The following is a 275123-nucleotide window of genomic DNA, read 5'->3' on the forward strand; positions in this document are numbered from 1 at the left end:
CGTGCATCACTCGTTGCAGAAGCTCCACGACTGTGCAACTCGATTCCAAACGGCTGGCTTTCATCGAATTACCAAGATATTTTTGGTGCCTGCTTCAATTTTTTTTATACACACGTATATACGCGTACCAAGGGTTACCAAGGTTCACTGTCCCATCGTGGATCAACCGCCTAGATGGTATACTTCAGGATGGATATTTTCACGAATGAATTAATAAACGAATATGAAACTATAAATAGGCGATCAATCAACTTCCAACATTCGCAACACGAGAAGTGAGCTTTATTCGGCAGAATCTTTTGACGATACAGAGCCCGCTTGGATTGAAATTCGTGTGCTCACGCACAATTGATAATTGGCGGGGTGAAATCAGTGCAGCGAAAAGAAGTAAGAAAAGAGGAACAGAATTTTAGGTAGGTGAAGTGATTGCTCTACCCACCGTAATGGGATTGACCGGTTTTATCTTTTCTCTCTCTCTCCCTCTCTCCTGGCATGCTTTCTCGAGAGTATATTATAATAACACCAAATTGACGATTACACGGTTAGTTAGTTACGCTCTCAGATTTCCAAGGGGGTATTGACAATTACAATTAGAACCGCTCCGACATGGAAGCTACACATGCACGTAATACCTTATAAGTATACGCTGCAGGAATAAATTGTAATATATCTGGAGCACCGTGCAGATTTCGGCGCGTGAAGGGGTAATTGTTTAGGTGTTTGAAAGACCCTTTGAGATTTCAGGTCTCCCCTTTTCGGTACGTGCAGCTATAGATAATTTCCCCCGCTGGGCTGCGCTGCGTTGCTGGCCAACCCTAATCAATGACGTCGATTCCTGGCAGGAGCCCTAAGCCCTCGAGACTAACAATTTGATCGGTTCTCTACGATGAGCGTAATTATATCCAATTACCAGGCCTGTTACCTCCCTTGTCTTCGTAGTTCGTATCATCGCGACCGGTTTGTCGAACTAATGTTCTGCGGGGAGATGGGATCTATGTCGATATCCAGCGGGAGCTAATTTGGCCAATTAAATTTTAAAAACAGAAATTACAGGGATAATTTTACTCTCTGAATGTCATTGATTGGAAAATAGTTAACATTTAGTCGTGCATTTTTCGTAAGGCAGTTAATGTAATCAAAACTTGGTTGAAACTCGAATTAGAAGTTACCGCTAGAACTAAGCTAAAAAAAGGTGTGTCAGAAGAATTGATAAAATTTCCATTTTGAGAATAATCGTCAGTTTTTCTTGCTTGAAAAAAAATACTGAATAAATAATTTTCACGAGCCACAGACTGACTTTGGACGAATGGTTGTACGTAAAATTTACACGAATATTTTTCCACCAATAAAGAAGGAAAAAATCCTAAAGCGCTTTAGTAGCTACTACGGTAATCATTTGGTAATCGGTGTGAGTTGAATGGGTGGGCAATGACACAGAATGGTCCGGGGTCGACAAATGGCCAGTGACACATAAAGAGCATATTTTGAGGCATTAGTAAGCCCGAGATTTTGTCGGTCTGATCCTGCGGGAGCTGGGAACCAGGGAGCGCTATTTTGGGCCGGTTCGTTGCTCGTCGCAGCCTTCGCTAGTTCGCTACCTGTGTTCATAGCGCCCGTTTGACGTCCATTGGAAAAAATCTGTGGAACCGATCTCTGCGGGAGCTGAAACGGCAGGAGATCACGTGGCGAGCCACTGCGCTAATGGGAGAATAACTACGGGATTACGTCGCCTTACGGAACTGATGATCCGTCCAAAACCGGTGGTACCTGTGCACCCTGTTTTTTTCTCCAGGATAGCGCCGTCCGCAGGACTCCAGGGTACTTGATCGTGAACAATGGAGGAGCGATACTGCTGCTCCAGAATTCTATTTCGAGTGGGTTTTTCACGGACTTGACACGAACTAGGCAAAGTTAGAGATGCACGTCTGAAAATCTTGATCTTTTACCTGTGTCTATTTCGATGGTGAAACAATAGCAATGATCTCTGTATCTAAAGACAATCGGCCGATGATGGGCGGGATTTGCAGTTTCTGGAAACACGGTAAATTGTTTGAGGAGCCGAGTCGGCAAGAACCCGGATTTGAAGATTCTCTTCTCACTGCCCGTGTACGCAGTCCATGACCATAGGAATATAATCACATTTCACGGGTTGTTGTTTTTTCTTACAATTCGACCCACCATCGATGAGCATTAACGGCGAAAGATGGGTGACTGGTGCCCAAAAGACGGAATCAACTTGACATGTGTTACCTTATACCTGATTTCGAAATCGAATTGAAATGAAATCTGGTCCATTGTTGAGTCGACAATAAACCGGAAATCACTGATTCTTGAATCGTTATTCCAATCCTTTATATGTCTGAAATTGATAACATACTTACATGTAAATAAATTTATTTCGTGTCTACAAGTCAGATGCTAATTTGTGGGACGAGTGAATCTCGATATTTGGAAAACCGACACAACTGAAAATTTTATACTTCGTCTTTCCGAGAGTATTCCGAATACGGTCTTCAACGTGAACCTTGCGATCAAAAGCATCCAGTGAAATTGCTTTGATGGTGAAAGCGTTGAAACCGCTATTAATTTTCAACGCTATCCCTCAAACGATGCGAATTTGATTTCTGCCACCTTTCCTTCACTTCGTCGTTTCCCATCACCTTCTTGTAGAACAGTTACTGATCTGTGCAAAAAAGGCAAGTGGCACCAATCTGCCGATACACGTGTAAGCAGTATACTTAATCGCAACCTGTGACCGTTAGCTCCTGACGAATTGTGTTCTCCGATAAGAGTTGTGGAGTTGTGCACGAGAGTTTTATTCTATTAATACACCACCCGCCGCAGGGTCAGTCACAATACCTGCTCTTCTTCTTCCTTTTGTAATCCACACGGTGAGATAGCTACGCTACCGTTATCTGTTCGACGAGTTCTCGGATGTCGCCCACCAACAGGTATAAGTCGACTTGTCTGTCTGTCAATCTATCCGTCTGACTGCAGGACGGTAACATTTCTTCCCGCCACATTTGATCGCGGTATTTTGTAAAATCAACGAATCCTTTCCCCTTCGTGCAGAAAACTGTCCAAGTCTAACGCGATAACCTGATAACATCAAACGGTGAAAAGAAAATAAAGCTGGAGGGCAAAAGAAAAACAAATACAAGGAACCAAGCAACTCCCGTAAGGGCGAAGTGATCCGCAATAAGGTTCTCACTGATAAAGTGAGCTACGTGTAGTCCAGGTAGATGTGTAAGCTTATCGGGTGTCTACGTGTAATGGCACGTGGTGCAATTTCGAGCTATGGATCGCCATCGCTATTCCCCCATTGCGGGGGTGAGGGTGCTGGAGAATGAACAGCCATTTTGGAATGCAATTACGGGTGGCAGCCGTGCCGTACAGAGCGAGTACCTGCCTAGGTACGAAGTGAAATACGAAGCTTTTGGCACCGCTTCTGTGTGGCTCTGCTACGTGTGCTCTTCGTGTTGGGCTCGTGGGTGTTTCGCGCCTGCGTTTTCACCACCCATATATTATTACCGCCGCTGGTCTGCACGCTTCAGCAAACATGTACCTCGACTGGTATTACACGAACTGCACGGCCGACAGGTGAACATGCATGCGAATCGATGAGCCTCTACCGTCCTCAATCATTTTAACACTTGCAGTATGGACTCGATTCAAAGTCCTGCAGTTGTAGCGCCATACATATCCACTTGTCCATCCGATACCGTGGCGTTTGTCCTACCGTGTAATTTGCCCTAAAGTGATCCTCTGAAATTTAAATCAATCCGGCGGGTTACATTCAGATGTATTATTGTCGGGGGGTTGAGTGCATGCATGCCCGGTTTTATGCTTGAGTGACTGAGCGAGAGCGTTTGAATTTGACTGAGATTCGAAGGAATCGGTTCTGAGATTCCTTTTTTTCATGTTTTAAGTTGAAACAAATTCAATCGGATTTGAATCTATAAAATGTCGAAAATGGTGGTGATAAAATTGTTAAAAAAAATGATCGATTTGGTATGCTACGGAACAGTCTTTGTAGCTAATTCGGGAATTCGACATCCGACAGTGTTACATGCACACCAAATTATACACTCCAGAATTCCACACCGATATTCTTCCTTACGCAGTGTACTGATATTGGTATGGAACAAGGTGTTGGGTTCCAGCAATATTTTAACGGATCTTCAAGCTGAGGAAAGGATTTATTCATGCTTTAGATTCAGTTCATACTCATTGTCAGCGAAAAGAGAATTTTCCAGTCAGTCTCTGAACAGGGACAAAACATTAGCCGATTAAACCTCCTTTTCCTTCAATTTTTGTGCGTAAGTTACACTGAATTTGAAGAAGGCGTAAATGAAGCAACTGAAGAAGAAGAAGAAAAAAAAGTAAAAGAAAATACATTACTCGGAGTTGAGAGCTGGTGGGAAATAATTGTAAGGGGATGAAAACGAGGTCAAACGCAATGCCGAGGACCTTAAGGGTTTAATAAAGAGGCTTACCTCCCTTTACAAGTCTCCCTCCGCGGAGGCAGAGGATCAGTAAAATGGCGGCTTGGCGGACATCCGACACCAAATCGAAGGAGACGCCATCGCGACGCTCTCCACCGACGCCCGGCGCCGCCCCGCTGCCACACTCTGCAGCAGGCAGCACTTGGTCTCTATCCCAGTCGCGGTTTCGATCCGCATCCATACCTATGCATATACACGTGATGAAATGATTTTTTCAATTTGGTAGTTGAATACTCGTCCATTACACGTTTATTTTGCAAGAAATTAAATGAAAAATTAAAAGCTCACGACGCTCGAGCGATCCAATTTATTGTTAATCATGCGTTAAGCTTAGCAGAAAGATGAAAAACTTCGTCAATAAAATTTCACGTGTGATAGATTTTTGGCTGAATTGTTATATAAGTTCTAAGAGTTGATTAAGCATGTGTTATAATTACGCAATTAATCCTCAGAACTTGTGAGCGAAAAATTGAGCATATTTTATTGTTGCAGAGTCGAAAGTATACGGATAGATGAAAAAAAAAAAAAAATGACGAGTTCAACAAGGCGAATGCATGAATTTGGCCTGGAATTTTTTTTTTAATAACTTTTAAGGTTAGCACTCTGAAAGAAAAATTGACCTCTTCACGTTATGTCAAGTCATCTCAAATGTTGTTATCTCTCTGACATATGTATTATATACATAATATTTGTAATTCTGCAATTAATTTAATTTCGAGAGAGTCAACTTTTACAAAGAATATCTTTTGAAAATCAACACAATGATTCTGGGACCACTTTACAAACCTTACAATCAATCTTTTATTCAAAATCCTTTTTCTTTATAACTAAAAAAAATCATGCATACGGTCAAATTTGAGAATATATTTAAAAGATAATTCCTTTCGTCTGTTTGAATATCTGAATTTATTTCAATTAACGTCTATTTATAAAAAGAATTTTTATGGTTCCCTCCGTCTGCGTGAATCAAACGAGTACATTCAGAGATATGAAAAGAAAAGATATTCAGCATCAAACTGACGTTTGGTACATGAGTGCGAGTGTCTTTCCTTGAAATGTGATGAAAATAATTGTTGTATGGGTATAATTATAGAAAATTATAAAATGCGAAGAGTGGGTAAAGGAAGAGGGACGATGACTGTGACGAAGTCGGTTTTTTGGGGCGGCTACCGGTGCAAGTGACGAGTGAGAACTTCACTCGTAGTCTTCATTGATCTACGCAACACTCGGATTTCTATTCCTGACCCGTTTGTGCAGTATGCGAACATGAAAATCTGCCGTTCTAAAACCTGAAATAAATTTAAAACGAAACAAGTATAAATATAAGTGAGGCTCTCGAGAGATATGAGACGTTCGTGTAACAAGCGACGGAGTGCCAATTTTAAACTTGCTTTACCGAACAAAACGCGCATCGATTGATTCATCCGTTGTCAAAAATGGTTTAGTCATAATACGTCGTATGCCAAATATAAGTTGAAAGAAATTTTGCTGTAAAATACATTCATAACAAATTCGAAAATTGATAGTTTACAGAATTTATCCGCAATTTTCTGCGATCTCTTAATTCCAAACATTCCGGCTACGAACACTTGCTGAGCGAAGAAGAAATCGCTTAAACATTTATAAATGAATTAGGAACTTTGTTTACTCACAATTAGATGAGAAAACTCTAAATAGGTTTCGTTCTTTTACCTGTATGTGTAAATAAATGTCATTATACAAGGTAAAAATAATCTACATGTGTTTTCAGAATTATACGGGGTGTGTACAACGAAGAATTTGTAGCCGGGATTCAATTGTGGAAGGAATTTGTTACACTCAATTTACGTTTATGAGTCTGACGAACGAATGAATGACGAATGAATAAATAAATGAATGAGAGAAACTGATCTCTCCGTGCGTAAGTTTAGCGCGTGCTGCACGATTAAAGCGCCGTGAAGTTGTAACACAGGTATGTATACCGATCAGAATATATGGTCACACTACCTATATTGTATATGTACATATTTATACAGCAGTTCAGCTTACGGTCACTTGGACCTCTGGCATTGTTTTGGATCATATTTTAATAATTACGTGCGCGTTTTCACGCTATAATTATAGGTATATCTGACAGGTATACATATACGATTATTCATACGGTTGTGCATAAATAAATACTTGGTTATCGATCAATAACTACAGTATTGGGAAATAACGGGATTAAAAACAATTAAATCGCTGCATAAATTATATTCGGAATTCACTGGTTGAACTTAGAAAAATTTCTAATCTTTACGATTTGTCACTCGCAGAAGTTCCGAGATTCGTTTAAAATAATTAGATGAATATAAATAAAGGGGGGAGGGAAAATTGGTGGAAGAAGAAGAAGAAGAAGAAGGACTTGAATGATTCTTCAATCATTTGAGACGGTCGAATTGTTTATATGGTATGTCAAATTTTTAACGCAATTGAAAGTCTGGTTGGAGTTCCAAAAGTTTCGGCAGGAATGCAGCTGCAGCTTAATAAAGAAAGATTTCCATAATACTGCACCACTCGAGGTTAAATTTGCCCTGAATTTTCGATTGTTTGGAAGTTAGGGATGACGATGGGATATTAATAATTTCATTCGGAACGATCATTGGTTTTAGGAACATTTCACATTAGACAGTTCAGATTTATAAAATTTCCAAGGCTAATTGGAAATTGACGTGCAAATAAAGTTTTGGGTGAGCAAAATTTGGGCAGTGCGCGGTCAAAATGTAGAATGTCTGGACAATGAAATGCTTACAAAACCGAGTTTTCATATAGATGCGAGAATCTTATTCATACAGTTTGAAAATGTTGGGAGTTAAAAAATAAAGAAATCGAAATATGGAAATTGGTAAAAGTGTGAAAGCCAAAATATGGAATCATTATAATTTCTATATTTCTTTACATCTTCAAATGATCGATATATTCATTTTTTGAGTTATACCTTCAGCGAAAGCGTCGAACCAACAAAATTTCTATTTGTACCGGTATTTCTAGATACCTACAATAGAGAATTTCCATATTTTATATTTCTATATTTTCAGGTTTAGCGAAATTATTTAACCATGAACATATTATTTTTTTCCCTACAATTTTACATCTATAATTCCGACGATTCCATATCTCAAATTTGTATATTTTTACCTTCTTATGTGTTCACTTTCTACATTTTCAAATTCTGCGAATATCATGTTCTCGAGTTTTCGAACTTCCAGTCCTCATTGTCTATCGTTGCCTAGCCATTCTACTTTATGACTAGGATTAAAAAATTTTGAAAAATTGCATGGGAACCATTTACCCAAAGTGATTTTAAAAATCCAAGCGCATCGGGGTTCACGAATGCAGACATCGAGGCGTAACGATATGCAAGGGATCGGGTTCATCCCGGAGGCAAACTGGACATACTTGCCCAGGTATGTTGTATCATTCATGGTGGCCGATTCGAGTATTATCATGCAGTACATGTGTGGAAGTGCGGAAAAGGCTGGGGAAAGGGGGCGGGTTGGATATCGCTTTGGTACCCGCTGCACACATGTTATCGCAATTAGATGAAAACAAGGTGTTGGCTGACCGATAGCTTTGCAGTTGACACTATATGTAGCCAGTTTCCGGTGTTTGTTGCTACACGCGGCATATACTTATACATACGTTTAAATCCGCTCGAGCTCGTTTGTATATTCTCCATCAATTTCAACCGGATTCTAGATACCTGCAGTCATATTATAGGAGCTTTTATAAAAATATCCGCTTTATAATATCCACGATGACGTCATTATTTTATTTCCGTGTACGGTAGATGATAGGTGCCTTGACATTTGCATTTTTAGATGATTTGTGAATTGAGACTTTGCTAGTTTTATTCTCAAATAACAGAAACTCGGCATTTTACAATACTTGAAAATCAATCGGTATCATACTTGGATCGAGTTATAAAATTTGGAGATTTTCGTGATATACCATTGACAGCGTTTCAATTTACTGATCGACTGTAAAAAATTAACCAGTCATATGACACAAATTATTTCCAACAGTGAACTCACGTCTGCATATACAGAGTGAACTGCTAACGATAGAATGGTCCGTTGTCTGCTGCTAGTTTAATGCGCATGCGCTAAAATCCGAGAGCGGTTGTTTGCCAGGGTGACCAACTGTTAGAAATTTACACGACAGTTCGATGCGACGTATGTAACCTCAAAAATTATGACAGCTGTCGGTGTGGAACACAACTGCCAGCGATTACTGTCAAAATTTTAGAGGTAACCTGCATGACGGTTGGTCACCCTGGCAAATAACCGCTTTCGAATTGTAGCGCATGCGCATTAAACTCTGGTAGAAAACTGACCATTCTATGATTAACAATTCACACTGTATATTATGGTGGGTTTTTGTTAGCTTTTTTTTTTTGTTTCTTACGTACCCCTCGAAAAGTTAGTTTTTAGTTTCAAATGAAACGTCGTGAAACCGGAACTCGGTAACAAAATTCTAAAAGGTGCCTCATTCGGTTTGAATTTTTCAAACACTCTATCCGAAATACATCGAAAACTATTCAAGTTAGGGAGCTGTTCTTGGTTTCATTTTGTTGATCATCCAATTTTCTTTGACAAATTTCGTGACTGCTACTTGACATTATTTGTATTAGCTTAGAACACGGGTGAGATAAAAATGTATAAAGTAATAAGCATCTCCATTAATTTATTCAATTCAGTCAACGTTAAACGTTCGCATCGAATACAAAACGAACATTTAAGTGTATAGTAGTCTCGATCTTTTTTGTCGAAAATTTGATCATCTGTTGATGAAACCAAAAACAGCTTCCCAGCTTGTATAGTTTTCGAGATATTTCGGTTGGAGTGTTTGAAAAATTCAAACCGGATGAGGCACCTTTTATTATTACGCTACCGAGTACTGATTTCGCGAGGCTTCGTTTGAGACTAAAAACTAACGTTTCGAAGGGTAAGAAAACGCGAGAAAAAAAAAAAGAACAAAAGTCAAAGGAAACCACCCTACTGTATATATTTCCCAACGATTTACATTGTAAAAGTATCTCTCCACGAATAGTATCTGAAATGAAACAATCGTGTTTAATCGTGAAGCAGAAACAAAGACGGAATAAAAAAAGGTACAATTATTTTATAGAATCAACGAACATCGATTTAGAAATTGCTAACGTAATTTCTTGCACGGTAGATATACTAAGCTGTTTAAACTACGCGTGTAAAAATATCACGACACAAGTAAACGGACGAAACACAGTAAAAACGAGTTCGTAAGAATCTACTATTCAACGCAGAAATCACGGGATTGTACCATAAATTCTGAGATTGGAATTTCAGTGTCACGTTTCTTGCTATACAGGGAAGACGCTCGTTTTTTACGGTCTGCAGCGGGTCTTCTGAATGCTGCAGCAGTTGCATGCATCTCGACACACGAACTTTGGTAGAGGAAAGCTCTTACTGTTCGTTTGCTTTTTTCTCATGTTTTTTTCACCATCATTTACGTGATATATTCAAATCATCGGGTTCCGTATTCTCTTTAAATTTCAAAGTTGAATATCTTCTATGTATGAACTGTGAAAATGAATGTGAAAATCTCAATTTGCAGGCACGTTACACGAATTGCAGACTTGCACTGCTAATCGAATGATCAAGTAATTGAAAAAATTAAATTTGCGTTTCGGTTCTGTGACTAGCAATTTATTAATTCTAGTTTCCATTCCGATGATCTGCTTATCTGAAGACATAAGTGTTGTAGCTACATGCAGTCACCAGTCACTGCAGCGATATGTTTTTGCCTGCTGCACAGCTTGTCATCCAGGTATAAAACGAGAGCTACAGCATTTCGTCAATAGCATCGTTCAAGAACCTGTAGCGCCTGTCGCACATGTTTTTACCACTTTCAGAAAATTTTGCCGCCAGGGCGCTTCCAAATTGTTAAAGATGCGTTTGAGGATCTACAATAACAGGAATAAAACATTAAAACATTAAAAATAATTATAATTACTAGTATCTTCAACAGAAAAATCAGATCCTGGTTGCAGGATTGTTATTTAATCATAAAACATGCAATATATGTATATTAGATTTTCAATTTCTTTATGATAGTACAGTTCTTACTGTTCATTACTTGACTGATGGTTTGAATTAATTTCGTTTCATTTACGATTCCCGAGATTATTTATCGATTTGCTCGACATTGTTTTGATTTTGCATGCACATCTTGGCTCTTGTGGAGGCTGTTAGAAGCTTTCGCCTTCCGGACAGTTAAATTTTGATTTCATTGAACGTGGTCGCCTTGTTCACAGACGTACCCAAAAGTTTGGCCATTATTAAAGCCTTGAAAAACCGTCGGTCAGATTTGGAAAGAAATATTTCTTTCCCATTAACGGAGTTTATTACTGTGGTTAATATTTGCTTCGATGCAGCCAGATTTAAGTTCAATAACGCCACTTATACGCAAAGATTTGGTTTACCGATAGGTTCACCTTTGTCTCCGATCCTGTCAGACCTGGCCATGGATAATCTTGCGTGTCATTGTATTCGTCGTTTGGGTTTTAAATTTTTCTTTCATTATAGATACTATATAGATGTTACAGATTTCCTTCAACAAAGTACATGAAATGCTGAGCATGTTCAACAGTTGCTACCTTAGGCTATAATCTACGTTGGAAGAAGATTTAGAAAACAAGATCAGCTTTTTGGGTGATTTTTGGATGATCATGAACGTGCAGTCTAGGATTAAAACGGATTGGTTCCATAAAAACACTTGGTCTCGAAGGTACTTGAACTTTCATTCTCATCACCCCATGTCTAATTTAGTGAATCTAGGCATTAAACTTGCCAATCCTGAATTTCGGGTGAAAAATTTAGCGCTCATTGTTGATACACTACGTATGAGTTAATATTCGTCGTGGTTTCTGAGGAAACACATCAACTCCAGAGTTGGTAAAATTAGTTTTCTTGAGGATAACAATAATACAATGAGGTAGAAGATCTCAACTTGGAATCCAAAAAGTTCAACTCGATCCCTTACGTAGTTGGTTCTTTTTAGTCATTACATATAATGTTAAAAAAATACGGTGTACGGTTTGTCGGTAAAAACCCATGCGAGCTCAGAAACCTATTCGATTTTGAAAAAGACAGCTCACCGACAGATCGATATTCAAATGCTATTCACTGGATTCCTTCTCTGGATTGCAATATTCACTTTACATTTATGTTGTGTGTTAGTAAATATGAAACAAATTTTTGTAATTTGTACTTTTTCTTTCAGTGAGTAATACATTAAAAAATGGTTAAACCAACCCAAAAGCATATTAGTTGACTTGCTGGAAATTTTTTTTCTAACCGTGAGTGGTTAGGTGCACATCGGCCAAACTTGTAGACATTTACAGGTTCGAATGAAGTAACACAAAAATAATATCTTTGCAAGTGATGACCGGTACAATGCCTTGAGGCAATATATGATTAATACCGATTATTTATTTAATCATACCGAGGTCAAAATCTTGAAACAATAGTCGAAATACCGGAAAAGGTTAGTCTTGGGAATGTGTAAAAGAGTTAGCCATTCAAACTCCGTCAATTTAAGACCAGATGATGAGAGACTCAGCGACTTCTATAAATCATTAATAATGATTGAGTAAAGTTATCGATCTATTCCTGATTGGTCGATAATCGTTCTCTCCCATCTCCTGGTTTCTCTGTGTAAACATCTTTCTTGTAGGGAGGTTTGGAGAATGACGGAAAACAAAGATTGTCTTGATTCGTGTAAATTAGCTGTGGTAGATTCGAATCGCGGTGTTTTTAGCACGATGCGGTTCCTCAATAACTTTTTCCCTCTTTTCGTTCTTCAATTTTCGGTCAATACGACAAGTCAAGGTTGCATTTTGCAACTAAATTTTATTGGGAGTACCTTCGCCTTGGGCTGAAACGTGACGATAATTCCGTTGTCTTCACTGGACCTACTTCCCAAAAATCCGTGGAGTGAGAAGGTGACGCATTATCGATAAAACATCGAATTAAATTAGAGCACAGGTACAATAAAGAAATTACAATTAAATGAGAATGTGAAAACATAAAATGAAAAGAAAAAACAAGAAAATACGTAACGAAATTTTGTAATTGTTAGGAAATCGAGGAAGGCGGACAGGTGAGAATTTGATGTCGGCGGGCATAGATGGATATTTCTCGCCAGAGTGGAGGTATCAACGCTGCTAGTCCTCCAGACCGTGGAGGGTGGTTTGGACAAGGGGTTGGCCGCCCCCGTTCGTTAGCCAATGAGAAAAGCGGAAATCCCGCCTCGCGACCAATGGGAACGGCGGCCTGCCGGGTGAGCCAAATAAACGGCGAGAAAAAAAAAGGCGAGAAAAAGAGAGAGAGAGAGAGAGAGAGAGAGAGAGAGAGAGAGAGAGAGAGAGAGAGAGAGTGATCCGGCGGCAGGGAGGGGGGAGGGAACAAGAGAGGTAGAAAAAAATGAGAGAGAGGAGAGACGGAGACCGGTGAGAAAAAGAAAGAGGGAGAACGAGAGAAGAGGGAGAGAGAAACTGGTGCCTACGCGCTTCTCTCTAATACCTACATTGCATTACGACGCGACGGCGGCGTTTCGTTGGGTTCGTAGTGTTCAGTTACTAACTTGGTGACTCGGGTCACTCGGCTCAGTGCGCTTCGATGCCCTATAAGCCCTCCGCAAATCTCCGGACAAACGCCTCTCATGCATAATAAACCGTTGGCATGCATTGGCGATAAATCGGTGATTTAAACTTTGTCGGTTTTATCGATAACTCTTGTGAGGAGGAGGATAATTCACTATGAACGCCGATAAAACGGCTACTAACCAAACGTTGACGGATGGATGGGAGCCAATAGTGTGTGCACTTTGTGCTTACGACAGTACATCACCTGCGGTGTAACTAAAAACCAAATACGCAATACCGTGTTGTGGCGGTGGAATATTTTTAATGCGCGTAAACTTTTGTATCGAACAGATCGAACACTTCGAGCGTGGATCGCGGGTTTCGGAGGGAATCCTGCAGTTCTGTAATCGCGTTGTGTTAGTTACAGTGGCCGGCTGAAAGAATTGACAAAAACGTTCGAGAATGATTCGGATTTTTATTTTTGTTAATAGATAAGTGGAGATATGAATATAACGAATGTGCGAGAGTATCAAGAAAATGATGGGGAACATCGTGCAGGAGAAGATCACAACCGAACAGAGACTTGTTAGCGGTAATGTAACCTGTGGTTTTGTTGGTGGTGCGATAAATGCGTTTTCTCAGAATAGCAATTTTTCACATGTCGAATGAATCAGTTGCTCCGTTGTGCACATTGAACAAGATTCGATCACCGATGCGCCGATTGTCAAACTATAATCACAGTTTTCTGCAGAGTTCCCCTAATTCTCCTAATATTTAAACGTTAAGTGCATTGCGGCGCGGTGATAAAGAAAGAAGGAAATAACGCGTCGATTACTACGGAAACTGTGACGAACCAATCAACAAAAGTCAAGTGTGCGTGTCAGTGTATTTAGTAAAATCAATTTTGGTCCTTGGATTCGAACAGAAAATAGGATTCCTCGACAAAGAAGTCGGGCCCTCTCCTCGCCCGAAATTATAAGAACAAACAAAGATTCAACAAATTTGAATTTGCGCGTGAAAAAACACGATGTTGGGGTGAAGGGAGTCCCGTGAAACCCGGCGAATGGTTGTTGGGCTGGGTGAGTGGTGCTCAGTGAAAAAGGGAGCGAAATTCCAGGAGCGAGTAGCCAGGATGTCTGATAGCTCGGATCACTTGTCCTCGCCCAGCAGCGAATGCAACAACCAGATGGGCTCTTTGCACCGCGGTGTCGTCGGATCCTCGGTTGGGAGTTCATCCTACAACGGGTCATCGGCGATGACCGGATTGCCCCTTCATCACCATCCCCATCCTCATCCGCAGACAATGACGCCGACGAATGGCAGTCCCCAGTATCCCCAGGAATTAATGTCCTGCGGTGCTTCCAGTAACGTAAACGGATCCGCTACTGGACTCGCCGTTCCCAGTAACGCGAACAATTTTAGTCCAGAACAGATATCTTGCATGTGCGAAGCCCTCTCGCAGAGCCACGACATCGATAGCCTGACAAGGTTGGTCTCTCTTCATTTTTAGAACGGGGGTTCCGATTTTAAAATTCACTATGAAATTATTAAGGCCACTTCGACGTCCCCTTCGCTTCAGAATTTGGGTGAAAGGCTTGGACTGTCGTCGTTTCAAACCGTAGCTTCGCTTTGTCACGAGCGCGATCCGTCGCTTGAAAATTTTCACCTTTGCGAATTCGGTTGTTCATTCAGTGTTTCATGTGAAAATAACGTTTCGGTACTCAGATTCGCAGGAAAAAAACTGCGCTGCTTTTGAAAACGGTTCCTCACGGTCTTTCGATGATACTTCGAGTCCAGTCCGTACTCTATACGCGTGTAACTGGTTATGGTTTTTCAAAATTCATCACGTCTCTGCAGTGACGTTGCTTATTGCTATTTACAACGTTTAGGGAAGTAATCCGCACTGGATTCATTGTAAGTTAGATTGAATAAGTTCGCAGATTCTTCCTTGATTCTGCACTCCTCGTGTTTATAATAATGATACGTAGGCAAGCATTATAGGAAACACCACGGTTGTGTACACAAATTGTTTTTCTTCAAGAATTTTTTGAGATTTGTTCAAGTTTCTTTGGCTTCATTTCAGAAACGCAACGACCGGTACGTATTTTCCACGTCTTGAATGATAAAATGATCTGTTTGTCAACCATTGTGAAAATACTATGATTCACGGAAAGAATATTCATTGAACAACAATCTGGCTGTGCCAAAATCTTGTAGGAATAAAACGGCGTTTAGATTCTTCAAAAAAGAAACTTTCCAAATTGGTTAATGTTTCAATAAACAAATAATTTAAACATCGATATTTCGTAGATCAATTCCATTGGGCGGAGTTTCAAAATTTTCATCTTGAATACTGGAGCCGATCATTGAAGAAGTATCTCACGTTTCATGCAATGTATCTATCGTGTGTTTTCTTTTATCGTAATTTATCGCGTTGGTTGAAACCAGGCGTTTTCCATCTAAAAGAAATCCTCTTCTTCAAAAGGTTTCTGTGGTCTCTACCACCTGGGGAGCTTCTCCGAGGTGGTGAAAGCGTGCTGATGGCTCGAGCAGCGGTTGCGTTTCACAGAGGCGCATACCACGAGCTCTACTCGATCCTGGAAGGGCATCCCTTCTCGCCACGACGGCATCCTGAGCTCCAGCAGATGTGGTTCAAGGCGCATTACCGCGAGGCCGAGAAGATCCGGGGACGCCCTCTAGGCGCAGTCGACAAGTATCGGCTCAGGAAAAAGTACCCTTTGCCAAAGACGATCTGGGACGGCGAGGAGACCGTCTACTGCTTCAAGGAGCGCTCGAGGAACGCCCTGAAGGCCTGTTACCTCAGAAACCGCTATCCGACGCCCGACGAGAAGAAGAACCTCGCAAAAAAAACCGGACTCACTCTCACTCAGGTCTCCAATTGGTTCAAAAATCGTCGACAGAGGGATCGCACGCCGCAGGCTAGAACGTGAGTTTCACAAATTATGCTCATTACAATTAGGGCTTTTTACCGCCGGATCATCCGTCCGAATTGAAAGAGTCGAGAAAAGTGGAAAAACTGGCTTTAAATAATATCTGGTACTGTTATTGGCGCCAATGACGGTGAATACGAATGGAACGGCACATCCTTTCTGAGTGATGGAATTGGTTTGAAGGAAATTCGAGTAATACAAGCGAATTATAAAATATTCACAGTTTGAGAAAAGGTTTCGGACAATTAGATCCTTCAAAATGATTGAACTCTGGTGTTTCTCATCCAATTCTTATATTTTTCAACTCATTTTCCTCGTTAATCGGATCACCACAAATTGCCGTAAAACATTCAAGAAGTCTAATGTAATACAAGATAGTTATACAGTTGGAATATAATATAAGTCTGTTGTACTATATTTGCACTAATTTATTCTTATCTACTCTGGAGGTGACTGTTTGAAAAACTTTGTCAGTTTATCTGTGCCGATCATTGTGGTGAACAAAACAAGTCCAGGCCTATTCCGTAAGATATTTTTTAGTGAAAAAGTGCAAGAATTTCTGAGAAGAGCGAATTCTAAACAAAGACCTTTTTCTCCATCGCCGTACTTTACATACTCTAAGCGCTAGTCGAAACCCATTCGAAAATCCAAATTTTCAATTCGCGATGTCTCAGCAACCAAGGCCTATGAGATTGAAAATCAAAAAAACACGTTAAATCGGGGGTCCTTACCTTTCACCACGTGCAAGGACAACGCAGTTCGCGACATCAAACCGCCCTACTCGCCTTGTCAGATTTGCTTCAGTTCAGTTATTGCACAGTGGGGATATTATTATTTTATTCATTTTCACTATAATTAGCGCAAGTAACATTGCTAATGATTTTTTAACTGTATTTTCTCTGTTTCTAACTTTTGATTCAGGTCACCGTAGGTCCCATTCATCCTCATATTCATCCCATGCCAACTTATTGTCCGTAAAAAATCAAAATTTCGATATATCGTTTCACTTTTTGACTATCGTCTGACCCAGTTATGACCAAATTCGCAAATGGTAGAAAAAGTGCTTTTATCTGTGCAAGCACCATTTTTTAAACAGCAAAGTGTATCAGACATGAAAAACTTCTATAGAAAACTTGCTCAAAGTAAGGTTTCAATAACAAATTGACTACAATTGAATAGATCAAAGGTGAAATTAATAAATACACAAAGTTTCACAAAAGTGACCAAAAATGGTGCATTTATCTTACACGCTGACTGTTTACGTCCCTTGAAATGTTACGGTATCAATAGCAGTCACGTGTGAATCGGCTTAGGACTGGAGTAATTAAGAACCAATTAAAACGCATGTATCAAGTCGAGATAATTATTAGTCGCCTTCTCAACAGACTTTTTGGTCCTCTTTGCACTTCTGTCTTTAATTTGCCATTCCAAAGGACACGCGGTGACAAATAGCGTGTAATACATTGTAACATATACACTTGACCCTCATTCTTGAACGACAATTTTGGTCAAGTACTTGCCAGACCTTCGTTCTTGGTTTGCCAACGTTGTACATATATTGGGTGTGTCAGCTTTTACCCAGTACAATGAATGATAATCGATATTGTGACCAGTTTTGTTGTCTGGTAACGACAATCCCTGTTATTCTCAAAACTCTGAGGCTTTTCTCTTCATTTTCTTCTTTGTAGTCGGTAGTTATTGCACTGCTCCTGGTATGGAATACCATGCGTAAAGCGTACGTGCGGGACACGTGTATCCACGGGGGGTCCGACTTTTCAGCGCGTGCAACAAGTGTTTCTACATGTGTCACGAGTACGGGATATCCCTCGCAGGACCTTTTCAGGACCTCGACGGACACCCTACTAAATCATTTTCTACGAGGCTGACTCCCTTTCGGTGTATTTGTACGTCCGTATTAGAAATGCCCGCCGCGAACTTTGAGACCATTTCGGATCTATCCTCGGACGCATATGCAGCGTTGCGTTTTCGCAAGTCCTCGAGATGCGATTCTGTAAAAAACATTTAATTTCAGTATGTAAAACCAAATCAAGTTTTGAGAGATAAAGGCGTTTCATAAGCGTGTAGAAATTCTTCTTCAATGATATTTTCATACTTTGGCTTGTCTCAAAAAGAGGTTTTACTTACGGTGGATTTGATAGAAGAATTACATATTCGTGTTTTTGACGGATTCGTATCTGGAGTAAATTCATGGTGCACAATTGATTCCTGGGGATCGAATGTGTCGTATTCGAATAAGCAAGTTTCGGTATGGTGACATTGAAAAAAAAAAGCTTGCAAAATACTTGACGCACAAATTGAAACGCTGGCAAAAAATCATCATGGCCGCCGTTTTTCTACTGGATATAAAATTTTGACGGTATACGATTCCTTTTCCACCCTCATTATAAGTTACCAAGTGTTATTTTACGATGATAAAAATGACGACAAGAATCGTTTCGCGGTAATATTCCTCCTTCGATAATACCTAAAAATTCTTCATGTATTTCGATCTTCCTGTGCTGATGTTCATCATGAAATCGGTCGAGTAGACAGGGTATGTACCTATCGCCACAACGGCTGTAGTATATTCCCGTCGCAAATGCAAACAAGTATTAGAGTCTTAAAAAAATTGACTATGGTATAAAGAAAAAAATCCCCCCCCCCCCCCCCCAAATACACGTAATTAAATTTCATTAAGGTTGCCAATGAGGAATTCGACATTACGTGTCGAGTGTGTGCTGCAGGGTCACGGCTAAGAAATGCGCAACACCTTCCCCTATCAGGAATACTTCTGGTTAATCAGACTAATCGTAATCTATATCCGCTCCTTCCCCCGTCGCTCCTCGCCGTTAATTATTATTCACCCACACCGGATTTCGGCACGTACAAACAGAGTGCTCACATTCAACCTGCATGGTGGCTACAAACATCATCAAACGCGTTGTTCAGGGCCGAGTTCGGGCTACATGCACATCGCATCTCTCTCTCTCTCTCTCTCTCTCTCTCTCTCTCTCTTTCTCTCTCTCTCGCTATGTATCTGTGTACGGCACCGTTGCCTGGCATTGTTATGGCTACGAGAGTCCGCGGTCATGGCTACACGGGGAGCAGCAGGGAATGATTCGAAATCCCCGCAACGACCTGCGAGCCTAGTCAGAGATCCCGAGCCATGAAAAAATTGGATCCCGGTTGAGCGGTCAGTATTGAATTTTCCAGAGGGCTATTTATGCGGAAATCAAATGTATCGTTGAAATTGATTAACGTTCGTTACGAGCTATTTCTACTGATTACTATCTTGTCATGTGATTGTCATTGATTTCCAGTATACCAAGTGGTTTTGAATTGAGCTCCGATTATTTCTGAGCGCTCCAAACGATCTTCAGTGATCTTTGGATTAGATGGAGTCACAGGAAATCACACCAAATCACTGAAAATCGATGAGAACGCTGGGAGGGCATTGGACATCTATCGACTGGACATCAACGACAGTAGGCGAAAAGTTGGAGGTCAATGGGTTATTATGAAATTGAACCCATTTGAGATTTGACGCAACACTTGCGATCTTCATGATTATCGATGCGCGTAGCGTGATTTTTTCAACGTTTACAGCATGTGATTTCCAATGGTTCCAGTTGTCGTGACTGATTCTTGCAATCTTCTGCATCCAAGTTTCTTGGATTTACAATTTCATTTGTGGTTATTAAATTTATGACATTCTTGAGCGAATGAAATTTTCACTTCCATCTCACTTGTCGAACTTCATCCCGCGCCGAATCCAGCCTCACGAGAAATTTTTGGATTACACGCAGGGCTCGTGGAGGCATATATGTATATATTACGTATTTATATATATACTTAACGGACATGGGTAACACAGTGATCATACCTACGTACACATGGGAATCTTCAGTGGCCGCAGCGTTACGCCCCATTACCGTTTTATGGTACGGCCTGGATTCAGTTACATCGGCTCTAGTTTCGCGCCATTTATATACCATGGCTTCTCTTTCACCGCTATACCTATGTCTGCAAATTTCACTAATTGCATTTCGAGCCGCCGCTCTCTCGGCGAAAGCGTCTTCTCTACGGCATCCGAAAAAAATTTTGACTTGCTTAATCAAACCAAGAATTTTTCGAATCTTAATTACTGCCGTGTTTCGCTCAACAATGAAGCAGCTCATTCGGTTTTAGGATCTGCAACGTGAATAATTTAATTTTTGCGAAACACTGGTAAGACAGATTCAATTTCTACTTTCACTTTCGGGTCATTTTATTCATCGTCTTTTGAAGAACGAAATTCGACGAGGAATTGCTCGATAATATTGTGTTTTCTATATTACATAATGAAAACCGTTCCGTAATCAACTCTTTTACCTTTCACATATAAATCCATTTTCAAGAGAATTTTTTTTTTTAGATTCTCGAGCTTAAACAGTTTTTGAAAGAGGTACTCTGCCAAAATCTGCAACAGACAAGCGATCCCTGAAATAATTGAAACAAACATGACGCATTTCGTTGAATGTCAACCACTTCGGATGTCTATGAAAGAGGATTTTCCCGTGCGAATGTTACACAAATACGAGCCGTCGACAAAAAAAGACGTGGTTTTTGATCCCGTGTCGACTTTTGGCCTATTTTTCTTTCTGTTTGTTTTTTCTTTTTTTTCTTTTTCGTCTTTCCGGAGGATTTCAGACAAGGTCAAACGGGATTTCTGGTGCAGGAAAGTTTGCGGTGTGCGGGGGCGAGAGAGAGAGAGGACGATTTTGAAACGGGCACTGGACCCACCTCATGTCACGCATTATTCACGCGCTCGCTCGCAATCTTGTTTTAAACACCAGAGAAAGAGAGGATCTTGGGAGGGCGAAAGGAGCTCCTGAAGTTAGGCGCTAAGAACAATGCGATAAATGACCAACGGTCGACGGTCGACGGACGACGGGACCAACTTCATACGATCGCAGATTCCGAGAAGGCTTCTTGGACGTGACTTCAACATGTGGGACAAACATTAAAAACTACGGACCTACTGTTCAACGGCTATCCGGCTCTCCGTTGCATGCTGGGCGGCTGGAGGCGAAAAGAGAGCAGAGGAGAGGAGAGGAGAGGAGAGGAAATACTCGCACGCTGCGCCAGTCAAGCACCCCTCTGTACTTGCTCGTGGTTGATTATTAGATTTTAAACGAAAACAAAACTGGGACACTTGCTATTCGGACACGTGGCTTGCACGCTCCTTCACTGTCCTCTGTCATTGCATGCCCCTCGAATATCTTTGAACTTTGACACACAGCTAGGAAATTAAGACAGTGTAATTTGTGTTCAATAATTCAAGCAAGCCCTGAAATTACACGTTTGCACGTACAATAGGGTGTTTGAGAAAAAAGTAATTTACGATCTTCCACGTGACGTGGAAGGCTCATCTTTTGACGTAAACAAACTTTTTATGGGGTGCCATGGTGGAAAATCGCAAAGTATTGTCTTTTGAAAAACCCTTATATACAATGAAGAAAAGATGCAGAGCAGCTCGTTTCTGGTCGTTAAAACATCTTCAACCTGTAGCTAAATTCGTTGATTCGACAAATTGGCTGAACTTTTGTTAATGAAACCGGTTTATTCGGGTAACATTTTTTTGACTGCCAAAAGAAGTCATGCTAATAAAGCTCCATACTTTGAGAAATTAATTTCAGCCCATTGTTAACCCGAAATTCATCGTGATTATATTTGTGTAGAAGAGAACACAATCGTTTGTTTTAAAGAGGTTTTGTATCTTCACCAAAAGGCAAAATCAATATTGTTTTCGTACACCTTGGTTGCTGTATCGGTGGTTCACCAAAAAATGCCTAAAGATGATGACAAAATTTTCCCTCCCCTCCCTCCTAAAAAAAAGAAGAACTGTGATTGACTTCTTTTAATAAGAACATGCTGATGTTGAATTGTTTTATTAATTTTAAGAACTTGGTTTGCTAGTAAATCGATTTTGAAACTTATGATGTAGCAGGTGGCGAAGCTCTTTCCCCGGAATAATACACACAGTATTCTGAAAGTTTCATAACTTCAACACAAGTTCCCTAATTTGGGTTTCAAATTTTTGTAACCGTTTAATTATATTCACTGTACTCAGTGTGAATTTATTTATCGGATTTTATCAGTATTATTTAGTTACCAATTCTTTTTCCACTGTATAGCCCATTAATTAAGTTGACTGATTCCTTCATTCGAGACATCTTCTAACGTGTTTAGGTTGAATATATTTTTGAACCGACTGAGAGTAAGGCAAACGCATTTCGAGGGTGATGAACCTCTTTGAGATTCGAAATTATTTGGTGATTTGATTTCAATGCGTTCAGGGTCAGTAGTAATTCATGGAAAACAAAACTTCTACATTAGGAACAGAAAATATTTTTAAAAAAAATAGTGTTTTTTACGAGGAATATTATACGAGGATCGGATCAAGATTTACCAAAATTTTATCATTTCACGTTATGCAGACTTTCTCCCTAAAAAGTTATAGCCCGAGACTAAACTATAATCTATAAAATAAACTGGATAATGTTTCATAGAGATCTTAAAACTTCATCAATATTACTAATTATTTGTCGTAAGAGTAAAAAAATTCAGTTTCGTATCTAAATCCTACAATAATTAGAAAGATACTAAATCTGTAGTTTCTTTATCGGTCAGGGTGGGTTTATATTAATCATCTCGAAATAATGCTTCGAATTTTGATATTTCGAGGAATATTAATAACCTTCATCTCAATATCAACGGAAATTAATGAATAAGTCTTGGGAATGTGCGAAACCTTCCTTCCGCAGGACCAAAAAAATCTCGTTAAAAAATTCACCACTACTTCATGCGTAAGAAATATACACAGAATCTTTGATTACAGTGACATGTTGCCGCTGAACTGCCAGAGCGCTCCGTCAAACGGAGTTCAATCGGTGAACGGATCGGTATCTTCGAGTGGCGGAGGAAATCACCAGGCACTTCAGCCCCTGGACTCGGGAAGTCCGAGTCTTGCGATGTCGCCGCTCTCTACAATGGGCATGTCACCGGCGGCCCTGAACCCGTGTAGTCCGATGGGCATGAGTCCTATGGGGCCTCATCATCACGGGTACGCGGCCCCAGTCACGCCTTCCTCGGTCCACAACGGCGGCCTGAGTCCCATAAACGACGTCAAGTCTCTTTGCTACGGCCGCAGTCTTTACGACACGAGTAAGTTGGATTTGTTCATTCTCCGACAACGAGTATGGATTGCACATTAGCAGGAATTTAATGATACGAGAGAATACCTACACTTTTCCAGTTGTAATTTATACGTGCCACTGATTTTTTCTGTAGTTAGTAGATTTTCCAGCACTGTGAATTTAGGTGGGTACTTTAATTATTGTGCCAAGGATAAATGGTCCGGTCTGCCTAAATCATGAGTCAAGAAATGAGAATAAATTTTTTTTTAAACTTATAGCAATGTCTTTTTCACCAATGATATTGAACACGAGTTTAACAACAGTCAACTCGACTACGAAGTAGAAATGAACCGGAGTAAATATCAAAGACACAAACTGAGATATTAACAATTTGAGGAAAGTTTTTACTATCAGTGCGTTCGAAATGATTGTTTTTTATCAGATTCTATTTCTTTTGGGTTCATTTTCTTCGCTTACCAGATATCCGAAAATAGATTGATCACATTTAAGAAATTTATATTGTATTGTAGTATAGTTATGCAATGCACAAATGGAGCTGCACCAAGGGAAAATTCTTGGCGTGGTTGCTGTGCAGTTTGGAACTATTTTCGTATTTTATTACAACTGAAAAATAGGTATAGTACAAAATGAAAATGAGTTTTGTAACTGTGATGGTTTAAAGTCGGCGCATCAATAAATTGATGTTAAAGATTTATTAAGTTCAACAAATCTAATAAAGTAAACAATCAGATTTAATGTGGCTATAAGCAAAAAATGTAGTATTTATAACCGAGTGACACTAAATAGTTAATAGTATCGTATTTTCTTATAACTCGAACAACTTTAAACCATTATTGTAACGATGATCATTGTACTAGATTTATTTTTAATACCTGAAATTAACAAATTGAGCTTTTCTCAGTCCGTCAATGAACACCTGTTACACGTAGTTGGAATGCTGTCATAAATGATATTGCGGAAAATTTTTGATTTTTTTTTGGCCAGTGACTGTAGCAGAATGAAATTTCTCCGATTTTAGTGTGACTTTTCTGGTTTCAGGCAAGGATTTGGAGCAGAGCTCGGTGTACTATTCGAGCCACTCGAGCATGCATCATCAGTACTACCACCAGCAGTCCCACCACCACCAGATGATGGCCGGACCCCATCACCATCAGCAGTCGATGCCGACCGGTTACGAGATCATGTTACCACCGCCCCAGCACTCCATGTGACCCATGGAGGAGCAGGACCATGATCAGGAAAACGGGGAAGATGATCAAACGACGGACGAAGACGTTCTCGCAAGAATCCAAGCCTTTGCTTGACTTGCGGGTGTTGCATTTACCATTGAATCCAAAGACTAATCGGAGGTGTGAAAATTGTCATTGCGCGTCACGGACGAGAACGGAGGATAAAACCGGCACGTTTGGCTTTCGCGTGAGTGACAAGCATGGCCGCTGGTTCTTATAAATACACACACGCGCACATTTCCTACATTCGGTTCTCTGGAGGTGACGCGGTGCGTGTTACCTGATCACGTAAAGAAAGGAGTCCGAAGGACCAATGAGGACCAAAGAACGCGCGTTGCCCAACTGGAGAGAATGGGAGGGCCTCGGGAAACAGGTTTCGAGAATCCATTACATCCGTCCGTGTTGCAGCTCCTCTTAAGCCAGCGTATGCGAATGGCAGCTGCCTTTCCATGCAGTGTGTCGTGTTGCGGACCTTTTGCAAATGGTGCAAGGGAAATAAAAGTATAAATCGAGAACGGGAAATGAGGGAAGAACGTGGGCGGAATAATGTATATAACATTTTTGGTTGCCGCGTTAACGGGTCTAGGAAAAATCGCAAGGGGTTACTTGAAAATCTTCTTATAGGTAAGGAGATTATGATACAATACGGCAAAGAAATAGGAAATTAAGTTTTATAGCCATGCGTACTACAGTACTATATATATATATATTATATATACATATATAAAAATTAAATAAACAAAGTATAAAGAAAAAATGCTACACATATATTTATACGTGTATATCCCAGTGTGAAACAAAAATTCAGCGCAAGCCTTTCTCTGGTTTAATTTAATTCAGAAAAAGATTAGTTAGATGTTGAAATAAAGGGGAAACGGGACGATGAATTAAAAAATCTACGCTAAGTGATAATTGATATAGTGTTTTTAACGAGTACTTAATTATCAGCATGGAACGATAGCGTTCAGTGCGGGTAAAAGGAAAGGGAACCTCTACGGGTTTTTTCTCTGTTTCTTTTTTTTTTTTTTTTTTATGTTTTCGCTGTAAGTGTACATAAGAAGAAAATATTATGATCTTACGGTTGTGTATGTATTGTATATAATATATGAAAACAAGCATGTAACAGAAATAAGGAGAAAGAAAAAACAAAAAAAAAAAAACTGAAATGGTTTTAGTTAATAAATATCAGCTACTTGCACCATTTATTCTTCAAAGTTTTTCCCTTTCACATTTCAGATGCATAAACGTAGAGACATCGAGCTTGATGATTTTTCTCTTCAACGGATTACAGAAATTATGATTTTAAAAAAACTGTACGATACTGATCGAAAACATGCATTTGGATTATAGAAATTGGCATAAGGATGAAAACAAAATATTTATACACTCGTGTCAGTTTGCGCGATTTGCACGTTGATACGTACTAAATTTGCAGAGTGATAGTAGCAGTAAAAATGGATAGTGATTTCCTGAAACGATTCTTTAAATTGTTTCGAGCAGTTATTATTTTCAAAGCAGCAATCACCGGACGGCCCATATGTCATATTATGTCTCATTCCATCATGATGGTATTTTTGCAAAAATATATTGATTCACAATTTCAGATGTCATTATTTTATAATCACGCTTCAGTATTTTCAGAATATGAACATGTTAGGTAGCATTCGTTTATTGCTCGTAAACGTATGCGGCAAACTCACCGAAAAATTCCTGCAGAACAATCAAACCTTTAGAATAATTTTTTTATGATCAGAAACACGAGTAAAAATTTTTTGTTTACTCGTAGCTCGTTGGATCTGAAAGATTCTTGTGAACGATTCGCTGTTGCAAATTACACGCCGTTCTTACGAATAGATCTACTTTATCATATTTACGCGGAATTGACCTTGTGTCTTGATACAATCGATGTTCCGATGTTTTTAGAAGAACATCGATAGTAGAATGGTAGTAGAATTAAAACAATCGACGGTACGGTGTCGCTATTTTTTAGTAACATCGTGCATCCCTAATGCCATGCAGAGTATATTGTTGACATAAGGCGTTACTGAAGTATAAGGAGACTGAACTCCATGTAAACAAATACCTGCCCGAAATAAAATGGCACTGGTGTCTTGCATGCATCGCAGACAGTGAATGGAGTATTACTTTCTATGGCTCACATTTCAAGATCGCTGATTGATTAGTGAATCTTGGGCATCCCTGCAACCAATCAAGCTTAGGTGCAAAAGGAACGGTCGTGACGCTTGTAGTGAAATTTTAGTGGGTAGATTTTGTACCCAAAACGGTAGGTAATCGAAAGTCTTTTCGCAGGAAGATAACACGAGGATTTTTTTTATGGATGGCAATCCTGTGGGGTTATAATTGAAGATGCAGCTCACTTTGTCACAAATCATAACCATTCTTGTCAAATATATAAAAATATTTCGGGTTTTTGATAAAAATTTTTATGATTTGGGATGATGCTAGAATCAATTTCCTGATGCGATATACGGACATAATTCTTCCATAGGAATCGATTGCGCACAGTCTCAACTCGCTACGAACAACGGATTAGAAGGAATGGTCGGACAACATGAAATTTTCACCGTATTCTTAGCAAAATGGCAAAGGCAGATAACGACTTCACAGCTACAAGGTTTGTTTCAGTTCAGTTTCGGTATATTTATTACGCCTTAATCCTGGTATAAGTGTTCGGGCGTCAGTGTACAGTACGTGAACAAGTGACCTAATATTATTAAAGTAAAAAAAATGCAGAAAAATGATCGAATATTACATAACAAAGCTGACTGTTATCATAGGGTCAAGGGATACACTACGCATAACCAAAAGTAGTATATGAAATAGTGAGTAATGTAGTCTATAAGTACATGTTAGGTTCCGCTCTGCCCACGGGTGTAATAACGCTGAGTTATTCTATGTAACCTGAATTACAACAGACAAATGAACAAATTTCTGTGTCTTATCCTACGCTATTTTAATATCTTTTCTACGTTGCTCAGGGTCCGATTCATTGAAAAGGGAGTGATTGATGGATTGCTTGCGATGTCGACGCTGTGTGTCCGAAGGATTGCCTGCTTGCTTGAAAGGGTGTTCGCGCGTTTGGCGATCAGTATAGCTCAAAATTTAGAGCGGTTTGATAAGTTTCAGTGTTTAGCACCAGAGGACAGGCGGGTGCCGCCCTGATAACCGGAAGCGTGCGAATTTCGGCAGATAAGTTTCGGCCGTTAGTAAGTGCGGACGAGCGTAGTTTGGCGCATGTTTCGTAAACCGCCTTATCCTCAAATGGTTACTCTGTATTGGGTCCACTCTCTATTATGGGCTTGCCTCTCAGAGTCATTAGCCAATTGTTCGGCTAGCTCATCAAGCTAGTCAGGGGGCATCAGCTGGACGAGTCAAATGATGTGCTCGCGGGCAGGTGATCTTAGAATCGCTATTGCGACGTTGAGTCCACATCCTGCAATGTGAAAGAGGCTGCGGCCGCGTTGCAGGCTTAGGTGGGGTGTGCTTTCCACAATTCTATAGATTGGTCCAAGTCCTATTTTGCTTACTATTAAGACCGTCCCTCCTACGACAATTAGACTAAAATAAGAGAGCTCTCTTAGGTAGCGATATTTAAGCTAGAAATTAAGGTCGACCTCTGGAGATGATCATCTTTATGTACTTGGGCCTGATGTTACGTCAGTCTAACTTCCTTGCACTATTCGGCTTGCTCGGGCTTTTCCCTCCACCCCGGGAGCAAATTGTAATGCAATTTTTACGCCCGAGCAAGTTGTGATTCACTAAATTACCCGCGAAACGACTGTGTTATTATTTAAAAACCCCGACTATCCAATTCACCACGAATTCTACCTGTGTGATACAATTCACGCTAACTAAGGGCATGTGATTGCTTTTGTATATGCTGCTTTAACTCGGAAGTAACCGAGTTGGAGAAATTTTAGCGAAAAATTACTCCTGGTATCAGGACCGCATCTCAGCCGAGGAGCTCGAGTAAAAACAGGGACTGATTGATTGACTGCTAGTGATGTCGAAGTGGTGTGTCTAAATGCATGCTTGCTTGCTTGATAGGGCATGCGAACGCTTACTTGATTCTTACTTACATTTAAAACTCAGCGGATTAGAAAAATTATCGGGTAAAATTTCCTTTGGTATAAGGAGAACATCTGAGCTGAGGAGGTGGCTTAAAAACACTATTGCTTGTGATGTTGATGTTGTATGTCTGAATGCATGTCTGCTCGTTGAGAAGGCTCGTGATCGTTTGCTGAGTGAGGTAAGGATCAAAAGTAACGGGCAAAGAGAATAAGGTTGGTACTAATTTTTCAAAGAGGAGGGGAAGATAAATCACACACTCATATCTTTCAAGTTTTAGATTTAGTTTATTTACTAAGTCTTGATCGTAGTACAGGTGTTCTGGTGTCATTGTATACTACTTTATCAAGTTGACAAATAGTATTGTGGAGGAACTACTATTACTGTTCGATGTAACCTGTATTGAAATAAATATATTCAGTTTATCGTTACGGATAGGTACCTATTCGACACTTGACGTAAGCTACTCTGTGCACACGCTTAGAAACAGATCCAGGTCGACCACGCAAGTATGGAATTTATCGTGAGAACCTCTGGCGTAGAGATAAAATATGGTACCCGAGAAGTACTATCGAGAAATTGATGTTAAAATACTTTATACGTTGTAATCCTAGAATTGGAGCGATCGTACGTCAAAATTCAACGTCTATCGTACGAGCTGTCCTGACATTCGTATGAAATATAGAACAATAAAATTATCGAAAATAATTCATCTGCAGCTTAATTTAATGATGTTCGCTGAACTATCGTCCTTTGTGGAACTCGAACGAGCAGCAAGAACGGTGAAACACTTAAACCGCACGGTCCACCATGCCTTAATTCTAAAGATAAATCTGATCTACCGCGATTCTAACAACCAGCTCACTTACCGCCTGATGGCTAGAAAAGTATATTTTTTTGATTGCTTATCTCACTGACTGAGGATATACGAAGACTGATAACCCTGGGTTATTTTTCGTAACAGTTTACCGGGTCTGGCCGGGTTTGGGGGTATTATCGGTTTCCGGTGCAAAACGTTGGTAACATACCGTCGTCACAGTCGTTGACCGAAGAATTGGGAACAGTTCTGCAGAGTTGGGAACTGATTGCAGAACGTTAGAGAATTGCCGATTTCGAGATGATGCTGGCTGCATTCACCTTCCGAGTGACACAGTCTTCGAACGGTAAGCCCAAGCCGGTACTTAGCCTGTGTGTAGTTACCGACTTGTCGGCGATAAAAGAAATTAATAATGAGAATGAATTTCTTCCAAAATTGGTAGGAAAACAGTGATTTAATTAAAGTATAGGTACCCGAGAGAAGAATGTATACATAGATCATGAATAATAACAGATCAGATGTAATAATGATGCAGAGACCAAAAAGTATATATTGTACATGCGATCCATGTACGATATTAATATATATGATCCATTTACGATTAATGCGTGATGCATACTATAAGTTTTATAATTTTCCAGAAGACAAATGAAATTATCTACAATAATACGTCTATAATATGAAAATATAAGAATTATTCATTTCGAAATGGGATTCTGTTCGACACGCGCTCGATGTATTTCATAACATTAATATTCATAATTATTCCAACAACTTTTCATTTGCTCTCTCGATACTGAATTTTCGTAGGCATAGAATCGAAACGCTGTTTTAGCTTAGTTTATTCGCAAGTGTTGTATCTACGTTGGGTAGGAAAGCAGAATTGTTTTTCGAAAGGTGTTCGTATGGAAAAAAAATCAGAGTAGCTGTAATACATCACGGACGCGCTAATTTTGATCGAGATGAAACGGATGCTCCGTGTATGAGACAGTATTTAACGCAGTGTCCTGATTTAAAGACCTAAAAAGGTGATTGTCGGCGATTTTTCTTCTTTTTTTTTTGACGGGGAGAGATAGAACGAAGCTTCTTAAAACTTCGAGTGTATTCTAACTAACATTTGAAAGGTACGAGCAAAAATTTTTATCATTCAACTGTCGCAGAACGGCAGCGTTATTAGCTAACCCGTTAACTGAAGAATATATCTTTAGTTAACGGCTGACCATCAAAGGGCCTAGCCGCTTGAGTCTGGAATCGGCAGGAAGGACAAAGTGCGTGTTTCATGTCTGAAATGTGAAAGCTAAAATCATTATACATCATACCATATCATCATACACCATATGTCATACATCATACATCACACATCATACATCATACGTAGTATTAAAGTTCGGAACCAAATTTTGGATGTTCGGATGTTCGGAATTTCAGAAAGCGACGTCACCCGAAATTTTTTTTCTCTTGACGTCATCGATCTATACAGACGAAAATCAGTTGGCCGAATTCCTCAGTCCGGAAACCACCGCGCAGTAGAGCGGACGTATGAGAATCGCGCTCCGCAGACCTCGAGTACCGGGCTCTCTATCTCCTGGATCCCGTGCTCCAGGTCCGTTACCTGGTGCAACTCGACTTCCAGGACAAGAGCTCCGTAGTTTCTACGCTCCAAGTCCGCTACCTGGTGGAATTCGACTTCCAGGACAAGCGCTCCGTAGTTTCTGCGCTCAAGGTCAACTACCTGGTGAAACTTAACATCCAGGACATGCGCTCCGTGGTTCCTGCGCTACAGGTCCGCTACATGGTGAAACTTGACTTCAGGGAGAGGACGAGGAGGATGAGGAGGTTGAGGAAGACGGGGAGAACAAGGAGGAGATCGTTGGAGGTGATTTAAGCTGGTTGGCGGTCGTTAGATTTGTGCACGGTAAGTATAAAATTTTTATAATATTCAATGGAAATTGTAATTATATTTCATCGAAAATTTTGTAAACTTGTCATGTTTACATTGAATTATTGCAATTCATTTTTCGCGCGAGCACAAATTCAGTAGCTATAAATGCGCGAATGAAATTTATTATATTATTATTTAATTAATCAATTATAGTAATGCTTACAGAATATTTTTGATGTGTTCTTATACTGAAAACATTTATCACTATTCCAGGTACAACCCGAGGTGGTTATCGGTGGTTGTTCGAGGTGGTTGGCGATTGTTGGAGGTGGTCGGAGGTGGACGAGGAGGAGGACGAACGGAACTGAGTCTCAAAGCCCTGTTGACATGAAAGCAGCTATTCGATAGAAATTATAGTTTATAGTTTACACAGCCCATTGCATGATATTTCATTATAAATACGTATGTTTCAATGTATTTAGAAATAATTTATCAAATATACAGAGGTCATGTGCAAATAATATGTAAAATATAATAAATGAATTGATTCGACCGCAGTTTGATGTCTTCATTAGAGCTTTAACAATAAATTTAAGCTTTGTTACTTTTTTTATTTCATTATGGATAATCAAAAACATTTCCGACTATTCGTGCTGTGGAAGCATGGGGATTAAACCAAATGTAGCAAAAGATTAGAAACAGTGTATGTAGAGTACGGGTATTTTTCTAATAATGCAAATAGAATAGAATACCACGCCTTGCGAATTAGCTTTCCAGACAGAGATGAATGATGAATTTTAAGGACTGCATTATCGTTGTTGAATACTCTATGCCTCATGGGAAAAGAAAATCTGTAACGATAAAATTGATGCACCGGATCAACGTCGACTTTAACTTTTGAAATGTCCTACCATTTTCGAACACCTCCAACCATCCTATTTACCTATATTACTAGATTAGCTATGATATGAAAAGAGCAGAATTATTCATTTCGAAATGGGATTCTATTCGACGCGCGCTCGATGTATTCCATAACATCAGTATTCATAATTATTGCAACAACTTTTCATTTGCTCTCTCGATCTTGAATTTTCATAGGCATAGAATCGAAACGCTGTTTTAGCTGGTCGCAAGTGAAGTATCTGCGTTGGGCGGAGGAGCAGAATCGTTTTTCGAAAAGTATTCGGATGGAAAAAATTTCAGAGTAACTGTAATACATCACGGATGCGCTAATTTTGAACGAGATGAAACTGATGCTTCCTATATGAGCCAGTATTTTACGCTGCGTAGTGATTTAAAGACCTAGAAAGGTGATAGGGAGAGAAAGAACGACGCTTCTTAACACTTCGAGTGTATTTTAACACACATTTGAAAGATACGAGCGAAATTTTTCATCATCCAACTGTCGCAGAACGGCAGCGTTATTAGCCGACCCGTTCACTGAAGAATACATCTTCAGTCAACGGCTGACCATCGAAGGGCCTGGCCGCTTGAGTCTGGAATCGGCAGGAGAGATAAAGTGTGTATTTCTTGTATGAAATGTGAAACCTAAAATCATTATACATCATATCATATCATCATACATCATACATCGTACATCATACATCGTACATCATACATCATCATACATAGTATCAAAGTTCGAAACCATAGTTCGGATGTCGGACGTTCAGAAAGTGACGTCACCAATTCAAAATCAGCTAGCCGAATTCCTCAGTCGGGAAACAACCGCGCAGTAGAGCGGACGGATGAGAGTCGCGCTCCGCAAATTTCAAGTACCGGGTTCTCAACCTCCCGGATCTCGCGCTTCGGGTCCGCTACGTATTTCGAGTAACGGGTTCTCAACCTCCCGGATCCCGCGCTTCGGGTCCGCTACGCGGTGGAACTCGACTTCCAGGATAAGCGCTCCGTGGCTCCTCGTTCATGTTTACAATAAATTATTTCAATTCGTTTTTCGCGCAATCCCAAATTCAGTAGCTGTCAGTCCGCTAATAAAATATCTCGACTTCCAGGATAAACGCTCCGTGGTTACTGGTTCATGTTTACGATAAATTATTTCAATTCGTTTTTCGCGCAATCCCAAATTCAGTAGCTGTCAGTCCGCTAATAAAATATCTCGACTTCCAGGATAAACGCTCCGTGGTTCCTCGTTCATGTTTACAATAAATTATTTCAATTCGTTTTTCGCGCAATCCCAAATTCAGTAGCTGTCAGTCCGCTAATAAAATATCTCGACTTCTAGGATAAACGCTCCGTGGTTCCTGGTTCATGTTTACGATAAATTATTTCAATTCGTTTTTCGCGCAATCCCAAATTCAGTAGCTGTCAGTCCGCTAATAAAATATCTCGACTTCTAGGATAAACGCTCCGTGGTTCCTGGTTCATGTTTACGATAAATTATTTCAATTCGTTTTTCGCGCAATCCCAAATTCAGTAGCTGTCAGTCCGCTAATAAAATATCTCGACTTCCAGGATAAACGCTCCGTGGTTCCTGGTTCGTGTTTACAATAAATTATTTCAATTCGTTTTTCGCGCAATCCCAAATTCAGTAGCTGTCAGTCCGCTAATAAAATATCTCGACCTCCAGGATAAACGCTCCGTGGTTCCTCGTTCATGTTTACGATAAATTATTTCAATTCGTTTTTCGCGCAATCCCAAATTCAGTAGCTGTCAGTCCGCTAATAAAATATCTCGACCTCCAGGATAAACGCTCCGTGGTTCCTCGTTCATGTTTACGATAAATTATTTCAATTCGTTTTTCGCGCAATCCCAAATTCAGTAGCTGTCAGTCCGCTAATAAAATATCTCGACTTCTAGGATAAACGCTCCGTGGTTCCTGGTTCATGTTTACGATAAATTATTTCAATTCGTTTTTCGCGCAATCCCAAATTCAGTAGCTGTCAGTCCGCTAATAAAATATCTCGACTTCTAGGATAAACGCTCCGTGGTTCCTCGTTCATGTTTACGATAAATTATTTCAATTCGTTTTTCGCGCAATCCCAAATTCAGTAGCTGTCAGTCCGCTAATAAAATATCTCGACCTCCAGGATAAACGCTCCGTGGTTCCTGGTTCATGTTTACGATAAATTATTTCAATTCGTTTTTCGCGCAAGCCCAAATTCGGTAGCTGTCGGTCCGCTAATAAAATTTCTATTACTTTACAATCTTCTCATAATCTTTTCGGTAAAATATATCGATAAAAAAATCATCCTAAACCTCACACAGCATTTTTGATTTTTTCTCATGCTGAGAATATTTATTACTATTCAAGGTATAACCTGAGGTGGTTGAAGGTGGTCGGAGGTGGACGAGGAAGAGGACGAGGAGGACGAGGATTTGTGCTGGGTGAGTAAAACACTTTTATAATATTTGATGGCAATTGTAATTATATTTCATCTGAAATATTACAAACTTGTCACGTTTACAATAAATTATTTCAATTCATTTTTCGTGCAAGCACATATTCAGTAGCTATGAATAATCTTATACAATTTATTATATTATTAATCAATTAATTAATATTCTTATAATATTTAATGACAATCGTAATTATATTTCGTCTGAAATATTACAAACTTGTCACGTTTACAATAAATTATTTCAATTCATTTTTCGTGCAAGCACATATTCAGTAGCTATGAATAATCTTGTATAATTTATTATATTATTAATTAATTGATTAATTACATCAATCCTTACACAATATTTTTGATGTGTTCCTATACTAAAAATATTTATTACTGTTCCAGGTATCACCCGAGGTGGTCGGAGGTGGACGAGGAGGAGGACGAGCTGGACGTGGAGGAGGACCAGGTGGACGAGGAGGAGGCGGGGTGGGTCGTGGGAGAGGACCTCTCCTCTCCTCAGAGGAGGGGAGGGGGAGGGGCAGGGAAGGGGGAGAGGTGGGCGGGGAGGGGGAAGGGAAGGGAAGGGAAGGGAAGGGACGGGAGGGGGCGGGAGGGGGAGGGGGAGGGGGAAGGGGAGGGGGAAGGGGAGGGGGAAGGGAAGGGGCGGGAAGGGGGAGGGAGGGAGGGAGGGAGGGAGGGAGGGAGGGAGGGAGGGAGGGTGGGAGGGCGGGCGGGAGGGAGGGAGAAAGTGGAGGACGGATGTCAATGCGAGCCCGTTAGAGTTAATAGAGCAGTACACCCCCCCTTCCTCTCGCGCCCACCCTCCCACCCTCCCACCCTCCCTCCCTCCCTCCCGCCCTCCCTCCCTCCCACCCCCTTCCCGCCCCTTCCCTTCCCCCTCCCCTTCCCCCTGCCCTTTCCCCTCCCCTTCCCCCTCCCCTTCCCCCTCCCCCTCCCCCTCCCGCCCCCTCCCGTCCCTTCCCTTCCCTTCCCTTCCCTTCCCCCTCCCCGCCCACCTCTCCCCCTTCCCTGCTCCTCCCCCTCCCCTCCTCTGAGGAGAGGAGAGGTCCTCTCCCACGACCCACCCCGCCTCCTCCTCGTCCACCTGGTCCTCCTCCACGTCCAGCTCGTCCTCCTCCTCGTCCACCTCCGACCACCTCGGGTGATACCTGGAACAGTAATAAATATTTTTAGTATAGGAACACATCAAAAATATTGTGTAAGGATTGATGTAATTAATCAATTAATTAATAATATAATAAATTATACAAGATTATTCATAGCTACTGAATATGTGCTTGCACGAAAAATGAATTGAAATAATTTATTGTAAACGTGACAAGTTTGTAATATTTCAGACGAAATATAATTACGATTGTCATTAAATATTATAAGAATATTAATTAATTGATTAATAATATAATAAATTGTATAAGATTATTCATAGCTACTGAATATGTGCTTGCACGAAAAATGAATTGAAATAATTTATTGTAAACGTGACAAGTTTGTAATATTTCAGATGAAATATAATTACAATTGCCATCAAATATTATAAAAGTGTTTTACTCACCCAGCACAAATCCTCGTCCTCCTCGTCCTCTTCCTCGTCCACCTCCGACCACCTTCAACCACCTCAGGTTATACCTTGAATAGTAATAAATATTCTCAGCATGAGAAAAAATCAAAAATGCTGTGTGAGGTTTAGGATGATTTTTTTATCGATATATTTTACCGAAAAGATTATGAGAAGATTGTAAAGTAATAGAAATTTTATTAGCGGACCGACAGCTACCGAATTTGGGCTTGCGCGAAAAACGAATTGAAATAATTTATCGTAAACATGAACCAGGAACCACGGAGCGTTTATCCTGGAGGTCGAGATATTTTATTAGCGGACTGACAGCTACTGAATTTGGGATTGCGCGAAAAACGAATTGAAATAATTTATCGTAAACATGAACGAGGAACCACGGAGCGTTTATCCTAGAAGTCGAGATATTTTATTAGCGGACTGACAGCTACTGAATTTGGGATTGCGCGAAAAACGAATTGAAATAATTTATCGTAAACATGAACCAGGAACCACGGAGCGTTTATCCTAGAAGTCGAGATATTTTATTAGCGGACTGACAGCTACTGAATTTGGGATTGCGCGAAAAACGAATTGAAATAATTTATCGTAAACATGAACGAGGAACCACGGAGCGTTTATCCTGGAGGTCGAGATATTTTATTAGCGGACTGACAGCTACTGAATTTGGGATTGCGCGAAAAACGAATTGAAATAATTTATTGTAAACACGAACCAGGAACCACGGAGCGTTTATCCTGGAAGTCGAGATATTTTATTAGCGGACTGACAGCTACTGAATTTGGGATTGCGCGAAAAACGAATTGAAATAATTTATCGTAAACATGAACCAGGAACCACGGAGCGTTTATCCTAGAAGTCGAGATATTTTATTAGCGGACTGACAGCTACTGAATTTGGGATTGCGCGAAAAACGAATTGAAATAATTTATCGTAAACATGAACCAGGAACCACGGAGCGTTTATCCTAGAAGTCGAGATATTTTATTAGCGGACTGACAGCTACTGAATTTGGGATTGCGCGAAAAACGAATTGAAATAATTTATTGTAAACATGAACGAGGAACCACGGAGCGTTTATCCTGGAAGTCGAGATATTTTATTAGCGGACTGACAGCTACTGAATTTGGGATTGCGCGAAAAACGAATTGAAATAATTTATCGTAAACATGAACCAGTAACCACGGAGCGTTTATCCTGGAAGTCGAGATATTTTATTAGCGGACTGACAGCTACTGAATTTGGGATTGCGCGAAAAACGAATTGAAATAATTTATTGTAAACATGAACGAGGAGCCACGGAGCGCTTATCCTGGAAGTCGAGTTCCACCGCGTAGCGGACCCGAAGCGCGGGATCCGGGAGGTTGAGAACCCGTTACTCGAAATACGTAGCGGACCCGAAGCGCGAGATCCGGGAGGTTGAGAACCCGGTACTTGAAATTTGCGGAGCGCGACTCTCATCCGTCCGCTCTACTGCGCGGTTGTTTCCCGACTGAGGAATTCGGCTAGCTGATTTTGAATTGGTGACGTCACTTTCTGAACGTCCGACATCCGAACTATGGTTTCGAACTTTGATACTATGTATGATGATGTATGATGTACGATGTATGATGTACGATGTATGATGTATGATGATATGATATGATGTATAATGATTTTAGGTTTCACATTTCATACAAGAAATACACACTTTATCTCTCCTGCCGATTCCAGACTCAAGCGGCCAGGCCCTTCGATGGTCAGCCGTTGACTGAAGATGTATTCTTCAGTGAACGGGTCGGCTAATAACGCTGCCGTTCTGCGACAGTTGGATGATGAAAAATTTCGCTCGTATCTTTCAAATGTGTGTTAAAATACACTCGAAGTGTTAAGAAGCGTCGTTCTTTCTCTCCCTATCACCTTTCTAGGTCTTTAAATCACTACGCAGCGTAAAATACTGGCTCATATAGGAAGCATCAGTTTCATCTCGTTCAAAATTAGCGCATCCGTGATGTATTACAGTTACTCTGAAATTTTTTCCATCCGAATACTTTTCGAAAAACGATTCTGCTCCTCCGCCCAACGCAGATACTTCACTTGCGACCAGCTAAAACAGCGTTTCGATTCTATGCCTATGAAAATTCAAGATCGAGAGAGCAAATGAAAAGTTGTTGCAATAATTATGAATACTGATGTTATGGAATACATCGAGCGCGCGTCGAATAGAATCCCATTTCGAAATGAATAATTCTGCTCTTTTCATATCATAGCTAATCTAGTAATATAGGTAAATAGGATGGTTGGAGGTGTTCGAAAATGGTAGGACATTTCAAAAGTTAAAGTCGACGTTGATCCGGTGCATCAATTTTATCGTTACAGATTTTCTTTTCCCATGAGGCATAGAGTATTCAACAACGATAATGCAGTCCTTAAAATTCATCATTCATCTCTGTCTGGAAAGCTAATTCGCAAGGCGTGGTATTCTATTCTATTTGCATTATTAGAAAAATACCCGTACTCTACATACACTGTTTCTAATCTTTTGCTACATTTGGTTTAATCCCCATGCTTCCACAGCACGAATAGTCGGAAATGTTTTTGATTATCCATAATGAAATAAAAAAAGTAACAAAGCTTAAATTTATTGTTAAAGCTCTAATGAAGACATCAAACTGCGGTCGAATCAATTCATTTATTATATTTTACATATTATTTGCACATGACCTCTGTATATTTGATAAATTATTTCTAAATACATTGAAACATACGTATTTATAATGAAATATCATGCAATGGGCTGTGTAAACTATAAACTATAATTTCTATCGAATAGCTGCTTTCATGTCAACAGGGCTTTGAGACTCAGTTCCGTTCGTCCTCCTCCTCGTCCACCTCCGACCACCTCCAACAATCGCCAACCACCTCGAACAACCACCGATAACCACCTCGGGTTGTACCTGGAATAGTGATAAATGTTTTCAGTATAAGAACACATCAAAAATATTCTGTAAGCATTACTATAATTGATTAATTAAATAATAATATAATAAATTTCATTCGCGCATTTATAGCTACTGAATTTGTGCTCGCGCGAAAAATGAATTGCAATAATTCAATGTAAACATGACAAGTTTACAAAATTTTCGATGAAATATAATTACAATTTCCATTGAATATTATAAAAATTTTATACTTACCGTGCACAAATCTAACGACCGCCAACCAGCTTAAATCACCTCCAACGATCTCCTCCTTGTTCTCCCCGTCTTCCTCAACCTCCTCATCCTCCTCGTCCTCTCCCTGAAGTCAAGTTTCACCATGTAGCGGACCTGTAGCGCAGGAACCACGGAGCGCATGTCCTGGATGTTAAGTTTCACCAGGTAGTTGACCTTGAGCGCAGAAACTACGGAGCGCTTGTCCTGGAAGTCGAATTCCACCAGGTAGCGGACTTGGAGCGTAGAAACTACGGAGCTCTTGTCCTGGAAGTCGAGTTGCACCAGGTAACGGACCTGGAGCACGGGATCCAGGAGATAGAGAGCCCGGTACTCGAGGTCTGCGGAGCGCGATTCTCATACGTCCGCTCTACTGCGCGGTGGTTTCCGGACTGAGGAATTCGGCCAACTGATTTTCGTCTGTATAGATCGATGACGTCAAGAGAAAAAAAATTTCGGGTGACGTCGCTTTCTGAAATTCCGAACATCCGAACATCCAAAATTTGGTTCCGAACTTTAATACTACGTATGATGTATGATGTGTGATGTATGATGTATGACATATGGTGTATGATGATATGGTATGATGTATAATGATTTTAGCTTTCACATTTCAGACATGAAACACGCACTTTGTCCTTCCTGCCGATTCCAGACTCAAGCGGCTAGGCCCTTTGATGGTCAGCCGTTAACTAAAGATATATTCTTCAGTTAACGGGTTAGCTAATAACGCTGCCGTTCTGCGACAGTTGAATGATAAAAATTTTTGCTCGTACCTTTCAAATGTTAGTTAGAATACACTCGAAGTTTTAAGAAGCTTCGTTCTATCTCTCCCCGTCAAAAAAAAAAGAAGAAAAATCGCCGACAATCACCTTTTTAGGTCTTTAAATCAGGACACTGCGTTAAATACTGTCTCATACACGGAGCATCCGTTTCATCTCGATCAAAATTAGCGCGTCCGTGATGTATTACAGCTACTCTGATTTTTTTTCCATACGAACACCTTTCGAAAAACAATTCTGCTTTCCTACCCAACGTAGATACAACACTTGCGAATAAACTAAGCTAAAACAGCGTTTCGATTCTATGCCTACGAAAATTCAGTATCGAGAGAGCAAATGAAAAGTTGTTGGAATAATTATGAATATTAATGTTATGAAATACATCGAGCGCGTGTCGAACAGAATCCCATTTCGAAATGAATAATTCTTATATTTTCATATTATAGACGTATTATTGTAGATAATTTCATTTGTCTTCTGGAAAATTATAAAACTTATAGTATGCATCACGCATTAATCGTAAATGGATCATATATATTAATATCGTACATGGATCGCATGTACAATATATACTTTTTGGTCTCTGCATCATTATTACATCTGATCTGTTATTATTCATGATCTATGTATACATTCTTCTCTCGGGTACCTATACTTTAATTAAATCACTGTTTTCCTACCAATTTTGGAAGAAATTCATTCTCATTATTAATTTCTTTTATCGCCGACAAGTCGGTAACTACACACAGGCTAAGTACCGGCTTGGGCTTACCGTTCGAAGACTGTGTCACTCGGAAGGTGAATGCAGCCAGCATCATCTCGAAATCGGCAATTCTCTAACGTTCTGCAATCAGTTCCCAACTCTGCAGAACTGTTCCCAATTCTTCGGTCAACGACTGTGACGACGGTATGTTACCAACGTTTTGCACCGGAAACCGATAATACCCCCAAACCCGGCCAGACCCGGTAAACTGTTACGAAAAATAACCCAGGGTTATCAGTCTTCGTATATCCTCAGTCAGTGAGATAAGCAATCAAAAAAATATACTTTTCTAGCCATCAGGCGGTAAGTGAGCTGGTTGTTAGAATCGCGGTAGATCAGATTTATCTTTAGAATTAAGGCATGGTGGACCGTGCGGTTTAAGTGTTTCACCGTTCTTGCTGCTCGTTCGAGTTCCACAAAGGACGATAGTTCAGCGAACATCATTAAATTAAGCTGCAGATGAATTATTTTCGATAATTTTATTGTTCTATATTTCATACGAATGTCAGGACAGCTCGTACGATAGACGTTGAATTTTGACGTACGATCGCTCCAATTCTAGGATTACAACGTATAAAGTATTTTAACATCAATTTCTCGATAGTACTTCTCGGGTACCATATTTTATCTCTACGCCAGAGGTTCTCACGATAAATTCCATACTTGCGTGGTCGACCTGGATCTGTTTCTAAGCGTGTGCACAGAGTAGCTTACGTCAAGTGTCGAATAGGTACCTATACGTGACGATAAACTGAATATATTTATGATGACCAAAGGGTTCTTTCAACAATGGGTTACCGACCCACGACTGACCCTGGGTATCGTTGTAAGAACCACGAGAAGGAATTTGGAGTAATAAAAAATTAGGGTAACTGACATGAACAGTAGGGTGTCCCTTATTTAGGGTGTTGACGAATTATTGCGATCCCCTCGTCCTCACCAAATCAATTTGAAATAATTAAAAAACAATTGCCCAATTTTTTCAGATTTGTACCTCAACTTGAACACGTGCCACCGATAGGAAGGATTTTTCCATTAAAAATACACGTATTTCGGACACATTCTCGGCATATATTTTATTGTCAGAGTAACAATGTTTCAAAAAATCCATTACTCCGAGGTTTTAGTGATCATCGGTGCCACCGTCTGAACAAAAATTCACATCATCGTACCAGGCAATCTAGACGAATCACTCATTATTACTCTCACAGTAAAATATATACTGAGAATGTGTCCTAAGCGCGTATTTTAAATCGGAAATCCATCCTGTCGGTGGTGCGTGTTCGAGTTGAGGTAAAAATCTGAAAAACTCAGGCAATTGTTTGTTAATTGTTTCAAGTTGATTTGGAAGGGGGGGGGGGGGAAGCGGATCAACACCCCAACGTTGACTGAAAATGTATAAAGACTGCTGACCTAATGGGGTTTTCCGTAACGAGGTAAATTCATCGGTAAGCGCTGCCCTTTACGTCGCGCAACTCGAGTCGGGAAACGGTCGGTACGTAAAGATTACAAGAACAAATGTTACTATCACTTCTTCGTCTTCATTTTCAATTTCAGGATGATACTTTTTCACTAATAAAGACGGGTTTCGTTTATTTATTTATTTTTCAAATTTAAAGTTTATTCTAATTTTCATACTTACGCGTTTCGAAAGCGACGCAAGTCCCCATTTTTTTATACACATATTTGTGAGGTTGCTGAAAATGAATTGTCCTACCGTAATGAATTCTACCTGACGATTAATCAATGAGTTCAACAACCAAATACTTAATATTGTTTAGATATCCAGCCACGGTATCCATCACACACCCGCGCATGTCACTATATAATGTATAACGCACTACGGATTACACCTCCTGCTTATACATATACATTTCACATTTAATTTACAATTTCATTTAATTTCTTATTTTATTGAACATACAAGAGCTATGTATATATGTATTAACGTTTTCTGATTGATATTCTGAATATGTTTACGTCACATTGATATGGTTTTCGAAACTGCTGATCATTTTTCTCTTTTCAATAACTTGTTTGCAAAAATTCTTTCCTCTCAGCTGTGTCTATACAGAATATCACGTATTACGTATCAATGATGCACGTTCGTACAAGGCTCGTTGAAAAAAGACCACAAAAAAAAAAAAACGAAAAAATAAATATTGAAATACTATCGGCAATACGGCCGAAAATCGATGTTCAAAGAAAATTCAGAAGAATGGGAAGAGTGGCAAATATCATATAACATACGAAAATCATAAGAAATATACACGAATAAGTTGATAATGCGATAATGGCAGTGATAATGATAAACCTTTCTTGTAATGTATTTTGATAATGTTTGATCTGATTCTTTCTTTCTTTCGTCACGACGTTGCGTGACTACTGAATATTGTAATATGTGTATTATCGATATTCAATATAATATATACATATATAGGTATATGGAAACATTGGTACGATCATACATGGCGGACAGTCTTATATATTAATAATAATAATAATAGTAATAATAGTAGTAGGAATAATAATAATAATAATAATAATAATAATAATAATAATAATAATAATAATAATAATAATAATAATAATAATAATAATAATAGTAATAATAATAGCCGCAACGGTGATGATAATAAGTGAAACGTCGGTATAACAGTAATCTGTATACCAGTTTTCAGCCATCATTCTAGTATAACTAGTATAATAATATATAATTATTTATACTCATTCAAGTTGCAGTTTCACTGTACGTATTATAATATATGTATATATACGCGTGTATTTTAATATTAACCCTTCATTTATCTGTGTAAATAGAGATTGTACAGATGAAAGTGTTGAAAAATAAATTAAATGTTGAAATCGAAATCACAGAAAATAAAAATAAACATGGATTTGTTTTACATGTAACTATATTTAGATATGCACGGACATCTGCGGGATAGCACAATCGTTCAGTTTTCAAATGCAATTCCAGCCTTTACCTCTAATTAATTTTGTTTCAATATGGCTTGCGGTAACGTAATTTTTTTAGTCTAATAATACGTATCGCACGAATTCTAACGGTATTACGGCAAAATTTTAAATAATTCATACCTGTATTGCTTAACTGAAGTTAAGCAATATGTTTTACCTTGGAAATTAGTCCGTTAGAAGTCTGCAAGAACGCGTCGAGACAATTCGGGACGTTTGAGATTTTCGCTGAATGAACCTAGCAATCTTTTTCGCCGAAAAATGTACACCTCCCAAATCGGAACGCGGCCATTTTTCTGGAACACACTATGGGAACGTTATTAGGCTGCTACAAAAAAAATGTTTCTTTGTCGATTTCCCACTTCAGGAAATTATAGTTTTTAACATAATATTAAACCTCGTGAAAGGAAATCGTTGTGCGATTTTTGTAAGCGGTGCCGCATCGAATTTTGTATTCGCTATTCAATTAACACCTAAGAAATCCAATTCTGACGGTTGGAGGGAGATAATAATTATTCTATACAACGGACGGAACTTTGTACGAGGTAGCATTTGACAACTTATATGTTTTCTTGAAACAGGCGTGTCGTAGAAAATTTTTTATTGCACGATAATATCTCTCTCGCATTCACAAGTCAGTTAATCCATCTTTACAGACTCTGGGAAATTTGAATGAAAAATTATTGCTTAAGCAAAGAGATGTATTCAATGAATAAATAGTATTTTCAAAGGTTCAAAACCTGACGCATGAAAATGTTGAATGTAAAAACAGTATTTATCAAAACAAAATATCAGATATTATCTACACGAAAAAGGTTCGTTTATTATATAAATTTTCTATAATTTTATTTTTCCGATAGACATGCACATCGAGTTCGGTTAACTTGAATCAATTTAATGTAACGCGTGCATTTGACAGGTATTATTCAACGTTTTATTGTGGCTCGGTCGACAAAGTTGGGCGTTTCCTGGGTACCCATTTATCGAAAAGGTGAAAAACCACGTTTTACGCAATCATGAATATCTCGAAGATCGCGCGGTTAAAAATTTTATACGACGCGCCGATTCGAAGAGAACATAAAAGTTGTCAAACGCTACCATACAGAGATCCGTCCGTTGTACAGAGCAAATAGCGAATAGAAAAATTCAACGTGGCATCGCCTCGAAAAATCGCACGGCGATTTTCTTTCATTGTTCGATGTTATGAACTATGATTTCATGAAGCGAGAGTTGACAAAAAGTATAGTTTTTTTTCGAGGCAGTTCAGTACGACATACATGCCGAAGAGAGAACGTCTTGCAGCTCTAGGGTTCGGGTTAATTCACATGAAAACAATAAATTAGGGGGAAAAAATATTGGAAAAAGCAATGCAAAAAAGAAAGATTCAAATTTGAAACACGATACAGGCGAATATGACAAATTAAGTTTGACGTCACTGCGACATATAATTATATAACCCGCACATATGATTTTTAATTCCTGCATATAGGTATATATAATACGTGTACATGTACATGAAAATGTTACACGTTAAAAGTGTAGACCTAATAATTACAATATTTCATTATATTTGTTAAATCAAAGCAAGGAGTTTGGTTGTTATGCAGTGTCACAACTGCGTAATGTCGCATTTCATTCCGTTTCGCCTTCATGTTCTTATTGTGGTAGAAAAAATGGTTCAAATATCATCGCAAAGTAAAATCATTTTCAGTGTTTATCTTTTCTTTCTTTCGTATTTAAATATACAATATATTATTTACGCAACACATTGAACGTAGAACAAAGCAATAAAAGTACAGGGTAAGTATATTTAACGTAGCTTGTGCTAGGAAGACGCGTGTGTATAAGTTTAATGTGTGTTTGCATAAGCTACATTAGTATCTTTTTTGTGTGGGTAGTTTATAATTTACAATTAATTTATTTACCGCGAACCTTGTGACGTGAATTATACATATAAAGAAATGCCAAGCAATTCCCCCGTGTTATAATTAATAGTTACATCGTTTAATTTATAGTTTTATTGATTTATCGTGTGAAAAAAATCGTTACGAAAATCTTTAAAGGAAAATATAAGAAAAATAAGTAATGTACAAAACGTTATTATCCTACTTGCTTTCTAGCACGTCGAAATCTGTACTGAATTGCGCGCGCGGACGCAATTCTGTGTGTGTGAGAATATTTTATTGTACAACAGCACGCGTAATTATAATACGTGTGAATATATTTGTTATTATCATTATTGATGTATTTTCATTATTGTTTCAATAATCGTGTCCTTCTTATTTCTCTTTAGGCTGTCCGAATGTTATATATATATATATATATATATATTTAATACATATATGATTATACATAAGATATTTAATTATAATATTAGTCTAAGATGGACTAATCTGGACTCACTATATGCATATACATATGTGTGTGTGTGTGTGTGTGTGATTATAACAATAAAAACGATAAGGCAAAACATGTAGGAACAGTCTAATAAAATAATAACACAGCTATTCAATAATAAAATAATTATGTATACTTTTACAACGTACAAAATTAACTCATACAGTGGTTTAATTGAAAAGGAACAGGAGTTTTCTATAATTCTTATTACAGTCACATGTGCAGTTTTATCGCGCTTTTTATTTTCTCCTCATGTCATCGTTTGTTTGATATTCGAAAAACCGCGCGGACAAGAAATCAAAAATTCATTGACTTCTACGAGCTTCACAGTCTGAGTACAAAGTCTTGTCGCGAAGAACTTCACGAACGATATGTGATACACCGCATTGCCGAGATCTTGCCGAAACTAAGCGCTGAAGCAAAACTAATCCTGATCTTAAAACCGATTTTATAAACGCGTATTATTGATGAATGAAAAAAAATCTTTTCCGACCTCGATTATACTTTATATTAGTTTGTTTTCTTTGAAAATAAGGTACTATACTAAATTTTTTTCTTTGTTTAGATAAAGAGAAAATAACATATCGTATATTGCGTGTAAGTGATTATCAATTAATACTCAAAGGATCACCACAAGTAACAATAATAATGATAATCATAATAGTGACAATAATTATTCATTATTATATTATTATATTATATATTTAGAATTACTTGCGGGGGAAAAAACATCAAATTTATAATTGTAAGTATAACTTAAAGAATGTCTTCTTCTTTACGTTCTTCTTTCTTTCAGTTTTAGTTTTTTTTCTTTTTACTCTCACCTCTTTCTTTTCTTTCACATTATTTACAAATATATTTCTTTTACATTATATTACTTTAGGGTAGTAATTCATTATTATTTTCCTTACATATCTTCTTTTTTTTTTGTTTTTTCTTCGTATTGTGTAAAGTGTGTAGTACAACTACATCGATCGATATACATACCATATACTGTAATCAGTAGCTTGTTGTAAAAATTCAGTATGTACGTATACATATTATATATATATATATATATATATATATATATATATTATGTATATATATATTATGTATGTATAGTATTCAAGTCCCTACATTTTTTTTTTGTTTCAATTTACAATCAATTTCATTTATGTTTCGAATACAAAGCAGCAGCTCGAAAATTTCTGTACTGATTAATTTGTATCGCGAACAAATCACCATCACGTAACTGTTTCGCTAGTCTTCTTCCAAGTTTTGTTATTCTTTTTTTTCAAGGGAATATTATACAATGATATTATAATATAACTATGCGCCATAGTATGTCGAAATTTTATTATTAGATGTCGCTTCAATTCCATGTTGATTTAAACGGTGCATCCTACCGCTGTCACCATTTCATGTATACCTCCTTCACCCTGACTAATACTAGGGAAGTTTTTACTATTTTTTCAATATCACCAAGACAGTTAATAAAGTGAACAACTATAATACATAGCCTGCTTTCGTATGATATTCAAAGTTTTCAAAGTAGCAGTAATAATTTGTGAAAATAATATGTTTGAAATATTAAAATCGAGGAATAAATAGTCATAAAAATTGTAAACGGAAAACGATTCGATTGTTCGATGGAACAAAGGAAAAAAAATGAAATAAAACAAAGAAATGTTCTTGAAATTTCACGCGCTTTCTGCAATCTTCCCGTGTGTCGGTCTAATTGCAACGTACACATGTAAGTTAATATATCGCTAAAAAATAGCCACCAATTTGTACAGTTTAATAATCCTGCAACCGATTTGCCTACAGCGGTACAACTTTTTCGGTCTGATGCACCGGAGTGTCGTATACGGGTATACACTTGTAGTACTGATTCGAATATGCCGGGTAGGATTCTTTCGAGGGTGACAATCGGCCGCGGAAACGTCCGCGAACAATGTGAATCGTCAGGCCAATACACAGCGCTGCCAATACAACTGTCACCGTCACGTGGGCCCAACCCTTCATTCCTGTCGGAGCTGACTCGCCGTCACGATGTTCCTGAAAACATTCGAAATTTATTACCAATGTGAAAAATGTTCAAACTTATTGTTTTACTTTTTTTTTTAGCCAATCGTTCGTTTGTTTGCAAGGGAAAAAAGAGTATAGTTGGCTGCAGTGATTCTGACATGGCTAATTTTTTTACCGAGTCGGTTACGTTGGCAACGCTGAATCAGTGCGCAGCGCCACCGCCAGGTGGCCGCTAAACAGACTCAATCTTTGTAAACGCAACATAACCAATCTAACTCAAAATTCGAATCTAACTCAAAAGTACGAATAAGCGACAGTTTGTTTTCAGCATAACAAAACCTGTTTCGCGACTGACATCGAAAGGGAAATGTTGAGCTTTCGCTAGATCTGATATTGTCAGTTTTCGATAATATGTGTGTGTGTGTGATTAAGTTTATTGTTCGACGATATCTCGAGAACGAATGAATGGATTTTGGAGTAATTGACGCGCTTTTCTTAGTATTCGAATTACTTGGATTTTGAATTCGCCCAGTTCGTTAATTTATGAGTTATTCAAATAATGAAATTTGCAAAAAAATTCAAATAATGGTATCTTAGGAGTGGTCAAACCGATTTTGATGATTTTGCTCTCAACAGTGGTATTTGATTTATTCAAATGGGAAAAACCACGTTTCATTTAAAAATGCTCTCTGCGGTTAATCAATTGTTTCTTATTTCGCAAGGGTGTCTGAAGGGAAAATGTTCTTCTGAGAATTTTTCTAATTGTATATCGATCAAAATGATCTTGAAGAATCGCGAAACCCAATCAATATACTTATCGTTAGCTGGAAGTATTCTCCCTGAATTATGATTTGTGGTCTAAAGAGGGCGATTTGAATAAAAATGAGCGAACAAAAATTTTCCACGCGCAAAATGTGCTCTGTAATAAAAGTGTACAAAAGAAGACGAAAGAAAATCAGAACTAACAGAAAAATGGGGCATTTGAGTGAATCGTTGGTAAGGTTTTGGTGGTGAGGAGAAAAATTCAGTCATTATATGAAAGATTAATGGGTATCCCACGATATAGATCGTATAATACCGAATCCGTGTGTTGTGATAAATCGAGTCTCATATTATTTCGTACTACCGCATATTGATCTGATTTGATTTATAGCTTTTTTAATACAGGCGTCGGGGTGTATAAGAAAAGTTGGGAAACGTCACTCAAAACTACGGAGAAAGGCGGTGATCGCCGGTATAAATCGGTATAGTTCAAACGAGTTTTTCACGCTATAGTTTATACGTCGTGATATCAAAGTTCACCACTTCGCCCCTTCCGCCCATCAATATCCTCGTTCCCCATTAGTCTTGGCGAATTTGTTCGCGAGGGGTTAAAACAAACGCCGTTTGAATACCCGCTTGAGCCGATCTATGGATCAATGGAAAACCGGCGGGGCTTACAACGGATTGCAATGTTAAAATTCAACGGCGTTTTGTGACAAGTATACTCGACAATCGTCGCCGTTATAAAACAGACCTAACTGATGTTGGATATCATTATTTTCGAGCCACGGCTCGGAGGATATTGACACAAATTAATCGCAGGCGCTGAATAAGAATACGGGAAAGGCGCCGAAAGCTAAATTAAGCTCGGAGATGCCCGGGATTTGTCGGTGAAATTTATAAAGCTCTTTTTAGCCTTCCTCTCCGCTCTCGTAACGCGATAGAAAAATACAAGGGATGATGGAAAAATCATTCTTCTCACCTTTATTGGACAAACTCGACAGCATTCTCCTGGGGGCGGCGGTAATGAATCCTTGCAAGGTACGGAACAAATGGTTTTGTTACAGCTCAATCTCCCGCCTTGATCACAGGCGCATGTTGTGCAAGAATCTGGACTCCATTTTGAATTTTCAACGTGCGTCTCGTTCTGGGAATCCACGCATGATAACCGGCAACGGCAAATCTGTCGAAAAAACATGCGAATTTAGATAATTTATTTTTATAATTACGCTCCGTGTGTTTGCAAGAATATGGAAAAATCTCATCGACGTTTAGAGAAATTTAGATTTTCATTTCGGCAAATCACTTTGCTATATTTATGCATTTTCCCCCAACGTCACGCTGTTCTTGATTTCTATTTCCTTCTAAAATTCAAAATTCCCACGGAAAGCGATGGCTGGTGGTTAGTTTGTTTCGTTAATAAAGAGAATAGGTAGTCGATTGATTCTATTGGAAATTCTTGGTCTAATCAAGCAAACCGTAGCCGAATCAAACGAAGGGGATAATTTGGTCTTGGTCGTACGTTTTCCCAGTATATTACAAGTAATAAGTGCGAAGGGAAAGCAATTTCAGTTCAATCAGACTGTACGAGTTTAATATCAACGAAAAAGCTATTAATACCAGAGTGGAAGTCTTCGCGAAAATTGAGAGAAATTTACGAGAGGTGAAAATATTGCGAAGAGAAGCCAAATAAATATCCCAATCGTGATCAGAGATGCTAGGAAAACTGAAATATCGACAGTGAGAGCCAATATTTGGAAAGGAGAAGGAATCGTTCAAAAAATCATCAGCAGCGTCATGTGTGCTCATGGTGGTAGATTCAAATGATACAACATTGCTACTGTGTCATGTTTTTGTTTCGAAAAATTTTTGAGCAAATTTTACGTTCGATATATCCGTAGAAGCTACAGAGTGCCCGAAGCATGCATTCAAGGATTCGTGCCTTAATGGTTTCAAATTCCAATTACATTCCAAATTTGAGAATTCGTAAAATTTCTCATACAGACTCGCCGTGATCGGCCATAATAACCCAGGCAAAAGCAATCTGTCATAAATAGCCCGAAGCAAAGATAACCCATGAGAAAAAAATTGCCGAAACATCAAATTAAATTTCAAATTCTACGGGTTATTTTCGTGCGTGTTATTTTTATTTCAACGATTATCTCTGGGTCACTTGGTCTCAGTACCAAATCCCTCGTTCAAATTGACGGATCGCATCTTGGCTCACCTGGCAACCTCGTTTATTGGTTTTGTAACCCATCGGGCAGTCCTTCTTGCACGTCACCATGGGACACCCTGGTTTCGGGTTGCAGGCGCAAATAGTGCAGCCTTCTTCGTCGATCGCGAGACCTCTCTCGCAGTGCAGGTCGCAGCTGAGAGCGGGGCAGATTTTCTTGGCTAAAGTTTCGTCGTTTTTGTCGTTGTTTTCGTTGCCCGTGGTGTTCTCGATCTCCATGGGAGTCACCGTGTTCGCCGAAGTCTCGCCTCCGTTTTGACAGGCGCAGACTGGACATCCTCCGTCGTCGTTTGCTAGGTCGCATGATAACGTGCAGTCCGAAAGATGAGGACAGATTTTCTCGTTCTCGTGTGCGAACTAGAAATATAGAAGGAAGAAGATTGTGTAACGATTTTCTGAAAGATCTCGGATGATTTCAAATTTTTCAAAGTCGTCGAGTGTTTTTTTTTTTTTTTTTTAACGAGTGAAAGTTAGTGATTAATTTTATAACTATATCTTATATTTACAATGTTTATTCTCAAGGCTGGTGGTAATAAATTGAAATTTTCTCATGGTAGGCGCTATTTATTTTTTTCACTTCCTTTATTCCGCGTCGACTTGAAGTAATATTTTCGAAATATTTTTATGACGCTATTCCACCTTTCCATAATTGCAGGTACTCAAAAAGCAGCTTCGAATGTATACATATATAAAAAATACATATATTTCCACGATAAAGGCCGGGAATTAAGAAACAGTATTTAGGATCCAAAAAACTATGAGATCGCTGACAGATATTGATTCATTTCAAACGTATAATTATTCGTTATTCGGTGTTTGAAATACGTATCGACACTTTTCGAGATCTTGCAAGGAAAAAAAAAAAACTACCTCTCCATGACTTCTGAACCACTTTCGTTTACTAAACATAGCGACAGAAAATCAAGAATTTTTTTTATTTTTAGTTCAAATCGCACACATTTATAATTGTTTAGACAGGGCCGTTTGCGAACGGCTGGCAAGCTTAAACATTTGCCTTGGTAAAAGAAAAAAAAAACGTAGAACTAGAAAAAAATTCAATCACACGGGTCAAAGATACGAGTTTCCAGGAGGAAGGAATTAAGCTTTCCCAACGCATTTCCACATCTGGTCTTAAAATTGCGGATGCTGAAATGTTTCGAAATGTTTCGAGATATTGTCACTTCTACATTCTTCAAGATAATTCATCGAACTTTGTAATGAAACTTAAGGGCACTGAAATACGTTTTCAGGAAGTTTTCCACAATTGTGAAGCACTTGGGTCGCTTCAAAATTCCTTTGCACAACAAAACGATATTGCAAAAAATTCGGCGCATCGCCGAAGTAAGCGAAACTTTCCTCCTGGTATTTTTATCGTGGATTTTATAAAAATATGTGTAACTCACCCCTTCGAGGACGCATTCGCACGTCGGACAGCCGGACGAATCGGCGGCAAATGCGACTTTGCAGTCGAGTTCACAGTTCATCAAAGGCACACATTTGACCGGTTCGGTACCAGTCGCGTTACCCTGCGCCGGACACCGTGGGCAACATTCACCTGCCTCGGGGGGTGTCGCGTTTTCGCAATTCTTGCACATCAACGCTTGACAGGCGGCGAGACCCTCGTCACACTTGCAGCTTGTGCACGGTCCTTCCTGCCAACGGTCCCCCGCCTGGCGGGGAACCCCCGAGTTGTCAATGCATCCTCCCTGATTAGCCTCCTCCGGTTCATCCCATGAAACGCCTTCTGGAATTTAAGCTGTCTTAGCTTCCCTTCGAAACTTCGGATACTCTCGTGTAGGGACGTTGGAACAGCGGTCGAATCGAATTGAATAATTCGGAAGGCATGAATTAACACTTCGAGAATTTCGAGAAGACATCTTTTTTCTCGAGCATCAATGTGCGCGTGTGATTACCGAATTATCACAATTAGACGGATAATTTTTTGGAGAAGTTCGTTACGTCGGTAATGCGGATTACGGCGGATACGGAACCGAGTTGTTAAAAAAAATTAACCATCTCAGAAACCGCAACCACATGTGTACATTCTGCGTTAAAATTACCCCATCTTATTTTTTATGTCTTACCATTCCAAAAATATATGCGGCCGATCGAGCGGAAAAAATTCACCGCTGACACTTTTACTATCTTGGAACGTGATAGCGTAGATCAAAAGTATAAATAGAAATCATAGATACGGGTGAAAAAATTCCGCCAAAAAAATATTTATTAATTAATTCGACTAGTTAACTGAAAATTCGAACAGTTCTAATGGTATCGATAATACGAATTGTTCCGAGTTATTAATTATTTCGGTGTTTTAAACAGTTCGAATTATTCAAATTACTGGGTTCAAATCTGAAGTTCTCTATTTTCGTTCTTCTGTGTTGAAACTTTTTAGTCGAATGAAAAGTGTTTAGAAATCGGAGAAACTGTAAAATGGAGTCAGGCTTGGTAAAGTAACAATAAAAAATAGCTTATTCGAGATTCGGACCGTATTATGCAAATATTTCTTTGCGACTGCACGATTCGAGAGATTCGAATTCCCAGAATTTTAATCGAATTAAATGTCATTATTCGATTCGGATCAAATTATTTGTACATCCTTACTTTTATAAAGCTTTCACACGATTAATTTTTTTCAACCGATTGTTGATACTTCGATTTTTTAATTACTCATGAAAAGTGGTAAGTGAAATTTTGCCGGGCTGATTTATAAAACGAGGGTTCGAATTCGTATCCCTCAAATCCTCTAATTACAATAATTTAATAACCTTACAGTAATACTTTGTTGAGTGTACAATTTTTTTCGAAAGTAAAATTCGCGGCCTAATATTTCAAACGAAGAGTTCTCTGAACTTTTTTAATATAATGGAATTCAGACAAATACCAACGACTTGCAGATTCTTCTGATAAATTCTTTTCCGAATTACGTTTGAGAATAATAACAAGGTTAAAAGTAACTTGGACACATGTTCAACACATCGATCATGTCCCATGAGTTTAGATTTTTTCTGACTCGTTGTTTAACCACTTTTCAATAGACTTATAAAATCATCTCAAAACAGCTTTCAGAAAGTTTTGACGGAAAAATTTTGACCGATTGTTCGTAAAAGTTTCACCCAAAAATATCACGATAAAGTGTATGAAGTCGGGATGATTCACGAAAGATTCGAAAATTGAATCAAAGTATTACTCACAATTTTGAAAATCGAAAAAACCGTGACTCGAACAACGACATGTATAACTGCAAATATTTCGTGACATTTGAATCACCGAACGAATTGAGCAGATGATTAACGATTCTTACCTAGATGTACGCACTTGTAGAGAGGACAGCAGTTGCCAGGCTTTTCAGGTCCGCCAGGGAGAATCTGGACAGGATGTAACCCGGTGTCACACTTTCCAGGAGGACATGGAGACACGCACGTACACACACCATCTTCGGAAAGGATGCTGTCGTCGGGACAGGGTTCGACGTTAATAGCTGAAACACCCAGATAAAAGAACCCACATGAATGAGCAATTCTCCGTTTGACGACGAAGTAAAAAGTAGGGCAAGGTTATCATTAATGATTCAGGCACGACGACAATGTTCATTAATAATATTCATGTTCGTCGGCGTTAGTCGAAGAAACAACTAGCTGTAAAACCCCCGCTTCCCAAAGTTCGCTTGGGGTTGGATGCCTAGTGCAATTTGTTTTTGTGCTCGTGCGCTCACTGAGCTCGCTTACTTATCGTCGGTGTTTTACCAGATGATACGAGATTAATGCGATACCTCACGCCCTCACTGCTCACTGCACTGTCCAGGAACTACGGAGCACTCGTCGTGGAAATCAAAATTCACCAGGTAGACAACATGGAGTGCGGGAACTACGGAGCGCTATTTCCGGGGTTCGAAATTCTTCAGGTTAAGGAACTGGAGCGCAGGAATCACGGTGCGCGTTTCCTGGCGGTCGAAACTCACTAAGTAGAAGACTTGGAAGTCGTATTTCATCAGGTAAATCACCTGGAGCGCGAGAACTATGAGGAACTACGGAACGCTGGTCCTGGAGGTCGAAATACACCAGGTGAAGGAACTGGAGCGCGGGAACCACGGAGCGCTTGTCCTGGAAGTCGAGTTACACCAGGAAGCGAACCCGGAGCGCAGGATCCAGGAGGTAGAGAACCCGGTACTCGAAATACGTAGCGGACCCGAAGCGCGAGATCCGGGAGGTTGAGAACCCGGCACTTGAAACTTTCGGAGCGCGATTCTCATCCGTCCGCTCTACTGCGCGGTTGTTTCCAGACTGAGGAATTCGCTTAGCTGATTTTGAATTAATATAGATCGATGACGTCAAGAGAAAAAAAAATTTGGGTCACGTCACTTTCTGAATATCCGAACAGTCGAACATCCAAAATTTGGTTTCAAAATTTAATAGTATGTATGATGTATGATGTATGATGTATGATGTACGATGTATGATGTATGATGTATGATATTTAGTATCAGTACGACGTGTCTCTTCAAAGAGTTTCCTTTGGCCAAAAATTCACACTCGTTGTGAATTTCATTACGAGTTGTTCGTGCACCGAATAGAAACAAATTCTCATAGGCGTAAGCTATAAAGTTATCTTTTATATCGCAAAAAAAATAAATACCGGAATTACAAATTACAACTTAGAATTTCTTTAAATTCTTTTAAAACCTGGTAGATTCGTTCGATTTCCATTGAAGATAGTTTTTTGAGTAGAATGCGGTAATCGTAAAGCAAAATCGAACGAATCTACTAGGTTTTCAATGAATTTGAAGAAATTCTAAGCCCTTGTTTATAATTCCAGTATATTAATATTTCAGATTTTTGTAAAGATCTCCGTACCTCAGAGAAACGCAATAATTTAATGAATTCGAGCAAAGAACCGTCTCATTTATGAATAACGCTGTAGCTACACCAGAGGAATATGTGAAATGAAAACTGTATTGAAAAGTAATTAGTTGGTCTGAATTACATAAACCACACGACGCAGGCAAACTTTTTTGGATGACGTCTCGTGAATGCTGGAGCTTGTACCGTGTAAAAGCACAGTTTAATATTGAAACTTGGATATAAAGTGTTTGCGGGATTGCAACGGGGCGCTGAAATTCTGGAAAACAAGCGCGAGTAAATGTGCAGTAACAATAATAGGGTTGCCGATTGGTCGGAGGGATTAGGATAACGCTGTTGCGGTGGATTAAAAACACGCGCGGTCTACCGCAAGGGTAATTCGTTGGTTCGTTCGTTCGCCAGCCACCACTGGCAGAGTAACTTCCTCGTAAAAGTCTAATCCGGGGAAACCTTTTCTCCACGACCCGATTGGCTTTTCCAACTTTGCGAAACGATTTTACTTCCCGCGCGTATTCTGTACATGTACACACATAGATGCATACGTAATACATGTACACATTCACGTATCCTACGTGAACCTGCACTTCTCCTACCTTCTGCGGTCAACCGGCCACTGCCACTCACGAATTAGAGACGTGTTGTTGATTAAAAGGGAGTTGTAAAACGAAACATCCGGCATTCGTTCCCGAGCCACGCGAGAGATAACAATTGAAAAACGGAGTGGTTCTTGTCTTTCTTCTTCATGTTTTATTTTACTTAATTGTGGTTTTTTTTTCTTTTTCTTTTTTTCGATACTCGTTTTGCTACGGAGGAAACAGCAGCGTGATGAACGAGGAAGTATTTTTTCCACTATATTGAACTCCCAGTTTCAAGATTTCAATTATCAAGCTTCCCAAGGTACGATATTTGTTCTGCCTGATATACGGCTTGAGAATTGTGAGAAACGTCGAAGCGATATGATACCAAGGTACGTATTTTTATGGTTTATACTTATTGTTCTTTTATTATTGTTTGGCTAGAGACAATCGTATTCAATATGCTTGCTTGTAAATTTACTGGGCGAGTGGGCCAACCCTTGAAAACTTGGTAGATTCGTTCGATTTCACTCTATGATGGCTCCTATTATTCAGAAGATTAATTTAGACATGGTTAGTGAGAAATTGATTAGTGCATGAAAAAATTTCGGGTGAATTTGTAAGGTAAAATTAGCAATTGTAGATTGTCAAATCAAACTAAGCTGTTAGATTTTTAACAACTTTGAAGCGATTCGAAATTGGAGTATTGACATTCAAGCTTTTTTTACAATTCCTGTTTTGTCTATTTCTCTATTTTCAAACAGATCTTTGCCGCTTCTGTACATATCAATTTGGTGAATATTCAATATATACGACTGTCTCAGAATAATATGATTAAAAAAAAAATCGATTTCTGACCAACCGACTTCCTTAAAACATCGGGCGAGACAAATATCCAAAGCGCAGTAGTAAAACTCGCGCTGAGGTCAGCCGCGGTAGTTTCTCATAACTCAACATTAACAATTCTCGATCGATTGGCGGAGTGACAAGTAATTTCGGCAGGATTCGAATCACGAAACAAGGCAGTAAACGAGGGAGACGCGATCAGTTCCGCTGATATTCAAAGTCTCGTGTAATGTATTTGCTCGAGGAAAGGAGAGTCCATAATCCTAAACGGTGGCCCGGACTTGGGGTGGAGCGAAATTAAATGGCCGTAGGAATTTTATTCGTTCTGGGAACTTTATTCACCGTGGATTTGAGTTATTCCGATTAACTGAACTAACCCGGAACAGTGCGGCCCAGAAGCCAACGCTCGTTTCTCTTTCAATTTACGACTGCAAATCTCGACTTATTATAAACGCGGTGGGTGGGTATGTACCTAGGTATGTACGCAGCGGTAAGACAGGTTCCGCAAAAGAATAAAAATAATGACGTTGAGCTTGAAGGTAACCAATTAAAAGTAACAAGTACCTACCTGCCCTCTTTTCTTACGGTAATTGACTTTATTCGCTTTCGACGAGTTAGCCACCCACCTGCTGGGCTAGCTTTTTATCCGTCACCTTTTTTTTAACAATGCGGCGAAATTTTACATTGTAACTTCCCGTACTCTCATTTATCCCTGTATTCTGGTCGTCGGTCGTTGCATTGTTTCCATATTTTTCACGATAATAAAATTACGAATTTACACCAGTATATAACAACTGTTTGAATATTGTTAGAATTAGGAAAAACGAGGTACGCCTAACCATTTTGCGCTATTGTCGATCCTTTTTTGGTAATTGCAACGCAAAATCAGTTTGTTCGGTTTCCTGTACTTTTTTAGTTAAACAAGCTTTAACATCAATTTATTGTTGCACAAGCGTTAAATTTTCGCAGCAGTTGCAAGCAAATATAGTAACAGTGATGATAATGAGAAAGAATAGTAACGGATACTAGACTTTCCGGCAACAGCAAGAAAACTAATTTTCATTTTCTACCTAGAACTATATTTTTCAATTGTGGTAAAAAATGAAAATAATTAAGGACTGAGCGGTAACCGAAACGAAAAATTTCTCTCAGTGTGAGCGAATTAGAATAACACAAGCTAAGGTATTAACGAATTGAAAAAGGTTTGTATAATTAGAACGTTCGTATTATTGCTCGATTCAAATATTTTCACTGTTATTTTGACCATCTCAAAAAACGCCAGCGTTTGCCAGAAAAAAAAATATTCATCAGCGATTATCTTCGAGTAAGAATTGTTAATACAAATGCCTTCAGTATCGCTGATTGTACAATTTTCCGATAGGTTAACGTACCATATATTTTCTCTGGCTAAATAGCGGCATGCGACGATTAAATGCGACGATCGATTCGTGTTGACCTAAGAACCGACCGTAATTCCTCCCAGCAATTCTAACATTCCCGATTACGATCATCACGGATCAGCGAAGACGGACCTTCGTAAGGGAGGTAAATCAAAGCTCGGTATTTCATCAATAGAAACCCCAATTTGAGCGGTGGATATCCTGAGTTTGAGGGAGACAGCGCGTCGATATCGGGTCAGAACTCACGGTTACAACGGAGAGATCGGAGGGAAACTTGTGTCCTCGTAAGAACCGAGGGATCGATGTATAGGTATAACAGCAGCGACATCGCTCAAGGGGTTGCCTCTGTGCTTTCGAAGTCAAGGGCCCGGGGTAAAATTCGGGGCTTACAGTACGAAGGGCGAAGGATATAAACGGCGGCTGGAAGTTGACGTGTGCATTCCGTCCCTTCGAGTAACGGGGCGTTTTCTATCAAGGCTTGATGATAACGGCTCATCCTCTCTCCCCTCATTTCTCCGCTCTGATCTCCGTCGCTCTTCGAGTGTCCGAGCTCGTAATTATCAAGGGTGAAGATACGCGGGTGGCTAACGACTTCAGCTTTACCCTGTAATAAATTTCAAATCTGCGATTTGACCTCGCGGTCCTGCCAATCGGTTCAATTCCGAAAACGTTCGTTTTTCAAATCAATTTTAACCCTCACGCTGGTTCAGCGTTGATTGTGTATTATTGAATTGTCGTTCCTTTTTTTTTTGTTTTTTTTTTTTTTTTTTTTTTTTGTTCCACCCCTATTGAACAGGATAACAAGAGAATTTTACGTCAGTGACGGACGCGTCGGAAATTCGAACCTGACATTTGATCCGAGCTTATTTTACTTTTTCATTGCCTCCGCTGTGTGTGTTGCTATATACTGTTCCCGGTCTGAACTTTGTCTCCTTGTTCAATGTTTTGAACCTTACAACTTTTATAGGTTTTTAAACGAACAGTATCTGTAATCGACGAATTAAGGCCTCAGTTCTAATTATTAGAATCGGATGTCTGTGAAATTTGGATATTTTTCACTCGGAAAATCAGAAATGCGAAATCTTGACCGTTGGAACAATCGAAAATAAAGGAATTCAATACCGTAGTTCGGGTTTAGAAGAAATTAGTAGACGAGACTGATTTTCAAGTGCAGGAAAGATTCGAGAATGGTGTGTTTCAGAAATTTGTAAAGTACAAAAATGTGCCTATAAAAAGTTGTAGAATTTTTAAACCCCGTCATCAAATCGAACATCTTCATAAACATAGATTAGATATCAAAATTAAGCCGCAAGTTCATTTTTTTATACTGATTAAGTATACTTGAGTCCATCAAGCAGATCGAATCATTCGTCCAAAGTCGAAAAAAAAAATCACGAGGCTTAACGTAGGCCCACCGTAAGATCAGAAAAAAATTGTCAAAACTGAAAGTTTTAACGCGGTTTCTCACGATTTAAACTAATTTGTTGAATGACAGTTATACTTTGACTTAGTCTATTTCTTTCATGGTATTGAACACTTTTTGTACCTGCCGGTTGAGAAAATGACAAGAAGTAAAAAAGAAAAGGGTAAAGATATTCAACACATCTGGTCGATGAATAAAAGTATTTACTACACCTATGTACAACGGTGTATATACATACCTATACAGCATGCTTGTGCAGCGGCACTGAATTTGCTTTGCTGCTTTCGTTAGCATAAACAGGCCTGCTTTATATTTTATTTCATTTTTTTTCTCACTTCTTTCCGCCTCCGCAGCAGGAGTGTAAGTGCCTCGCCGTTGCTCGGAATCCGGTACAAGCCACGGGCACAATTTCGCTAATTTTTTTTTTTTCATTCAGGCAAGCCAGCAGCCTCTGTGATCCATCTGCAGCGATTTTGAAATAATCTTTTTTCCTTTTTAACGCCACGCTGCTCGCAACTCTCAAGAACCCCTCGCCAGGCCTCAAGATACACAACCACGTCTATCTTATACGTAAATTATTCAAGATTTAGAGGGATCGGTAGAAACTTTAAGGAATAAGATACTTTAATTATATTCCAAAGCGGCGTTGGCTTCCGAAACTCGTTTCCAGTGAATGATAACTGATACTATGTATTGGGTGATTCTTTGAAAAGATCGTTTTTTCAATTTCGACCGCCTCACCCTCCAAATCAGTTTTCGAGAACTCAAAAATAATCCCCTAATTTTTTTAGATTTTTATCTCACCTTCAACCTGTGCCCGTAACAGGCTGGATTTTCCCATTTAACTCTGTCAGAACCACATTGAATCCACCCAACGGATTTTGATAAAATTTGATGTATGGGGGCTTCTTGAGTCACTGATTAAGAATCTGAATTCGAAATTTGAAAATTTACAATGACGGATCCAATATGGCCGACCAAAATCCAAAGTCTAAGGATAAAATTCGGTGCTCGGGGGTTTTCGAGGTCGTTGATTAAGATTCTCTACTTAAAATTATAAATTTCAAAATGGTAGATCAAATACAGCAACATCAAGTGACTTTTGGGATTCTTGTTCACCATATGGGATCAGCCATTTTGAATTTTATAATTCCAAGTTCAGATTCGTAATCAGCGATCTCAAAAGTTACCGAATTCCACCAAAGTCGAGTGACTTTTTGGATTACGGTTCACCGTATTGGATCCGCCATTTTTAATTTTGAAATTTTGGGTTCAGAGGCGTAGTCAGCGACCCAAGAAACCCCCGTATACGAAATTTTATTTAAATCCGTTTGGCAGATTTAATATGCCCCTGAAGGGGTTAATTGAGGAAATCCACCCTCTTGCGGAAACGGTTTAGATTTGAAATAAGAATCTGAAAAAAAAAAGAAATTATTTTTTAATTACCTGGAGCAGATTTAAGGGGTGAGCCGATCGAAATTCAAAAATGACCTTTTTACAAACTACCCTACCATCTATAGATGAAGATAAGATGATTCACAGACAAGTTCGTCCGTGTCTCTTACATAAAATGAAGGATGAGGTGAACTGATCTGCAAAGATTACCCGAGATGCAGTTGTCTACATAAAGCAAAAAATTGCTCGCGTTACGATCTTCTTTACACATACCGAAACGAATACCTAAACGGCAGTGGTGTAATCCACATATCCGCAGAACGCGGTTAAGTGACTCAAGCGTGAAATCCTAGCTCGTGAGTATCAAAAACCGCTAAAAAGAAATTTTCCGCCTACCCGGACCATTTCCATGCGCGAGCGAGATATAAGTGGTCTGGTAAAACATCAGAGACGAAGGGCGTTCTCGTTATACGGTATATACACCTATATATGTATATATACGTGTAAATATATACCCCGAAGCTTGAGCTTTCGAGAATTCCTCGCCATAATGCTATGTAAGTTTCCTTTACTTTGTTTTTTATTACATGAACATGAAATTTTACACCCCTTTAAGCCCAAGATTAACGGCCGAGTAATTGCGTAATCATAAGATACACTAATTCACGAGTCGTTTAATTTTATTACTAATTGATGAATTAGAATTTCGAGACGAATTGAGAAACTTTGATGCGTGGAAACTTTCGACCTTGTATATTTTCCCAACATTATCTATACGGCGAAATTTCGCTAAACATATTTGAAAGGTAATATATATAGCCGTGGAAAAAGTATTTTTTCTTGCAATGCTTAGCAATATCTTTTTTCGAGTTAATGTTTCTACACGTCTTTTCTGTTTTATTTACTTTTGGCTTGCTTCGCTCTGTACGTCCGTCTTTTCGAAACCCAGACGTGTGTGTATAAATTTGAATGACACGTTCATAGCGAATACGTCATATATACTCCAAAAAGAAAAGAATGCAAAAGAAGGTGAGTTGTCAGTGACGTACAAGGTACACGTGTCTGCGTACATTGTCCTTCATTTTTGCCACGCCGTAAAACTCGAACGTTCTGTATTCGGGTGTTCTACGTACTTGGCATCTTATCACAAACCAGCGTTTATATTTTTCACATTTTATTTCATCCGTTTTCTTACGATTTCAAGATGGATCGGATTTCTTCATCCTGCCTTCCAGGATTAATTATTCACTACCTGGCACTGTTTTAAAGAGCGCGGAAGAAACAAGGAAAGAGGATAAAAAAAGGAATGAAGAAAAAACAGAAGGAGGGAGAATGACGTCCACACGACGCATCGGGATTAGATTACTCCTTAATCTTAAGACTCTCCGCCCCCGGCGAACGTTTTTCGAGTAATTTCAGTAAAGGGGTGGGTGTACATAAGGTGTGCGTGTGTAAATAGGGCGAGACGCACCCTGCCGAGCTCCTATGTAAGCACATACACACATATATGTATATATATATATATATATACACGCAGACATATACATTGCAAATACAGGTTAGTCCGTTCGTCTTTGCAGGCAAGGAGAATAAAGAGCTTTCCCAAATGCAATTAAGGCCGCCTAAAACACGAATCGCGAAACACGAAACACGAAACACGAAATACGAAATGCGAAAGACGAGAGACGAACGAGGAAAAAATTAGGAATAAAGGTTCGGCGAAGGTGTTGCGTATGGAGTTTGTAACCCACCTTTACACTTCAGTACTTACCTACTTGTGTTCGTTTTCAGACTTCCTCCGATTGTATCTTACGTAAATATGAGACTATCCTCGTTAATTATATTATTATTCTTGTTCTTGGACTATGAGGAAGCGGTGAAATTTACAATTAGCTTTGCTGAGCGATTGATCGCGCATGCGCAAATTAATCGAACTCTATCGGTCGGCAAGATCGCATCGGGGTAATATTTTCGTCTGCAAGACAGGGGAGGCAAGTTACTGAAAACGGGGCATGAGATGTCAAACTTTCCGGCATCAAGTGCCGAATTGAAATGATCTTGTTACGATGACTCGTAGAATTAGCTGTCGGTCATCGATCAGTTGACGATAAAAGTTTGCCAAGCTTTCCCGAATCATCGCATCGACTAGTTGAGATTTGCTCAATCCAAACAAATTCGCATCGTTTTGGGAACCTGGTTAAGCCGTGTTAATTGACAGCTGAAGTTTGAAGTGGCAAGCCTGCGTGCCAATAGATGAGAAACAGCTGACGCATGCGCAGTGCGACGATCAATCTGCTAAGTTTCACCGTTTCATCTCTGTACGTGGAAACTGGTAGAGGATGAGAGCGACGGAGCGATCGAGCGCCCGACGGAGTGCAAAAGACTAATTTGAGTTACTTGATTTTAACTAGGAATATAAGTAAATCAAGTCACTTAGCACCGCCACAAGGGACATAAAGTATGCACATTTTCGATCAGGGTTATTGCCAGATGGTAAAATGATTATTTATTCAATGCGTGTGAATTGAGAGCTTCCACAGTCATGGATATTAGGCTGGATGATGTCTATTATCGTGAATCCACGATGTCGAGTTATTGCCACCTTGCAGATATTGCATGACGTTTTCGACAAATTAAGAAATCAAACGGTACGTATCTTATTTGATGAATATTCAAAACGTAATTTTCGACCGTTTGATTTTGGCTTGGAAAAAAAAAGAAAAAAAAAAAAAATACCGAATAAATCGTTTTATAGTATTTGGGTAGAAAAGTTGAAAATAATCGAAAGTTTAATCGCGCCGTTATGGAGGCGAAATGCACTCGAAGTTATACAGTACATATGTATTATACGGTAAACATAGATATTGATGTATACGTATATGTATTATCTCTACGTGTACATAAAGGGGATTGTATAATAATACCTGACGTACAGTATTTTCAGGTATCTGCAATCTAGCGGTAAAGAATTTTTCATAAACTTTTTACGTATATAGGAATGCGAGTTTTCCTTCCGCAAATACGCGACATATTCACCGCTCGTCCCAGCACCAAATACGTTTATAAAACTTGGAGCTTCCTATACTTCATACATATTGCAAAGGTCCGTTATTTATAACCAACGGATCATTTAGCCGCCAATATTACTCGCAATACGCGATTAATCGTCGCAAAGCTTTGATTGAGGTTTTGAAAAGGAATTGGGATAATTTTGTAGAGTCAAACTAGCTTTATTTATTTATTTATTTTTTTCCTTTCGGAGTATTCATACCGTTGACGATTTTTCAAACGAGTTTCAAATAATTAAAGATTCCGATTACCTCAAGCGATTCAGCCATCGTGTTAAACCAACACCGAGTAGCTAATCTTGTACAGTACTCATAAATCAATCGTTTTCAAGATAAGAAAGAAGAACCAGGTTCACCAGGGCAAAAGATGTATAATTCTAATTCTAAGCGCTACGAAAAATGGTGGTACAAACGAAGCGTGGAATAAGACTAAACAGTCCTCTTATCCTCCGGTAGGTATAACGGTAAAGTATCCGAGTGTATATTTCTTTTCCGAGTAGACGTGGGAGGGAAATCAAGACGAAGCCGGGGATGGCGAAGAGTAAGAAATCGAGCTTCATCGCCGAAGGATGCAAGCTCGGTGATACAGCGTGAGAATATTCCGATGGTGCGATAACCCTGAGCGATCCAAGAAGTTCGAAACTTTATAGACAGACGCCTTTCCGCGGTACGTAGGAAAGTGCATCAGTTCCAGTGGGTACCTCTACCTGCGGCACGAGCTGCGAGACTTCAGGGTGTGCAGCTCTGAACGAGAGTTGAAAGCATCGGGAAAAGTTTCCATCGCGTAGCTGGACGGATAAAATAAACTTCTTTTCGCTCCAGTCTTCGGAGGGAGGAAACGGAAGGGAGGAAGAACGACGGTGCAAAGATGAGGTGGCGGCGTTGCCTCTACCAGAGGGAGAAAAAGGATCAGCCGGAAGTTGAGAGGACGTCGAGACGGGACGAAACGAGGGGCGGATATCCCTGGTGGGAAAGTCAGGAAGATACTTTGTACCTTATTCCCGCCCTTCTTTTTCCCGACGTACGTCTCATCCAGAAGGAGTGTAAATAAAACCAGAAGCCAAAAGAACTCGACTCTCACTTCTCGCGTATATTTTCCCATTCCGCGGAGTTTGTGTCGCCCGCAATGCCGCTGCCTGTGTTCTCTCTTCCCTATCTCAACCCCGAATTTTCCTCCATTTATGTAGAAACTTAAATTCTCAACAACAATTTTACGGACGTTCAACTATGTACCGTATAATCTGCATTCCAGACGTGGATAGGATCAAAAATCGTTTTCCCCGTGACGCCATTTCACCTTGTGATAAATAAGTACCTAGCGTCAAGTAACAATTGAAAAAAAAAACAGATCTAAAACCTATTTCCAAGACGTTCTCAACAAGTTTTTAAGAATTCACATCAAGTCATGTGCAGTTCAAGTCTGAAAGAAAAAAAAGAAAGCCATATTCCTAAGTTCATTTCACATAGTTCGTTTCGCACATTATTCGAAAATAATCGTAAATACGGTAATACAATAGTGTGGATAATTGAATCGTCTTGAGAAATGATGATAATTTTTTCATTATGTTAGAGCGACAAGAAACCAGGACCTTTCGTACGTGTAATTGTTAAGAATGGTGAACCGAAGCCAAACTTTCAGAATTTACGAAAACAAACCTATTCTTATTTATAATAAAATGAATTAGGTACCGGTCCAAGAAAATTCATTTACAAATCGCACATAACGATGTGCTGAAAAGCTTTTATCACAACTACCGACGACGAATCGAAGCGTTTCGTTTTCGGTCAGCCTTGGGGATTGAATTTACTTTGGAAATGAAATTTCTCGAACCTTACCGAGTCCGTATTTCCTCCATTAGTCAAAGTTGACCCGGTAGCCGGTCCCCTAAGCGTTTATTCCGCAGTTGAGAATAACCGCGAGTTCAACGTCGCCTACCATAGAAGCGGATAGCCGGTAGGTATATGGGTACGGATGACCTATGTAGATACCCTACTATGAAGTCGAATAACGTTCATTAGGTATGAATAATGCAAGTGGCGCGGCTGAAAGGAAGGCTTTGATCTTTTGTAGTACTCGCATTTATGTCACCGAGTTAAGTTGCGCCGACCAGCGCTCCGCGCGGGATAACACGAAGATTCAAAGGCTGGATAAAGAGAGAGAGAGAGAGAGAGAGAGTGAGAGAGAGAGAGAGGGCGTAGCTCTTATTTCGCGTAGCTTTGATAAAACTCAATCTAACTTTGAACCACCGCTCCCCGATCCACCCCGCAAAACGATGCTCTCGATCTTTATTTCCAGCACCTCCTCACCTCTCTATCTCTCTCTCTCTCTCTCTCGCTCTCTCTTTTCCTCTCTCGTTCAAACAACGAGCTGACTCTCCCAGGGATATAGCCGAACTTTAAACGCTCCCTTAGCTGCACGGATTAGCTCTGATTGTGGCTTAAACACAGAGATTACCTTACGAGTTTCGTCCCTGCAGGGTCTGTGTGGCTTTCTTTCCCGCTTCTCATACCTGCACACCTTTAGTAACAAGAGTCTATCGTTCAAACCTCGTTACACTTACCTGAATCCTTGTGGGGTATGAAAACGAGACTTGCCGAGATTCGAGAACGTCAAGAGTTTCGTACAAGAAGAAGTATCTGCAGCCATGAGCGATTTATGGAATAGAATGAAAAGTGACGAAACTTTTAACAACGGGACAACAAACCACGGATTAGGAATGACGTTGTAAAATGTGAAACTCGGTGAAAAAGCAAGTGAACTAATGAAACTGCACTCAGTGTATACTTTTGCTGTAAGTTGAATTCACCGTTAGTGTGCTTGACCATAAACAACGGTCGGTTCAGCTGAATTTCATGGACTAGTCTATGAACTTGGCCTGGATGCGTTCTCAGTTCAGAAATCAGAAAAAATTATCAGATAGAACGTTTTTTCAAAGATTGTTGTTTAAATAAATTGAAGACCAGTGGAACGATCGAATCGAAAGTCTGATCAATTCTAATTGTAAGTTGAGAAAAACGGCGTCGATTAAGATCAAGATCATCAAAATTAGTTCAGTCATTCTCCAGACATCGTCATACGAAAAAAGATCTTCGATATCTAGGTATCTAAAAACGATCGCATCTGATTTTCCAGACCTCAAAACATGGAGACCTTACATTTTTTGGTTGATCGAACAAACTTCCCTCGATCTGTTTTTTTTTTTTTTATACCTCCGAAAACAGCTGAGCGGTGAGTTAAAAACTACGAAGCTAAGGGCCGAGGTGATTCATTTTTATTGACAGGTTCGACGCGTAGCTGCATCGAAAAACGGGAAAACTCGCAGCGAGTAATATGCATATTCAAATTCGGAACACGGTGGGATTGCTCTGGTATCAGGCAGCGAGCATAGAGAGAGAGGGAAAGAGAGAGAGAGAGAGACCTGGTTAGCTATAAGAGAGATCGGGCGGGTGTGTCGAGAGCTAGTCATAAAGGCAACCTGACGCGTTTGGTTAGCGCGCAATGTCTACGAAATCGCAACCGTTGCGGGCTAAAGTCAGCAAGCTGACGCGGCAAGACAACCACTAAATTCCGGTGTACGCTCCTGGAACTCTCGATATATTTCCTATCCCGGGTTGCCGGGTTCGTAACGAGTCGTCAACCTTATCCTCCCTCTCTCTCCTTCCTCATCCGACTCTGTCGCGTTCACCGTTCGCCTTTACCTTCGTAAACTGGCGAATGGTTGATGAAACTCCGCTCTCGTCGCTAATACAGGATCCGCTCGAGAGCAAATGATCGATGACGGTGATGAAAAGAACGGTAGAAAATCCTCCTAATTTAATCCGATTTTTACGAACGGTGATCCACTTGGTAATCAGAACGAAACATTTCAACGCGTCGATATTGATTTCGAGTGATTTATATTCGCTTTTACCCAAGCATGTGATTTTCGATTTACAACCAGTTAATGATTTCTAATCCTTTCCCCAATATCGAATTGTTTCTCAGTATTCTAGACGATTTTTTGTTATTTAGGGATTGAATGAAATTCTAGGAAATCACGGTAAATCGTTAGAAATCACTTTATAAACTGGAAAATTAACAAGATAGGAAACAGTAGAGAATATTAGGAAATTGAAACCGTTCAACGTTTACTGCAAGACTTGCAACGATTTCAATGATTTTCAGCGCTTGCCGCGCGTTTTTTTCAGCACTGTCATGTGATTCCAAGAGATTCCCAATGACTTGCAACGATTCTAGGTAACGTGATTGATTCCTCGTTACTTCAAAGAATATTTATCAGTTGTTCGGTTACTTCGCTAGAGCATGTAGTGTTTATTTTGTCTGCAAATTTTTGTTTTATTCTCAGTTTTTGTACAAGCTATAATGAGGCATAGGAAATGTAATTAATTCCACAGATCCCGGGTTTCTTTTTGTGGAAAAAAATTGATTTTATGGGATCCGCGGCTTAAAGAACCGTACCACAATGTATAGGTATACACGCGTACTCCGATTGGGGGAAATGAATTCAATTTATTCCACCACGCGCATACAATTCGATAATGAAAACGAAATTTCCCGACGCCCAGTCATCGGATGTGATTACATAAACTTCACGGGCCCATCATATTTCAAAAATAGATTTAAAAAAAATCAAGTTTTATACACGGCGTAAAGATTCGATAAGCGAAGAGTTAACGTCCAATCGGCAACTTCAGCAATGAGATAGGAAGAATGAAAATAAAAAACTGGAGCTTCTCGAAGTCGTCTAGTATGAAAAAAAAAAAAAAATCTTGGTCCAATCCACTTTCCTAGACTTGATTCACTTTTATCTTCTTACCTGCAGCTGCAGTCTGAAACGTGGCAGGTATAATTCTTTGCGAATGGAACGAGGCTGAAAAAGAAGTGTGTCCGTAAGTGTCTTGCAGTGCACTTTTCCAAGCCGTAATTTATTTGATTTTCTTTGAAAAATTTCACTTGCAAAACTGTACTTGCATAAAATTTCATCCATGCGCGTCTAGTCTTTTAGTTTGCGTTACTCCGCATCATCTGGACGTGACTTACGAGGAACACAGCGAGACGCAGAGGAATTGTGAGGCAGCTGGTTAAACTAATTACAACCTGACGACGGTGCTTCTGAACTTGTCATCCGGCAACAACTTTGAACTCTGGGAAAGCACGGGGGAGATGAAATAACGGATTTTTAAACAGAAACAAACTGCAAAATGCGGTTCCTTTTTCGAGGCTTAAAGGAGCAACCGTTTTTGCCGATCGGACCAATTGGTTTGCTAAATCTACTGCCTACGTTCTTCGCTTTCTTCAACAACACCCGCCGACGATCCGCTGACGTATTCTGTCTTGAATTTGTGTAATAGAATTTTTTGATAAATTTATGTAAACGCCTCAACTGTTTTATACCACGTCGAGCCAGGGTACCCCAGGGATTTGATGAAATATGGTGCAAAAATGTCTGTCATATTATAATTTCGGCGATGCACGGTGTTCTTGAATAAAAATATAGACTGAGGCAAAGATTAGAGATAAATTTGTCACAATAACACCACATAATTATTGATAGATTGAAGTGGAATACGATGATTGTATATGAGATGGGGTGGAAAGACAAACTCTACCAGGTTCAGGGGTGAAATTTGGATTAGATTGAAATGGTGATTGGATTGGTAAAGATTCAAGTGGTTATGACGGATGTGTGATAACTGCGTTACCATACAAATACGGCGACACTGGTTGGATGCACAATGTTTTCGCCCATGGTCAGATTACGTAGGATTTAAACGGAGCCAGACATCAGCACAGCATTTTCGAATTTTAAATAATACATTCCTCGAACTATCGTGAAGTGGATTACGATCATTGTGCAAAGTAAACGAACGAACACATTACGCACTCTGTCTGTAAATTTAAATTTTCATTAGATGGAAACGATGACAAAAAGAATAAAAATTTACGAGAGTGGCAAACGAGCAGAAGCTGCGTCGTCGCATAAATTTGGTGTCAGTGGTGGGATAAAGAAGGTTTCTAGTTTGGATTACGAGTTTGTAAAATTGCATCGGTCGAATTGAATTTGATAAAACAATCTGATCAAAATAGGAAGATGAAAATTTGTATTGCAAGTAGATTTGCTGGTAAACGAAAAACAGCGTTTGAATCCGAAACGTACGGGTGTAATTAGCGTAGGATAGAGTGACTGGATCAGCCAGTAAGTTGACACGAAAAATGTGAAAGTACTCGGCAGGGGCGTAACCTGCAAGTGCTTTTTTTTTTTTTTTTTTACGATGTATTCTGGTAATTTCGCCCACGTAACACGCTGCTTTAATCACTCGGCGCAAAGATCGGTAGAGTGAGAAAAAAAAGCCGGTTGTTTCAAATACAGAACTACTTTTATCCAGCACTTAATTCAAGGTTGAAAAATTGTCTTCAGTCTGTTACACAAGCGTTGGTATATCATATTTGTATTATTTCGCGTTCACCATCATCGGCGCAAATGACATTGCTGGAGATTTTTTGAAACGTGCTTTCTGCGCACCTAATTTTTGATTCTCAAACCACGACAAAATGAATTAGATATTTCTACCGACTACTCAGTTCGGCGCAAATGGAACGTGAGTATATTAGAACGCGGGGGATTTGCCCGTGCGAAGATTATACGATGATTATCCCGTGGGATAAGTGTTCGGAATTCAATCCGGTCCAATTTTCTTTCATCTATAAAATCGAGGGAACGAGAAGCGACGCGGCGAGTAGACGAGATGGTCGTCCGCCTCGTTTTCATCGGCTCAATGTTCAGTTGGGTGCCTCATCTCATAGTGAAAGACGCGAGTTTCCAGAGAGTTTCCTATGGATTGATTCCCCCTATCAGGAGAGGCCCCTTTTCTTTTCTTCTTTATTGGTTCCCTCTTAAAAGCTGAACCGCGATTTTCCCCTTCCTTATCCCGAATCCCCTGCGTCCCGTTTCGACTGCTCCTAAAAACAGCAATCTGCGGCACGCAGCTCAAAATTGACGATCGATAATCACGCCTTAAGTACCGACCACTGATTGATCTGCTCTCTGTGAACGTTCAATAGCACGAAAAAGAAACAATGAACGCAGAAGAGGAGGAGAGTGAAGGCGGAAAAGCAACCCTTGAGACCGATGCGAAATCAAGTAGAGAGGGTAAAAGCGAGGGGAAAAAAGTTTTAAGCGTAGGAAAAAAAAAAAGAAAAACCAAGGGGAGTGAGATGAAAAAAAAAAATGGAAATGAAAAAAAAAAAAACCCCGTGGACGGAGAGCAAAGGAGAAAAGAGAAAGGGAGGAGATCGCTGATGCGAGGTGGTTTTTTCCGTCGCTTCGGTGAAGCGACTCCGAGGTTTTGCGGTCCGAGGGAGCAGAGAAGCGTCTTTGAATACTAATTGGAGAGGCAGATTCGTGACGCCTGTATGTATACGTATATCCAAGGGGTCGTTTTGTGAATTTAAACGTGTGTGTCGTTGTTGAATGATTCTTTTCCCTTTTTTTCCTAATTTCTCTCTCTCTCCCTCTCTCTCTCCCTTTGTCTCCCTTTATCTCCACCGCCGCACTCTTTCTTCAGCAATGTTCAGCGATATTCGAAGACTCGCCGGGGGCGGTTAAGAAGGAAGGTGGAGGTTTCGTTTTCAAATATACCTACCTTTATATCAGGTTTTTTTCAGAGACTTCTGTATTCTCCGGGATTTTTATACCTAATTGACGGAGTCGACTCAATGCTTTGAGGGGTAGAAAAAAAAAAAAAAAAAAAAAAAGAAAGGAGAAGACCGAGAATGTGAATAAAAATTCCATGAAATTCTTTTGCCGTAAAAGAAGTATACAGCATATTTTACATGATTTCGAAGAACGAGACAGGCTGGAAGAAACAGGTAATCATGAAATTTGATGTAGAGGGATAAAAATGGAGAAAGTTTAGGAAATAGAAGAGTCGTGCTGATGAAATTAAATTAAATTATTTTATTTATAAATGTTAAAGAAATTAAATTTTAAAAAGTGAAAATCTGTTTCGTTGAATTTCAAGGTGCAGATACTAGAATATAGCAAATTTAAAATGTAAAAATGTACAAAAATACAAGAATTCCGACGATTCTACAATACTTTCGCTTTTTATACTTTGACCTTTCTACATCTTGACTTTCCTGTATTTCAACTTTTAGATTTTCTCGTATTTGTAAATTCGATATTGTGATCATTCCATTTTCTCATCTTCCTACATTCTTACCCCTGCGCGATTCCATCCGCGAATTTGATACAGAATGATAAAACTTGTGGAAAGTCAAATCAAAGAGCATTTCCGTGTAAACCAAAATTCTTGCAAGAAGTGAAGATTGATCCCGATGAGCGATGAGGAAGCTTTTTGTAGATCCAGCATCGATTTCATCTTACCTCGAGCTCGGCGTGTATACAACGATTAACCAAGTTGGGAAATATCTTACATTAATAATACGTTTGCTTTGTAAGGGGGTGGGGGATGTTGAGCTTCTTCGTGACTTGATTTTGGAACGTTTTCGCAAGTCGAGAGTTATGCCGTCACGCTGCGTCGACTTGCAAGTGAAACCCTGTGTAACAGGATTCAAATTATCACTCATGAACGGCAAAAACGAGATTTCCTTTTTCTAGCCGTTCAACTCTACCCTGAGAGATCATTTCACAACTAGGTACGCAAAGGAAATAATGAAAATTAGGTTGGGCCACGTACGCTCAATGATACAGTGTGTAAAATTGCGTAATTCGTGAGTACGCATGCGCGTAAGAAAGCGTCAACGTCGGTTTACTGTAACGTTCGGAAATGGGGAATCTCACGCACGCTCCGCAAACTTTGAAAATCTAACTTTCTGAGCTGGTGGTGGAAAAAAATTAATTCACTGTCTTAAAATTTTCTTACGCACGTGTAACAGAATGAAAAGAGGAAAAGAAAGAAGAAGAGTAAAAATAAAAATACCAAATTTCTCAACCGAGTCAACGCGTTTTTTGAAGCAAAAAAAAATGGACACGCCGCTTTCCGTCTGATTGGAATTTGAATAAGTTAAATTAATTAAAAACTTGGCCCTCGAGGACGCGGTTTCGACAAGAATTTTTTATATCATTTTTCCACCTTTCGTTTTTCACTATCGCGCGTTCCGGGTATACGAGAAAAGTGGATAGAAAACAACAAAGAGTAATAATAATAATATCGCAATATTTCCTGTACTTACGAACGTTCCGAGTTTCATTCGGCCGTCAGTGTAAATATTTTCGTAATTCATCAACGATGTATAAGCAGCAACGTAACGCCGACCTAATGTTATAAGAATCATGCGGAATAGAATTTTCGTGCACGTAAAGTTTAAACAGCGATTGTGGGAGCGGCCATCAGCGGGGTATTAATTAATTCCTTTATGACAAGGGACAGGGTGATTAATAAAAATTAGTCGAGGGAGAGTAATTTAAAGAGGGATAGGCACGTGCGTTGGTATATACATATATACATACACGTGTATATATACGGGATAGTTTCACGGGACGGGCATCAACTCTGTAGAAGCTTAAAGAGAACGACCTAATAAAACAGAAAGGTGGAACGGGAAAGGAGAGAGACCTCCTCCTCCTTCTCTTCCGGTTTCCCATGGGTACGATATCATTGTATTCTGTATTCTATGGACTATACGCCTAAATTACAAAGATGGAGGGGCGCAGGGAGGAAATCTTACGCTTAGGTCCTTCTGCGAAATGGACTCTGACTGGCCGGTTTAATTTTTCTTTTTCCTTACTTCTTTCTATTCTCTTTTTTCTTTTCGGTTTCCTTTTTCTTTTGCCGGGTCATTAACTCTTGTTTCTTCTTCTTTGTCCGTCACGTTCCGCAACTGTCGAGTAATTTGGAAAGAATCGAGGCCCGATTCGCGCCTTCGGGCAATTACCGAAATTAACCGAATTAGTGCCCCGTAAAATCGAGTGCTTCTACTCAAAAATATTCACGACCATTTGGACGAACCGAGGACTCCGACACTTGAAGTGCCGTTGGCGCGAAGACGGAATTAATTCATTCGTCGGAGGGGTTTCAGAATTTACGAAGACTTGAACTCCGGAGCAAACAAGGATTGATAGAAGAGACGAAAAAACAGGAAAAATTTACTAAACGAGGTTTAAAAGTATCAATTGGAGTTAGTCAGTTTGATTTTAATGGGATTGATTTCAACTAAAAAAAATCGATTATTTATAATTTTCAGAGAAACTACATTTTACCATTGTGTTCATTAATCGATTTCAAATAAAGTCATTTCAGCTGATTCTTTTCACCAATCACTTTCACTATAAATCAGTTGGTCTAGAAAAATTTCCAACATCATAGTGTAAAAAACTTTGTTCCATTAATAAAGTTGCGCAACGTTTTATTACAACGTGTACTATCGATATGGTAAAGAGAAAATGGTGCGCTATTTGCGGAGAATACATTAATCAACGAAACGATCAGCTCTTATCGATTAAAACTGGACGAAGAATGCGATTTTGAAATTTTTAAATAATTAAGCAATAACGTTACGATTGGCTACTTATTAATAACGGAGCTTCTGTCGTCTGCATTAAAGTTTTCAATTATTACCTCTGACCTGTGATTTTCTGTTTTTTGATTAATCTCGTTAACGCCTCGGTGGCTTTCTTTGAATTGAAGTTTAAGAAAAAATTGGAATGAAAATTCGTGTACTCTGAAGAGATCGACAGCTGTATTTAGAAAAATTGATAACACTGTGAGTTGTTATAAATGTATAAAACTCGGGTCATAAAGGCTATAGAGATTTTGGGTGAATTAAGGAAATCTTGTCGTGCCGCGTTGAAATGCTCGGGTGTTTTAATTCGAGGATCATCAGGGAGATACCAGAGATTCAAGTCTTTCTGGCAATTAGCTCCGTCATGACGGCGGCGCGAGTCTCGCTGTTACCTATGAAGTCCCGACGAGTTCCTGCAGTATCTAGCGTCCAACGATTAAGGGGGGCAGATGAGCATCACCGGCTCTTATGCCGGGTCTTATCTATCCTACGTTTCGCAGAGCGAGAGGGAGAGAGAGAGAGAGAGAGAGAGAGAGAGAGAGAGAGAGAGAGAGAGAGAGAGAGAGAGAGAGAGAGAGGGAGAGAGAGAGAGAGATAGTCCGCTCCCTGTATTACACGGTACGACGGAGGTTGGTTCGCAAGAAATCGATACTTGTTTATTAATTTTTTTGCGAGACAGTCGTACATTGAATATTTGTAAACTTATCATGTTCTCAAGTTACAAATATCTGTTGGGAAATAAAAATATAGAGAACAGTGGAATTATAAACAAAAGTTGTCAGGTTGACCAACCGTCATAAGTTCAGATAACAAGCCGCCGGGATGTGTGTAACCTGAAAAATTTTAACAGCTGTCGGCGGCAGTTGTTAACGTTGTTCAATCCCTGCAAAAATATTGGCACCAGCTGTAATAGATAAAAGATTTTGGCCGTTGGAACTGTTTTTCAAGATCAAATGGACGGATTGCGAATGTCTTTATTCGTGAATATGATTGAATGACCTAAGTTGAGCACAACTGTCACCGACCGTTTTTGATTTCACAAAAGATTTTTGCTCTAGAATTTTAACGCATGCGCGTCAGAGCCTTCGACGGTTAGCTATTCACGCTGTACACACTTTAAAAAAAAAAAACAAATCCTAATCTAATCGAATAGTTCATTCATTTTTTCAGCCGTCTACGGTGTGCTGGCTAACTTCACTTCGGAACTAACAGTGAGAAAAAATCATCCACGGCTCAGAGAGCATCCCTTACAACCATGGGTGCCTCCGATCCAGCCGAACTCCGTACGGCAGTATCAAAGAGGACCATATAACACGTTCGGGAAGGTAATAACTGAAATTTATGGATAAACTGAGCCAGTATAGCAGCGCGCACTCTGCCAGGGGAGAAACATAAGCTTCTTATACGTTTCTCTAGGTTCCGCCCACGCTTTTACTGTATATTATCACGCGAGACGCGGGGTGGTTATAAACGAACGAAATTCAGTTGTCTTCAGATTCAATCTGTTCGAATGGGATCTCGTCAGGTGAAGAGCCAGGGATATTTTATCCCCAGAGTCATCTTAAGGTTACACAGATTTTTGTTTGCACGTCGTTCACGATTTTAACGAGATTAGTTGAAAATGGCAACAGTTTGTAAACCGTCAGCGATTGATGATTATTTCGGAGAAACGACAAGATTTTTATCAGATTCGAGGTAAAACTATGGTTTAGAATGGAATCACGTATCGAGACGGCTGCAGGAGAAATATACTTTACTCGAGAACTGTCAAATTTGTTGGATTGTTTGAAAATACTTTGAGAAGCATAAAAACCGAATGTACGGTCATCCGAGCTATACCTAACGGTGTGAAAGTTGAGAGGCTTTCTTCACCGTCTGCACGGCAGTCTACCGGAAAATTGAAAGTGCCCAGGACCGATAGAACGCACATACGTATAAAATAAAAGTGGAAGAACATACATCAGCGAAGCATCGAGCCACCGCAGACGCAACGAAAACACTTGGAGGATTGTTTTCTTAAATTTGAGCAAACACCGTCAAACATATCCAGAGATTTTAATCGTGCTTCTTAATATAGGGCATCTAGCCGTTGGTCTCGAAGCTTGGGACAAAATGACTTGTGTAATTAAGAAATTTAATCAGGAAAGTTATCAACGATCCTCGGCAGACGTTTCCTACTTCTCTAACGACAACCACAATCATCTGACGTGAAAGTGGCTGGCGAGGAAAAGGACTTATCAAACTTAGTCCAACTGTCCCATCTCTCGCTTCTCTTTATTCCCCGCCTCTCCGCCCTTCCTCCCTACCGCTCTCTTTCTTTCTCTCTCTCTCTCTCTGAACGGGTAGGTAAGATGGAAATAATTAACGCAGTGCATTATATAGTCGGGTAAAGTGGCACCGTCGCAGGACGATAACACCGGCGTGTTATCTCCGCTGTAAAGGTTCAGGAAACACGGGCAATTGCCTCGAAACTGCTAATCACTGGCCTTCCTTGTACCCCGCACGGTATTCAGTTAACGGCGAACCCGCTTTGCGAGGACTTCAGAGAAGGTGGTTTTTCAGCAAGCATCGACTTTTTTCATGGTGTAACCTTAGTGCAATTTGGATTCGCACGCGTTGGCAAAAGAAGAAGAAAAAAAAAAACCGATGTCTTTATAGTGTAAATGACTCTATCCGAAATGAAAAGCGGGAAAATCGCCGATCTCAATCGGAAATGGCATGTCTTCTGAAGAGAATAGCGTATCATTCGTACAAAGTCAGGGTGGACTAACACCGCACGTTCAAGCTTACGGAAAACCAACTGGTTTTATCGATAAATGAACGTACTACCCATAAATTCGTTACGTAAAACTTGGTTTTACGCCATCGCGCCAGAACAAAAAATTGACGACTCTGCGAGTTGATCCTTATTTACTCGCGTAACTCTTTCCTTACTTTTTTTTTTAAGGAATTTTACTGCAAATCGTGGCTCTTCGTTAAACATGCGAAAGGGGAGAATGTAAGAAGAGGAGTTAATTCCACGGAGACAGGAATCCTTCTGCCCATTCCGTTCTGCGATAATTGTCTGCGTGTTGGTTTAAGGAGGAAGAATCTAGTCGGGTTGTTTCGTGAGGCAGAAAGGACTGCGGCGCAATTATTCGGCCACGGGTATTTCTGTTTTTTTTTTTTTTTTTTTTTTACACCCCCGTATCTGTTTCTTCGCTCCTTTTCTCTCTCCTTTTTTTTCCTGTTTCTTCCTGCGCGTTAATATCCGGTCGCAAGACGATGAGTGATGGCTAATTCCTCGAGCGAAGAAAGACAGCAGAGACATTACGCGAAATTGGATTCTGGAAATTTGGTGACAGTCCCTGTCCACCCACACTCTTCGGACACTGGCGCATCGTATTCTCATGGAAAAATCATCTTCCAGGTAAGGAGAAATATATTCTGGATCGATCTTTGCGGCGGAGGATTCAATAAGGTCCGCGCACCCTGGAAGGGTTTATGCAGAGAAGGGTCCGGGCTCAATGTTTTTATATACGAAAGAAAATAGGCCATGATGTTGTTTGCGTTTTCGAAAAAATCGAACTTTCAAATTTGGAAAGAGTGATAGATCGACCGTCAATGACGGTTGACAAATTTTTGCAACAAATAATACGAGCCAAAGGTTGTAAAACGATCTAGTGGAATCGGTTGGAAAAGATTCATCGAATCATTGAGAGGAAAAAATTCAAGAGGAACGTTTTGAGGAAGAGGAAAGTATAATTGGAAATCTAGATGTGTATAGATTATGAAAATACGGCGAGATTAAAACGACGGGTGAAAAAAAAAAAAAAAAAAAGGAATCCGTAGTTTCGAAGTTAAGTTAGAACTCCGGACTTGACAGTCACCGATATTGAACCTATTTATGGAGAAATCGAAATCCACGATAAATGGATAATTTGACGGCGACGTTGAAAGTTGACACCGGTTGTTTGAACAGCTCAGTGATATCAATTTTTCAAGATCTTGACTCGACTTTACTCTCGCGACTTTAAGAAGTTCTTTAAACGTCCAACAGGTACCCATGTACGTAGATGGTGGATGAATTCTCGAAAAATTTTACGAGAGGAAAACAATCGACGGCGTGTTATCGGTCAGTAATTCAAGTACCAGGTTCATAGTCGTGTAATGAAATTGGGGAATAAAAAAAGAAAATCATGATATGACAAGGTGGACTGAATTTTCAGTAACGCGGTATGATCTGCTTTTGATACAGTAAAGTTTTGTTAATCACGAACTATAATGACTTTGCGTGCAACATTATCGAGCTTAACCGAGGGGTTAATGGCAACATTCATCTGAGGCGATTTGTCGATAATTCATTACACGAACGAAATGAGGTATAATTATTTATGAAAACTGAACTGAAACGATTGATAATCGCGGTCATTTTCGGATTAAAGGATTTCCTTTCGTGTCAAACAAACGGTAATTCAATTAAATTCGATATGATTGACTTCAATCACGGGTATTTCAATTTTGTTTCGATAATTATTCTTCTGTCCTTAATTTCTCCATGATACACCATTGAGAGAATCATCGCATCGCGGAAAGTGATCACCATAGGATACCAGTATCAATTTTGAAGGTTTAAAAAAAATCACAGTTGACGTTCACTGTCTGAACATCAAAAGGCAACTTTTCCATATACATATAATTAATACACAGACAGTACATTGGTCGGTCGTGTGTAAGCTTTAATTAATCGGAAACGGCGTCTTTTCTTAATAGAACAATGGTTTGTGAAGTCCAATTGGATCGACGGTGTGCCTGCCTTCAATCTGACGAAAACCAATTGGTTTTTCTGTCACGTACCACCCACGTACGAATTAAGCGTAATTTGATTTTCGATGTTTAACGAGCAAACACCAACCACGAGTTTTTCGAATCATCAATAACTTACAGCAGACACGCGAGACTTTTATGGTATCTGCAAACTTATCTATCTCTCATTCGCCCCCCCCCCCCCCCCCCAACCCCTATTTCTTATACAATTGGGCATCGATTCCACGTGGATGGTTCGAGAGCTAATCGTCCGTTGAAATCAGCCGTAGAGCAAGCAAGTGCAGGCTGTCCGATATCCGGATGGGGATAGTCGGTGCAGGTCAGAATGGCCCATGGTGATACCGGTCGTCGAAATCGTAGATGGCTACTAGTGCAGATATGATACACCATCACCGTCGTAATCACCTTTCGGAGTACATCACGGAGATTGTCCCGCGGATAAGTGCCACTTGGGAAATCAACCGACCGCGGAGCGGTGGGTGGGTGTCCCTCGTCTCTCCATCCCATATCCATTCCCGTTCCCATTCCAAGTCTCTTCTATTCCGTTATAGTCTGCTGGTGCAGCTTTCGCCCCCGCTTTGAAAATGCCTTTATATATTACAGCCAGGCACCCTCGATGGATGGCGGTCTCCGCGCCGTAGATTCGCTGCCGCAATAAACCATACATGGGGGAAAAGAAGGGAAAAGAATGAGAGTAAAGGAAGAAGATAAATGGAAGACCGCGGGATCTCGGAATCGAGCCGAAGGAGAAAGCCACCTGAAGAATTCAACTACATCGCATGTATGACGGTACCTGCTGGCTCCGATCCACCTTCGTCTCAACAAACATAATCTAACCGTGGATGAGAGGCTTCAAGCCGGAAGGTCGAGAACGCAAAGCCTCAATTCTTCCTCGACATAGAAAATCTTATTGGCAAATTTCGCATCGGATATTGGAAGGGTACGTCGAAGCTAGATGAAATTTGTGCAGAACACATAAAAAATATTTCGGCACATTGATATATGATATATAAAATATATATATATATATACCTATGTATTCGTAGATATTTTTCTATAATAACAGTTTTCACGACACTTTCCTAATACATATGTTTCTCTGTTTCACGTTTAATTTCCGATTTTTTAAATTTATTTTTACACACTAAAAATTCAAAGGTGACGTTGAAAACGAAATGAGATTTTTTTTTTCAAGCTGCGATACGTGGCCTCGATGCTTTTTTTCAAATTTTTTTCAACATCGAAACGTAGGATCAATTCTGTAACTAATTGTCATTAACTTTGAAACCGTAACGCGAATATCCTCATAAATGTACGCAAGAGTTTATCCTTCAATTAATAATAATGCCAATAATAATAATAATAATAATAATGACGATGATAATACTAATGAAACCCAACCTCGAGTTGCTTAGCATAATTACCCTTTCATGCCGAAGTATACGAAACGTATATAGAATCGTGAAGAGGCGAAACAAAGAGTCGTGGAAAATAATGTTAAAAAAAAAAATACACGAAAAAGTAACGAAAAGGAAAAAAAAAAAAATAAAAATACATCCCCAGAATGAAATGAGGGGAGGATGAACTGAGGATGAATAGAAGCGGGGTGGTAGAAACGGCAGAGGGTGCAGTTAAGCGGGGAACTGTTATACGAATGAAATCGCGAATGTTATACATATATATATATATATATATATATATATATATATATATATATATATACATACATAGATATATACCTATATGTATCCACATGTTTGGCCAAATCCGGGCAGTTAAAATGGCAATATACTCAATGGTCCCTGCCAGTATGTAAATTCGTTTCGTATCTATGGTATGTATGTGTATATAGATGTCTGTGCGCACCCACATGGCTCGGCGAAGAGAGTGGGGGGAAGAAAGAGAGGGAAGAGAACCGACAACGTTTTTGGTTTTAGCGCCTGCGGTTTTAACCCCTGGTTATTAACGGCACGTGCAGCAGCTTCTAACCGAAGGTGGTTTTATTATTTGGTCGGTTTCACGGCACGGTAGTTGGTGTACCATTCAACTGCTATGTCAATGGGGTTTTCACGCGGACCATCCCTGCAGCAACGTTGGCTAGCGATCGGCACCGAGCTTTTTGTGCTCGGGGTTCAAACGGCGAGATTGAATAGAGAGCTGCGCAGGCAACGCCGAGGAGCTTGGCTCGGGTACGCGTACATTTTTAAGAAAGATGGCCGCCGCTCCATTGAACAGCTGTTCTATTGCGGACGGCCGCATCGCCTCGCAACGTTATATACGCGCGCGGGTTTCGTTCATTGTTTATTAACTCCAGAGAAAATATTTCAAGAGATTATGAATAGTGGCCATAATCGTGCACGTAATTGTTGGATTCAAGTTCAACTTCCGAGTTCATATTTTAGGAAATTTAAAAACTGTTAAATCGACTCGTTCTCTACCAATGTTCCAATCCAATGAACCACAAATTCGGATTGCGAATGTGATAATTTGTCCAAATATACGACCGACTTCGTATGCTGTGCAAACGTAAAAAAAAAAAAAAAAATCCAAAAAAATTCATCGCAGGTTACAGCCCAAAGAATGGGGTTATTTGTTTATGGCCATTTAAAGTCCCATGCAAGCGTTGAAAATCACTAAACATAAATCGTCGAATTACGGGTATCGCAATTACGGATTTATCCAACGAGGCGTATAGGTATACATACCTCGAAATTGAGCCGATCTTTTATTCACTAAGTACCCGTCAGGTATCGTTCGATCGTTCGTTTACATACGCGTATATTCAACATTAATTTACCGTATTATACCATCACAGGTGTATACATATGTACACGTAGGTTGAAAGCGAAGTTTGAATACGACGAGGCTACGTTATACAGTGTCGTTCACAAATCTCTGGAACTGCCGATACGGCGCAATATTTTTCCTCCGTGGGGTCGGGATGGAGAGATAGGGAATACACCCATATACGTGCCCATATCGACGAGACCAGCGTCAGTCAATCTTCGAAATAGATTCAGCAGCCTCCACTCACTCTCCCGCTCTCCTCGCTTTTCCCCCGTTTTTTCACGTCCTCGTTTTCGTTTGTGTGTGTCTTTTTTATACTTTTTCTTTTCTTTTATTTTATTTATTTTTGTTTTTTCTTTTTTTTTGCTTCGGCTCGGAGAATTTATCCCTTGACTTGGTGAAAAATTACCCCTGTTTATATGCGGAAGAACGATTCGCATGGCTGCCACCGCCCCTTGAAAAGAAAGAACCAACCGGTCGGTCACCAATCCTCATTTCAGCTTTATATCAAGCCTCCGGTTTTTCCTCCTCCTCGCGAACTTCACCCCGGATGAATAGGCGACGGATCACTCTCCGTAGCCTTTTTCTAAAACGAATCGAATCCGTATTGTACATATATACAGCATTTGTCTCACTGTATACGTACAGCTAGTCCAATAAAGTTTAAACCCTTATTTTCAATTATCGTATTCGTTTTAGGGATCGTTCTGTACCCGCCTCTGTGTTTCCCTCCTGAAACTTATTCGAACGAAGATGGATTCGCGTATATAAACCAGGCAAAACTCCAACAGGAACTGGCCACCTGTGAGTTTATACCTAAAAATTTTTACCAAGTAAAATCGGTATCCTTGAGCATTATATGTTCCATTATCACGCATCCTTAATATTATACCTAGCAAAGCTCTTTTCTGACTGTACAATGTAATTTCCTGTACAATTTCTGTGGCTTTCGAATTTTCAATTCCGAAGGATGGAGAGGCTGGCGAATCCCGCAAGCTTGACGCCGCTCGCTCCGAGTTGAATCAGGTAACAAACCTTCTGGCAGTAGGCCAGCCGTTCGACAGACTGCAGTCTATCGTTTCCGTTTTCTTTTTACAGCCTTGATACACCTTGGTACTGGCTTATCCACGAGCCGCACAAAATTTGAAAATAAACGTCAACTCCATGGGAGTTCGGAGCGTAATTTGAATAGCTAATTCGAGAGCAATATCAAGTTCCGGCAGGAGGGTGGAAAACGAACGGAGGGAGGAGTACAACTTTAGTCAAATGTTGTGGACACTGCGACGCAACAATGCTTTCCCCGAACTTTCATACATCGCTCGTATCGAAATACCTTGCCAACTTTTGACGTTCATCGATACGTGGATATCGGATGGTATGGGTGGTCAATTTTAAGAGGAGTGAAACGATAAGCCTATTTAAGCCGGCGTCAGCCAATCCGGGATCGCCACTGCGGATAGGAGGGACGCGCATGATAATCCTTGCGGACAGGGTATGAATATATGTATGTACAACGTAGGATTACGTAACACTGTGCGACCCAGTTATTATTAATTGCAATTTATTACTGCAGAGGGTGTAACGACCACCCGCAGCAGTTTAACCCGTCCTTCGAGGTTGAGAAGAACGATTGGAATATAAACTATCGAGTACAGTCGGGGTGTGATCCGAAAAACGTGTGAAACAGGGTAACACTTATGGCACTCGGAGTAAGTAATTTTATTATACACGCAAGTGACGGGTGCTTTTTTCTGACATGCAGGCATTAGGAATGTAGCTTGCACTTGAATTTTCAGAAATCTAAGAAATGTCTTCAAGTACTCTTAAGCTAAATTCGCGAGGTGGAGCGTTGAAATTTCGGCCATTTTTTCGATCACGTAATTATCAAATAATTGACCTATAACGATGTGATTAGGAGAAGAAACGACAGAATTTTTCGATCTTCGGTTAAAAAAAGTCGCCTTCCATGTATCCGTATGAAAAATTTTCCCCGTTCTAGCCTCGGAATTTCGACAATGATTTGGGCTGAGGAGCAAAATTCATTTGATCGAAACGAATTACTGGTTGAGAAAAATACCGGCGGGAAAATTGTGAGGCTGCAAAAGGCAAGGTCAGTGGATTCTTCACACTGATGATTCCTTAATGCCCGTAGGTCACAGGTAGCGCTGTAGGTGCCCGACCTAACGTACCCTAAACCACTTAGACTGTATACCTCATACCTGTACGACTTCGTAAAGGATTACCTTATAACGTTGTTTCAAATCGACTTCTCTGGGGATTCACGCTGTATGCTAGTTGCTGGGTTGGGTAACAGTGCACACCCCCAAATGCTCTCGCAGAACCTACTCTAATAAGCCCACGAGCAATTATATCTGTAATAACTATAACGCGCCATGGCGCGGTATGTTCCGTTATCGTGCCAGACTTATCAAAGGTAAATTATCTTGAACGTTGTGGGACAAGACCCAAAAGTTTAATCCATCTGTCGTCCGATTACGTCCTTCAAATTCACAATTTTTTTTTTTTTTTTATGAAAATTTGTGATAATTTTGAGATTAGCAAAAAAAAAAGAAAGAAAATTACGTTACGAAAGAAGAATCCTGGTTACATTCGATGAATTGAATTTTTGTTACTCGTAGCAAAGAGGAAGCGGGAATCTTCATTCGTGTTTCCGAAAAATATGACCAATACTTTGCATACCGCAAAGTTTGAATGCACATGTTCGACCAGTGCCAACAAAAATGTAGATATGAAAATGTTGGGATGTTCTTTTTCTTTTCTATTCGCAGTCCAAGGCTTGGAATGATGGATTGGAGTAAAAATTGGCGCAGCATGGAGGGACCGAGGTTATGAGGGAAACATGTCTGACAAGGCTCGGTTGAGATGGAACGCGTTTCTCGTTACTTAGTCGAGCCGAGCCGAGCGTGTTAATTATGGCCTCGAGAAGCCAACTAGCCCTTGTACACCAGAGTCGCGAGTGTTGCCGCGAGCTAGGCGGTTCCAGGCACCTTCGTTAATCTCACCCTAACAAGGGTTTAACTTCGTCAGATACTCCGGAGCTCTGATGCCTCGCCCTGCAGCTCTACGGCCTTAAGGGAAATGACGAAGAAAATCACAGAAAAGAACTACGGCTTTACAGGAATGAAAATTTTACCAACTATGGAACTGGATTCAAACCGTTTACTCAACGTTAATTAATTAACAATGTTATTATTCTTACAATGATTGTCATCGTTCTGAAATTAATTACGATGAAGTTGGAACAAACACGCGCTTGGCTTTGAACACAACACCACGCCTTAGTGGATGGAACGGGTTATTTATTCTTAAGGTTATTTTACTCTGAAAAAATACCGGTGAATTGATTTTCACCACGCAAGGATAAGAAAACGTGGAAATTGTATTTCGAATACATACCGCGTCGCGAGCCCAACAACGGATAGCTGCTTAAAATATCGTGAGAATCATACTTGCCAAAAAGTCTGTTGTATCAATTCGATCCTGTAAAAAGAAATCGGACCAACAAAAAAAACACAGGGAATTCAAGCGATACCAGATGCGGATGTCACTCAGCAGTTAGCGGACGTCTCTCGAGGAGAAGATGGGATCCACCTGATCCACGTTCTCTTTAAAAACACCGGCTAACGCATTTCTCGACGACGTATCAGGTCCCAGATTCGAAAAACCCTCGTAGACTAGTTCACGGGGGTTTTGCCTCGTCGCTTCTAACGCGGCATTACGAAGTCAAATTTGTACCACAGTGTGTGTCCAGTAACAAGGGTTGGTCGGCGATGCCTGCACGGATCGAGGAACACCGTCGTCACACCGAAGCATCATCGGGGAAGGAAGGTGTGCGTGCAAGCACCGCAGGTGGGGCAGCTACGCGTTGAAATTGCTGACGGTCATTCTGACGCGGTTTACCACCACGCGAGATAGTGGCTGCTGGCGCAGATATGCGGGAAGGGACTAGTTTTAGCAGAGTCAGTAGTCGGCGTTCATCCGTCCATGCGTCCGTCCGGTTTCATCCCTGCATTTTACCCCTCCGCGGGATGCTGGCACGTCGCCAATCTCTGGGGGTTAAGGGGGATCCCACAAATTCAACCCCCCAACTCTGCGCGCCCGGTTTACTGCACACTTCCATGCAAACGAATCAACAGTGCAATGCGACTTCCGCTGCTCGGCATCGCGGTACGAGGTGTCTTTCACGCGGGGAAAAGCAAAACTTATCGCTGTCGAATTTAATGTTGGAATGCGTATCGCCCGATGGGAAAGGGTTGCGATCGTCATACTGGAAAGGAATACCCCGGTCTATCACCGTACTGTATAACTATGATTGATACAATTTCTTGAGGGGTTTCACACGAGTAGATGGCTGAAAAAGTGAGTGAATTTTGCAAATTTATACCTAGACAACCGATTATTCTACTAATTTGGGGTTTGTTTTGTTTAAAAGTATGTGGGTCGAGATTCGGTGACATGTTTCACTGTGCCAAAATTAACGTAGAAACGTAGCAACTGTTTGACGATAAAATTCGATTTGCCGTCAAAAAGATTGCAACGTTTTATTTTATTGATAAAGAAGATATAATGGTTTAAAAAAAAAGGAGGATCGCGGCTGAGAGGATAGGCTATCCAAAAATACTAAATCGATCAATTTGGTTTTGAGATATCGTAGACACCGTAAGAAATATCACGGAGTGAAATGGTTGACGTTACATTGTGAACGACAATGCTTGCTATCAATTGATTCTAATAAGAAATTTTTTCTTCTTCTTTTGAATAAAACTAAGCCCAAATCAAATTGAATAACAACTGGTTTTCGATTTATAAATTGCCAAAGTACACCCGCATTTTCAACCCTTGAACCCGTTCCCAAGTATAACCAATTGCATATGAGCTCGATTTCCAACATGATTGAAGAACGTTCGCTGATCAGTGATCCATGAACGATAATTATTTCTCATCATCAGGGACTTAAGGGTACAGGTTGGGCCTTCAGCATCGTCCATTTGATACCAGTGATCGTAAATCTGTCTTTGTGTCTATTAATCTTAACAAATTTTGGTGAAAAATAAGGTATTATATACACGATGCAATAAAGCAGGATCGTGAACGAAGCAGGAATGACCGATGCAGAAAGCATGCGGAACTTGTTGGATTTAATTAATTTGATGGAGTGTTGCAAAACGCTGCAGAGTGCACTGATCATTCCGCCGGTCCCATGAGACTTGGCCACTGCCTGCACTGCTCAATTCTTTGCCGTGCAGGAATTCATTTCCCCAGCGTTTACAATCAGGCGAGAATTTGATAGAGGCACAAAAAAAAAATAAAAAAATACCACACTTCATTCCGTACACCAGGTCTGTACGTACGTGCCGCTGTACGAGAGAAACGCGTCAGAGAAACTCGAAAAAAAGCGCAAGAACTTGGAGGAAAAGAAAAATAATAATAACAACAATAATACGTAGGAGAATGAAAAAAGATAAGAAAAGTAAGCCGGGTAGAGTCCAGGGTGCAGAGCGGGAGGATTTATTCTTCGAGAAAGCATTAGTAACAATTTCGAGAAAGCCACGGGTCACTTTGTTGAAATGGCCAGCGGATGCATGAGGAAATTTACGCAGCAGGTACCGGCAAAAGCTGAGGGCAAAGTTTCACGACTGCTGTTGCCACGCTGTAAAGGCGAAAATCTAATATTTCTCAGTTAGGGTGCTCGCTGCAATTTTGCGATGCCTAAACGGTATGAAGTGTCCCAGAGAAGCTTGCTGACCCCGGCAGATTTGCACTCGCCCCTTCAGTCACTTTAGTATGGCCGACGTTCAGGATATAATCAATTTGTACTAATTTTTAAAGAGACTGGACGCCCAAGACTCGACGACTTGCGTTCATTTTTTTTACGAGACAGTTTCGTACGTTGAATATTTATTGAATTATTCGATGTCACAGAAGGTGCTGAAGTTATAGACGAAGGTTTGGATATCGCAGATTTTTTTTTGTCAAAATTCCAATGCATTTATTTGACTAACTATTCACGATAAACTCAATGAAAGAGATTTCCTTTTTGATTGGTCAACTCGACATCGCTATTTATTGACTGATCGTGATCAATGTCGGTGCTATGTTGCAAAATTGAATATTTAGGGATGCCGATATGTTAAAAAATAAATAAAAGTTCCAGCGCATTTATAGTAAATAGTCGTATAAAGTCATTGTCGAGTGAAATCGAACGAATCAACCAGATTGTTAAATATCTTTGAGTGATGTCACATGAAGCAAGAACAGCAGGACTTTTTTTTATGATTTCACTATTTTTTATGTTTGTATTTCGAACAGATCTTTGCAGCTCAAAAATATAATGATTTAATAAACTCAGTGAACGTACAATTACCTCGTAATGAAAATGATTAAAATTTCCGGGTCTTTGGAGGAGCAGCCTCTTCCATTAAGTTCAAAAAGCATCAGTTGAAATGTTCGAGCGAAATTATTCGTACCAATTATTATGATTGTTAAAGGGATCCGCCGTTCAATTCAAGTTAAAGTTGTTATCAAGTTTTAAAGAGAATTGTATGCTTTTTTCAACCAGCGATATCCAGTTGGTCGGGTTCACGTCCGTGATTGCAGTCATTTTTCAACCGAACAATGAGTTAGTTACTGGCTAGTCGCTGTATTTTCAAAGAATTATCGACGCCCGGTAAATGTTGATTGATTGATTAATTGATGAATTGTATTTTTTGATTGGACGAAAATTCGTTACAGGAATAAAAAGCCGAGTGTCGGCGAACGAATAAAAGTGTCAGAATTACGAAGAAACCGGTATTTTCCGTAGTTTCGTATAAATGCGATACATGTATGATATATTTTATTATTCATCTTTTCGAATTAATTATCAATCGATCCGTTGACTATATTTCATAAACGCCTTGCGACAGAAAACCGATTGACGTATTTTACCAAACGGATTGTTTTAACAGAAGACGTAAAAGTTGAGAAATAAAATAAAAAAAAGAAGAAAAAAAAAAGAAAGATCAAACAGAAAACTACAAACATTCAGAAACTCTGCGCCTGCCGGAAATAATTAACGTCAGCATTGAAGCTGAAGCGTATATTTCGAACTAACGCTTCTTCCTATCAAACGAGTTGTCAACAGATTTCTTAATTATGTGGCCATTCGTTCTCGCCATTTGAAGGTAGCCCGGTTCACTCGGTCATTTATTTATCTACAGTATCTTACGTAAGCGTCGATAATTACAAAATGAAACCTCAATAAAACGTTCAGACCGTATCAATTAACGTCAGAATGAAAAGAAGCGACGGGATTTCGAATCGCTTTACCGATCGGCTGTCTCGCGCAATCCATAATTAATTGGTTTGTTAATTAGTCGGAAACGGAGGTGACGCTGAACCGTTGAACAGACAGTTCTAACGGTTTTGAGCGTCGTATTTCGAGCCTCCGTTTGTAGCGATGAGAAGAAAAACGGGAGAAACGATGTAGCGAAAACAAAGGAAATAAGCGGGAAACAGTACTTTTCGTATCTAGAGCGTAAAACACGGTTTTACACGCCGAGTGTGATCCGCCACGCGCAGGTGTAAATTGTTACGGCAGTAGCGCTTTCGAATTGTAGCGCATGCGGATTGCATTTTAACAGACGACGGGCAATTAAGTCGTTAGAAATTCACCCTGAAGCTGACGGAAAGTAACAAGTGTGGAAAATCGACATGTCGCAACAGGATCAAGTGAAGATCGAGTGAAAATTCAAAATTTCACATTCGAGGTAATATTATTTTATACATAGCTTCAATCAACGCCTCTCTGCATCATAAAATATAATAATAACTCATCTCTTTAGCCTTCGGAACAAACACTGAGAAAAATTTCGTTTGTTGTGGTAACTAAAAAAACTGAGTAAAACAGGTATCGTTAAAAAAACTGTTTCAATATTGTTGGGATTACGAAAAACGAGGTACGCCTAACCACCTTTTTTGGTAATTGCAACGCAAAATCAGTTTGTTCGGTTTCCTGTACTTTTTTAGTTAAACAAGGCTTTATCATCAATTTATTGTTGCACAAGCATTAAATTTTCGCAAGAAAATATAGCAACAGTTATCGTAATGATAAAGAATAGCAACGGATACTAGACTTTCCTGTAACAGCTAGAAAACTAATTTTCATTTTGTACCTAGAACTATATTTTTCGATTGTCGTACAAAATGAAAATAGCTAAGGACTGAGCGGAAACCGGAACTAAAAAAGTCTCTCAGTGAACAAACAGAGATGAGAAAGAAATAAAATTACCAAAAAAAAAAAAAAAAAATACAAAAAATTAATAAATAAGCAGGTAAATAATATACGAAGTTGGTGATAAGCAACGATGACACGTGACGAAAGATGTACGCGATGATGACCACATCCCAAGCATCATTAATCATACGTAATATGTTCTACCGTGCGTTTGCAGCGAGGCACTTCTTCAATTATAATACTAGTCGACCAGCTAATTGAATAGAAACCCTGTCAGCGTAGATATTCGTTTCACTCTCTCTCTCTCTCTCACTCTCTCTCTCTGCAATAAAACGTCACTGTCTAAAAATGTACCGTTTTTTCTCAGGTTTTTTCCCCGCCCGTTCGGAATACTGATGATGGACTTGTCTTGGCGCTACGGTTCAAAGTGCGCAACCGCAGTTTATAATCATGGGACGAATGTAACTCTTGTGATACGCAGGCCATAATTAGAGCAGTAAAAATCATTATATCCGTCATGGGAACTGATTCACTCTTCAGACTTGGTAACCATTTCATTGAGTGCCGCATGCCACGGATTCCTTTCGGTTAAACCGACTGCTATACTTAGCTTATAACTTGTTATCAATGAATTCTTGACTCATTTCCCAACCGGGTGCAGGATGGACTATTAATAGTTCATCATCATTAGCGCATTCCGTAGACCGTTTCGCAGCGCGAGTGTCGTGAGTTATGGATGTAGAATCGACACATTTCAACTCACACCATTTTTGATTTTGTTGAAAATTTTTCAAGTACTAATATAATAAGTTGAATTTAGTGATTTAATGGAATTTTCATAATCCCCAATTGTTTGATAGAATTCACTTTCATCTCATCACTTTCGAGTTACAAAGATTCAAACTTTCGCAAAATTCTACCTTTTCTAAAATTCTCAAAACATTTGCAACAATTTGGTTTTTTGTTCCTAATCATTTCGAAATTCTTTTCGTGATACAACGGATTGTTTTATAAATTTTTTATTTTTGCTAATACTTTTCAGCACTTTGACGATTTTAGATCGGTACAAATCAATGTTGAACTCAACGGAAATTTGAGAAAAAAAATCACGAAACTTTTCCTACTCTGCAAAAAGCACGCTGAAACTGACAATGAGTAGAACGTGAAATTAATTTTCCTATCACTTTTCATCGTACTCTCGAGAGATTTTATTTGGAAAACAATGTGAATGCCATGTATAAAGATTTTCACACATTTACCAAAATTGTATTTAGCTATTTATTTTTCTATTCTTTCCATCACTGGCGTCACTTATAACGTCAATTAGCTTAACTATACATCTATAACAAGTGAAAATATGTTGACGTTTAATGCCAAGCGTTGATTTTTGATAGTTATAAATTTTGTTAATATTCAAACAAATATAAAAACCAAACTTAAAATGATAGGCAACGAGAAAAAAAATGTCTGCAGGATATTCTATAATTCTAAAAAATGATGCAATTCTGAGACTTTTGAATATTTGTAACGCAAAAGTGAGGTCGCAAAAAAAGTTCGTTTTACATAAAATTTTCCACATGTATAATACAATATATACGTTTTACATAAATTTTTTTCATCTACCGAAATATACGACAAAATTAAAAAAAGGATCGATAAGTGTTTTAATTAAATACAGGGAGACAATCGATAAGAAGATTCGTCGACGTTGCGATTCTTTACTCGGTATTGTGTAGTACGTCAAAGTAATAAAATAAATTAAAATTAAAAAAGAATACAGATACGCGCGGATACAAAGCAAAAGCAATAGAAAAGTAATAGAAAAGATACTCACGTCGGGTGGGTTTTCAAAAGGGGATCGAAAAAATAAGTCCGGGATATTTGGAGATATATAGGTGTGAAAAATATCGACGAGACAGAATCATTTTCAAGTTTATAGCCTATGCAATATTTCCCGAGAGATTCAGGCGGTGTATATATGATACATATTGATACATATCACGTATACACGTTCAAAAAAAACTCTACAAGATATCGTCCTCTTACACTCGTACGTTTTTTCAGTTTCCTTCTCGATTTCACTTTTTTCCTTTTTACATCGACGACTCTTTCACGCCCTCTTGCTTGTTCTCTTTCTATTTCTTTTGTCAGAAAAAGTCGGTATATACGATCTGAACAGAACGCAGAAGGCGCATGTATATGTATAGTTATATACATAGATATAGGTGTGCAATATGTATGTATGTGCATAGATATGATACAGCATATTTATTTGCAGAGCTTGTTCTGTGAAAATAACCGTAAAATCGAAACTCCTGAAATAAAACACGTCGATACAGAGCGATGGACGCATTCCTTGAACGAATAAGAGAAGAGCATGAGGAGAAAAAAAAAGAGTAAAAATATTTTTCATCAGCCTACAATCATTGAAATTATTTAATGTAATGTAATGTGATAAGCGTAATATAAAATAGTTAACCTTATTAATTATTAATAATTGTTTCTTATTATATTGTAAGATGTGGCGAAAATAATATATAAATAAACCCAGGCAATAAAGTCAGAATTTATTACAGGTATCATATCTAAATGGCAAAATTAACCGGAAGTAAGAAAGGTCGATTTATCGCACTTCCGTTCACAAGTCGTAATAAATTTAAGACAGGCGGTATCGACGTCTAGGGTTTTAAGTTTGAAAAATTGCGGACATTATAAATTGACATTAGCTCTGGCATTTACACTGGTCGTCGATAAAATACGAGCCGCACCGCATTCCGTAATGATATTTAATAATATACATATATTGTCTAGGTACTTATATATATATATACCGTGTATTTATTTATACGAGACAATCTGCGTCGTTGCGTCTTTCTTCCGTTACGTGACATGTCAACCAACTCTGCAAATACCTTTTACAGTGTCTAATTTATATTTTATCCCTTACTTCCTTCATAGAGTCCGAACTCACCGACATATTTCTACAGCTACTGTTTAAAATCTCGTCTCAAAAAGTTATCGAGTATGTGATGCAGATTTGTTATATCTTGTCGTTTTTTTTTCTTTTTTTTTTCTATTATTTTTCCGTCCTAATATTATATATAGCAAATTATAGACCGAACGATGAGAATAGAAAGAATGTCAAACACGATTCGATTATAATACTGAAACGTGTTTCATATTTATCTTCATGTCAAATATAAATACATTTGATAATTCTTGTCAAAAATTTTTCAATATGTCTAATTTTTTTGCGTCATAAAAATGTGTCGTTAGGTTATAAAGTGATACTTATATATATCCGTATATACATGTATCTTGTAAAAAAAAAAAAAAAGATAGATTAATCATTACTAAGATAATCGACTTGAATAATCATTATTTTAGATGATTAAAATTGATCATAATGAACAACCGTTGCAATTGTCATTAACAATTTGCTCTGGTACGTATCTTGAGAAAGATTTATCAAATCTAGAACAAAACGATTATTCCCTACGAGTAATATTGTAAAATATTTCATAAATCATATTAAACACTGTGCAGTCAAGCTGTGTGTAGTTATAATCATCGGGTGTATTGATATCTGTCTCTAATTATTATACAAGGCGATAATTGAATTCAAGTTCGTACGTGCATAACATAATACATACATATAACATATGGAACGGGTATAATGACGGAGATCAAAGATCGCGTGGTTCACTTTGTTTTATGTACTTAAACGCGTATGTACGAGTGCATTCACGTTACAGCAATAAGACTGTTTGTAGAACAGTGTGAAGCGTTGTACGCGTGCAGAGGATCGACTAACGATATGTCTGCCCCTGATATATGGGCTCCCTTATCCGATAAACGGTAATAACACAATACACCTCGTGCACGTAATTGGGACTACGTGAGTAATTAAACTATTTCCCTGCAGGCATACGAATTCACTCTGCACGTTTCATTGATAGTACATGTATTCGAATTGTAAGTGTGATGATAATTTTACAATATTGAAAAACGATCGACAATTTCAGGCAGATGAAGAATAGCATGTCGTGTGTAAGAAGGAGGCAAACTCGGTCTCTTTCGGCTGAGCCTAAGTTTGAAATGTGAGTCGTATTAGACGAAGACGAATGTTGCAAATACACGAGACGGAAAGAGCGTTGCCTTTTTGTTGCACAGGATTTTTCATACAACAAGACTATTTGCGTGCACAAAAACGCGCACGAAATTGAGGTTAGGATGGCGTAATGTCTGATTTGTTCGCGACAGCGCATGCGCGCGGTACTCGGCGCATGCGCATTCGGCGACTCACTCTGGCGTCATGGAAACGGGTATTTTGTGTACGGAAAACACGGGTAAAAAAATCGTGAAAAACAAAAACACGCGTTAGACAAAAAGTCGTTGGAAAAGAGATGCAAAAGCCGAATAATAATTTATCAAGGGGCAAAATGTCGCGAATAAAGTTAGGGGTCGTAAAATCTGAGGGCCGATTGTTGCGTATGGAATTCGTGTTTTGACACGAAAATTTTCTAGAGAAAAATATGAAGGGCAGCCTAATATCTATTGCACAGATTTTGCATTATTTTGAATACCTCGAATATGTTTCATTATAGATAATCATAGAAGTAGAAATGAATTGTGAATCAATAGACCAAAAAGGGGGTCGAGATTTGTGATCTATTATTTCGGAAAGGGGGAGTAAAATCGTTCAAAAACTTGAACGTATTTGTTGAATGGCCTCTTATGGAAAAATAACATTTTTCAAACAATCCGGATGTATTTAAATGTATAATTATTAAAACGTAAAGGAAAAGCTGCTTTCACATTAGAAAATTGCTATTCGATTTGACAACGAACAAATACAATTCGAGCCGTATTTGAATTATTATACATTTAATGTATATCGCGATCGCGGGAATTTCAGCTGTGCAAAGATTGACATCATCCTGCTCCGAGTTCCTCGGTAATGAATCACCGAGGAATTGCTTGCTGATATTTGCAGAAAGACGTTTGACGCGCATACATTCGTACAACGGCGTGTGTCTGTCGGCCGAGGTATGCATAAAACAAACAAATCCCGCACGTAATACGAGCCTGATTATATTCGCAAAATGATGCAAAAAAATCTCATCTCCAGAATCACTAAGATTCTCACTTTTCACTTCGACAGGAAAATGTTGAATCCTTATTTATAACCTCGCGAATACAAACAATCAATCTTTTCAATTAAATTTATTTCGCAGAAAGAGGTAAAAAGGGAATGAACATTTCAAGGCGATATTTTGAACTTTTGGGAAAAATTTGATGAGGACTGTTTGCAGATTTTTGGGTAACATTGAAAGATTTTCAAGAAATCGGACGCATATTTTTTTTTTCTTCTCTTCAAAATCTCTCGTTTTTTACTCAAATTTTACAAAATTCCTTTCACTTATGTACGTACTTAAATTACGCAATACAGAGGGTTGTGTGCGCCTTTTTGCACACAAGGAAAGGATATCCTATACCTCGAAGAGTGTAATTACAGCCTGCGCTTGTAAGACGCAAGAACAATAAATTTATAGGTATATGCAAAACATACATTTCACTCCCGAACATTGTTTGCAGCTGTTATAAATAGCGAAGGAATTCGCTGTGTGCATAAAGTGAACTTATTTTTCTCAATAGTGGACAACATCGGTTATAATATCGTTACGTGGAAACGTATCATGTCTAAAACTATGTGTACCCGTATCTTGTCTGAGAGAGCAACATCGACGAATAAGGAAAATGAGGAGAAAATATGAGGTAGGTAAAAATAAATACACGCAGATAAAACGACAAATTGACAATCCGGAAAAAGACGCTGAAAATCTGCAATTATCAACTTCAAGTTCTGGATATCTTTTATATAATTCGTACATCGTTGGAAAATTGTTTAATGTTATTGAAACTCTTAATATTATTTCAACGTGGAATTTTGAACATTGAGTTCTATTTTCTTTCTCTTGGCTTGCGTTCATTTCTAATAATACGCTTGATATTTTGGCGCCAATATGAAAGTTATATCTATTATATGCATTGCGAAAGTCGATACAGTAAATCAGGTTTTATATCGAATTTGAAAGGTATACGATATATTACATCGAAGTATTTGTTAATCGGATGAAGCATCGTGATTAAATATTTTTTAGTCATACTCGTTACGCGAATTTGGTGCAAAATTGATCTGATATACATAAACTGAGAAGAACTTCATTTGTTACAGCAGCTAGAAAAATTCAGTAAAACAAGTATCGTTAAAAAAACTGTTTGAATATTGTTGGAATTGCGAAAAACGAGGTACACGTAATCATTTTGCGCTATCGTCGATCCTTTTTTGGTAATTGCAACGCAAAATCAGTTTGTGAGGTTTACTCTACTTTTTTAGTTAAATAAGCATTAAATTTTCGCAGCAGTTACAAGAAAATATAGTAACAGTGATCGTAATGAGAAAGAATACTAACGAATACTAGACTTTCCGGTAACGGCTAGAAAACTAATTTTCTTTTTGTACCTAGAACAACATTTTTCGATTGTGGTAAAAAATGAAAATATTTAAGGACTGAGCGATAAACGGAACTAAAAATTTCTATCAGTGTACCGTTTGTTAATCTTTTCAGACACTGACCGCGGTTAAATATTAAATATCAGTTACCGCACAAATCCTTTCTCTTTGTGCGGTAAGAGGCAACTTATATGTGATTAATCCTGACTTCATTTAACTTTAAATAACTGGTACACCGGTAATAATAACAATATAATTAGAATTTAGATGGTGGTAACTTGGAATACAATGCATGGTATTTATAAGCTGGTGAAAATTTCAAGAACATTCTGATTTAGGTGTGTTTCCTACATCTTTTCGCAAGATTCGGTCTGTTGTCCAAATGGATATTATATACGCAACTGTATCGGGATATCGAAATAACGAGAATTGGAAAAACAGAGGAGAAAGAAGAACGGGGGTAAATCGAGTTTCTACGCCAATTTCCTTTCAATTCACGTGCGGATCCCATTTTATGGATTTGTTGGTCACATGAAATCAATACACTGTTAAAAAAGCTCGAGTGTGTTCACGTGTGCGGTTTGAGTTTCGAGTTCGACGAGAATTGTCTGACAAAAAATGTCCATCAATTGCGGGTAACGGGGTGAAATTATTTACGGAAAATTTACACAATGTTTATAATGATAAGGCGCTGAAAAGAAATAAATGCTATCAATTATTATAACCGTTTCGAAATGGACAATTTTTGCATATCCTACAACTTGACGATTTCAGCAAAAGCTGAACAAGTTTTTTTTTTCACTCCAATTTCTGAATAGAAAAATTTTGAAATTCATTTACGCGATTGAACAGATTGAAGGGAATGGAACGAGTTGTGCATGCCGGATGGCAGTAAAGAGCGCGTGTCAGAATGTAAAATAAGCGTCGAACCACGTGGCTAGAATATTAGACTGTTTCAAATCGGCGGATTACTATTATTTTTTTCCTGGAAAAATATCTGAACGTTCATTTTTTACGAAGAAAAAGTGCCTCTTTTTTAAGTATCGTGTAAAGAAGTATACCAAGTATTGCAGTTTCCTCGCGAAATTTGTTCGAAATAATGGAATAGTCCAATTTGACATTTGGATTGGCTTCATTGCAATGTAAAGAATAAAATATGTATTTGTTTTTGCAGAGCTTGAACGTTTAGCTTCAGTCCGCCATTTTGAACGAAATATAAAAGTGTCCTGATTTTACTAATATTTTGTTTCCGATAGCTTCAAAGTAAAAAAAAAAAAAAAAAAGCGAGCTTTTTTCGTTCTCGAATCTAATTCACTCATCTACACGATTATAACCATGCAAAATTAACTTCAAACAGTTCGGACTACATGTTATGAATTTGCAAGGGTATTATGAAATCGCGAAAAGGCTGACCACAGAAAGCTTTGGTCAAACTGTGAGAATTAAGGGGGATTATCAGTGTGAAAAAAAAATCGATTTTTTTTTTTTTTTGCTTAAATAGATAGTTTAATTTCGACCTTTAAGAATATGTCTGCAAATTTTAAAAACAATACTCGGCTTAGAAGTATTCGAAATTGGCACCAAGCGTCAACGCTTGTTTTATATCAACATTTAAGTTACATCATTCAATTTTATCCTCTCGAAACTTTAAACGCGTTTTTCTCGAAACCATGTTTTTTGACCTGGTTGACAGCATAACTCTGTTAAATGTTGTCCAATCGACTTCATTCAAAAAGGATTCTCTTCAGAAAACTTATCGCTGTCGTCGCATCGTAGAATTTTTTTTTTTAAAATGTTTACTTTTTTTTTTTTTATTCATAATTTACTGTAAATTTTTTGTGTAAGAATCGATTTTTTTTATAAATGGCCGCCATTTTTTTTCCAATTAAAATTTTCAAATTCCCTACGATGCTGCGATATCTATACCATTATAATTTCATAATCTTTTTGAATTTTTGAGTCCAGATGCTTGCTGTGGCACTTATGTAGTCAACCGTCGGAAAGTTTTTTTTTGAGATGCCATTTTGCGACCGCTCCTCTGCTTTATAAAATTTACTAAAAATAAAAAAAAAAAAATTTCCTTGTATACTTCAATGCTTCAATAATAAACACGCAAAATCCCAAATAATTCGATCGAGCCGTTTTTTCAAAAATAATTTCCAAAACATACCTCATTTTTCAGCCTGTCACACCGATATTCCCCCTTAAGTAGATACAAAATTTCTATATCGAGTTTAGCCAAACAGTGTGAGCGATTAATACTTCAGATGATTTGGTATATTCGGACTCTCGGTCTCTGCTTGTAATTCTGACTTCGGTGTGTAAGGGTATACATATAATTACATTTTACAAGCATTTCGCTTTCAGTTTATAAATAACAGACGAGTTTTTCCGGGACTTTGGTACCGGAATCCGTGGCAACCTTTTCACGAATATTTCAGTTCCCGCATTCGTGGGCAGCGAAAAAGGAGGGAGAAGGGGAAAGTTTCATACTTCAACTTCCGCTTCGTTTGCGCACAAACTACAAATGCAGCACAACCCTCACGGCTCCTCCGCGTGTTCCATTCGCATATTCCGCAATGGGTTGGGTCGGTTAGACTCGCTCGGTCGGTACAGAGAATTTCAAATTTTATATACAAGCAATTATTCACGTTGCTGCTGCTACAACGGCGCAGAGTCGTTTTACAGGGCTATTAACCACCCTTCCTCACTTCCCGTAGCTCAGTTTTACGTCGGTCGTGGATATAACAAAACCAAAATGTGTTACAGAGGTTTCAGCTGTCACCGATTCACCTTCGTCGATTTTTCGCCACTATTTTCATTTTTTACCGTCAAAAAAATAATATAGTTCAGGGTATGAAAGGTAAATCAGTTTTTTCTAACCGTTGACAAAAAAAAAAAAAAAAATTTTAGCATGTCTTACTTACTATTGGAATAATTTAAGGTTGGCGCAACATAAATTGATGTCAAGGCCTGGTTATAGTTGGAAGATACGCAATGAAATTAGTAGTGAATAGTTGCTTGTACCACGTTTTCTTGTAAATGATTCAACGATACAATTATTTGGGACATTGAAAAAAAAAAGCTACTGTTTCGCAGCTTCAAACTGATCCGAGAACTTGATTTCGACAAACTTATATTTTGGTTATTAACGGTTTACTGAACAATTCTGAGATTTATATCACTGACTCATTGAACCAAATTTTTCATATCGATTAACTTCACTCGTTCTTCTAGTGTCAAGAGTCAATAAAATTAAGAGAAATCAGACTTTTTTTTTTGGTAAAAAAACATGGCACAAAAACCAAAAAAAGAAAAATGAATACTACATCGCTACGGAAATTTGATAATCGTTGTTGCTAGCGATTTGTCTTATACGATATTTTTAACGCGTTTCTTCAAACAGTACTTGAGTATAAAAAAAATTCTCTACGGAGTTCAAGGTCTTTAGATTTAATTAATAATTACATGCCAGAGATAAAAACGTCTCATCATTAACTATGCTCAAAGGTTCGAAGAACGCGTCACTTTTATTCGAAGCGATTATTTATTAAGAATTGATTAAAGCGAATGAACGTAATCGTGAAACGTTCGAGAGAAAAAGTAGGGAAGAAAAAAAAAAAAAGAACTACCTATTCTGACGCGTGCGACGAAGGTGAATATTCCGAACGATGAATATATTCAGCCTGCACTTACGTAACGAGATTTTACGATTAGTGCAAAGTGCACACACAGAGTACTGGCGAACTATCACTGGATTACGCAAGCTTTTGTCTTCTTATTTTTCTTCTCGTCCCTTCTTTAACCTCGAAGTATTATACAGAAGTAGAAGTATCTCAAAAAGAAGAAGAAGAAGAAGAAGAAGAAAAAGAAGAAGAAGAAGAAGAAGAGGTGGAGGTCTGTTATAAATCCATTAACCAGACCGGATCGGCGGAAGCTTGGTGGGAAAATTTCTGCTGCTGTTCCTAAACTGGTAAGTTAGGTAGGCGTATTGAACCAGAGTTGCCGGATAGAGAGGCTGCCCTTTGCTCGTTTCGAAGGTCAGGTTCGACCTCGTCCTTCGTCGTTCCAACTTCCGACCCTCGACCTTCGACCGTGGAGAACCTCGACTTCCGCCGGAAGAGACAAAAGATCGCCTCCTCGCGATATTGCATCGCATTCTCAGGATGCTCGCGCCCGGGAAGGCGAGCATCCAGGCGATATTATACCGCCGACTTACCCCTTCCAATATCATCTATCAATCTATTTTTATCCGTCTCGTTTCTAGGACATCGAATCCGGTGGGACCGACCGGATCGAGTCACCTTATTACGCTTATGTATTATATTGCGATAAATACTTGGCGACGATTGTTGTTATTATACGTATTATACGTTCACCGGCAGCTCGTCTCGGCGCCATTCGCCTCCAAACTTAATGCGATCGGATGAAAATTCTATCGAGATGAAACGATTTTTTTCTTTCAACTTGAGAATATTTCACTAAATATTGGTAATATCCGGCTTAACTCAATCTAACTTAACCTCTATCTGGAATAGTTTAAACAGCGGTCGCATTTAAATGTGTGACCCCATTTCGACTTGGCTTACAAGTATCGTCGAATCTCCGAAAGTATTGATCTGGTTGTAACGAGAGATGGCTTAAAACCTGGCCGTACGTTGCAGCTATCCGTAGAAAACAAAACAAAAAAAAAAAAAAAACATATCAAAATCGGTCCAGTAATTCTGGAGTTATAAGCGAACATACGTTAGTAAGATTACGAGTTTTGTGCACGGAGACGTAGAGATTATGTTCATTGATCGACGTATTATTGATCGCGGGGTATAACACTGGTCAACAAAAAAAAAAAAAAAAAAAAACCCTTTCTTTTGCCTTCTTATTATATCTAATTATAATAGATTTGATATATGTACCATGTATACGTGTTGTGCAACGTTTTTTCTTTTTTTAACGAAACGCTATTTTTGCTTACAAATTATAATCAAACACTGATGATAGCAACAATATTTATAAAAAAAAAAATTACAAGGTTCGGAAGTTTAAACACCAAAATCGTCGGAAAATCTGTCTACTGGTATAATTTTGGTTATTTTGTAGTTTTCTTTCTTTTCGTACCGCGCGGGCGCATGAATTGGTGTGAAAACAACATCAGGAGATATCTTTCTTTCTCCTTCTATCAGTTTCAACTGTTTTTTTTGTGCACAAATACGCTTTAGATAGAGTAAAGTAGTGTAAATGCAAAAACAAGACACGACAAATTCTGAATTTTGAACTGTGATAAAAAAAAAAATAAATAAAAAATCATTTTTTTTTTTTTGAAGGAAGATTTCGTTGCAGACTTGTGTAATTAGTCTATAAAAAATACAAACGCGTCCGACAGACGTTCCCACCCAACGTATGCCAACTTTTCCTTTCACCGCTACAAAGCTGACAAAAAGTTCAACGATTTTGTGTCCTCAATAAGTAAGTGGCTACGACAGATCACCTTACGAGATAATCAAATTTTTAATACTTTAAGGTAATGTTTTCAATAAACAAAAAAAAAAAAAAAAAAAAAAAAAAAAAAAAAAAAAAAAAAAAAAAAAATGAAAATTGTCAAACGTTTCTTTTTCCCAACTATTTAAGCAATGCTCAAAAAGGATGTTGGTATTTTTCAATGAAATCGAAAATACGTCTCAAGTTGTAGTCGATTTTATTTTAGGCAAGAAGTCAGAGAACTGTGTAGCGCGTTGAAGTTTTATTTCATACCAAGGGTTCAATCAATCAATCAATCAATCAGTCAATCAATCATCCGAATACATATCAGCTACAAACGGAAGTTCGTCGTGTGTTTTGCCTACATTATAGATCTGTAAACGTACACGTTATACATAAAGACATTGCATACCTATACGTACAGCTGTATTTATTTACACAATTCTCAGTCCCTTTTCAATCTTTATTTTCATCGCCCGCGATTTCTTGGTACGAGATTTGAAACCAAATATGTTTGTAAATAAATTTTTATTTCTTCTTTTTTCAGTTTTTTCAAAATCCGCGAACACTGTTTTATTTTCAAATGCGTTACACAAACACGGCGAGGGGAAAAGAAAAAAAGAAACAAATTGCAATTAGCCGTTAAATTTACTTGCTCAGACCAAATAATTGCTAAAGAAGTGTTTAATTGATTTGCACGTACAGTTGTATGGCTAATTTATACCGAGGAAACAAAGCGATCCCGGGATAATTGGGCGCTGGTTATTTAATTTGCTTGAAAAATGGTTGATGCGAACGATTTTTCGGCACACAAATTTATTTACAACACTACGTGAAATATATTGATAAGTTGCATGCAATTCTGAATGATTGCAGATTCGAATGATTCGAAGGAAAGAAATTGGAAAACGAACCGATCAAATCATAGCAAAGACATTCAACCTTATGAATTATAATACGAACACTGTTGTAAAGAATAACAAGACACGAATTCTCGTACACATAGGCTATAAATGTAAAGTGAATGAAACCAGACGCTACTCAAATAGATAGACGAGAGAGAAGAAGAAAAAAAATAACGGAAAAACAAATAAGAAGTCAAAGAAAGCTGAGGGAAAAGGAGAAAAAGAAATCCAACAGATTGTCGTCGCGACAATTAGTATATCTTGCTACTGGTTGGCAGCGTAAATCGTTGTGATAACAACAATCAAGGAAAGTGCGTGTTTTCCTTTAATCCACGAGAGACGGAAAGACAGAGTAAAAGCAGAGAGAGAGAGAGAGAGAGAGAGAGAGAGAGAGAGAGAGAGAATTAGAGGCGTGAAGAGGGAATGGCCGATATTGCGAGGAATTAAAATTATGCAAATGGGAGAGGAAAATCTCAAACAGCTGGCAATAAAGGAGAGACACGAATTTCGAGGACAGTTTAAAAATAAAATAAAATATGAAAACAAATAAAAAATCATACACGCGGTAATCGAATGTAAGAAATCGAAAGAGAAAATTTGCGTGAAACTTTGACTTCCACCAATGTCCGTCATCATCGTCATCATCATATTCATCATTCTCGTCATCTTGTAATAATTATTAAATTATTGTTACAGTAGATTAATTATAGGTGTCAAAATTTTTTTTATAATGAAAGCTTTTTCCCGAGAGGCATGTGTAACCCTGAGTAGCTATGATTGGATTAAATGTCACGTTGTAAAACATAAATTGAATTTCACGAGCTAACGAATGTAGTTATTCCAGAAAATGAACGACATAAGCCTTCTTAATACGATTTTATCAGTTTAATAAACAATAGATCTACGATTGGCAGGTGCCTGTATCTATGTGCACACACACATGTATATATATATATATATATATATATGCATATGTTTAAAACTCGTTGATTATTGACATAAAAGCGCTCCGGTACCTGGGCGAAATACATGGTTTAAATTCGGTATAATAATTAGGTAATCTCTGAGTGCAGCTGAGCTTTTGATATCTCGTGGCAGGTGTGAGATGGAATAATTCTCCGTTAAATTAGTTAGTAGGTTGTATATATATACGTACGTATAGGACATCACATTGCACGCCTGCTCGAATGATATGAAAGCCCTTGACATCTCGGATTAATTTCATGTTGTTTACTTCACGTAATAATTGTCCCAGACACGAAATTGTTAATACACAAATCAATTTCAAACTGTCATTTACTTGTGGTGTGTTTTTTTTTTTTTTTTTTTTGATTTAAGAACTTTAAATTCGTTGTCTCGATTTTGTATCCGTAAAATAATTTGGAACAATTCTGTCGTCGAAGTAAAGTCGAGCTTACTTTTTACTCGACATATCGCATCTTGTAAAAGAATTTATATGATTAGAAAAAATTGATTCTCTTTTTTTTTTTCCATTACCCCAAATTTCATGGGAATTTTGCGCATGCTCATGTTGAAAGATACTATTGATTAACCAATTCGTCGCTGTATTGTTAATTTTTTCTAATCTGATGAATTTTTTTTCTTATTCCAAGTGTGCAGTCTTGAACATTGTGATTTCAAAAATGAGCGTTACAAAAGTTTGTTTGGAAAAATTAGAGAAAAACATATATAAGTGCATTTTCGAATGCAATTAACAAGGAATGGAAAAAAAAATGGTACTTGCGTCTTCCTCTTACAGTGAAAATCACAATTCGGCGTCTAAATTGTGCAGCTAAACGCGTGAAAATCCCCTATCGATTTATCCTTACTCACGTTTATTTATGCCTCATCTCACTCTGGAGACCGGATTATACGGCGTTCAAAAATTCATCGATTCACGCTTATTTCCGTATGAATTATGCGTAGTAGTACACGTTCGTATCACTTCCGGGTCTTTATAAATATTCCGCACGATTAAAATCGTTCCAATTTGCAGAAATGCGATCCGCACTTTAACCATATGAATATTTTCGCTAGGCTGCTACAAAATTTTAGAATATCATGATATATCCAAATCGAGTTGTGACTATGAATCGATTTTATATTTTCATGATTCGGTTCTGTGATATTTTTACGTTATATTTGTAAACAGATTGCACAAATTTTTTTTTTTTTCGTGAATTAATTGCCAAATAAATTTTTCGTTCGGGCAAGAGGATCAGATTATATTCACTTTGTGGAATGTGCAGATCGCTCAAAAGCCTGGAGTATATTTTAAGCTTCTACAAATATTGAAACAAATCGTTATAATATAGAGAGTTTACACAGGATTCACAGATCCGATATTATTAACCCAAAAGCTTATGCCTATAATCGATATTCAATTACCCAGAGTGCAAAATTTAACTCGACTCGAATTTGCTTCTCACTAATTTCGCAGATTTTTGGGTTGGTTTTGAGACTTTTATTCAAGCTTCATATTTAGGATTCATAGATCACAAATCGGTTAAAAATCAATATCGAAATTTTCTTCAATTACGCCCCTCGGGTATTTACAAATTCATTTATATCGTAATTTTTCTTTCCAGTTGAAAATTTTTAAGATATATTTTCACAAAACTTTAAACAAAAATGTGAAATAAATAATATTAAGACTCGATTATAGTAGCATGTATAAGATAAACTTTTGAAACGATACGTTCTTGTTCAATTTGTTTCAGCAATCATTTAATTGATTAAAACCGCGGTGCATTGATTTAACAAAGATTGATTGCAGCTAGAACTTGAAGTAAATTAAGGAGGCTGGGTGGTCTAAAATCGAAACTTTTTATTATTTGATATATTCGTATTACGAAGTATTCTTACATCGTTTATTTCTCAAACTATTATATTCGTTAGCTCTCTCCGAGAACTGAACAGAAACAGAGAATACTTGAATTATAATATATTCAAATGCTTAGATATCGGTGCTTCATTTAAAATAGCTTCAAAATTGTTAAAAATATAGTATATTTGTTCGATTTCACTTTACGATACGGCTCATTTCATTAATAAAACTACTTTCTCCAAATTCACTGAAATAGATTTTTTTTCTGTAATCATTTCACCGCAATGTTGTGAAATAAAATTTTTTCCAAATACAAATTTCGGAAAAATGAATGTTTCAATGAATTTTTAGAAAATTGTCTTCCGAATAAAAAGAGCTATTTCAGAGTAAAATCGAACAGACCCTGCACTAGATTTTCAACCATTTCGGAGTGATTTGAAACGAAGTATCGATGTCAGAGCTTTTGTTTGTGTTTTCGGTATCATCCATTTTTGTATTCCTAAACAGATCTTCGTAAGCTGTGATGTGGGAAAAAGAAGAAAAAAAAAAAAAAGAAAAGAAAACCGAGGCAAAGAAGCGGTTTATGAGATTTCAAAGAAAGGAAAAAACAAGAAAATTACATTACCAACACTCGGAGGCAAAATGCGTGGAAAACCGATGAATCCATCTAAATAAACCAGTGCGGTCTCTCCCTTACAAGCGAAAGGGACAGAGTGGGAAAAGACCGGCGAACACACGTTAGTACAATAAAGTAACGTGACCAACGTGCTCGGAATAAATTCCCCATGAAGTTCGTGACACGCGGTGCGCAGTGTAAGTAAGAGCGGCAATATAAGCCGGTCTGAAATTTTTATTCACTTTATTACACATCCGTGTTATTTCCTTCGGTGAAAGATCAAAAAATAGAAAGATCAAAAAATAAAAGGAGTCACAATGTCGAATTTTTCGTGAAGCGAAAATCTAATTTTTCGATTTTCTATATTTTCACTTTTCTGTACCTAAGACTTTCTTCATTTTGTTAATTCCATAGTTTCGTTCCAGTTTTTTTTTACACCCAAAAAATTTCACGACTGTTCCGAGTTACTTTCCTGGCTCTAATTTCTCTCGCGTAATTGATTTCGAATTGAAATCTCCCCGTGCATGCCAACCAAAAATAGCGCAGAGCGATAAAATCGCGAGCGCATTTAACAGCCCGCAGACCTGGGGTCGAAACAATTGGCAACGATGGCCGCTGAGCTAAAAATAATCGATGCATCGATTAATCGAGTCCAAAAAAATAATCGAACACGACCCGATTGAATCGGTAGAACCAAAATTTTGTAAATTCCAACACGTAGTCTTAATATCGGAAAAGTTATTTCATAATTTATAGTTCCGTTCAAAATATATTTCAATTTCAGGTGAAAATATTCATTCATCTTTCGCTTGTTATATCAAATGGGTACTTGGTAAGTAATGCAATGATAGTATAATTGAGACATTAATCACGTAGCATCGTTCATGGGAATGAAAACCAAAAACCGATTGTTAGGAAAAACAATCGAGTTTGAAAAATCCTCGATTACCATCGATTAATTGGTAAAAAATAATCGATTATTTTTGGTCACTCTTAACAATTGGCGCGTTCGTCTGACGCACTTGAGGAGCTTGCACGATGTTTTCCTTCGGGTCTATTTTCGGCGAGGTTCCGTCAGCCGGCTTCGTAACCACCGGTTTTATTCGTCCTCGTCGCGTTCCGCGAGGCTCCGATCAGCTGACTAGCATCGCTATTTATTCCCGGTAACTGGGTTTGATTAACATCCCAGAAGGCCGCCGGTGCCGCCTCGGCCGAATTCCATAAACCCGGTTGAAATACGTAGGCGACGAAAGGCGGCAACTAGACCACCGCGCCATCCTCTCCGCTCTAGGTGCTTAAAAGCTCCGTGCGAGTACCTCAGGTGTCGTACAAGATTTTTTATTGCCGGTTTCTAAAGTCGTACGGAAGAGTCGAAGGGGGGGGGGGGGGGGGGGGGGAACAATCAAAAACAATCAAAATCAACAATTCGAGAATAAAAAAAATTAAATCAGCGACGCGTAGTTTAAACTTGGGATTTATATTTGGATCGATGGCTTGAATTTCGAAAGGTCAAAGGTCGGGATCGAATTTATACTTTATGGGAGCGCCGAAAACTTTTGGAAACAGAGTTTCATCGTGAGGATAGCATCGTTTTTTCAACGATTGATTCTTCGTGTTTCATCCGCAATTTGGAATTTTTCAATATTAAAATCAAGAGACGAATTTCGGAATCGAAAAGACTTTCGGCAGTCAAGTTTTGCGTTCGTACTGGCGTTTCTTTGAAATTTTTAACCACCGTATTTCATCTGTCATTAAAAATTCTTGAATAATTATCAGGTCAGTGATAGAATTTTGAAAACCTAAAAACTTCTCGAAGCCAATTGTTCCGCGGTGATCGCGTCGTATTTAAAAACGTTAACCGAGCATATTTAATCTGTCATCATCTCGAGTATAAGGATCTGACGTAAAAATTGCACTTGAATTAAAAAATTCGTAGAAAAATGTTCGAAAGTCGAATCTCCGAATCATTCCTCTGGCACGATTGAACGAAAGTAGGTATATTTTATAACAGGAAACGATTCACGGTCTCGGAAACGTTTCTCCCATGGTACGGGAAGTACTTCCGGTATCGATGCCACGATTAATGGTAAGATCGTGTGTAGCGAATGGCGAATTTTCTCTTCAATGCACGCGCGTAAGTGTGACGCGTGAAACGTGACGTGACGGCCGCCTCCGCGATTCCAAAAACTTTACACCTAATTCTCCGAAGTATCGCCGTAGTTTTGGATCGTTCAGTCCGTGTGTACTCGGCTTGGAAAGCATCTTCAAAGGCACATAAGATACGATCCTCATCCCTCTCTCCGTTTTAACCTGCCTACTCAGACTTTCTACTTCAGAGTTCAGAGCTCAGAGTTGGGAGTTTGGAATTTAGAATTTGGAGTACAGAGTTTCGAGTTTAGGCACCGAAATCTAAGACGCCAAGTAAGAAGGCCACGCGACCGCGTTCGTCGAGTCTCGAACGATATTTTGGAACGGGTAATTTTACTTTCAATTATCTCACCACCCCCGCCCCCTGCCCCTGTTCCGTTCTTTGGAAAGATCGGAGTTTCTTGTAAGTTGAAACGAGAAAATAATTTAGGAAGGCTGAAGATTCGTTGTTTGTTTCTGAATATTAACGACCCCGTTCAATCCCCTCCGCGTGCAATTAATTAAATGCGAAATGACGAGAGAAAAAAAAAAAAAAAAAGAAATCAAACGGCCGAGGAATAACTGGAAGAAAAACATGAAAAAGTCAGAGAAGGAAGAAGAGGAGAGGGGCAGTCGTTCGATAAAGATCCCCGGCATTCACGGTAATGGGTTTGCTTAATTAAACAACTTTTCCGTCATTTTCACCGTGAGTTTCTCTAACTGGTATTATAGGCACGAGGAGGAGACAGCGGTCGGGTTTCGTACTTTTGGGTTAAAGTTTAAAGCGCTAATACCGCGGCGCAGCCGTGGAGGGAAAATATTCTCACTGATACGTGTGTAAAACGAAACAAGATAAAATCGTACACAGCAGCTGCGCAATCTCTTCGCTGGGTTCGCAAAACGTGATTTACATTTTGCAATAACATACAATGTGCAGGGTAAGAATCTCCTTAATATGAAAAAAAAATACATATATATATATATACATATATATATTATTATTACTTCACATGTATTAAAAATTTACTGCCAATTTTGTAGTCAGAGGTGAAAAACAGTCCGTAATGTCGTGAATTGAAAAGCTGCAGAATGGAAGGATCGTAAAGAAAGAAAAAAGGTCGGGATGTGAGTGAATATTGCGATATTGTAATGCGAAAAAGAGTTTCAACGTAAGGATATAAATTTTGCATGCTAGATTAAATTTTCCGAAAAATTCGCTTTACAATTTATATCATTATAACACACATCCGCTCGTTTTTTTCACCTTGCGCGCAATCTCCGCTTCATATTTTTCCTAGACAACATTTCATTAACGCTTACGATTATCATACATTCCGCAATAAATTTACAATTCTCCTTCTCTTCTCTTCTAAATTCCGAGAGCGGCCGTTTGCAAGTGTCGCGGCCAACGGCGACCAAAAATCTAGTGGACATTTCACAAAGTATCGATAAAGATGGTAAAGCGATACTTATAATTTGATCAAAATTTTGAACGTCTCGGTAAGCTCTGAAAAAAAAGTCCGCTAGAGCGTATCGCTGTACCTGATAATTTAACCGCACGAAGAATTCGAATTCGCAACGGACTGCGGAAAAGTGTTCAAGTATATCGACGACGTAATTTCCATGGACAGAAAATGCGAATTCCCTTGACTTACCGCATCTTTGGGAAAATACTTCCTCCGCAGGTTTTCACGTCGAAGTTATGCGGGAAAAAGAGAAGCAGATAGGAAGAAAGCCCTCCTCCTCTCCCGTTTCACTTTCTTGTCTGATTCTCTATCGAGGGGATATCGTTATCTGGAAGGAAAGAAGGCAAAGGGCAGGAATACTTCCTCCTCCCCCCTCCCGCGGCCACTAACCAGTTCCTCGTTACGGAGCAACTGTATTTTCGCACGTCCGCGTAGGTTTTGCGAGCATTGGCGACCCTCGAGTATACGTGTAGTTAGAGGAGACGACCCTGCAGTTACGGCTTGAATCTAGCATCCGTACAGACACGTAGGGTTGTTGTGCTTAGGGCGCCTAAGCGGATGGGATTTTAACGCCGCACCCGGCGATTCCCACGCCCGTAAAAAAATTCCACGTGCCGTTTTAGCTCCTCTGGTCAGAGCAGCGTCGATTTGCCCGTGTATTCCGAGTACGTAAAACCCTCAATTTTTATCTCTCTTTATTTGTTATTTATTATCTTAATCTTTTAATTTTTCTTTTCTAGAAAACATATTATTAGACGAGAGTGCAAGATTCTCATTAATCACACAACTGATAGCCGCCGGATTTTCTCCTCCTCCATTTTCGGTTTTTTCCTATGCGTAGCTTACATATGTAGACGGTTGTTTATTACACGCGCGTCGGACGCAAGCTTCTCAGATTTTACATTCCTCCGGTTTTTTTTTTTTTTTTTTGTAGCCCTTAGGACGTATGGAATTACGTATGTATAGTCGGATCGAAAAAATGTGGAAAAAAAACGCGAAGCTCGAGTAGTTGCAACATATATTTTATCCCAAAGAATTCTTTAACTATGTCAGATAAAATAACAGTATTAATATAGATAGGTATAAGACGATTTTGGTTGTTGGATCCTTACCGGCAACTGGCAGACACGTAAAAAATATGTCTCAGACAATTTAGAAGGATTTCTTTTACAGATAAAATGAGCTACCTTACATTGAAATTAAACTAACAATAAGTATGTACGGATTTTTCGATGAATAAATATCGGAACGACGTGATTCCGCGAATGTTGTTAATAGCATGGTCTTTACAGTTGAATTCTAGTGTTTCAACATTTTTTTTTTTCTGAATCACGGTACTTATCGAATCCAGATCTAACTTGATTCACTGCTGCAGTTGTACCTGTACCCTTTAAATAATTAGCTTCCTCGCGTTTCCGTTTCGAGACATTTTCGATCCGACTATTCGTCCCATGCATTCTTTTATCGATCTGTTTTATTTTGAAATTTACTTTCGTGTTCGGAATTTTACTCTCTCCGTTTCGTTAATACAAAAAATCGCATTAGCATCAAACTATTGTCCAACATGATTTCCCAACGTATGAATTTCGTTATTGTTAATTCTTATTAATCAGGTTTTTCGTTAAATCTTAACTGCGGAATCTCGCTTCTACTTGAGATTCTGTCTTGATCATTTCGTAGCTTATATATATTTCCTGGGTATACAGGGTGCGGCAAATAAGGGGTATAAAGGCGAACAGTTGGGTATAATAGGGCTGAATCTTAATTAGAAAATTCATTTTCAACCCGCGTGGTTGTTGTGAAAGGCAGCAGAGTCCTGCAGGAATTTCCGGAATTCCTGTCATATTTACCAGGGCGCAATAATCCTGCGGTCTCGCACACGTATATATACAATATACGTACACATCTTACGGTACATAACTTATACCCACGACACTCGCGGCATAAACGCAAGTTGCAGTTTACTCGATGATTTTTCAATAGACATATGCATTTTTAATTCCCCAAACCGAACGATTTGTGAAGAAAAAAATTACGAATCTTAAAAGTAGGAGGACATGCTGTAATGCCGGTTTAAAATGTTAATCGATTGCGTTGAAATTCACTTTACCGAATCATGTTACACAGATTTAATATCCACATTATCAAACAAAATTCAACATTGAAATGAAAATTCAATTTCACGACGTAGCTTTGACAAGAATTTTTCTAGTTAGCGATTTAAATAGAATTAATACGGTTCACATTACAAGCTCCGTAAGCTTCATGGTATTTAATCAATTATCAGATTTATAAATTTTTCCCTACAGCACGTAATCCCGTTTTACGAAGTAAATTTAATTTCCAAATTTACATAGCGAACAAAAATAGACGAAAAAAAAAAACGTCGAGCACCGGGATCAAAACCATCCGAAGGTGGCCGAGGATGAGAAAAATGTGTGATTCCGATCAATCAATTACGAGTTTATATTGCATTTTGGATTGCCCAACGGGAACGGCAAGATCCTTTGTTTCCCGTTTGTCTCCGGCTTCTTTTTTTCCCCCGACGCGATGCGACGTCTCCTTTCTTCCATTGAGAGACCAACTTTCACCCCCGTGTGACAGCCGAGGGGCTTAAATTTCTTTCCTATGGAGATCGATCTGCTGTTTGGTTCCGGGCAAACACCGCCCTTGATATCCAGCCTTTTCATCCCCCCCCCCCCCTCCCCCGCCCCGCGCCTTCTTCAACGGGGTCAAAGATCGACGTAAAGTGGGGAAAATTTCCCGAGGACACACAAATGTTTTTCCACTTTTGCGAATCACCGATACGCGCCCCCCTTTTCTTCCTCGCATTTTCACTTCCGATATACGCCGCACGATCCGTAACAATTAATTACAAACTCGGCCTCGATAATGGGAAACTTTATCAATAGAAACACATTATAAGCCGCTGGTGTAGAAGGAACCTTTCACCAATCCCTTCGACTGTTTAAATTACGGCCCTTCTCAATGTAATCTCCGCTTTGTACGAGGTCCTCTGATAGGCTGTTATTTCATCTTTTCAAGAAACTCCGCGGTCCGAAAGTTCGGCTGATGAGTCTTTATTTCTAATCTAAAGTCTGAATAAATTTTTACTTCTAAAGGACGTGCCGGACTCACAGTCGGAATCTAAGAAAAAAGTTGTTTATCGTGATAAAAATTTCTCTCTTCTTATCCTTTCATTTAATCCGAAGTGAAAATTTCATCATGGCTGAAAAAATTTTCGCTCGATTTTCAAAACAGATACCTAAAACAGCTTTTTTTGTATAGAAAAAGCATATTTCTAAGGAATGTAATCAATGCAAAAAATATTTTTCTCTTAGGTTCAAATCAACGGAATTTTTTGCCGAAACAAATATGTACTTGGTTTATAATGCATGTATGGTTAAAAAGTCGTGGTGACGATAGAGAAACTGATTCGTTTAAATTGCAGAGTGTAGCTCAAAAGTGTGTTTAAACAAAAAAGTGACTAAATAATGGTTAAAAAGTGTTACTGAACCTCATCAAGCTGAATGTATTTGAAAAAGTCCCGGCAATCTAGGAAAAAATGTTTGAACACCGAATGTCAATTCTAATTACCGTGTTATTAATAATACGTTTTTACGAAAAAAGTCCACAATCAGTTTGTCCGATTTTTATTGATAATCGCTTAATTTATTCACAAGTGAATACACTTCAAATTGTCTAAAGCAAATTTCTTCTTAAGCTCCGAACAAAATCTATTATAACTTGGACGATTTATGGAGAATTCATTGTCGAATAAAACGAGCAGTTGTTAATCAGAACGGACAAGTAATTTGAATTTCCCGATGGAAAATGACAATTTCATTACTCCAAAGTTTTCACCACAACCAGGTCTTATTGAGAATGAGGTCTTTGTATCAAAGATTCAATTTTTTCTCCTATTTCACGTAACCAGATTAGATTTGAGTCGGACTTTCAAAGCCTTTGTTTTATCACGAATTTGAATTTATATTACCAAATTGAAAAAGGAAGAGAGAGCGGATTGAAGGATTAATTCATTCAATTAATCGAGCGAATGGAAACAAAAAAAAAAGTGTTTTAAAAGTGCTTGAGAAGTTAGAAAATGGAACAAGGACAGACGTAGAGGAGTCCTTCTAACTTCCCTTCTTTTTTTTTAGTCCGTGGAAAGACGGAACAACCAATGATTGAGAGAAGGAGGCGTTTCGAAATCTTTTTCTAACGACAGGCTGCAGATGAAAGTAATGCGAAATATCGACGTGGGATGAACGGTGGGTATACCCAAGAAGCCAAATACCGTTAAACCACTTTACGTCCTTAATCTCCATCGACTTAAAGCCTCGAGCTCGTTTACCGGATCTCATCTCGCGTTACCTAAATCCCCCATCTCATCCTCGACAATTTGATGATGAAGCAGACGCTCAGATTTTTATTTTATTTCATTTCATTCTACTATCGGTTATTCATTTTCAAGCAGAGTATTTTTTCCAGTCTTCAACCAAACGAATCACATGATATCGTGCTTTGACATGACGATGAGAAAGAATAAACGAAGAACTAATTTCTCTCCTAATGAAATTTATTATTTTTTTTTTTTTTTCTACCCAAGAAAGATGACATCTCAGTGAATGTTACAACCACTCGAATCAGAGCCTGCAGTATATATATAGATATAGATACAAATATTTACTCAAGTAATAAATTATTCCACACAAATAGTATTTTTAATAGTATAAATGATATTTCATAATTTTGTGAACATTGTCTACAGTTTCAGTAACGCCTTGGATAAAAGTTTCACGTGAGAAAGCGGGTGAGGGATAATTTTTTCATGAAAAAAAAAAGAGACATGAGGTTTGCATGAATATGATCGTATAGTAATGGAATAGACGAACCTGAGGGCGATAAATCAGCCGATACATGCATTATATATATATAAGTTAGCGTGTGTGTACATTGTATTGGCCCTAAAACGATACGTTTTCGCACTTCAGCACACGCCCTTCGACCAAGGCTTATATTCCCAGCTGAATATGACTTATGGCCCGGTTTATACCAAGCGCCACTCCTTAACCATCCCTCCTGGCGTTCCCTGGCCTTGCAGAGGAGTATAACCGCATAATAGCGGGGCTAAAAACGAGAATAAAGGAGGAGGAGATAACGAATTTTGAAGATTAAAAACAAAAATGTAAGCTAAATTGATCCCGGATTTTTTGTTTGTACATAATATGAAGGGAACAGATTTTCTTCGTGCTTTTTGACAATGTTTTGTTTGAAATTGTAAACCCGTTTCATATCCAAAATTGATAGCCCGTAGTTATTGTTCTTCGATTTAAAAATTTATTTATCATTTTTAAAAGGTATTGTAAAAATAATTCATATGCGCAAGCGCTCATTGGTAAATATTTATTACAGATTATTAACCTGTAACGCGATTTGTCTCGGGAATGAAAATTTACCACCCGTTGTATTTAAAGTACGTGTGCGGCAAGCTTACCGTGTGCTTTATATTCTCTGGCTGATATAATGCCTGAAGGTGTGTGTGTAGAACTCTCGGAAAAATCAAAAAGCATCACGTATCAGAGATACGAGAAATAATATTTGAGTACACAATTTACTGATCAATTTTCTAGCATCGTTTTTCATCTTTGTTCTTATGCTTTTATACCTACATCGATAAGGTGTTTCGCAAAAAACGATTCTCAAGATGAGAATTTTTATTGTTACAATGCGTGTTTCAGTTGTGTACGAACCAAATCAGGACAATTGTAATTGAATTCGAAGAAACTTTTCATATCAGAAAAATTCTAACCAATATTTTGGAAACGAGACAGTGCCAAATGACGAATTTTTTGGTGGGGAAACTTAAAGTAAAGAAATTAAACTTTGACGAAATATCAAAGTTTCGAATGGTCCGAAACCCGACGCTGAAAGTTTCGAAAGTGCAAAGTCGAGAAACGGCAAAATTCCGAAGGGACAAAGTGTCGAAAGAAAAATAATTCCAACGAGTCAAAGTTCCGAAAGTGCGGAAAACTGAAAAATCTTAAACATCGAAATTCTGAGTGTGATCGCGGATTTTCAATTTTGTGAGTTTCTGGTTTGCCGAAATTTGACCGTATTGGTCTTTCTTTGTTTTAGAATTTCGATATTTTTACGTTCGGAATTTTGGTCATTCTAAATTTCGGGTCTCCTGATTTTTCAAACTCACTCGTTAAGCAAACCCCGTTGTATGAGTATATTTTAATTCTTTGAATTTTACTATATAGAAATTTTATTTTTCTTAATTTTGCTCTGTCGTAACTTGAATTTCCGGAATCTTGCATTTCGTAAGTTTGACCCATCGGGTTTCCGACCATTCGAAACATTATTGATAATAAAAGTTTGATTTCTTCACTTCAAGTTTCGCAAACAAATAATTCGAAGTTAGGCGCTTTCGAAATTTCAACCCCGCCCCAAAATTTCGTAAAGTCGGTTTAAGAAGGGCAATAACTGTTAAAAACGACAAAATTTCGAATAATAATGATAATAATAACACCAACAACGTCCTAAAGATTTCCGTGAAATTAACACTGCGCGTGTCAAAACGAAAGTATATTCTGCAGCCACCCTAGTGAAAAAGAAAAGTTTGCGGAGGGACAAGTGAAGGAAAAAGAAAAAATAAATACATAAATAAAAAAAAACGTCGGATTGCGTGTCAAATTTTTTTAGTAGCAATCGCGAGGGAGCGAGAGGCGTCGGGACGATGTTGACTCTCTGAGTATATCTCTAATATTCCGTGGGGTTAGATCAGGTATATCCACCCACCCATTAGGTATATACCATATATACATATATATATATATATATATATTACGTTATAGAGTAGCGAGAAAACACACCAGGTTTCTCTCCTCACGTGAGAAGCATTAATCTTTCAAACCGGCCTGTTTATCCGTCTTCTGTTTAATTTCCTACACTGACGTACCCATTTCCGGTATCTGACCTTCCGGAGGCCCCGCTATCTTGTGCCGACAACCCCCACACCTAAGCATTCTGCGCCGGGTTGGCAAGAGCTTAAAGGCGCGGCAAAAGTACGTCACGAAGCGAGAAAATCCCTACGCGTGCTGATCGACCTCACGCAAAAACCGGCAAAGATATATATATAAGATATATATATACACATATATATATATATATATATATGTGTAGGAGGAATTCCTAACAGGCGTCACGCAATACCCTCTAACTGAAATTACCCGCCTCCGCCGCACAGACCCACCATCAACGCGGTATAATCAACCAACCGTCAGGATCAATTGGTGTGCAAAATTTCAGTCGGTCGTTTGCCCCCCCCCCCCCCCCCCCCCATTCCCTTCCCTTCTTTTGATACTCTGATTTTGAGCAAAACGGAGTGCTTTTTTTCAATCGATGACAGTTCAGGACGATTTTAATTGGAAGCTTTTTTTTGTGTCGCATGTTTTCCAACTGTGAAATTGGCGTGCTGTGGAAACAGAACGAGGGATTGTATATTTTTAAATGGAGTGAAAAATCGATTTCAAGACTTCGTTCGGGAATTCGAGGAACCGTAGGAAATCTAGAGACTTCACGTTAATTTAAATGATTTTAGAAATGACTTCAAGTTTGGTTATCACGCTCGCAGTGAAAAACAGAAATGATGTGCTGCTTCCTGTTAATTGGTAATAACGTCGAAGTGCGTTAATTAAAAACGGAGAATCATAAGATTTAACCGCATAATATATTTTTACAGCGTATGTCTGAGAAATTATTGAACAGACGGATGAAAATATTAATTAATAAAACTTGACTTATACCTCAAGGCATTTATCTAAAAAGACCCATTCGTTTAGTTCCTAATTCTTTATTTTTTGTGTTGATTTCTTATTTCTGCGAAGAAGTTAGGTACTCGGCAATCACGATTATCCTTTCAATATTTTTTGTAGGTATAAAGGGTCGTATTGTTGCTGGTACTTATTTTCATATGGTCATTTTGGTGATTTCTAAGTTCCAAAGTAAATTTGAATTGCGTCTGAAGTATTTTTTGGGGATCGCAATTACGTTCCGAGTCATGAACGCAGTGCACGTTTCTGCCAAGTTACAATAAAGTTTATTTACTCAAGAGCTGGTCGCGTCTGGTGAAATGAAATTGAAGCAAGGAGTTCTGACAACGATTTCTTTTCACCGGTTTTCAAATGCAATTAGTTAATTGAATCGACAGTACACGTAACATACACGCTTGATCAAAAGGAAGGACTACTCTCTTCACCTTTGCATGAGGGTGTGTACGTGTGATATTTACGCGTGTCTTCAACAGACTTAGGACAAATAAAGGTAGCTGTAAGTGGGTTAAATGCCGCACGATTACTAATTAGAGCGTGTATCTGAGCCTAAATAAATATCTGGCACATTCAATTGATTCCAATGGACCTGCCATCGCGGTTAGTATTCTTCTTGCTCTTATTTTCAATTTCTGTACGACATTTTTATTCTCTCCTATTCATTTATTCATTCACTGGCGACAGTTGAAACGTTTCGGCACCGAATAGAGGAGAATAAATACACGTGTAATTGAATAAATAAATCTGTTGGCAACTGTACAATGAGAAGAGCGTGATGTGCGTATTAATCTAACTAACGATCCGTCTAGCCCGCAGTTATCGTAACCACGAATAACGACCAGCTCCAGTTATAGGTATATCAGCGGCTAACCGAACAGTTAACTCAATGTACACACTGGCTTACATACGATACGTTGCTGTGGGTGACGAGGTGGACTTGTCGATTGATATCGACGCAAGGAAGGTCAATATGAAACGAGGTCGGTACAAAAAAATTCCCCGCAACCGACGGTGACCGAAACGTCATTGCCCCGCGTGATGTTCATTTTACGCTCACGGGATTCTCCGTGAAAAACCGAGACGATGTTGTTAAGGCGAAAGTGTCGAGGGTCTCACAGTTTTCGAATGAGAGCGTTTCGAAGTTGAACCAATCACGTTGCGCGGTATGAAAGTGGCCGTTACACATTAGCGAGTCACCATTGGCCGAGACTTGGAATCGATCTAATTCAAAAACGGCTCAACCGACGATATTCTTGTTCAAGGAATATCGTTTCAGTTTCAAAAGAGGAACACTCTCAGGCCTAAATTAGCCTCGTGAACATTAGTTGAGCAATAAAAATCTACCGACACGACATTTGACTTGGCCGAAGCCGCTCCAGTTTCGGTATTCAATTATAGCAATTGTCGCAAATGGCAGCCAGTGACAATTGATCGAGACTCGGGCACTCATACCGCTTCTTGTATCTGTAACGCATGTCCAGAAACTGGACATGTAAATGAAGATATACCAGTACTCGCCACTCGGCACGCACACAATCTTCGAGAGTTATTATACAGCGTGCTTCTGATCAGCGTGAGCGTGAAACGAAGCCACGTGAGTCTCGACGTAAGCTTTATGATCCGCGCAACGCGGCGGCGCCACAGTCATTATAAACACAGGGCATGTGAACGCACGGGATAAGATTGTTTATCGATTTGTCGCCAAGTTTTAAAAGCTCTCAGCTCGGCCCGATTCTTATGCATTCCCATTTATCAAACGAGATAAGTTACGATGAATAAAATAGAAGCAACTTCGGCTCTCCAATTAATTCTCAGCATCGTCCTTGCGATGGAAATTTCAAATTACAAACGGAATCTGAGAACTTCTCTCACACGGAAAATGTATAATGAGCATTCAATACAACATACTTACATAATTTTGATATAGTTAATTATTATCCAAAATTTACTGACAATACGTATATAATTTCTGATTTGTGGATATTTACAGGATGAATTGGACCCACTGAGTTATGTCGGCGAATTGAGATTTTCGGGGGGGTGGTGGGTGGGTAAGATTTTTTTACGGAAGAACATTGGTGCTTTAATAACGGAAGGATTAGGAGCGGAAAGTTTGGAATTTCGATAATTGTGTCAGAAAGATTAATGAGAGACGATTCCGTAGATTCCCAGTGACTCCAGAGTTTCGAAAGGGTATACGGTATATAACAAGAGGGCGCCGCGGTTTATAACCGAGTTTTAATTGGACTCCGAATTACAGCCGAGTTACATAAATCACGGTCTGCAGGCCTCGTTTTAAAAAAGATTTCGAGACCTTCGGGACGTGGCTTTCGGAGGAATCCATTTTACGAGACACCGCAGCGTAATAAGTAGTCAAAGAACACACGCGTGCCTGTTACGAGAAAATTGACTCTTCCCGACGGATACGAAACTACGAACAAATATTGAAAATATGAAATTGCCGTGTTCGTATCGCGTTTGTTAGAAATCGGTTGCCGGGTCAAGAGATGATGATGACGTCAGAGACGACTGGAGGAGGGACGGAAACCGGTTGCCGGCACCGTGTATAATACACCTTGTACACACATAGCCACGGATGAATGTATGCACGCAGGTAGGTATACGGCAATTGAAAACCGCTAAGGCGACCTCGTCGAATCTTCAACCAACACGGCGGCGTCTCTACCTGCCTGTCTGCCTGCTGCCCTTACGCGAATCTTTGAGACCGACTGATTTTTCACAGGACAATTTACATCGAGACATTTGAAACATATCCCGTTCGATCAAATTATTCGTGTATTTTTCGACACCGTTTGTATGTATACATTCAATACAACCTCGCTGATGGAGTTGCCGATGTAATTAGAAGGAACCTGATTTTTTATTGGTTGAATAACCGGTTTTTAATTCATGTGTCGATATGTGACATTAGGGTGTGACAACAAAAGATTATTATTTTTCAAACGCTAATCACAGTTTCGGTAGAGCATCTCAAATAGAATATTTTAGCTGAATATGAGCTCTTAATATTGACATTTAGAGGTGCCGATTTTGTTTTTTTCATTTTCCATAAGATAAAAACATTTTCTTGTACGCTTCGTTTTACAATCTGTCCTGGCGGACATTAAGTAAGTTACGTGGTGTATTGGGACTTGGAGAGGACATTCCATTAAATGAACTCTAAATTATTTACATCATGGGTTGGATTGAGTTCGTTTCAGGTGTTCGCGATATTAGAATCTTGTGGTAAGGTCCGAGGGTTTGAAACGTTCCGATCTTCTCACTTCATTTTTTCTGCCCATCAGTTTCTTAGCTCGATATGATTTTGTATTTCCTTTCTTACGCAGTTTATCTAGAGATCTCGTTGGATTACAAGATTTAGCACGTACCACGGTGCGTTAGTGCTGATTCTCAGCACTTGTTTTGAAATCTTTGCAGTATTTCTATATTGGATGAGCTGGCAGTCCCCCAGAGTTGAATGCCGTATGTCCGTACAGGCTTTGGTATGATCTTGTATACCAGGACCTTGATTTCCAGTGATAATTACCAGTTTTTATTCATCATCCAGTACAGCTTACTGAACTTTAGTCCAAGGTGCCTTCTTTTTGTGAAGATATGTTTGCGCCACGTCAGTCTCCTGTCTATGTGCAGTCTGAGGTATTTAACGTCGTTTTTTTGAGGTATTTGACAGTCGTTTAATGTCACTGTCGGGCATGTCTCTCTCCTCACAGTAAACGTTACATGGGTTAAATTTCTTTCGTTGGCTTTAATTTTCCGTTTTCTCAGCCACGTTTGCAGTTTGGTTGGATAGTCTTGCAGATTTTTCGAGGCGATTATAAGATCAGTATAGATTACAGATGTCGCTTTGGTAATCGGTAGGTCTGCATTATGTAGAAGGTAAAGAATTGACCCTAGCACGTTACCTTGCGATACTCCAGAGTTGATGGTGTTTAGATCCGAGTACTCTTCCCGGTGTTTAACGAGAAACCTCCTGTCTGTTAGGTAGGATTTTAGGACTTGGTAGTAATCATGCGGTAAACATTTCTTTAGCTTGTAAAAAAGTTCTCCGTGCCACACTTTGTCGAAAGCCTAGCTTACATCCAGAAAAGCCGTGTGACAGTATCTCTTACATTCCGGGTCGTTTGAAATTTTTTATACAATTCTATGCACCTGTTCCATCGTTTTGTATTGATTCCTGAATCCGAACTGGTGCTCCGGGATTAGTTTCCTATTGGCTAGTTCCGGTTTTAGGTGATTCAGGAACATATATTCGAAGATTCTTAAAAGAGCTGCGAGTAGACTTACGTGTGAGCCGGTAGGATGTTCTTTCCTTCGCCGTTTTGCCGGGTTTCGACAGCATAACCATTTCGGCTATTTTCCGTTGATGTGGGAAGTATTTTAGTCTTACTATTAGTATCGCTGCGAATATGAAGGTTAAGACTTTCATTGCTTTTGGTGTAGTATTTTTCAGTACTTTGCTAGTGATTAGCTCGAATCCAGGTGCTCTTTTGCGCTTATTTCGAGCAGTATTACCTTTTCTAATTCGTTTAGTTCGAATTCTTCGATGGGTAGGTTCATTTGGAATGGTGCTTCGAGGAAGTTTATTATTTCTTTTTCTTCTTTATTCGTGACTATTGATTCGAATGGTTTAGATATATTTTCAAGGTGCGTTGCGAACGCCGTAACCTTTCCCTTGTCACTTCTAGCCCATTTACCTCTTCCGTCCTTTACGGGTGGGACAATTTGCTGCGGGCGTTTCTTGGTGGTTTTCCATTGGGAGTCGTCGTTAGCTTTGGTGGCAGTTAGGTTTCCTAGGAATTCCTGGTTTGCTTGTTTCTTCTCATTGTTAATTAGTTGTTTGAGGTTCAGAGGTCGAAAAAATGCATGTAGTGTTGTTCTTTGTGTTGTGCTTGGATGGACAATACACTGTAGATATTGTTATGTTCTTTAGGTAATCATTGACAGTTAAGCTTGTGGCTTGTCGGTGGTTTTTTTGGTACTTATCCCGTTCGAAGTGTTCCGACGTTTTGCCTGACGATGAGAGCTGTTCCTCCGTGTGCTGTTCCGTCCGGGATTTCAGTCGTGTAGATACAGTAGTTAGATATTTTCAAACAGAACTTTTTTGTGAAGTGTATCTTCGAGATGAGTAATGCGTCAATGTTATGGAGCTGTAGAAATAGTTTCAATTCTTGTGCACGTTGTTATAAACCGTTGGCATTTCAAGTAGCGAGCTTAAGGGCAGCCGCCATTATGCTAGCTTGGCGATGACTGTCGTCAGCAGATTCAATAAGGTGCTCCACTGCTCCATGAGTAACTTCATCATGTTTTTCAGCTCGCTCATGTCGCTTGTCTGCTGTGTGATGGATGAGTGATTTGATTGGTCTTGATTGTTTTGAGGTTTATCCTACTGTGCGGCTTGCTTGACTTGTTCAGAATATGAGATTCCAGGTTGAACTACCCCTGATGGTGGATCGTTGTCGTTTGGGGTCGTGCTATTTTCTCTTGGTAGTAGATACATTTCAATACGATGGTGTACTCGTACATAAGTAGTTTGATGTTATAAATTTCTTAGTTGCTGCTTGGGGTTCTAGATCTATGTAGAACGTAGATATTGGTGTTTTTTACACTCGATGTTTGATGTTCCACACGTTGGTTGCAATATGAACCGAGTTTTTTCAGTTCCAGTTGTAGGGTTTTTATGTCTCTTGATAGGTGGAGGTTTTTCAACACGACGCGAAATTTTTTTAAACTTTTTTCATCCTATACGTATGAAAGTCTGTGTTTTTTTTCCTTTTAATGCCAAAACTATTGCACTACATTTTTTGCTGTCCTTCGCTTGGATCTCGACCCGTTCACTGTTTATAGTTTTTAGCGTGCAGTTATCTTTGGCGATTTGATCTAGTAATTCTGTCAGTGAACTGACTTGTGCAACACCCATTACTTAAATTGGAGGAGGTTTTGCTTGGTTTGTGTTCTGCCGATCGGTTTCTACGTGGTTTACCTCGTCTAGATTTTCGAAGCTGTTATTTGTTTGGATGGTATTACTTAACCAGCAGTCGTTCATCCTTGTTTGACTGTGTTTTCAGGTGTCTTCCTCTGGGCTTCTGAGTCATTTCTTGGTGTTAGTCACCTCTAGCCATTCACTGTCGCTATCCCGTTGTGTAGGTGGTGCTGTAGTGCTCGCAGCGTTGTTGTTGTTGGACTGGCTCAGTGGATATTTCCCGCCTTGTCCCTCATCCTCTGCTTGTGTTGATGTTGGGTGTATTTTTCTGAGTAGATTTTGCGATTGCAGCGAGGAATTGTTTGCATCGTGAATGGCCATTTTTGACTGGCATAGTTAGCGCGTTGTTTTATCCTGTTAATGGCTGGTTTTAGTTGGTTATTACTCCCATTGTGAGTACTTGGTCCTACTTAGGAACAGTACACTCACGCACACGCACACACACGGATGTCGTGAAGTTACTTATCGCGTCAAAGCTGACCGGCTCAGAGCGGGCGTGAACACGTCCTACTCGGTCGAGTGTCAACAAGGAACTGACCATTTGAACAACACGTGAAAAGTATCGGAAGATGTTCGAATTTTTTTTTCTCGTAAACGGCTTGACTCACAAACTATCTCAATACAGATTCTTATAGGATATTTCACGCTCTGTATTGGAATCCGATTTTCTTTACGTGTTATTTAAATGGAAAGTGAAAAAACAAAATCGTCACCTCTAAATATCAATATTAAGAACAAAGAATAATCAAGAAAAGGGCAGTCGAATGTTTGTTGATTACAAAACAAATACATGTTGGACAATCTTTGACTTTCTTTCTTTTCTATTTTGAATTGATTTAACGATTGTGTTATTAAGATTTGCACATCAACTGATTTTCCAGTAAACGTCATCAATTAGCCGAGTAAAAAAGAAATAGCTGGCAGAAAGGAAAGACACATTCCGATACCTGCGTTTGTAAATCTTATCCAGCCGAAACATGAGGGGTGTAAATAGACGGGTGACGTTTCACCATCGAGACACAGGGATAATAATTCGCCGAAGCGTTGAGGGAAGAAGTTACCCTCAGCATCGGTGCTTCTCGATCATCCTATTGGTGTTGCGCGTATCTTCGGGTGCAGAGTTTGTTTAGGAGGGACTCAAGCGCAAACAATCAATTGTAAATACTAACGGTGTACAGTAATTATGACTCGCAATCCCCCCTCAGCCCACGGTGCTTTTCAGTTCCGCTTTGGGGCACGAAACAGAAGACAGGTATAGCGCGTATTTCAGTGCCACTTTATTTACATTTATTTTTGCAGAAACATTGCAGAACAGTACGGTCATTTGTGTTTCTTTGAAGTATTTCATTCAATTCGTCGTGAACGAGTCTTCAATTTTTCACAAGGTTCGCCCAAACGATTTTTATCGAATGTGGTTCTATTAGAAGTATGCTGGGTTTTGGACAAAACAATTAATTTCGAACGATATGCAATCGGTAGTATTATTTTTTTTTTTTTTTAGATTCACCAATTGCAAACACTGTATTTTTATCTTTTTCTAACAGCCTCGTGCAATAAATATTGTAAATAAACTGCACGAGGGAGTGAAATTAAAAAAAAAAAAAACCATATAATTATAGTTCATAGAGTATATGGCATACTTTTGCGGTTCTTAGTGGGTCTTGATCCCAGAGCCAAATAGAACTCTGTCTATCTGACTATCTATGTATCTATCTATCTATATATATATATATATATATATATATAAGAAAACTTGTGGACTTTGCAAAAACTGTATTAAAATTATCTCTAATTGTGAGAGGTTCCGATTATTCTGTGGATATGGTTTCAACAACGGTAATTTCATACGGATACTTGTTATCTCGGTCGAGAGTTGGCTGACTGGAAATTAAATACGCACAATATGTAATCGCTGCAATCTGTGTATATAACGAAAGAGAGAAAATTGATTAATTTTTGTAAAATGAATCGCGAGAAAAAAGAATTATGCAAAAGTATATCACACGTACACAGCGTCATAAAACACATCTTACAAAGTTCTGACAGTGAGATAAGGAGTGAAATTTATTGCGCCATTTCGGCTGTTTAGCGGGCTGGTAACGTGACCGCAGAACGTGTTATTAATTTAAGATACTTCAACCGAGCCTAAAGACCCGAACAAATATTTTATCATAAGATAAGCTCGACGAAGTAACGTGCGCTTTACAACCTGAGAAAGTTTCAACTCTGTGAATAGGTACATACTGGACATATTATACAGGAAACCCCCAGCTAGATACGGCATAGGTTAGTATGTTTGTCAAGATGTACAGTTAATTAGAAGGACTTTTCTTCTCTCGACTATTTTTCATCTTCTTCTTTTCTTTTCACTCGGTTCGCGTACTCTTTCAGGTTTTCAAAAGCCAAGGGCACGGTTAAATCATTAGAAATAAAACGAGGAGATCATTTGTTTCGCGCGACTCAGTATTTCGCTTATTAATCCCATTTCTTTACAGATCAAACCCTTGAAACAGTTGGAAGAAAGAAGGGTGAAAAGTTCACTTGTTTTAAAACAAGTGGCAGAAGGACGAAGCTTGAAAAATATATATATGTGTTCAAGGTTTGCATTGTCGAATTTGTAAAAGTCACGAAACTAGAGCCCCTTTCGCAACAAGTTTGATACAAGTTGTATCATTATTTGTAATTTTTAGTCCACCACATTGAACTGCCGTTTTGAATTTTCAATATCTGATATCAAATTTTCATTCAGCGGCCTTAAAAACCTTAGGTATAATAAAATTTACGTGCAGTTTTGAGCTCTCTTTTTTAACACTATTTCGTTGCGAAAATTTTCTTTTCCACCTAACAGACTAACAACTTGGCGTACTGGATGAATCGAAAAGCAAATAACCAAATGAATTTTCAAAGTGTAAAGTTTCAATTCCTTATCGTTTTATCCAGGTGACATACCAGATGTGACAATTTTATTGCATATTTATATATGGATTATATATATACCATTTGGATTAAAAACTATAAAAAACGATTTCAGTGGTGGAAAAAACGTGACGTCACTCGAGATTGCTGTAACTGTTTCAATTTTTCGTAATTTTATTTGCAAGCTGGTACAGCTCCCAAATAATCGACATGAGTTTGACTTTTGCTTTCACATGACCAGATCAGTAAGTCACTAATAAAAATTCAATGATGGGTGACTCATCATACTCCTCATCCAAATAAAAGTATAAAATAACAAATCACTGATCAGTTTCTGGATAAAAACAAAAAATTATGCCCAATGATCTTTTTCCCTGGGTTAAACCGAACTCTCTCCTCAATTTTCCATGGACTATAGAACGTCACTGGAGCCGTTAGAGCGACTAGTGCTGCAGGTGACACTGTCAGGGATTAGACAGATGGTCCACGGAGAACCGTCTAGGAGAGGTCACGCTGGCACCAAAAAGTGAGCACCAAGAAACCGAGCTGGAAGATTGGGATTTCAGGCGGTGGAAACACATTCCCGCGCATTCTCGAGCCAAGATATACCCACGTACGCGTCTACACAGCCTATCCATGTATGTGGATATAACACGAGCATGTATCCCGGCAAAGCGACGGTGCAGGAGGCAGCAGGGAATGCGCGTTGCCTTAGCCGCCCGCTCTAGACGGCACAGGGATGGTATGTGGCTGCCCAAAGAGCGACGCCGTCGTGACCGTACCTTGCCACCGCAGAATTTGAACGCCACGACCTACGCCGTCACTCGATAGCGTTGAGTTTCCTGGAGTAGGAAGAAGAAAGGGGGAGGAATGACTCCTTTTGATGTCCTGGATCCCCCCCCATGGTAACGAATCGCGGTCGGTACAGCAGACCGAAAGTTGTTACCGTCCGAGTGATATTTTGGCGGGAGGTTTTACGTCTCGCGGTTTCAGGTTATTTGGGGGTCAGGATTGCTAGTCTGGAAAGCTTAGAGGAGAAATAAAAAATCACGCGTACAGTTTGAAGAAGGTTCCAAATTGCATCGAGAGGAGAGTGTGAAGTTTAATAGCCTGAGCGGCTGGTTGCGCATGCGCAAAATGCTTGGACTCTATTGGTAGGTGAGGTCGCACCGCGGCTGTGTTTTCGTCCGAAAGACAGGGGAGCCAACTTGTTCGCGAAATAGGGTACGAGATGTCAAATCTCTCTCGGGTCAAGTGATGGGACAAACAAAAAAAAAAAATGCACGACTTAGCTGTTTACGGATATTTTATGTAAAACAAAATTTCTACTGGTTTGAAAATAATACCGAGGTGAAAAAAAACTTCGAAATTCTTCCAGTTTGACGTGGCATTCCTCACGCCAAGAGTTTTTTCGTGGTTGTGTAACGTTGTACTGATTTGATCAAGCTTCAGCGTCTTGATAAAGGATCCCAATCTGATTAGGATTTAATCGGAACGTTAAGCCTTCTCATAATCAAGTCGCGGAAAGAATTGATTGGTTATCATTTTCACTGCAGGCGATAGATTGAAGATTAGCAGACAAAGAAAATCTGACACCGATGTATGATTCTACTGTTCAGTGGATTCCAATTTGATATTCTGCGTGGTAGCGGAACTTCTCAAGAGATTCTTTTGCCATCTACCTCTACTCAAAATTTCTTTTGAGAAAAAGAAAGAGAAAACACATTACTACCGGCATGTTTTATAAATGAATAGAAGGTGGAAGACTGAACGGAATTGGCGGTATCTTTGGCCGCATTTTTGGAGCTAACAAATGCTAACGATCCATGAATCGTTGATAACAAAGGCTTGATTCGAGTCTTTCACGCCGCTTTTATATCAGATTGGCTTTTCCTATAATCAATAATTACCCTGGGATCGTTAAACTCTACAAAAATACGGTTAATGTCAATAAAAACTAAAGGATCGCTCCCGAGCGTCGCGCCGCAGGCGGTCAGAATTGAATTTGCCCCTCTATCCATTACCTCATTTATTATAGCTATACGTGCACTACGCGAATTTGCTTTATACGATCCATGGGATATGTATTTCAAAACGGAATTTAGTTTCAAAGAAAAAACGTAGTACATATAACGTATTAAAGTGCTAGTTATTTCGACTTTGCACACGTAATATCGATAAAAAAAATGTTGTAACTTGACACACTCTTTGGGTATATTGAGTTGTGTGAAATGCAATTTTTTGCACACGTTTTGAGCTGTGATTTTTCTACTTACAAACATTATAAAGATAACGAAGACAAGTGTTTTCAATTTTTCAAGTTTTTTGATCACAGCTCAAAAAATCTGTAACAATTGTATTTCATACCTAATAACACGCCCAAACCGTGTACCAAGTTGATTCACTTTCATATCACATTTTTTTTGAATTTGTGTAGAAACACGTTGTAGCATTTCAATTATTACTCCTTTCCTTAAATTTGTATGGAAACCAAAAATCATGATCTACGTTACAACAATATATCAGCCGGCAATCTTATTCTCCTGAATCAAAAGTTCATTTTAAATTATAACTATTTTATGAGATTGAATTAATAATGAAAAGGTCGTGAGATACACTGCTCAAACATCATCTGGAGACTTGATATTACAGGTGTGGGTTTTCTTTGCGACGTAAATTGATATTACAATGATAAGCAATAAAAGAAAATAATTTGTAAGTACGCAAGGTGTACACATAAAAATAAATAAAAAACATTGCAATAATTTGTAGCGGCATCTAAATATTTTCCTAAAAAAGCTAAAAATTGAGCCACTCTAATTTACACGTGTAACAGTTATTTTTTCAGCGTTCGTTTCGCAATTCGATTTATAAATCAAGATGTTTATTGTTCGATATTTAGAATTGTCCAGCCTTCCGTTCATCTCTGGCCCGCATTCTATTATATATATATAGACACTGAAAGAAATTTTTAGTTCCGGTTATCGCTCAGTCCTTAACTATTTTCTTTTTTTCCGATAATCGAAAAATATAGTTCTGGGTACAAAATGAAAATTAGTTTTCTAGCGGTTACCCGAAAGTCTAGTATCCGTTACTATTCTTTCTCATTACGATCACTGTTACTATATTTTCTTGCAACTGTTGCGAAGATATAACGCTTGTGCAACAATAAATTGTCGTTAAAGCCTCGTTTAACTAAAAAAGTAGAGTAAACCGAATAAACTGATTTTGCGTAGCAAGTACCAAAAAAGGATCGACGATAGCGCACAATGGTTATGCGTACGTCGTTTTTCGAAATTCCAACAATGTTCAAAAAATTTTTTAAGGATACCTGTTTAACTGAATTTTTCTAGTCACTGTAAGAAATGGAATTTTTCTCAGTGCTGGTATACAAAAGGTGAAAACCTGCATATTCCGCCTGCCCGCAGATTAACCGTGTAAGCATACCTAAACTGTAGTGAAATCGGAAAAATGATGAAAGGGATCAAAAGGAAAATAAGGGGAAAAAGAAAATGACACGTAAAAAAAAAAAATTCGCGCACGTAACATCGGCCACGTCGTGAGTTTTGAACGGCTTGAACGGGTGGCCGCGATGTGATTTTGGATTATTGAATAAATTGGAATTGTGATTGGAATCGAAATGAAAAGCGGTATACGTGCGTGTGTCGTGCAGCTCACCGTTTTTTACTCTCTCCTCTCTATTCTCCCTCCCATTTTGCAATATTTCACCCGGGTTTTTTACTGCTTTTTCCGGATCCACCCTTGCATATCATACATGCATGTACACATCTACATACACTATATACACGCAGATATACGTACGAGCTGCCCATCTATCCCATATACATACCTGTATTTGCAACACAGAGCGTGAAAGAATTTTACTTTTTTTTTTCACTCCTCCGGCAAGCTCTTTTTTTCTCCTCTTGCCTCGTCAGTGTTTCTTTTTCTTTCTTTTTTTTTTTTGTAGCTCCTTTTTCCCTGCTACCTACCTCATCTTTTTTATCGAATTATTTTATCCTCCATCACCGACACGCGGAATATCAACGAGGGAGGTCAAAGTTCACTCGGGTTGCTGGCTTTCCTTTTATACAATATATATATTATTATATATTATTCCGTGAGCGGAAAATGCTCGACCCAAGGAAGTAGAAGCGGAAAAAAAAATAAAAAAATCACGACCGACATTTATGCAGTATACACATGTATACAGGCACGAAAAGCGTGTGTGAATTTCTTCTTTTTTTTCCACATATATCGGTCATCTGTAGTCCATTGCCTATACGTATAATTATTATTTTATATTGCAGGTAAGATTTGTGTTTGCGGTAATATTCTTTTTGGTTTCACGATCGTTATTTTCAATGCAGAATTGAATTGAGGTGAACTTGTTTGAAATTGCCGATCCTTTTTTGCTAATTGCAACGCAAAATCAGTTTGTTCGGTTTACTGTACGTTTTTAGTTAAAAAAGGCTTTAACGTCAATTTGTTGTTGCACAAGCACAAAAGAAAATACTTAAGGACTCAGCGAAGGAAATAACAGCGTTCGTGGATTGTACGTAAGCCTCAAATAGACCCGAGCTAAACATTACTTCTCAAAATTTTGACTTCAGAATTAATGGTTCAAATTATAAAATAAATGGACGATCAAAAAACATGTGTAAATAAAACATGAGCTGTGCGAAAACGAATTTTAACCAACTTGCATCGATTGTCATTATACCTTCTCTGCCACGGTTTTTACCCCATGGAACATGAAACGCGTGATAAATTCCCATAGAAAAACGGGTTGAAACATGTTGAGAAAGAGGGAGAGGTGAGTGCAACGGTTATAAAAGAAGAGAATGTGAAAAATAAATATCAAATGTAACAAAAATGAAAGAAAGAAAAAAAAACGACGTGGGTGAAGAACAAGTGCAACAGAGGATTGGGAAACAAGTTGGTATCACGAGGAGTGAAGGGGGGAGAACATTTTTGCCGCAGTTTACCCGCAGCTATGCCCATTATATTACATGTATACATACAGGTGCTTTGTTTGTATAACAGCGATACCGACTACCAGACCTTGGCAGCAATTATACATAGATGTATATATGTAATATATACTCGTAAATAAATATATGTCATACGCATGGTTTCAGCCCAATGCCAATAGCCTTCGCCTACAGACGCGACGGCTTCTGCGAATGTGTGAACTAATTCGTGCAAAATGTAAAATGCACATGCTGCACGCCTGACAATTTGGCTCCGTACAACGATAGAAACAGGTCTAGCATATATATATATATATAGTATGTGAGATCTACATATAAGGTGCGTATAAATATTAAACATGTAGGTATGTGAATGTTATGGCTAGTTCTCAATCGTGTCAATTACTGATTCGAGTTAATTTTTTTACACCGCGTGTCTCGACGATCTTAAACTGTAATTCACGATGATTGCTTCAAACATAAGGCTTTGACAAATTGTTCGACGATTCATGTTCTGTCCTTTTTTTTTTTTTTTTCTTGTAATTTTTTTATTCGTCTTTTTTTTTTTTGTAACACTCTCTATCGAATCGTGAAACGATCTTTTTCTATTCGTCGCACGACGCGGCGACGGTTCGAACAAAAACTTAATTGCGCTAAGGATGCTTAACTATCGTGCACTACGGCAGTCAAGTCTAACAGCTGACCGTATAGCGTCTAATCAAAGACATACGTTGTACGAGACGAGCTGAATTATAGATGCAGCTTGTACGTACAACGGCTATCGAGTTTATTTTGATTAAAATAAAGTGAACCTGCTGATGTGGGAAGAAAAGAAAGGACGAAAAAAAAATAAAAAAAAGAAGAAAGAAAACAAGAACTCTTAACTTAAGCTTGGCAGGTTTAATTATAAGGAGAGTTTCTTCCTTACGCGCACATTCTCAAGGTATTGGAAAAAACTGATAAATCGGGTTCATGATTTTGGAAAATTGTATTATACACCTCAATTTTCATCTAAAGTTGACAAATTACATATTTTGTCAACTTTTCCTAGAATCAGTAAGGTCAAAAAATTTCAGTAGACCGTGTAAAAACTTTGTCCTAATTATGATATTATTTAGAAAATGAAATAATTGCCGACAACAACGTTCTTCAATGTCACATCTAGCCGTTTGTCGTCTTGCCTAGTTTACCGATTAGACGCGGCTATGATGTTATATTTAATACAGCGCGGTTCATCCGTGCAGCGTTAGTATGTGATATCCGTACAATTTGTTATCTTGAGTAATTTAACAGACGGTATATACCTCCGTACGTACATCGGACGCTTGGCACTTGGAATTTCGACATTGCCCCAGTGCCACGTAGCAGATTACACCGAAAGCGTTACACCTATACGCTCTACGTACGAGGTACGTACTTGAACGAAGCATCAAGTACGTAAAACGTATACATTAGAACCGAAGATTACGAGACCGCGACTTGCCGAGTTTTTTAAACATTGTATTTAGAAGAATGGAATATATTATCTCTCTCTTTTTGTTGTACTATATACAATTGTTACAAATGCCTGAATACCTACGACGCGCTTACCGCGATAGTCTCATGAACGTCAACGCCACCTGGCGCATGCGCCAAGTTTTTCGACTCTAGACAGGCTGGCCAACTCTGGCCGGTTCAGCCGCGGCGAGACTTTTCAATACGCGCAACCGTTCCGAGGTTATGTCGACTCGAATGCAGACCTTTTACGCTTTCGCGGTCTCGAATTCTCACCGAGTCATAACCTCGAAACGTCAGCTAATTTCGACAGCTAATATCTGGCAGCAATGGAATTGGTCAGCATGACAAGCAGACGAAAAATTCTGCGCGAATTACGCGAGTCTACCAATCGCAAGACGTAATTTCGCGCACGCGCATTCGAGTGTTTAGGTTTCTGAAACCGCCACGACTGACAATGTGAAACATATACGTTCAGATATTATTACCCTCTATCTCCTTTTATCGTAGTAAGTTTTTTCGGTTTCTTTCTTCTTTTTACTCGCTTTTTTTTATCTTTTAATTATTATCTTTCCGCGGTGTGGCTCGGCGAGGTGCAAGACCTGGCTGTTGCAGACCTCGTGAAACTCGACACCGCTCTGGTATTAAGTAACTGCTCGAGTTGCAACGCTGATCTTGTGTGCGTCGTTCTTCGCTGTTTGCTTCGTTTGAATTTTCGTGCAATCACATCACCTACCTACCTACCCGCCTAACCTTATAATAATCTACGTGTCTGGTTATCTCATCCGAGGCACGGCGTGCTTTTGCCGTACGTGACTTTCCAAGGAATTCGTCACTCTAACACGCTACGAAAGTTCAGTTAACCGTGGAATCATACCCGAAGATTATCGGCGCAATGCGATGCGATAGCTAAACGGATCGAAGAGGCTTAAGGGGTGCCCCTAGTCCGTTTCTACGTTGACGTATACGTCTCCAAATATCGAAGTCCCCGTATCTCAAACTCGAAAATGGGCCTAACAGCTCGATTCTACGCCGATGTCGCATGAATTCTAAAAATTTACTATTGCGATTTCGTAGAATCCGTGCCATTTCGAGTAGTTTTGTTCAGAATTTCGTATAGAATGGGGCTGTTAGGCCTATTTTTGCGCTTCAGATAAGTAGACTTTGATATTTGGAGATGTATACGTCAACGTCGAAGTCGACCAGGGCAACCTTAGAATAAAATTGATAAAAGTCGTACAAAGCGTACTGGAACTTGGAAGAAGAAAAGAAAAACGGACTATTGAGTCGCATGACAATTGATATGTCAACATTGTTCATCGATTCATTCTGGGACAATGCATCAACGTGTACTGGAACTCAAGGAAATACGTCTGAAAGACGCGTTTACAGAATATCGTAGAACGTGAGACGATCGTTTGGAAGATATATCTGTGCGAGAATTCGAGTTCTACGAACGCAAACTAAAGAAATATATGGAAGTAGAATGGACGGGTTGATAATAAAAAAAAAAAAAAAAAAAGAAAAAATCGTTTTGACGATGGAAAACAACTTCTAGATAACAACAATCTGTGGAAATTGTACGCGTGCGCTAAACAATTTGTTATTCTATATCGGCTGAACAGACCAAAGTTCCACCAACAAGTTTTCATTCTCCTCGTCAAACTCCCAAACTTTCAAGCGTCTCGAGGTTATATTGAATTAAGATAAGACAATGATCTGTCTTTGTAAGAATATTCTGTCACAATGTCGTGGAAATATTGATTATAACTGAAGACGAGGACAAAAAGAAAAAATAGAAAATCAAAATAAGATTGTTAACTTACCGACGGAAAAATGTAGAAGCAGCAAAACTGCAGTGATCATCCGTAACTCTTTCATATTGACAAACTGCGTTGATCGCCTTTCCCGTTATTGTTGGACCTGCGCTTTGTTTTTTTTTTTTTTATTATTTTTCTTTCTTTACTTTTCCTTCCCTTCGATTGCGGTAGATTTATAATTATAATTCACCGACACACTGTATGCACTTTTAACATTCCGACCACCCTATATTCGTTATAGTTCCAGTTGTTGCGTGGGCCTGTTTTTTTTTTTTCACCTGGTTCTCCTTACACGTAGGAATTCTACAGGAACGTCGTATCGACTTTATCAACTCCAGGCATAATCATCTCCCTTGTTTACTGACGTAGTTTCGACACTGAACGGCTTCTCCAAGTGGCTAATTATGAAAATAAAAATTAATTAACAATCGATTTGATCTCTCACTTGTACGCAAATATTATATTTAATGTAAAATACACGACGTATACTGCAGAGCGGCGCAAGTTTTTCTCTAGAAAAGAGGTATTGCTATCTTTTTCCTTAAATTGTTCTTGATCAATATCATCCTTTGTTTTGTTTCTTTTTTTATTCTTATCTCTATTGCTGCGTTACGGGATTCGGGGCAAAGTTCGGGTGTCACGTTATTTATCGTATCACGTAGCTTGCATAGCAGCGGTGTGAGGAAATCTCAAACTATATATCCTACGAGGAGTTTAGGTAATACAAAAGTTTATGGAAAAACAACAAATACAAAATGAAAAATATTAATGGTGTTTTGCCAACATCTAACGGAAGATTGATTACGAATTGTGTAAAATAACGATTACAGAAATAGAAATACCAAAAGAAGAAAATCAGTTCGGATAATATGTTCTATTATTAGAAATAATAAACAGACGAATAACTTTATACTAATTAATAACTGTTTATGTAATAAATGCAATGTATATTTATATTTTACTGTTAAGAGGAAAGGGCGGGAAGAGTAATAATACAGTAAAAATTATTTGAAATATTGTATCGGAGAGAAGAAATGAAGAAAAAAAAAAAAAAATAAAAATCAGGCAAGAAACTTAAACCTGTCTTAAAAGCTGCATCACTTTCTCGCGAGCCAACAATCCATAGATCGTACAGCGCGTTGTATAGATTAGATACATATGTATACAGATATTAAATTTTACATTCAAAGCGCGAAACCTCACGTATGATCTATTTTTACCGACCGAGGGTGAACGGATTGATGTAAATATTTATCAGACTTGAAATACCACGCGCATTTCTATATTACACAGATTATATACTTAGTCGCTAATGCATATATCTGTGTAGATAAGTTGAATTCCTCAGGCGTCGAAAATACATACGAATCTTGGGAAAATTTAGTACTAAACTTCGAATGGAGAGAGAGATAGAGAGACAAACAGAGAAAAAAAAAAACAGAGTCGTTAATATTATTTTGAAAAAAAAAACAACGCAAAAAGCATATGTAAAAGAGAACCCTCGTCATTGGTCCGGTAGCAAAGAAAACAAGAGGAGGAACGTACCGGAGAGAAAAAAATGTACACGAGAGATGGATAAAAAAAAAAAAAAAATGGAAAAAAATCATTACAAAAACTCACATCACGGCAATAGTCGTTAGCGTCAAAAAACTGAGGAGCGAATGGAGTAATGCGTGGACGAAAAAGGAAGGTAGACAATAAAAAAAAAAAAAATCTACAAAAATTAAAAAAATAAAAATATTATAAAAACCAGACGCGGGAGGAAAACGAAGGAGCGAGAGAGACGGAAAAAATTAAATCTCTTTAAAGCACTGGGCAGAGCGAAGGAGTGAGTTAAGGCCAAGGTCTTCGAAACAAGTCTCTGACTCACCGTTCTATCTTAGGAACTGTCAAAGACAGTTTTACCGGCGCTAAAAGACGAGTGCTGGAGCGTGGAGAAACGCAATTCTTAACGCTATACAGAATTGCCGAGAGTTTTTCCTCTTGTACGTTTCACTGGAGTTTTTCTTCTTTTCTTTTTATCTTCTTAGTACGTTCTTCCCCCTTTTTAACTACATAAATCCCGCCTCAAACTCCCTTCACGTATTCGAAAATTTTACACTCCGTTGGAGTAAACGCGAAAGTTCGGCGATTCTCTTCTCGCGATTGTTTATTTTATATTATTTCCATTTCGTTTTTGTCAATTTTATTCACTATTCCGTGCAATATTTCACATCTCGTTCACCCAAACCGTTCGTAAATCAGTAATTAACAAAACTAGTAAGAATTTAGCAACGTAGCGTGAGTTATGTCATTTAGATCCATCGACTTGTTTGTGAGAGAGAGGCGACGCCTGGCGTCGTTTCCAGAAATAGTCCACTTATATCATATACGCGTAGGAAGGAAACGCTCGAAAAATTGAATTATTCCGCCAATTTTTTTGAGGCCGATTCATATATAGTTGCTATATAACAAAATTCGCTACTATAGATTATTATTATTATTATCGTATAAAATGCAGGTCAATATTGCGCCTTGACGACGTGAACGAGGATTATCTATCAGTCTTCATAAATTTAATTACCGCTCATAGGCGGTATAATGGACGTATAATAAGCACATTTTTATCAAGGAAAAGGAAACGATAAAATTGTTATGCCGAGGAAGGAATTTCTGTATGTTAAATATAACGCACCTCATCATACCGCGTCTGTTATTCATCGAAAGATTTGCGCCAACTGTTTTATGCCTGCAGCTATCCACATCAGGGTGATCCTTACTTAGGGTGTTGATGATTTTTTTTCAGACCACCCCCCCCAAATCAACTATAAATAATTCAAAAACAATTTCATAATTCATTCAGTTTTTTATATCAATTCTAACCCGTGCCTGTAAATGGATGGATATCACCATTTAAAATACACTTGTTTCAGATGCATTCTCAGCATATAATTTATTGCAAGAGTGACGATGTTCGAATCAATCTGTAATTGCGAAGATTTAATTAGTATTGGTGCTACTATCTGAGAAAAAATTCACATCATCATACCAACCAATCTCGACGAATGGCACACCCTAGAAATTTGACTGTTTCTTTTTATTTATAAGAAATGCAATTGTCTATATTACCTGGTACGACGATGTGAATTTTTTCTCAGATAGTAGCACCAATACTAATTAAATCTTCGCAATTACAGATTGATTCGAACATTGTTACTCCTACAGTAAAATATATACTAAGAACGTGTCCGAAACACGTGTATTTTAAATTGGGAAATCCTTCCTCTTACAGGCACGGGTTACAGTTGTTATAAAAATTTGAAAAAAAATTGTGAATTGTTTTTGAATTATTTATAGTTGATTCGGTGGGGCGATCCGGAATAAATTCGTCAACATTCTAAATGAGGACGACCCTAATCCACATACATATTCACGTTCAATTATCTGATTGCCAACCTGTTATATCAAGCACTTGAAAAAATGATGCGATAGTAGTTGAAAGAAATGGGGAGGAAAAATTAAGGGAGAACAGAAACGAATATCGTTGAATATGAACGAAGTTTCTGCTTTCCTATTTCTTTAACGTAACGCGTGTGTATATATTTTTTTTTTGCTTTCGTTTACCTGTTCAATTGTTCATTCTACGTTATACTGCAAGAGACCGCGGTGTTAATCAAATCGTAAGACATCAATTCAGGTTACCTTAATGCATAGGGGGGAGAGAATGGGAGAGGAATATGAAGAGGAATGCGAGGAAGCGAGAAATACGCGGGAAACGGTAAACAATGGGTTTGATAACTGGAATTACGTAAACCCTCCAACATATAGTACATAATATATACGACGTCGAATCAGTACAGTTGCCTTGGCGGTATGCGAGACGCGGAGCTTTCTGAGCTTTGAGATTAGATTGGATGGATCTCGCGACGCCAGCTGACGGTCATAAAAATTGTATAAGGATTCCCCGGTAGGTCATGGAGGGAAGAAGAGAAAAACTACATCTTCATGCAGGAATATACTACGTTTTATCCACGTATTTCATCCGAACGAATAAGGTATAATATATGAGCTGCGAGTGGTTCACGGAATTTCCGTACCTGTTGTAAAGTTTAATCGAATCTCTGTGACAAAATTCAGATTAACACTCAACTTTGAATTATAATTTCAATTTAGCTTCGGGTGGATGAACAAATTGATTTGAACGAGTCAGTCCTAGAACATGCCGACATTTCTCGTTACGTTTGCGAAAATAAGAATGTCGAAGAGCACTGTTTTCATTTTGGCAAAACACGCAAATGGCTCGGCCTGTTTTCTTTTTTTTAAACGAAGCCAAATCAATGGACCAAGTTTCATTTAAATTATAAGTTTATACAATAAGGGTAAAAATTGTCACTGTTGCAAATAACTCGGGAAAAGCTCGATCGATTTAAAAATCATCGATCGATAACAAAATTCATCAATCGATTTAAAAAATTGAAGGACATGATTCTCCTGATGTCAAAATACCGACGTACAGTAAATACTTAAACTTTTCATCGTCGAAGTGATCGTAATATGTTCCTGCTCTTCTCCGAAGACAGGGGAAAAGCAAATTAAATAGGGAGATACGTTTGATTGATAAAGCTAACGAAACGAGTCTCGTGATGTCGTGCGTTAGATTCCGCGATTTAGATACAATTTGACGAATTCACACATATAACCGGATCGAGTGTTGCCTATTGAATTAACCGACAACATATCGCCCTCTTTTCTTGATCGTTTGTTCGGCCTAATTAAACTCGCGCCAAAGCAACATATATATTCTTATAACTACACACACATTAATATCTCAACCAGTCAAGGGTTGACCAGGGACATGATCCAGGGTGTCACGTATAATCTCACGTAAAATAATTCATCCATTTGCTTATTTATTTATTTGCTTACAGTATAAAATCCTGATGTACGCGTAATCGAATAGTCAATTACAGGACCCCATGAAATGATACGTACACTTAAGAAAGTCGATATGTGCGTTACGTCGTAGTTGGTACGTATAAGATGAACAGATCGAGTTATGGAGTAATCGAAACGAGAGACGAGGCCTAATTCGAATAACCTACCCAGTTGGACAGTTGACATTGGAGTACTCGAATGACAAAATAATAAACAGACAAACGAATGTGATATAGAATTGCGTATTGGTTCCAAAGTCTGGCATTGGACTCGGATAACAAACGAAACTGTTGCATATTGTACGTCCATCAAGGATGATACAACAGGAAATAACACTCGAGGAGGTGCGTCAAGTCTGAGAAACGTACTACGTATCAAAGTTTACGGGACTTCGTTTCGTGACACACGATGATCAAAGAGTACAGCCTGCGATAACAGCATATACGTATTAAGAGACAAGAATGTCGGCATAAAATATTTAATTCCATTTCACGTCATCGCAAAGATTTTTTTTTTTTTTTATTAACCCGAATGGGTCACAGGCGGTGAATTTTTAAGTTTGCCGATGTTTTACAATATTTAAACAATCAATTTTGGCTAGGAAAACTGAGATAGCTTGTTCTGCGATCCTTAAATGATACGCAGATATTTTTTTTAGATTTTTACAACTCATTTTCGAAGCAAAATCACACGTCTGGGGTGAATTTCACCTCGTGTGATCTATGAGGGTTAATGATTTTCTTGTACGACTGACGGATTTTTTAATACAAATTAGTGCGAAAATAAGACAAAAGTTTTTAACCAGTGCAGGTAAAAAAATTCTGAAATAATTCAAGGGTTACTTTTTCAACCCCCTAAATACCTTATTAAAGTTCGAGCAAAATCGTAGATGGTGACGATTGGTGTCAGGTAGAGTTGGCGTGGAATACCTCGTATATGTATATAATATTATCGACTCACTGTTAAGAGAGAGAGAGAGAGAGAGAGAGGAGATGGGACAAGAAAATAAATAAAAATAAACAAACCAGCGGTAATCAGTTAATTGCAACAGTGTGCCACTTCCGAGTTGATACATCAAAATCCCGAAGACTGAACTCTTTCGGTACGATAACGTGACAGCAATTTAAGCTGATTAGAAATTCTAATTTTACGAATGATGGGACATTGCGAGAATTATCTCAACCGCGATCCAAACAAGTTTGTTGATCGAGTAAAACGTGCAAGTTTCACAAGGGAACCAGTTAGGAATTCGAGTTTCACGCAAACCAGAATTTGGAAATCAGGAACGAAAACAGGTTTGGTTGGTAAAAAATCTTCAAACTCGTGTAACGAATTTAACGTCCGAGTCAAGAATCCGCAAGAAACGATAGAAGAGAACGAAAACTTCAATGAATGCGGACAGTTCTGGAATAGCGTTGGAAAAATGAAGCATTGGTCTGATTCGAAAATGACCGAAACATTGTACTTTCAGTTCCATCCAATCCTTGTACCAGAGATTTGTAAGATTCGTGTAGCACAAAGGCAGCGAACTTGTCATCCTCGAGTGTCCTCTAAATCAAAATTCACCGTGAGCAGAAGTAATTGAATCACAAACATGACTGGTGAGCAATATACCTGTTGAGCAAATACGCTCGATAATACGTGTAATTATTATACACGGGCATATGACGGTGGCGATGTTACTTAAATTACACACGGCATTCGTCGCGATTAATTCACCGTTTATTTGCCCTCTTCTCGCGGTTTCAAAACTCCGGAAAATATGCAAGTGTTGGTAAATTTTGAATAATACGCTCCGTTCTTCACGCTCCGCGATCGCTTCGTTGATTTTTAATCCTGTTTGCTCAACCAGTGATATTTTTTCCATTCATTCTAATCGAATCCGCGCGGTCCTTTCTCCGTTTTAGGCACCGGGCTTGAAGTTTGAACGGCACGCCTCTAGTGTTTACGCAGTCGAAGCATAATACTGGAGGTGATGTCACCGCTCGAACTGATGTTCGAGCTTCGCGAATTCGATATCTAGATTCACCGACACTCGACGTCAACGCCGCTAGTCGCTGTGTTTCATCCTCACTAACACACCCGCGACGGTGTTTTATCATATATAATTGCAAACCAACTACCGCGGCTCGAAGACCATCGGTCAAGAATTAATTATCGAACCGCGGTTGAATTCGATAGTCATATTTTTGAATGGGTGGGGGGTGAAAATGCCGAAAGATCGAAACGTAGTCACGACGTCGGACTTTCAGAAAACGAAGTTCAAAGTTTAGAAAGATCAAAAAATAAAAATGTTTCAATATCGGAATTTCAAAAATGCAAAAATCTGTTTTGTAGGATCACAAGATGGAGAAAGATAAACCGAAAATCCATTTTACAGGGTGTTAAAATGTGTAACAATCAGAACACGGAAGAATTTTAATGTCGAATTTCCAAAAAAAACGATAATCTACTTTATGGGATTGTCAAATGTCGAAAGTTTAGGAAAAAGGAGGGTCGCGATATCGAGTTTTTATAATCACGAAATGTATTTTAACGAATTAAAAAATATGTAGAAAATCAAAGCACGGTAAAAGTGAAACGGTAGAAAAGACAAAGTTGAGTTTCTATATCCTCGATCATTCTGAATTCCGGCTTTTCAGATTTAAAAATTCTTTGATATAGATAACGAATGTTCAAATTTGTCCGGGTGTCGAGTAATTTTCTAAAAATAATGTCCGCCAGACACGTTTCAAAGATGTTTCGATTTTTGAACCCCGCAACGCCTGAAATTTGTTTATTTAATAATAATAGAAGAAACTTAAAACTCCGTCCGACGATAACACACGTGGGCTGAGACGTGTGTGGGAAGACATAGCTCGAGTGTATCGAACAACACGCGTGCCTTGCAGCGTATGCTCGATTCATTGGTTCGTAAGTCGGTCCGTTCTTTGCCGACAAAAAGCAGAACCGAAAGCGAGCAAATGTGAGCCGATAAGAAATCGCGCTGGAATTTTAACGACGCGGTATTAAACGCTGCGATAGAGCGACAGAGAAGGAGAAAATTAAAAAGTAATACACGCATAAATTAGATATACACTCGGTGTGTGAATGTAATCATATTTATAATAACGTCTCTCAATGCGACAAGGAATGTTTGTCTCCTTGAGCACGGCGATTTTATTTTTTTAACGACATGACAATTCTACTGTTTCCTATTCTATTCTCACGATCCATTGTATGCGTGTAATTTATTTCCCGACTTTTCTCTAAAACACATTCCGCATCAAATTGACCCTCGAGACGTGTTGGAGGAAACAATAAAAATTAACGAACGTATGCAGTCATGCCGAGATTGTTCGATATTGCAGAGCGGGATATAAAAGGCGGGAACTTATACAGGCACCAACTTTTCAGACGGCTATTGCGCGACACAAAAAACAAACAAATTCCGTCTCTTTTAAGTCTTTACAACGCGTATATTTATTGCTCGACATTCTTCAAATGCTACGACGTAAAATAACCTTGGCAAGATAGAATCAGGTGTTTGCTCATAAAGTTCCTCACGTTGCGTTGTGTGCATCACACCGATTGTTGCACACGAAGAATAATTTCACACATACAAATATGGGTACGCGCCTCGATTCGTCAACGTTGCGAAAACAGAACTCGAGCGCATTCCAACTGATAACGATTTAAACTACTCAAATTGTCTTCCCTTTTTTAGCATCTTGGTGAATTTTTTACTCGCTGGTGGAAAAAAGTAAAAAGAAAATTTCAGCGATGACGCCATGTTCGCGAATAAGGCGCAGAAATTATAAGCAGTACCGAGTCACGGGATGTATATTTTTTTTATTTTTTTTTTTTAAAGAGACAGAGACCGAATGAGTCATCTTGCAGATGCATAACTTGTGAGTTGAGGAAGTTGTTTTGGCAAAAAAAAAAATCGATAATTACTGTCAGTTTTATTCCGAGGTAGTTTTACATTGAGTATTTATCAAATGATTACATTTATAAGCTACGAAGATTTTTTGAAAATATCTGAATTATGGCAAAAGGCTTGTATCGATGCTTCATTCCTAACCGCTTGAAAATGGATATCGGTGTGAAGTTAGTAACGAAACGATAACGAGGCATGTTAAAGAAAAATCGTAACTTCGCACTTTTGGGAATGTCTGAAATTTTGAAAACCATGATAAACAAATCGTAGTCTTATCTCGAAGAACCGAATCCTTGAAAATTATTCTAAAATTGCGCATTAACGATTTTTTCCCTGACGTTTCGTTACGTTAGCGTTACCAACTTCAGCCTCGTAAACGGTCAAGAAAATATCAGTCATGAGTATATTTTCTACAAGTTCATTGAAATACTTTTTTTTTCCGATCACGTTGAAAACATCGTTAAATACTTAATTTTACAATATGGGGCTAATATCGATTACAATCATCGAATGACGGCGTTGAATCGATTACTGAAAAAGAAAGAAAATCCGTTCGGTTGGATTTGTATTAAAAAAACAGTCATCCGACGTAAAACGAGCCATCGCAGCGATTTGAAACGATCCAGCGACATCGGCAGAGCTTTTTTAACCACAATTGAGTATTCGAATGAATTTTTTTTTATTTCATATTCTTGTAGATTGGAAAAAAAATATTTTTTACCTATTTTTTATTCTTTCGATTGAATCAAAATTGCCATTAATATAACAGATTGAAAACTATAACATTGTGACGTCACCCGTGTTAAGATATATCTATATATATATATATATATATATTAAAATCAGTGAAATTCAATCACCTATAACACGAAAAATTATCATTTTTAACGAAAAAGAAAAACATACGTCCTAATTATTTTGGCTTGCATTGCATTACGCACGCCTAAAAATGGAAAAAAAAAATTTCATTCAAATACTCAATTCCATCATTTTATGCACGTACAATTATCTAGGAGATCTTCGGAGCTTGCGAATACAATATAATCAATTTCCGTCTACCTCGTAACATAACGACTAAAAAGAATCTACTTTCGTTCGATAGATTTCCGTAAGTACGCAGTGTGCTTTTGGTGTATTTTATGTATATTGTACGATACATTATAAAAGCCCCTCGAGTTTTCTTAGGACTATAATTCGAGACGGGATGAGAGAATTCGATTCACGGACAGCCGCCCGACGAAACCTCGAGGTTGGTATACGGGCATGGTCGAGGGAATCGAGTAAGCGAATTCCAATTCCACTTGTTCCGCGGTGGCGTTACGCTATACGTTACGTTGAGCGGTTAATGTTCCGAGGAAGCTTTACCAAGATTATACCTATAGCTATCCACCTATGTGCCCGGCATCGGCCGTATATCCACCCGCGAAAAATAAACCAACACAATCGGCTATCGCGTTGCTCCGCGGCCGCCACTCACTGGAGTGACGCCATCGAAACCATTTTAGGCAACCGCCGTTACAAAAACTTCACACGCGTGTGAGCCTCTGATATCCTTCCATATTCAGAGAATGTTTATCGTTAGCGATATCTGGCGTGTTGCCTCTTTTCCTCGTACAATCACCTCTGTCGAACATAACGCGATATTGAATCGCGAAGCGGTGGCGCTTGCGGATTCTGGCGCCGTTGATGATATCGCGATTACCCGGAAACGGGTTTCAACACTCCGAATGACTGATCGATTCTTATCGCTCCGTGCCGTTCGCGTTGTTCCGATTAGCCGAGATAAGGGGAGATCAAGAACAACGGGCAGCGTTGACTCCGTTCACGCGACGCTCGCGTGACCGAAATTTTATAACACTTCTCGAAAATATAGTTACACGATGATTCGGAGATCGTATAGAAAACGTTTCTAACTGCTGCATTTAGCTTTGGGTTGGTGATTAGGAGGCTTGTACGATTCATCGGAGGATCGTATTTTTCTTCCTTACCGACCGCGTTGAATGTCACTTGCTTTGACTATCGTCAAAGCATATCACTGACATCGAAATACCGCTGTCGGCGCAATCTGACATGCAATGTTCACCGCATCAGTAATATCAAGAAATGTTTTCCTATCATTGGGATTACCACTTATCGAACGAATACGTTTCCTGGCGTTATTTTTGCAGGGAAGTAAAATATCATTTTAACAGAGTCGTTTGATGCCGCATGTAGGATTGTGCTGACTATGGCATTTTCCCATCAGTGCTGTGCAGGATTCGATAATAGTGGAAAAAAGTGACGTAGTATTACTCAGTCGGTAAAGGCTGACCGTAGCATCCTCTTAAGACGTCTGTAAACCGGTTAACCCTCGAATGTTATCACACGTATTGGTGCTCGGATCAGCGATAATATTTTCTTTAGCAGCGTTGTCATATAAATTCGATCGTTACGTAATACAAATTTTCGACTTTGATCTAATCGCCAATCGGATCCTGAAATTCTTTCACCTCACGAAACAGTCGTGTGAAGTGAAAATGACGGAACATTTAGAGAACGCGTCGATCGAAGCGTGACATTTAAAGAGGCTGAAGTTAGTAACGTTAACGTAACGAAACATAAGAAAAAAAAAAGAAACTACAATTAGAATTACTCCGAAAGCGCTAGATTTGCAAAATTGAATTTCAAATAATGCCAAAGCTTCGGAATACGACAATTTTTCTAGAAAATGCATCGTTGCTGTAACGTGACGAACTTTGATCTCATTGACACAAAAAGTTGGAGCACGGTTCGTGGTACACAATAACAATCTACACAGCATCGATAGTTTGAAAAAAGTTTTCTATTTTTCAGAAAACGCGTATTATCTAGCTACAGCATTAATCAGTCGAGTTTAGAATTATCTTTTCGCCGCAAAATACATCCCATTAAGGAAGTTCATTTACAGAGGAGGAAAAATTACACATCACCTGGTAGATAAACGAAAACTACGTATATGTACTCGAACGAATATGCGTTTAAATGGTATACCATAAAGTGATAACGCGTAATTACCTTCCAGTAAAATAGAAAAAAAAAAAGAAAACTTTTCGTTCTACAAATTAAATTAATGAAATATTGTATTTTCGCGGTCACTTTTATGCTCATGAGCTGTTGCATTTCCGCGATTTATCTAGACAGACGTGTTTCTCGTTAGTAACTAAGAGATAAATGGTTATTATTATATGTTATAGGTGCAACGCGAAGGCGTTAATTTTACAGTCGTACAAATCGAACTACGCAGTTTCGGTTCTGATATTTATTTCACATAATTTACCCACGTGTCCGTCGGTGTATTTATATCCACGCATAGATGTGAAAAAATTATCCACGAACTAAGGTTACGGATGAAGAAGACATCAAGTTTGTCCCACAAGTTTTTTAAAAATAGCGTTAAATAATTCAGCAATAAGGAAAACGAACAGAAACGAAGGGAATCTCGTAACCGAACGTGAGGAATATTGGAAATACAGTAGCAGATATAACGGATCGATCGAAAGGAAAATCATCTCTAAATGTAAATAACGTATAATAAATTATTTACACTTAATTGTAAGTAAAAAAAAAAAATAAATAAAAATAACTGCGCCGCTTTAGAGTATATATCAGTATATTATATTCGCATCCCGTGCAACATAGACTTGTGAATCCAAGAAACACTTCGTACAGCCCTAAGCAAAGCGCCGAAGAAGCTTTGAGGTGTCTGCTGAATGTTTTTTTGGATCACTCAAGGCATGTTTCATGGGAGGAAAAGGCTGTGTCTAATTAATATCACTGGTTTACCTGAGCTTTTCGTATTGGAACAGGAAATCGACGAGTTGAATTAAAGTGCGTCGAGAATATCTTCTCCGAAAAAATCCTTACAAAATTGCGGTGAATCGGTACACTTGCACAATAACGATACCTAGATACAAAAATGGCAATAAAGCACTCCGCACGTTGCACGAAGAATTAATATTTTTTGTTAAATATTTTTTTTTTCGAACTTGAAACTCACTTTTTGACATACGATGATTATCTCGTTATCATTCGCAGTATTTTATTCGCTTATGTTTCGCGAATGGAGAATTCAAACGGAGAAAGGGATAGAGAGAGTGAGAGAGAGAGAGAGAGATCGAGAGGGAGCGGGGGGGACGGAGGGAGAGAGAGAGAGAGAGAGAGAGAGTGAGAGAGAGAGAGAGGCAGAGGGACAGAAGTGGGGAGGAAACGACGAAATTCGTTGCTTCGTTAATTTTTGTCGGTTTTTGGGAAACGATGATAATTCCGTTCAAACCCTGATCTTATCACCGACGACGGTGAAACAGCAACGATATTGCAAACCTCCGCGCTGACCGCAACACCGACGAAGTACAGCGCGGCTCGACTTCATTCTTGCACCGTTTGGCAAGCGAAAGTTTCTCCTCGCATCCTGACCGTTCGGTTGCTTATAACTGACTGACTGACTAAACTGAGTGACTGAACGGTGAACGGCGAGGCAGAGCCACAGCCACAGCCACAGCCACTAATACCACTGATCACTCTCTCGCTCTCGAAAGACTCACACTAACGCAAGGCGTGACGCTACTCGACGGCCTCACTGCACGCTCACGCCACACACGGCCGATGATCGTACGTATTTATCTACGTGGCCCTGATCGCGGCTAGCTTCGATGTCTGCGAGTGTACGGACACGCTTGCCGGACACGGATTCGGGGCGGCGTTGAAATTCCGAATTTGAAAAGACCCGAAAACGCCGAATTCCGAGTTTTTTGGTAGCGAAAGTTGAAGTGAGGGAATAAAACTTTGAGGAAACATCAAAGTTTCGAATGGTCCGAAACATTGTGCTCGAGGTTCGGAAAGTGCAGGGTTTCGAAAGGGCATAACTGCAAAAAGGGAAACGAAAAAATTCTAAAATCAGAAACTTCGAAATTCTGAGTGATCGAAGATTTTCAGTTCTGTGAATTTCTGGTTTGGTGACATTTTGTTTGGATTTTCGGTAGATTTATGTTTGGAATCTTGGTTATTTTGAATTTCGGGTTTTCTGATTTTTTTAACTCACTCGTTAAGAAAATCACGCTGTGTGAGTATATTTTGATTCTCGGAATTTTGCCATGTCGGAAATCAACTTTTCAGAATTTTTTCTCTGTCGTAATTTGAATTTTCAAAACCTTGAATTCCGGAACGTTGAATTTCCGACCATTCGAAACTTTATTGTTTCGTGAAGGTTTGATTTCTTTGCTTCAAGTATCGCGATCAAGTAACTCAGGTGTGCATCCGATTTTGGAAAGATCTCCACGATTTGAAAAATTTTTGAACCAAGATTCGGAAAATCAGCACCTTGTGCTAATTTCCTCTCGCTGTATTATCATCGATGCATATTTAGTATTTATTACAGGGGTCTGCGATTTAGCGATTAATCGTAGATTTTCATTTATTTTTCTTGCGATTCGATTAATCAATTTTCCAATTAAATCGGTTTAGCCGATTCGGTTCTCAATTCTTTCCATTAATCGATGAACTTGAGGGAAAATTAATAAAAATCTACGATTAATCGATCAATTGCGTAGCCTGGTATTCATCAAATTAGCACACTCGATGATTTGTATAAATATGCAAAAATAAAGATTATACATACTGAAATTGTAATAGACAAGAGCTTGAGTGTCCATTTTTTTTTCCTTCGAATGATTTCAATATGGAAAAAAATTTATTTCTTTAATTCCTGATTCTGTTATTCGAGAACTATTTTTTGTCACTATATTAGTCAGATATCAACCGCGAGAACAAAAAAGTACCCAAGTAGGATTGTACAGATTGTTTATAATGTTATTACTTATCGTTTTCTTTTTTTACTATTGTATTGACTACGTAACGTGTATGCCAAGATCTATTCCGAAAACAACAATTTCTAAACAATAAAAAATTTCGTCTGTCCGTCAAGAATATTCTCTCAGAATTAGTGTAGTAGTAATTAATTATATTAACAATCTTTATAAATATCACAGCTATATCTTACGAATTTTTTAATTCGGAATATTTGTTCAGTTAATTTTTTTTTTATTGAAAATAGTTTCATGTGATTATAATAATCTGTATTAGGATAATCGTGATCACTCTGAGTAGTTAATATTGAGTTTGATCAGTTTAAATTTGCAATTAGAATCGTTTTGTGTATTCAGGGAATGTTATTCTATCTAATTCGGAGCGATTAACTTTAGTTTCAAGTACTACACGTTTATTTTATAACTTTTCCTCCTCCATGAGACTGTTTTATTCCCCTGTCGGTGGGAATTTTCTGCGGACCTAATTCCAGACTCTCACACGAACGAATAAAATTAGCTGAACCTGAACTCTGCGTAATTCAAGAGTACTTAGCTACGGTTACTTTACGACTGAAACAAATTACTGTTCAATTATTTTACCATCGATACTCACATTACAATTCTCGTATAATCTTAACAACAAAATGGAATTTCCACGCGCACAGATCGTTTATACTTATCGGCTTACATAAACAGCCTGTGTGAAACTGATTTTCGGTATAAGCTGAGATTTGCTTCTGCAGCATACGAGAGATATTCGTGAATAATTTTACAATTTTTCAGGCCCCTTTTTTCCCAACGGCATACTCAATTCACATAGGATAATATCACAGGCGTGAATACACGATTCGGATTTCGAATAACATTTTTTTCCTTCCTTACCAACCAGCTGTTTTCTACGTTTTTGATGCATAGTTTTACGTCAGTCGTAACTTACTTCTCCATTCATTTTTCAACGCTCTTTCCCTTCGGATTGTGTAGTTTATTGATCCAATTCTACGCCAACCCATGAATTTAAAAATTTCAATACACCACACACTAAAGTTATTGCAAAGTAATTTATGTTCAGTTACCTTTTACATCCATAATATAAATGTAAAGTATTTACTTTCTTCTCTTATTGTACAAAATCAATATTCTCTCAAGCCTTCGCAGCTCAATATTTTTCATTTAATAATTCCATGAAAAAAATTAAACACAAAAAAAAAAAAAAAAACAAATCCCAATTACAGCCATTTTTAATTCTCCTTTTCATGCATACCCACACTCGAGTGAACAGAGTGACTCTCTCTCCGTGGTAACGGTTACCTCACTCATGTCAGAATCCTGCTCGGGTTGCCGAGGTTTGGCTGACACACGGCCCCGAATGAATTACTGAAAAGGAAAGAAATGGAGAGACTGACATCAGGTCGAGTTCTTTTCACTATTCTTTCTTCTTCCTTCGTTCCCTGTGCTCAATTTCATACCAAAAAGAAATACGATATTCGCAAAAGGTTACCTTCCTCGTTTCGATTTATCTCCTTGTCATTCAAGCGTCAGAGAATAAATTCGGAGGTAACATATTTTGTCAACGGTTCATCAATTAATCGGCTTCTTTTTATCCTTCGTTCAAATGCAAGATTATAACTTACACATTGAAAATTTTTCACTTCGTTACAACTGTGATTTTTTATTCAACGTACACGTGAGAAAAATATTTGTTGGATCACGGGCGGGTGTAAAAATGTAGAATGATGAAAAAACAGTCTGTTCACGTTTTTGAAAATTCGATATTGCGATCTGAAATCAAATCGTTGTAAAATTTTTCTTTCCGCAATCTTTTGCACGAATGATCGGAAGTGCTTGTAAACAAAAAGTAACACGGAATAAATATTACCCCAGAGATTTCCATCCTCTGCGTCGCGTTTAGTCGATACAAGTCTCTCGGGTCGTTCAGTGTCATATGTGTAGGTATTGTACTATCCGCACATAGTAATATAGTTGTGTACATACGGTACAGTCGAGTTAATAGTGCGGTGTATCGAATAAAGTTTTCAACAGCGTTGGACTCCGTACGAGCCAAGAGCAGCTATTCCATGGCTACTTCCACTAGCGAGGGTCCCAAGTGGTTGGCGGTCGGAAGTTCAGCCCTGGAGTGACTTGATTTTTCGAGCTTTAATAGAGTTTTGGCTCTCGTCCGCTCTCCGCGGGTCGCCTTCTCCTCCCCGATATACACAGGGTCGAGACTAGGTACATACCTTACATCGGTTAACTTCGCAAGAGTGAAGAAAAAAACTTCTTTCCTACCTGGGAATGGATTTTTTTTATCTTGACTCGCCTAATTCTTCTGTAATAATATTCAATAACTTGCCGAAGCGAATGGCAAGAGAGTAAAAATGAATGGAAAAAAGCAACGAAAATTAGGCGAAAAACATGATTGTCCGGTCAAAAAATTGGAGGTTCTTATCTTATCGTGGATCGTAACTGAGAACCTAGAGCCAGTGAATTGAAAATCTCCACCTCTGGTTGCTTCTGAGATCTGTCGATCCATCAAGCAGATGTGGAAAAAGTTCTAAAAACGTGTTTCAACGGCTTACAGTTGTATTCCAAAGTTCAATGAATTATCTGAGAGAATGTGGAATTTTCGAAAGTTTGAATGTCGGCTATTTTGAAACTGTGTGTGAAAAAGGTTTGACACAATTACTGAATCGTTGTCTCGATCATGGCAATTTTCTGCCCGAATTTCAGTGAAATCGGAGAAGCGTTTTTCTTTTTAGCATTGTACAGTTCACAAGAATTTCGTAGGTGACGAAACGTGTTATCAACGTGATTTCAAAATCCCTTTTCAATCTCGCGTTTTTGTAATGGCGAACGTTACAACAAGGCAATCCGTTTACGAACTTTCGTGCCTAAAGGCAAGTTTTTTCTATTTTATAGGTCACGAAACGTGTATCGGACACGTCAAACTTATCCTGGTCCGCTTTTTGTGCAAGTCAATTATACCCTACCTTTCTTCTCACCGAATCGACTGAAACTAAAATTCTATCGGCTGAAAAAAAGTTCTCCGTGCACGGTTTGCCATTCGTGCCGCGGAACGAATAGTTCAAGGTAATTCGTTCCGCGTTGGCTGACAAAGTGTAATTTTTCTTTCGTCTATCGCGGCGCAGGGTCCGTTACGGAAAGGGTCCGAGTTCGGGACACGTAGCAGCGATACGTGATACAAGGGTCAGAGCGAGAAGGGCGGAAGTCAGCGGTCGCGCTCGGTCTAGGTCAGCCAAAGTGCGGTCAGCGTGTTTTTGACTGATGGCCAAAACACTGGCACAATACAAATTAACGTATCTCTGCAGAGTCGTTCCATACCGCCGTTCGCCCCTCACGGAATCTCAATTAGTCTTCGCGCGCCGGTTACTCTGAAAGCCACCCGTTGCCACCCCCGGATTTTACAACTATATACCCCGATGCGGGCTGGAAACTTTCGGAAACCGCGCACCTGTAACCCGCCGAACAACTATTCAAACCTTCTATCCGTGCTCGAGTCCCAAACCATACGCCGCGTTACGACGCCCAACTCGGGCCAACTATTCCTAATATTCAGACTCCTATAAATACTTTGGAGTTTACTCGGAGCTTTTCGCGTAGGTACCGATTGAACAGCCACAAACCTGCGGAAGGGATAACTCTGTACTACCTGGACACACCTCACGTTTGTCCGCTGTGATTCTGACTCTGGGCCATTTTTTCCGGCAAGTCGGTTACTTTGGTAATGCAGAATCAGACCGCAGCGCCACCGACGACCGACCGCGAAGCAGGCTCAATCTTTGTAAACGTAACGTAACCCATGACCATGGAATGTAATCCAGAAATACAAACTTCAACCAAGTCAATCTTTATAAACATAAAGTAACCCATGAACGTCAAACAGAAGTCAAAAATACGAAATTCGACGGTTGTGTTTACGAAGATTGAGCCTGTTTCATCGCCGGCCGTTGGTGGCGCTGCGATCTGATTCTCCATTGCCAAAGTAACCGACGTGCCGGAAAAAATTTACTGTGTCAGAATTTCAGCGGACAAATGTACAGTGTGTGAAAAAAAGTTCAATGTGAAATCTACAAAGCTGTCCATATTTTTATAAATATCGAGCCTGCTTCGTAACCCAGAGTCCCTGAAAAACAGAGTCCAATCAATCACTTGGCTCCATTTTGGCCGCCATTTTCTGACGAACAGAAATTGTGGGAAGTTTTAAATATCTATAAGTAGGTAGAAACGTTGATGTTGTATGATAAACACATTGCAATATTAGCTTGTAATATGTTTGTTTATCGACATTAACGTTCCTACCTACTTATATACGTGTTTAAAACTTCCCGCAATTTCGGTTCGTCAGAAAATGGCGGCTAAAGTGGAGGCGCTGCGTGCTGACTCTGCATTACCACCGTAACCGACTTGTCCAAAAAGTTAGGTATCTTAGAATTACTGCGGACAAGTGTACGTGGGAAAGAATCGCTCGTGTACAGCATGAAATTTGGAATTAGCAAACTTCACTGTTTTCGATGTTAATCTCCTAGCTGTCTAAATGCATACAGAGACTACTTATTAAAAATACCAGATACCAGACAACAAATTGAACAGCTAGTGCAGTCAATCAGTTTTTATCACGTCAGTCAAATGAATGTATTAATTACATATAGTACCAAAGTGTCAAAATAAGGGAAGTCATCTATACCCACTGTTAAGAGAAAGAAAGTAACGTCTACTTAATCAAACTTGTCGAAATAAGAACTGTAATTCCATTTTTTTTTCAATGATGCAACGAAACGTGAATAAAGATTAAATGTTGTATATACGATGAGTAAAATTCTAATACATCGCACAAGTACCGTATCGGATATAATACGTATAACGATGAAATGAAATTTGTTGATACAGTTGAATTGTTGCGATGTTCACTTGTCAAACAAATTTATTATTCATAGACTGGTGCTACTATTACAAGACATAACTAATTCAAATAAAGGATGGCCTAGTTATTCTACCGATCGTGGAAGTTACTGGAACTCATGACATGTTACTTGTCGTTCACTAAATACACATTGTCGATTTAGTGAACGCAAGAGGTTGCGACTAAGAATAAGAATAGTCGAATGAACAGGAGTTCCGAAATGACATTACAGTGATGTCAATTAATCAGACGAATTTTTATTCCCCCTTATTCGTGTCATGCGACAAAGAGTGAATACGAGACTTGAAATATTACCGAATGGAAAAAGAGAGAAGTAAATATGTATTAACGGTGACATTTTATCCACGTAACGACGCAATGATTGAAATATACTGGCGTGTTGAGTTGTAAAAAATTTGTGAATGGGAACAAAAGACACGCGGTGAATAAAATGTGGGAGAAGAAAGGAAAAAATTAAAAAAAAAAAAAATTAATTCAGTGTATTATCGGGGTAATATACTTCTTGACAAAAGGCCCCGGTGTGTCGGAGGCGCGCGTTTCTGGGCGGTATAATTATACACGTTATTAATTAAGACACGGCACTTTACTCCGGATTTCAGGTACTATGGTACAAGGGATTTCCACGCACACATGTTACGCAGCCTTTAATACACACACGCACGTGTTTATACACGGTTGAACGTTGCATACGCGCGTTTATACAAGGCGAGTCACAATTAGTTTGGTTAAACCAAAACCCCACACAGTTTATTCACACCTTCAGGGCTATCCAATTATTCAAACGTTGTAAAATTACTCTGTATTATAAATTTAATGTATGCCTTTATATACTGCACGGGGACCGTTGCAAAATACAATTCATCACAATTTGTCTCGAGGTTTAAAGAGATTCGTCACCCCTCTCATTTTAGGAAATTTCGTACGTAGCGTGCGGTATACGTAGACTTTTTATCAGCTCTCCTCTCATTACGCAAGACCTTTTTCATAACGCCATCCGGTATTTAAGGTCACTTCGGATTACTATATCGCACAAAACTGGGGCAAGTAAATATGACTAACACAAACTTTGAGCACCGCCCGACTGGAAACAAGAAGACGAGTTGCTCGACTCAGGTATGAAGTTACAAGGTAGGTATCCTGGGTATCTGAATTTTCAATTCAAACCCGCTCAGTCTGAAAATATGGCCGCATGTTACGTCTCGGTTCAGATTTCTCTCATCGTATTAAAGTGATGAATGACATTGGAAAAGTTACCGTTTCGATTTCGTTAAAGTTGAGCTTACTTAATCACAGTTGCGATTCGTTGCAAAACTTTATGAGTTTTACGTGATTCAGCTAGGAACTTTAAGGATCATCGGCTCAATTAAATTCAAGTGCAAGAGGTAAAATAAACCTTCAACAGTCGTTCGAATACTCCGCATCTAGACTCAACTCCGAATCAACTTAGTTCCAAATTTTCATGCAAAGTTGCCAATGTACATTCGCTTTCAAAACGGTATCAACGCGGTTAAACTAAACCGCAACAAAATGTCGGCCAAATATTATGTTAATTGAACGGATCGGTTTTGTCGCCTGTTCGAGGGAAAATTCGCACGTTCATCACGGGTCCACAGATTATTGGACGTTAACGGGACGTGTATTGTCAGGGGATCAACATGGAACTGGATTGTGGCGAACGCAGTGATTTTGACGAATTAACATGCCGCGATTTTTTCAAAAATTAATATCCAAGTGGTTCCACTAATGTTTGCTGTATCAATCTGCACTCGTAATCAGTCTGAATGATACTGGCAGTTGATCTTTTGAATCCACTCATCGTGACGCGTTGGTGTTCGTTGAGATTGTCTCACTTGAATGGAGGATTGACACTGACGCTAAAAATGGATAAGTATACGTGCCGTTACTGTTTGACGCGATGCAAGAATATCCGACGAATGGGAATGATCAGCAGACGATTTTCATCGGCGATTACGTTTGGCGATATTCGATGAAAGGTACAAATGGCACGTGATCCTTGCCGTTCGCAATGCGGGTCTTCGATCGTTAACCGCAATTGAAAAGAGCTTTGTGAATTGGTATATCAGCGGCGTTCCATATCAATGGTCCCCGCAACGATCAGTGCAAATGTTCTTTTTCTGAAAGGTCACAAGGTCACCAAAGCGAAAGTTATCAGGTTTCGCAGTATCGCGGTCCTCCTGGAATGAAACTGATAGAAAGTCCTTTTCACGTTGGCAAAAAACTTTGGATTGAAAAAAAAATTACCAAGCCACGTTGGAAACATATTTCGTCACATAGAAATCGTCTGCGAATATATTTCATACAAAATAGCGAACGTTCAAAAGTGTGGAAAATTTGCAATTTCCCTACAATTGTCAAAATAATTCATTGAAGTTGAAGACACATTTTAAGGAGTGCCGTCATCATTTTTCAGTCGCATAAATCGGCGTGCGAGTTTCTTGTAGGCAAAATCACAGACGAACCACTGAACCGAGTTCGCTCTGATAAAAATGAAAAACAAAGTAAGTACAATTGAACTCGCGACAAAAGAGAAGCCTTTTCGCCAAACGGCTCGCTCTCTCTCTCTCTGATTTCGCACTCCTCCCCCAATTCCGCTCAATCTCTTAGCCATATATGCGTGATCCGTACTGCATTAGCCGTCGCGGTAGACGTTCGTGATTTTCGGGATAAGGAATCGAGTGTGTGGAGGAGGACTTTGGTGCGGCGCGGATATGTGGAAAGAGGAAACGGGAGCCCGGGAGGTAGGTTGGTACGTATAACAGCCCGCTCTGCTCTGTTCTCCAGGTTTCGATGCTCGCCCTTAGTGATTACATTTGCAAGTCAGATGAGCGAGTCAAGTGGGCAGGGTGAAAGTAGGGTTTTGGGTTCTCAGGGTTTCGCCGCGAGAAATATGTCCCTGATTTAACCTGCGGGCAAACCGGAAACGTAGAAGCAGAAACCCGCCGGAACCGGATGTCGACCATGCGTCCCCCGATCATCACAGATTTTCAAATTCCGGTTCACCTGCTTTTCGGGATGTCAATTCTCACGGCCGATTCCGGCCGAATTCATCCTCCGTCTTCTTAACGAAATCTCTCGAATCCCTAACGGCGAACCGCCTCAACGACGCCAGTTTCGCAGGCTGTGTAGTCTAGACATACTTAGATCAAATTTACGGCCGGAACTGAGCGGGGAAAAGGCTTGTCGACGTATCGGAAAAGCTGATTTGTATACGCTGGGGGGAAAATAAACTGTGGGTAAAACGAAACTTCGCAGTACGTGGTTTCGACTATTTTATCCGTGTATCCGCGATCTTACGATTTTTCTCGTCGTTGCTAAAACTCATTACTAAAGCAGTACTACAGGTACTTACATCGTCCGTGTACTTTTTCAATTTGCGTCAAGTTATTTACCGATGATATTCTTCTACTGTGAAGTTCGCAAAATTTCAGATCTACGTATTTATCAAGTTTCAGAATTTTAATTAATTTCCTTGAAACGATATGGGAGAAGATTTGAAAAGATCAAAATTAACAGAGATCGTGATCGAAGAAAAAGATTTGCAAAATTTTTTCAAATGAAAGAAAAATAAATAAAAGATTAAATGGTACACGTAAAATAAAAATAAAAACAACGAGACGATATCTAATAACGACACAACAAATATATGTAGATAAAAATGTACTACTATTATATTGTTGTTACTGTATACGTAATATTATAATTCGCAAAGTTCAATATTTTGTTGACTATATTCAATGATTAAACCATTACTAGGAATACAATAATTATATTGCTGTATATCAGGGTGGTTCAAGAAACGTTTTTTTTCGCCTTTACCCCCTCAAACCTTAATAATTGATGGAAAATGACCATCTCAAAAGATGTAGGATTTTTTCCCGGTAAAAATCGGTAACCTTCGGACGGTTGTAATGTGTGTTCTAATGATGATAACCATGCTATGCTTTATTATAGAGGTTTGAAAAGCTTGAAGAATCAGCTTTTCAAGGATCTATGCATGAGTTTGAAAACTATCGAACAGTGTAGGAGTATTTCAACTTTTAACGAGAAGTGAAGTCATTCTGGGAGGTAGAAATAAAAAAAGCGGTCTATTAGACCTGAGCTACAGAGCTCGTCTTTTTGGAGGATCTTTTTTCTATCAAACACTTACGTTTGAGGGAGTCAGGGCGAGAAGAAACAACTTTTTTTTTACAACCACCCTACCGCGTACAATAGATACGATCAACAACAGCCGATGCGCAGAGAAATCTGAAAATCCAGGTAAAGCGCTTAATTAAGACATTTCGTCTCCCGGCTTATTTCTCGTAATCAATGCTCTGATCCGATTTCGGCGAGAGTACGAGCCAGGAATTGTTTGAGGCTCGATCGGAAAGACAAAAGGGATGTTAGCGAAGCTTGCTGACAGTGGTGCGCCTAGGTGTGTAAAACTTAATGCGTTTATTTATGGAAGGTATTAAGGCTTCTCTCCTTGAGCTCGCGCTTGAGCTCACAGATCTTGTACAAAGGACAGTTTAATTAAACGAAAGGATTTCTCGAGTTTATCCTGAGCCGGCGCTGCGGGACCCGAGGGGGGGGGGGGGGGGGGAACCTGCCGCGATCTAAATTCTAAATTCTAAATTCCCATACAGTCAGCGAGCGGTGAGAGGTTCTCAGGGGCGGATAGGTGGGGTGAATACCTGTCCGCAGAGGGGAGACTTGGCGCCCTGGGAGTCTGATGGTCGGCAACAGGCTTACCGATCCGATGCGACGCCCTCGCAAGCACCAGACGTGTAATGAAATTCTCCCGAGGGGCACCGAACTTCGCTTAAACACATTTGTCTGCTCCTCTAATAATTGGAGTCGCGTCGCCAACAGCCTGAATATAATTCTCACAGTACTCGTTTTGCAATTAGATACCAATTACCAATTAAACACTCATGGCTGGAATAAAAATCGTCTGTATTTATTTGAGACAAGTATCATATCGTTCACTGGGAGAAATTTTTAGTTCCGGTTACCGCTCGGTCTGCAACTATTTTCATTTTTTTACCGCAATAGAAAAATATAGTTCTAGGCACAAAATGATAATTAGTTTCACAGCTGTTACAAGAAAGTCTAGTATCCGTTACTATTCTTCTTCATTACGATCACTCTTGTTATATTTTCTTGTAACTGTTGCGAAAATTTAATGCTTGTGAAACGATAAATTGATGTTAAAGCCTTGCTTAACTAAAAAAGTAGAGTAAGCCGAATAAACTGATTTTTCGTTGTAATTACCAAAAAGGATCGACAATATTCAAACAGTTTTTTTTAACGATACCTGTTTTACTGAATTTTTCTAGTTGCTGTAACAAATTAAATTTTTCTCAGTGTTCAACAACGTCAACTCGGTCTTTTCGGGCAGAGCGTAAGTTTGCAATATGAGTCGCAGGTGAGCCGGAGACGAATGTTGCAAATACGGGAGGCGAAAAGACAGTTGCCTCCTTGAAAATACCACTTTTAACTCCTAAAAATTGAATACGCATGGAATACGCATAAGACATGCAAACGTTACATAAAAGATTTCATCTAAACGTAAACCTATGAGATAATTTACTCGGCGTAAACGAGAGAGTTTCGTTTCATTCGACTTAAATTGATTTCAGTCCAATAAATTTTTGTATCCAATTAGCAATTTCTTTGATAGGTTTCTATTCAAATTGCTTTCTTTTTATAATGCCAAATGTCAAGTACTTATTTCAAGTCAATAATACTTACTAATGAATGAATTTAATGGAATGTAAAAAAAAAAAACAATCAATCGAGTTGATGAAATCTTATTTTCGATTAGCCAAGTGGCAGATTGATCGGTTCGCATTTTTTTATACGATTATATCTTCTCTTCGAGCTACATTAGACGTTATTTATGATACTGTTGAACGGACGATGAACTGAACAAGGAATTAATGTAATTTACCTTGTTTTAATTACTTAAATGGTCCTTGCAGTGCGCTACTCATTTTTCCGACCAAAATACGTATTTGTTAACATCAAACCAATGAAACATACAGAGACAAATGAAACTGGTTCAGTTCTTTTACTGAAATTCAAAGATTTTTTAATCAAGACATTTATGAATTTCAGTATCGGGTATTTCGTACAATATTCATTGTTTTACCCGCCACATGTTTAATTTCACCAAAATAACTAAAAAAATTTATAATCCCATACTGGTCGACGTTTTTTTTCAGCATTCAAATCGTAGACCAGTCTTAAAATCAATTCGAGTCTAACGTGAATTTAACTTTTTCGAAACAAATTAATTCGACGAGCCGTTGCGACGAAACTGGTTCTTCAATATATTCAAATTTAGGAGAGACAGGTGATTTGATGACTCGCATTTATCTACGTTGCCACAATTTGCTTAGAAGATTTTTTGCGTCGGAATTACGCGAGACTTTGAGTACAGGTAGAAATCTTCTCGTATAGTCTGTTGTAAAACGGTAAGTACGTACTGTACAATTTATTATTAGAAAAAAGTTGAGAGTAATAATAACGAAGATTAAAATTCCTGCCTGATTGCGAGATATGTTTTTTTCACCACGACGTGAAGTGCTGAAATGAAATTTGAAATGATAAAATTCTAAATTTCAGAACATTTCTCAAGGTCGTTAAACGGTTTTATGATCCGACGGTTCGTTGCTTATCAAATTTTGCCTTCAAAGAACGCTCATTATCATTCTCGAAAAGTTTTCCTCATCTCTCTCCCACTTTTCACTTTTGCTCAAGGTGAAGAAATATATACATATATACGATGTCGAGAAATCTGCAAATAAATTTCGAATATCAGATTGCAGGATGACAAAGAATTATTCTTCTTAATCGTATGACAAAATTGCCAAACTTGTGCGATAAAAACCTCACGTAGTAAATAAAACTGAAAGTTTTACACTTGAAATATGTAAATTGGATAAAAAATTTCAAAATAAATTAGAAACAAAAAAATCCTAGCTCCACAAATTGTACTCGTTGTTTTTTTCACCTCTACGTTAATCGTCAAGACCCGATTTCACATTTATTCCATAAATATACAAAATATATGCGGATTATTGTGAATAAGTTGAATATGCTGGTAGTGGCCGAGGGAAATTTTAGGGGTTTAAAATTAACGTGCATCATATATATTACATTTATACCCAGTTACCTGCGTTTAATAAACCAGGTTAGCGTTTTGCCGCAGCTTGTTCGCATTGTTTGAAGTTTGAACGAGCTAGTATTAATAGAGGAAAAAGAGAGAGAGAGAGAGAGAGAGAGAGAGAGAGAGAGAGAGAGAGAGAGGGGGGGGGAGGGAGGGAGAAGTTGAGCCGTATTCCACCCCTGGTTCTGGATTAACGAAGGTATAGCCCTATGCTTTTTCGGAGGTTGTAGGCAGAAGCTAATGCGAAAATAATTAAAGCTCGCCTGTTGTTACCGTGCAGAGCCGAGGGAAGCTCGTCTCTATCTCGCGTTTTCGTATAAACTGAAAATTCATCGTAACTCAAAGTACCGACAGCAATAATAACCCTTCAAAGATATTACCTAAGCTGCGCAGCCAGTCAATACGCTGAATAAAGTTTTCCTTGCAGGTTCAACTTGTACTTGGTGGGTATTTCGGACTATTTCGTTCTGATTACGACCCGCGCTGTTGTTAATATTATTTTACTGTTGGTACATCGTAAGAAATCACAATAATTAACCCGATTGTCAAGTTTTTTAAAATAAAAAAGGAATTTATAGTAAATTTGAGATTAGAATTATCAACGTCAGTCATCGTTGATTTGTATAAAAAATAGCAGCAAAAAATTTGTCGTAAGAAATGAAACTTTCGAACCTACTTTACAGGACACGTGCACAAATGAATTTTAGCAAAGAAATTCGAATGAAATAAAGAAAGGAACAAATAAAACTCGATGAAAGAAATCATTTGTCAGATCTTAAACACGATCATGAAATCCCTGTGATAGACATATTTTTATTCAACTTCTTATTTTACACTTTTAATTTTTTCAACCGATTTGCTCGTGTTTTCCAAACCAAATGCACACTGATATTTGATCAAAGCTCAAAATTTTGGTTTTTTTTTTTGAATTATTAGAGAGGTCACTTTCATAAGAGTCAAGACATTGTTATATTTGTGGATAAATTCAATTCGATAAAAAAGGAGTGCAACTTGTAAGAAATCATGATTGAACCATGCTAAATGGGTCGAAAAATACATGAACAGAAAATGAAATGGAATTTAAATCCAGTCACTAAAAGTTAAACACGCAATTAACCTGAATTGAGCGATAGAAAACCGAATGGTCTAGAAATTACTAAAAATTTAAATCAACCGAATACACGAAGAGACATTTTCAATACCGTGAAATCGAAATAACTAAACCGTAAAACTTGCAGATTATAAACTGTCAATGAACTGAACTAATTTCAATAAGATAAATTTAGTTGATAAAAGAATCTCGAATTGTTCAATAAACGGATGAATGTATAATCGGACGATTGAATAAACGTAAGAATGGATGAATGAAGTAACTGATTTAATAACGAGCAAATAAATAAAAAAAAAACAAATACGTGCGGTGCAACACGAGGACGAAAATCCGAAACTGAACTGAAACGTGTGAAATTGAGTCGAACGAACTAAACTACTTATAAGTCAAAACTATGTAGAAATAGGGTTTTAGCAAGCGAAGCGTTTAACCCTCGTCGAATAAATTGTCTGCGCATAAAAAGCGTTGTTCAAAATGTCTGGTAACTCGTCTCCCCGTAGAAGAAAATAATTGACTGTAAACCAAATAAGTAAGTATAGGTATAGCCAGACTGTGGAAGCGTGAACTGGTTACGGTTCGAGCATGCTAAATACCCAAGGACTCTCATTGCGGAGCAGGACACGTTATCCTTGCCACTGGAGGCATTAAACACGTTCAAAAGGAGGCCGCGTATATAGCAGCCGACTTGCATGTGGCTGAAACGCCAACGAGATGAATATATTCGGCGGGAACTCCGCGTGCGAATAAAAAAAATTACCATATAAATTGAGGGGTCAGAAACGGTAATTGTTATGCCTCGATTTTTTATTTTTCATACACCGTGTTCCACTTCCGCGCTTGCACACCTGCGCCATCATCATCAGCTCCAATTATACGCGTAATTGCATTTTTCTCCGATATTATTAACCTCCTCGTAATCGAGCAGAAACACAAATTTTGCCTCACAGGACTGTTTCGAATTGGGGCGATGCCTTTTTTCTTTTTTTTTTTGTGAAACAAGGGCTGCACCTTGGTTTTTAATATGCAAAAAATTCTCTTTTAATGTTGGATTTTCAGCTCAAGCATAGACGACGTATATATAATCTAACCTAATCGGGACTTTTTGTAGCTTTCGTTTAAAATGGAGGACCAAATCCAACCTCATCAGGTCTACGAAAACAAATATGTTATTTTTTATATTAGACCGAATCCAGTCCAATCGTCACAATCAGTTCATGATTATTTTGGAAAATTCAGCGGAAGAACTGAAATTATGAGTATGCTTTCCTTACACGTGATTCTAATATGAATATCTTTGGAAACAATTGTTCAATGAAAAAAACCTAACGTCATTTCCTTAATATCCAACAATCTGTTCCTCGCGTCATTCTTCGCCTCAGAAAGGAATCTTATTTAGGCGATTTTGATATGAGTTTTCCCGTTCCTTTTCGCCTTTTATTTCTCATGTCACACGGCGCCACGTGCAAAGAAAGCGATTCTAGTCCCACTGTGTTGGTACCGAGTTTCATTACCTCGAATTAACTAAATGAGGATTTCTCTATTTACTTGAAAACTTTTCAGTCGCTTGCTATGCGAGATGAATATACTTGTATTAATGAGATGTTGAAATATCCTCCAACTTGGCATCTATAGTTTTATTATATCCGTCGACGTGTTGCCGGGATAATACAAACGCAGAAATTGTTACCAGGGAATTGTCCTAGTTTTCATGGAAGAGGTAAAGAGAGTAAACAACATCGCTTATTTTTCTCATTTACAAAATAATAACCATGTAATGATAACTAATCTCAATAAAGAAAGGGTATAATTAGATATTTCTGAGCGTTGAAATTCTCAATTTTTCACATTATTTTTCAATACTTTCTACACGTTTTGAATTTCTTCGATATTCAATGATTACAGGATTGAATTTTTACAAATTCTTATTGTAAAGCTTGTTATCGCAATAAAACAAATTAATATTCAAATTTTTCAATCGAAATGTTTGCAAAACTTTCGCACTAAATTATTATAACTGATCAGGATTAGGTGGTCTTGTTTAAAAAAAAAAATACTAAAAACACCTGTAAATATCTTGTTATGTGAAATTCCGAATCGAATAATAAAAAATGTATATTAGTTTTTATCGATGAACTGATATTGTTTTAATCAAAAACGTCGAATCATGCGTCGAAAAATTTCATCGCAATTTGTAACGGCGAGAATTTCGAACGAAGAAAATTCGATATCGTGACTCTTCGATAATTTTCTAATCCTTCAAAAATTTTTACCACTTCCCGTCAATCACATGCACGTACGAGTGTAGGCGCACACGTATCGAAAGAAACAAGCGGCATGGTGGGCTCAAAATCTATTTCCGATGAATTCTGTCGCGAAGTGAGAGCGACTTGCGATAAAATGAATTCAAGAACCGGTCGTCGCGGTTGAGACCAGGGTGTTAGGTGAACGTCGGTGACTTTTGTGGGTGGTTGAATCGGTCTAGAACGGGGGAGCGAACGGGAGTCGCGGAGATAAGAGTAATAAAATATAACTATTCGGAGGGTGGCGGTTGCGCGGGCTTTCAGGCGGAGGTTGAAGAAATAGAAAAAGAGAGCAAAACTCGGTCGGTGAAACAGGGATGTGGGAAACGGAACGAGGGTGCTCACCGTGCTCGAGGAGCTGTTGCGGTCGGGAATTATCGTCGATTATGCAGGTAGAACGCCCGAGGAACGGAGAATATAAATGGGTTCGGCGTCGCGCCCCCGGCAGCTTCCGGTACGGCACTCCGAGTCGAAACGTCCATCGGAGAAGCCTTGGCGGGGGGAGGGGGGAGGGAGGGGGAAGAAAAGGGAAGAAACGGGGGGCGAGGGCGCGAGCCTTCTGGCAAATGTTATCAAAATTGAATTTTCCAATACCCCAGCAGCGGGCCGCGTTATTGCCATGAGCTCGGCACCGACCTACACCTTACTTATTTATGTCTTCGGCCGCAGCCGTGTGGCTTTGTCAATTTCTGGCCAATTCTTGTCTACCGGCTGCCATCGACAAGAAGTTCCACAGATCAGGCTTTAGAGGCCGCTATCTCCGTTATCTACTTCAAGGAAAATGAAAAAGAAAAAGAGGATACTATAGTCGGACCTTATAGATAGAGTAAAATGTTCCGGTTCTTGACTATTATCAGTCTTTACAGATGGAGTCAAATATCACTAGTTTGACCAGCAACTAAGCCTACACGTTGTCCATTTTAAGGAAAATGAAAAAGAAAAAGAGGATGCTTTAGTCCGAGATTACCGATAGAGTAAAATTTCACTATTTTGACTACCAACTAAGCCCGCGTACTACTGACGTGAAAATTTCGCAGTCAGCGCACTTCTACATGTAATGTCATATGAAAAAAAAAAAGAAACTAAAACCTTTGTTTGTCTCGTGCTAGAACAAGGCCAGGAAGTGTATTCATAGAACAAGTGCTCATAAATTAAACCGGAATCTCGAAGGTCCCTTTGCTACCCGAATGAAGACTCTTTGAAGTCACAAAAAAGACAACGAGCATCGCAACAATCCGAAATTGTCTATTGGTTTATACGTGAATTCTTACATTTCTTCACAGTAATTGAAATATTTTTTTCTCACAAGAGAGGTTGACGTGTTCCAAAAAAATTTTCCACCACAGGGTTTGTGTGTTGAGATAAAATAATAAATATCCGAATGTCGTGTTCCCTAGTTTGTACTTTATAGTTTTAAATAATTAATCTCAGACTGACTTAGCCAAGAGGTAAGACCGCATCGAATATTTAGAGTATAAAAAAAGTGAACCTGCCCGATAACTTTCCTGGTAATACTCATCTGTCATAACGCAAGTGTCGGTTGGCGTGCTATTCTCAGTTGCGTATAAGGGTCGATTCCAATAATTGGCATGAAACGTCGTTCCACCGTCATTAGGGGACACGGCTTTGGGATTCCGGAAAGGAAGGCGGGAGTGGAATGGATATATTCGCGAAGTTCAAGACAAGGACGTAACAAACCTTGAACTTTAAACTTTGAACTCGGGTGAAACAGTCCAACTTTCAGTACGGCTCTTTTACCTTTGTTGTTACCACTTACATTGAGCATTACGGAGATTCGTTCAGTCCACGACCCAAATCGCTTAATTGACAAAGTTCAAATATATCTCGCACTCGCTTTTCCCTTTTTTCCTCTTCATCTCTCTACTTCTTGTTTCTTCACCCCGACTTGCACGTTCTTATCAATTCAAGTATCACAGGCGGTTCCGTAAAACGGCAGCATCAACTTAGCTTCTGATTTCCTCACTCGGCTTCCGTTGACGAATTTCTACAAGAATTTTCCATACACAGCGTTTGTGTGTAGAGTTCGGGAATGAAATCTCTCTATTGTTTGTTCAAATCAAAATGTTTTACGGTAGGGATGTAGGAGAAAAATATTTCTCCCAAAGAACCCAAGACAAGTGTGAAGGGAAAATCGTAATCTTCTTGGCAATTCATGATCCTCGTACTTTCATGTATATTAGCTGGCGCATACAAGCTCGAGTGAACGAGCTCCGTTCACCTCAGCCATGGAAATTAATCGCGTTTACTTTGCGAAGAGCTTGTTTCACAAGCTTTGTACAATACATAGCTGCCGTCGGCCGATACTGGAAATAATCCGACCTCTGCTGCACAGAAATTGTAAAATTCTTTGAATCAAAATCCATCCGACAACGTCACTTTCATTTTGCACCAATCAAAAACTGTGAAATACACAAAGAATCCAAAGAGAAAAAAATTCTTGACAATTTTTACCATCATTTCAATCACTCATCCATTAGACCGTCAATTGATCGATTTGTTCATAAGTTATCTGGATCATGAGTAGGAATTTTTTTTATACAGCTGTAATATTTGATTCAGATTAATTGTTAGGCTCAGGTCTAAGAATAACTACAATACTTAACAGTAATAATAAGAGGAAACATCTTTACTCCTTCCAAGGAACTGATTCTCCATATTTTCGTCCGCATAACTCGTCGAGTATTAAATATCCGTCGGGTTCTACAAAAACTCTTAGGTTGTTTGCAAGGGGAGCTTGATGACTTCACGTCGTAACCACTTTGGAGATCATGACGATCCAGGGTAAGAAACGAGCCTTTCTTACTTTATCTTAAAGCTCCTTCTGATGCTAGTGATGCTCTTGGTTATTGGCGATCCTGCGCCTCTACTCCTGCCTATTCCCTTCTCTCTCCCTCGCCTCTTGTCTACCTCTTTCGCTTCCCTCGTCCTCTCTCCCTCTCCCGAAGGTAAATGGCTCCCTGACGAGTACGCTCGTCAGATCGCGGACCCCCTCTGATCGCGATTGAACCTTTTTCCCGGTCCTTTCTTTTCTTCGCAAGAGCCCATTTTCAAGGGGTGTAGTACGCCTATGTAAGCTATGGTATATACATACGTATGTACGCCCTTGAAGGGTGCACCGTGTTCGGAGATTTAGTCGGAGCAGTATACATTTACCTATGAACCTGGACCAAGACCATGAATAGCTCGATTGGAGATTCCGTGAGTGAGATTCGGAAACGAAAGGATCTCCAGTCTTCCGACAAATTTCTTCGCGCAAAAAATTGTTGTAATACTTCATATTTCTACGTTATGTTTCTGAAATACGTTAATCTTTTAACTAAGCACCGGAAGAAGATGCAACGAGTAGTTATCTGTCGCTGTTATATCGTGTACACACGGCTTGTAATTTTATGTAATCTTCGTCATCTCATAATCTCACATAATCAGTGTCATCTTTGCAATCCATTTTAATCCTTTTCTATAATTTTAAACAACTGTATTTCTCGTGATACATGTATTAATAATCCTGGAAATCCTTGCAGTCTTTACAATCATATTTGTAATTTTTGTAAACGGTTGTAATGTTTTTAAGTCCTACTGTATGTATTAATCACGCCTTCTCTGTTACCCTTGAAATTCGTGTAACCGTTAAAATCCTGCAACTTGAAATCTATATCTTGTAATCTTTTTAATTTTTGTAAACCCTTGCAATCTTTTCAAGTACTTGTGATCTCAATTCTTATCCGTGCAACGTCTGCAATCTCTACCAGCAATCCCTGTGATTTCGCTAAACAACTTGTAATCTTTGTAATTGCCACGAGTGTAGGCTATATTTAGACAAAAAATCCAAAACTTTTAGTACGATTCTATACGTGAAAATTGAACCTTCTAATGTTTATTCAGTTTCGATCGAGTCAAGACGTATTCATTCGTTGAAACGAGCGTTGAAAGATTATTTCGGATTTGCAGAAGCTTTGAGAGGTAACTCTTCGCAGCCAATAGAGATTGAAATCCCATTAAAAGAATGTCTAAAGACTCGAATCTGTAGAGATAACTATAATCAAAGGTAGTTAATTACGTGTATACGTTTTCCGGGAAACTTTCAAAGCGATTAAATAACGACCACGTAAAGTTTGTTTGCCGCCACTCAGTGTTAGTTGTACTAATCAGCGTTTACAAGCGAGTGGTTAGACGTTAATGGATGAGCATTGGATGTGACGGTTGACTATAACAGCTCACTCGGCGTAGGAACAAGAGATATCCAGGATTTCATTGTTAAGTAGTTGTTATGCAACTCGACGACCCCATTAAGCTTCGAGATATCTGGAAGCCGGCGTGTTTCCTGGAGAGAAGAAATCAGTGTCGAGGTAACGATGGGTGGACGCGAGAGGGTGGCCAAGTCCAGGTTCCACACTTCCAAGAGGATGCCGCGTTTCCAAAACGCGGGCTACGGTGTAGAGTCGTAGACGTATAGGAAATAATTCAAAATGGAGAGATGCAAGGTCCAAGGTGGCCGATGAAATTACGGAGGCAAGAGGGCGAGGCGATGGCCAGAGGTCCCGTAACTCGGAATTGAATTAGTTGCCAGAATGCGGCCGTGTTTATTCAGGCTGATGGGAGTCGGCCAAACTTCGTTGAACGACGCTTATATATAATTCGATGTTTACCTCAAACTTGGAAGCACCTCCCCTCCTCGTCTTACCTGATCACTGCAACCGCTGTGCAATCTGTCACAATCTCACCTGTGTTACAACAACCAATCGCATCTCTCTACCTGCCTCCCTCGTAATTAAGAAAAATAAGGAAAACCGTGGTCTCGTACCGTGACAAAGCGCACAACAGCTTTTTTTTTTGGTGAACAATTTAAAGCTCGGGTGGCGCAAGTTTGTTGACTCGAAATTTGTCGTCAGGCTCAATTCGAATACATTTGGATCCCGTCAAAATCATTTGAAGGGGAAAAAGAAGAAGAAGAAAAATTAAACAAATTGAATAAGGACCTGCAGGCCTCAAATTATTTCGTCACTTCAACGGACTTCGCAGTGCACCGAATGGCCGAATGACTTTACATGAATGAAACAACGTTTTTAGTGTGTAATAAAAATGATTCTGATATGAGTAAATTCGAACAAAACAGACTAAAGTATCTACAATTTGAGAGGTGTTGTAATTAGAAAGTTCACAGTGTACACTTTTGATCCAATCACTGGAGATATTTATGTGCATTAGAATAATCCCAGAAGCATTAATACACCACAGTTTAAATATTTTCATGGTCAATTTGTGATACCGTAGCTTCTGCTATTTGAAATGAGTCAGCTTTACTTTTATCACACGTTATTCTATTCGAGTTCATTGTTATCGGTACAAATAACACTGCTGGAGATTTTCGGAACGCTTTTAATTTTTTCCCAAAGTCATCGCGTAATTTTATGCGACTTCAGCTAACTACGGATAACATGAAGTGAATTGAAAACAGTTCATATAACTTTACAGAGAAAAAGAATCGGCCGAACAAACTCGATCATGAGTCGTCGAATGGGAAATTTAGTCACAGCAGGTAAATATTGGTTGACGTGACGGAAAAGTTCGCAAAAAAGATATCGATTGATTAATTCAATAGATGCTTTTTCTCGATGTTCAAATCCTATAGTTCCTCACGTAACTTGAAGTGAACGGAAGTCACTTTAGTTAAATAATTACTTCACACATAATTTCAAACGCGTTTAGGTAACTAATTGAAGTGACTTCAAGTACATGACTAATTCGCATGACAGCACAAGAATTCAAACGATTCCGCAACGTCAACTTCAATATAGAAATGACTTCACTTGAACCAAACGAATTCCCATGCCCTATGGGTTCAAGTACCTTCAAGTAGTCTTGCGTAACTTCAAATGATTTCAAGTGAGTTCGAAAGCCTTCTCACCGACGTCAAGCATGGTTAAGCCTTCGGCATAAGCCCCTTGTAGCTAATGAGCAGTGGCGAATAGAAGTTTATCGAACGTAGCAGTATAATGATAAACAACGCTTTGAAATATACAAACAGTGAATCTGTCAGTGAGGAGTGAGTGAAATATCCGCTGGTGTTGCAAAAATTTATAATAAAATGATTTTGTAACTGAACAGAACGCTTGCCGTTGAAATATGCTGGAAATATGTAAGCTGTTTCATTCGAAAGCAGTAATTTTTCTCGCCCCTACTTGAAAAATTTCCTATACGTAGTAAAAAATTGAGCAGCCTTGTGGAAATTAGATATTTCTTAGATCTAATTTTAAAACGTTGCTTTCGGATTTCTATATTTTCCTACAATAATGGCTCGGGGATGACTTCGTTACCTTCTAAATTGTCGATCATCGAGAGCGACCTTAGGAATTTGATTTAAGACATCCTTCGACGACGGTTTTTTTTTTTTTTTTTTTGCTTTATACCACAAGTTTCTCAGTGAAGGAAAATAAGGCTTCCCATTGAAATACTTTAGTGTAAATGTACGCGGCTGTTAATTGAGGTTTAGAAGGTTGGTTGAACAAAAGTTGGTACTGTGTATTGATTTTATTACGAGATAGCTGCGCATTGAGTATTCAACAAATTATTAGATACGATGGAAGATTCTGACATTGTAAAAAAAAGTTTAGTTATCTACAATGCTTCGTATTTCAAATCACTTCAAAATTGTTAAAAGCGTAGTATTCGTTTGATTCTACTCCACGATTGTTCATTTTCTTCAGAATACTTCTTCCTACGAAGATCCTGAAACGCATTTTATTTTCAACAATCAACTTGTTATTGCCATTTAATGAGCCTAATCAATATTGGTGCGATAATGTAAAATTACATACTTCACGTTACCAACATGACGAAAGAGAAGTGTTCTAGTTAACTTGCAGAAAACAGACTTCTGAATAAAATGAGCCACGGAGGAGTAAAATCGATCGTATCTGCTAGATTTTTCACAATTTTAAAGCGATTTTATACGAAAATTCTATATCCAAACTCTTGTTAGTTATTCAAAGCGTTTCTATTTTTGCATTTCTAAAAAGCTCTTTGTAGCTTACGAATATGATAATTTGATGAATACTCAATGTATGATTACTGTCTCATAATTAAGTAAATAAAAAAAATTTATTCCTGGCCAATCAATCCCCTCATAAGTCGGTTAAGAAAAGACAATAACAATTGAAGTATCCTAAATGAACATTTGTGCCGTTTCGAAGCTCTATCCGTGGTCACGGAAACCGAAGTGAGGAGGACGAGGAGGAGGATTCCCTATCCGTGGTCGTAATTGAATCAGTGCCTATAGCGTGTGGTATAAGGTACATGTAGCACGGATCCAGACGCCGTTATACACCCGGGATGGAGATAGATATGAGATTGATAATAAGTTGAACAGACGTTCATTAACGAGACGCGTTAACGCTGGATACTGAGGACTCGGAACTCGATTAAGTCTCTAATTTATTAGTTGGTAACTCGAGTAGGTAGCCCCAGAGCAGAGTTTCCGCCTGGTTGCACGTTCTGTTGTTAATTGGGTCTAGCTCGGATTCTACGGAGGAAGAGAGGAGAGAGAGAGAGAGAGAAAGGGAGGGAGAAAGAGAGAGAGCGAAGGAAGTAGTGCCAGAGGCTGCGGGACACTGGCACCCGATGCATCCCGGACTATTTCCCGCCGGAAAAGGGAAGGTAGAAAAATATATAGCTCAGCCCTTAAGCCCGTCAGATTCATAAAATGGAGCCCATTTTAATCAGTCCCGTTTCCCAGGTAGGCGAAAAATAAAGCAAAAGCTATTTAAGTCGATATAGATGATTAAAATTTATCCGCTCTCCGCGCGAATCCTGCGAATTCAAGCTCTTTCTCTTCGTCTACGTGCTGTTAATCCGCCCCCACTGATTTTTTCATTCTCTCATATCCGATCCTATCCTTCCATCCTTTGACCCCAATGGCAAGGAACGGCTTGTCAGGTGAGAAGATTGACCATAACGATGATTTGCGGTGGGATTTTCGTCCGCGAAATATATCTGACATAACTGAAGAAAGTGAGAGAGAGAGAAGGTTGAGGGTCGCCAGCCGTGGGCTGATACCCCCCCCCCCCCCCCCCCTCCGTCAAGATTTTGACGGCATGCAGGAAAGAGGCCGACATTCTCAACGCGGAAAGCCGAAGATATTGTACAACAAATGGAGCACTTTATCTCCTCGCTTTCTAGCCCTCCTTCCCCTTCTCTATTCTTGAGGTAAACTCTGCGGAGGGCAGCGAATCTTGATATGAAGTCCCGCCGACACTTTCGCAATGGAGAAACATTCCTCGCTCTAAACTTCCGCAGAGACGCGATATCTTTTCCACTCTCACCGGGAGAACGTGCAGGACCGTAAAAAATATAGCCCCTGGGAGCATTTTGGAATGAGAGAATAATTCAGATGGTGTATTTTCTCTTCAGCGAGATGTATCGGACGTCTAGTATTCGCTTTGCGCAGAAAAATTGCCAGTGCGCCGCCTGTGGTCATGACAAAAACTTTTGGTTGAGTAAATCACACGTACGCACGGAGTCGAAAAGGTTAAGATTCGATAAGCGATTGAAGGTTATTTTGGTCAGCGTGTCGATACCTACGTGAGATGAGGCAAAAATTCAACACCCATTATTTCGAGTAAAGAAAGCTCAATTACTGATAATTTGGCAAAGTAGATTTATTATTCCGTTTTCGAAATGCCAAAATCATATTGCTTATGCGATATTGATGGATCTACCTCTAGAGATGATCAGGATTTGCTGTTCGAATGTATTCTGTACACGATGTACGGCGCATGAAATGGATCTGTAATATATATACTCGTTGAACAAAGAACAAGTTAGTCCATTTATTTAACCTATTACGACTTTCCATGCACAACGTCTCTGTGATGACCCGAAGCGTTGATAAGGGAGAAAAATCGTTTCTAGCCATGCGTGGAATAGTTGTGTATGACAAAAAATGAGTAGAAATTTATGAGAATGTGATTGAAGACACGCTTTTCGAATCGAAATTGGGAGGGTAAATTGTTTTCAACGTTCGAGAGGTATTATATTTAGAACAAATTAATTTAAATTGACCTGAGTTACAGCTTTTGAGCTTTCGTATTACCATTTTTCCTCAGTTTGAAGAAAAAAATAAATCACGGATGTTGATTCTTCGAGATTCGTTCAGGAGGCCTATGTGGATAGAACAACGCGTCGAAGCAAACATCTTCAAAGGCTACAACAGAGGCGAGAGAACACAAACAAGCAAGGAGAAAGGAAACAAAGTCGGGGGAGATAAGGAAGCAGGGAAACAATCGGGATTTGTGTAGGACTTGTTTGCGAGGGTTAACCAGGTGATTAAAATCCCGGCTGTGAGTTTCGAATGAGATTTTATCATGCGCATATACGGTACGTGTGTACAACGCAGACAGGACCGAGAAGAAGCGGCTCTTGCGTCCCTTATTATAAAACTTGACCAACTTTTCTATTGTCGAGAAACTTTCCTCGTATATATAAATCTGAGAGATAACTCTTAATAACTCTTGGCTGAGAATTGTTGAAAAGTCAAAGCCTGCTGCTGCGAACAACGCAGAATGCCTTGCATGTACTTTCTTCACTATTCCGCAGTTATTCCTAAAACCATGCTGACCACGCTTCGAATTTAATTAATTCCCGGTTCGACGCGTTCCTTTCATTCGATTCTTAATCCAGCCTCGTTCTTATTAACTCTCGTCTTATTACATTATTGCCGAATTATTGTTTAATTTTTCATCTCTGTAGAAGAAAAGTTAGATTTTGTATTTTCAGTAGTTTCCTTTCTCCGATTATCTTGAATTTTCTTTCCGAGAATCCAAGAATTTCCAGTTTCGATTTGACAAAGACCTGATTTTTTTATTAACAGTCCTCTTTTTTCGAAATTCTTACTTCGATACTAACAATAAACTTTTCCGACATAAATAATTGTTTCAACTCTGAATAAAGATAAATTTCTGTTCAAATTTCAATTTATCCTTTCCAAGCAATCGATTTCGAATCTTAAGAAGTTTGTAAATCAAAGCACAAAGCAAATGCTGAATAAATCGATGCCGAGCAATTCAATGGGCGAATTGATGTCAGTTTCAAACTGATATCAATGCAAATCATTATTATAAGTTGGCCGTTTTTCTCATCACAACTCAAACAAAGCAAATTGTAAATTTTTTTCACGACAGTAAATCGAATTCATCTAAAATTGGATCAAATTTTTCACTTTCATCGTTAAATCTTTACTGAAAAAAAGTCGTCACGGTTCTGTTTCCGTTTTGTTTGTTCTGTTCGCGTCACGTCCACTGTTTGAATTTTGTTTTCCTACTCCGCGGCGAGTGCGAGAATCGAATGAAAATTGTTTTTGTCCGCTGGATATACGAATATAAATTGAATGTGTGAATTTATTGGAATGGAATTATCCTAAGATGGTATTTTTATTTTTTTTTTGTTTTTTGGTTTTGTACGACCTCCGTTTATTCATTCTCTTACAGGCACTCTTTATTTGTTTCATTAGAACCATGAGACGGTACGCAACGTGTCTGTACTTATGTTAGCTGATATACACGATAAGAAGGAAAAGGTGGAAAATAGAAAAATCCCCACACATATTACACATACTTTACAGCACGTCTATTCGAAACACTCACGTCAAATATTTTCCCATTACCCTGGAAATTTTCCTCACATACAACAACTCTGCACGGATTTTCAAGAATTTCCAGCTAAAAAATTCAAAAAGATTCTGAATTGAAGCGTTACTCAAATTTCCCAACGTCGAATACGACGCAAGTTCCGAATACCTGAGGCGCCGCTGTTCCGCTATAAAAATTTCAATCTCGTCGACAAAATTGTTACATTGGTTTTAACATTTCAGAATTTTCGACCGAGCGTTTTTTTTTTTCTTCAGCTCATTTATCGATACTTTTACAGGAAGCAAAGTTTTGTTCCATCTCGCATCATTCGCCGTGACTTTTGGTGATTTTTAAGGACACGTACAGTACAATATCCGAAAGGTAAGATACAGGTTTGGAAAATATCGAACTATGCGCGGGCGTGTTGACGATCAATTTATTTTTTTGCAAACCATCCTCCACGCTAATTTGCAGGGTGCGAAGACTAAAAGGCATAAATCCCAGAACGAGGGGGCTTACTACCGCGAAGTTCGCCAAAGCGTGAAGTTCAAATTGGTTTATCTGTCCTTCTATTTCCCGTTTATTATCCATCACTTTTTCTCTTTTCTTCACTCCCTCTCTGCTTTTTACGGCCCTGCGTGGTAAATATTATTAAACCACCTTCAACGCTGCCCGTACCCCGTGAATAATCATTGAATTCGTACGAGGGGTTCAGGGTGATAGAATAAAAGCTGAAAGAGCCAATCGATGCAGATCCATTAACCGCGTCGAACCTTTGTAATCAACTGTATAAATGAACGATCAGACCTGGGGAGGCCTAGATGAACGAATACGGAAATAGAGGTTGAAAATTCAAATAGAAGACTCACCGCTTGTCGTCACCTGCACCTCTGCTACCGGAGCAGCGTTGAAGAGGTTATCTGCAAGAAAAAAACGACACAAAAGTTTATTATTATTCGTCAAATCGTGCGAGAGCGAAGAAAAATGAATAATATGTGAGATGACCGATAGAAGGAAAAAAGTTTCAAAATCGAATGACTTAAAATAAAAATTATCTGTCCAACGAATATGAGGGGTTGGAAGAATACGAATACATGCAATTAGAGGGATCACCTAATCTTGCGGTATCTCTGTTACGAATTTACAATTTACACCACGAATCGATAACTTTTAATTAAACTGCAAATCGCGTAGTTATTTAATATTCACAAATGAATTCAGTATCGAACTAATGGATGCGATAATTTTTTTTATTTGACGATCGACAGTAATTCACAGATAATTTTCACCGCGAATTGAAGAAAAAGAAATAGAAATGCTGGGAAGAGGTGTTCAAAGTTTTTGGAAACATGAGTAGGTGAATATTTACTGCAACTGAAACGAATCAGGCTGCGCATCTCTGATTTGCTTTAATTTTTTTTCCTCACACACCCTAGAGTTGTTATCGTTGGTGTTTTTCAACTTTTTTTTCGTTCTTTGTCGCTGCCTGTAAGAAAACTATCTCTTTGAGGGTTGAATGTAGGCTAAACTTATTGACCCAAAGCTTCGATGGTGGGTATACAGAAAGCTCCTTTTAGATGTCTGATATCGACCTGGATCCTTTGTTGCGTGTATAACGGTCTCGACTTCCTTTCAACGAGAGTCCGAACCAGATGCGATGCCGTAACACGCATCGAAACTTAAAAAGCTACTCAATACCTCAGTTTATTTTATTTTATTTCATTTGCACCCTCTCGCCATCGCGTGGCTTTAATGCCTTCCGTTGAATTGAATTGGAACAATTGAACTATATTGGTCAGCGAGATCATACAGCGGTAATATTTTTGCTGCAAGGCAGGGGAGCCAACTCACGCAACACTGGATATGAGATTGGAATTCTGTCGTTACGACGATTCGTAGCAGTAATTAGTTGACAACACAAGATTTCCATGCCTAATCGTATCGCCACATCAACTGTTTTAGGGCTGATTCACCGAAAAATATTCGCTTCATCCATGACAAAGTTCACGCACGCGCAACCGGACGCTCAATTTGCCAAGTTCCGTTCCTTTCCTCTCTGCATATTTTCCGGAGGTTAGTATACATGGGTTTTGACGTCATAGTTGGAACTCGATTAGAGGACGAATTCAAGATGGGTAACGGGTACCATTTCGATCAATTTTCAAGCCTCGGCGGAGTCGAGGGTTTTCTTCATCGGCCCTCTCTCGAGGACTCGGAAGAAAATAACTTCTCAACCCAGCGTCGAACGTTTATATCACCTCGCCCTCCTGCGATTCCTTGCACCCTATAACGTCCCCACTTAAATACGCACGTATTCGAATACCTATCAGCGTCCCGTTTACCCCACAATAGTGAATAATAATAATAAATACCTGTCTCCTAAACCTCGTCGTTTATTTTCTCTTTAACTCGATTTCGTTTTTTATTGCTTTGTTTTACTCTCTCCTACACTGGTGGCAGCTTTGCAGTCACCGCCTCTCTCGTTGACGCCTAACAAAATAGGCACCTCCTTTACAAAAGAAAATGTAATTACGACGCATGTCTACTCATCATGACTTGGCCGCCTTTGGAGTTGGGTCAGGTTAGATTTTGCTGGGGTTAAAGCTGCAGGGACGCGCAAACTCCGCGACCCTTTAATCAATTTCACCTGCTGCCGCATGGAGATAAATTACGAACGGCGGAAACGTTCTCAATCCTACGCAACGCACAGCTCTTGTTATCCAAGGATTTCATGGTTTTCGCTCAAATCTAAGTAGCGGAATGGATACGATACTCTTTTTACTTGGAGCCATGAATTAATAGTCCCAGACCAAAAACCCACAACAATGAACTAAAATTGAAGTTACGATTACCAAAGAAATATAGTAAATGAGAGACCGGTTTGCTATTGTGGTGCTCTCAACTATACAAGCTTAGTAACGGTCACTGCGTGATATGCATGGTCTCTGCTACTATGGTCACATAGTAGCCGTTACCATGGCACATTGTAGGTAATACCATATTCATGTAGTAGCGGTTACCATATCGACATAATTCCCGAAACTTTGCTCATAGTCTTGACAACTGTTATACCGTATAACATGCCGTGAATAAATAATCTGCCGAGATTCCCTATCGCGATAACGGCCAAAAAATTAGAAAAGAACGTAGCTTGTCGATGATATAGAACTTGGCTGGCTCGCAAAGTCCCATAAGCGTGGCCGCCTTTATAAATCTTCAGTCACCGATACAGAGATTACGTACTTGAAACAAAAAAAACTATCACCAGTTATTCAAAATTTTGCATTAAAAAGAAATCGATGGAATTCCAAAGTGAAATTTTTAAATAAAGTGACCAGTAAACCGGACCATAGTACCAGTTACGTAACGGTTACGTAGTATCCGTTGCCATATAAATGGTACTATATAATGGTAAATACGTACTATATTTTCAAGTATTGGACATTATAATCCATAGTTAAAGCTACTATACTTGCACATAGTATCAATTACCGTGTTAAAAAAGGTTTTAGCTTTAATAAAAAATTTTCCCAACGTAACGTCAAGTTTTCATCGCCATTTTGTCAAAGAACATTCAATCACTGTCACCATAACTCAATTGAACCATCCAATACGTAGTAAGTGAATTTTGAAAGGAACCAGTGTCCTCTTTATCTCAATAACGGAGTATTGCCGAGAAGAAAACAAATGTAAAAAGTAAAAATGGTAGATCGAGTTGCCGGCAAGGAATAAACGACGTTTCCATAATCCGATTATTCTTTCCTTTCCCATTTGATTCCCGTCCCTTGAAGGTCGACCAATCAATCGATTCGTAGTTGCAGGTTACGCGAGGCGTGTCTTGCCAACCATTTGTCAGAATTTCTCGTGAACGTCTGATCGGTAGGAATAATTTCCGGCATTAAAGCAAAAAGCCGTGGCATCACGGATGTCTGACGTGAAACTATGAGAGTTTAGGGTGGATATTGGGGCGAAGCAAAGGGGTGGAAGTGGGTGTCGGGGGGCGGGCGAGGACGCGGAGCAAAGGAGAGGGCGAAGATGGGAGAATGTGGGAGGCGAAGGCACGTGTAGATCGACGTGTAAGTGTCAGGAGGGGAATGCCTGCAGCGCAAGCAACTTCGATATCAGCCCAGCTGCCTCGCAATATGACATCGAGCCTCGGCGCCTTCCGATGTTTCGCTCCCGCCTCCCGCCTCCATGTCCCATATCAGGGAGTAAAAACTGATTGGATCCAAAACGTGAGGGCCGCGAACAGGATCTTGGAAGAAAGAGCCGACGCTGTGCCGAGGGATTCTTGTTTCTGGTGTAGGTATATTATACCTAAATCCCTGCGTGCTACGCGAAATTACACGACATTACGACTGGCGTGAAATGGTGGTCGAGAGGTGTGAGAAGAAACAGAAAAAATTGTGCTGTCGCGGTGAGATTATCGTACAACTCCTGAAAATCAAGGATTCATGCGCTCGACTATGTGAAACAAAAGTAACTGACAGAGACAAAATCGTTGGAAAATCACCGACCACGTGTGTTATTTGCATACCGAGAGAAATTTTTTGTTCCGATTACCTCTCGGTTCTTAAATATTTTCATTTTTTCACGACAATCGAAAGATACAGTTTTAGGTAGAAAATGAAAATTAGTTTTCTAGCTGTTACCGGAAAGTCTAGTATGCGTTACTGTTCTTTCTCATTACGATCACTGTTGCTGTATTTTCTTGTAACCGCTGCGAAAATTTAATGCTTATTTAACTAAAAAAGTAGAGTAAACCCAACGAACTGGTTTTACGTTGCAATTACCAAAAAGGATCGACGATAGCGCAAAATAGTTACGCGTACCTAGTTTTTCGTAATCCTCACAATATTCAGACAGTTTTTTTGAACGATACCTGTTTTACTGAATTTTTCTAGTTACTACAACAAACGAAATTATTCTCAGTGCATCACCCTTTCAACAAATTATTTATTTTCATTTCTTATCATTCTAAATGACCAAACTATCAACGAATATTACACATTGCTAAAAAATATGTGAACGTTTGTTTCGTCTCTTCGTAATAGTTGAAAATGTAGTAGATATAGGGAAATTTTTGCAGAGGAGATGTTTTTTTCTCAGATTTTCACTCTTTAAGATGAATCCGTGTTTAGAAGTTATACGTCATGAGTGGTTTCAGAGGTTTAGCCGTCATTCGTTATAAGGCCGCTTTCTGCAACGGCGATTTTTCCGCGTCGAGTTCCAAGGCTCCGCCCTTGAAGACTCAGCAAGGTATCTCGATGAAAAGACCCCCGATCTATACACCCCCTTTCTACTCTACCCAGCTTTCATTTCCCTACAGCCCCTAGTAGACCTCATAACGACAGACGGCTGTATTTTGGCTCGTTGGAATTCGAAGGTAAAAAGCTTCAAGATTTATTCTCCTCAACTGCCTTTTCTAACTTTGCGATAGAAAAATTCTTCTCTTGACCAAGGCACCAATTTCTTTTCTCCCAAACTTCTGTTTCACGATTTTTTAAGCGAAAGCACGATGCGTGAATTATCGATTGTTCTGCGAATTATGTTTTTGAATCGTCCTGTAGATACTCGAAATGCTTCGCGATTCTGCCGAGGTAGAACATCACAGTTGTTATACAAAGCCGGGTAAATGGTCGTCTAGACTCTGGCTCGCAAGCGTGTAATGATTCGATTAAATTAATTCCTCAAATAAGAGTAGGTATGCTGCTCTTGCGTGCATTCGTGAATTTCAACACGTGTCTGTATAGGTACAAGTACCAGCTGCATGGCTGCCTAGATTAAATCTAGGATACCCTGTGCTCGAATCTCTCTCTCTCTCTCTCTTTCACTCCGGCTCCGAACAACTTGAAAATGGCTAATTCATTCGTGCAGGCCCCGACTGAAAACAGTTTTTTAATTAAAAAGAAGCGAAAAAAAAGAATCAAATCATTTCCATAATAATAAAAAATTTTTACAGTGTGTTATTCGAGTAGCAATATGTCGTTGATTAAATTATCGTTTTAACAATCATACAAATGTCAAGTACCGATTTAGTAGTATTCTTGAGAGTACAGTCAAAGCTTTGAAAAATTGGGAAATCGAACAGCTTTTAAACATTTCAAAATTATTTTATTTAATTATTTTCAACAGTCATCATTCAGGAGGTTGTTGTAACCGAAATCGGTACTTGTTATTAATTTCATCACAAAATAGCTGTATATAGAGAAGTTATCAAATTATCATAATCGTAGGCTATGGAGATCTATTTGCAAACACATCAATATTGAATACTGGAATTATAAGAAAAGAATAAGATATCGATACTTCATTTCAAATACCTTAAAGATTGTAAAAAATTTATTCGATTCGTGTGATTTCACTCTACGATGGTTTATTTCATTCTGAATACTATAATTTGCTGCAAATTCACTAGAAATCTTTATCTTGTGATTTTAGAATCTTTAAGTATTTCATTTGATAATAGTGCACTGATGTTGATTATTGTCAACAAATGAGAATATTGAATTTCCTTGTAAGAAAAAATAAATCTGTTTCAGTCATTTCGTAGACGATTGTCTTTTGAATAACACAAACTGTCGTAGAATGACATCGGACAAATCTACTAAATTTTCTTTTTCTCAATTTAGAAGCCATTTGAATCGAAGCATCGATATCTAAGCTTTTGCCTATAACTCTAGTATTTTGTATATCTTCGTATTTTTGAAGTTATCGCCATAACTTACGGGTACAAAAATTAAATAAATACTCAATATACGACTACGTGTTAATAAAGGTAATAAAAAGCACAAATTTTCGGCCGACCAACCGCCTTAATTTCATCTAGCACTTTGATACATCGGTATTACCAAACATCGTCTACGAGAGTTGAAGCATCTGGGTCAGCCTAAATATAAGCATGAAAAATAAAGAAGAAAACAGGAATGGCACTGAGAATGAATAAATCAAAGGCGAAAAGAGGGGATGGCGAAATGAAAGATTAAAAAAGGAGTTTCAATCTCGCGATTTAATCTCCGACTGTACATACAAAGTACATAATATGTATATATATATATATATATATATATATAATGTTTAAATAACGAAGTACGACTCTCTGGAAATTTATTACCTCCGATTGCACGGAGTTTACATCGTTGGAAATCAATATTTACGTCGTACCGAGAGATACTATCCATTAGTGCATTATTTGAAATTATTATTTCAATACTAATTAAAATGTGACACGATAGCTTGCTTCACTGATTAAATAATTCCAACAGATTGCCGGCGAATGTACGGGAATATTGAGTACCGGTATTAATTTTTTGACTTCTAATTTAGCTTCCCACTTTTTTTCTCCACTGCCTTTAATTCTCATGCAAATGGGGCCGGGTGCCGATTCTATCCCAGGGTTAAATGGACCGTCGTTTTACGTTTAACCGCGGTAGATGATCAATTATAAAATGAACGGTGAACTCAGGGGAGGGTTGACACTTCCAAGCGGTGCGAGGAGAGAAGAGAGAGAGAGAGAGAGAGAGAGAGAGAAAGGAGAAAGTCCAGAGGTTTTCTCCGTCGCGAGGAATGATTACCAAAGAGCCGAATGCAAAGCGAATGAACATAAAGAAGGTGGGAAACCATGAGAAAGGGGAATCAGCTAAGAAAAGAAAGGAAGAAAAAAATTAAAAGTTCTGAGAAATTAGCTGAATGAAAGAAAAAAACCACCAGGGAGGAAAAAAAAAGAATGCAACAAAAGAGAGGAAAAAACGAACGAGATATCGTTGCAAGGAAAGTTAAATTTGGTTCGCGAAAAGTTTAACCGCATACATTTAAAAATGGGTGGTTCAACTTGGGCGAGACCGCAAACTTGCAGGATGTGTCGGATTATGTCTTGCCGCAGGAGCTTTTGAGTATGCACATGTACGTGTTTATGTATACACGCAGTTACATGTGAACATATGAACACTTTCATTTTCATGGAATAGGTGACGATAAGGTGAATATCCTATTAATTGCTGCCACCTTAAGCCTAAACAACCGAGACTTTATTTGCTACGCCGAAAGAAATTTTTAGTTCCGGTTACCGTTCAGTCCTTGACTATTTTTATTTTTTACCACAATCGAAAAATATAGTTCTAGGTAGAAAATGAGAATTAGTTTGGTAGCTGTTACCGGAAAGTCTAGTATCCGTTACTATTCTTTCTAAAATTTAGTGCTCGTGCAACGATAAATTGACGTTAAAGCCTTGTTTAACTAAAAAAGTAGAGTCAACCCAAAAAACTGATTTTGCGTTGCAATTACCAAAAAAAGGATCGACGATAGCGCAAAATTGTTACGCGTACCTCGTTTTTCGAAATTCCAACAACATTCAAACAGTTTATATTAACGATACCTGTTTTAATCAATTTTTCTAGTTGCTATGACAAATGAAATTCTGCTAACAGCTATAAAACTAATTTTCATTTTCTACCTAGAACTATACTTTCCGATTGTGGTAAAAAATGAAAATAGTCAAGGACCGAGCGGTACTCGGAACTAAAAATTTCCCCCATTGTCAGTGTTAAATTTCTGACGGTTGGTCGACCTGGCAAGAAATTGCTCTCGGATTGCAGGGCTTGCGCGTGAAATTTCAGCAGACGACAAGCCATGCAGTCGTTAGGAACTCGCTCTGTAACAGATTGCCAAAGGTGAATAGCGGGAAAGAAATACATCTGAAATGCACGTGCGCATGGATACCAATACAGAGGCGTGCGAACCGTACACGTTTCTCATTAACGTAGAGCCGCGTTTCTATTTTGTCTTCTCCTTTTTTTGCCAATTTCTTTTTTCGCTCTCCCCCTCATTTTCCGCTCTGCGCCCTTCCCAGCCCCGTTTCCTGACACTCTTTTACTCGCCTTCTCACTGTTCCTATTTTCTTTTCATTCCTCGGATGGCCATCGCTCGCCGGCAGCTCGAGGTCTGACTCCGTGTGCCCCGAGGAAAATAACATGTTTCCATTCTCCCTCCGCTATCTTTCTCCCGTTTCCTACCGTTTCCATCCCTCCCCTTTTTACCTATTCGCAGTTTCTCCTCGTCCGCGTCGTCGAGCTGCCGCGGATACGAGATTATCATCCAGCAAAAGCTACGCGCTGCAATGGGCGACAGATTTTTCCACGATGGGGGAAATCCGCCCGCCGGGCTGCAGGCTGAAAAGCCGGATGACATCCGACGGGATTATTACTCGCCGGTATAACCTACGCAAAAATTTAACTGCACAGCTCTCCGTTCGTTCCATCTCGTTTAAAGAAGTTCACCGGCGAAAGATCGATGCTCCTTGTTTATTTTATTGCGCGATAACTTTACAATGAGTTATTCGTGAAATTATTTTATTCGTAAGTACGTCTTCGTAGATTTCTTTAAAAATACAAAAATTGAAGATACTTTGAGTTCAAATTAAAAGCAAGATTCGATGCTTCGTTTCAAATCGCTTGATAATTGCTGAAAAAGTTAATATACATGTTCGTTCGATTTCACTCTACGGTGACTTATTTTATTCAGGAAACTATTTTTTACAAATTAGCTGGAAAACTTTTCCTCTCATGCTGGCGTTGTTTAATATCTAATTTCACAACACTGCGTCGATATTAATTATGATCATAAATGGGAATATTGAAATCGTTACTGAAAAATGTAAACAATATCAAAGTGACTTTGCAGAAGATAGTTTTCTGAAGAAAATAAATCATTGTATAATGAAATTGAACGACTTTACTAAGAAACAGTTACTCGTAAGAAATAATTTTCACAACAAAACGAGCTATGGAATAGTAATTATTTGAACAACGGTTTTGTAGAGTAGGAACTACAAAGTTTGTGTTTATAATTACGCATCGCTAGGTTGAAGTTACATTTACTTGTTTCCGCTGTTTGAAAACTACAAAATTATTCTGTCTGCATAATAAACATCTCGGATATTATTACAAAAAATTCCTTTCTATTCTGTACGTTTTATTTAAAAATTTTAATAACCTGGAGTGTTACGTTTCTTCTCCCTTTACTTATATCTTGACTGTAGCAGATTGTGCGATGCAAGGAAATTTCAATTCAAGGAAGATTGAGCACATACTCAAACACAGTCGTGGGAAACACTCGATGCGGTGAATTGAAAGAGGGGATCTTCGTGCAAGCAGGGCGCACTTCGTAAATTCAAAACGATCATTTTTTTCCAAATTTGAGCAGTGCGGAACATGTTTTAATAGTTTGTGAACCAAATTGGGAAATAGATATTAACCGAGTGTAAATCAGCTTTCTGCAACTTTACAGTTTATTCATTTATTTCCTCCAAAAATTCTGTATATTTTTGAAAAAGCGAAAATGTGTTTGATAAAAATTTGAAACACAGCAAATTGAATATGAAGTAAAACCGAGCTAAAGTATAGAATAGTCAGGATGAATAAAAATGTGACATGCAAAAATATTGAATCTTCACAATTTGACGATTTTGTATTTTCGTTTTCTGTACTTTAATTTTCTGCGTTTTGACTTTTCTATATTTCGATTATCTGTGCACATGAAATTTCTCCGAAATATATCGTAGCATTTTTTGAAAATTCGATATTGTAATTCTTTCATTTCGAGTTCTTTCTACATTTTCACCGTAAACCTACATGGTCTGCAATAAAAACGATTATTCAAACCTGAGAAAATAATACAGTCAGTTGGAAAGTAACGTAAATGTGGAAATAAAAGCTGATTAATTAAATCCGGTAATATCTGAAAGAGTCGGAGTGTAAAATTTCGGTTGTACATGCGAATGTAATTAACGGCGGTTATTGGCCGATTTATTAGCAGCCTACTACCTATAATAACAGACCGCCTGCATATCGCCGGGAGTTCGTTCGAGCAGAAAAACGTTGAGAATTTTTTACCCCGTTTCAACTCCACCCTCATCTCGTTCTTTCTCGTTCTCGCGCCAATTTTCGCCGAATCACGTATTTCGCAAAACCGGATATTACGTGACAGCGGTAATTAAAGCGAAAACCGTGCGGTGCAACGCGCACGAAACAAGAGCAATCAGAATTGTAGGCGGGGGGCAGAGTTCGTTCTACCCTTCTCGAAGCCCACGGTGGTACGTGGGAACGCAGCCACCAACCGCCACGTCAACGAGGGGAAATCATCGCGAGGCCTTTCCGATTTCCCTTGGCAAACCCTTTGTTGGCCTTTAAAAAAGTTACTTTATTGTCGAAAGTTCCGTACGCTGTGAAAACTTTCATTTCTTACAGTAACCAGAAAAATTGATTAAAACAGGTATCGTTAATATAAACTGTTTGAATATTGTTGGTACGCGTAACAATTTTGCGCTATTGTCGATCCTTTTTTCGGTAACTGCAACGCAAAATCAGTTTTTGGGGTTTACTCTACTTTTTTAGTTAAACAAGGCTTTAACGTCAATTTATCGTTGCACAAGCATTAAATTTTAGAAAGAATAGTAACGGATACTAGACTTTCTGGTAACAGCTAGAAAACTAATTTTCATTTTCTACCTAGAACTATATTTTTCGATTGTCGTGAAAAAAAGAAAATGGTTAAGGACTGAGCGGTAACCGGAACTAAAAATTTCTCTCAGTGTACCGACTGGACTCAAGGTTCGACTCTCAACCCTTCAGATTTTTTGCTAATCGGTCCCTTAAGCCCTTGATCCTTTAAGCGGTAAGAAAAATTTCACTGTGCCGCAAGCGCGGAAAAGTCATTTTTGGATTCAGCAAACACGGAAAAATAATATTCACCAAAAACATGCCCCGTAGCTGAAATAAAGTATTTTTTTGCAAACCTGCGTAGTTATCAGTAATCTGACATTGTTGTGCGTGATTATAATTACCGCTAGATAGTCGACAGATTTTTCTGGGTTTAAAAGATTCCGTGCTTTGGAGGTGTCATTGAAAAAGCAAAAATCATGATGTACAATATATTGAATTACCGGTACCGCGGATCTTATTCCTTAACTCCAGCATTCAACAAAGTTTCCAAGTGATCATATTAAACCTATTAAAGAAAAAAGTTCCGGAATATAACGAATGTTTCGCTGCCTGTGTGTTTTTAAAAGCGGAGAATTTTACAGTGTTTTTGACGGCGATTTGGGTATGACAGAGAAGTGGTCCGGAATACCGGCGTGCAATAACTTTGTTATTACGAAAATCCAATCATAAATGTTGCGGTTAAAGTACAAGTGTAAAACACGGCGTTGGGGGCGATTCGAGCCCCCCCACCCCCATGTCCTCCATTTCACCCCGTGTCGCCAACTTTTTACCCCCTCAGGAATACGCGCCAGGTTTACGCGGCGATATTTTGTGATTGGATGTAAATCATAGATCTCTGGCAATATCAGCGTCAAAAATAAAAATTCGATGTATGTTTAATATTTATCCGGTCGGAGATTTCGACACTTGGTAAATTGTACAAGAATACGAGCGATTGAAATAATCACGGATGACTCCTGTGTCTGCATTGAACTGTTCAAGATTAGAGTAACCTTTCAGGTTTTTTTGCTGAAACAAGATTTGGATGTTTGTTTTTACCCAACTCAAAATCCTCCCGAAGTATCGAGTCTGAGATGCATCAAAACCATGTGATTCATTCCCATTTTCAAATAACGTGTCAGAAAGTATACTCAGTCCAGTTTTTTACGTGATTTTTCCCGACTTCCTCCTCGGGTAAAAGCGATTAAAAGATCGTTTAAAAACATTTTCAAGACTACGGATGACCCGAAAATATTGCAAAAGAAATTCTTTCCGGTTTCGTATATCCCTGTCAACTTGCAAACATTTCTCGACGAAAATCGTTACTCTTTTACATTTGTAAATTAGGAAGCAAAGAAATTTTCTTCAACTTTTTGTATACCGCAAAGTAATCAAGAAATAAATTATAAAGATGTCGAAAGCTGCTGTTCGAACGTCAGTTCAACTAGATTCTGGAATTTCCGTATTTATATAAACGCTTGGAAGACCTTAAATTATTTATCTTCTTCGCAGCATGTAAAAGAAAATGCAGCAAACGCATCTTTCAACACTCGAATATCAATAGTAATTTTTCCGGGGTTCACATTGTGCGTAAAACATTTCCCTCCTACTAAACATCGAATTCTTACCGTTGGCGAGTTTCGCAGCTAAATTCAGTTTGCACTCGTGCCTCGTCCTGTACGTGTAAGGCTCCGGTTCACCTGGACACCAGGGAACGGACGGACCGCAGATGCATTTCCCGCTTCCAACGTCGCTTCCACCTGCGTTACGAGTCCCGCTGTTTCCTCCTCGGGTCAGCCCTTCACCGACGAGATTACACCCTGGTCTTGACATTTTTGGACCGTGAGGACAATGCCGCCGCCAACGCCCCGGAATTTCTGCAATGGAAATGAAAAACGATCAATAACCACTAGGGAAACCTCATTTTCAAGACTCGGAGACGCACGGAATTATACTCGGCTCATTTCTGTTCCATTCGCGATAATTATTGCCGGAAATTCCGTTCTCTTTTTTTTTTCTCCAAATTTCACACAAGACGATTTTTTGTAATCCTGCGTATTGTTGAAATTTAAAACTATAATTTACGAGAAACCAAAAACAATTCGGTTATACAATCTTGTAAAATTTATTTCGTTAAATTTGTTGATATCGTTCGTAAAATAACTCAAATCGTTGATGAAATCAGTTCGACTTATGGGGGAATATTTTTGCGATCTTTCATGTTCTTACGTAGTAAACTCGAGGTCGGGTATCAGTCCTACTTTTACCCACTGAGCAAACTCGCCTCTTTTCTTTCTAAATTTGAACGGTGCATCGCTCTTTCGTAACCGAATTCACGAAAGTTCCTCGTATCCCGGAAATTGTCAAGGAATAAAATAAAATTTTTGGCCTCTGAAATGCGGGAGATGTGGAAATAGTCACACTTGTCGAAAAGCGACACATTTTTCCTGACGATTTTCGGGATCTGAGTAAATTTCCTGAATTCCATTACGAAAGAGCGAGGTAACGTCGGAATTCGAACCCTTTCCGTTCATTTGTTTGTTTAATATAGGACGAAAAAGGGAGAGTTTGCTCGGTCGGTAAACGCAGGACTGTTAGACGACCTAAATATCAGACTTTGAAATTCTTAGAAAGTTGTATTTGCTAGTTTACACAATCCAAGACAGTCCCAAACTATTTGAGAATCTGCACGATTTTGAAAAAAAAAAACTATCCAAAATAATGTAAAACCTCCTCAGAATCGTATAAATATAATACAATGAGTGTGTGAAAAAAAATTGATCGTCATTGTTACGTCGTTCGATTTGAAATAGTAGAAAATTGAAAAAAAATTTATTAAAAGCACGACCGCTGCAATTCGAAGTAAACGAATCGGACCGCGCGCCGGAAACTTTATAACTCAATGGTGGACAAGCAGTCAGCCATAATACGAGTATCCGTTGTACATACTGCGCGTGGCTTACACAGGCGTGTACAATATCCTCGGCAGTAGAAACTTGTTACAGTTAATTGGAAGGACATGCGGAACCGGCGACAACGTTCATGGATATCTATGCTCGGGCCATAGAACACGGCCAGATTGGCAACTCTGTCGCATAACGAGTCCATTTCAAATTAACACGCAGCCCTGTCGCTGTTCGCGGGAACACACGGATAGATATCGGCTTGTTCCGGAAGCTCTTCCTCCCGGTTACACCGCGTATATCTGTAATGCGTGTTCTCTGTACTCCGGGCAAGCACTCGGGCGCAGAGCTGCGCGGATTTGCCTACATCGACAGACGGCACATGGTCGACGAATTCAAATTGGTCATCAGTTCGGAATTGCCGTATTTACAATATACCCTATAACGACGATCGAATACTACAATCCTCCGCAATCACCGCAATGTTTCACTTCCGGATTCTGTACTCGCCGTCAGAGTCGAGCGTGTTATTTTTCTCCACCCTACCGCACAATTTTTTACTCCTCATCAATTTTTACAGTACCAACGAAAGTTATTTTTTTTTTATTTTTATTGCTTTGATTGTTTTATTTCGTTCGCGGGGTTATTAATCGCCGACATTCTTGTCGATACCACATCTTTGGAACTTTGTTTGATGTGTAATTTAATTAACGCGAAGATTGTGTAAAAAAATGATAATATTTTACTGCCTTTAATACCTTTCTATCGTTTATGTGGGATGACAGGGAAATCTGCAAGAATTGGCAAATGTCGGGGAATTCTGGCGTGTGTCTTGCAATTTTTTTATTTTCATTCTTACTGGAGTACGATTCTTTGAAATGTAGAAAATTACTCGTCGCCAAACAATTGACGGTGTTAGCGTGAAAAGGGGATAAGCGAATTTTAAGAATCGATAAATTGACGTCGAGCACTATGTAAAATTTATGAAAAATATGATCATGTACTTGAAACAATTAATACGATCATATTTAAAAAAAAAGGCTAATCCTAATCTTCGGTTAGTTTCTCAAAATTAAAGTGTTCATTGGCATGTTTGGTGATTGAGTTCAAACAAAATTGAACCCTAAGAAAAATTGCATTTCTTTAACTGGATTGGCGTCTAATTGTTAATTAATTTGTCATCGGAAAAGTGAATTTGTTATTTATTAAAGTTAGGTTGAAATAAGGAAAATATTAGGGAATTTGATACGTCATTGCGGCTTTGGCGTTTGATTTTCAAGTCAACTTTGAATAGCTGCTTTTGGTACACAAAGATTCGAACATAGCTATCAATTTTAAAAATAAAGCTCTCTCAAAAATTTTCACGCGTTACCCTAATCTTTTCACTATTTCGCCAACATGCAGAGACAGACTCGTTTCAGGTAAGCTGATTTTTACCCGATGGAATGAATCTTGAATTCGCAAATTTTCTTCGATTTTTATAAACTCGCAAAGGGACGAGAAGAAGGGATGGATATGTGCCTGCGAAATTAGGTCCGATTGTAAGTTGTTCACTGTTATATGGTGAAGCTTTATTGTTAGATTATATTTATTCAAGTCCACGCGACGTCCCGCGCGAATTTCGAGGAGCTGCGAATCGGAAACTCCATTAACGCAATTTACCACCAACCCCCGAATATTCGCGGTTCCGTTGTTGGCTCAGATCCGATCAACGAGCCGCGGGAAGAGCAACGCTGCTTTTACTCACTTCGAATATACGTTGCGAATCGTCGACTCGGCAAATGAATAAAAGGAGAGAAATAAAAGCAGCAAGTATTCACCGACGAAACGAATTTACACATTTTAAATGAATTTTCAGTTGTGAATTAATGTGAATCGGGTTCGGTTTCTCAATATATTTATTGAAATCAGTCCAAGAGTTAACGAGAACTTCAAGCCCGTGTATTACAGACAGAAAACCCCGATTGCTAATGATTTAGAATCAATTAAATAACAGCATTATTTTTTCAATGCCAAGATGAAAGCATCGGATTATTCCAGTTTGCGTTGAATTATAATCAATTTCGTGTTTAATTAAACTTTGAGAGTACGGTTACTTGGGATGAAATTTCTCCCTTCGTTTTTCAATATAGTATAAATAAAAACTAACGCGTGCAAAATTATTACGCGGCAATGATACGTTAAAAAACCTAATTAGGTTTTACCCAAGAATACATTAACAGCATCAGAAATTGATTCTCGGTAGCTTTTACAGAGTTCATGAACCTACAAACATGAAAATCTTACAGGATTGATCATAATTAGATAAATACTAGGGTTTTCGTACAGAGAAGAAAAACGGAACGATAACGAAATCATATCGAAATGATTGACGACTGAACTTTGTTCATTTACGATTAAATTAGTGGCTGCAATAATTGCTTCTCATTCAATTCAATTCGAGGAAAGATTTTTCCAATGAAAATTAAACTTAATTATCGTCATTAGTTTCGCTATCCAAGTTCGCGCTTCATCATATCTTTAGTCAGATATAATAAAAAATAAAAATTAATGAAACACACCATATCTCGCATAATTACAGCTAGTAAATTGATTCTTATCCTGCATCCAGGACTATATTTTTGGCTTGTAGTAAAGGATGGCAATTGTGTCAAGGCCGTAGAGTAACCACGACCAGAAATATCTCCCTCTAGTACAGGCGTGCAAGTTCCTTATCATAATCTCTTTCCCCTTAAGAATTCAGCGCCGCGCACAGTCTTATTATAAGGAGAGACGATCGTCTGATGCACGTTGGCGTTTTCCCCGAGGCGTGAAAAAGGTCTTGGGGGAAAGTTTTGAGAAGAAATGTAAGTGGATAAGAAGGTGAAGGTATACGCACCTACAACGGATGGTACAAGCGTAAGTGGAAGGAAGTAGCGGGTGCACGTGGGTGCATGCATACATGTATGCATACGTCAAGGTATGCTGGAAGCATTACAACAGTTTCCGTGGAACTCTTCCGAAGTACGTAGGAATGACAAAGTTTCCCGGTTGTGTGCTTTACAGGTATATGGCAGAGCGATAAATGGATTGAATCGTAAAAGTGACTGGGTTGGAATTCACCCGTCCCGTTGTCGGCCCCTTCTCGTCTATTCGAATCCGGCTAGACTTACGTGGCTAGAATGCCGCTGAATTTCTCGCAGATTTACCCCCCTCACACCCTTTCGGGCAAGTGCAGGAATATCGCCTTGTTGCTATGCTCGCAGTGACCGTGTGCAAAAAAACTGCAACCCCCGTGATGAACGACTACTCCGTACAAAATACAATCCCGTATATAGCTGTGAAACGGCGTGCGCTTTGCACGTTTACTTTCCCAATGGATTTCTTCACACGTACAGAGATATACCTTGAGCCGGATGGTGCAATTCGAAAGATTTGTTGCCCGACTTTTCATAGACTGGTTTGAAATCGAAATGGATTTTTATCTCCTACGGAAACTTTACAGCTAGACGTGAGCGCAGGTTTCAAATTTTGAAACGATTATTTTTACGTGTCTCGCGGACGTGAATCTGCGGTGACACAGGTCTCACCTTCCATTTACTCAATTTGGATCTTGTAACATTCTGTTACCACAACAACGAAAACAAATGTTGAAAAGGAAATAGACCAGTAATAGTCGTAGCATTGACTATTATTGCAAGAACAAACAATGTACATTTGTTTGCTTTGGCATCTCGAGAGTGCGCTGTGAAAAAATTGTGTTACCAACAAACGTGGGGGTAAAACTCAAAAGTTCTACTAACCTTTGGTCACTTCGTCACCAGGCTGTCGAATAAGGGTCCTGTACTAAGAGAATTTTGTTGCTCACATGGGCTAAGATGTCTCGAAAAGTATGAAAAAAAAAAAAAAAAAAAAACATTTCGCCAAAACCCTTTGCCTTTGTAACCCTAATAGGTCACTGGGGGTGAATTTCACCCCAAACATTTTTTAAACTTCTCGTAGAGTCTCTTGGTCGCGGAAATGAGCCTCGTGGCGCCATTCTTCATAAGAAGACCTTTTTTCGCACTTTTTTTAACTTTGCCAATGTTTTACAATATTTGCACAATTAACTTTGGTCAGAAAACCTGAGAGAAATTCTTCTGCGATTTTTAAACAGTGCATAGATATTTTTTTTTTAGATTTTTAGAACGCATTTTTGAAGCAATATATCACGTTTGGGGCGAAATTCACCCTGTGTGAACGTTATACGATTCTACTGAGGTGTGACCTGCCAGGGTTTAAAAGCCTTTGAATTCATCCATTTGAATAACACAGGATTTTCAGGCTTTCCGGTTCGTTGTTTTTCGATGTTTCATCGACGTGTTGAGTGAAAAAAAGTTTCAAACTTGGTACATTTTTTGCCGTTAACCGTCTACAAATTCGATACAGAATTAAAAGATTCGAGACGAAATGTTGACATTGAAGCTTTTGAACTTTCCCACTTGAATAACGTATGATTTTCGGTACTTTACGATTAATTATTTACGCGTAGAATCCAAAAAAATTTTACCCAATGCTTACGAATAGTTATTAAAAATTTACCGAGATTCTCATATCTCAACGTGATACATCAAACAGAAAGAAACATTAACCACGAAACGTCAAAAATTGTGAACTGATGGAAAAATTCGAGAACCTTGACGCAGAATTGACAATTGAGATTGGAGTTTTGGCTACGTTTTTTTTCTATTCATTTTCAGATGTTTTAGTACATAGGAGCCACAAAATTCGACAATAAGCATATTAACCCTAATAATTCGCATGACGGTAAAACAGGGTGAAAAGTTATATCCTGCTTCAACGGTGAGTTCTAAAAATCTAAAAAAAATATCTAGCTATTGTTTAAAGATCGCAAAAAAAGCTCCCTCGGTTTTCTTAACCAAAGTTTATTGTTTAAATATTATAAAACATCGGCAAAGTTGAGTTAACGTGTGTAATGTTTGGGGTGAAATTCTACACTATCATAATTTAGGTACTCGTGATTCAGCCCAGCTCCGTAAAGAAGCCGTCCATTTTTTTTTTCAAATTTCAAAAACATTACGCCATAAGTTCATCATATCAATTCAATTTCAGAGTGTAATTAACTTTCACTTCGTACACTTAAGGTTTACAAAAAGGTGGGTCGAATTTTGATTTCTCATATATAAAAATATTACTTTTCCTGACCCTTACCGGTTTTTTCACTGTATATAACACGTATTTTTAATTAAAATTAATAAAAAGTTAAACAATCGCTTCCCTGAACAGCTGACATAAATAATTTGTAAAAAATTTCAAGGTATCTTCTGCGCGGTTTTGTATAACCTTGTCGATTGTATGAAGAGAAATGAAAACAAGGAGGAAAAATAAAAGCGACTTGATTAGCAGTGAAAAAAACTTCTCCACGAGACGTGTGACTTACGACACCTCAGGTTGCCAATTGACGTTACGGTTTTTGCTCCGAAGATGGCCGACCCTGTTTTGACCGAAACGCCAACTAAATCTAATAAATTATACGAGAGGACCGTTTATGTTCGTACCCACGATTCTTAATTCTTCAATTACCCGTGAAAGTGGTCCGGTCGACGAAACAAGTCGCATCCGTGCAAGCGGAATCGGTAAATAAATTTGATAAAATATTTAAATAAGCAAAGTAAGAACGGGAAAAGCTAAAGAAGGGCGGCAAGAGAAATTCATCGAGTAAATATCACGTAAATAGTCGATTACAGGGTGTACCTACCCAGAGTAGGGACTCGTAACGGGCGTTCCCTGTGAAACTCGGCGCTCAGCGACAGCGGAAAGTCAACCAAAATTATACTCGATGTCTGCACTGCGATATGTTTTTTTAGAAAAGGCTTGTTCGAGCAAAAATAATTTTTTTTTTTTTTTTGCTGGCAGTGCAAAAAATATTTTATTGCTCGATTAAAATTTTACTTGATTAACAATCTCGCCAAACCTTTCGTTACCTCGACAAAAAATTATTCCTAGCAGCAGTATATTTTTTTCACCAGCTCTAGGGTAATACCGTCAAATTTATCCGTCAAACCAGAAATACTTTCTCCGAGTGTATCGGTTGATCGATATCTTTTATCTTATTTAGATAACGTGTTCACAAGTAATCTTATGATGTTATCTTATCTACATAACAACACTTGTTATCCTGCTGGTATTTACCATCTTATCCAAATGAATTTCGGCGTAAATAATGTTACCATGTTGTCTTATCTGTATAAAAATACTTATCATCTTGTTGAAAACTTTTACCTCATCTAGACGAATCAGTTCGCGAATAATCTTATTATTTCATATCATCTAGATAAAAATACTTGTTATTCTACCGACATATTTCATCTTCTCTGGATAAATTTCTGCACAAATAATTTTTCGACGTTATATTATCTGTACAACAATACTCGTCACACTGTCGATATTTTTCACCTTTATCCAGATAACGATAATCGTTATCTTCCATAACTAAATATGCCGTCGGCTGCTTACACCTGTAGGCCTTGAGTTTGACACAAAAAAAAAAAAAAAAAATTCCCGGTATAGACTTTATCGAGGAATCTGCGTGGGCGTCGCACCAGCGTCTACGCGTTTATAAATCGAAACGGAACTCGCAGCCGGAAATGGATTTATTGAAGTGATGCTATATACGCAGGGACGAATCAAATATTTGAACGATTGTATGTGCTAACCTCGTCAGCCTGTTACACACATACCTGTGTGGACGCTGCGCATACAGACAAGTTGTGCACGTATGTACGTTGTACGTACATAAAGGTACGCTGCAGCGCACGACGGGGTTTGTGCAGAGAACGCAGACGGAACTGACGTGTAATTCATTGCCGAGGAGTTAATTACGCGGACTAATTAGCGCGCCGTATACATCTATATATATATATAGATGGAATATATGTATATATATAGGATATCGTTCGCGAGGAAAGTAGGTACCTACCTACCTTACACCCGCGGACGAGTCGTCTTATACGCGTACATTTAGCGTAATTAGGAGTATTAGAACTCGATTGAAAGCGCGGACAGGCGATGAAGATTTATTTATATTTACTGTACTATCTTTACCACTCTTGAAATTTGTAGAAATATTTTTTCGCAAAGGTAATTTTGTCGAGGTAAATTTGCGCACGAATTACCTTACGACGTTACCTTGTCCGGGTAAGAATAATCATTGTCTTTTACGACAGCCGGAGCTGGCGTCGAGAAATTATTTGCCGATGTAAAAAGGAGGAAATTTCCATTCGAAAATGCACGTGATAGATGTATTTTAAATCTGCGAGGCACGTCCGTGAGACGACGAGTCGTACGACGACTGGAGCATCTTCGCAAGCCGAACGTTTTCAGCGAAGAAGACGCCCGGAAATCAGAGGTGAAATTCTTGCGGACAACTTGTTTGCTGTTCGAGACCGGCATACGAATTACTTGTTGAAATTGAATGAGTCCGGACTGACTGCCAGGTGAGACCAATATGGCGTAATAAATTCAACGGCGGCATTCGGCTCGGCTTTATTATCAATTCTTTCCGAGTTTGAAATTGATTTTTAACCGGCAATTACCCGACGTAACTAGCGGAAGAATATTTTCTGTAAGCGAGTTTGAGAATCTTGAACTTGCGATTATAAATCGAGTGTCTGTTTGAGCACAAAGGACACGAAAAGAATAATCGAAGATTGAATAATTCTTCGTGTCGGCGCTTGATCGAGTTATGGATTTTTTTTTTTTCTTTTCAGCATTGATTCGATTTGTAAATCTGGTTCAATTCCAAAAGACGGATTAATCTCGGGAGAAAATTATTGTCGGATGCAAAATTCTTACACAATTTTTCGTTGGGAATGTTGAAAAAAGTAATGCACCGAAGTAAATCTTCCGAAAAGCTTTATCACGCAACTCAACAGAGACCGTTGAGTTTGTTACCCTTTAATTTTTGCTCATTTGTTTCGTTCGCTTTTGACAAACTTTTAACTAAGTTTCATAAAAGACGATAAAATAAATTCACCCGCTCGATTCGCGGTACAGTTTTTAAACAGATTTCAAGTCCGCGGAAGTAATATTATACGCGTTAAGAAACGATTTTTTAATTTGGTACAAGAGTTAGATTATTATATAACATTAAGGTACGAATGACGCTCCGACGGCGGTTGAAAACTTTTTCGGACATGAATTATGATAATCCGTCACTTAATCTGCACTGGCGAATAATAAGTATCTGTAATTTTGTAACTTGATCGATTAATCATATCCCGTTCAGTTATTACAAGCTCTGATCTTTCTATTATAATTAATAACGTAATTACCATTTATTAATAACAGGAGTTTCCGAATCTGTTTTCTGTATTTCCCGCTCTCTCCGTATCTTCAAAAATTTTTGCAAAGGTATCGATCATTGTTGTTCCTCGTACGGTGTACACAGGCACCTACGTCACGTTCGGCAATCATTATTATCAGATCTAGTATCACGTAATCCTTCTTACCTATAGTAATCCTATGTGATATTTTCTAACATTTCTCTACTCTTCGCATTATATTTTCAAACCATCAAATCCTTGTGATTACGTTAAGTTTTTGTATTATTTCTGTTTTCTTTATAATCTCGGACATTCTTGTAATCTCTCGCGAATCACCGATCCGTTGTAATATTCAATAATTTTTTTGTATTTCTCACGCGATCTTCGTAATCCTTGAAATTCTTATAAGCATTGTAATCTCATTCGTGTTATCTTTGTAATCCTTGGAATTCTTGTAATTTCTACACTCGCTTGTAATACTTGTAATTCTTGCAATCTCTCGCGGAATAAGTAATCCGTTGTAATATTCTAAAACCCTTTTGTAATCGTAACATGCGACCTTTGTAATCTTCGAATCTTATCTAAACATTGTAATCTTCGTAATTCGTTTGAATCTGATATCCTTCGCGTTATCTTGGCGATCCTTAGAAGCCCTTGTAACTTTAATACTCATTTGTATTCTTTGCAATCTCTGTAATCGATTTTTCATCTCCAAAACCGAGATCAGTGTCATTTATTTCACGTATTGATTAACCCACTGCCAAGTCCTAATCAGCAACGACTTGTAATCGCGAAAGTAAGTAAATCCCGGAATCGGAGCGTACTTCAGGTACAAAAAAGTCACGCTGGCAGTAGCCCACATCCAAAATTGAATTAGCCATCTTCCGTCCCTCTCATTGTTCCTCGTCCTGGATTTTCGTCTCATCCTTTTTGTCAACTTCCGACATTCTTTTGACCGGCCGGCTTACAAATTCCCGACAGTTAGAAAATTAGCTCTGCCCCAGAAAATATCCCCGGCATTTGTAGCCATCGTTGTTCCAAGATTCGGTGGGTCGGAGGCTCGGCTTGTATACCGGCAAAATATCGTTTAAAAGATTTTACGCTCATAGAGTTTGTCCCGATATTGAAGCGCCTTGCAGGAATTTTTAACGACGATCCATACCGGCTTTCCAATATACGAAGCCCCCGGCCATTCCGCGCGATACAGCCCGTTTATATTACGCCGTTACACTCAACCGCCGACGTGCCCATCGATCGACTTTACAGGGATGCGAAATCAATTCTCCACGACTGCCGCGACAATATATGCTATACGGTATAAATAACCGATGCGACAACTCATAATTTGATTGTCAAACGAATGGAAATATATTTCATAAGACTTTCAACAGGCTGATGAAAATAATCGTTTTTCTTCCCTCTCTAAATTCTTCCCCACTTTCAACGCCGCTATTTTCTTGCTTTATCGCAGATTTTTCGTTCTACTTGAGTATATTTCTCCAGGACCAATATTTACTTGAAACTTGCATCAAATGTTAGTATTAAAAGCATGATTTTTCAAGTTTTATTGCATTGGGATGGCAACGGTTTTTTTCGTCTCATTTTTTATACTATTATGATTTTTGTCACTGTGAATTTTGCGTAATTTATCCAGCTAGAATGGGAATGTCATTTTTTTTTACCTATTCCGGTAAGGGCTGGGGGGGGGGGGGGGCGTTCCACTTTGCAAGGTCTCATTTTCTTCATTTTTGAGCAAATTTTTCGAACAATGCAATTGAATTATGGTCGGTGTCGCGAATCGAAAACGTAAGCTTGTTCTCTTGGAGCAGAAAATTTTCATCAAACTTTAACCTTCAGTAACTTCTGAACAGTGAGATATGCAAAAAAAAAATTGTAAGAGACCTTTTTTGTAGAGAATTCAATTTTCTACGAAAATATGATATATATATATATATATATATTTTTTTTTTTCTACAAATAGGAGATACCGAGATATGCATTTTTCTTCCTCACCATAAGAAAAAAAAATAGAAAACTGCGAGCCGGAGGACCTTCCTATTAAAATTAAGAGCTCATACTTGGAGAGAATGTTTTCGAGGTCTCTACCAACCAAGTTTTCGGAGTACAAAGTGAAAAAAAAATAATCGATTTTTTTGGCCAACCCTAATGTACATATATATATATATATTAGGGTGGTCCTTATTTGGGGTGTTGACGAATTCCGATAAGTGCGCCCCCTAGACACGTTTGAAATAAATTAAAAAAAATGTGTGCGAAAACGGAGCGCTGTAGTCCAATTAGAAGACGTGCCTGTAAGCTCGTTTTATTTTTCATTTGAATAACATGGGATTTTCAGACTACTTCAGTCATTATGTTTTTGAGTTGTCCCCATGAACGCAAAAAATTCTTTTTTCACATAAATCTGTTGTTCATGGGTACAACTACGCGTATATTTTTCCACAAGTCGTTATCACAACCTTTACGCCCCCCATCCCCCTGATATTATACACGACGGCAAATTGATCAACGTGAGAATACCTCTTTTTAGCCGCTTGGTGCTTGACAGTATTTCACCAATTAAAAGGCAGTCTTATTTACGTCATAAGTTTGTAAAAAAAATAATTGTACATGTGGGAAAAAATATGTATTTCAATTAGTGTATTTAAAAACACATCGTTTATACTTTATACTTTTGTAAAAAGTAATAATTAAAATTAAAATGTTTTGATCGCCGTCTGTTTTTCTGGATCGGGAAAGATTTTACGATATTCCGAGATCCATGAACAACAGATTTATGTGAAAAAAGAATTTTTTGCGTTCATGGGGACAACTCAAAAACATAATGACTGGAGTAGTCTGAAAATCCCATGTTATTCAAATGAAAAATAAAACGAGCTTACAGGCACGTCTTCTAATTGGACTACAGCGCTCCGTTTTCGCACACATTTTTTTTAATTTATTTCAAACGTGTCTAGGGGGCGCACTTATCGGAATTCGTCAACACCCCAAATAAGGACCACCCTAATATATATATATATATATCCACTTAAATTTCGCGTAGATATAATAAATAAATATTAGAGGAAAATTTGATTTTAAGGCAAGATGAAGGGCCCAGTCTAGGTTATGCATAAGGAATTGATTTCCAGAGAGAGGGAGCGAGAGAGAGATTGTGTAAGGAACGGTCGTGAGTCAAACAAATTGATGCCTGGTAGCAGTCGAGAATACCGGAATTGAATCTCATCTGAAGCCTTGAGTCTCGACTAATGCTGTTGCGAAGGAAAACGGAAGACGGTGCGGAGGTAATGGCGAGTAGCGGGGGATGGTTGGGTGGGGGGGGTTTCCCACTCAACGTTGCCTCTCTAAAGCCGTGGCTATTTATGTCTGTCGGTGGCAATTCAATTTTCCCAAAATTTAAATGCAAATTCTTTCTTCTGCAGCAACCCTCCCCCCCCCCCCCCCCCCCTTCACCCCTCAATCCCACCCTCAAGCCAGCACCTTTCCGTGTTCTACGTTTCTTTTTTTTTATCCAAATACTTTGTACAGTTGATTGCGTATTTTCTTTCTTTCTTGTGCAACTGAGCAGTGGTGTTTTTTTTTTATTTCATTTTTTTTTTTTTTTATCTTCTTCAACCCTGAGGTATCACATACGATTTTATTTTTCAACGTTTTCAGGGAGTATAATATTTGCATGTAATGTACCAGGTTTACTGGCGCATCTCAAATATTAGGGAAAGATAATTGTTTTTAAGGAAAGATTGCAGATTTTACGTTTGTAAGAAAGAAAAGCTTCTACCGGTATGTTCATGTTTACGTGAAAAGTAGTGTTTAACATCCGTTCTGAATTCATTGGGTTCAGTATGTTCCTGAATATTGGTCCTGACAAAATAAAAAATCTAGATTTTTGACAAACTATGCCTAAAGATTTTTGGTGGACATAACTTTGTATATAATACACATATATGTATACGTATATTTATTTTTTCCATATTTAAGATAATTTGACGATGGAAATTTTTCAGGAGGGTATGAAAAATGAGAAAAAAAATTACAGAAAATTCTAGTAAAAAAATTGCAAATGTTTTGAAAACCAGTGAAAAGCGTTACTCTAATTTTTTCAAATCGTTATCACTTCATCTGGAATTTTATATAATTTATGCCAGATCTTTCAGAGAGTTTTGAATAATCTAGAATAATTGATCGACGATTAGTTGTAACGGTGATTAATAATCGACAACTTCTAAGTCAATAATTATACCGCGTTCTAAAAAATTGCAAATTTTTTCTTCATTTTCCCTGAATGCTTCTGCAATTTATTCGGACTTTGAAAACCACCCCAAAAATTTCAAGCTGTATTAAGAATAAATAAAAAACATTGATTGTTTTATTTGCGAATACTATCGTATACCGAAGTTACGAACAAATTGGGAATGGTGACTGTCGGACGTTTATTCTCTTTAGCCCAGAGCCTCAGTTTTCTCAGAATTTGTTACTTATCTTATTCTTTTTTTTTTCTTTTTTTCTTTGTATTATTATCTGCTCTTCTACTTTTTGTCCTACTCCTTCCTCCTTCTTCTCTTCTTCCGACTTCGTGTTTGTTCTTTTTCTACCTACAGATCAGTTGGGTTGAGTGAGGTAAAGCTAAGACGAGCTCAGCACCGGGAGATCAGGTTGACAAGGGGATGACGTAAGCTACGCATCTCTTTCCATAGAGATTAAACCACGTCATATTCCAAACCCAGTAAATCTGCTCGAGCAGCTGCTCCCTCCTCTTTCATTCTCCTTGACTCTTTTACGTGCCATTTTTACTTGTTACAAATATGAACATCCCACAACGTAACCTTCGCATCGATTCATATAACTATAAAGCCGAAATTTTTTTTCTTGCAAATCGTTTATCTCCGAATCAGAGCATCGCGATCATTAATCGTATTCTCCGTTCGATTCTACTGACCATATTTAATTATACCTTCAGACAACACATTTAATTACGACAGTGACGGCATACAGCACAGTGTAAGTGTTGGAAATTTTATTTCACTCCTTCCGGTTGATTCGATCCTTATTAATCGGTCAGAGAAATTGCAAAAAAATCAGTCAATTCCCGAGTGATAATGTAAAAAAAAAAAAAAAAAAGAAACCTCTAAGTAAAGGAACCAGCAGCGAGTAATGAGAAATGATAAAAGAAAATAAAAATCAAAAGTGTAATTCCAAAGGGACGCAGTTGCTGTAGAATGTTTTTAATTAAATTTCATAACAGCGGCTTGACGTTGAACCCGGCGTCTTATCTCTTCTTCAATACATGCTTTCACCTTACACATCGCTGCTGGTGCAGGAGAAGTAATTTACAATTCCCAGCTCGTGAGTTCTGCCTTCGTTTTTATTTTTTTTTTTTTTTTTCTCACTTTCCTTTTTTGTATCTCATTTCGTCCGTATACCTACCTGGTTTTGCACCGGTAAGATTGCCACCACCAAAATATTTCGTGGTAAAAAGTGTAGTACAGGTACAGGTATAATCTATGTGTATTTCGACGTTTTATCTCGTTGTCTGCGCAAGCCAAGATCGAGAAGTTCGCGTATTTGAGAAGCGTGCTTTATACCACCTGGATGAGCAAATATATTAATCATGCTGAAACCTGCTTTACGCGGTTTAAACAAACGCAAACCCTAAAACTGGCTCGGTAAAATAAATTTCCTATCCGTTTTCTGACGTTTAATTTAAAATCTTTACTTTTTTATTCTTCCCTTCGTTGCACAGATACGACGGATTTACTTTCTCAATTTCTTATTTTCGCTACGTTTCGAACAATTTACGGTAATAAAGATCGATCTTACGTAGAAATGAAATCTAAAGAATGAAAATGAAAACGAATCATAGGAAAATTAGTCTCAGCGTTGTTTGAAGAATTGTTCAATTGCTCGCGAGTCAGCTCCGGATGTCATACAATCAGCATACGCTCTATTTAAACGTAAAAGTGCCGTGCGATGCTCTGTCTCATCGTTGGAATTGGTTAGCGAATGAGGAGAACGATTGTACAGGCAAATACGTGTCGGTATAATGAAGTGGCTGACCGAGTGAGTGCGATTCACGTTACGTACAGGCGCGTAAATGCACACGAGCATTGGAAAATCGATAAACGCATCGCGACTGGAACAAGTCGATACTGCTGCATAGGTGAATTCGCGTTGCAAGTGAAATATACAGGAAGAGAGCAATGCGTCCAGATCCATATGTCACGTGTGTCTGGTACATGTATAAAATAGTACTGCAATATTTTCCCTCGACTCGCGTGTATCGATTTTCCATTATGGCATCGCTCAGCTTTTCTCTCAAAGGAAATGAAATATGCATCTATGGATATTATGCATAGATGACGTGCATCCCAGACACAGAGACACAGTAATGCGCGTACTATTGCTGTTCGAATCACGACATACTTCATATTTTCTTCTTCCTTGACAATCGTTCTCAACGCGTCATCGTAATCCGATTCTGCGGCATCATTTGCACAGTTGCACACGCTCCGAAGCGAAAACATTATTACTCACAACATTCAGTGCATACCAAAGAGTAGTTTCTCTTTTTACGTAGTGAAATCTCGTATTTTTTTTATATTTTTTATCTGTCAAGTATCGTTTTCTTTCGTTTGCATTTAGAATTATTCCATGATTTTTCGTCTCGTTCTTTGAAATTTTTATATCGTATCGATAGTTGGCACGTTTTTGTTTCTTGAACTTTCGAATACCGTTCAAGGATAAGCCGTCTGAATTGTAAACCGCAAGATACCAAAAATTGTTCAAAAATCTTCCATCACTTTTATTTGCACCGATGGCAGCGAGAACATACGCTGGAAAAAAATTCCTCTGGACTTGTTTGAAACAAAACAAATTTGGCATAAGCGGGAAAATTTTATTACATTCTGTCTAAATTTATTTGAAGCCAATAAATTTTTGATTATTACAAAGCAAATTTTCCAACAGGTTTACAGTCAAATATGTATATTTTTTCTTGGCGTAAGAAACAACATTCCTACTATGCACTAGAAATAAATCGAAGCGAATTTAAATACCACAAGTAGTCAAAATATGAATATTTCGAGTAAAAATTTTGTAATTATAACGTTGAAAATTATGAAACTCCGGGGCTCTTTACCAAATTCCAATGTTTGTGGATTTCTTTTATTCACGATTGAGATTCACGGAAATCACTTGACAAATAGTCGTAACAATGAATTATTAAGTTCTGCATTCCTGGCGCCAATTCACCTCGAATTTTGTGCGTGATAAGAAAAACTTACGTGATACTTGTAGCTGCGTGATCACGTTTAACAATAATTGAATTTAAACGAGAATGGGGGTAGAAATCCTCTCGCCGAATACGTTGCAGAGGGTTGGTTACACAGAGCTTCGAAAATTGGTGGCACGCGTTGCGCTTTCCTCGCGAGCGTTTGTAAAAATGCTGTTTGTCTACCTCGGAATATTACCGCGGCACGGTTTACAAAACTCACAATATCATGTACAAGTACCGTGTTAATACAGGGGCGATAAGCTCCCTTCCACACATTTGGAGCACTTAAAACGGCCGCGTCATCGGGAGTGTCAAGGGGCGCTCGAGAGGGGTGTTTTAAAAGTTAAAACAATCCGTTTAAAAATTTCCTCGCATCAGCGTTCGCGGGGCGCGTTACTCTGTGAGAATGCGTGTGTGCGGAAAGTGGCGCGAATGGAAGAATTGATGAGAAAAAAGGATAAAAAAAAAAAAAAAAAAAGAAAAAAGAAAAGAAGAGAGATCGTGAAAACACTGAAACAAAATGAAGCGAGAGAAAAAGCGAAAATTTAAAATACCCGCCGCACAGCGTGTTTTATCTCGATGCGTTGCGCCTCGTCTGCTGCAACCCCCGTTGCGTTTATGTCAAATATAACACACGCAATCGGGCGCCGGGTGTTCGAACTCGTTTAAAAAGCTCCGCGTATCCTCGTTTGTATCTTTATCTCTCTCTCTCTCTCTTCTCAACGCACTCACGCCGCTCTCTCGTCGTTACCCTGATAAAATGGTCCGCGATACGCCTCGGTTAAAAGAGCATTCAATTTCATTCGGCCGATCTTGCCACAATGTTTAATCGTCCCATTCGTCCATTGACGTAACTCAAGTTGAGCGGCACCAGCATTGTTACAAGGAAAGTAACCGAGGTTCACCTCATCGATTTATTCATTCTGTGGCATGTTGTAACGCATCGAAAAATATTGGACACGTATTCTTCTATAGGCTCATTTCGGAGTTTATGGGATGAAAGTCACCCTTGACGTTCAAAAAAATAAGGGATGCAAACTCTCGGTGTAAAAATGATGCGCCTGTGATTATCGTCTGTTAATATAGTGAATAATGGGCAATTGCTTTTATCGACAAATTTTACAGCGTTATCAAGAGATCCATGACAACAAATTCTTAGGGTGAAGTTTAGGCGTAGGTTTCAACCCTCAAGCAACCACTTTAGTACTTGACAAAAAAATACGCGTCTGGCTTTTTTTTTTATGTACTTCAACGTATCTCAAAATGAAGAAAATTGGCGAGCTACACCTCGCGTACTTTCCTTGCTAGTAGCTCCCATTCTTTTCACGTTATTATTCGTAACCTTATTCACGTATAGGGCATTCTTGCCAAATTATTTTACCAACGTATAAACCATTTTGTCAAATAAATGATTGAATTGTCTTCAAAACGGCAGTAACTTAATTTGTCGACAAAAATTTACACAAATTCCGTAGTGCAAAACGTTAACTTTAATCAAAACCGGAATAGAATATCCAGACTTTCTATTACTTTCAGAAGAATATTTGTATTTATCATTTAGGAAGAAAAAACTACTTTCACAATTTTAATTACGAAATTGTCTTTTGTTTCTTATTAGGAGACGTCCTGAAAAACGATGGCGAAGAAAAACTTTATGACTAATTACGTTGGAATTATCGAGACGAAAGATTCAAATTCCATCGAATAAAGTATAGGAATTCAACACGCATGCTTCTGACATTATAATAAAAAATCCATTCCGAGCGTTAAACTGATTATTAAAATTGTTCGACGAAATTTTTGTGAAAATTCGTTTATCGATTGAATTTCTGGAATAGACAAGAATATATTGTGAGTGTAATTTTAATATACTGCGATGTATACCGAGTACTCATTAATAAACAATACGATTTACGAATTCCAAAAACAGATATCTACTATCTTGATACGTATAAACGTTTAAAGCTACTTATTGGTTCTCTAAATTTAACCGATTTTCTGGATTCTTATGATTGAAATAAGCTCCACTCATTCATTCATACATTGAAATCTTCTTTTTCGATCCAAATTTGGCCCAGAGAATCTCGCAGAGGCTACTGGCGGTAATAAAACATATCGTGTATTTTATGCAAATTTTTTTTGTCTTTTGCATCCTTTTCCTACTTTATGACCCAACCGTTGAGGTTTTATCCTGCACAGGGTGCTCTAATTACGAGATAATTACTGCGGAGCGTTGGATGGGCTCTGCAGGCGTTGAAATCTGATGTAAATGTACCGGAGCCTTTGATGTGTACGGTATTCCGTTGAATTGGTGTGAAATACCCTTGACCATTGAATTATTCATAACTTCAAGCCAGGCGTCAGCCCCAGTTCCGCATCATGCCGGGGGATCGCCAAATTTTTATCTCGCAGCAGACAATTTCGCCTAATTTGTATTCATTTTTTTTTTATTCAAAAAGAGAAAAGCGGAAAAAACGAAGGGTAACGAAACGCGAGAAAACAAAAGTACAAACAATTTCACAATTAAACAGCAAAAAGAAAACACCGACGTCAGGGAATCAAAGGAAAAGACATGCAATATCGAAATCACGAAACAACTTTTATCGAATTCAACGATCCAATAACTACCGAATTAACAAGAAAGCCATTTAATTTCGTTGTAAAAATACACGAAGTTTGTGCCTCAAGTATACTTATTCACGTTATTATTCATAGTATCATCATTATTATCTGTATGAAAAAATATCAATCTTAATCGAGCGAGCGTAACAACTGAAATTAGAATTAAAATAATATTCTAGGGAGATTACAGAGAGCAGGAGAAATTATAACGAACAGCTATAGATTAAATTATTAGTATAACGGTTGAAGATTTTATAGAATTCATGGAATAACTTGTTACGCAAAATCTTGTGCAACAACAAATGAGAGTATAAAATTTCATGTTAATTCCGTGGCGCATCCGCGTTAAAAGAATTCCTCGACACTTCCCAGTCTTCCAGGTTTCCCAGACAAATGGCCACCCTTATTTGAATACAAAAATTAAGCCACGGAATTTCATCGTTTGGATGTATAAGCCCCGATGACGCGGTTCAATCCGATTTCTGGTATTTCCTTGAAATTCCAGTCAGTGCATATTGAACGAATTTGAGAGTGGAAAATTTTGGAATGAAAGCGGGCAAAACGCGGATCCCCAAGGGCCGGGATTCGCCGCATTGATACACCAGTTACACCCGGATTGTTCGTGGCATGAGCTCGTGAAGATAATTAAAAAGGTGGGCAAGGGTCGCGTGCCTATTTACGTGTCTGACCAAGCAGCCACGAGCACATTATGCTCGCCGCGCGTAGTCGTGGAAAATTAAATTATCCATTTTGCAAGGGTGGAATTTTGCCCACGCGTCAGTCACGCATTTACGGAAATTGCCGAAAACGCAAACGGAAAAACGAAACAACCAATTGTTTCATGTTCTTCGAATAATCGTGTAGAACTAAAAAATATTGTAAGCTCTAGGTTGCCGCCAAGTGGATTGCAATATTCCAGACCATGCAATGTTCAAATTCAATTAATTATACGAGATGTTGTTTCATTTCCACGTACACGTACAGCAAACGTCTCTAGGGGTGTTTTTCGTCGGTATACTTATTTTTCGGCATCTCGTGAACGGTCGTAATTAAGTAAATAAACGAAAATGGGATTGTTCTTAATCTATTATTTTTCCACATTGCCTTGTTCATAGATAATTAGTTACAGGAGTGAAAACAACGTCTTTGATGCAAAAAAAAAAAAAAAAAAAACGAAAATGATGAAACGTGTGGAAATTGAACTAGGAAGTTGGCTGACCCCCCGGTATGGCTTTCTTCACGCATGCGCATTTTCCGATAACTCAATTTTACGCACCGCCAGTGACGTCATTGGGTTGGGTTCAACCTGAAGCTAACACGATTAGGTCAAGTTTCATGAAATCGAGCCTGCGCTTAAATCTGCTTCTCTCAAATAATTGTATTACATTCTTATCTTTCTCAAATATCTCTTGATAGGTGTTGGAAAAAATAGCGTGCGTCACATGTGCGGATGAGCGGTATCTTTGATTCGTAAGATTACAGCGCTGGTAGCCTCTCGAAAAAAAAAACCCTCAACTTGGTTGTAAATTCACACCCTAAACTTTTTTCTTATGGGAATTTAGCATTATTTATGAGTTGGGGGTGCGAATTTACACCCAAGTTGGGATTTTTCCGCGAGGGCACCTTTGCGGTTTCCCTGGTGGAAATAATTTCGATACCCCACTACGAATCTAATCTTACGATTAACTAGAGAAATTTGGACATTTTCGTAGTTCCGGCTTTCAATTTTTCGTAAGTCATCGTACTTTTCTCGTACATTATCGTCATATGTTACAATTTGTAGAATGGCTCGTATTTACGCGATCGTTTTTCTTGTATCAAATGTTGAAATGGATATACTTTGTTTGAGTATATCGTGAAATTCCTGGTTTAGAAAAATACGGAATGTTAGTTTTTTTATATATGGCTTACCTATTGAGACAAGGTGAGTTCAAAAACGTAAGACAGATTCTCTAAATCCGTCTAGATCATACTCATAAGATGAGATCAGTCTTCGAATGTACTTGACTTGCCTGCTATGAGTTTTCCTTGTGAAAGAGATGCGACATCTAGCAGTGATTCAAGAGTTCATAGAGTTCATAAAGAAGCTGTACCTTTCAACGAAATTCTAAGAATACTACGAAACAAAAGTTTGTGTTCTCTTGGTCCGAAATTGTAAGTATCTTTCACAGAATATTGCGACTTTTTGTAATTTTTTGTAGACTGATAATTTTTTACGAAATTCCACGAGTTTCTATGAACGAAATATCAATTTTCTTTTCGTTGGAAGTTGTAATCATGTTTTATAGAAAACTGTAGATTTTTATAATATTTGTAGAGTTTTGTAATTTTCTATGCAATATATTATTCTATGCAATATATCAATTATAATGATTTTTCCCCTAGTGTTTCGTTACGTTAACGTTGTTAAGTTCAGCCTCACAAATTACCAGGAAATCACTTGTTAATCGTTGATGATTTCAAAGCGAGTGGCTCTTCGACTAAGTCAGAAATATGAAGCTCGGCACAATTTCATAAATTTTAAGAAAAGAATCGTTTTGATACAACATAAACAATATAACTGGTCACAGTGCGAATGTCATTGTTTGGACTCTGATTTGATTCGTGTAATATAACAAAAAAAAGGAACGTTCATGTGTTTCATAGTCATAGGTTCAGAACTAAGTAAAAATATACGAATTAGTCATAATTATTAGATTACTTTAAATTGATTTGACGAACTACGGAGCACTCTATGAGGCATAGACGTAGAGCTAGTAGTCTGCGAAGCCCAAGTTTATGTTCATGTAAGCAGGTAAACATGGTTTAACAATTCATAGTACCCTTGAACCAACTGGATTCTACGATGAAACCATCACAAAATAACCGTGATTTTGTTCTATGATAATTTTCTGCATTTAGAAGTTACGAATGCCTATCAAAAGTAGTTTATACATAAGAACGAGTGCCAAATAAATTCGTATAAAAAGTAGTTACATCCCCTCAAAAAGCACTTCTGATGCAAAAACCTTTCGCCAAGAACATTAAAAATGGATTCTCATCCTTTATGAAGAAAGATTCAAACAACATATCATTGCCAAGTACATGTCTGTTAATTCACAATAAAAGCATGATTGAAACTCAATGTGTGAATATAGAAAGTGTTCTTCCTCTTCGAGACACAACTTGTAAGAATGTCTGTAAGTGTGTTTACATTTTGGAATCTTACGCTTCTTGATGCGAAGCTCGTAAGACAGTCAATGACCGTCTAATATTGAAATGCGGATATGCATCATCAATATTAATATTAATCACGAGGCAATTTTCATTTGTTGAAACGTATAATTTAATACGTATAAATTAATACGTATAATTTAATACGTATAAACGCACAAGAAAACAAATTTGAACTTACTGGTGATGAGAGGAATTAACGACATCAGAGTCAGGGCGGCTAGGTGGTCTAGTGGAGTAAGGCTCCGGTAAAGCATCGCTAGATACCAGGTTCGATTCCTGGCTCCGTCGTTAATTTTTCGAATTCACCAGTTTTTCAAAAAAATTATACGTTTCAACAATTGAAACTCAACCCTTAGCTTCCACATCTCTTTGGAATCACACGGCTGTCACGCTAGGATCAGATTGATCTTAATAATTCAATCGTTTCTTCTGTATTTTCATCACTGTATAAGTTATTTTGTTTTTTATTCATACTCAATTATCACTAGTTTGAAAACCCTCGTTTTCTAAAGCTCGCTCGCTAAAGAACTACGAAACATTAGTCATGAAAGTCAAAAATCACCAGGTCAAGGACCTGGACAACCAGAACTACGGAGCTCTTGTCACGGGAGACGAGTTTCACTAGGTAGCGGACCTGGAGCACAGAAACTACGGAGCGTTGGTTCCTCAAATCGAGTTTCACTAGGAAGCGGACCCGGAGCGCAGGATTCAGGAGGTAGAGAACCCGGTACTCGAAATCTGCGGAGCACAATTCTTATACGTCCGTTCTACCGCGCGGTTGTTTCCAGACTGAGGAATTCGGCTAGCTGATTTTCGATCGATGACGTCAAAATTTTGGGTGACGTCACCTTCTGAACGTCCGAACATCCAAACTTTAGTTTTGAACTTTAATACTATCTATGTGTGATGTATGATGTATGATGTATGATTCGTAGTCTGACAAGCTTAGGGTCAGTCTGATCCCAGTGTGGCAGCAGTGTGATTCCAGAGAGATGTGGAAGCTAAGTGTTGCTGTATAATGTATGTGAGTCTGAGAGCGATAGGTAATGAAGACATGTATTAGAAGTTTTGGTATGTTACGTATGCGTGATGCGTAATACATATGCGTCTGTGTCTGTATGCGTGAATCTGCCTAGCAGCGACGTAGTCCTAAGCTAAGCCTCGAAATGTACACACACGCTGTGATTGTTTCTGTATTCCGAATATAATGTTATACTCCTAACCAGACTTTGTTACCCTAAGGGTTAAGTTTCAATCATGCTTTTATTGTGAATTAACAGATATGTACTTGGCGAACCAAAAGGATGAGAACACATTTTTAATGTACTTGGCGAAAGGTGCTTCTTGGGTGGATACCAAATACCACGTATTTTGTATTCCAATGCTTGGTGGATATTCGAGTAGGCGATAACGAAGACGGAATCATAAAGCCTCGAACGAAATCTCCGGGAGTTCAACATTGATTGTAAATCTCCGGAGGGCCCTCGTCCCCACCAACACTACGCACCTACTCGCCCTTCTGCATCCGCCTAGGATGGTTGATCAAACTTTGAAATTACAGGAATATTACTCGAGCAATTAATTCACCGATGATAAATCTATAACGCAATCAACCGTAAACGGATTATACCAAATACCAGAGTGAGGTTTATTTGGAAGGAGACGAACCGGAAGAACAAATTAATACTGTACACATACCTACGGGTAAATACGAGAGAACGACCAAAATCGTGAGGAAACGTTCATCATTTTCGCGTGACAAATTGCGTCTTGAAATCTTATTTAAATAAATATTACACGTATTTTATCTGTGTACGTATTCCTGCCGAATAACGTATTCATTGGTCGTCTCAGCAATCAACCGTCAAAAATCAATCATCGAACAAGTCGTAATCGATGTATACGTTACATGATATATTGTATAAGAGTGATGGTAACAACAACGATGACGGCCGTGTAACAACGGTATATAATTCGTTTTCATCGGAAATAAAGAAGTAAATAAGAAGAAAAAACCGACAATATTCGATATTTGATATCCATTATTAAACTTTATACATACCTGTATGTATAAATATACAGACATATCTTATAAACGAATTGTGTAATATACCGTATTTCAGCTGATCGTGCAGCAGGATCGCTTACTTTGAAAGTCATAAAAGGTCCGGGTGTAGACATGCAGCTTTTCAGATCTTACATATTATTACACTCTTCACTTTTCTTTCTCCATATTTTATAACGAGCGAATATCTCAGAAGCGGAAAAAGAAACAAGAAAAGGTTTTGCAGAAAGCTTATCATGATGCTGACATGAGTTGATTGGTGGATTTCTCCATTTTTAATATTCTGCAAGTAACGTTGAATTTTATTCAGGGGTAGACGTATTCCGGATATGAGCAGCTAATAGTAAGATCAAAGACAAATTCAGAGACGAGTATAAAAAAAATTGTAAAAGAAATAATAATTGTTCTTTTTCGAGTATTTTATTTATTCATTTTTTTTGTATTTCTCTGAATATGAATATTTTTCTTTCATTATCCTCATTTTCTCTTTCATTTACCTCAGCTTTCGCACGTATTTATTATTCCTCACCCTCGCTGAAAATATCGTAACCATAATCCACGAGCCAAATTAAAGTTATAAAGAATGTTTATACTTATATCGTTTTAAACTTTCCCCAATTTTCCATCCGCAAGAAAGCTCTTCAGCGCAAGTGTCATGAGAAATAATGAAAATGTGCGGAAGCGAGTATAAAAAAAAAAAAAAAAATGGCAAAAATTCAAAAACTACATTTTCTCTCTTCACATCTTTCAATTCGTTGCTGATTTCGCTGTCGGCTGCCAATATCGGAAATACGTATTCGCTGTCTAAAATTACTTGGAAAATTTCGAAAATCGCACAATCCAAAAGTCTTCCCCTTTCAAGTCCAAACACGTAAATCATATCTCTGCAGTGTACAAATAGTCAGAGTATAGATATCGTGCAGTGGGATACAATGCATTACGGCCCAGGAGTATGCATTACATATATATATATATATATATATATATAAGAACACGATGCAGACCTGCCATATACGTACGTAAACTACGTACACGAATGCATGCATGGTGAATAAACGGGAATACAGTAGCGTCCGTAAATCCATACATTATACAGGTATACAATATGTGCATGCATTTATATATAATACATATATACATATATATATATATATATATATATATATATATATATATATATATATGCATAATACACATATGATATAAGTTCGCGAATGAATATTTGATAACAACTTCTCAGCGCAGGTATAATTTTGCCGTAAATACACAGCCCCGGACGTACGTGCATGCATGTATATCGTACATATGTGTGTGTGTGTGTGTGTGCGTACATAGAAGAAACGAAATTAGTCGTAGGTTACATGCCAGCGTAAAACTTTCAAGCTTAATTAATTTGCGGCGAGCCATTACAATCGGGGGCGTTTATACTTTGTGTGTATATTAAATCCTATATTCGTATACGACTCGTGTATGTCACACATATTACGGACGCGTATGTACGTGGTATATGTGTGCGTAGGTATATCCATGATATACATCTGCAAGAACCAGCAGTATATAATCCCGAAACTTTCCTTGCTTTAGGTTCAGAGGCAAGAACCAGCATGCTGTGTGCAACGAGCCGCAACCGCTAATTGTAAGTAACACGTCTTATAGGTATAACAAACGCTTCGTCGTGTTACGAATTGGGATATTAACTCCAGAATCGATTTATACTTATGTGGCAGAAAAATTTCCCCCAAGGCAAGTCACTCAAACATGTATTCGGGCGTGCGAAAGAAAATTCTGAGTACTTTTTATGGAGCCTGAATTTTTTTTATAAAAATCTGTGTTTAGATAGTTTACAAGTAAATACGAAGTTTAGGAGAAAGTGAGTAAAAAAAAAAATTCAAACATTGTCCAATTACGTGATATAAGAATAAAATGGGCACCTCTGAATATCAATATTAAGAGCTTATATTTGGCTGAGATTTTCTATTTGAGATGCTGTACCAAAATTTTGATGCACGTTTGACAATGAGACAGAGATTTTTTTTATTTTGGCACATTCATGAAGGAATATGTATGAAAAATATTGCAGTTTATTTGCTTGATAAAAAAATAAAAGTCGCTATAATTATTTTAAGTTACCGGATGAACAGTATTTATCGATATTCGAAATGAAAATTTAGGATAAATGTTAATTAGAACATCGTTTGTTGCAATAATACAAACTAAAACCGTCTAATATTTATACACGTGTCATATAATTTTTTTTGTAATTCTACTGACAACGATTTCCACACCATTTCTACAAATACATGTTAAAAATAATTTCGAGAGGTTTTTAGCCTCCTTCGAAAAAATAAAGGCACCTTCTGGACATACTGACAAAATTTGGATATTTTTAAAGAACTCTTTTGCACGTACGTGTGACAGTTGCATGGCTGTGTGCGAAAATAATTGAATTCATGCGACATCTACTTGTATGTTGGTTATTATTTTATTTTGGTTCGTTCGTTCTGTACGACAGGCTTGTGAATGTGTATTACCTGGATACCTTTGAGTACCGTTTCATGCATACCAAGATTATACCCGACTTGTGAAAGAGGATGAAGAAGTGAATAAACAAGTGATCTGAGTAAATAAAAAAATTTTACGGCAGAGAAGCTGACCTAGCTTAACTTCGTTAAAAATGTATAGGATCAACGTAGATCCGGATAATTTTCCGAACTGTAAACCGAGTCTAACAACCGCTGGATGAAATTAAAAATACAACATCTGCAGGAAGAATCCGAGTCTGCTTTTATAATTATACTACAGCTGTATACTTAAGCTGCAGCTATGAAACGGTAAATGAGTTAAGAATAAGTACACGAATACTGATGAATAAATTCTGAGACGTGATCAATTTTCAACCGAATTCGGTAGTTGAATTTTTGTACTGTTAATTAATTGATCATATTCGTATTCGTGACATGTCATGTTTATGTTTTCTGCAATTTCTTAAGAATGGTGTCCAATGAAATTGTACGGCATTCTTTGAAAAACTTAATTAGCATTGTGCATGTTCTTAAAACACGATTAGATCATTCGATTTTTAGGTTATCAAGTTACCTGATTTCAAGCTCGGATACAAGCTAAAGACAGTCATTGCATACGATGACTGTAATTGAGAGTAGTAAAAATATGAATCAACTTGTAAAAATTGTAATAAAACAGAAACTGATCGCCAATTACAAATACAATTTAAATTTTATTTCTTTCTTAAACTACTCTACAGAAATGTAATTTCTAATTAAAATCGCCCTAATTACAAAATGTAATCAGACAGTACCCGATACCGCGTACGTAACAATTCATCGTAACGAATGCAGGGAACTTGGAGGCTGTAGAAAGATACATGGAGAGAGGACTGCGTAGATGAGAAAGAGACCAGAGGGGTGGGTAGATAAGCATGGAAGATGGATAAAACATGCCTGAAGAAGGAAAAAAAAAGAAAAGAAAGAAACGCAGATGAGAGAAAAGTCGATATAGGTTTCATGCCGGTGGTTTTTTTCTACGAAAAATTCTTACACGTGTCTCTTTCCTCGAGGTATCCTGCATCAGCGAGCACCTTCATCCCCGTTTCTTCCTACTTCGCGCCTTCATCCCCAACGGCCCCGGAGGCGCGGTAGCACGGGCTGATTCTTAATATTCTTTTGACTTGATGAGCCGGTGCCGAAAACACATTTTCCGTGTACTTCGGTGGTTGTTTCCAACTCTACAGGGGCTGCAAGTCTATTTCCCATCCGAGGAAACTCGCGAATGTACCAAAGGGAGGCTTCGGCAACGAGCGAGTTTCCAGAAACCCTGGGGCTACTCAGGCACCACACCCCCCTGCTTTATTGCACGTACGAACGGCGTGGAAAAACACGTGGAAAGAACCAAAGAAAATACGAGCTACTGGTGTTCGCTACTCGTACCGACGCCGAACAAAATTCATTCAGGCGTCGGTGAAACATCGAAACGATCGATCAGGGGTTGATCGCTGTGTAAAAGAAAGTATACAACGACGACGATTGCAAAGATTACACGCTCATCGTAGAGAATCCCCACTATTGCAAAGGGATTTCAAGTATTACAGAAAGATTACACAGATTGCAATATGATTACAAAGATGCATAAGTGATTACAAGGATTTCGAGGATTATTATATAGAAAGAATATGAAGAATACAAAGGAATTACAAGCGATTACGAGGGATTATGAATGTAGTATGGGTTATTTAGAAAATCACAGGAATTTCAAGAATTACAAAGGTAACGTGAGAGATAGAAAGAAATTACGAAGTATTTCGTAGGGTTTCAAAGACGACCAGGAATTTCAAAGATTACCAGGACTTCAAGGATTACAACGATATAATGAAAATTACAAAGATTCGAAGTGTTTCAAATATGATAAAAAAAAAATGGAAATTGATTACAAACCGTTACAGAGGATTGCAAAGTTTATATGGGAATGCAAAGAATGACAGATATTTAAAACTTAGATTACGGAACATATTTAACATAGAATTACGACAGTGGTTAACCCCTGACCCTGAAACGATGATATTGCGGTCGTTACATCGTAGACATCTGCATGATCGAAGGACCGGAAGAAGCTCCGGGAATCAATCAATCAAGCCGGAAAACGACGCCCCCGGTAAATGTCACTCCTTGTCAATCAATCAAGTACGTACGTTAAATTTTGACAAGCTAAAAAAGTTCAGAACCTTGTTGCACTCGGATTACGTAACTACTTGTTTTTTTAACCAATCTTGAGTTTTTTCATTGTTCGCCGTTCGAAGCTATTTATAGCCGATGGTTGAGAATTCACTACATTAGGTTTGCACCAAGTTTAACATTTTAAAATTTGATTCAAGTAATGTGACTATTGTATATTTCCACATGCGAAACTTTGGATCAGATTGCTGACCAGATAACACAAAGAAACAATATTGAAATGTCGATCTCAATTCAAGATCTAGCGGAACAACTACTATCCGTAGAGTATTTCTGAAAAGTAGATATGTCTTAAATACAAGGCTAGCAATACGTGGTTCGTAAGGCTTATAAATTTTATAACAAAAACATTGAAACACCGAATCGCATAAAAATATGTTCACTTCCAAAGCTGAAAAGTGAGGTAATGTTCCGTGATGTGTGTACAATTTTCATAAGAATAGTTTTTAAATGCAAGTGTTCTAGGACAAGAAACTAAATTTATAAGCACAGTAGTTTTCTTTTTCGTTTCTATGTTCAAAAATCTCTGAATTTAGACAGTGCTTGGGCCCTGCTGGGCCTACAGAATTCGTCCCCTCGCCTCGTAATGGTTCTTTCCCAGTGCAATTTTGCAGATGACCTGATCAATTAAGTGACGCCAGTCGCTTTAAGAATACCGCGATTTTTGAACCCAGAAAACAGTATTTTAGCCTCGCTCTAATTTGTTGCCAGTTCATTGGAAGTGTATTCGACAAGTTAATCTTGTTTCCGACGATACGTGGAACGAATTCTAGATGGGACGGGAACGATGTGTACGTTTTGTCGATGGAGAAAGGACAATGCTCGGGTTCAACCTACACGGAGGTATAATATAGAGCTACCTGTAGCCACGGAGAATTGTCAAGTCTATCCGGATAAAGCACTGCAGCAGTTGTTCTTGTCTCTAAACCTGCATCGTTCAACCTAACTTCACCTGTTTCTGTTTTCATTCTATACACTAACGGCATATTCCAAATAATCATTTTTTACACATTCCGACGTCTGAACAAAATTGTGACTAATGTATCGTTTGGGCCTATGAGTCTGATATGTCAGAATATGAAATCCGATTTTTGGCTCAGTCTTACAGCAAGAAAGAGAAAATGACATTTTTTCACAGAGAAACGAAATTGAGTCGATCATTTTTTTGTTTGAGAAACATGGAAAACTGGTTTACGGCTGTTGTTGAAAATCTATCAAAAAATGAATGTCATACTTCCAAAGGTAAAACTATTTTTCACGAAAACACTTCGAATCGTGTTTATTATCAATGACAGGTTACAAAGTTTGAAGGTGAAAATTGCATTCATTCAATTTCTAATGAAAAGTACGATTTCGAGTTTAGGCTTCATCGTTTCCAACTTGTGACCTTCCAGACCAACATAACGAGCAGCGATAATCCCGATCATAATTCCGATTCCGAAGGATGAAAACATGTCAGAACGTCAGAAACTTGCCGATGAGTACGGAACAATGTACGAAACATTTGTTGAAGAAAGGGTGACATTTCGCCTCTCATTGGGCCTCATTGAGCAAACAAGACCGCGTAAAGTTTCGCGGAGAAAGTATAGGAGTGAGGTTCAAATTCTTTTAACTCTGTTATCCTTATTGTCGCACGTGGCAAAGTCCCGTTGGAAACTGTGAGGCGATTACTACTTTGTTGTCAGAGGGGCTGGAAGGAAGCAAGGAGAGAGAGAGAGAGAGAGAGAGAGAGAGCGAGTGAGCGGGGGGGAGAGAAGGAAAAATGGGAAGACGGGTGAGGTCACCGGTAAATATATTCCTCTGGGTTTACGAACTGGAGAGATAAAGAAATGCGGAAGGAAACAAAGTATCAGGATGGGCGGCAGCTCCGACAGCTATAAGGACTTTGTTGCGTGCAGGAGCGGAAAATTGTAATATACACGGATAGACTGAAAAAATTGCGTGTTTCGCACATTGCCATGAGAGATGTTAGGATGTTACAGCGATTGGACGTGAAAAGTATTAACGTTTTGCCATTTGAAAGATTGGTAATCGGGACGATCAGATGTAAACTGTAATAGAATTAAGGGGGTAGACAACCTTTGAAATTTGCAAATACAATTTTGGGATGATTACATATTTAGAGAGGTTGATCGTTCGAAAATTCTTAAAATTGACAAAATGGCAGCCAAATGTGTAAAGGCGTACGGAAGTTCGTTGGTAGCCGTCTCCAGATATCAAAATCCACGTACGTCAAACGCAAAAAGGGGCTTAACAATCCCGTTCTGTATACAATTCCGAACAAAAACACTACAGCACATTTTCATTTGGCGCAGAAATAAAGAAACGGCACGAATTCCACGAATTTACTATTGCGATTTCGTGTAATCCGTGCCTTTTCTTTATTTCTGCGTCTAATGAAAATGCGTTGTAGTGTTTTTGTTCTGAATTGTGCATGGAATGAGGCTGTTAAGCTCGTTTTTTTTTTGCTTCTGAGATACGCGGATTCTGATATCTGGAGATATGTTCGTCAACGTCGAAATCGACCACCCTCTTAACCGGTTGATCATACCTCGCGACCGTTGGTGATTTCAGACAGTATTGCTGATTACGACGGTTTTATTGAGTGATTACCAGCTCGAAAGAATATCGCAGCCTGTGATGTTTACGCTTATATATGAAATTGCAATAGATTGCCGATGGAGAGATAGCTAACCGTTTAAAATTCCCCTCGTCGATCGGTACTTCGTAACGTCGTCAGCGTTTCGTCTTTGCATTTTTGGCACGAACTAATAACGGTGTAAAGGATTTGCCGATGGGACGGTATGGGCAATAGGTATTCAAATACCATTCTTCGAAACAGTCGCATCGCAAGAAACGGTGGAGTCGCGCTACTGCAGAAGGAGGTAAAGTGGGATGAAAATCTCTGTTTCTCGCCAGGGTTATGGGCAGTGACAATAGTCGGAGAAACGGTTCCAGCCCTCTCCATTCGCAGAATGATCGCTTTTATTATACCTCTGACGTCTGCCGGACGATCATCGAGACTCCGTTCGCCCATTGCATTACCTCGGCCAAATTTCAGCCCCCGGCGAGTCAGGGGGATGAAAACACAGCCCGAAGTCACCTTTGCGCTACTTCGTTCGAGGGCATTTCCGATGGGCCAGTGATTCGAGTCCTCGTGTATACCTACCCGAAAGTTTTAAAGCCCTTGAACGAAATTCGAATTCCTCGGACGCATTTTGGAAGACACGTGATCTCAAAGTTTACGGACGTAAACTGACTCTGGGGACGTGTACGACGACTAAGATTATATGTAGTCACGTGGAGTGGAAAATAATCTCTTTCCAGCCCACCAACGCAACTGCGTATAGCTCCTCGATCCTTTTCTGGCAGAAAACTGAGAAAAATCGAATTAATCCAAGTTTTCTCGCCGTATCATAAAGTTATACTGGTGGGTGAATAAATCAAAAAAAAAAAAGTCGAAGGTCAATATGGTGGCAATGACTTTGGTCCGTTTTTTCAATTCCAATACGGCTAACGTTGCGTTGGTTGAAGAGAAAAAAATAAAGAAAATGGACGTGTGGAATGATGTTGGCACTTTCTAGAAAAGTCTCTGCTGTAAAGTGTTGTGTGTGGCCGTATTAGCTGCTACGTTTCCTTGGAGGCTGTTTTCATTAGAAAAAGAGAGAAAAAAAAGAAAGATAACGTAGTGCTTAAGTTGATTAGCCGGCAACGTTGACGGAGTAAGTTACAATAGGTTTTCGATAGGACCTAGTCAAAGATATAACGGTCACGGCATATCGGCCAGCCAATCAGTGAAACCGACAGTCTGGCAGTTACGTCACTCTTTGTTCGAACGAGACGTAATTGGCTCGGAACAATAGCTTGCTTTTACTCGAAAACCAAAGGATGCCAAGATTCTTTGTTGTTTGATATTATAATGGAGTTGATTAATAATCACAAACAATCTTGGACCATGACATCCGATCTGAAGCCGATTACATGTCTACACGATAACTAGATTTTTTTTTCGCTCAGCCATCTTCTGGTTCCAGATGTCGAATCGAGGAAATTTTTTTTTTCTTCCCGGATTACGCTTTTCCGTTTTCTCTCACCGGTTTATGATCCTTGTTATTATGATTATTATTTGTTTTTTTTCAACCAAACTGCCGAAACTTTTATAGCTTTTATGTAGGGGTTGATGTATAGAGATAGACGACGTCGAAGGGTGGTCGGATAGATATAGCTACGATTCGGGGAGAATTATTAGCCAAGGAAAAGTTGACTCCAGAAGTTGTTATTTCTTACTCAACTACGGGGATGGTGAGACTCGGTAAATTCGTGAAAGATGTTCATAGTTCGGTGAAAATTACTATCTCGGAAAATCTTGTGACTCTGATGACCGATAGAAATAAGAAGATAGGTATTCGGATTCAAACTCTGTGCGAAGTTTAGCTGAAATACTGGTAATCGTTCATGGTCAATTTTGGATCCTGTTGAGCATCTTCGATAAAGTGCTCGTGCATGATCGTAATTGTTAACTCGAATCGCAACGATATTTGGTCAGAGCTTCTCTCTTCGCGGTAGATTAAATTAGTCCGCATAGCAGTGATTAAAATACACGCCAAATAAAATCAGTTGAACTTGCGGAGTTGAACTTAAATTGGAACAATCCATCCCTTCTAACAATCAAGATATGCCTAGCTTGACATGAACATATTCGACAACATAGCTGTTTAATTCATGGTGAAACGGAAACATGCATGGGGCCAACACAACACGACTAAAGGTCAACTGTACGTATATCCGATCAATCCATGACCTGTATTCGTCTCGGTCGTGCTTAGATACGTGTAAAAGGCGTTGGCACGGTCAAGGAACACCTTTAGATGATCCATTGAGACTGTCGCTAAGTAATTACAACGGATTGAAGATTTGAAAACGCGAGGTGAGTACGAGAGCAGCATCAGCCCGTCGGCCAGCCGGCAGCCATCTTGTTTACGACCACTGACGCGATGCCGGCCCTTTTCCACGGGGCTGCGTTCGTTTACCTCATTTTGACAAATGAGCGTATGTAACCCGTATAATTGGTTAATCCTAAATTGCCTTACGGCATACCTTGGGGAATAGAAATTCTCACGTATGGTGGGTTTTACTGTGAATGGCATCGGGATGTTTCGGTTGGACTAGTTCAATTCCTAGAAATTATATTAGTCGAAGTGCATTACGTGTATAATTGTTTTGTTTCAGAGCTGAGTGAATCCATTTGCAACGTCGTTCGTCTTTTGACAAAGGCGAGATTAAAAAATATATATATATATATTTTATACGAACAATTACAGGAATTAAGGTGATTACGTTTTGAAGTTTCCACATTTGTTTCAAAGTTTGTTTTCAATTTGAAACTCCTAATTTTCTACAATCCTCGACCTGGTTTTCATTTATTAATTTAGTCTTTCATCGTCATGCAGTTATTACGTATATTTCACAAATTGCATGCGACATGATTATCTAAAACAGAACTCGGAATCGAAAAATTTGGACCAGATGTTCAGGCCTTTTCGTCCATTTCCTAAACACTTACAATAGTCAACACGAGATCCATTTTTCCGGTTTATAGAATTCGTCGCCTTTATTTATTTTCCGTGTTTCATTATCCTTTGCCTTGCATATGAAAAAAAACTTGATAACACATCCCTGATACATGCGTAATGGTGAATCTAATTTCCTCCAATTTCCAACGGGAAATGAAGCCCAGCTTGTCAAAATTGTATTTACAGCCACAACCCATTCCCTAATTGGTAGTAAACACCTTTGACTCACTCGAGAAAGAAAATTTTGTACATATGAACGTAAATATTATATATATAGCCTGAATATACGTGCATCGGCAAAACATTTTATCGGAATAACGAGACTGGCCGAAGGATAGGGAGATACAGAGAAAAGGGGTTGGAGGGTGAGGAACGAGGGCAATCATATTTATCGTACATTTTCCACCCTGTACCCAAACAAATCATCTTTCTTCGGTCTGCAGATTTGTGTATACGTGTATGTACGAGGTACGCGGTCGCTATCTGAAACTCTGAAACTCTGAAACCCGAAACCCTCCGCTTCTCTTTTCTATACTGTTGCAGCGCCGGGCAGGTTTTACAAGTAAATCGGAAATAATTTCATTCTTTCAAATTTTCTCTACCATTTCCCTTTCCTTACGTATCTCGAGCGTAAACAAACGAATACCGAAAACTCAATAGTTTTCGACAAAAGTTTCATAATCCCATAACTTCAGAAGCGACTTCCTTTGACTATCACTTACAGTTTGACTTTTGTTATAACATCATTATCGCGCACAGCAACGTTGATGAAGAGTTTTTCAATGGAACGAAAAGAAAAAAAAAATCAAAACTCAAACCGCAAATTGAATTAACAAAAGTCAGAATTAAAATAATTTATGCCAATCGGAGAGTATCGTTTTTGAAGATTACGAATACGTAAAATGTATGTAACTCGTTTGTATTATGTACACTTATCACTGCTGTATACAAGTTCAGTGAACCGTGAATATAAACACTTGTAGAAACACTTCTCTGCAACATAATTGTCACACGGTATGAGAACACAGTTTTTCTGACCATCTACCGAGTTTTTTTACGCACTTGAGTACAACTCATTTACGAGATTAAAAAATATGGAAAACGAAACCATCCATTTGTATTTGCATTCAGACGTTTTCCGACTTTCCAATAACGAGAGGTCCGCTAATGTGCCGTGTGGAATTAGATCGCATCAAATGGCACGTGGTTAGTTGTTACCCTAAAACAGTAGCGAAGTTTCACGATGGAAATAAGCCGAGCGGTCGACGAATCTCAAGAACCTTCAACACGACGATACCTACGACGTTTGAGAAGTTTGAATCGTTAGTGCTTCTGTTACGTGCTTGAAAACGTACCGCTTCGCGAATAGGTGGATGCGTATCTACTGCACCTCGTGTCAATTCTAAGGCCAGTCGCTCTTTGTCACAACCTCTCACTCTCTCTATCTCTTTCTCTTGACTCAGCCACTGCAGACAAGCTTCAACGCACACTTGACGCAGAAAGTTCTGCAGACCGGATTGCTGCTACGTGGCTTGCTCAGTCGCACATCCATATTGCCGACAACGACGATGGCGAAGCAGCAAAGTGCGCTACCGAGTACATCCCTTAATCGCTTGTACATGTAAGACTTAAGTAACACTCTGCCCGTGCTTTTGCACCCTGATGTTTTTGTCTCCTATCAGGTTATATTTTCCCGCTCTTTATCCTTCTGTCATTGACTTCTTTCCGTCACTCGATACGTAGGCTCTTTACTTTAAACTTGAAGCCGACACAATTCAGAGTTATAATGCCGTACAATTCACGAGTTACTCGAACTGCGTGCAAAAACTTTCAAAGGAAATCAATGTTCTACGGTAAACCGCTACAAAGCGGCTACCATACTACAGTATCCAATCGCGCGTATTGAAGTACTGGGTTATTCTTTACGAGGTTTCGGATACTACACACCCTATACAAAGTTCAACGACTTCGCTGATTGAATAAGCTGTATTAATAGTTAACCTTGGTAACTTATAACGAAAGCTGGTTATACGGTCAGCTAAATGTCTTACTCCGCGCTATAGTGTACAGGTGGCCTTACACACTTCGTAGATAAGTACAACAACTCAAACTGAAACTTAGGAAGGAAATTCATTCTGTGGCGGCGATAAGTTGTACGATACTTGTTCCACGATTGTTTGCTCTTTGATGAACTTGAAGAACTTATCGTGTGAATATCATACGAAGAAGAAGGTATACTAAAAGTTCACACACGGTATAGCAACAGTTGGATTTGCCGTCGCGGTATGAGGGTCAGTTTTACACTGTGCAGACTGCAAAACGATATGCTACAGTTATGTAGTAACAATTGCGATACAGAATCGGAACAATCGTCACAATGTGACGGTAAATCGGTCTGTTGCCGTACTGAACGCGAATCATAATGCACCCTTTTCTCCGTGCAGCATCGAATTTCTGGATATTCCTTTCACGCTCTGGCAAATTCATCCTCCATTCTTGTTACCGAAAAACTAGAAAAGATTGTACTCACTGGTACAGGTGCCTTCGTCGACTTCTCGCGCGTGGTCCAGAAGAGTCGTGATCACGCACTGAAGACCCTCCGAGCAACTTCCAGAGAAACCGAAGAGGCCTCCGCATGGTTCACCCTCGACGCGAGCACAAACTCTGCAGCATCTGAAAGCAGGGGTAGATTGATAAGGGCTCCATGTTGGCGTGTGCAGAAATTTTCGGGTTATCGATGTCGGCGCCTCTCCCTACCCGCGAAACAGCCGGTGTGAAGGGTTGGAGTTGGGTCAAACGGGCAAAAATTGCTTAAACATTTACGACGCGTCGTGGTTCAGCTTCGCAATGTGCAATCGCGGTGTACACATTGAAAGAACAATTTTGATCGTGTGAAATTCAAATAGGGGAGGAAAGAAAATTCCTTTGTCAGAGAACTGGAGTGAATGTTCCCCCGGGAAATGGGATCCGATTGTAATCGTGATCAAGGAAAATCGAACAGAGAATATTACACTATGGAAAAAGCCGCGACTGATTGTGAATAAAAATAAGGGCAGTTCTATTCAGGTGGTATTATCGTGTTTCACATCTGCGTCTGATATGTAACATTTGTGATCGTAGATGCTTATTACGCAGCTTCTGTAAATTTCGGTTCACGGATCGGTCTTTTGAACCCCGGCCTTTGACGAGCCATGATTTATCGCATCAAATTTTTTAAGGGTAATACTCCGATCCACTTTACCCGATACTCTGATCTCTGGACTCTAGCGTTCATTTTCAGGGTAAGCGGACCAGTCCTGTCAAACAATATAATAAATACTGAATTTTCGGAAATCGCACGTCAGCGTTTTTCTTCTTTTTTGGTTATAACGTTCTTATCCTTTCTTTATCTAGCCATTTTTTCTCATTCGTACGTGCCGTCAGGACTAATCCGGAAACAGGCACTGGCTGCCTCTCGGGAAAAGTATAATAATCCGCATCTTCCAGACGGAAAAGTAAGCTGCATGATTTATCGTAGCAAAGGATTAATGCGATTCTCAAGTACATTTAAAGGTCGAGGGAACATTTTTCACTCCGATCCAGCGACCGTGGACGTTGGCTGCGGCACCGTGATCCGTCGCGTCTCGTCTTATTTGTGATCCTGCAGGGTCCCAGTGCCGAAGTGTCCTTGGTGAGAAATTGGAATTCTACGTCACCGTACAAACCCTTGAGTTTTTGTCAATCCGGAATGCAATTTATACGGTTAAACAGCCGTCAATATCCTTCACAAGTAATGCAAACAACCATTCTACTTTTGGAGATGCGAAATGCTCCTGTTACCGAGAATTTTTAAAACCTTATGAATTTCTTGAACCAGTCTATGTTGGGGAAAAGGACCTTCAACTGCTGAAATAAAAGCGAAAATAAGCGGCAAAGAGACCGAGAGATCACCGGCTGAAGATAAGCCAAACAACAGTCTGCACTTGTCTGTTTGTTCTCGACCCGCGTGTTTTTTACGGCTTCTCGTGCGGTATGCATATGCTGCAGTGGGCCGAGGGGTTACGAGGCATGCACTTGTGAGTTGGCGAGTCTGTGTTAAGAGAAGGGTAACGCACTTGCAAGGATCCCAGGTGAGGCCCCCTGGGCAATCCTCTTCCGTTAGCGAGTCGCATTCCAGCGGCGAACAGACGCAGGACAAGGCTCTCGCGACCGCAACTGACAGGACGACAATACCGCCGAGTAAAACGAGGGGGACTCTCATATTTTCGAGGCCTTCAACGCAGTTCGCGAACTCGTTACGGTTTAGCGAAGTGAGTAACACTATCCAAGGCTCGGAGCGAGACTAACGCTGGACTGGCTTCATATCATCCCACCGCTGCCACCATTAACCATCGTTCAACGATCGGGCAAACGTCTCGCACCCCAGTCACTGGCAGCACTCCGTTACATCGACGAATCTTATCCAATTGAACGGAAGGCGTACGGGCACGGAGAACCGCATCACAAATCACAAACCACTATCCGATATCAACACTTCAACTTGCACTCATCCCCACAATCCATATTCGATTTTATGTTATAAGAAGTTGCAGAGACGATTGGAGCCGCGGTTTTATCGGCTAAGTATATTCTGCGCAATTTATTATCACCGTCAACTGTGTTCGAACGTCACGAATAGAGCCACCGGCGTTCACGATTTTCCAGAAGTTAATTACTCTTTGAACGCACAACAGCGAAAGGAATGCATCATCGATCAATCACGAGCACTATTTCGACACAAGGAGTTTATTTCAAAACGGCTCAGGGAAGCGAGATTCCTCGTCGTTTGCTGCAGTCGGGATTTGGCCGTGTCACCGCGTTTCTCGACGAAAATCGAACGCTCGAACACTCGAACATGCGACGCGAAGTGTCTGCCACACACTGACGGTAAAAGCGTCGTGGAGAGCGAGCGTCAGAAAGGACTGCTCGCCTTGCGTCGGCGCCGTGCTTTCTCGAGCGCGAGACTTCACGTTTATGGATGATTTTTCTTCCCTAGATATTACGAGCCACAGTCTCATCCTAATGTGTGTATTGATCGTTATTGGACGGATTATGTAGCTACACGAAAAGTGATTCTTTTTGTTCAACGAAGCGGCGGGACTCAATTTACGACCGAGAGCTCTCTCGCCAGCTGCTGACGCCGCCCGTGTTTATACCGATCCTGTGTCATCTCCCCTTTTTCTTCTTCTGCCTTCCGTTTTTCTCCACAGCTCACAGGTATCCTTGTTTGGTGTGTGAATGAAGGCTAGGATAAAAATGAGAAAATACACTCATCTATGGTTCGCACACAATGGCAGACCGGGCGAAAGTGAGAGGTTATGGCTGACAGCGTCAACCTCGGGACTTTGCGGCCTCGGTTCTATCCGCCGGGAGATAAATCACCGAAAATTCCAAGTTCAATCTTATCCTTGTCGGTGGCACGACGAAAAAAGGTAAGGATAATGTATATCACCGCGATAGAACGAGCGTAATGAGAGTAAAACAAGTTCTCTGTCCTCTGGGACTCCCTTATGCGGTTTTAGCACGGCGCTAATTTCCTTCCACGATTGAACGGGCAGATTATACTTCGGTGTCCTGCAGTTGCTTGGCACCCTGCGGCGATGGCTGGCCGGCTGGTTTGGTAAGTGTGGTCAAAGTGTGACGTCACGAGCTAATTTATGCACGGTCAGCGGGGGCGGTAACGTTCCTCCAGAAACACAACCGAATAATTAATGCCTGGTTAGCACCGGAACAAATGTTATACATTGTACGTTAGACGGCGAAAGGGAGCGAGGAGTGAGGCGCGGCTTTCATCCACCCTGTCAGTGGCAACTTCTCGCAACCCTTCGTCGCGATGTTGAACTGTTGCGGTCATAACTTTTCTTTTTATACATTTTCAACTCGGGAGTAAAATGGTTACCCTTTTGTTCTTGATTTTTGAGTTAACTCTGAATAGCTAGGGTATTGGTGCGGAAAGATTTGTAAATACCCGTCATTATGCAGATGAAAAATACTACAAGTTTCATCTTGTAAGTTTAAAAATTTTGGAAATACTCGATAATATTATTGTTCAACTCTGCACCGATTCTACTTGAAACGACGGTTTCAAAAAAATATTATTCACACGATAGCTTTGAACCCGTCCGGACGATTTTGACAGGCAAAATAGAATGGTTCGTGTCGGAAGTAGACCCTGTGAGCGATCAATTCAAGATATACTTAAGTTCGATAAAATTACGGAAATCGTACTGAGTAAAGAGAATACCGTGACGGTATTAGAGGTTTCAGTTCCGACGATAACGAGTGTGTGGAACATAAAAATGCCTATTTTTCACGTAATGGACATCATAATGACGTAGAGGGTGCAGATCGAGAATTTCATTCACATGTTGAAGGTATTGCAGCTTGATAAATTATAGACCATTTTTTTTTTTTTAAACTTAAAATGAAGACAAATTTAATATCTTTCAGCCGTATTGACGTTGGTCATTTTAAAATCTTCCTGTGTCAATAGCAGCTGCTTAAAGTTTATTGAAAAGTCAAGAGCAAATATTTAATTTAACATCTTTGCAATAATATCGAGTATGAGAAACAAATGGCAGTATAAAATTGACTACCTGATAAAATAAAATCTGTCTTACAATTAGTGACTTGTAATTAGTAGAAAAGTAGTCTTCTGAATAAAATGGGTCATCGCACAGTAAATTCGAGCTAATATACTAAGTTTATAACTTTTATCACACCATTATTATTTTTTAAGAGATGTTCGTAGCTTAAAAATGTAGGAAAAACGACTTTCCCGTCATAAAATTAATAAGAAGTACCGATCTTTGGCCAACGAAGCCTCCTTAAGTGATCCCACAGGTTTGCGTGTTGTACAAACTGGGGCCAGCAGGCGTAAGCATTCCTAATTTTTTTCTTTGGAAAAACCAGCTTTCCCACCGGTTATACGGGGTGTTATAAATGACGGAATACATCGGGGAGCGGTTATCCTTCTCTGCGCGTTTATTTTATGGTCGGGTAAATTTTCAACCCGTAAAAGAAAGAGAGCCTGGCGAGACTCTACCAAGGAAGATTAATTGTCTTTCGAAGAGCGAAGACGTACAGTCGCGATTTCACAGTTTAAACTCTGCATACATCATTGCTGCTGTAGGTTATGGGTTCAGCTCAGGGTTGAATAAATCTCTAACACATATCACATACCCAGCTACGTCTTCTTCTCTCTTCGCGTAGAAAGTATCCTTTTCACTTGAATTTTCATACCTGAGCCTAGTTTGACAATTTTCGCTACTTCAAAACGCGCGATACGTTATCGGCGACGACTCTATCCACGGATAATTGCACGCATGTTGATATCCGACCACGTTTCGATCACGTGTGAGTGTAATTGGACACACAGCTCGATAAGCAAACACTTCAAAGCGAGGTGATCCGTGTCAGTGTCGGTATAGGTCTGCCAAGAGTTTTTGGGATCCGCAGATCCGGAGATACGAGGATTGAGAGGGACGCGTATACGCTCCTTTATCCGTCATGTATGTTGTAAGCCCCGTGTCTAACCGAACCGTTGCTATTTTCCGGGGATTATCGAGGCCTAAGCGCGTAGACTTTGCTCCGCGTTTAACAAGAAGTTGAATAATTAACCCCGATAACTACCGGCAGCATGGGGATATCACACATCTCCCCGCCCCGTGTAATTAACAGCCGGGTGTAATTTTTATGTCAATCGGTCCTGATAAGCTGAAATTGACATTTCATCCTTATCGAAAATTATTTCCAGTTTCTAATTATAGGAATGCGGTGCAGTACACGCGTGTATTGAATTTCTTGACATTGTGAATCGATTCTGATCGATATCGATGTATATATTTCTTAAATGAACTGACGGCTAAGCACATTAATCTAGATTTAAATAGACTCTCGTTGAATTGAATTTCGTTCTTTTTTTAAAACTTACTGCCTTGTTTCATACTTTGAAATATGGATACAACACCAGCTGCAAAGAATATAAGAGATAGAAAAAAAAAAAACTCTTCGGATCGTCTGCAGCAGATACTGATAAGTAATAAATATTGCGGATACTGCAAAGCTACAGCACTTGTGATCGTATAATATGAACCACGGAGCGTTTTTTCGCTCCATTATTGATCGCAAGAAATATGGCACCGCTATAGGTATATTTATTCAAAGGCTTCGTGAGATTTTGTTTAAGGAGACTAACATGGATAATTTTGTGTGAAAAAAGTGTAATCTTTCGGAATTTGAAATCTATTTTAAGTTAGATACTCGGGAACTCCTAAAACATGTTTACTCCCGACTCAACGATAGTGTTAAATTTTTTGACCTGAAAAATGGGACGAAAGTGGCATGTTTTTCCCTCATAACTTTTTTTTCTCATTTGCGGGGAAAAAGTGGCACTTTTCTTTGAAAAAGTACCCATATACTAAATGTATGAATTTTTAAGAGTGAATTTATTCATTATTAATCTGCGTTCTCGATTCTTCGCGTAAAAAATAAAAATGTATATTTCAATCTACTTCTAAAATACAGGACTGAAATTATAAAGGAGAAATGTTTTTTCACAGTTTCTCAGGATCTATGTGAAAATTGATTTCACAGCCGAATGAATCGAGCTGTTTAACACAAAAAATTGATCCATTAGGTCATGATATTTTTAAAGACAGAAAATGATACCGAAAATTGCAAGACAAAGGTGCAATTCGAAAACTGTACAATTGATCAACGTGTTTCTTGTAAAAAGTTATTATTTACAGACCGCAGTGTCGGTCTTTATTTTCAACTAACAAGTTTTTGCGAACGATGCCGCAATTTACACGTTCGTGAAAAAGCAATAACCGCGATCCGAAATAAAAGAAACCGGACAAGAAGGAATAGAACTCGTGCCCCGAGGGTCCCGTACAAACGTAATTCTTTTATTTTATGTGTGATAACTACAAATTAACTATTCTCTGACTTTCTTCCGTTACTTGTACTGTAAGACCTTGCTTCTCTCCAAATTTCATGATTCTACGTCAACGGGAAGTATCCTATAGATTTTGGTGAGTGAGTTTCCGGGTATCAAAACGTGTGGCACAAATGGCCGCATCTTTTTGTTGCGTTGAATTAGAAGCTTCAATTTTTTAAACTTCCAAGGGACCGTAGACCTTAGTATTTGATATTAATTTCAACTCAATACCTTTAACCGTTCCTGAGAAAAGGGGTCTTCACAGACGGACGGACAGACGGACGGACAACGAAGTGATCCTATAAGGGTTCCGACTTGACCTTTTGAGGTACGGAACCCTAAAATATCGCGGTTTCTCTGACAACGAGTAAATAAAATTGACATTATAATTCCGAGGCGTGTGATTTACTCGCTTATTCCACAGCCTGTATCACCAATCGATACCGGATCTGGCTAACGCGTTTCCTTCGATACACACACGCATCCTGTGTATGCTCGAGTTATTTCCAAGTATGCACACTGCTGATCTCTCATCCCTGTTGCTAGCATGCCTCGTGCCTTTGGTCGCCGTCCAACTTGCACCCTCCGCGTAGCTGGACGGTCTACCTAGTTACTCACCCCCAGTCCAACGCGCAACCCTTTGATCGGGAACAAATCTCCTAACCGCGACCGCACAGGTCATGCCAAACCAACGAGAACCCGGCCACTTTCGTCATTTCCGTAAAAAATTTCACGATCTGTCAATCGGTGGTGAGGGATCTTCGCCTTATGAGTAGTTAATACGTGATAGCGATTCCTTTTTTTAACTTCCCGGTTCTCTGTTTTTAGAGAAAAAAGGTAGTTGTTGTAATCATCCCGAAAATGAAAAGTCTAGAGAATCGCCTTTAATCATTTTCAGATGGATACTTAGGTTTTGGATTTGATCGGTTCGGTACTGTTCGAATTATTTAAATAAAATAAAAATGATGATATCTTGAGAATGGATGACCGGGTTCCAATAAAAATTGGTACCTCTAGGTTTTTTGGGCTGCTGATCACAAATCGAAAGTCGGATTTGCGAAATTTGAATCTGGTTTCTTCGATATACTGAAAAAAAAACTAAACACATTTGGATTTTTATGAAAATTGATGCTACAAGATTTTTGTGGTCGCTGGTCATAAATTCAAATATGGTAGTTCACAGTCCGGAGCTCGTCTGATATTCGTACAGGTACTATGGTACCTCACAGTTTTTTACTCTTTGAGCACGAATTTGAAATTGTGCTTTTAAAGTTCGAATAAGATAATTACTAAAATAATGACAAAACGAATTTGAAAACCGAAATTCAAAAGCTGGTTCATGGTCAGCCCGAACCCGCTTGTTTAATGTTATCTTCATTTGCAAAGTCTTGTTAGTCTATGAAATATGAAAACCGAAAGCCTTCATTTCCGGTTTTAACACACGAAAAGAAGATTTCACGTGCTATGGTTACTAGAAAATTCTAGTAAAATGGGCGTCGTTATAATAGCGATAGAAATTCGTCTTGGTGTACGTTAAAACTGTTACTTCATGTGAAAGAAAGAGAGAATCGTTTGAAGGAAATGCTTACAGAGAATATATGAAATATATCTTATAATCCATCTTTTTCCGTTCTATTAAATGAAATTGGACACCAGGTATATAATAATATAATGTACTATAACGAGGCGAAGAATAAAAATGCGAGCCACATTAGTTAATACAATGAGAGGAAATACAAGAAACGTAAATGATGAAATCGGCTGGGGAGGATTTCGTTCGTAGATATATAATAAAAGTCGTGTCGTATCTTCGGGGCACTATATCATATCGAAAACTCGAATTGTTGTGTGAAATAACTGCGAGAAAAGGGTTTTTGGTACAGCTTATTGCAAGGTATGATTGCTATACGGGGTTTAAATGCTATGAATTATTGCGCGCGTTTTGGGGTTCGTTGCGTACATACCATGAATGTCGAATTCCTGCTATACACGTTACATGCACGTGTTGCAATTAGGCTGGTATGACAATTAATCACTGACGAAATTATTGCGAGTTAGTATATGTGTGTGGTAATCGATACGCGGTATAAAGTGATGGAAGGGTCATAACGGAATGTCGGAGAAAATAATTGAAACGGTTGATCACCCTTTCGGGCTAAATTTCATAGTTAATTTTAAATAGTTGCTATTTATACAGGAAGGTTTCCAACTAACGAATAATTACACTGGCCAACGGTGGTTTTGTTGCCCTTGATATTTGAGTGGCCTCGGTAAGATTTGATGTCAACGACTCTAGAAGTGAGCGTACTTTTCTGAAATTGGCTCCAGTTATTTACTTCACCAACATTTTCATACATGACTCAAAAAATCAATATCGACATGACAGATTGGATTTTTTTTTGTTGAATAGTTTCGAAAGCGTTAAATTCCAAATTTTTTAGCGGCGGAACTTAGAGTAAAAAACTAAACTTTGACGAAACATCAAAGTTCCGAATGATCGAAGAATTTTTGTTCTGTGAATTTCTGGTAAAATTTCACCACTCTGATCTTTCTTTGTTTTCGATTTTCGATATTTTTACGTTCGGAATCCTGATCATTCTGATTTTCGGTTTATCTGATTTTTTACACCCGCTCGTTGAGTAAACTACACTGTGTAAGTATATTTTAATTTTCGGAATTTCACCCTATCAAAACTTTGCTCTACCGTAACTTGAATTTTCGGAATCTTGCATTTCGAAACTTTGAACCATCGGGCTTCGGCCGTTCGAAACTTTGTTGTTTGGTAAAAGTTTGATTTCTTTAGGTCAAGTTTCACCACCAAGTAATTCGGATTTAGGCGCTTTCGGAACTTTTCAAATTCGGAACTTAAACCCCGCCCCTATTCTATTCGAACCGGCATACATAGTTGAGCTTTCCGTGGAGAGTTTCGGTCCATTGTCCGGTTGCTACGTGCCATTACCACCCTCGCGAGGTCGTCTAATGCCCTTTCAAGGAACGGACACCCGTTGAACGTACCTTCCAGGTACTCCTAAGGCACGCATAAACGCGCCAACATTATGCCCCCGATGTTCGGTAGCCGTTGTATTAGTTACACCAAGAACACACAAAGGAGCGGACTTTCCCTCCCGCTGGATATCCCGAGTTACAAATAGGGCCTGGTTCTCTGGTTCCATCAATATTTGCCTCTACAACTTGCTGGAATAATTCATGCTATGAGAGAAATTTTTTCATATAGCTGCGGCAATTGTACAGTCTTTTAACTATTCTTTTTTATTTCTCACCGTAACCAAACAATGCAGTTCCGGCTACGAAAGGAAAATTAGTTTTTCAGCTGTAACCAGAAAATCTACCATTTATCACCAGGAGGTATCAAAGTTGAAATTTTTAATTGGCTTCAGGTTTGGTTAAATAAAAGTACTGGTCTAAAAACGAAGACACTTTTTTTTAAGTATAATAAACTACATTCAAGATATAGTTTACTTTGATTTTTGCGAAGCGCAGGTTTTATAAGATCGGAACATTTTCAAGACAAAACGAAATGAGAAAGTTTCTAATATCGAGGATCAACAAACGTACATTTACGGAATGACAGAGTAATGAATATACTGAAAAAAAATTAGACATGTGTTTCTGTAGTTAAAAATGCATATTTCAATAAGTGCTGAAAAATTTGGTTGTATTTTACGAGATTTTTCCGACTTTCTTCAAGTCATTTTGAATGAGCGCTTCGGAGATAGCGAATTGAATCACATCTTAGGGATGATTGAAAACGCTTTGCGGAATAGGACTCCATTTTTCTTCCATGAGTACGATCAAAAAAATTTTCAACTAAATCTGAAATCTTCACTTTCGGTCCTGATCGATACCTCGTGGAATGCATCTACTATTTTTGTAAAGCAATAGGTTCTTTTAGCCCGTGGTGCAGGTGTTTTGGTAAAAATTAAAGAGTGATGAAAAGTGTGATTAATGAATTGCAAAGAAAAGAAAAAAAATAAATAAAAATAGATAAAAAATGATTGCACTAGCTTTGCGGCTGATATGCGATGTGATTTATAATCATGACGGCGATTATCATTCTTTGTTCTGATTTCACTCGTATAGCACCCTGATTCCCAGGAAAACGTTTCCGCCTCTTTTCAAGAGAAAATTAGATTTTGGCCATCTTCCAAACCTGGAAGCCTGTTATCTCTTAGATTTCGTTGGGAACGAAGAGGAAAGGCAGAAAACACTTTTACCTTATGTAATATTCCAAAATGAAAGTCAATATCACCACGAAATTTATAGACTCGAAAATTGTTACAGATCCTAAAAATCCTCCGTTAGTTAGGTGACACGTATATTTGCACCGACAAATTAAACAAAGAGAGAAAGCTTGTCTCTTTGTTCCAAGTCATTTCAAAAACCAGAAAAACCGATTTGGATAATTCTTGCAACATTGGAAAGTATGTTTCCTACATATTGACATAGCCTATATTTCATTGCACTGACTTCTCAGAGTACTTACAACTAGAAAAAACTGATTCAAAACCAGTCTTACCAGAATTATCACGTGATATAAGCATAAAAAAAATGTAAGAATCTAAATGAATTTGAAAATCTGGAGGGGTAAGAATCACTGCTGTGCGATTAATCGGCTAATCGGCAAATTCGATTCACCGTTTTTTGGTTGATTTCGTTTTGATTAATCGATTGATCGAACTTGCCTCATAATAATTCTTCAGATCAATCGGTATTACGAATCGCAGCTCATTTACAATGCTCGAATTATACTCGTCTATGATTAAAAACCGATGAATCGAAACTGTCGGTTAATCGACTAACCGAAATTCTCTATTTCTACATTTCAAGCTTCCACGAAACACTCTTTACGATTTCAAAAATTCGACACAACAAAGCTTTTATTCGACGACCATCCACTCCTCGACCCTCGCCCATCACAGTCTTTTCGTTTTGCCGTGCCTTTTTCCATTCCGGTTCCTGCGTGCATCCTTCCGCTCCCCATTATCGATCCCCTTTATCGTATCTCTAGGGTGCAACCTTAACACTCAGTTCTAATTTCCTAATGAATTATTCCTCGTCCTTGGTTGACTCTAACGTAAATGACCTTTGTGCTGCGTTTATACCCGGATCCCGGTCTAAGCCCCGAACCGGCCGTGCGAGATTTAATAACAATTAATTGAACGGAGCGTGACGAGGCGGAGGAGGACGCTGTTTTCCTTCTATATCCACGCAGGTAAACGCGCGTGAAAACACGCCCGCCCCGCTAGGTACACAAGATTAATTAACCCCGTTACTAGCGTGGATTTATAAGAGAGACGCTACGCGGACCCGGATGAAAACGGGTCGTATTGAACAACGGGCCGGATAGCAGATCATATCGGATTTAGAACGGCGAATCGCTAAATAAAACCCCTATCATTCTGCTCTAATAACTCGCTGCAGATACTCCCGATTCCGTATCAATTCTAACGCGATAACTGCGATCTCGCGTCCGATCGGTGTCAGGCGCTCCGTTTCACTTAGGCGAACCTTTTTTTCCGTTTCTATTTCTCGTCCATACTTCTCCATCTCTTTTTATTTCCCTCAGACGGATATCCGGAGACTCGGCTTCGTGAAAACTTCCCTCTGTTCGAAGAATTCATTCGTCAGTTGTGAAAACTAGCGATTTAATTGCTTACATTGAGTATACTCAGGAAAATTTTATTATTTTTAATATTGAATTTTAGTAAAATATGGTTATCGTTACAATAACCGCTGTTCAAATGATACTGTTGGAATTTCAAGAAAATTTCACACAAATGACTGTTCAAAGTGCATGATCACAATTGTCAAGGCAACATTCTCTGGTTACTGCAACGTTATTGCAATATTTGTTTCTTTGATTCACTATATTCTTGTGGTTGAATGAGCCAGCGACATTAATCCATTGCTACGCCCAAATCACATTACGTCTATAGTCACAAGAAAATATATTACGAGTGATCATAATCAAAAATAATAGTAACGCATCCTAGAGTTTCTGGTTACAGGTAGAAAACTATTTCTTAAGGACTGTATTACAGTAACCAGTGAAAATGTAAATTTCTATCGAGCGGACTAGGTGTCCATTTTTTTCTGCGTATCAATTGAAAAAGTGAGTGAAATATTACGTTTCGGCGAGTGAAAGTTTCGACGTTGGTCACGAAGCACAAGACCTCTAGTGCAAATATTTATTGCCCGTTTCACCTTCCTTCATTTTTTTTCAGCACTTTGAGACTTTTTTCCGAAGCTCTCTTTCTCTCGAAATTTTTTTTTTTTTTTTTCCTCTTTCTCGCTCTCATCATCGTAAATGGGTACCCGCAGTATATATTTAAGTATATGTATGCACGAGGATATTTTTCCATTACGCCGGAGTTTATCACGAGGCTGAATATAAAACCCGAGAACCGTGATGAATTCGAGGCGACGCGAGGAGAAGAGAGAAAATAAGAGAGAAATAAATGACGGTAAAGAAATAAAAATAAAAAATAAAAACATGGAGAAATAAACGAAGAACAATAAAGGATATACAAAGAGAGATCGAGAGAAAAAAAAAATGGAGTAGACTAATCAATATACGTACATAGAGATGAGTGAAAAACCGGGAGAAAATTGCCCGGGTATCTGTATTACAGAGATAGCGAAATTGATATTCAGCCTTGAGATTTACATTCGTCGTCTTCAACGGCGATAAGACGCTGCGCCGTTCCTCGTTTCGTTTTCCCATCTTTCTTTCCGTCAAACACAAGAGCCGAAAAAAGAAGATAAAATAAAGGGAAAGCTGAAGAAGAAGAGGAAAAAAAAATCAAATTCATATGATATCGAGGAGTTTCCTCTCCCCTGCATTCGGCGTACACGGATAGCTACTTCGGTATGCTCCAGAGCCAAGAAATACTTTTCAACTTTTTATATCGCTCCCCCACTAACACACGAGCAACGTGTGTATTCGTGCTCTTCGCATCCGCACAAAGTTGACAATACGTGGAGAGCCTGTCCTCCGAATTCGGCGTGCCAACTTCTGTTTGGAAAGTTTTCCCCATCAAAATATAGAATTTCAACCGGCGGCATGTTCGCCGTTTCTTATCGTTGAAATTTTGAACCCACTTTCAGCTAACCAGCAGCTAGTTCTTATCCAAGGGACTTCGGATCCGGGGCAAAAATGCACGGCACAGGGTCGAGTTTCTACCTCCACGTTGGCTTACCATATTTCATTCCCGATTACTCGCGCAAACCCCGTGAGAACTTCCTCTATAGCGGGATTTATTCCTGCGAAAGTTTTTGAACGCGCTATTTTCTCTGCACAACCGGAAGACCCGCCCAATTTACATGGCTTTGGAATACCGGTTGATGGGGCGATGGCGTGTCTGTGTGTGTCACAAAACGTTGAGATAATGGTGCTGAGAGGTTTGAGAGCATTGCATTAACCGATTCCGTAAGAGCTTTTGATACCGGGATACGCGATGGCTTCGAATCGTTTCGTCTTTCGACTTTCGAAGAAGAATTTGAAGAATGTACCGTGAATTACAACCAGAGTTACAGCTCACGTTTAGGTTGAGCACCGTTTCCCGTTACGGCCGTCCAAAATGTCAAACATTATTTGTCGAGATAATCTGAATATCAGGAAATGTGGAAAACGATAAAAAATTCAGTTCGGACAATCAGTTAAGTCAATAATGGGGCAACTAGAATAGAACTGTCATTAAATTCTGTTAATCAGCCCGATAATGGGAGTGGTGGAAGACGGTGGTCAACCTGAATATGAGATGTAAGTCAAGTTGTTAGAAAAACTCACGCGATAATGTTTACTGAGAAATTTAACCTCATTTTTCAATGCGTTCAATTTTTTATATCAAGAAAATTCATCCTCTTGTTGATAAAAGTAGAAGCCTTCGGTGTGTATATTAAACGTCGTACAAAGAAAGCGGAAAGGCAAGAAACCGAAAGCAAAAACTAAAGTGAGAAAAGAAAAGTAGGTCGAGTTACTTTAATCCTGATCCTCGAAGCGCTCGGGATAAAGAAATTATTGTAGACGATTTAAAAATGGAATTGTAACGAGCTGCTGAGTCAGCGTGTGTAGAAAAATTATTCCAGATTAAAAACAAACGAACATTTTAAAAACGTATATATATTTGTGGACAAAAAAGTCTCGTCCTGACTGTGACAGAGTGAAAAGAAAACACGTTTGCAATTATTTATACGCTTTAATGTGCTCGGGGAACAATAATAGGTTTTTGCAATGTTTTATTCCGATTACATTAACAAGTAAAATGAAGACGACTTGTTCACCCTGCGTGCCTTAGGTTTCAACGCTGCGTTGCTGCGCTGATGATTCTGCGACTTTGACGCAGATCCGAGAAGAAAAAGGGCGCGAAAAAAAAGAAGAAAAATACGGTGCAATTTGTTCCACGCGCTTTGAAATTCGAGCCCCAACCATTTGTGTCTTGATTCAAAGAACCCTCCGCGCCCGTGGATTTTTCTTCCCGCAGTGAGATGGAAACGAAGCGAGAACGCGAAAGAGCGACAGTGCGAATTCGAAGCAGGTACTTTCCTTCTTCAATCTGTCATTTTCGCCGCGTTCTCAGCTTAATTATAACGCTGAAGTATCAGAATTGAAGTCATATAAGTGGCAAAAAATGTTGCCGAAGACCGAAAGCGAAGTGGTGAAAACAGGTTCGAAGGATCGGTGTGCTTTTCTCGCTGGGGTGAAATTTTCCCAAAAACACACGCTCGGCCTGCATATGTTTGTGCACAAGTACACTCGCAATTATATTAGATACAAGAAGCTGCACGGAGGTTGGAATTATTTTGGAGTCTGTGGGCGCTACGAGCCCTAAAGCTTGGGGTTTAATTCAATTGTTTCCTTTCTTCGCGTGACTATATTATCAAAACGTTTCTACTGTCTCGTTCGCAGGTCAAATTTATGCCATCGGATTAACCGTGGCAAAAACTCCAACGGAATAAAGCATTACCCAGGCACCCTGGAAAAAGCAGCCCCCATCTCTCCCTCTCTCTCGCTCCCCGTACCTTCCATCTCGTTGTTCCTAAACTTTGCACTCTTCGCGCGGACGCTAACTTTCGGTAAAAATAAATCAATCAATATATTAGCCGGTTGAATACGGGAAAGAAAGATTCGCTCGGCCGCGAAATACGCAAAGTGTAGAGAAATTTGTAGCGAAATTTTTTCACGTTTGCAAACGAAGTTGTGCGAATTTCTTTGTTTTTCTAATGGTTTTTTACGCGTGAAAGAAATTCAATCTTCAAGACGGGTTTTATCTTTCCTAGCCATCGCTAGATAAAATTTTCCGCTTTTGAAAGATTTGTCAACCCAGACGCCGAACCAAATGTGATCTTTTCTGAACTAAGTTTCGAATTTCAACTTTGTCAATACTAGACAGAGGACAGATACAGAAAGGATCAAATTTGTTTTATTTTTTTTTTATCTTTGGTGCAATTCCTTCCCTGCAGGTTCGAGTTACACAAAGACTACTGAGAACACATTTTTTCCCCAATTTCACCCCTACTTTGGAGAAAAACTGCACTTTTCACCATCGCGAATTCTGATTTACCATCGAAAAATCAGAGAGAGCTATTTGCAGTAAGAATGGTATTTTCAGTGGTGATAACGCGTGTGAATAGTATCCAAAAAATGTAATATCGCGTATGTTTAAACAGGTCACGTGCTATATTGCCAGAGAAATGTTATACTGTGTAATTATATTTAAGCCGGAGAATCCCAGCTCCATCCGTTTGTCTCTCTATGAGTGTGTTTGCAGCCTCGGGAGCCTACATATGTACATTCTTAGCATACCAACGTCTCACCGGTATTATGTATATACATATACCTATATTCATTCCAGTTTACACTTTCCCGGTTTACATAATGCATTCTATGATAACACCCATATATATATATATATATATAAGATATATATATGTAGGGTAGCGAAGAGCTGCTGGTACAATAAAAAGGAGTACTCTCTTCTCTGACAAGTACCCTTGTCGTAGATTCTTTATAGAGTATGTATTACCGAGTTTACATACCAGCTAGGGGATCCTTCCTCGAGTATTTTGCAATGTGTCGGTTCAATATACTCGCCACCGCGGCGAGCAAACAACTTCGATCACTGACTCGGACTGTCGCTCTCGTAATTTTACATCTGTAACGAATTGAACGACGTGTGATAGTTTTGACAGATCTTTTTCCCAAAAGAAAAGAAAATTCCAGTAATATCTACAGCAATGTTCGTTAATAGGTTACCAGTGGCTCACTACTTTTTTAGAATCAAAACTAGAACGAGCTTCCTTTCTAATCAAATTTTATGTGCCAATGACTAGCGACGCGAGTGACAGGAGAAACTTTTCAGATTTTCGTGACTAAGCATTTTCTTATCACAGCTAGTCGAAAAATCGGCTTGTCACGATTTCTCATTTCTTGAAACTCAGATGACACATGGAAAAAGTTCCTGCACAGAAGTTTCGCATCGTTGTATGAAATTTCTAAAAATAATTTTGTGCGATTTTTCGTGCCTCGTTAAAGATCAATTTTTATGAAAAATCTTCGAAAATCTTCCGTAACAAAATAGTGCCTTAATCGAATTGGCTGAATGTTTACACAGCATGTCTTTTTCAATACCAAAGATTGTCTGTAAGTTTCGTAGTGGGCGGAAAAATAGTTCAAAAGTTACAAGTAATAGTTTACAGAAAGATGTGAAATTTCTCATCCACACGTACCATAATGCGGGGCGGTAAAAACGGTGAAAGTTGTACAATCGGTATTACGATACGTAACAAATCGTTGAATTCTTACCTTGGATGAATACTCTTCAAAAATATCGTCCGGCAGCAGAGAACTCACGAATCGTCATAAATAACAGACTGAAGTACGCTCCTCAAGAAAAAATCGTCAACTGTTATAAACAACACGCGCAACAATTGACGATCGCGCTCAACTGCGCAGCAGCGCCACGCGCAGGGCAAGCAAATTGCTTGACGCGCGGCGAAGTTTGAATCGAATTCTCGCCACTGTGTGAATATTTGTTGATATATCTTTTGAACCACTTCACCGCTCACTATGAAATTTTCAGACAACCTTTCGCATTGAAGAAGACACGCTGTGTATAAATTATAGCCCATTCGATTGGGGCACTTTTCAGTTACGAATAATTTGCGCGCATTTTGTATGAAAACTACACTGAAACGGGATATGAAAAACACGAAAAAAATACTCTCGGGAAGTTCACAAGAGAACGTAAAATTTTTGTGAAAGAACTTTTTTCATACGTCGTCCAGGCTTTAAGTCATTCAAGTCACAGAGTCGTATATTGAGTATGCATCAAATCGATGGCAGCATGGAAGAACGCGACACCTCAAATTATGTTAGAAGAACGTGACATCTTGACCGCGGTCAAATCTTTCATTGATACGGCACTGAAATTTTTGGTACTTGAATTATACGAAGCATTTTTTTCCAATAGATTCAATAATTGTTTTAATCATTTTCACTTAATGAGTTCGATTGTATGTGAAAGTTTCTGACCATTCTGTAAGCGCAATGTAGCGTTCTGTGTAAATATCATTCCAATTCCGTAATGTATATGTAATTTATATCTTCATTTCATAAATTGACAAATTCAACGTAATTAGCATGTTGAAACTGAAGAATATTTATTTGTTAAATTTTATGTCGAAGTTTTTGGTTTCTCATTATGAACGCTTAATAAATGAGAAAATGATTGAAATAATTATTGAATCTAGTGGGGAAAAAATGCTTCGGATAATTTATGCATACGAAATTTCAGTGCCGTACCAATGAAACATTTGACCTCGGAATGTCACGTTCTGCTTTCACAATTTGAGATGTCAAGTTCTTCTGGCACAATCTGAGATGTCACGATCTTCTAGCAAAATTTGAGATGTCACTTTCTTCCATACTGCCGTCGAAATTATTACATTCGTAAACTGTGAAGATCGCTTCACAACTACGAATGTGAAAAAAACTGAAAATATAAACAAAGGATTCCGCATGCATAATTTTGAATTGCTTGAAAATCATTCAAAAACCCTCAATGTTCGTTAGATTTCACTGTACGGTGATTTATATCATTCGGAAGTAATTTCGAAAAATTTGTCGAAATAATGTTGTCTTTTTTTCAGTAATCAGTTTAATATTATCATTTGTTATTCATTATCAATATCGATTCAATGTTGTAAATTTAAATATGTCACGATTACAGCATGACGTAAAAAAGGGTTTCAGTAACTTTGTAGAAAACAGTCTTATGAATAAAATGAGCCGTCGCAAAGTGGAATCGACCGAATTTATAACACTACATTTCCAAAAATCTCTTCGAAATTTCAAATGAAGCATCAGTGTCCAAGTTTTCGTTTGTTATTCCAATAGGTACGTATACGTTATTTTTTTGTATTTTCAATGAGATCTCCGTAGTTTACAGACATAATAAATAAATACTCAATGTACTACCCTCGACGTGTTTAAATGCGTAATCACACAACAAATCAATAACACATCCAAAATAATGAGAACTCTATCACGCAATTTATAAATCGCTCCTTATTCTTATTCAAGTATGTCAACGCTATCCTACCGGCGACGAAACCCTGAGCGATGTACCGTATCATAAGTAAAATCCAGTAGCAAGCAACGCTGTTGCACAACCCTACACTGTTAAAAATGATTGTGAATTTACTACACATTTACTGTACAAAAGAGGTGTAAATTTACAAATTCAGTGCAGCAACGTAAATTGCAATGCATTTGTTTGAAATGTACAATGAAAAAGTTTAATTTTACTAAAATTTATAGGAAAACCACAAAAAAGTAATTTGATTTTACTAAATTTTGTAGTAAATTTATTGTCTTCGTAAATTGAATCCACAGTAAATGTATGGTAAATTCATTGTTCCGCATCCAGATAAAACTTCCAACAAGTGTAAGAAGTTCCGTACAGAAATTTTTAACAGTGTAACACAGACGGTTACTTATAATGTCCGAATTCAAATCTGTTTCAGATTGACTAGATCGGGGTTTGCCGGGTGGGCGAAAATTCGGAGGGCTCGGATATAAGGTATAAGGCGTAATATGCGCTTGACGAAAATGAAAATCTGCCCAGGTACGGGACTGAGATACACGAGCCGAGAAGACGGGCGTCTGATCACTAGGGTTAAAACGCGAGCGGGCGGTGCAGCGGAGAGTGGGGGAGCTTTTATGGTGGAAACTCTAAAGAGCTTCTCTACCCCCCAGTTAACTCAATTATCCGAAGAGCGTCGGATGCGCGAGGCGGAGAATGAAGACGAAGGTGGAAAGAGAGGAGCCGAAGTCGTTTCTGCAGGCGGGTGTGTTGCTAACTACATAGGGAATAATGGCACCATGGTAAAATAGCCAGAATCGCTGAAATAGGACAAGCGTTGCCGGGGCTGCTTAAGAGGGTTGAGAAATGGCCTCGGTAAACTCGACTGCTCAACTGCTTGACTGGCTTGCCGTCCCGTTTCTCTATCCTCCATCACCTCGGTCTCCCAGATTGTTTCACGCGATTCCCACACCGTACACAGGCACACACACCCATACAGACACCTGATATTCCAAGTACAAACAGGCATACGCGGCGAGATTACGAAGACGCTTCGCTGTCGAGAGGGACGTAAGTATACTCGGGGATTCTTTTATGGACCTTGTATCGGCCGCCGCGGTTCTATTTCGTTTAAAGAAACCTCCGTCAAACAGCCCCGTATACTTGCGGATTTTTACCTACGTCCAGAGCGGATAGGCGGACGTATAACCGCATTGTAAAAAAGAAGGGATCGCGTACACGTGATCACAGTGATTCTGAAACGTCCAAGTTTCTCGAGAAGTCCGTGACGTTGGTAATGCAATAGTTGGAGCACATGCTAATGGAATTAACTTTGCATTTACATGCTCGTTATAATCCGTCTCTGTCACTCTACGCTTGATTGGTCGATACGTTTCCTTTCAGCTAATAAAATGCAGAGTGAGAGTAAACGGAGTATCCCGAATATATATCTCGCTCTTTCGTCATCTCGGTTGCAGTTTTCGCGAGGTTGACGACATGGATAGCTACCTCCAGCGGTATATACTCTAAAATCCAAAATCTTGAATTCTGTATTTATGGGTTAGATTCAATGGTCATGGATTATGTTGCGTCTACAGAGATCAAAACCGTCGAATTTCGGATCCAGAGTTTAGATTCGACGGTCGTGAGCTATAGTTTGGCCGGCAGAATTACGGTATTTCCACAATCTTTATGGTTTTTCCATTTACTCTTTTGTACCTGCCGTACCCGAGATGGGGACTCATCGTTAGTCTGATCTACGGTCAGAAACAAACTATTTACCGTATTTTGACAAAGCTGAAATTAAATATAATTTTAATAACAATATTGTAAGCCTGTATTTTAGCACGGTAGATATTTTCCACGGTTCTAACATCCCGGCAGTTACCTCTGTTACTGTTGCACTCACTCTAATCCAAGGACCACTTTTCGTTCCTTTAGATATCTGTCTGGTTATCTGTTTCAGTAACAGGCCTACTTCTGTTGACAAAAGCTACTTAAGAGATTAATAGATACGAAGTTAAATCAACTTTTATTAACTTTATTATAACAACAAAACGTATTTCAACTGGGTGCCGGATCGAGACTGTTGCACACAGGCAGTTGCGTGGCGAGTATGGTTCATATAGATTGAGATTGCCGGCCGACGGTGGCGACTCATCAAAGAAACTATTTCAGAATCACTGCATCCGAGTGTACAAATCTACCTTCTGCAGAACTGTTCGACATGTGGTCACTGCTATACCTACGCTTTTGCGATTCGGGCTTGATCGGGTTTTTTTTTGTTTTCCTTTTAATATAATATTCCGAGACGATTTTTCGAGAATTTCATTGTCCAGTTATCTCTTTGAAAAACACACACACCAAATATATATATACATATATATATATATATATATCTTAGATAAATCTTAGACGGTCAAACGAGACGACTTGACAATAATGAGAGTATGGTCAAAGATGCTGAAAAGATGACTTCTTCAAACAATTTTCATTTCAACGTTCGGTAAAGGCAAATCAGGCATACCTAATCATGGATTTGATAGGTCAAAGTTAATGAGGACGACAAAAGAACCTGTACCTCATGCAGAGATGAAAGAACGTTGGTACTGTCTCGTGAAGTCAGTGATCAAAACCTCGGACAATGCAGACAAAGATTCTTTACGGAAAAGCAATTTCACTCTTTCCGATACGAAAAGCTCAAAGGTAGGCAGCTGAGAATCTCTGCTAGGCGTTAAAGATACATTACACGTACAAGCGGTGGAAAAATATCAGAGTATCATGTGCTACTCTAACAGATTTGTTGGAAACGAGTATTTCGTGTGTCAGAAACTCCAGCAACTGTTTAGAAAGTGTAACCGAAGCTACGTTATCAAGTTAAATGTAATTCAAAAGCGTAGAAAGAGTTCTGTGATATGTCGGTCAGAAAAGAAGACGTCGTTAACTGTCAACTGTCAACGTTTCAACCCTGGGTGTGACTTCTCTTCGGGATACATATTTATTAATCTAATTAAACAATAGAATAAACGAAATTCATCACAAGTCTTAGTTGACAATCAGTGAGCATTGAGAGAGTCAGTGAGACTGACCTTAAATTAAATTCGACAATTAGAGATGACACAGAAGTTCAATGACACTTCAAATTCAGACGGGTAAAACACGTTGTTATAGGGAATGGGTTATTAACTTGAGATTGTACTCACCAAGGTATCATTACGTCTTCCTTCTCTCAAATACTTCACAAGACTGACGAACTGCGGCGCTGAACAAGAATCAGTTATTACCTGTCGCTCTGGACACACAAGAGCGTGACATGAAAATAAACAGTCTAGGCTCGACACATCGCCCTTGTATACAATAGATATTAGTTTTTGTACACACACCTTTACTATATATGAAACCAACAGTCATAGACTTATCCAATTTTTGAATTTCACGATGAAGAACCACACGTAGGACGAGTTTATTTGTACTCCGCGAACCAAACTGGCAAACGGATATTAGAGAACAAAGAGAGAAATATCATTGCCTATTTAAGTTTCTTTAATTTGAGGCTGGTCTCATTTATTCTCTCAATATTCACTGATTGTAAACTGAAAATTGTGTTGAATTTTATTTATTCTTTTGTGTAATTGGATACATGAATATGTTAAGGAGGGCTCACATCTTGGGACGAAACGTTGACATTTAACGACGTATTCCTTTCTGACCTATGTATCCAAGGATTCTTTCTACGAAATAAATTCTGAGGTAAAGATTCCTGTCTCCAGTAACCCAAAAGTCCTTGTGATCCGGCAAAAAAAGTTTTGATCACCGAAAACACAACATCAAAGAAATCACATCGACGTATTATTTTTTATTAGTGAAAAATTCATAGGGTTCATCCCATTTCGACAAGCACTCGCTGTGTTATTTTATTCTCTAACGACTACACAGACGGTTTCGTTTCACCAACTTTTTCGCGCTGACTGTACGTTCCATAAAGCATTGTTAAAGCTACACGGCATGTACCAGGTGGAAAAATATCCAAGAATTATACGTTACTGCATCAGATTCGAGGTTAAGGTACCTTTCACGTTCCGCACACTCTGCCGGCTGTAGAATGTAATACATTACCACTCCAGGTTCTACTGCAGAAATAGCGCAATATCGTGTAGCTGGCGAGTGAAAACGAGTCAGAAGCCGGGTACGCGATCCCATTTGAAGAAATGAAATGAACCAGGGCAGCTCGAACAATGGTTTATATCTTTTGCGGTGGATTTCCATTCCCCGTGCTCTCTTTTCTTTCCTCCTTTATTTTTCCCTTTCTTTCATCCGACGTGAAGACAGGCTCCTCGATTCTTTTCCGTTCACCTTCTGCGCAGGCGATACTCACCCACCGCCACCACCCTGGCATATGTCGAGGACCCTAAGCGCTCGCAATCTACCCGAGATGCCTACGTTGTTCCCGTTAACTCGATTCGCCGGTCGAAACATTCACCCAACGTTCGAAGGAGCTAAGGGTAAGTTACCACTTGGGGGTGAAGCGAGGGCGTAAACTATGCGGGTGTGTATAACACCATCCCCGATATCAGCAGCCCTTGCACTCTACGCAGTACACAATTCTGTAAGGTATATCTCCACCGCTTACTGCACACCCCTTGTGAAGCTGGTTTTATGGTCTACTCTACGCCCGCGATCTCGCCCAGAGTTGAAGGAATGTCGGACCTTCGTCAAATACGCAAAATCGTAGTTTACAACAGTTCACTGAGAGAAATTTTTAGTTCCGGTTTTTTCTCATTACAATCACTGTTACTAGATTTTCTTGTAACTGTTGCGAAAATTTTATGCTTCTGCAGCAATAAATTGACGTTAAAGACTTGTTTAACTAAAAAAGTAGAGTAAACCGAACAAACTGGCTTTGCGTGGCAATTACCGAAAAAGGATCGACAATACCGCAAAATATTTACGTGTACCTCGTTTTTCCTTATTTCAACGATATTCAAACAGTTTTTTTGATGATACCTCTTTTACTGAATTTTTCTAGTTACTGTAACAAATGAAATTTTTCTCAGTAATTAAATCTCTTCAAACTTTGGGAAATGATAAGGCTCATGATTATGCTTGTGGCTTGGCTGGAAGAGATTCGGAAAATTGACGGAAACAGTCTAGTATTTGCAGCTATAGTTACAGTATGCTAATGTACCTAAATCAGATATTTTTTGTACTTTGCTATCAATTTTCAAAACATTTCTCAGCCAACCCTCAAGCCCATTTATAAGTCGTACATCATTTCCCAAAGTTTAAAGAGATTTCATTACTCACAAAAAGTAAGAATTGTGAAATACGATTTGCCCGGATTTGATGGAGGTCCCTTTTAAGGAAGTTGCTTGGGAAAAAATTAGGATTCATTGATATTTGAAAGTTTGAACGAACGATGCTTTTGAGGAAAAATTTTAACAACTGTTTGAATTTAAATCTTGCGAAATACGGGACCATTGAATGTACCAAAGATTAACGTGTTTTGTTTTAAAATGATTTGGAATTTTCTTTACCATAGAAACCGGTTTCATTTTATATAAATCCTACTGCATATTAATAAGGTTATCTTCTCTCGTCTTTGAAAAATTCAAAAATATGTAAATCGTTTCGTGGTAAATTAATTTCACATTATACATGACACGTACAATTTTTATAATCTACAGACTAAGTGTATAAGTTTCCAGATAGGGGTGCGTGAAGGGTTGCGCGACCCCGTGGGAAAGCATACAGTGTTGTATAAATTTGGGGCAAATTTAGTCTCACTCTTCATCCTGACGCAAATAGCATTGATAATCTCTGCATCTACTTACCTCTTTCTTTAAAACGATGACGTCAAGCCTGAGCTAAAAGGATCCCAGCATCCTGCATATATCCGCGTTACGCGCCGGATTTCCATTTACGGTTATGATAACCTACTGCGAAAAATGTTCTTGAGAAATGAAACTTTTGCGTTGTTACTGGTTCACTGACTGTGGAAACGAGCGTCGAGTTTCACTATCAATGAACGGGCGAATTAAGAATGTTCGTTAAAATTATAGACATGTAAATAAAGAACGGCTGGATACGAAACGAAGTATCTCGTGCAATCGGTTGCAAGTAATTGCGGGGCACGTTATCTAGCGATGAATAAATCAGCGAATGAATGAATATGAGATGACCAGATAAGTGAATTCATACACTCACATGCAAGAATCACTGAGAAATTGTATAAATTATGTAAAAATTTTAAACATATGGAAGGATTCGTCGATCTCTTCTAGACTTCCTCCTCGATCGCCGAGTTTTGAAAATCTCATACATTTAAGAATGTCATTATAAATTAGCCTGACGACGACAGGCTGGGCCCGCCGAAACGTCGCTAAATGAAAATTAAAATATGCAAACCACACATCCTCAAATACTCTGACCCTTACCGACGAATCCTTCCACATATTTAAGAAAATTCAAGGGTCACGAAAAATTCCCATTCTAAAAGTTTTAATGAACTAAAAATTGGTAATACCGCGGTATATAAATTGTGGAATGATAAGACTGACATAGTCGTATATATCTATAATTCCAAAGAATACACTTCTTCCGAAGAGGATCAAAATTCACGGGCAATTTTCCTGCATGATGAAAATCTATTTTTTTCTTCGACAGAGAAGGGTAAAATTCAAGATGGGAAGTCTTACATAGTACTCCATAATTTATGAACACCCCTTGAACGCACGTCACGCTTTTTCAAGTCCATTGTACCGAAGCTTGCACCTCTTTTTCTCCACTTATATTACCATAGAACGTCGACAATGGGGAGTAACGAAAATCGGTTTGTACGATGTAAGTGAGGCGCTTATACACACAACCAAGCGCCTCAAGGGTTAGTAAAATAATTTCAAGGTGAAAACCATCCCTTGGCGGCAATAGTTTCGCGTCGTAAAAACTACACGTGTAACATGCGTAGCAGTTCTGGAGAATTTTCGTGGACGAATCGGCCGGACAGTCCGAATAAAAAGTTAGAAAAAGAGAAACAAGCGTATTGAAAATTTTCAGATATATCGTTGGCGCCAGTGATGATGAACACAAATGAGACAACATTCTTATTTTGACGGAAATGAATATGATCGAGTTCGAATAACACAGGCTAAGATGTTAAAAATTTTGGAAAATGTTTTACGAATAGAACGTTCAGAATGATTAATCTCTGGTCCATTTTGAACCCACTTTTAATATTTTTGAGCTTGTTTTGATCACTCTAGTTCGTCAGAGATCATCTGGGAAAAAGCTTACAAACACTTATCTCCAGAGCGGATAAAGATAGATTTGCGTGAGGACGATACGACGGATGTTCGTCAGAAATTAAATTCGCGTTTTACAACTATACTTCAAGACGACATTCATTCAGTGTTGTTTATGTAATTTGTTGGGATTTGGTGAGCGAATAAAATCGGAGCGAAAACATTAAAATTGGATGAAAATCAATGAAATTTAGTCATTCTGAAGGTTCTAATCGTAAACGGTTGCCTCTAATTGCTGATTAGATAATCCTTTCTCATTCTTACTGAAGAATTTGTTCAAGAGTTGTTTCTGTAACACGGTAAAGAAGCTATTTCATTCGTGTTCACCATCATTGGTGCAAACAATGTTGTTGGATATTTTTAAAACGGTTATTTCTCTCTCAGCTTGACTTAACTTTTGGTTACAACGGTCCGGCGATTCATCCTTAAAACCCATACATGCAGATGTACCCGAGCACATTTCCGACGAGGACCATACTGCTCTTTTATGAAGCTTGGGTACCGCGTTATACGGTCCGTGTAGAACCAGCTCCGAGTCAGAGGTTCCCTGAGGATGATTCCTGATTACATAGTACACCCAATTCCTACGAAGCAAGTCCTTTTGAGGGGGTTTCGGGCCGGGGGGAAGCCGAGGTTAATATTTTAGATGTGGCTTCGAACCGACCACGCAGGTCTCTGGATACACCCGCTGCGTTTGTCTCTGAGTAATTCTCGCAACCCTTCTCAGCCATTCGCGACAACGTTGAAGTTTTCTTTTCGAAATGTATGTACGTATTGTGATAAAAACGAAAGAAAGAAGTTCCAGACATTCAAGTATTCGAGTAACGTCGGCGTCAATTTTTAACTCGATCAGTCCATTTTGATAATCAACCAGTTAATTCAGCGTTCTTCTTTGATTGTTATTCCGTGCCTTGAAATCGCGTTTGAAACGGAATCTGTTGAGTTCGTGTTTCCAAAAGTAACTTTTGCGTCTCGAGTGATTCTTTTCTTCTTCGGTTTCAGTTGCTCGTTTTTCCCTGTCTTTCAACCTCGTTGAACGAATCGTCCAAGTAACGATAAATCCATTGACTTTTTTCCGGGTGAATATTATTATCCGACGAAAAAGTTTTTTAAGCCAGCTTCTGCTGACTGCCTTATTTACGTTGGAAAAAATTTTAACAACTACGAGAATTAAATATTTCACTTGAGACATAATAGTATAAATATTGAATTGAACCGATATGCTTGCCCCATAAAATTCTTGATTCGCTCCCAAAAAGCCTATCAAATTCATTTTCCCAATCTTCTGCAATCAAATTAATTAATTCATACATTTTCTATAACAGCTCGTTAGATCGGAAATTGATTTTTTCTTAACCTGGGATCTCTTTTTAAAATAAACCTAGAGTTGGGAATAATTATAGCATTCGAGATATTTGCTGCTCATAAAAATGTTCAGGTTGAGAGCTTCGACGGACGTTTTTTCTTATCCGACGCATATTTTACATATTGCGATGAACTATTTCCTAAGTACGGATAGCAAAAACCGGTCACAATTTTTAATTATGTACCTGTATATTATTTAATAGGAAAATCTTGTCTTTTCTCAAACATAAAGAGATAGAGAGATAGAATTATATGAATTATTTCAACGTATCTCGGTTCCCCTGATTTTCTCTCTCACCTTGCAAGACTTTTACTTTCCGTCCATACTTATTATAATTATGTAAATTACAATGTTGTGTATATATGCATAGATATTATAAATAAATCGTTCGTTACACGACATCCCGTGAAACATGTGCATCATTGATTTGATAAGTTTTGTCTCTTGTTATTGTCAAAAACAAACTAATTGCTGTAGAATCATTAATGCGATAGACGATCGAAAATTTTTACGACGGGCCACGTTCCTCCTCGCTTTCTGAATACGGTCCAAATTCTTCGTCGGTTAACTTCTGCTGCGGTTCTTCAAGATCAGTTTCCTCCTCCACCGGAAAGCCGCGGAGCCGCCTCGCCTGTTCCTCGATCTCGGGTATCTTCTCATAGACCAGTTTCTCCACATCAACATTCTCCAGCTCGCTTTGCAGCCGTCGCTTTATCGGCCCCTCAATGGCGTCCATTATCTGGTACCTGAAACACCAGGTGCTTACAGCTTTTAGAGATAAAAGCTCTTCATGAAAATTAATCCGAGGCTTGTTGAAATGATAGAAGATTCAGCAATCGGTGTGGTAAAAATGTGGGAAACGGTAACCTGAACAGTGTCGACGAAATGGTGAAAAATGATTTTGCAGCTTTATCTGACAAGAATATTCAGTCGACTCATCGCAAACAACTCAATCATAAGGATCACTGTAAGACGTGGTAAGCGTTTTCTTTCGGTAATTTGACGGTGTAAAAAGCTAGATGTACTATTTATGGTCAGTCTACTATTAGTGGTCACCAATGTGAAATTCCGTACTTCTTAATTTGGCTTTTAACCACTTCAACTATACGCCATTCCGGACCAACAATAAGCTCCGACAGTGAGCAAGTTTTGTACAGAAGTTTGAACACGCAACAACAATAGCACACTTGATGGTTGGAGGATCAGTTTTTAGGTAGATCAAAGCACTTTTATACCACATGTGGACATAACCTGCAATTATTCATAACGAATATAACCACAAACGGCGGGCAAAAACGGTGCATCTATGTTGAATTGAGGAAAAAAGAGTGAAGCAAATCTGAAGATAAGGAAATTGTGGAACGGAGAAAGAATGAATGGCAATTCGTTTAAACCTGAGTAAATTGGGTAGTATGTTGATGCCGGCTTCCATGAGGTAGTCGATGGTACCGGCTCCGTGAACGCGGGCTTGCACGTTGCCGAGTTCTAAATCGAGTTCCTCGAGGGTGGCTCTTTTCCGAGTATCCAATGGCTGACTGAGCGTCAATTTCACCCTGACGTATTCAACGGTGAATGATACGGTTCCCACCCTCGACAGGACCCCACCGATTACGCTCACCTCCCAGTGCGTCCTTCCCTCAATCTCCTGGGTCCCGACGTCAATGCCCGCGTAAACCTTTCATCATATTACGGATATTTTAAAAGACACGTCACCGTGTTACGGGGTTCGCGATGCGATAGCGCGAAGCGGCGCCGATACATCAACCCCGAGTGAACTATTCAATTCTTTCATCCCCCCTTTTCCTTTCATTCCTTATACAAGCGGAGGGAAGCCGCCTCACCGTTCCGTTCTTCATCGTAAGCGTAACGTTCCCCATTCTGTAAAAACTCGCCAGTCCCGTAACCCACGTGTGAGACGTTGTGGCTGCGAATACCCCTATGCTCTGGGTGCGGTCCTCCAGCTTGTACGGGTCATAGCCCATCCTCGAAACCTGGTTACGCGCCTCTGCGATAGCCATATCAAACGGCGATATGGAGTTCGGGAAGTACTGCGGCAGTTGTGATATCTGCTTGTTCACCTCACCCCTGGATTCAGAATACGAAAAGCAAGTCAGATCACAGCGAAGAGCAACACCTCGTGTACGTCTGGAGCGTACATATGATTTTTCAGGACTTTGAGACTTCGAAAGTATTAGTGACTTAGCGAGACTTCAATTTATTTAACACGACTTTAGGACTCGTAACTTAAAGTGACTGCCCGTGACTTCGTGACTTCACGAGATTAATTGACTTTCGGAAACTTCATTTGACTTCCGGAGTGGTTACCCCCTTGGATCAAACATTGCACCCCTTCAGGAAATTGATAAATATGGGAGTGATTTTCGAATACTTACTTCACGTTGGTGTTGACCTCCTTGAGTATGAACGGCTTAATGCTGTCGAATATGAAAGTGCCGATGGTATTGAGGAAGCTTTGGAATACCGAGGCCAAAAGTCCGAGGTTCTCGAAGTTAATGTCGATGTTGACGAACGTCAAGTCCATGTCGATGTCTTGCGCCTGGAGCCTTCCGCTCTGGCTAACCTCGAGACGCGCAACACCGTTGACTTCAACTCCCGTCAACTTCACCGTGAAATTGCCCGCTGAACTGCCGGCAAACCACGATGACAGCGTGTAAGTTCCTCGGATGTCCAAAGCCTCCATACTCAACGCAATCTCGACCTGAAAAAGGAAATGTGTTGGAGGATAAAAGAAAAAGCAAGAAGCGTCAAATATTCAAAGGAGGAGAAAGCTTGGACTGACTGAAGAGACGGCTCAACAAAGGACGAGAATAAAGCGTTGGAAATGCAAGGTAGTAGATAATTGATAGAGAAGCATGACCAGAAAGTAAGTGAAGTACATGATTGGTAGGACGGATGGGTCGGCGATAGGCTGACCTGCATTGCGGCGATATTTGCGTGTATCTGGTGTATCCTAAATTTGGCCAGTCCGTAGACTTGAATGTCCTTGAATTCCATGGTGTAGACCGAAAAGGAGTTCTTCATGTCCGGTACGTTCATGGGATCGGGAATCGGGGCACCGGGAAGTCCGATGGGATCTTCCTGTTGGTAGTGTTCCAGGATTACTCGGATTTGGTCTCTAATCCGTTTCTCTCCCTCGGCCAGTTTATCCTTGTCCCCGTCATCTGCCAGAATTATTCAAACTGTGTTAGGAGTCGCGCATCGTTTACAGCCGCAACGATCTCTTGATCCTTGGTACCAGCTGAATTTCCCTTGCCCTATACTCACTTTCTGAGCTACCCTCCCTCCCCTCGTCTCCCCCCACCCACCCTTACCCGACACCGCCGCGTGCCAAATAAATAAGGAAAGGGGAGCAAATGGTTGGCATCGAGTCCCACTTGTGAGGAAAGGATTCTATATTTCGTTATCTCGATGCGATAGCGGATTTTTTTCGTTTGAAAACATCCTCTTACCGTATTTTCACAGATTAGCGACGACTGAGGAAGATGTGGTTGGCTAAATTAGTCTTACGTTGAGTATACGTATCACATTGTTACTCTCTTAAGTTACGTGAAAATCTTTTTGAATCCTTTTGAAGATATGAAAATAAAAAGGAGCGAAATAATTGAAACTAAAAACTTGGATATCGATGTGTCATTTTAAATCGTGACAAAGCGTTTGAAAATCTAATAGATTTTTTCGATTTTACTTTACGGTGGCTCATTTTATTTAGAAACTATTTTCTACAAATTTGTTGAAATGCTTTCTTTTATAATGTTGGCAAAGTCAAATATTTTGCTTTTGCAGTATTGAACCGATGTCATACATATGATGACGTGATGAAAATACTGCAATGTGTAGATAAAAAAAAAATAAATAAATAAAAATAAAAAAATAACGAACAAGAAAAATCCAATCCAGTCACTTTGTAGAAATTAGTCTTATGAATAAAATGAGCCATTGTAGAGTGAAATCGAATGAATCTACATCATTGTTAACTATTTTGAAGCTATTCGAAACAAAGCACTGAAATTTTAGCTTTTGCTTATTATTCGAATAATTGCTATTTTTAAATTTTCCAAGAGATCTTCGCAGTTGGTGAATATGTTAATTCGATTAATTAATATCCAACGCACAACTGTCTCGTATTAAAATTAATCAAGAGTGTGGATTCTTGGCCAACCAACCTCCTTAATCAATTTGCGAATAAACTATTCTGAAAATCTAAAGGGGTTTGAACATTTATCAACTTTGATTCACGTCAGACTGTGAGAATTCAGGATGGCAACGAATCCCTAAGATTTTCAATATTTCAGAAACTATGAGTGGTTATGAAAGATCTGGCGAGTTGTTAACTCCTGGAGAATCCTGCGTGATTATGCAATATAATTTAAGAATCCTGAGGAAAAGTCGTTCTCACTAATGTCAAGAGAATTTGTGCACCTATGATTTTATACAGCAGTACGCCGTTATTTGATTCAGATTCAGAGAATACAGATGCTTGAGAAGATTTTACGAGTTAATATTATACGCGTCATATTTCTCAATCGAGATAGATTTTTTTCAACAAATATTGACAACGTAAAAAGTTGACGAATAATTTGATTGCCGGAGTGATATTCAAATATTCCATTGAAATGTCGCAATCTGTTACGGCTGCGGAATAATAAAGCAGTTCGGAACATTGACCAATATATCTGTTTGCTGCAGAGGGGAAAAAATCTGAATTGAAGAGAACGAGTAACAAGCACAATGCGACGCTCTCTTTCTACGTTCAAACAAATTGTCATTCGACAGAAAAACCATGGAATCTCATAAAAAATGAACATTTCCAATAAGTTTAAAACACTCATAGTGAATTCACGATCTTGAAGAACGCGAGCATCGAAGTTCTGCCACAAATTCCGCACTTAACGGCGATGCGTAAATTATTCACGACTGCTGCACTAACGGAGAGAAGCAAAAATACCTAATAATGATAACAACAATAATATGACATTTATAAATACCTTTTGCGAGGATGGAATGTAAAAGAACTATAAAAACGCAGCACAAAACGATACCAAACTTGATGGAATTCATTTCACGGTAGTTTCAATAACTGGCATCAGGGTCGGTCACGATCTATGGTATTTTTGCACCGATCAATAAATTGGAAAACACGAATTCCGGCACAGTGATTCCCATGAAACGCGTGCAACACTTGATGTGGACGAGAAGCAGACGAGCTGCGTCCGGGACAGGAAACACTACTACGTAGGTAAAACCAAACGATACTCGCACTTCCCTATCGGTTTGTGTGGATGGTTGGGTCGGGGCTAAGTCAGCCGAGAATCGAATCATGCAGGTCATTAGGAGAGAGCTCGGAAACAGAGGGGGAACAAGAGGTCAAGGGTCGCCAGTTATCTCTTGGACGTCCGTCTCTAGCCCCTCTGTTTCTCAATGTCGGCTCGCGTTGCCCCGTGGCATTATGCTGAAATACGTACGACAATACGACAAATCCCACGTATTATAATAATCCGATAGCCGCTCGAAGGAGGGAGGAGAAGAAATAATTAATAAAGAATAGGCGAAAGAGGGTGAATGAAGAAGTGACGCGATAGAGTTCATAGAATTTCCGACTCATTTATACGCCCACGCGCGTCCAAGGAAATTCCTTATTTTTCACTCAATTTGAGCTGTTTTCGACATTCCTTGTTATATATTCACCTTATCGCATTTCCTTTGCGCTTATGGATAAAAAATAACGGTTAATGGATACCCGAAATTTCCGTTCAGATAACGAATAGTCGAGGAGAAGAAATACAGTTCGACCGATTCTGAGCCCACTGACTACGCATAAATACGTTCATTATTAACATTCAGTGTGCGAAACTGGAATTTTAAATCGTCACCTAAACTTTCGTATTTGTTCCAAGCTTAATCTTTCACGACTCTACGCCTTGGCGGTAATGTGAACAGGCATAACAGAGTTTTCACATTTTTGCAAAGAAACTGTGATGTTATTGCAGAGAAATTATTATCACTGTAATGTCACCGTTATATATCGCTGGGCATATTAGTATCATTCAGGATTCCCATGAATGATGTGGAAATGTTGTTGTTATTGATACGTCGAAAATCGCTATAATAAATCGGATACTAACAGCTTTTTTCCCGCCACCACAGGCTGGATCAAAAATCCGAACTAGCATTTTAATTCGTATAATGTTTTCGGGCTCAAACTACAAACAATATGAGCTTTCTTTTAACAAATTATAAATTTGCATAAGTAAAATTCTAGTGTCGCGAACAGAAAAAGTAGAAATCGCGTTTGGATGATTTAGCGACAAGTAACAATAGTTGTCTTATCGTAAGCAACTAAAATAACCAGCAGCAGCTCGGAGCAGCACCGCGTCAAATAGTTCGCTTTCTTGCCGACCGTCAGCAAGTAGGAAATCTGCTTTTTAGCGAAGTCGTCATTGCCTCGATGATTGCACCACCGTTAGTTAGTAATGCAATTCAACTGACTTATGGTAACAGAATCCTCATGGAGTCACGAGTAATTGTCGATAAACGTAGTCCAAAGTATTCGAACTTTCATGAGTTGAAATTTTTAGGCGCACGTTATGTATTCGTCGGAGAATGAATAAATTTTCAGGTATGAAAAAGTAAAATTTTATGCAAATTATATTTATGTCTTTATAAAATTGCAATTGCCGCAGCATTTAGAGGGTTCTTCTTTTGCCCGAAATTGTGTAGGACCTTCGTTTAGAGATTTTGATGCACGAATTTCTGATCCAATGTAAAAGCAATAGGCTCTTGCTACAATTTTACCTGGTGAAAGACTGATCGCTTTTTCTACATTTCTTACGTTTTTTTACTAAGAGAAGGCTTTTGCGACGGATAATTGATTATCGAAGCACCGCATGTAAGCATCATGAGTTCTATATTTACCGAGATCATTTTTATTTTATGGATTCGCCGTCTCATTTCAATATTAATACATTCAATATTCATTATTCATGTTGCGTTGTATTGACTTACAGTCCAGGATATAATCGGAGTTTTATATTTTTGAATATTCGTGGCGCTAGCGATCTAGCTGTACTGAAATGAAGCGAATAAAAAAAGGTATCGTTTCATGCACTCATCGGTAAAGCGTCAATATTACGAATATCATTTGGATCTAGTTGTCATTCTTAAAAATGTGATCGTACAGCAAACCCTCTTGCAATTCATTTGGCTGATATTTGTTCGTTAAGTTAATTGACGAAAGTTGCAAACGAAAATCAAACAGAAGAACGAAAGTAAACAAATCAAGCATTGCAATTACTCAGGAAGCAAATATGCAAAATCTCATTTCGAATCGAATGCGAAGGGTTCGTCGAGCTATGTGTGCATACATTCAAGTCTGTTTTCAGTGGCAACGGATCGATCAATGAAGAATACCACCGGATACCACCTCTTGCGCCGTACAGTCGAGTTCTTGTCTATGTTTGTTCGATTTTCAAACTGTGTTGCGCATATCAAAACGTGATTTCTTGCGTTACGAATTACTGTGGAAAGAAACGACGAAAAAAATTAAAATCCAAAGAAATTGGCACACGGTGTGAAATTCCCTAAAACTGAAACTTGTTTCCGCGATTTCATTACCGGGTATAGAAACTATCAAATCGATACGAAATTAGTAGCGGTGATCTTCAGGCCGGTGATAGCGTTTCGAAACTGTCACGATTTAAACGCGAAGATGAATAAACCGTCCTTCTCAACTTCATGTCAAAAACGGGAAAGTATTTGTAGATATTTAAACACATATCCAGTTGTTGTTAAGTCGCAGCGAAAGTTCTACTCGTATAATTTTAAACGCGTATTAGTAACGACGAGTTAATAAAATCATTATCCTGCCGATTTATAACGGGAGGTAAAAAAAAAATAAAGAAGAAACACCGACCATTAAAAATTCATACAACGCAGACGACAAGAACCGGTGGAAATAACCTAAAAGTAGGTAAGTGTCGTCAAGCATTAAACCTGGGTTCACATCAGATGATTGACATACATGAATAAATTATCACTTGCGTTACAGCAGTGAAATTAGTTTGCTCTGCAGTTAGCTTAAGTGTTATTACCAATTTATTTACGGGTACTGTTAATGTCTTCAAATTCCAGTCAGATACCCGTTCTCAAGCTTCTAATCTTCAATCCGATCCTCTTCTAGTTTCGATTTTTCAATCCTCAAATAGCTTGCTTCTACGATATTCATCGATTTTTCACGTTATCTGACTATAAGACTCCACAGTCCATGATTCCATGTTTTCCTATTACTTTAAAGTCCGAAAGAAAACTTGATGGATCAATCTTTTAACAGCTTATAATTCACCCCAATAATATATTGCTTTTTCAAATTTGTCAAATTATTTTTCGAAAAAATGTTGAATATGATTTGTTTGCGGTTTTATGAGACTTGAAATGAAAGAAAATATCGATGATTCCACCAACGCGTGCTGAACTCTTTCGTTATTCATTTTATCCCTTATCTCGTTTCGTGTCTCGGTGGGATCTTTTGCCTGAGTCGTACGAAGCAGCAAAAGGGTCAAGTTCGTGGAATGATTGTCACTCGAATGGAGTTAGCCCCCGACAGTCGGAACTTTCCACTGTATCTACACGCCCAAGGCTCGGGTGTTTCGTCTCTAGAAAATAGCAAACACGTGAACTTTTTACAACGTGAAAGTTTGAACGACTAACTCATGCCGAGCACTTTCGAGTGCATCGCTTATACAACACTTTTGTCAATTAATAAACACTTGCGTTGTAGCTGGCCGGCTCGGAACACAGGAATAAATAATTCCTTCAAGCAAAGTACGGCTTGCACGTTGTGAAATGCAGCGAGAATAGTAAGAATCAAAACAACGTTGATAACAGTGGTGAAATTCGATTTTACAAGCTGGCTCTAGGAAGAAAATTGTTTGCAGAAATGTAAAGAATAAATCAGAAGAAGGACGCAAGTGATTCGGTTCTCTTTGGTTTTTGCCCAACCTCTTTCCTCCGCAATCTCACAAATTTCTCGATTTCTCTAAAATTTCTTCAAACGCGACTAAAATGTCAAATAAAAAAAAAAAAAAAAAGAAGAGTACATGGAAATCCGGGTAGCGATGCAAACAACATCGCCTTCCGTTGAATACTTGCGTTACTCACGCATAAATTATCCAGCTATAAACACGAGCTCTCGTTCTGTAAACGAGATGAACTCAGTAAAAGAAGATTGGATTTCGCTAGAGCACGTTAGCTGCCGGTAAAGAGAATAAATGGTAAACGTTGTAACGAAAAATATTTATGCTCCTCGCCGTACGACCAATCTTTTTTAAGATAAGAAATCAAAGTCTGGTACTGTACGTGCAGTGCACTGCATCCCACAGAGTAAACACGTGGTCCTGGACCCTCTTTCTCTCTCACTTACTCCTCGGGAAAGCCGAACTGAAAAGATCCGTAAGCCCTTTCGGCCCATGGGTCGTATGCACCGTCCATATGCTCAAAGGCTCGAAGACGGAAGGGCATGTCTGCGGTTCACTGGTTATCTAATGGTCTGTTTATTGGTCCTGAGGGAGTCCGCCACCCCATGTTCGAGCGCATACTACCATACGCGCAATCATATACACGCCATAAATTATACGCATGGAGTATTCCACGGTGTAATAATTCCGCCTGAACAGGTCGGATGAGATTTCACCGATTTTGGTCCGGTGATTTATTACGTGTTTGTGAGGAATGGTATTTTTATAGAACCACAGGAATTTCCCAACAGTATCGATGAGAAATTGTTAGAACGACACGTTTGTCTTTTTTTATTTTCAGCACAAGTGCTTTTCGGAAACTGAAAAATGAGCGACGCCACACAGCCGGCGAGCTTTTCTCGGGTCCGTCAAGTGGATCGCCGTGTTCGTCCGCCTCGAACGCGAGCTGGTCGTCAGCCGATTGTCCCCCCGAGCATCAACGACGTTATATTTCACAGGCGACGAGTACCAAGGTGGGTGAAAATGATTTTCACATCAGGTTTCCACCTTTTCTAATTCATCAAGGCCTTCTGCGAGCACTGGTATTACCCTGTAGAGGATCGGGACAGTAATCCGGACGGATTTGCAGCTGACACGTGTTCCTCAAAACATGAATCCCTGCAAAACAGGTCCACTTACTACTTCACGAGTGGCCATGAGCACCTGGGAAAACCACGGGACGTACTCCATGAGCACTCGCCATTTATTTTGGTGCCGAAGACGCACTTGTTCGGGTACATTCAGTGCAGCAAGGCCTGGCGTGCGAAAGGAATCGCGGACGCCCAGACGAGGAAGATCGCAGATTCCCAAGGCTACAAGGGTCTCCAGTTCAAGGACCTTCTCCAGCGACTGCACGTGAGCTAAAACAGCGTTGTTATACTCGCGTTCTGCGAGCAATTGCTGATAAGTGACACACTATTATCAGTTTACTTGCGCGTCTGTGTCTCAGGTCGATGTGCCGATCGAATTGGAAGAGGCAAAGACCCACAAAGACCCCGACAAAGCCACGGCTATGACCGACGTCGATCCACAGTATTTCACCGAGCTCAGAGGTCGCGTGATCAAAGATCGATCCAGCCTTCGAACGTACATCGCAGACACCAAGGAAGTCTTCAGAACAAGGCTTCTCGCCGGGCAGGAACGCGACGACTGCATACGCATTGATCAGCAATTCGACGAGGAGCAAAAACGTCTCGACAAGATCAAGGTTAGTGTGAAGCGACACCGATAAACCGAATGTGGTCTCGTCTGATCATTTAGTGATGAATCGATTTGCAGCGGAAGTACCGTCAGTACGTTGCCGGTTTCGAGGAGTTCCTATCCAGGGACCACGAGGAGAGTATGGAGGTACTTCGCAAGGCGGAGGAAACAGCGCGGGTAACTGTCGAGCTGTCGAACCACCTTCGTGACGTCTCCAAAGCCGTAGGTCACATAAGATTGCAGGTCTACGTGCTGGAGGAGGCTTGGCGGATGGTGAAGACGTGTCAGAGGTTCCTCTACCACGTGGCACCTCACAGTTGGAGGTCACAGCACGACCCGGCCTGCAGTCGAGAGTCTGGTGTGACTGTGACCTCGAAAAAAACCGAGGAGGTCTTCTCCCGACATGGAGCAGCCGAAGAAGTCGCTTCTCTCGACTCATTGATCGGTCGGTCACTTTCCGCTTCGGTTTTGGACCACGTCGGTTGTCGAGTAAAAGCTGTAATAATGTTCGTGTGTACTTTCAGAAATCTTCCAGCAGGATATCGCTAACGCCGACGAGCCTACCATGTATTTTGAAGACCCGTACGATCTGATCAACATCTTCAGGGCCATGGAGCTTCAGAATTTGAACGCTATGCTTCATTGCGAATCACTTGCCGCTCCCCTCGTAGAAATGGCCGCTTCGGTAGTCAGAACCGACGTCGCGATAAAAGGGGAAATAGCCGAGATCATCGAAGGTATACAGGACCTTGAGGTGGGTGAGGGGCGATAAGATGTAAACTTTTCTCCTTCAAACTAGCGTTGACTACCATTTTTGTTCCCAGCTTGCAATCATCTGGGAGGAAAGCCGAGCCGAGAGTCTTGAGGACTACGCGAACTACTTGCTCCAAGGAGTTTTCAGGGAACTGGTTTGCTCGGAGACAGTCCTGTACCTCTTCGTCTTCATCGAAGACACCTACGAACACTGCGTTGCCCAAAACGATGCCAATTTGGACTCTTATTCGATGATGCGATCGATCGAGAGGGTGCTTGAGGAGCTTAATTCACAGCTGGACAACCTGCCCGTTGAGGTGGTTCTGCAGTGTGAGAGGGAGGGCTTCAGGCAGGAGATGAAGACGATGAAGGACGCCGAGGATGCCGCCAGGAAGGTGAGTATCGGTTCGGGGGTTTACCGAGAACTGACTGACTCGTTCTTCTCTCCCATCCTCAGATGGCATTAATGCGTCGTCTGCTCGCCGCCTTGGTGCGCATCATGGAACCGCCGAAGACAAAGCAGCGAAAAGTGATGTACCGCTCAGCACCGGTGGAGCTCAAGAAGAAGGTGACGCCTCCTCCGACACCCCCGACGAACGAGGAGCTCGTATACCTAACGTACTTCACGAACTATTGCGAGCAAGACGATCACCACGACTTCCGCTCGCAGTACCCAGATGACTTTGACCTGACCTTCAGGCCTCGCTCTCGTCGGCAGATGACAAAACTGGCGGAGAATGCCGAGGAAGCTAACGCCGAGGGTGATGATCAAGAGGAAGAGAAGGGGCAGAAAAAAGACGAGGAGGATGAGAAAGAGGAGGAAGAAGCTGAAGAAGAAGAAGAGGAGGAGGAAGAGGAGGAGGAAGAAGCGGAAGACGAGGACACATAGACGTCTGGCAAACAGTAATAAACATCTTCACCAGCCATCGTATTAATTTCTCCTTTCTTCAAGCCATTCGGCTGTTTCAATGAAGGCTGCAGGAGGCGGCGTGCTCCCTCGAGATCATCCCCATGGCAACGGGGTTCGATACCAGACGGCTCTCGGCTGAGCCCTCGGCGTGGCTAGACCGTGTTCTGCAGGTCTTTTTACTTCAACGGCGTCTTTGACGTCTGCGGGTCATTCATTCGACTGGTCTTGCTTGTGAATAGAATACACGTTGGGGGCGGAGGATGTCGTCCTGGTATCTCGCGAAGGTGAACACTCGCTCTCTTCGTTGCCGAGTGTCATCTCACCCCCGATCTCATATTTCACGGCAATATTACCTCGCTTTTGCATCATGTGTGCAGCCGCTTTCACCGGCAGACTCTCGAGTCTCACCAACCCACCACTGCAACGGCCAGTGTCCACACTAGCTCACCCCTTTGGCGTATCAAAGATGCATTATGTCTCGTCGACTTCGCGACGACGCAGTGTTATGAATAATTCAGGCAACCTCAGTTGAGAATGTCAAAAAGTACATACTGATTTGTGTTTGACGTTTTACGACATCGTGTAATAACAGTGAAAGAATTAGCGGAGCTTAAATAATGGGATTTTAATTTTGATCCTGATCGAATCCAATACGATGTATAGAAACGGAGAGAATTCACAAAAATGTACTATAGAATAGTCGTATTAAAATCTGTCAAAATCAGCTGATTTGTGCAACTATCAAACCATTTTTGTGGTCAATTCAAAGATTCATCAGATAATGTTAAATTGACGCCGAATTATAGTTCATTAAACTCCACACTGGATTTTACTTAGAGTAAGTGTAAATGATTCGATCGTATTTTTAGTTTTGTTTGATTCTGTCAAAAATCATTCCAAATAGACGTTGTCAAATTCAAAATGGCTGAGCTCAAACGGGACGTTAAAATCGAGACCCAAGAGTACAGCTGCGACGGAAATAAAAATTCACCGAAATATCGTCGGTCACTCCCTTCCATTGTAACGAATTTAGCATTTTCAAAGATAAATCCTTTGCCAATGACCAAGACACTGTAAAAAATTCGCTTCAACGTTGATTTAATTTACCGCTTCATCCTCTAAACCATCTCTTTCGAAAAGTGCTTTTAAAGTATGCTCGTTAATATAACGTTGCAAACAGAGGGTCCCAGCCAGTCTCGACCATAAAAATCGAGAGCGAGTAGATGAATGGAAGTCCATTTGTCCCCAGATAAGGTCAACCGGTCTCTCAAGCTCGCGATGACGAGTCAGTGAGTTTCTCGGTCTATCGGTCATTCCCTTGTATCGTGGCTTCAAGTTCACGCTGAATCGAGTCAAGGCTGTCCCGTTATGTCACATCACTCTGTGGTCACTGCAGACAAGCTGCGTCCTATGGGCACCTACATCTATCCCCTAGAGCGTGCCGTACGTATATCAAACAGCAATGCATAGCTGTGGCGGAAGCTCTAGTCTGCTCGTTTATACCGCCGATCTCAACGCGCCAACCAGTTCTCAGCACCGTTCTCTCAAATCGATTACTGCACTGGGGCACTGCATCCGGTGTTCAATCGAGAACGGGGAAGGCTGGCTGGAGTTAATTGATTAGCCAAGATACGGAAACCCGGGGTCAGTGTTACGCGTTTTACTTCTCAGAGATGGAGAACGTACTTCTTTCGCCGGGACCAAAATGGCTACCATTCGCACAAGACGGGGAATCTCATCGGGAAGTATCGGACTTTGCATTGAGAAAGCAGGACAACGGGTTGTTTTGATTTACGTTCTCAAAATTACATACCCTGCAGCTTCGTGTCTCTTTTTCAACTTCCCGGTTCTCTGTTTTCAGAGAGATAAGGAAGTTATTATAATCATCTCGAAAATGATTAGTTTAGTTTTCACTAGATCTCGACGTTTCAAGATCTACAAAATCACATATGACCATTTTCGAATGGCAGTAATGAATCGTTTAAATAACAAATTTTGAAAAAGAAGTCATTATATCTTGAGAATGGATGAACGGATTCAAATGAAAATAGTAACCGCATAGTTTTTGGGGCCACTGATTACGAATCTGAGGTCGGATTGGTAAAATCCGAAACGGTAAATCCAACTTGGTAGAAAAAATCTATAACTCAAAAAATCTAAAACTCAAAAAATCCAAAATCAGACTTTCACAATTAGTAATGGTAGATCCATTACAGTGATTCAAAATAAAAGAACTCGTAATATTTTTATGCAATATGGTATCCAAGGGCTTTTGACTCGTTAATCACGAATCTGAATTCGCAGTTCGAAATTCGAATTGGATATTAATATTTTTTTTGTCTGTGAACTCGAAATATGCAGTATGAAAACGAAAAGTTTGAGGGCTACCTCACCGTCAACCTAAAGCCGCTTGTTTCGTTTGGTGATTCCGTCGATCATTGCGAAGGACGCTCCGATCGTTCAAATTCTTATTGCACAGTGTCGCTACAAATGCTCTTTTTTTGTCACTGCTGCTAACGGATATTTCTATTATTATTACAAGCTCACACCCACCGTGCATATGGCGCGAATCCGCTTCCGGTTTGACGGTTCGGTCCCATTTTTACAGTTGCATTATATCGCGAGTACACCGCAGCTGCCACAAGCTCACTTACCCTGCCTAGTCGACTCGAGACCGAGCTCGACTAAAGACGAAACAGAAAAAGGCGATTACAGCTTGGATAGAAACACTTTTTAATTTATCATTCACACGTGTATACCGACTGCACTCGTATCCATCGTCAACCAAGCCCTGATGCGGACGGTCGTAATAAAAACAATCCGAGTAGGTGCACTTGAGACACGGACGATGAAACAGCAGAAAGAGAGGGAAAGGAGCTTACGGAACGAATAAATGGATGAATGAACAAAGAATTGTTTCGGTCAACGCTAAATGAATTTATACCCATCTTTAGGTCGAATAAATGGTAATCCACGGCTAACAATAAGAGGGGAGAAATTCCCACGTCTCGGAATTTTCAAACGTTCCGTTCAGAAATGTTTCTCAGGTCAGAAAAACATGTCCCATCGATTCATAACTCAATAACCTCCACCCTCTCCAGCGGTTAAAAAATGACACCTTACAAAATCGATTTTTTATCTCAAGACTCGATTGACGGATCCTTATGAAAAAAATTATGGGTATCCATTACCAAAAGAGCTCTTATTTAAATTAATTTAGGCGCGAGGGCTGCTTCCAAGTTTGCGAACGGCGCGCCACGTCTAAAATTACGAATATTTTTCTACCCTGTATATGAGAGCTTTGAGTTGATGAAATGTACTTCAGTGCGAAATATAACAAGTCGTAACAAGTTTTTATTTTATTTTTTTAGTTCGTCATCAAGACAAAGTCAGACTTTCTATAAAACATAACACCGGTGATAATTATGATTGTAATACATGGGATTGAAAGATTCTTGTCCAAAAGTTCTTCTTGACTGCATATCGTTACGAAATATGCTGTATATTTTATACCCCGTAGAAGTGATAGGTACAGCGAAACTTCTCTTAACGCAGTCTAATAATCTCCATAAGCACAATTTACACGTTAATATTCTTCTGAATGGCGGACAATATTTTTAGTCCCGAAAATGTCCGTTATTGGGAAGTCTCACTGTACGTATCTGCTCTCGACTCCCCGGAATTACATAGCGATTACATGGCATTGAAAGGTACGTAATCAATAACAGCTGTTCGTGACCAGCCTGCCTAGCAACTGCCATCTGCTTACTCTCCCGCTTTTCGCGCCAAAGTCTTACCGCAGTCAAGTACGAACCCTGATTAATCGCGGTTCAATTATCGCTCGTAAAGCTGAGGAATCGACTACCCGATATCCGGTTACGATCTGCAATTTTCTCGTTCTCAAATCAAAGTTTCGACAAGTCGTTTCTTTCTTGACGGATCGGTGGAACATTCCTCTTAATATTTCACTATCAATCCAATTCAATAACCAGTCTTACCTTCTTCCTTTCCGTTAGTGGAAAATTTGTCCATGAAGAAACAGCTGAAGCTTTTCATTTCTAACTTCATTCAATCAGTTTGGTCTCTACTTCCTCTATTACAGTCGTCCAACTCCGTGAATTGCGGTTGGCCAGTGTTGCAGTTGGCACAATGGATTATATAGAAGATCGAGACGATAAGTTAAACACAGAGTTGAGGTCACTGACTGCGCCATACTCACAATCAATGCTCAGCATTTACATAGAGGCTCGTTCTCCGTCCCGTACAGCTCTGTGTTTAGGTCCAGCGGGTTGAAAGCTCTTTATGCTTATAATTGTTACCAAAGCCATGCGAGCCGACCGAAACACACGCAGGCCTCACGTACTTTCTTCCATGATGATTAATGGCTCGATGGGGATATTGATTGGCCGCTCGATCTCTCCAGTTATCATTTACAACCAAGCTCGGTTTCAGTTCCGCATCTCACCACACGTCGCAGCCGAGACTTCCTTTTCCTCCCCGAAAACTTTCTTGTCTTCCCAGATGTTTTCTTTACCGCATTGCACGTTTTGTGTTATTTTAAATCCAACGTCAGGCGTTACATTAAGTGATGTTTGTTGCCACAGAAGCTCAGATGAGCCTGTCAAAGGTCCTTTCCTCTTCGGAAACCCCCCGAGTGGTTATTTAAAATTTTTCTAATTAGAAATTAAGTAATTGCTAACGTATAGAGGATACTGGAGAATATCAATTGACGGCAATCCCTAGTTGGCAATTCCACGCAATGCTTATCGTGTCCGAAGGCAAACTAATGAAAAACCGTAAAGAACAAAAGCGACGCTTCGCGATAAAATGAAATAAGAGGAAAAGAAAGCCGCTCATGGTCTCGCAGATTAGACCCGTTTCTCGGTTAATCAGCCCCTCAAGCCGGAGAGCTGCCTAATTTAATCTGACATGAATACCGGCCGAGGCATTGGCGCCAGACCAAAGGCGAAACATTGGGATGGGAAAAGATTTCGGTCGCGTGTCGACGCTGAGATAAGACTTGATACATTTCGTTTTCGATTTCGTTCGACGAAAAAGCGCATTGCAGGATTTTTACCCGCATAAGACGCCCACGCGACTTCGATCATACATAATTTGCATTCCCATTTTTTCCATCGCGAAAGTGCCGGTTCGCATACAGGACGTCCTTGACGAGTTCTGAAGGATTTTTTATCCCCAGAGGGCTTTGGTGCAGGGTTCCGACGCCTTTTTAGGTTTCCGTAAAAGATTGAAGCCTGGTGAAAATTAGTCGAAGCTGGTGAATTTAATTATCCCCAATGAAAAAAAATGCGAATTTCTTAATTCTCGAGGTATAATTTGAAAAGGTGTATAATTCTACAGAAGTATTCAGAAAGGAAAACAGAATGATCGATGTTGAGAGATATGGAGAAAAATGACAATATTTTCGGAGAAATGAAGAGCCTATAAGGCAAACCCGAAAATTCACTGCACATTTTTTCAGTACTTTTCTTTTTCAATAGAAGCTTATTGAGATATATTTCTCTGTTGTCGAATCTCAATTAATCATAGGCATTGGCAACATAAATATTTTAAGATAAAATATACATAATAGAACGTAAAATGCAGAGAACAATTATAAGCAAGTCAAGAAAATCTATTGGTAATTTGCAATTGAAAGAGTTTTGTCCTAATCAAAAAAATACAAAATTTCCACGACTTTGCTTAAAAGACAGAAATGCCTACAGTAATCAGATCCTATTTGTTATTTCACTATCAAAAATATAATTGCGACCCTTATCTTAACAATATAAAATTAAATTTCGGTAATAAATTACAGATATACGTTAGCATGGATGACTAGATAATATTGCTGTATCTTTAAATCCAATGTACTTATGACTTGTAAGAATTTTTGTCTAATTTGAAACTGAAAAGATATTACCCAATTATTTTCGGTTCTTATTCTTCCCAAGCATGCTAAGAAATGTTATTCAAAGACCGGACAAGCCGACAGTTTATTTTTCCAGACCGGATTTTAATATCGATTGTCGGAGCTCGCGGGTCAAGTGCCTCGGAAAAGCCTCGGAAAAATTTCAAGCCCGTTTCCGCGATCCTCTCGAAAACCATCGTCGAGTGAAAATCGATGCACTTGATTCCTCCATCTCTCGCTGAAAATTAGCAGCTTCTGATAAAAAATAATCCTCACACCTCGTACAGCGCAGGGGCGAAGGTCCGTTTAAGGACTCGGCGAGCAGTGATCCGGACGGCGAATAAGGCGGTCGACTCTGGTTCGTGAAGACTGAAAGTCGTTCCGCAGCGGCGCCGATCGTCGCTCCGGGTCTCGCTTCGCCCACGTCGTCGACTTGTATCCTGATCAAGCAAGTAGAGCCGGAGGCGGGTAGACAGACACAAGAATGAGCCGGCGTCGCCGTCTCCGACGCTTAGCGTCGTTTTCTTCATCGTCGGTTCTGCGTCGCGGCGAAAAACTTCGCCCACTCGGGCTGCGGACGGACTCCAGGAAAGCGGGAGAAGACCTCCTACGGGAAGCCGGCCAAGTCCATTCGCCGCGATCGTGATCTCCGGCTCTATATACGGCAGGGATTTATTCGTTCGCCTAATCTGAAATAACCGTATTATCCGCAAGTGGATTTACACGCACGGGCTTCACACACACACACACACACACACACAAGTATCACTTCAGAGTCTGATAGAGTCCCTAAATCGTGCTCGACGCCGGCATAAATTAAAGACCCGATACGCAAGTATGGTTATATATTTGGGTCGATCGATATTTTATTTTTTTTTTTATTTTTTGCGAGTTTTATTGATTGGAAATTGAAATTTTTTTACAATTTCGATGAAGTCTGTTTGCCGCTTGAATTTTGTTGTTTTAGCAGCTTTCGTACGTAACTAGAAATTTAATTGTTTCTACCACATATTTTTGATATTCCTGTCTGCACCGGGAAAAAAAGATCTATCGAAAGTACTGATATTTATTTTATCGGGGAATATGAACAAAATACGTCAAAACGAGTAGTTTACGATGAATAAAAAGCAATTGCAGGCATTTCGAACATTCTCAAATGGCTGATTTATTAGCTCGTGTTATTGGAATTCGCAGAGAATCATTTATAATACAAACAGCATTGCTGAACATTTTTTTGAACGATTTTTTCTCTTTACTCAACTTTTGGTTTGGATGGCCAAACGAATTCATCCTCAAGTATTTATCCATCAA

At 39.0% G+C, this 275123-nt stretch overlaps 4 protein-coding genes and 1 long non-coding RNA gene across 6 annotated transcripts; 2 read left to right on the forward strand and 3 right to left on the reverse strand.

Moving 5' to 3' along the window:
* Positions 1-13130: 13130 nt before the first annotated feature.
* LOC124299717 (homeobox protein six1-like) lies at positions 13131-25202 on the forward strand. The gene is made up of 4 exons (XM_046753018.1): positions 13131-14637; positions 15635-16096; positions 22981-23306; positions 24338-25202. The coding sequence occupies exons 1-4, from the start codon at positions 14213-14215 to the stop codon at positions 24508-24510; spliced, it is 1386 nt and encodes a 461-aa protein (XP_046608974.1). The 5' UTR covers positions 13131-14212; the 3' UTR covers positions 24511-25202.
* Positions 25203-45665: 20463 nt separating this feature from the next.
* On the reverse strand, positions 45666-230166 carry LOC124299816 (kielin/chordin-like protein). Of its 2 annotated transcripts, none has more exons than XM_046753194.1 (9): positions 229375-230166; positions 227811-227953; positions 190194-190442; positions 177958-178008; positions 54682-54858; positions 52778-53115; positions 51366-51731; positions 50121-50321; positions 45666-48406 (listed from the first exon to the last, which is right to left on the reverse strand). In XM_046753194.1, exons 1-9 carry the CDS (start codon positions 229518-229520, stop codon positions 48170-48172), a joined length of 1908 nt encoding a protein of 635 aa, XP_046609150.1. In that variant the 5' UTR covers positions 229521-230166; the 3' UTR covers positions 45666-48169. The 2 variants fall into 2 exon arrangements, with proteins under 2 accessions (XP_046609150.1, XP_046609148.1); XM_046753192.1 differs by having other exon boundaries at positions 52778-53118.
* A 6722-nt stretch (positions 230167-236888) lies between these two features.
* Positions 236889-245156, reverse strand: LOC124299817 (uncharacterized). The gene is made up of 3 exons (XR_006907076.1): positions 245065-245156; positions 244299-244414; positions 236889-237434 (listed from the first exon to the last, which is right to left on the reverse strand). It is a non-coding gene; the product is annotated as an uncharacterized LOC124299817 (long non-coding RNA).
* A 10521-nt stretch (positions 245157-255677) lies between these two features.
* Positions 255678-260816, reverse strand: LOC124300431 (uncharacterized). The gene is made up of 6 exons (XM_046754529.1): positions 260515-260816; positions 258443-258690; positions 257902-258227; positions 257350-257593; positions 256903-257183; positions 255678-256254 (listed from the first exon to the last, which is right to left on the reverse strand). Exons 1-6 carry the CDS (start codon positions 260585-260587, stop codon positions 256017-256019), a joined length of 1410 nt encoding a protein of 469 aa, XP_046610485.1. The 5' UTR covers positions 260588-260816; the 3' UTR covers positions 255678-256016.
* Positions 260817-265893: 5077 nt separating this feature from the next.
* Positions 265894-267311, forward strand: LOC124299610 (cilia- and flagella-associated protein 100-like; the record flags this gene model as incomplete). Its single annotated transcript, XM_046752876.1, has 4 exons — positions 265894-266245; positions 266317-266683; positions 266763-266992; positions 267063-267311. Coding segments are annotated over exons 1-4 (1041 nt in total), but the record flags the coding sequence as incomplete, so codon positions are not given.
* Between the last annotated feature and the right edge of the window lie 7812 nt (positions 267312-275123).

The sequence above is a fragment of the Neodiprion virginianus genome, chromosome 3 (genome assembly GCF_021901495.1).
Source record: "Neodiprion virginianus isolate iyNeoVirg1 chromosome 3, iyNeoVirg1.1, whole genome shotgun sequence".
In the NCBI taxonomy this organism is placed as follows: domain Eukaryota; kingdom Metazoa; phylum Arthropoda; class Insecta; order Hymenoptera; family Diprionidae; genus Neodiprion; species Neodiprion virginianus.

Coding starts and splice junctions, on each gene's coding strand:
- LOC124299717 (XM_046753018.1), top strand. CDS start 14,213: ATGGTTGTTGGGCTGGGTGAGTGGTGCTCAGTGAAAAAGGGAGCGAAA. Junction 16,097..22,980: donor CGCACGCCGCAGGCTAGAAC/GTGAGTTTCACA, acceptor CTTTGATTACAG/TGACATGTTGCCGCTGAACT. Junction 23,307..24,337: donor CCGCAGTCTTTACGACACGA/GTAAGTTGGATT, acceptor TTCTGGTTTCAG/GCAAGGATTTGGAGCAGAGC.
- LOC124299816 (XM_046753192.1), bottom strand. CDS start 229,520: ATGAGAGTCCCCCTCGTTTTACTCGGCGGTATTGTCGTCCTGTCAGTT. Junction 178,009..190,193: donor AGCTGCGAAACTCGCCAACG/GTAAGAATTCGA, acceptor TTTTTCTTGCAG/ATAACCTCTTCAACGCTGCT. Junction 50,322..51,365: donor CCAATAAACGAGGTTGCCAG/GTGAGCCAAGAT, acceptor TTTTTTCGACAG/ATTTGCCGTTGCCGGTTATC.
- LOC124300431 (XM_046754529.1), bottom strand. CDS start 260,587: ATGAATTCCATCAAGTTTGGTATCGTTTTGTGCTGCGTTTTTATAGTT. Junction 258,691..260,514: donor ACATTCCATCCTCGCAAAAG/GTATTTATAAAT, acceptor TAATTCTGGCAG/ATGACGGGGACAAGGATAAA. Junction 257,184..257,349: donor TTACGATGAAGAACGGAACG/GTGAGGCGGCTT, acceptor ATATGATGAAAG/GTTTACGCGGGCATTGACGT.